The following is a 288358-nucleotide window of genomic DNA, read 5'->3' as shown; positions in this document are numbered from 1 at the left end:
GACAATTCGCATGGTCACTGAGACGTGACCATAATTTGACAGACCTAAACCTTGACTACGTATCTATAAAGATGGAGTGATAAATAACAGTATATTGATATTCACTGCAAAGTATTTACTTAGGGCACATTTAACATGTTCTACATTAATGGTCTGGAAGAAGCAGCACTTACGCAGCGCTTTAATTACCTTTACAGGTAATGCTTCAGATTACTCAGTTACTGTTTGCAAATTTCTTTGATGATGCAAAGCATTATTTTATATAAGGTGCTAAATATTATTACAATAATACTATGAGAGATACTGTAACTAAATTAAAAATAGAACACTAGAAAGATTTAGAAGAATTAAAAAATTGTGGGCCAAAACCACACACATCAACACAACTAACAGGAGTGAAAATTATTTACAGTATACATATTCAATTTGAGGTAGTCATTCTTGAAGCAATGGTGTACAAAAAGACCTCGGGTAAGAGAGGACAACAATGTAAGTATCAGTAGTGTATAATACAGTTGCAAAATTTAGAAGTTCATGGCAATTATTGGCAAAGTTTAGTGGGTTGTAGCATTTCCATTGCCTTCCTCGCCTATTAACAGTACTCATAGCAGCAAGCACATCTGAGCTTGAGGTGTTCAGAAATGTGTAAATGTGCAGCCATCTTTCCTTCAAAATAAGGCCCAGGATTAATAATAGTACTCAAAACTCAAAGGAAGGATAATTAATTAATTAATTGATTGTAATCAAGTATTCTTTTATAAAAAACCCTAACTGATCTGTTATCAATTTATGTAACTTACCTGAACAATTTGATATTTAAGAGTCATTTATAAATCTTTAAAAGATTCAACATCAAGATGAGAAAGTAATTTCCTTCAGTAGCTCCCACAGGTATTAGTCTTTCTATTTTTGAACTTGGGTTAAATTTCCTAAATAATTCTGACCGTGAAAAATGCGAATTCATAGCTCAGTGACAGTCTTTTCCCTATATTTTTTTCACCAACACATTTGCTAATATTCCGATGAGGATGTCACAGATCATCCTTATTTAACAGAGAGATTCCAAACCTAAACTTGTAATTTCCAATATTGCGCTTTCAGTCATTAAAATGACCAGCTGAAGCTCCATTGTTAACATTGTTCCACCCTGTAGCACAACATAAACGTTCATTAAGCTAGATATTTAGAAACTTTATTAAAAATCATTTTTTTAATGTTCCAGTTGGAACATTCACCCAGGATTTAAAAGATGTGGGCAGCAGTCTTTAATTAATGATCAAATATCAAAATACAGAGTAGAACATTTAGAGTATAAGGGAGAACCATTTTCACCAAAAATCACAGAATGGTTGAGGTTAGAAGGGACCTCTGGAGATCATCTAGTCCAGCCCTCTCCTCAAGCATGGTTACCTAGAGCACATTGCAAGGATCACATTCAGGCAGGTTTCAAACATCTCCAGGGATGGAGACTCCACAACCCTCTAGGGGTTGTGGCAGCGCTCACCTGTGCCAGCGCTCAGTAACTCCCAAAGGCTGGGACTGAGGGTGGGTTTCGAACCCATGCGTGTGGAGCACAATGAATTAGCAGTCCATGAGGGTGGGTTTCGAACCCATGCGTGTGGAGCACAATGAATTAGCAGTCCATCGCCTTAACCGCTCGGCCACCTCACCTCCTAAAAACCTTGGGGAAGGCAGCATTAACCCTCCCCTCTTTCTTTCCCTTCTCTAAATAACCCAACACCTGCACTCCTACCAGTAGCAAATGCTCCATTCAGCCAAGTCTTGCCTTTCTTGCTGGTGGCCTTCCTTGAAGCCCGGTGCCACCATCATTTTACCAGTTCACAGGGTAAAAGCCACTGCCACACTCCCTCTTGCACAGGCTCCAGTGAGATTTGAACTCACGACCCCTGGTTTACAAGACCAGTGCTCTAACCCCTGAGCTATGGAGCCCACATGAAAACAAGCCCTGAAAGGGGCACTCAGATTTGATCTGCAGTCAAACGCTTTACCACTGAGCTATACCCCTGATTAATTATAGAGTTAAGTGTTAAGGAGCATAAGGTTACTTCAGATGAACTGATTCAATTACTTTTCTGTCTTTTGCTTGATAGAAACATTGGAAAAGATGTGAATTTGTAAGGTGATGGGTAAAATAAAATTATTTCACACTTATATTTTTAGTTTTAATTCTTACCCCTTAATTTCCATTGTTTTATTTTCTTTTCAAAGGTCCTCAGATGGAAGCAAAATATTTTGTTTTGAGTCAAATGATATATCTTACTCCTTTATATAGAAGTATATCTTTCTATATACAAATCAGTTTTCTCAATACATAAAACTTTTCTCATCAGTTGATTCTGTTAAGATTGCACCTGTTATTTAATTTTCCTTAAGCTCAGCATTTAAATCTGAAAATAAATTATTTATTCAGACTAATTATGACAGAAGACATTATTCTGAATATAATTCCTTATTTTTTTAAGCTTGTTCATATTTTTTTCTGTGATTCATAGCAACTAGAACTGAAGGGCTTATGATCTATTTTGTGTGAGTACTGTGATTACATGGTCCTCAAAATGAGCCTGAAGGATTTACTTCAGACGACTGGTAAAAAGCCTCACTGAAGGTCTAGTTACGTATTCTTGCATACAGTAGTAACTTGCAGCATCGATAGCCTGTTGCACAGTGTTGTGTTGCAATTCCTACCACTTGAATAAGGCTTTTTTCTCCTACTGCACCCATTGACATGTATAGTAAAAATAAAATCCAGCTCCTCCTGTAATATTAAATGTCTTAGCTTCATTATAGGCAACAGAGCACAGTGATCTGTAGAGACTGATGATCCAGAGAGTGATTTGTTATGCAATATTACAAAATATGTTACATACAGGTGTGAAAGTGCTTCTGTTTATTGGAAGACTAATAAGTGGCTTCCTGGTTAGCCACCCTAAAGCATTAAACACATTTCGAGTACGAGCTGGGCTCATTTAGGATCAGCTGCAGCCCGTTTTGCGCCGTATTGTTCTAACCAGCTACTATGCTATAACACAGTTAAAGGAAGTCTTCACCACGACATTTTGCTGCATCAGCCATTATATATTAAAGGGTAACATCAAGTGGAATTTCTTTCATTAGACTGTAGTATCTAGGACTTGATTTATTTGTCATCCACATAGAACCCTTAGATTTGATGTAGCACCTAAAAGAAACATATCATTTTTGGATTGAAATCTGAAAATCATATAAGACACCTCATGACTTCCTCGATGGGAGTAAGCACCTATGTTTAGGCAACTGAGTTAAGTTGTGAGGGTGAGATATCAATATATCTGTGAGTTGTCCACTGTTTATACATTCAGTGGGATGAAAGAGGTGATTCTAGAACATCATTCAACTGACCTGTTTTGTACATCCACATTAGGGCAAGACAAATCACAATCTGCATATGCCTACTTTTCCTCATTACCTCTGGAGAAATCTGGATGACTTGCTCAGCTCAGATTGTACCTTCTACAGTTTGAAATTAAGTGAAAGGAACCTCACTCAGCATGATTTGGGAGGATGGCTAGTTTTTTCAAAAGATCTGATGTTCATAAACCAAACTGTGTAACTTGACACTAAAAGCTTTTCCCGCTGTTGGGAAATGAATGAAATCATAGATGTGTAACAGAATGAGGCATCAAACTTTCTATTCTAGAGTATCCAGTTGCAAAGGAGAATCTGAATTTTTGAGAGCTGACATGAATTTTCTGCTAAATATTACAGAACATTTCCTTTACATTAAGCAGTAGGAGATACTTAATGATATACTTTTCAAGAATCATGGCTTGCCAGTTATATGGCATCCACATAAAACTATCTTCCTATAGCAAACAAATTACTTACAGATAGAGGTTTTTTTTTCTACTTTGATCTCAATCTGTAATTAAATTGACAATCTCTAGGATCACTTAGAGGTTTGTAAGATCTGCTTAAACTGTAGTCTCACAAACGTCAGTTCTCCAGATGATAGGTTCCAGGGGAACTTTTTCTTTTTCTTTCTTTAGAAAAAGCAAACCTGATTCAACATTGCTATACAGTGCTATAAAAATATATTTAATTAAATTAGGTTAAGAATTTGTAGTTTTAAGAGGTGAATCCCATGCTATAAGGAGGAATATAGGGAGTTCAATCAAATATCACAAAGAATATTTTCTGAAATTCAAACTATACCTAGATTTTCTCTCCTTCTCTTCTCTGTGAGCATGTGTCAAGCTTGCAGTAAGTATGCTATAGATCCTTAAATATTACTCTATCCAATGCATGTGATAAAAACATTTTCTCACCCTTATTTCCTTACACTATTTCAGTGCAGGAGGCACAATGTATGTGCTGCAGTTTCATGCAGAACATCTTATCATGACAAATATTTAATAAATTTGTTTGTTTATTATGTTTCTCTTCTCTTGATAGTCACCAGATGCTAAGATGGCTTCTTCAAGACACTATTTCCTGTTAAATAATTGTATTCTATTTTTGAAAAACTAATTCCGGGTCTATTATTATATCCTGGAAAACATTTGTATTTCCTCATTTCTGCTGATTGCGTGTCACAGTAATGCTCGCAACAGTATCCTTTTTTCTTTCTTTTAAATATGGAGCATATGCTTTTCTCAAGTAATAACAAGATGTAGCATAAAAATAAACCCTCAGTTATTTTTGTATTGTCCTTAGCAGCTATACTCTAACAAAATTGCTCGTCATACATGTCCACATTGAAGCCCTGAGTTGTTTGTGTCTTCCAGCAGTTGTATTTATCTTATATTTCCAGAAAAGCAAAGTTGGACATCCCTCTGCCATAGTGCTGAGGCATATCAGTTCTTCCTCATGCCTCAAATAGGATTGTTCATGATAGGATCATAGGATAGTTCAGGTTAAGTCCAACCTCCTTCTTCAGAGCAGGATCAGCTGTAAGGTCAGATAAAGCTTTATCCATTTGGGTCTTGAAAACCTCCAAGGATGGAGACTGTTCTATTGCCTGACTGTCCTCAAGGGGAAAATATTTCTCTTTATATCCAGTCCAAACCTCTCTTCTTTCAACTTATACCTGTTTTATCTTGTCCTCCCACCAGGCTTCACTGTGAAGAATCTGGCTCCATTTCCTTTCATTTCTATTTCCATTTAGGTCCGATTGCAGACTGCTATCAGGTTCTGTTAAATCAACCTCTTCCCCAGGCTAAATAAATCCCTCTCCCTCACAGGGCAGTCTTTCCTCATTGGGCAGGTACTCCAGCTTCCAATCATTATGGTGCCCCTCCTCTGAACTTGCTCAGTTTATTGTACTACAGGGTCCAAAATAGGATGCAGTATTCTAGATGAGGACTAATAAGAGCTGAGTAGAAGAGAAAAATCATTGTCTTTAATCTTCTGGTCGTGATTCTGTTTATGCAGCCAAGGAGCGTGTTGGCTGCCTTTAAAGACACTGCTCGGGGAACTGCTGCCTCATGTCCAGCTTGTTGAACCCCAGAGACTTTTCCACAGGGCCCCTGCCCCGCCATAAGTCCCCAGCCAGTGTCATTGCAGGTGATTCTTCCTTCCCAGGAGGAGAACGTTGGGACATTTGTCCTTGATGAATTTCAAAAGGTTTCTATCAGTCCATGCCTACAGCCTGACTGGGTCCCTCTGCATGACAGCCCTTGCATATACCGACAGCATCTCCTAATCTGGTGTCACCTGCAAACCTGACCAGAAAGCACTCTGTCACCTCCTCCAGGTCGTTAATAAATATGTTAAATAGGAAAGGTACCAGGAGATATGTGACAGAGATATGCCTTTACTTTGAACCTGGGGATGATGCAATGTTGTCGTTGCCATTTGCTTACTCCTGTCCGCAGTGATGCAACATACTCTGATTTGGCAAGAGTATGGCAATGGTCGCTTTTAGGCCAGTTCCAGCCCAGTGTAATGATTTGCCTATTTTGTCTCATTAAATATGTTCTGATCAAATATTTAATGCATGATTTCTGATGCTCTTAAAGTCCTGGACAAACCTAGGAATAGGATACCATGGTATACTATGTAATTTGGCTCCTTTGGGACTTATGAATGCCTTATTATTATGTTATTTTTGTTCTAAACTTCTATATCATGTTCCATATACAGTGCCTGTATGGGCATAAACTTTTAGCCTTCTCCTCCCTCAGACAGTAGCCACAGACATGTACTTTTAAGGCTTTATCTCCAGGCTTGTGACAGAGACACTGGTGATCTCAGAGATCCCCACACTGAGATCTGAAACCTAGAAGAGGGCCAAAGGCTGCTGTTAGGTAGCTGGCTGGAGACAGTCCCAGTGGGAGAGGTCTGGTTGTCCTCTATCCGTGAAAACCTACCCGAGAGAGGAACTGGCAGCTATCAAAGGTGTAGTTGTAGCCCCTTTGTTACCTTTTTATATATCTCTTAAATTTGCATGCTGGTCTTTCTAGCAACAAAACTTCATATTTGAATGTGGTCTTTTTACATTTTTTGAGGATCCCAGGTCTTGCAGTCAGGATGGGAAATTTATCCTAGGAAAGGAATAGGGCAGGAAATTTGTCCTAGATACAAAAAGAAGTGCAGAATGCCACACTTTTTTTTTAATATAAAATATCAGAAAATTTGTTTTGTCCAATACATATTTCTCATATCAGTTTCGGCTGGGAACTGACAGGTTAAAGGTTATTCTGAATATAATATGGTTGAATGTGGCTGACTATATGTCAACAGCGAGCTTTTATTAGAAATATCAAAAGCTATGTACTACTCCACATTAAGAGGTTTAGCCAGAACATTTAAGGGAATACTAAGAGATATTCAGAAACTGGAGAGTATTCAACAGAGAACCACTAAGATGGTCATGGTCTTAAAGCAAATTACTAGTAAGAAGAGGGTGAGGTAGTCATTGGTCTGATGAAGAGACTAAACGGCAGTCAACTGAATACAAACTGAAATTCTTTTAACGACATTAACAAATATGATGGTGCCATACTCATTCCAGGAATGGCAGACAATATAACAAGAGACAGAAGCCAATTTTGCCATATGAAGTTCAAGCTGGACCATAGGGATAAAAAAAAATCTCTAAAACACATGGCAGTGTTGGAACAGCTTGCTCAGAAAGCTGTGAAATCTCCATGTATGAAGAATCCGTGAAGACCTAGTAGGGAAAAAAAAAAAAAAAAAAAAAAAAAAAGACTAACCTGGCCTAGTACTGATAGCACTGATGATAATTCTGCTTCAAGTGGATAGCTAAATCCTGATAAAGGAATAAATATAGACTGGCTACTCTGTCATATGCCATAACCAGGTTAAAGGATTCTCAAGGCTCTTCCGTGATCAACCTGACAGTTACTCTAGAAACTAAAAGTTAATTACATCTGATTATTCAACATGAAAAGCAGCACCATCAATCTTACGTATAATAACTGTGTGATAAGTTTATTAGATGATAGTCTAGATCTACATCAGAGCCAAACATTTTTCTTCTTCAATCCATGAGACACCTGTAGCAATCTGTCAATGAGATACTCTGAAAAAAAATACAAAGAATCAGCATATTTTCTGTTGTAACTGAGATAGGCTTTGAAAAAAAATATATATATAGGGGAGGAGGTAGAAAGGAATGTAATTCTGGCTTAGCAGTTAATGCTGTAATCCAGTAGCAAGCATTTGATTTCAAAGGGGAAGATACGAAACTGTATTTTTTTCTTCTTAATAAGATATGTCTCATTATAGTGTCTTAAAAAAAAAGCAGAAATGAAACTTAACTGCCATACTCACCTTTTTACCTGGTTGCAGAGTACCATGAGCAAGATTAAAGAGGAGCTTAACAATAAGTTTTGTCTTAATATATCTTGAAATATAAAGCCCACATAGCTGGAAGTTTAGATTACAGTCTGAAATAGGTTCATATTGTAATAATCTAGACAGCAACAGTGTAAGACAAGTAATCTAAAAATATTTCAGAAGCCCAGAGTAATCATGAGTTGCCATCATGAAAAAAATTTGATAAAGATTTTTTTTGCATTTAATTCACTTAAATTTGGAATTAAAAGGGAAAAAAAAGGTTCTTCTACATTGAGAGCTACCTTCAATGAAAATTGTTGAAGAATAAATTAACTATAAATATAAAAAAGTACAATATCGATCACAAGGAAACTCTTACAAAATGCTGGACTATGTTGGTGGTGGAAAAACATCTTTCAGCAGATACTTAAATAATAGTGTACAATTTCCAGCACTCAGCGATGCAGTTTTCCAAACATATTTCAGAACTTGATAAAAAATTGATAAACTCTGTTAGTTTTCGTAAAAGGAAACTACCCTCCACACCTCAGAAAAGCTTCATGGTATTTCAAAATAAATACTTCACTATTATCAATGAATTAGCGATATGATATTTGATTCTAGTTCAATAAAAGCCATGGTGTGCCTGATTCCATTGTGTGATAAGTAGGATAAAAAGGTGTCTCTTAATAGTTCTGTAAAGACTTCGAAAATGAAATAACTGAATCATTTTGAAGTATGAATATACTTACTTAGAAAAAAGATTTCTTTTAAATATATTACAACATTAAAAAGGAGGTTGGTATTTTAACAAATATGTTGACTAAAACATTAGGTAAAAGAAAACAAAAAGAAACAAGAAATGTGATGAATTTTGAAGTCTTCAAGTTTCAAAGAGCAGAATAAGCTTATAATTTTGAAATATTATAGGAAAATCTTTCCTGATCTTTCATTCATTTCTGCCAACTACTATATGAATTTGAGATGTCATTGTAACTCTCTGTCACATATGTTTTTCTCTGGAAGAATAACTCAGAACTATTAACTTCATAACATTTATACAGTACTTTTAAAATGGAAAACACTTGAAGGCCAAACTCAGGACAATATTTGTACCAACATAGATCTCAACTTAAGGCTTCACAGAATATGACATAGTGGCAAAACAAAATGGCTGGAGTGAAGATCTGAAATGTAGAAGTAAAGATGTGAGAAGAATTAATTTTCCAGTTCATTGACTGAAGTCAAAATTAGGAGAGAGCGGGGATGGAGAGAAAAAAAAATACTGTGTTTTATTTTAATCCAATGTATATATATATTACATTTCTAATTGAAACTGTGATCTAGGTAGGCATCATGTTAGATTTAGTGAAATATTTTCCTTTCAGTCATTTAATGAAAAGAAAGTGATGACAATGAATGAATACATTTAGACTCAAATCATTCAGCCGGGGTATTTCCCTGCTGCCTGGCTGCCCAGCATTTAAACCACTTCACCACAACATATGAGACTCCAGAAATAGGCTGATATGATGTCTTGAGATATCATATCTTCAGTTACCATTTTTTACACAATTTAAATCATTATCCACTGAGCACTGGAGAACAGCTTGAACTTCAGGTCATGAAACACATGTGGCAGACAAGAAATCTTGGATTGGATCTTTAGAAAAGGAATTTGAACTGATTTCATGCCTTTCTCAAGAGCACTGTAGTTAAGAAAAATTATATTTTGTTCTCCCCTCCCCTTTGGCATTCCTGTTATGAACAAGTTTCAGCACATAATGTTTTATTAAGGTGGAGAGAGATGATGCAAATGATCTTTTTGACGAAGCTTTCACTTTGACCTTTCTAGAGTTTCTCTAAATTCCAGTCTGTGGATAGATAGGCATTTAAGCATTTTAAAGCAACTCAGAATGATATCAGGAGGAGAATCCTTCACAGATATCTCTTACTCAATGTTTAAAACCTTAGGGGAGAAAGGATAGTCAGTTTTGGATGGAGACCTTCCAGTTAGAGAACTGAATTTTATTTTCAGTCTCCTGAATGTTCAGTTTATGAGACTATATTTAAAAAGAAAAACCGAAATTTAATGATATTATATACATTTTCAATAAGGCAAAATGTTTTTGATTAAAAATGTTTTAAAAAACACTTATGTAAGTGCAACAGTGAATTACTTTTATTGTTTGATATATAACTCTGGCAAAATAACTGATTTTGAAAATGATTTTTTTCACTGGTTTAGGATAGCTCCTTATGGAGTCATTATTTAGAACCAGAAAGAATGAGGATTTATTAATTCTTTTGACTGAATCTCCTAAGTTGCATTTATGGGATCTGGTAATTTTTACTCTCTCTGTGAGCTGTATTTATATATATCTATACCTTTATTCAGATATGTGTTACAGAATATAAAGGGTAATATTGGTGGATTTTTCTGCCAATTTTTTTCAGAAGAAAATGGATTTTTTTTGTAAATGATTGATTTTTGTGAGGGATTTTTTTATGTGAAATACTGACCACCTTGAAACATAGTCAGCTTTGCACTGAAAATAAACAAATAAAATTGACTTCAGTATTTGAGTCAAAATATCCCAGTAAGCTGATTCCTTTAATCATACACTACATCCAAAATTCCAAGGTTAGATACAATGGCTGATGAAAACAGAAAATGTGCTTCATCATGGGAGGACTAGTCTGGCCAGAGAGATAGAAGAGACTAGACACTCTGACTACAACTGCACAAGCATAGAAGCATTTCTGATGAAAACGCACTTTTCTCCCCCCCTTTTGTTAATTACAAATTTTGAAGTTTTAGGAAAGCTTTTAAATGTTTTATATTTTCATTGACCTTTCTTTGAAATCAAAACAATGTAAGACTAACTAGAAACATTTCTAATCAGGCTTGACGATTCAAAGAAAATCTCAACAGACAGAGATGATCATTTAACGTAAACATTTTTATATCATCCAGTACAATGACATTATGGCCTGGCTAAGACCTCTGAGAATTTAACTGTATAAAAATTAAAATAAAAAAGGTTAGAAAGTAAAATTAGATTGAAGCAATGGGAACAAATAAATAAAATTCTACTGAACAAATATTAAAGTGTAGATGGAAAATATGCTCCTTAGAAGATATAAATTATATCTTCTAAGGATATAAAAAGATATAAAAAGTTTGTATACAAACATATAGAAGCTATATTATTTTATATCATATACTACAGATCTTTTGTATATAGATTTGTTTTATGATATGCTTTATAAAACCTGAAATCAATGTTCAAAATGTGTAGAGATTAGCATCCCATAGATAAATTAGTCTCTAAACTAAGGCAAATTGTATGATCTTGCCTTGGCTGAATATGAATCAGATTGTCATGCGGATAATAATACCTGAACTTTTCCTCTCTCCCTTTTGCATGAATTTTCATGAAAAGTGAATGAGTCAAAACTACAGAGATTACAGTTAAATTAACTAAAGACAAAGTACAATGTGGATAGAAAATTTATTCTAAAGAAGCTAATCTCATGTGAGATGAGGAAAAATTTCAGAATTATTAATTTAATTTAGAGTTCTTTTGAACAAAAACCTGTATTTTGTTAAACAACACATCACATTAAGAAGAAATTAAGGATTTTTTAAATTATTATTATAAATATTTTTAATATATCAACTAAAATGTCTCTAAGTAATCTGCTAAGCCAAAATGTTAGAATTTTATGTTTATATACCTATTTTTGTGTTTATATACATATTGCAGTACAATATGTTGCAATGTAACATTTTTCATGCACTTTATTGACATTTTAGTTATTTTCTGCAGTTCCCCTCCTTCTACTTTGCATTCCTTCTATTAGCTTTTATCTTTTATTTTCAGATCTTCCTCTTAGGGGTTGCTGAACTTTAGGTTGTGAATATATAAAGTTTAATTCTTTGTTAAAAACAAATATATAATATAGATATTATATATATTAAATTATTTTATATATTAAACATATTCTTATATTTTACACCATCTTACTGCTTAAATTATATGAATCCAAATGCAGGTTAAAGCCAAAAATTAATCAAGAAAGAAGCAATTAAGCTTACTCCGAAGTAATAATTAGTTTCTTTACTTTCAAAAATCAATGTATCGTGAAAGATAATTTCACCATTTTATGGTTTGAATTTCAGAATGAAGCAATGAAAATATATAGGACATCATTGTAAATGTGGTTCTAAATGAAAGTTGAGAAGAATGGAGAGGGTAAAAATTTGAAAACCATTTATTCTGAAAGAGCAACATTTATATCTCCTCAGTCATATTTTATTTCAATAGGATTTCATTTTTGCTTTTCGTTCCTTCCATCGGCAAATATACTGTTGACAATTCAAGAAAAATAAGAGAGAAGGGATAGCAGAATTATTTCTCTTTTAGTTTTCCTACATTCTTTTTCCACTGTCCTGGATACGCGTAAGGTTTTTAGACTCAGGGCTTCCTTCTCAAGCTTCAGGTGACATGATAAAATCAGTAGTTTGGTCTTTTTCTGCACCAGTAGTTCTATCTTTGGTTGCTAAGGTAGATTTTTCTTATCTTGTCACATAGAAATCTTTGTACTCTATTTCACAAGATTAAGCGTCAGGAAAAAAAAATTGCAAATAATATGCCTGTAGATGTGGCAGCTTCTCCTGTATTCACTGGAAAAAAGCATTATCAAGAAAATCAGCAAAAGATTTTAGCACAGCGGTAGCTTTCCAAACTCCAGCAAGAAAAGAAACAGTCTGTCAGAAATGCAGAGAACTCTTCCTCTCGTAGGTGTAAATGTACAGACATATATCATTTTTTCAACAGTTTTTCAAGAAGCCAAAAGACTTTGCCAATGTTGCCTTAAGTGCTGCTTTATATAGGAAGAAGGAGAAAGGAAAAAAAAAAAACCACACTTTTATTTTCACATATCTCTTTATCTGCTCTTTTTGGTGTGAAAATCTATTTCTAGTGTCAAAACAACTCTATGCTCTTCACCAGTGCAAATCTTATAAAACTTGTGTTCTATAAGGAATTTTTTGCAGAACAAAAAACCTAACTTTTCATGGCATTGCTATGAAAGGACTGGTGCTTTCTGTTCCTAGAGCTGACTTCCTGTTTAATTTCCTGGGCTAGTCAAGAAAAAAAATACAGAAAGGAGGGAAAAAAAAAAGAAAAAAAGGAAAAAAAAAAAAGAAAACTTGCTAGGATTTGAAGTTCAGCTGAAGATGAAAGGTTCAAGTTTGGATATATTCATTTTTCTCTAAATTATACTTTAAAAGATGGAAATCAATATACAAAAACAATGCAATTGGAGCTCATGCAAGTTATTTTTTTTTAACACTTATTTGATTACTTTTTTTGAATAATCAGGAAAAAAAATTGTGAAGAGGACAAAAAGCTTTCAACATGCAACTATATGAAAAATAATAGAATAAGTTCTTATAGAATAAAGAGCAGATATTGTTGTATTGGACCCTCACACCTATTCAGAGAAGACAATTATTTGGTCCCTCAATGCCTTTATCAAGATCTGTCTACCATTTTATGGAAAGAAGCTTCCCAGGTAGTATAGTTGGCTAAAGAGGATGTAAAGATGTTTTCTAGATAAGACAAGATGCTAGAATCCAGTGCTTTATAAAATAATTTGACTTCATTCAGAGACTTAATTCTGTCACCATTATGAATGCCTAATAAGAGTAAGTAAGTTTAAAAAATAGTTTAATAAAATAGAGCACACAGTGATATAAATTTCCTCATCACCTCCCTGTCACTAGACAATCAGAGCAAGCATATTTAAAAGTTTACCTAGGTCACAGATTTTGGAGACTTTCAGGGATCTTGGTGACAAATATCTCTACAGCTGCCAACAGTGCAGTGAAAGGTATCTATTAACCAGTATAGAAAATCAACAGCCACGAAAAGACTCAAGGGTCTGCTCAAGGTTGAGTTTATACTCTAAAGCTGTCTTAAAGTGGTGGCAGTAAAACCTTTTCTCTCTGACCCTCCAGGACAAGTTTAATTTCTTAAGGTGAGTAAAAAAGATCTTCTTACTTGGTTATCATGCTTTTTAATTCTAAGACCTCATCAAAATTCAAACTAAAGTTATATTTGAGAAATATGTTCCCAAATAAATAAAAGCAACAATGGATGTGATTCTTCACAAAGTGTGCAGATCATCATTTCCAGTTGAAGCAGTGGGGTTGTAATAGGTGTTCATGCCTACTGTCTTTGTGAAAACAACTTTTTTGAAAATCTGAAAAATTATTGTATTTCAACATTTTATTCTTCACTTTTGAAACAAAGTGGAAGTAATCCCAAGCATGGAAGACATAGTGGCAAATTCAACTGGATTTTTTTTTTTTTTTTTTTTTTTTTAATAATTCACAGATAAGAAACTGTAATGTATTTTCAATCTTTGAACAAAGGATGCTTTTGTGAGCCTACACCTCCAAGATTTCAGCAGTAAGTAAGGAAAGAAACAAAGCTGACCCTTTAAGTATTTAATTCAGTTTGCTCTTCTGTAGCTAGTATGAGACATATCTCTGGAAGTATTGGAAGATGAGGGTTTTTTTGTTTTGTTTTGGTTTGGTTTGGTTTGTTTTTTATCTTTGAATGATTATATACAAATCCTGAATGGAGAACTTTCTCCTTCTTAATGCATAGCAAAATACTTAGTTCCTTAAATATGAAATAGTATGCCTACCACACTGCTTTGACAATAAAATTAGATTTCATTAATTGAAAAGAAATAAGTTTGACCAGATCATCCACTGAAGCAAAAACTCAGTCAAATTTTATGACAGCTGAAATTCTATCTCTTTATTCTAAGTGCGCCAAAGAAATTTTCTCTCCTTTACCTTTAAGAATCTACTGCCTGATGGATTTGTACTTTTCAGATGCTGCAGTGATCATTCTTCCATGTTTTATATCATTTTATCCACTAATATATTTCATAGATTGCATCATAGACTGCAGATGCATCACATTTTTTTTTCTTTCAGAAAAATACATATTATTCCAAAACAGTGATTTTTTTCTTTTTACTTCTGATATATATATTTTTTTTACTTTATTATAAAGTTACAAAGGATAAAATCTCACTGGAAAATTTTATTCCTTATATGTTTGCTTTCTGAAAGAAATTTCTACATTTTATTTAAGTTTTATTCTTTTTATTTCATTCAGCAGCTCACTAGGCTGCTGTGTTTTTCTAATTTTTTTATTTGGATTTTTATGAAATATATTTTCTTCTCAGTGAACGCGCATATCCATTACTCTTGTCTCAGAGGAATGGATTTGAAGAATTCATTTATAAGTATCACTTTTGGAGTTGGGAAGAAGTTAAATCTGCACGAGTATAACTCATCTTTGACTGTCGGCATCAGGTTATTTTCCCATGATATGGTTTCACATTCATTCTAGATAGGTAAGCATTACACTGATGTATGTCTTCCAGGGTGCATATTACTTCGGGACATTTTTAAACAGGAGTTTTGCTGATTGTGGTATTAAGCCTCTAATTTACAAAATGGGCAGCTGCAGAGCCACAGAAGAGCGGTAGTGGTACTCTGTTCTCAATTTTCTTACTGAGTTCCTATTCATGGATGAATGATTTCACCTTCCTATGTATCAGTTTTCTTCCTTGCAATCTGTCTCTCCAGTTTAGTTTGTTTCAATAATTCTGATCTTACTGATGCAAGGACTTTCTCTTACTATATATTTGCACAAGGAGGGCTTGTTGCATGCTTGAGGTATTAATTATACTCTCTTACTACTGGGCTTGACCCAGTGCCTACTAACCTGTCGATTTGATTTTGATTTCAGTAGAATTTGGATCTAACGGGTTCTTTTGCTTTGTTTTCAAATTTTAATATTCAGGATTAAATGCACCCACTGCAGGCACTTAGGATTATCTACAAGACAAAAATTACTCTTCTGTTGTCACTAAATGCTTAACAATTGTCTAGGTGTCCTTATTCTAGCACTTACACTGAAGTACAGCTGCATCACAGAGTTTCAGAGCAAAAATGCTTAATGTAATCATCGCCTTAGATATGTATTAAAAAAAAATCTTTTTTTTTTTTTTTTTTCCTTGTGGATCTCTACTGTATGAGATTATGTCTTTCTGGAAAAAAGAACTGCTGAACTACTGGACCCTTGGCAGAGGTATTATATGATGTATTTTTAAACTATATGTGATGTATGTAAAGCTTTCTTTAATTGAAAATTTTATTCTTTCTTCAGGAACTATATAAGTTTTGCAAATAATGCACAAGGAATACCTGTTAAACCTGTAAACATCATGGCTATTCATTTTTTCTCCATATAAGAAAATGACTGATTTCTTACATCCAAATAATAATTGTTTGCAAAAGCCCGGGAAAAATGTGCTGCATAAGATTTTCTAGATATGTTCTTAGATTTCCCTAATAATTTACTAGATGATTTCCTTTCTGTTTTCTTATTGCCCTATTTTATCTTCTACACTTAACTAAATGACTCATATTGATCTTTCTCTACTTCTACTCCTTTTTTTCCTGTTAATTCTAGCTCAGAAAGCATGTCAGCTGAGCAGACTGATGATTTTTATTTATTTATTTATCAGCTTTCACAAGATAGATTTACAGCTTTTCTCTAGCAGCTCCCACAGGTTTGTGCTATAAAATAATAAATGAAAAGAGTATGATTCTTCATCATTTTAATGGTTGTCATATCAGAGCTGATTTTTTTTTTTTTTGATTTTAAAGATATTAAAGGCTAGCAGTACAAAAAACCACAGATATTTACATTCCAATTTATTCTAACTTTGGTTACTGACATCCAAAACTGCCATTTTCAAAGCCTCCATTCAATAGCACTGACTTCTGGACATGCTTCTCTTCCTTTCTTCACTTCTCTGCTCTGCTCTGCTCTGCCTTGTTCTTCTTTTCTGGGCATGTCCAACAGGAGTTCAATGCAACACTAATAGAGCTTATTGATCAATACATAACTCTTGCCTACCTCCATCAGGATCTACTGACTTTGACATTCTTCTATGCTGTTTGAATGTCCTATGTGCATCCTATGTTGTCCAAAGACCTAATCAAAACAGGCTCCATAGCAACATCACCATTTTTTAATTCAATAACCAAATAGTTAGAGCTCATATTTATGATTTTTAAAAAGTCTTTTCAAAACATTCTTTTGCTTGAATACATTCTATTCTAGATATTGTAAGGTGTAAAACCTTTGTATCATTACTCTAGAAACAACTTCACTTACCAGAAAAATATCAGACTGATTTGGTCGGAAGGGTGATGTAAGTGTGAACATGTCTGACTTGCCTTGTGATTCAGAAATTCTTCAGAGGCTTGGGTTCTTATTAAGACTTAGTTTGTATATTTATATTCTGTGGCCACTGGGCCAGAGAGAAGCAAAGTGTCAAGAACCTCTATTCTGGGAGCCGGAAAAATTGATAGAAACTCGTGTTCTAATGCATATTATATGATTTCAGAATAAAAATACTAAACAAAAGTAATAGTAAAAAACCCACAGAGCAACTGGAGCAGAAACTAAAATTCTCTTCCTCTGCATGACAGCTTTAATCGGTAAGCGAGAAGTCATATGCATGCATATTCTCTCCCTTGCTTTCTATCTGTCTTTGGTCCAACAGTCTTTGTTTATTGCATGAGAGATGGAACAGTTTCAAAAGAGGGGAGTGACAATGCCCTTGAGCTAGGAGTATATGTGTCCCTTAGGCGGAGAAAGAAATTTTAACTGTGCCTCATGCGAGCATTCAACTAACTGCCTTAGTGATAAAAATGGGAATAGAGAGGTGCCATCTAAACTAAAGGAGTTTTAAATACCTGAAAAAAGTGCTTAAAATGTTATAAAATACTATATAAGTATTTAGCGGGGGAGGATGCAGGTGCCACATTTTGGCAAATCATGCATCTCATGAGATGTTCAGGAAAGCACTTCTCCAGAAAATGTGCCTTAGCCAAAGTCAAACAAAAACTCACACGTGTGCTCAGCTCTTCCCAATAGCTAGGTCTTCTCTTGACCTTCCCATTGAGATGCCTGCTCTGACTCTTCTCACCATCCAGTGCTTCCTAGTCATTACTTGGGGACATCGATAACCTAATTCAAACTGTAGACATCTTTTGAGAAACAATGTTGAAATTTAGGTGTTACCCACATTGCTATATATATATATGTGTGTATATATATATATATATATATATATATGTATATGTATATATATATACACATTTCACTTAATGTCCAAAAAAATCATGAGTATCTTATGGTTTACAGCTGCTTTTACTCTGCTCTTAGCTCCCCTTTCCCCCATACGTTAAAGCACAAATCTAGGCAAGAAATTTGGAATCTGATCAAGTTGGCTATCAAGAAAAGAATTGTAAACCTGAATATTTAATCTGAGTTTTAGGCTGGTCTCATATTAATTAAACAGGAGTTCTAGAAAGGACTCTTCATTTCAACCTATCCTCATTTCTCCTTGTGAACATTATACAAACATTATATAAATATAATCAGAGACATTACTACGTAATGGATCAATTACCATCATGACACTATTTCATTTACATTGATAGAGTTTTATCTAAGATCATTTTGGATAATTCTCTTGACTATTTTATAGTATATACAAAAATATTCCAATAATACTAATCAAACAATTACAAAATATATCTGAAAACTAACATGTTATTCACTGTCTGTGGAGTTAAGGAGTATATTGGTTTCAATCTAATAAGCATTCAGGATCATACTGTTCCTACGTGGTCTCCACAGCTGGCATGTGTTCAGTTTATTACTATTTACACTAATATTTTTCAGTTAAACATGAAGGTCTTGCAGTCTGCGAACTGGCTTCAAGGCTTTGCAGTATTGTGTCAGATACTCATATTGTTCAATTCAGTTACTTCTGGTCAATGACAGTTGCACCGAGCATCTTTGCAATAGATAATTGACTTTGACAGCATTGAAATGAACTGACAAGATGCTGGCAATCATTGCAAACGACATGTTCTGTCAGTGCACCTGAGACAAAGTATTGGTGGCTTGTACAGTGTATCAGAACTTGTAAGTAAACTATTAAAGAACAGAAGATTACTTTTTCAGGTTTGATCTTAATGATAAAAATGAAAATATATGTTGGAATTTTGGTCTGATCTTTCTTTTTGTGTGGCTCACACTGTTACAGTTTTCCTATTTAAAATTATTTCTGTGTACAAATCATAGAGGGTAATCATAGAATGCTAAGGTTAGAAGGGACCTCTGGAGATCATCTAGTCCAACCATCAGCATAGCCCCGTACAGGGATTGAACCCACAACCTTGGCATGAACAGCGCCATGTTCTAACCAACTGAGCTAAAGCCACCTCTAAATTTGATGTAAATGTCTTTCATCCAGCCCTCTCCTCCTGGACTCCTGCACATCTTAGGTCTGACTGAAGACCACCATTCTGGTAACACCCACTCTGTAGAATCATAGAATGGTAAGGTTGGAAGGGACCTCTGGAGATCTTCTAGTCCTACCCTCAATGTAGCCCATATGGGGACTGAGCCCACAACCTTGGCATGAGCAGTGCCACGCTCTAACCAACTGAGCTAAACCTGCCCCCTATGGTATATTTATTATATTCTTTCTATAGATTTACAAGCCAGAAACATGAAAACAACCCTGAAATAGAGCTTTGTCTGAGTTGGAGGGCAGCATCTCCACGGCACACAACTTATTCGAGTAACAGAAGTGCTGGCTAGATATGTCAGGACATGCATGTAAACAGTATAGCCAGAGGTTTAAAGTAAGTGACATTTTGAAAACAGTCAGTTGTACTACTGTATTGCCCATTAAAATAACACGTATATTAACCAATGGCACTAGAGAATGACAAAATTTGGCTTGTAGGCTCAGTTAGTCAAGCCTCTGAAACTACATTTTACTCAAGTCATTCAGTCTTTCTAAGGTATAAATTCAGGTGAGCATTTCTAAGTAGCTGCTTATAAGCCTGGATAGTATCAGAAAAAAACATTATCAGACTGCATCCTGTATCTTTTCACTATACCAGAGTACTTTCCCATATTCCTGCTCTGTTCTTACGTGCCATATCCATCCTGTCTTTGAACTATTTCTTCAACTAGATGCAAGAGAGGCAGAGAGAGGGAGGAGGAGTGAAAAAAAAAAAAAAACATTCCAAACTTGTGTCTTAAATAAAAATTTAAATAATGGAATAGTTGAAAAGACATATTTCATGTACCTATATGTATGGATACATACATGAGTTCATGCATGTATATATATATATAGATATAGATATAGATATAGATATAAATAGATTTGTTTAAGTAATTAAATGGAGTAACAAATCTGAAATGGGAGGCTAACTATTAACTATAAACCAACCCAAACACTAAACCCCCAAAAGTTGACTTAAATTATTGCATATCACTATTAACAAAGTCTCTTAATCCCTTAACTAATTCGGTGAAAGAGTTTAGAATGTGCATTTTCAGTTAACTATAACAACATTTCTTGTTATCCATTAGCAGAGGCTATCATAAGAGCTATTTTCATGCATTTGGAGCAGGGTCAATGCTTTCATTTCCTTCTGGTTTTTCGATATGTTGCGTTTGTAACAGCAATCAGTGATCTAGGCCCCTCTGCACTGGGGGGAGGAGGAAAAAACAGGAAATAATAGCCCCTGTCCTAAAAAGCTCATGACAACTAGACAACTCAGGCAGTTAAGTCAGACAAACGGCTGTAGTGGCACACAAGGTGATAGTAAAATGATCAGGCAGTAGTATCAGCTTGCAAAGAATATAGCTAGTAAACTGAAAAGCTAAATACATCTTACAGTTCTGAAGTACTTGAAACAAAATTTTAATTTTGAACTATCACTTGCATGTAATAGATTTTTTAAAATATTAAAATTGTCAACTATTTTACAATAGAAATTTGAGGTCTACTCAAAACCCTCCTCCCTACTCTAGTTTCCAGTTTGTGAAATAAATAATAATAATGTCATATACTCATCTACATCTTTTCTTTTGGAAAGAGATACAGTTCATTGAACTTCCTTTACAGAAGTAGATCTTAAAAGTAATCAACTACATTTACATTTTCCATTTTTTTCTTATGGGAAAAATAAAATTATTGAGCAAAAAAATCCACTAAAGATGATTATTCATCATATTTAAGAATTAAAAGATATTGAAAAAAATGGTCTGTGATCAGAGAATTCTGACACAGCTGGATACTCTGAAAGATGAAACATCAGTTTCACAATGAAAAATGTTCATTTCAGAATCTTGACTCACACTAAACTGGAAAAAAAAAGAAAAAAAAAACTAAAATCTTGTATTATTATTCAAGAGTAAAAATGTAAAAAGTATAACAAAAGTTTAGAAACATCATAACAAAATTACAATTATGCTTAAACTTCCTATTGTTAACAAAATGAGATAAAATGTTTTAGCTTTTTTGACCTGGAACAGACACAGTCAGCTAACAATTTCAATGACTTTTAAAGAAAAGGGAGATACCAAGGAATAGAAAGTTATAATACTATCTTAGCATGGCATATGAAAATTAAAGAGATTCCTGTAATTATAAAGTACTAGACAGTCCTAGGCTAGTAAAAGACTTGACGTGTAAGACAGGGAGTTATCATGAAGGAATGGAGAGTTGTGCACCCCAGGGGGGAGCGGGTGATACTGCAGCATGTGAATTTAAGAAACTGCTGTACAAATAGTCCTGATGTGGATGAACAAAATAAATTTGAATATGAACTTTATTATCCTTGCTATGAAGATAATCCTCAGAAGTAAAGGAGCTGCCATCTTCTCTATATCTAATGGTGTAGAGTGAAATGTTGTCTTCTGGTTCCGTTTTTGACAGCAGTCACTGGTGGCTCAAGAGAAATAGTCTACCCTGCTTGAGTGAGCGGAGAGGATCTCCTTCTCTCTAAAGCGTTACCTCCTCTCTCCTGCATCTTGCCTTACATATTTTGCTGCAGACTTTCTTAGGGGACCTAGGTAAATACTTTACGTAAAGTTTGCTGGTTCCCCTGGCTTTACTCACGGCGAGTTGTGTAGCAGGGCTTCCACATGACCCCCTTTCCCTAGGTAGGCTCTTGTTTGGCTCTACGGATCCCCAAAGAGGAATGTCACTTGGAGCAGGCTCACTTTACAATTTCCCCTACCCTCCAAAAACTCTTTCACTCGTGCTCTGGGAACAGCAGGATAAAGTGATGCATATTTTCCTTTTGTATGTAAGCCAGCAGCCCCTTCCGGAGTCAGGAGAACAGGAAAAGACGAAGGCAAACTTTCTAACATTAAATCAGTGAATAAATGCTATCTCAAACAAGAGTAGAACTATCAACTACAGGGCCACCTGATAACTCATTAGCAAAAGAAGAGCTCGATTTCTTTTGGGACTGGAAGCTCCTTTTCATAAGCTACTGCTCCTTGTTTGTCTTTCAGCAAAGATGCAGTAAGAAGAGCACTGCAGGCAGAGCTTCAAAGGAATGAACAAATAAACATTGACTTAGAGGAAGAAAAGTCATATAGATTTCTGAAGTCAGGATGAAAAGATAAACTCAAAACATATATTCAGAATCTTTTATTTTGATCTCAAATGATTATTCAAAAGTAATTTCAATTACATGACATTATTTATTTTTTAAAAAAGATTCTCAGCCAACCCTAAATACCTCATTTTTGCCTGTGAAGCTAGCACGTGTACCTGGCATGGTGGTAGAATTTAATTTCCTTTCAGTGTATGACATTTTTAGCTGGAAATATCTTTGCCTTCAAATTTCATCTTGTAGCACATAAGACTGTTTTTGGTTAATATGCATATACCATTAACTTAGAATATTACAATTGAAGACACTTATGCCTAACTCTAGATTGAAAGTATTGTGAGGATTGGATTCTGTGTTATTCATGGTTTTTGTTGTTGTTATTCTTTCTAACTGAAGTGGAACAATTAGAAAAACATCCTCTTGTTTATTTGGTACTTCCATTTCCTATGAAGTGTAGAAGTTCTTTTTGTATGTTTGTCCATCCATTCATCCATCCAGTGATTAAAATCTGAATAACATTAAATTGAATAGAAACTATCAAAACACATGTCAAAGAACTTTGGTAAATGCGATGTTTCATTAATTACCATATTTCTTTTCCTGTAAAAATGTACTAATTAAATTGATAGTGCCATACAAAAAATCCCAGAGACCTTATAAAAGTAATGTGGCATGCATTAGTTTTCAATATATGTAGTTTTCAACAATACGACAGAGGCACACTGTGCATCTACTTTTGAATCTTAATTTATTGATGAGCTGAGCTTTCAAAAATGAAGTTTCCCTTCACAACTATTCTCATTTAATTTGAGCCTTTGCATGCAAATCTAAGTTTGCAAATTAGAAAATTGGTTATACTAGTGAAATAAAATATGCATGATTGATGCATCTAATATCCTGTTTTTGTATTATGCTGTATTATAGTTACTTTTCATTTCCATCATTAATTAAAATTAAGACAATAAAACAGTCAGTGAAGCAGCAACAAATTACAGTAGCATCATGAATATCTAACTAGAGTGACAGTGAAATTGAACAGTATAGTTTTAAAAGACAGGAGTTTACTTCAAAATATCCTGTTATTTTTGTCATATGTTTTGCAAACTCAGTTTTGAAGAGGAAAATTTAGAAAGGGTAAAGACATGCTTTCTTACCAGAATTATTGTTTATTAATATCTGATCCTGCAAGATGCTGAGTACCTTTGATGATAAACAGAATCTCTTAATTCTCAATGTAATGAAAGTTGAGAGAATAACCACTTACTGGGTTCATTCTGTGTTTCACGGATCTGATCCTAAATGAGCTTTTCAATTCATTGGTTCCACACCAGCGCATTTTTCTATTCAGTATTTATCAAGAACATTTATTCATATTGAACATAGTTTGAACCATAGGATGTCATGCAGCTATAGTAAAAGGCAAATAGATTATTCAATTACTCTGTACAAGCAGAGAACACAAAGTATGGCAAATATTAAATAAGTTCATTGTTGCAACTGTTTATTTGTTAAGACTTCAACAGCATTCTAAATCTATTAACCTTTCTTGTGGTTTCTTCTTGCTTCTAGAAAGGTTGTTTTTCTGGTAAATTTGACATGGACATGATAAATGAGTTATTTTTGCAGATGTTGATTATATGACCTGTTTAACTTGCTGTCCTCCAGTCCCGTCATTACTAATAGATGCCTGGTAGCATAAATAAAGACAATTCCCATAGGTGAGTAGCAAATGTCATTAATAATAATGTGTATCATCTAAGATGTTCACAACCCTTGCAGCATAGATTTGATGAAGAGTTATATATGATAAACACTATATGAGTTTTTAAGGAACCAAAATGATATTTTCTCTAAGGAGGAAAATTTTGAGCCTACATCAAACAGTTGAAAATTAATCTGTCTTTCTTTGTTGGTATCGCTAAATTCTACTGGCATGGAAAATGACTAAATGTTGTAAAACCTACCAGAAATTCAGGAAAACATCTGACTCCAGTGGATGAATGTTTACATTGCTAAAATGGCCTCCTGGAGCACTAATGAGCAGTAATGAGACATTCTGATTAGTAGGATAAGGGAAAACAAACTGTTCTGACCAAACAAGTGTTCTTTCTAGATCAGAGAATAATCTAAAAAGCAGTCAGTTGTCATGTAATTTGAGTTACATGGTTATATTGCGAGATGAATAATAGAGTTGGATTTTGACTCCAACAGCTATTTTTTTTGACTAATCAAAAAAAAAAAAAAAAAAAAAAAGGATGTAAGGAACAAGATTGTGCAATATTTAGCAACAAAAATTCATTGTTAAAAAACAACAACAACAAACTTTAAAATCACATACATTTTTTAGTCCTACCCACCAAAAAGTCCTCATCATAAGGTGATAGTGAGTTAAAATAGAGATAGAAGAGAGTGACAGTGTTGTATACTGAAAATTCTTTAACATGGGACAGAATGAGAACTATCGAGTATACTTATTCTCTTCTTTCCCTACTTATCATCAATATAATTCCCAATAAGTTAGCATTGGACTGTCCTTGAAACACCAAGGAAGTTATCACTACAATTCCCATTACCCTTTTGGAAATAAATTAGCCACAACTGATTTCAAAAGTTGACATTAGCAGGTGTTTATACAATTTACTGAATAACAACTATACATGGTTATTCTAAAGCACTGTAAGGTAATATTTAAAGCTTAGAGGAGGGGTAGAAAGAAAGGAGACTCGTTCAGGTTCAGGAACAGGTGGTAGAGAGGAAGCACAAGGAAAAATTGAAGATAGAGTAGCAGTTTCCAGTTAAGCTGTCGCTTTTCAAGCTGTTTACTAATACAGGTACTCTTTGAAGCCAGTCCAGTCTCCTGTGTCTTTTCTCCGCTGGTGGACAGATGATAGATTTGTCACTGTGCCCTCTCACCAACTGCATCCAGCTGGTTCTCTTTCCAAATGACCTCGTAGCTCTGCCTATTTGCTGTGTATTCCTGCTCCCTTGATGTTCCATTTATTCAGTCCTATCATCTTCTCCTAATGAAAAGCTTGTGCTCTCCTGGCAGGGGATGTCAACGTCAGAAATCTCTTTCTCCAAAGCATGACCTGTTGAATTTGTACTACCAATGCCCTTGCAAATCTGATAAACCTATTCCATTTGTTACTCTCATTTTTTTGTAATTATTTATGATCTGAATATCATGATTAAGTATGGAATTGTATTAAGAATATTTACCCTCTTTTATTTTTCATGAAAGTAAACTGCTACCTCAGGAGCACATATGAAGCTGAATTCCACCTCAAGCACTTAAGATACCATATTACCGTATACCGTATTTAAGTTTTCTGCCAATTTCTGCCTAATACCTCTTTGTTCTAAACCACTGAGAATCTATAAAACACTTTATCAATATTTTACCATCAAATCACATCCATGTTGCGTCAAGTTGTGAAGAAAACAGACAGTTTCTTCCGATAAACTGTGACAACTTCTGTAGAACATAACAAAAAAATAATGTTGTCTGACTCACTGGATCCTGTTTCATTGATTTTTCATAAGGTAGAGGTTTTATGTCTCACTTATTTCTAATTTCTTAATGATATTTGTTAAAAAAAATCTCAAATATTTAACTCTGTTACATCTCTACGCCCTTTGGCACGCAAGTTTCTATGCAAAAAATGATTTATCTGAATAGGTTTTACATAGTTGTCATAGCAGACGTTTCCATTTGGTTTGGTTGGTCTCTACTTTCCCTTCCTGTATGGAATTACTATTGGGGAACTGTGGTAACTGCAAAGCTAATTTAAATAATATTAAATGTTTTCACTGATGAAGTGATAAGGGGCAGAACAGAGCTCACAGAGAGAAATAAAAAGATGCATAAATAGTGATATCACTCATGTAGATCTGAGTATCCTGTTTGACTTCAAGCCAATATTAATTACTTCAACATATATTCCGTTTCATAATTTCATAAGTTTTTGGAAAATAAGGGACTTTATTACCTCGATCAAACTGCTCGACAAAGGCTATAGATCTTGCCCTAGTTTTTATGATAAGCACATGATTTCTGTTTGAGACACAGCATATGTCAGGCAGACATCTAGGTTTTATCTACAATGCAAGATCATTCTGGATCTACTACAGGATGCACAATGAAGGATACCTGTCACACAGGAAAAGCACAGGTATTCAGCCTTGATTGAAAATGAAACATAATACTTTACATCTATTGGAAGGTACTTCTGGTGATTAAAATACCATTGCTACTAAAGATATACTTTATTTCAAGTCTGGATTTAAGATTTTCCATGCTCTAGCAACTGGATTTGCTATACTTTCCTCTGCTGGGTTAAGATTCTTTTTACTTAATCCCAGTCAGAAATTCTTTCCCTGTGTAGACAAACTGAATTCACTTTTCTGTTTTAGAACAGTGCTGTAATTAATACATTTTTGTGTGAAAGTTCATTTCCAGATGATACCAGCCATCCATATGGTGCCCCACAAGGGATGGAGCCAGCTCAAGGCTTCTCAGCAGTACAAGAGAACTGACTTCCTCTCTCTCACTCCAAGGACATGGAACTGGGGCCAGCCCAGGGACTGAGCTACTTCTGATACAGAAAAGGAAAGCTATGAAAGACAAGCAGGGATGGAAACAAAAGCTGGGAAACCTGTAGTTCTTGATGACTTCACTGACATGTGCAAGGATGGAAGTCAGGCCCTCAGCATGTCAACCATGCATAACAAAGCCCTCACTTTGCGGCAGGTAGACTAGCCTTCTAGGCTCCTACCACAGGAAATATGAACAGTTTTGTATCACTTCCTTCAAAAAAAAGGAGAGAAGAAGACTTGTCCTACTATAAGCATATGTGTGCATGTATCATGGTTCTGAAGTCACAGAAATATATTACTTTACTTTTATCAAAAGTCATATGTCTGAGTCTGAAATGTCAAACCAGTTACTATAGTGCTTCATGTGATTACTTCTCTGCGAACATGATGCAAAATGTTCATGGAAAAAAGTTTTTTGCAGCTGATTTTCAGAACCTGTGAACCATCCCAACTTTTCTCTGATGTTTCTGTAAGTTACATTTTTTGAGTAGCTTTTCTATTTCCTTGACAATTGTTGCAGTACTACTTTTATTTTCATTTTTTTCAGACAAATCACAAGGTGTCTGTATACTCCTTATTGTCACAGACAATGTAATGAGACCAAATATCATTCAAGAGTACTTGCTTTTTCTGGGGGAATGTAGTTTCTTTCTTAGTTCCTGCCAAAATGTCTACATTTGTAATAATCTTACTTGTTGTTTTGCTGTGTGGGTACTTGTCCACAGGGAACCGACAGAGATATCAATTTATTTCACATATTTTGCACCACATAACAGCCCATCAGTCAAATGATGGTATTTTTGATTGCTACCCTATCTAAGCAACATTTGAAATGGAGACCTGGCTTATGTAGGAAATTTATTTCTTTGCCAATCTTTTTCAGCTTGTCTCTAAATACATTTAAATATCATATCATGTGTGATGGACAGAATCTATGACTGGTTTGCTTTTAGTTTCTTTAGTATACTCTTCTTAAAAAAAAAGCATGGTAGGATTCTGTAGAAGTTAAAGTGCAGGTTGATCAGGTGAGAGACTGTAAGGTGCTACCTGCAGCATGGGAAAGTCACTGCAGAGAGCAGGTGCCTGCAGCTCACAAACAGATCGTTGAGAGGAGCAGAGGGAAAAAAAAAGTCCCCCAATCAGCAGTAAGGGAAGAAAACTTATCTAGGAATCAAACTGAACTATTCAGAGTTTACTGCAATCAGAAGGTCCCTGAGGTGTTTGAAACACAGTACCTAGACATGCGTGCAAGGACAGAATGATAAAGTTGCTTACGAATTTTTTGATGGCAATGTCCATACTACAAAACAAAAGGAGGTCGGCAGCCTGATAACAAGAAGGTTTCTAATAATGCCTTCCTTTTTTGTCTTTTTTTCTTTTTTTTTTTTCTTTTCCTTTCTTTTTTTTTCTTTTTGAAGACAGTACCTCTGTCTTCTCTATAACTACCTTTTATGCAACGAAACACAGTGATTAGAGCCCCTCTGCCCCTTTCCATCCCTCATTCTTCTCTTTTCAATCCCAGTTCCTTCAATCTTTCTTCTTATGTCCAGTTCTTCTGGTAGACTTCCACTGGCCCTTCTCCAGGCTTTTCCTTTCGGCATTATGTACTTCCCTTCCATTATGTACAGCCTGGTTTCATCCACAAACTTGGAAGCGTTAATTAAATCCTGACATCCAGATTGTTCACAAAGACACCCTCCCTTCAGGTACTTGTACACACTGATCAGATCCCCACTCAGTCTTCTCTTCCCCGGGCTAAACAGGTCCAGCTCTCGCAGATGTTCCTCATAGGGCAGGTGCTCCAGCCCTCTGATCATCTTCGTAGCCCTACGCTGGACTCTCTCCAGTAGCTCCATGTCCCTCTTGTAGTGAGGAGCCCAGAACTGGACACAGTACTTGAGATGAGGCCTCCCCAGGGCTGAGTAGAGGGTCAGGATCCCCTCCCTCGACCTGCTGGCAACACTCTTCCTAATGCACCCCAGGATACCATTGGCCTTCTTGGCCACAAGGGCACATTGCTGGCTCATGGTCAGCGTGTCATCCACCAGTACTTCCAGGTCCTTCTCTGCAGAGCTGCTCTCCAGCAGGTCAGCCCACAGCTTGTCCTGGTGCCTCGGGTTATTTCTGCCTAGGTGCAGGACCCTGCACTTGCCCTTATTGAATGAACCTGATGAGGTTCCTCTCTGCCCAACTCTCCAGCCTGTCCAGGTCTCTCTGAATGGCAGCACAGCCCTCAGGTGTGTCAGCCACTCCTCCCAGCTTGGTATCATCAGCAAGCTTGCTGAGGAGGCACTCTGTCCCCTCACCCAGGTCACTGATGAAGAAGTTGAACAGGATGGGACCCAGTACTGAGCCCTGGGGGACACCACTAGCCACAGGCATCCTACTAGACTCCACACCATTGATGATGACCCTCTGAGCTCTGCCTTTCAGCCAGTTCTCAATCCACCTCACTGTCCACTCGTCTAACCCACAATTCCTGAGCTTATCTAGGATGATGTTATGGGAGACAGCATCAAAAGACTTGCTGAAGTCAACGTACACAACGTCCACTGCTCTCCCCTCATCTACCCAGCCAGTCATTCCATCAGCCTCCTGGACTGTTTGTGCCTTGCTGTGTAGTTCCTTCAGCAGATGTTGGGGTGGTTGAAGTCCCCCATGAGAACCAGGGCCTGTGATTGTGAGGCTACCTCCAGCTGTCTGTAGAAGGCCTCATCAACTTTCCCTTCTTGGTCAGGTGGCCTGTAGTAGACACCCACAACAGTGTCCCCCATGCTGGCCTGCCCTTTGATCTTTACCCTTAAGCTCTCAGCTGCCTCCTCCTCCTCCTCCACCCCTAGGCAGAGTTCGATGCATTCCAGTTGCTCTCTCACATAAAGAGCGACTCCACCACCTCGCCTTCCTGGCCTGTCTCTCCTAAAAAGCACATAGCCATCCATGACAGCATTCCAGCCATGTGAGCTATCCCACCATGTCTCCATGACTGCAATGAGGTCATGGCCCTGTGACTGCACACAGATCTCCAGCTCCTCCCGTTTGTTCCCCATGCTGCGTGCGTTATTTCTACAGCTCTTATCATACCAGCTGAGTAAGAAGCTTCTTCACAGAAGACAATCATATTGTTCAAGTATGACTGATCCAAGCCAAGCCATCTCAATAAACTGCAATTTATACACATACACATATACAAATTCTATGTTGAACTCCCTCATTTAGGTAACAAAGTATTAAAAAATCTAAAATGTAAAATTTCACTTCCCTTGCCTTGTTGATCCAGACTCTGAAATGAATTAAGCATGAATTCAGTGTGATATGTATTTATATGCATATATACAGATGTATTGTACATAATGAAATAATGACATGGAGTAAATATCACTCAGAAAAATTATGATGACTTCAGATAGCCTCCCTGCCTCCATCTGTGTATCTTCAACATGTGTATATTTATCCTTAGCCACTAATTCTGCATAAGATGAAGACTAACTATACTGAAGAAAGTATCTTTAATAGGAGAACACGCTGACAGGTGCAAGTGCTTTTTGTACACAGTACTTTCAAGAAATTTCATCCATCCTTCCTCACCCGTATATTCAGAATGTTCTCTTCCATATTTTGCCTTAAGGGGAATTTAGGATTAATATGTTGAATATAAGAAGAGTGGCTGACAGGAAATGTTTAGGAATGATCATAATGCCCCATGTGTTTTCCCTGTGGATATTATTATGTAAATGTTGATAGTTGGGCCCCATGCTGCAGCTGGGATTCATACAGTGACAAATTTAGCCTATTTTTACTTCTCCCCTCCTCCATTTACCTCACAAAAATATCTGAATGGAATTTCATAAAACAAAAATTCAACCCAAAGTGAGATTCTTTCTGCTAAATTTAGTAAAGTTGGCTGCAAACAATGAAAGTGTAAGAGATTCATAGAGAAAAGGTTATAATGTTATTTTTTGGTAAAAAGTATTTGATGACCTAAAGTCAATGACAGATTAAGACATATATATACATTTTCTCCTTCTCTGGAGATATTCAAGGCCCGCCTGGATGCAACCCTGTCTTACAGGATTAGATGCTCTAGGTGACCCTGCTGAGCAGTGAGGTTGGACTAGATGATCTCCCTTCCAACCTTACTGATTCTGTGATATACATATACATATATATACCTAGACACACACACACACACACACACACAAATATATACACACATATATATACATATATACATATATGTATATAGTCTTATACAGGGCCATGATAAACCTTAAAATAAATATGGTTATACACAAATCAATGCCCTTATTAAGAAATTAAAACAAAAGTTTAGATATAAGCGAGTGCATTTTAAAAATGTTATACACGCTAATCAAAGATCAGCTTGCTGCTGAACTAAAAATCACCTGATTTTTGAGTTCTTCGACTGTATTGAATGTCCTGACACTGAGGGACCATATTTAAATATAGTGTTAAGAGATTTACCTAAGTCTCTTTGTTGAGGAAAAATTTGCTTCTCTTCTACTTTATTTTGTAAAAAATTTGCCCAGCTTCTGAACTGCCATGTTAATCTGTTCCATGTTGTTTTTACTGGTGTACAATAGGTGGAAAAAAGTACCCCTTTGGAAGGTTTCCATGGAGACATAATCCTCATTCCAAAGTATTTTAGTTTTCTTCAGGGTTGTTGTAAAAGTGCTAGTTAACTCATTGACTGTCAAAGAGGAGGTCTATTACTGAAAAACATTCAACCTGATCCTGAGAAATAAAAATATCCCAAAAATAGAATATTTTAGAATATTGTTTTTATATGCAAAGAGCAGATTCTGCAAGTTACATGAAGTGATATTTTAATAAAGAAATACCATTATACTTTGAAGAACTTGCATATTCATGCATGTTTCAGATCCATGAAAAGGAGGTAGTCATCTAATAAATATCTTTATATAATACAAGCAACAAAAAATTATGATCTAACTAATTTTTATTCTCTTTGAAGAGAGTAGTAAAATATTAGTCACAAATAAAATAATTCAGAAATTTCAGCAGCACAGTAATCTTGTAGCCCCCAAAATATTAACACTGCCTTCAGTTCATAGATAATAAATAGTGCATGCAAAGAACAGATATCAGTAAGATTTCCTGTTTATATTCTTCCTTTCAACATAGCACCAAGTGTCAGGGTATGAATTACAATTCTTTTATAGATTTCCGTAGTTTCAGAGCAATGCTGAGATTAAAGTAAAGACTAAACATTAATGCCAACATTAATATCCAGCCAGCAGCCATTAAACCTGTTTTCAGCTGGCATCATGTCATGTACGTTAGTGTCATCATTTCTGTACCAGTCCCAGTATCCCCACAGCCCAGTAGCACATTTCAGCTTATTTCCTGCCTTCTCAGTCTCTCTGGAGAAGGAATTGCCTGTTATTCCAAACCTACCAATAACCCAGTATCCAGATATTCTAATCCAACCCAGCAGCTGAACTAAAACACAAGGAAATTATCATCAATATTTCACTGTCTTCAAATACTTTAGTCAAAAGCTAAGCCGTCACCTTCCCCTATCACCTAAACTATCTTCACCTCTCTATCTAAGATGAATGGCAAGTCATGCACGTCCAGCTACAAAAATCCATTTACTTTCTCATATCACGGAACTGGTGGGTTCCACGTTGACTTTTTTTTTCTTGCCATCATTTTCTGGTTTATTTCCATAACTGCTCAAAATACATGATCAGTATGGAATGCTATGGTTATCTACTTTAGTTTGAATTATAAGTGCTACAGGAAGTTAAGAACTTTCCATGATACTTTATTTTTATGTTGATTTTACATGACTTCAATTAAAAATGATTTTTTGGTCATTTTTGTGTTTCCAGTCTGATTTAATTGTTAGTATTAAGTTTGTTTGAATAATCTAGAATCTTCCCCCCCCCCCCCCCCGTTTTAAAAGGACAAAAAACACTTTTTAAAATATATGTTCTTAATGTTGAAAATAAAATTATGCAACTGTGCAAATTGCCCTTTCACTTCTCTCCAAACAGGCATCTCAATGTATCACAGTCACTCATAGAAGATATTTTTGAATAAAATAACTGCAGGTTTATTCCTTACTATGTAAATAACGCCTTGTATTAAAAATTCAGAAATAAAATATTGGGGATAATATCTATGGACAAAAATCAGTTAAAAATAGAGTCAAAATACAATAAATCTTATGTGGTAGCTGATGGTTCAAAATATACATTAAAAAATTTCCAAGAGGGAACTATTTAATAGTCTACAGAGTACAATTTTGAAATTCTAAGTTTTTCATGTAACTGTTATTTTAAATTATTTTAGTGGTTTTATTATAAGAAATCTAAGCAATTTCTGGAATCCATATGTTTTTAATATGAGGGTGACTGAGCACTGGAAGAATTTGCCCAGAGCTGGTAGAGTCTCCATCCTTGGAGATATTCAAAAATCATCGCGGTTCTGGGCAGCATGCTGTAGGTGACCCTGCTTGTGCAAGGAGGTTGGACTAGATAACTAGAATGGTAGGACAGAATGGGATGGGTGGGATATGATGGTGTAATGAAAATACCTGTGGAAGATCTGGCAGGGAGTCAGTGATTGGCAGAGTACATGGTAGCAGGCCCAGCATGTGAAGCTACACACTGACCAAATTCCCACCAGGGCCAGGCATGCAGCTTCTGCTTTGTCAACAACATTTAGTTGCTTCTCAGGCAGCAGTTGTGCAAGGCTGGCACAGCTGAAATAAGGGAATAGTTCTAGGAGACTGAAAAGGTCCTTAGGAACAACGAGTTGAGTCCTGCCTGGGTGTCCAACCTGTGCATCTGACCCATGCCTCCAGCAGCTTCACGTTGGCAACCCCTCTGCACAGTTCCCTGGGCTTCCCATGCAGGTGGTAGTGCAAGTCCTTCATTAAACCTATCCTGTTTAACCCCTCATGAACCTTGAGTGTCTCTCTCTGCTGTTATCTGACCCTCTCTTGTTCGCCTTGCGGTCACAGACGGGATACAAGCAGACCAGGAGTGAAGGAGAGGAGAAGAGAGGAGGCTGCCTCTAGTAATTATTTTCAATTGCCCTTTCACTTTGCCTCTTGTTACTTAATCTAATTAGAAAAAGATCCATTTCAGAATTCACCAATTTCTATTCCCGTATTACTCATTACTAACAGCTTCTCCAAAAAAAAAAAAAAAAAAAAAAAAAGACTTAAGTATAAAGAGAGTGAATATTGCACCAGACAAAATATTTCTTTGCAGTAATTAACTACAGTTACATCAGCAACAATTGTAGCAACAACTGTTTGGTGAATATCCTGGAGCTAACAAAACTAATGTTTCTTCTTATCTCTAAAGATTTTTCTTTCTTTTTCTTTGTGACAAAACTTACAAAATCGGTACCTAGTGCTGTTGTTTCAAAACCTATTGTTATAGTAACAAGCAGCAACCCTGCAGTGAGTCAGCAGCAGTTCTGCCTCCTTGTCAGAGGCAAAACAAATGAAATGCCTCTGTGATGAAATAAATGGAAATCACTCCAGTTTTAACAGTCTTTAATGATGAATTTAGTGATGTGGGAAGTCTGATTTCAGACTACTTTCAAGTAAATAAGAATATTGGGATTAGCTGAAAATATATTGATAAGAACACTATCCTCATTGTTAAGAGATCTCTATTTGTGTTTTCTTCTGTGAAATGAGATTGCTTTGAATCTTGCAGACTATATTTTTAGGATGACCTTTTCTGCTTGGATCTAAAAAAATGCCATTCAGAATGAGACTGTTTAGTTCATTTCATTTCCTCAGAGATCATACCAGTGAAAATTTTCAACACTCAATATAGAATTCCTTTATTTTTGTTGTTGTTGATAGGAGTATTACCAGGTATTGCTTTATTTATTTTATTTTATTTTATTTTTTTCCCTGAAAGGGAAAGTTTTACCCTTCAATAGGTGCAAGGTGATAATGCATTGTTAGTTTTCTTGATGGATTAAGTGGCAAGATAGGATTTGATATGAAGGTTGACTTTACCAACAGTAGTTATCAAATACTTCTTTTTTGAAATTTGGGCATTGACAATCTACAAAGAACTAGGTTGCCACTTAAGTGAGTACAGTGCCTAAATGTATTCCATCAATGTACATGTTTGAGTTCAAAGCTAGTTCCTCTAAGGCGAGAAAGTAGTTTCTTCACAGTGAAACAAGATATATAACTTTGGTGTTTCAATTCTCTCACTAGACTGCACGGTGAGTGCCCCAGAGGTACACCATATGGTACTCCGTAGGTGAAGGACCACCGCAGTCCATATGCAAAGACCATAAGCTCTATTTCAGGTCCTGGCTTGCAGATCTCCTTCCCAGGGAAATTCAGACACGAAAGGATTAGAGCGGTGAGTGGGCACAGCCTGGTGTGAACCTGAGCCTTGCCCTGGTGCAGAGCTTGGACGTCGCCGTATACGGGTCTGGACCTCAGACCTGACAGCAAAGGTTTAAGAGCCGAGTCCTGCAGTTCGGGTCTGAATCACCCTGAAGAAACATTTTTCTCTCTTGACTACAGGGAGCTTAGCTTCCTAATTTAGGCAGCTTATGTTAGCTGCTTAGAATATCTTTTTTAGTGTATAAAAGAACAAGCAGTAAGAATATCTTGTTTTATGATGAGAAAACACAGAACTGCAGATGAGTAGAGCAGAGTGGAAATGACAGATCTTTTATTCTTATCGTTCTTATCCTGGCTGGCAGGAAGGATATTCTATCTGGCAGATAATCCCTGGTTTCAAAAGCATTCACCTTGAAAAACTCTTGTTTAAGATCAAAGATATAAAGAGCTTGCTTTTAATTTGCAAATCCGAGCGATCTTAGCACCTGACCACAGTATTTGCTACCACCTGCTCTGTATGGCCCTGACAATTGACAGAATTAAGCCTAAGCTTTTTACCCAGGGAAAGCCAGCTAGACAGACCAGTGGAGCAAATAGGGAGACTGCCGTAGGTAGCTTTGGGGATACAATAGAAAAGTTCTCTAGAAGAAAACTTGGTAGTTTTGTAGCTAGTTTACTAAGTACTACTGCTGACTTCTTTGAGATCATTATGTTTACTTGGTTTTATTTATTTGCATTTATATTTAAGAAAATAAGAAAAAATACCTACGAAAGCAAGTCTTTCCCATCAATTAGACAAGAGGATATTGCACCATTGTTCATCATTATGCCACTTTTACCTGTGGAATAAAACTTTGCTGAAGGATGTATGTCTCTGTCTATCTACTGTACAATTTTTATGTCTTGTTTCAAAAATATCTAAACTCTTCACAATTTTAACATATAAGAGTTTTATTTTCTCAGAAAAGTATTTTTTAAAAATACTTGCTTTTACAGGTAGGAAATAAAAACAAAAATTCAGTTATCTGAAGATTTATAGACATCTGTAAATCAGAAACACTAATCATTTCATAAAGAAATGTTTTTTGTAGGAGTCAAGAAAAATCTTTTGAAATCTCTCTAGGCTCATACTTGCATCTTTAACTGCCTATATACCTTTGATGCATATTAGAGGTAAAATTTTTAGGTACATTTTAAAATGTCAGTGAACTGCAACTTGCATTTAAAATCTAATTGCTCTTATAATATAGTCCTAAGTGAAGTAAAAATGATTACATGAGAATTGTGCAAACGCTCCCTAATGGAGAATAATAAATGGTTTTGATGATTTTACTTCCCCAAATGCAATTAAAAAATGCCTAAGCTAAACAATAAAAAGAAAGTATACAGAAAACATTATGGTTAAGTCATAATTTAAGATGCTATATTTAGCAGTACCAGGACCTAGTTATATTTATCCTTCACAGCATCAGAGCTTTAGGGCATGTAGGAAAGCCAGTAAAGATTCAAGGAAGGCAGAAGAAATTATGGATGAGAAAATGTGAGTTTGTAGCTCAGCAGATTTCGGCAGAGTCTGAAAGCCAGTGGATGTAGCTAACAGATAATACTGCTCATTGGCTGCAGTTCCACTTATAAATGACTTTTCAACTCGCAACAGTAAGAGCAAGAACAAAATTGTCTAAAGTACAGAGATATGGGAATGGCAGAAAGAAACGTCTTCTGTTTTGCTATGTCTTCATTTTCAGTGAGATTGTAGAAGTTTTTGTGCTTCTTCCTTTTAGTAGACTTCCTTTCCTGATAGTATTATAGGCTTGGAGGTTTAGGGATCTCCTCTAGGGAGAGCTTACTTACAGCTTTAGATTAAACCCACCAAGGTCTTTTTTCCAGAAACAACAATGACAGTAAATGAGTATCGAATGGGCTATTTCTGAAGAATTGATAGGGATCCAAGTAACCTCACTATAACCTCTAACCGAAGAGATTAGACTGTCACTATGTCTGCTATTGCAGTGTCTGTGCCGCTGGTATCGCACAGCAATAGCTGATACCACATTTTAATTAATCTTCTGATATTATTGTGTTACCAAAGCACAAAATAGTGTATTAAAAGCGCTACTTTGTCATTCTGAAAATCTTATATCTCCATATTTACGGACTCCATATGACTTCTCACAGTGTATAATTATTTTAAAAGCTAATTTCAAGCTTTCTCAATTGAAAATATTTATGCTACCATGTTTCTACATTGTCAAAAAATATACATAATACTATACATTTTAAGCTTTCAGTTCACTTTTAATAAGGTAATGACCTTATTGAAGGTCTATAATTTATTGTTTTGTAAATAATCATGCTAATGGGAAACTATTTTAATGTACTTCCAAAATAAGGTTCAAATTTTGATATCGTAGATGTCTTAAATATTGGTTTCATAATTCTATTTGATAATATTTTAACAGAAGAAATCATGTTTTTCTCCCAGGCTCCTGCTTTGACCCATTTGCAATATTAACAGCTACTTTGTTTTCAAGATACCAGGTGGTAATGATGAGAACTTAACATGAATCCACATTATATTTTTAAAAAGTATTTCTTCTGAAGTTAAAAAAAATAGATGGAAATCAATAACTTGAAAATAAATCTAGTTCAAAGTCATGTCATCACTGAGCTCTGTCTCTCATTGTAGCAGAGAGACCTTTCCTGTCATTGAGACACTTTTCATGACAACTGCATAAAGGAAATTTATCACAAATCTTGTTGAAAGCCATAATTCTTCATCGATATTTTCTAAAGAACTGGCCATGTCTTTCAAGTGGAATACAAATGTAGAAAAAAAGTCTATTATTATTAATAGTATTATGCTATTAGACTATGCAGTGATCTGTAAAAAAAAAAAAAAAAAAAAAAATCACAGAAGGTCATCTTTGAACTGCAGGGAGATGGACCAGGTGACCTTTCCGAGTTTCCTTTGAGTCCTGTTATTCTATAGACGAGAAAATAGCTTAGAGAAAGTTGACTTGTCAAACCCAAAACAAAAACATGTTTCTTATAACTTTTGACGGGTTTTTGTAAAAACACCAGGCAATATGTTTCCTTATAAAATACTATCCTAAACTCTTTGGCTTATGAATTCAGATGGAAAATTCAAACATAAAATATATATATATATATATATATATATTTTTTTTTTTTTTTTTGTCCTTGTGGAGGGCTGATTTACAGTGTTTGTGAGATCTTTGGGTTAGAAGAGGAGTCACTAAACAATGAAGAACTGGCAATGCTGGAAGAGGTTTCAGGCCTATCTTTGTCATCCTAATTGAGTTAGGTTAGCAATCATTTGCTCAAAAAATTAGAAGAAATGTGGAAAAAAATCAGGAGGGTAAGTACAAACTAAAGAAATGCTACATATGAGTGAAGGAAAGAACAAAAGAAAGAGGAGAGGATTTAAATTAGTGCATAATGTATTAAAATATGAACAGTAGTATAAAATTTAATGTTTTACTTCATGCTAAAGATCCTTTTCATTTTTTTCACTAAAGGCTTCTGCTTGCATTAACTGGGAACTGAAATAACAATGATTAGATTTATACTTTTTCATGATGTTAAAATATTGGTAGTGAGAGACAATAAGAGAAAAGAATCTGCAAAAATTAATGGTAATATTACTGATAAGGTCAGCTCATACATTAAAAGTTCAGAAACCCCTGTGGTATCATTCTAATTAATTAAATAATGAGTGAAAAACAAGGTTCTAGTGCTGTTATCTACTAGTGAGAGGGGGCAAAAGTGATAAGTAGGATTATGGATTTGAATTGGAAAATATATCTTTATAGAAAATCTATCTAAAGCAAATTATTGTGACAAAAGGCTAAAGTTCTTTATGAGCAAAAGTCTGATTTGAAATGTCTTTGAGAGAAACAGTTACCCATAGCAGGCTCAGGAAATTCAGTCCAACAATATATTCACATTAGTACAGTGAATTTCTTATTATGACATCTCAAACGATCTTAGCGGTGCTGATTCCTCAGTAAAGAAAGGCTGCACCAACTTGTGTTCATGCAGGTTTAAACAGTATTCTCAGCTGTGTGACTTGTTAATGCTAGCACAATACTGTATGTTTACATTTAAAATCAATATTTTCTTTTGCACCATACTGTCAGTGACATTTTCTTGGAAGCTGAACCTGTCACTATGGTATATGTCCTTGTATATTAATACTGTGAACACGTCACTCCTTTGGAAGCCTTTGGCTCTCTAAAAATGCTGCTATAGTCTTTATTAATACATAGAATTGACTTACCTCTCCTTAAAGGTTGCCTTTTTAGTCCTGCTTCCTGTATTTTCAGAATATGACAAGAAGGTTGAAACAAAGCACCTCTCCCTCACACATCTTTCTTCTATGAACCTTTAATTCTCAAAAAAAATCGTAATTCTCAAAGTCCTAGAAAATGCAATATTAGAAGCATTACCACATATGGTATTACTTTGGGATATAGCATATATGTATGCGCTAGTGATCACATGCACATCTTCTTAGGTTAGATTCCACTGAAAATCGCAAATGACATTAAAATACAGATGTTGCTGCAGTGCTGTTAGTTATTCTTAAACAACCCTTCCTACACAGTTTTTAGTAATTTTTATGACTTCAAAAACTCTTTCTCTCTGACCTAAATGGATTAGCTCCGCATCCAACAAAGATGAGAGGTCTGGCACATCAGGAAGGATGAGGATAATACTGAAAGTGAGAGAACAGTGATTATTAGCGTAGGCGGAAGTGATTATTCCACATCAGTATTTCCTCCTGTTTCTTTACATAGTATGTAAGTCTTCAGTCACAAAAATTAGGCAAAGCAAGATTGTTTCTATTTTGTTTTAGATTTTAAATGTAAAGAAATACATTCAAAGAATATCTCCAAGGTTCGATTCACAAAGTCTGCTTTCCTTTTTATTGTTCAAACAGTTCTGTAACACACAATTTATCTTACTGCGTTATTATATTGCCTTATTCCTTAAGGAAAAATGGTTAAAGAATTCTGAAAGCAATCAAAAAAAGTGCTTCTCACTGAACCTGTCAGCTTTAGAGTGTTTTGGCAAATCTTAATTTCAGTCTAGAGTTGATCTATATATCTTAAAAAGTTTCAGTACGCATAAATACTTTGCAAGATCATAAATAGCTATTTATATATTTTTTCTATACTATCTGTAGCTAATTATTATTAGTTTAAATGTAAGTAAAATTTATGAGGACATATTTTGGCAGTTTCACAGCTTATCTTGCAGAAAACTGATGAAGTACAGATCATTGACTTCAAATGTTTAAAAACTCGAAGGGTATTGTATCTTTAATCAGTATATTTTCTCTTGCAAACAGGAACAAATTGCAATAACTGCAAGTCTGCAGCTGTGATGAAGTCTTTATCGATAAAAGTCTTACTCCTGTAGCACAATAATATCTTTAGCAATGAATGGGTACATGCTTCATATCGGCTTTATGAATTAAGCCCAAAGAGTTGTATGATAATAACCATATTTTGAAGGCTTGTTGGTCATTTAATTAATTTCAGTTCAAGAGCCAGTGACCTTCTATCACCTCATCCGTTACTGCCTTTGAGACTGGAGTGAAATACCTGAGGACAAGTCTATCAAGTAGACCTAAGTCTCTTTGAAAAAACAACATGACATTAGTGGACTCGAAGGGGTGACAGGAAGATCAATTTTTGCTGAGGTTGTCCAATCAGTCATATACTACTGCATTAGCATCGCTCCAATGTCCTTCTTGTCATTACAGTCATTCTGGTCACCTAATGCACTGATTACGAATGTAGGGAAAGACCTGACCCAGATGCAAGGAGAGATCGGGAACAGCACAGCAGTTCACCTGGAAAAAGAAGAGGAGCCTGCAGTGGCTGTTTATTCTGATGCAGAGACATGTAGTTCATATTGATTAAGTCAGGGAAGCCAAGACTATGTGACCTTTAAAGTCTGAACAGCAGATAACTTCCATAGTGAAAATGACAGGAGGTACCTTGTAAACACATTCTTTAATGCTATACATTAAACGACCGGAAAAAAAGATCTGCCTAGTAGAAGTTAAATAAGAAGCCAGATTTGTATTATATATAAACATAGAGTAATTAATCTTTCCTCACCTAATTTTCAGAAATGTTTTATAAATTTTCCTTTCAACTTGCTGAAATCTGAAGTCATGCAATACTAAACAGTTTAAAATAACTTACCTGCCTATGATTGTCACTTCCTATCAAAAGTTAGAAACACTCAACTGAAGCTTGTTTGTAGAGCTTTCAAATCATTGGGTAATTCTCATTAACACAGATCTTACTCCAGTTCCTTCTGTATATATTTTTTTGAGAAAATTGGAGAGTTTTGCAAAGGAGCACAAAGCAAATGGGTCTATAGACTTTTTTATAAAAAAAGGATTAAATTAAATAGAAAACAATAAGAAATTAACAAAGTAAGGAAGTAATCTGTGCAATTTTCCTGTTACTTGTTACCTGGTTTCAACTGAGATGACATCATATGAGCTAAAAAACATTTCTAAGCAGTATCTGTGGTGACAAGGAGAGGAAACTAAAATAGAGAGAACTAAATACTATTCAGCTACAACCATGCTGAAATCTGCAGTCTTTTGAGAAGCTTAGGACATTACTTAGGCTCTCAGGTTTTTTGCAACTTGTTATTGTTTTGACTCATACAGAAAAGTAAAAGAAAGTTGCAATTATATGCAAGCATAAACTCACTGCTGAGCTAATTTTCAGCTTTCTTCTTTAATAGCAATGCAGGTTACTAATTGCAGTCTGACAGCCAAAATAAACTTATAAGGTTATCAACTGTCTTTTTAAAGATAGTTCAAAGAACAGAATTTTTGTTGTGGTGAAAGAGATTCACACAAAATTTCACAGTAATAGTCTCCTTACTGCAAATTGTATAAAATCTCATTGTTCATACTTGTGTACGAGCATTTAAAATTAAAGTGGTATTTAGCTGAGAAAACATTTAAATAAAAACTGCTACAGGATGTGAGTTGATTCCTGCTTCCTTGGAGATGATTAAACACCGAGTAAGAGAAAATAACAAGTAAAATGTAGGAAAATTAAAGGTTTACGTATTTTAGTTTCGAATTCCTGGTAGTCTGAGTTACTGCTTTAATAAAATGACTCTTTTAAAATTCATTAAGCTGAAATTTACTAAGATGAAGCATTTCTATATCTAGCTGGATCTATCTCTAGGATCTATATGTTGTGAAGATATGTACCTTCAAAATTACTCAGACATATAGATGGGCAGAAGCTGGCAGGGTAGATGAAAACCACTTTTATAAATTTAAACATAGTGTAATTTAAAGTATCTGTTATAGTAGCTATTTGCTTATTTAATGATCATACTTTAAAGAATATGTGCTATGTGATAATAAGGATGAAGCGGATTAACCCCTCTGTAAAGCTAGAGTTAATTTGTCTCCTCAACTCCTGCAAAGTAAAAATCTGAACATAAAAAGCAATCTCAGTCAGAATCTGGCCTTATTAAGGCGAAATAAACATTTGGGTGATGAGCTCAAAATTGTCAGTGGAATGTGTATCTTAAGTTAGTGTATACTTTTGACTATGCAGCCTATATATCTCAGTTGTGTTGTACAAAACATACAACAAAAGGTAATTGAACATGTTTTATTCTATATTTTCAGAGGTGTACATTTGAGATCAGCTTTGACTGCGAATTACCTATCCCAGTTTCCACAACATGAGATGGATGCAATCTTTAGAAGATCAAACACCTGCATATTTTTCTTATGTTTAAAAAGAGAATTTCTATTTGGAGGTTTGTTTGCTATATGTTACTGTGTACTTAGTGGGTACCCTAAAACTTCACCTCATAACCTTTGTGAAAATAATATCAATTGTATAGCTGACCAATGTAGACCAAATTGTAAGTTTCCCTATCCAATTGCTAAGAAAGGAAGCTGGAGTGTCATGGGGCACCATAACATCGATCAGTACGGTATATCTGCAAATTGTGAACAGGCAAGGAAACTGCGAGGGGCACTAAGTACGCCAATGTAAAAAGATCTGTAAGCTAATAATAGACAATATCGCTGATTTTTTTTTATAACATATTTTGTAAATTTTGATCTATTTTGCTTCTGGCATAGGACAAGTGAAGCACAGTATGTTTATCAATTTCTAGGATTAGCATGGAGAAAACAATTACTATGAGTCTGAGGAATTCAGAGGGAGGTCCAAAGGAGAAAAGATAAAATAACCACTACATGATAAACAAAACAGAGCATTTACAGTAAAAATAATAATACCTAAATGGAGAGTGTTTAGGCATATAAACGAAGAAAAAGTACCTGGAAAGATAAAGCGCAGAAAGTGAAGAATCAGTGAAATAGATGCAATGAAATGGGAAGATACTCTCAAAAGGGAGAACCTGTAGATGGAGAAAAGGAAAAATATAATTATAACCAAAACTCTATGCACCAGACCAGCCAATTCTATGAAAGGACAGAAATAAAACTAACGACAAATTCATGAGGAAATTGAGGAAAAAAGTATTGTTTTTTAAAAAAAGTAAATGTATGGGGGGGAAATGGCCTTACTTTTTAAACATATTTTAAAAGATAGCACAGATCATTTATTTATTTATTTATTTTCATAATACAATTGATGAGGTGAGATATTTGGTGTCGCTCTGTTCCTTTCACGGACAACTCTCCTGTCACTACTAGGGGAGTCTCTAAGCAAATTGGTTGGTCTTGGTTATCTGTTCAGTATTCGTAAAAAAGATAATGCGTTACCTGCTGTGAATAATGTATCTCTGTTGGCTTTGGTGGAACTACGACCCACTTTGTTCCAATAAGGAATATTGCAAACCATTTCAAACTACCAGTTATGTTTTGTTTAGAATATTCAGCATTGTACGATGTAGATGAATAGACAGAAATTGTACAATCTGTCAGTATAATATAGTATATTTACATATACATCATATGCATTACTATATACCAAATAATAATATTTACTATTGCAATCTTAAGTGAATTTTGGCCTTAATTATTATAGTGCTTGTGTATGCACAACTTAGATGTTCCTGTAAGTTTTGCATTTTCAACTGAGACTCTAATCAGCTGTTGACATTTTGAAGAAACATAAAGGACCCGAATAGTAATTATTGTGAAGTGTGAAAATGAAGTGTGTTTACATTCAATTTGAATTTATACATATGAAAGAAGAACATTTTCTATAACTGCAACATTTTGCAAACAAAACCCAATGCACTCTATTAGAAAGGAGCTATGTATGTATTAAAACACTCTCTATCATGATGTACTGCATTATGAAAATCAGACCTGATGCAAGTCTGATGAAGTTGGCTAGAAATCACATTCTACAGTCGAAAAAAGAGTAGGTGGGAAAAAAAAAAAAAAAAAAAAAAAAAACTTGCTTGAAGTTGTTTTCCACCTCAGGTGTTTTTATCTCCTCAAAGGATTTAAAGTACTGTATTTTTAATCTACCTTCTTTTTCAGTTAAATCAACTTTTGTACACATTGGTAAATCTTATTTTTTAATCATATTGGTACCTTTTTATTATTTAGGTTACAGCTTGCTCTATATATGGATATGCTGGCACTAACTATAGAACAGATTGTGTTGGGATTTCTACAGGACTGCACTATGGCAATACAGATTAAGCAATTAACCTTGATGTCACTGTAATTATTAAGATACTTTAGCAAAATGAACTAATTTCCCCACAGGATGTTCTGCTGAAATCAACTTCCACTCTTTTTAAGATGCCAAAATGGAAAATGTTAATGGAAAACTAAGTTTGCAATTTTAATAATCTGTTGGGCATACAGACCTTTTCTGAAGTCTTCTTTAAATGTTTTACACAATAGTTCAGTTAAAACTGGCTATATATATTTTTTCATACAGATTCACAAAGACATCCCTATTATATATGATAATTAAAAGGATGTGTAATAATATCCTGTGAAGATCAGTGAAAAATTGGAAACAAAAATTGGCAATATCATTTATAGCTTTACCATGCAATTTCTGATCTTAAACGAATTTTATTCTAAAATAGCCAAGAGGAACAAGCTCATATTACATTTCAATGTAATATCAGTACAATATCAGACCTTAATATTTAGGTTAAAAAGCTGTTTGCACCCATCCACAAGGAATATCAGAATATTATGTACTAAAATCTAATATATTAAAGATATATACCATAAAATATTTCTACTTCTTAATAACATATTTATTTAATATTTTAACTCTTTTAGCATCTTATGTTTATTATTTTATTGAAAATAAATCAGTTTAAACAAAATTTGGTTGATTAAAATACTAGTTATTTTTTAATAGAAATTCAAAGTTAAAATAAATATAAAATTTATAAATTCAAAATTAATTAAAATATTTTGAATATACTCTTTTATATATATAGGAAGATAAATGGTATACTCTTATAGAAATTTACTTGTAAAGGACAGTCCTCTTCCTAGAAGTTTACGATTAAAGATTGTGTATAATGATATCAAAGCTATTTGAAAAAGTAAGATTATATAAATGCAAAATATTAAATGTATTAGGAAATAAACAATGGTTACTTTATTATACTACTTTACTAAAATTTTTAGTACCTTTCCTGTAGATCTGTATTTATAAAAAAAGCTTAAATTTATTTAAAATAACATTTAGAGAATGATAACTAAACAAGGTAATAAAATACGCATACAATATAACTAACATCAAGCATTTAATTGCATGCATACATCAAGAAGAGAAATGTGACTTTTTATAATTAATGATATTAAAAATATTTCAGTTATCTTCCTATATAGAAAGCTTTTGACATGCAAGAATAAAATCCCAGGAAGAAAATATTGAATACAAGGAAAAGAAAAACTTAATAATTTTAGATAAGGAAAAAAAATTATGTTTTGCCTTATAAGTAATTTGTCACAAGCAGTGTTTCTATATAGCATTGTAAAATGTAGAAGTAGATACTTCATTCATTTGTGAGTAGTACAGAAGCAATTACCAGATGCACTGCTAGCCCTTCAAATCAGTGCTTCTGCCTTTGAAATTCTGCATGCTGTATCTCCTGGCAGCATCCTTGCTACGTTTTCTCTGAAGCTTGATGAAATTCTGGAGAAAAAAAGGGAAGAAAAAAAAAAACACTGAAATTTTGTTGCAATGTATGTTGACTTTGTTTGGCTGATATTTCCAGACCATTTAGAGGAACTCAGTTTCTTGTTTGGTTTTGTTTTGATTTTAAATATAAAAATAAGGGGTTTTTTTTGTTTGTTTGTTTGTTTTGCTTTTACTTTGAGAATTACAGAGTTACAGATATTCAGGTAAATAGAGGTGCAGCTGAGATACAGCTGAGCTATGGCCATTTATGCAGGGGTATATAATGAAATGAGAGGAGAATATGAAGAGAACCTTATCTGCCTCAATCAGGAGACTAAAGAATTGAAGGTGTTTTAAAAAGAAAGGGAAAATTAATAGGTAGGTGTCTCTATAATGATTACAATTTTGATGGAAAATGACAGGACTGCTCTAACTTCCACGTCTCATGCGGTGTATTTACTGCTTTCTCCCAGCACAGTGCAGCCTGGTTTCTCTCTTGCTCTGTCCAACAGGAGGGATTGGGACAAACTAACAATTTCAGCAGTATATTCCCAACAGATTCTGATAGGACAGGGGAATACACTGCTGACTGTGTCCATTCATTTTTATCATTTGCTCCAGCCTTTTTTGTCTGTGGACCTTTTCTTTCACCCAAGCAAATTTCAATCTTTTCTCCTGATATGAAGATATTTATATATAGCAAAAACCTTGTCCTTTTTCAATATGTCATATGTTTCAGTAAATCTATTTGTACTTGAAATATCCAAAGAAAATATTCTAGAAAACATTTACTAGTAATTCCGTTAGTAAGCTGGAAATTATTCAGTTAGAATATATGTATTGGGAATTCATATAGGTATATTTTGTCATATTTAATGGAACATAATACTGATGAAAGCATGTATTTTTGTAGAAGCAGCGTTCTAGTCATTTTTGAGTGAGTGACTCTGAAGGTGTTTTGATCTAACTGTGAGGTGACAGACACTTTCCAGAAAAGAACCATGAATATGCAAGTTACGAGAGATGTGAAGGTTACAAAAGAATGAAATGATTCACTAGAATTCCTGTAAGGGGTGAACAAAGAAAAAATACATTTGAAAAGAAAATTATTGACATAATTAGGATACTGAAGTGTATGCAGTGAGTTATAGTGCATTGAATAGACATAGCTCTTTAACATTTGTTCATAAAGTTCTGTCTTTCCTTTTGAAATCTTTTAGTAAATGCAATCTGAAGGGATACATTTACCAACAAAGGTGTTTTTTGTTTTTGCATTTTTTTTTGTTCTAGTTGACTGCCATAAAGGATAATCATATTAGAATAATCTAATAATCATGACATTATCTATTGAAAACTTTCTCAACTCTATTACACATTTCCATGTGATGTTACATGAAGCACATGTAGGACAACGACAGAAATAATCCAGGGAGAACATAAGAACTTCCTGATTTTTCATTTCAGAGCCCCAAACATAAGCCTAGATTTAAGGTAACTTTTCCTTCTGCCTTTCTGGTCCCATGACTTTTTCTTGCCTTTCTCTTGATTCCTTGGGGTAAATCCTTCCTCTATACACTGTTTTCTTTAGCATAGCTTTAAACTGTTTTCTTCCCTCTTGTACTAGGATTGTGATATACCCTTTATTTCTAAATATTAATTTACATATCTCATAAATGCCTGCTACATAATGGATGGATGATAAGTTTTGCTTATCCCTGTTGCTCAGGGCTGAAAATATTATCCCCTCCTTTTTTATTATTATTATTCCATTTGAATGTTTATTGAAATTTGGTAAAGTCATGATAGGCTTCACAAATAAAACATCTTCAATACAGTTTCTTCCTTTATAAATATTTCCATAATCATTAAAATCCTGTTATTTGTGCAATATTCTGTTATTTGTGTATGGGCAGTAGAATCAATAGATTATTTCATGGGAATAAGTAAAATATAATACTATACAATGATAAACTTCTGAAAATAAAACATATATCAACAAAATTCCTAAACATAACATAAAACCCCACTTGCTCTTGTCATTTAGAAACAAAACAAGATACGTAGACCTCAGTCATCTGTATCATTATCAGCTGCACCTGAAAAGGTGAAATTCCAGTCTCCTAAAGTACTATTCCAAGAAAACTACAAGAAAAAAATAATTAGTTTCTTAGCTATTGCTCCACTTATGATTTCTTTTGGTCACAAAGCTCCAATAGCATCCTAAGCTCCTGTTGAGCAATATGAGACAGTTAGCAGTTTAAGAATTTTTAGAGAATCTTAATGGCTAAGCCCAAAGATGCAAACTTCTGTAGAAGCTTGGGATCATTATTGACTCCGTATCATGAATTTTCATTTAGTAATACAGCGGGATGAAGCCTCCCAGAGCTAAAAATCATAATGCACAATAGGATGAGTTTATAGTATGATTGACTAGACTCTTTACTGTGATTGCAGTTTTGATACTCTTTCTGTAGCCTACGCTAGCAAACCTTTTAAAAATTTGCAATTTGTTCAATTTTTTTTCTGTGAAATGCAATGAAAGGACAAGAAAAGTAAATCTAGAACACCTGTTTACTGCCTATTCTACTGTACTGTAATGTCATTCTTCAAATATTTGTTTTCTAAGTAAAATACAGGTACACCTAGATTCATCATAATTAAGTCATTCAAATGTTATGAGTGTATTACAAACTGTTGCCTTAGCTCGTCACCCTCAATGAGCCATGAAAAATAGACATCTCAACAGGGTGATTGAGCCCACCTTCTTTAGATACCTGGCTTAGAATGTCTTCTTTTTCAGCTTCTTGTCTTTTTTCTCTGATCGTAGATTAGATTAGATTTGATTTGATTAGATTTGATTTCTCACCTTATTTTATTTTATCTGCCAATTATTATTGAAAGCAAATTTATTTCAACACTCTGTTTTGTCATGTAATGTCTCTTTGTAAACAGGGTGGTCAAAATGCTACTTACTTTTCCAATAAATGTCATTTTTCACTCTTATCTTCTGTCTACTATCCTCATATTTTGTTTTTCTCCTATCTATAGCAAATCATATGTGAAGGTAAGAAAATCAATTTTTTTTTTCATACATAGAAGGAGTAAAAGAATTGGTGAAATAATGCACTTCAGTAGATGGGTTACTGCACTAAGTCAGTTTAAAGAATACTTGTTGCAGGAATCCAGTGCCAAGTCTATATACACTAAATCATTCCAGATATGTACATATTTTATTTTTATCAAAGTTAAGGACAAAGTCAGTCAATTAAGAGTCAATCAGTTTTTCTACAAAACAGTTCTACCCTGGCTGAATCTTCTGCAATTTGCACAAATGACTTTGAAATGTTGCTTAATTGGTGGAGACATGAGCTATCCAGTTGTAGAAATTTTTACTTTCAGTGCCATTTGTCTTGGAGTTGCTCTAAATTGTACAAAGCATAGAAGTTCTGTAATATTTTCAGTCTTCTGAATGTTCAGAAACAAGACACTCAGACTCACCTATGTGAGTCATATAAAATGACTGTGTTGTAGTTCTAAGAAATCAGTAATAAATTAGCTTTAGCTGAATGGTCAAATTCAAATTTATTTTCAATTTTTTCCCTTTGGAAACATGTCAGAGATGTATAATGTTATTTTCTTGTAATTAGACTTGAAAATCCAAGAAAGATGGAAATATTTACCTAATACGTTTAGAAAATAGTATGTGTAACGGGAAAATAGACATTTTCAACAGACTGGTTCTATATTTCTTCTACAGGACGATAATAAAATTATTAGAGAACTGCAAACTGAACCATATTCAGTTAGATGCCTGAGCACAACTGTCTTCAGTTTCACAGTAAGGAATGCTGAATTTGCTTCACAGAGATCAACAGTCCATTAAATAATGTTATTCTTCAAAGTATTTGCTTATATTCAAATACTATTCATAAATAGAACAGGCAATATTTGCTAACATTGTATTAATTTTCTTAATCTTGGTCGGTCATTATCTTGATCTGTGATAATGGCTTTGTGCCCCAGGGAAGCCCGCCTCTACTTCTCTCAAAGAAATCATTTGGATTTCTTTTGCTTTCTGTGAAGATTTTTAATCTAGATTATTTTCTTTGTTCCTTTGTTTATTTATTTATTTTACAATACTGAGAGTAGGGTAAGTTCCCTTAAAATATTCACAAAGGAAAAGAGCAAGATGAGGTGAATTATTCCAAAGAAGTGTGAATCATTCAGGTCTTTCGAGGGTGCTTCTCAGCATCCAATATTCTGTAATTTTTTCAGGACTGGGTTCTTCTAAGTACTCCACACATGGAGGGTGTAATGTTTAATATCAAAATCTACTTATTTGAAGACATTGGATGTTACATGGGATTTTTGATTTAGCAGAGTGATATAGCAATATACTGAAATCACAGCACAAGTGTAAGGAAGTGACACTTAGGAAAAAATAGCAGTGGCAGTATACAGCTCAAAAATTATACTAATGTGATCCCCATTACTGGTCTTTATAATGTGCTCACCAGCATGACACTGGGCATCCCCACTCCCTGAGAAGGAACATGTAGGTTGGCCTCACTCAAGCCTAAGATTCTATCTTCAAAATTTTTAAAATTGTTCATTTTTTATACTCTGTGTTTGGCTGAGCCAGGTACACCTACCATGCTGGTCTGGCTAACCTAGGGAGACATTCCCACTTTTTTAATGAACTCAGAGAGAAACTTTTACACCACCAGCTGACCTGCTCAGCTAGGATGTTGTCAGTCGATCCACTCAGCTGACATAACTTTATCTAAAACAAAGGTCACTCTCCGGTTTCTTTCGTGGTGAGATAAAGACAGCTTTCCCTGCAGCAGCTGTCCTGCGTTACACCCTGCTTTATCCCCTGAGCTTCATGGCACGTTGCCCTTCCCCAGCAACTCTGAGCCTTCTTCCATCATAGGGGTTTATTAATCCATCACAGTGCTTGAAACATTTTTCTATTGGAAGGATGCAAAATCAGCATAGGGGAACAAACTGCATTTTTAGCAGTCTAAATATTACCTTCTAGAACTGTATCCAAAATCAAGTACTTATAGTAATATTTAGTCATCCAGTCCTTACTGTCCTCTAAACTCTTTAGGATAAATCCTAAACTCTGTCACTTTTCGTACTGATTTCAGGACTATAGCTACTTTCCCAAGCAGTCAATGAGTAGATGAATAGATTCTTTTTAAAAATTATCCATTCTCTCAATTACGTAAGAATGTCATTCAGTATGTTCGCTTAAAACTGCAAATTTTGATAAAAAGAGTTTGAAGTACAAATCAAGGAATATATGAAATAAAAATCTATCAAGGGGTGTTTAATGCAAAGATGCTAACTCTGGCCCATGAGTCTTTAAACTGCAAACTTTTGGAGGCTATACAAATGTTTTGAGGTTGCATTTTTGTACATTTTTTTTCTGTTCTGGTATTCTTCTTTAGAAGCTCACTTTTAACCGTTGTTAGTTAGCTTGCTCGATGAAAAAGGACTTTTTGCCATATCCTTCTTACACATTCTCTTCTATTATTTCATAATACTATTCCATCTACTGTGGGGAAATCTGGTAACCTCAAAAATTGTCCTTTCTTCCTTGCATTCAGCTTCAAAAGAGGACTCTCCGGTAGTGCTCAATTTGCAGCAACTTTCAGGAGAAGCTGTCCCACAAACTTTCCAGGGGTGGCCAGGAACTCTTTCCTCATGTTTACCTTTTATTTCTTGTGTGCAAATGCTACAAAACTGGGTATCTGGGTGCTGTGTAGATTAGTCAGATTTATTCACACTTATAAGAATTCTCTCAAATAAAGAGTATGGAAGCAGCAAGCTGATATAGCAGAGGGCAGAAATAAAAGATTTAGAACAATAGATTTAAATTCTGGATGAATCTGTACCTAGGTGAACAATAGTTGTGATATCTGTATGAGCAAAGTGCTGACTGATTCTTTTTCAGAGATTTTCTGAGGTCGGTAAGGACTTTGGGAGTTCGCCTAGTCCAATCCCCTAGTCCAATTCAGCCACAGCAGATGTACAGCTGGGCTTTGAATATTTCCAAGGTGTCAGATTCCCCAATTTTATGTTTAACTGGAATTTCCTCTATTTCAGTTTGTGTGTATGTGTCAGTTGTTCTCACTGGTGTCTTTTCGTTGGATACCACTGAGAAGAGTCTACCTCTGTCTTCTTTACTCCATCCTTATAGAAATATTCCTATCTTTCCTCTTCAGTTAGCCATGCCTGGTTTCTTCTATTAGAATGCCCATGTTTCAGATGAAAGTTCATTAAGGTCAGAAGATAAAATTTGAGGTTACATTGTAATTATTCAATTAGATAGCAATGGAAGAGAAAACATTTGAGGACACATTTCAGATACATTAGTTATATATTCATTTCACCTCATTGCATTACAGTTTTAAAAGCTTACGAAATCTCCAGTCTGTGTTCCTGATGAATTTGGGAATGTATTTAAAAGAAGCTGGCATCCTTAGTGTTCTGGTAATTTAAAAATTAACATGAATGAATAGAGAACAAATTTCTTTAAAAGCATGATGAAAAGTGAGAACTACAATTTAGGTCTTTTCAGACCAATCTCTAGATACATTGATTAGTGCATAATGTCTTTTGGAGTAATTGTTGCTAATATGTGCAACAGCTAAGTACAGGAAACTTTAAACTATGTATTTAAGAAGTTTCTATGGACTTCAAGTAGCAAGAAAATTAGCAAGGATTATGTACATACATTTTGATCTATTGGTATTTTAAGTATTCTAAGGCTTTAATAAGTTTCCAAATTTTTCACAGAAAATTTTTAAAAAAGAAATCTTTTTTGCAGAACTGTTATTTGCAGCTCTGTTTAGCCTGTATTGGTTTGCAAGGACTAGTTGTAGCAAAGCTATTTGGGCTTGATTTGCTCTTGCTCCATCCTCAGAAGAATTGCTTTGTGAATACTATTTAGATGTAAATAGAACTGCCCAGAGAAATGTCTGCTATTTTTTTTCCTCCCCTCCCTCCCATCGCTTAAGTGAATAATATTGTGAATATTCTGTTTTAGAGTCAACTGTATTATGTAGAAAAAAAAATACTTTTCAAGGTTTTTTTACTTAAACTCTCCTCGTTAATAATTAATGACAAATAGGTTGTCATTCTCATTAAAAAAAGTACCTAAAAGAAATTCTATTGCTTGAGTTATATGAAGGTCAGACTAGATGATCTGATTATTTCTTCTGATCATACAAATTTGAAATCTGTGAATGCGCCTAACTGAAAAGTCCAGAAGCACAAAAGTGAAAACAGACAAATGAGACAAAAGTAAGAGTTTCACATTTCTACTAAAAATCCCTTTTATTATGGGAAGAAGCAACCTAAAGCCTATAGTCTTCCCTGAAATAAGTATGTATTCTCATTTAGTTTCTAGTTTTTCAGTTTCCAGCAGAGAGAAACGGCCATGTCCTAAGCTCATTCACTGTGTTGAAAAAGAGGTATTTAGGTTTGGTGAGACGATTCACTTTCTGAAGGTATTTTTCCCTCTTTATTAACTACTCTAGCCTGGACGATCAGCTTAGATGAAATGCTTTGCCTTTAGTTGGCTGAAGTTAGATGAAACAAATCCTGGTTTTGCTCTCTCTCTTTCTCTGTTTCCCAAGCTGTTTCTAACTTTAACTAATTTTCCTCTTTGACAAATATTAGACAGCTAGGTCAGACATGGGGACATCCAGAGCTCCATCTTGAAGGAGATGAAGACTACTTTTGGACCTTAGTCTTGCCTCTATATCACACAACAGTCTCAAATGACTGCAGATGTAATAGAAGGGTGAGAAGGGGGATGTGTATAGACTAAGCAATCCAGTGCTGCCAGACGACAAGCTAATCTAATTTTTAGTGGAAGAGCATGTTGTTTATAAAATTTTAAAGGTTCATTTAAACGGAAACTAAAAAGGCAATTAGAAGTAAAATAAATGACCAAATTATGACTTCAGGATATGTTATTATATTTCTCATAGAGCATAATTACTGTTGTGTCATATATTCATTTACATTCAAGGTTGCAGCTGCACATATAATATAAACCCTACTTTTCAAGAGTTATAACTTAGCAGTAGGAAATTTGCTTAAGATGAAAACTAGCAGACTAATAGTCATCCCCAGAACATGTTATTTTACACCCTTTCTCCATTCTTAGGCCTTGGGAGTGTAAAATTAAAAAGAAGGGGAAAAGAAGGGCCAGAGGAATCTTATTTTGGCAGTGCAGCTAAAAATAAGAGTGGAAACCTTATTGCTTTCCACCTAAAATCACTACAAGTATAGAATACCAAGAATTTTAGATTGCTACTGTGTGGAAGAATACATAGTTCTTGTATGTTGGGTATTTGAATATAACAAAATTAAATGTCTTGCATGTTTCTACCATCTATGGAAAGAATAGATTTTTTGAGAAATAATATTTTTGGCATGATGCAGATGATTCTCCTTGTGCATATAGATTTCTAATGAATTGATAATTGCCTGTCATCACTCTTCAATTAACATCATTGATTTAGCCACTATATGAGACCTTGTAAATACTGCACAGAATAAAACTGAAAATGGTGATTTCCTTTTATTTCTTTCTGAAAATTGAACTGAAACCCACAACTCAAAGTGCTAAAAAATCACCCCTAGTTTCTAATGACTTGATTCTACAGAAAAGAAATGAATTTTAAGCAGACTGCTAGTAATGCTATTCTTCAGTGTTCTTTTGGCTTCTATGCATGCCATTTTATTTCTAAGGGAGGTACAAAAATATTCAAAATAATAAGCACATGTAAATTGTTATATAGCTGAACCTGATAGGTTTATAAATCAGGGCCTGTTTTTCTTGTTTCTATTATTTCAAATTTAATTTCAATATTACTTTATTTTTCTTCTTAGACTATTTCCCTGTTGAGGATTTTTTGGGAGGGGAGAGGTTAATTTTTAGTTATTTATTATCAATTTTTGGATGAGTTTTAATTACTAGCTGTGATAAATAATTCATTATGTTATACTGATAACTTCTGACTTTGTCCATTACAGGAATTTAGTTATCTTGACTTAATTCTGTGAAGTCATTTGATTACATAGGTTCACCTCTTAGTTCTTCACCTACAGATTACTATTCTGAAATCCCATACCTACACATAAGTCTGCAGAATCTGAGCTTTGTATCTGGACACTAAAAAATTGCAGTGCAACACACAAGTAGTAGGCACGCACACAAACTTTTCAGTTCATCAGCTGTGTTAAATTATCGAGATCCATCCTAGAGAGAGAGTGAGTATCAACAGGATGTAACGGAGAAAAGAGAGCATATATATAACTCTGACAAAAAGGTCTAAGGACTCTATGAGGTTTTATCAGGATTTCTTTCGTACGAGTCACCATCTGTCCTTGTTTTATTTTTAGGGCACATTTCAGCTGTTGGTTTTGTATTCAAATGTTTTCTCACTGCTGCTCCCCTCCACTTGCAAATACATATCTTAGAATGCTATGTGTTTCCCATAATGTCAATAACAGTCACAGGAACAGGAAAAAAAATATATTTATATATATTTATAAATATATGTATATATCCCAAAGCTTTCCCCTTCCCCCCCAGATAGATATAATCAATGCCCCAAACTAAACACAAGGAGACAAAAAGAAATAGAGTATCATAAATCATGCAAAATAGGGAGACTCCTTCAGATTTTTTTTTTCTTATACAAATGAGGAAATACTGAATTTGGCTTGTGTCCATGTTGGCATGTCACTGTGTCAGTGTTTATGTGTGTGCAAGGACTGAGACCGTGTTCTTTAATTTTGCTCCTGTTATTTACTGAGAAATTAAAACGTGCACTTTCTGAGCAGATTTCTTTTTAGACTTCCACTGAAACAGGTAAGACAGTATATCAGAGAAGAGATTATCATATGAGAGACAATTTTCAGAACTGTCTCTGAATTTTCAGAAATTAGTACCAAGAATAGTTTTTTAAAAGAAAGTAATCAAGAAAGTTTTAATCTCCATTCTAGTTCATCGGATAGAGTTGTGTGACTCTGCAGCCTACTTAGACATAGTCAACTCTCAGGCTGAGGAGCTGTTAGGAGCAGTCTGGTGACAATTTTGAAGCTCCATTCTGGTAATAAATCTTAATAGAAGGACATACTCAAATAAACTCTGTAAATAAAATAATAATAATAATAAAAAACTTCTTGTCTTTGTTATATGGTGCAATTACTGCTAGTCTCTTTTTTCTTAGTGTATTTAATGCATTGGAACATAACTTTCTCTTTTCATTTGGCTACACAACAGAAGTAGTAGTGATACCATTCCCGCCACCATGCAATGCCCAGATGAGCCTGTAATTCCTGTTTCAGTATGTGGGTCAGACTAGCTGCAAACTATACAGTAACAAATAATAACAAAAAACTCTGAGACATGCAGGCCTATGCTGAGTTCACTTTGCTTTGGAGCAGAAGACATGTTTAGAGTTATGCATGCTCTCAGATGCTAAAAGAATGTATCACATTCATGGTATAAAACAATTTTGTGCATAAGGTTCATGACCTAGCCAAATGCCATGCATTTTGCTGATACAGACAGATGTGAGTCAACAGAACTCCTGCTGCTACTTTGAAAATTTGTTACATTTGCCACCTTAGAAATATGACAACTAAGCTAATTTAAAATCATCTCATAGAAATCTATTTAAATAGTTATTTCATTATTAAAGAACACATACTGCTTACTTATATCAGACATGAGCTTAAATAAGGTTACTACTATTTAAATTGGATGGGTTATATTTACTCTAAATTTAGCTGAAATTTATTGCCTAATCTAGTTATCCAGGACATCTGGGATTTTTTAAGCTTAGATGTTTAGTTTAGTGAGGAGACACCTAGTTCTCCTCAAGCAGCTGACAGATAATATACAACCTGTGCTCTACTGGAGGAGGAGCTAAAATGGCACTAGACATAGGCAAGGGATTTGAGCCCTCAAACTTCCTTAATCTTTACAGAGAAACAAGTACCTACAAGGACTGGTCCCATCCCATCTATCCTAGACACATATCTGTGCATGGTGGTTTTCTTTGTAAATATGTCATCTCCCTGTGTTGACTACAGGGGTGGTATTCAGCTTAATACTTTAATGCTTAAACTTGGGTACTTTTTATCCACTGTGATTCACTGTGGGATCCCAGTGCCAGGCCTTCAGATACTTCTCAAAAAGGCTTAGGCCTCTAAAGTTGGTTCTCTGCTAAATCTAAAATTCTCATGCTTGTCTCACACCCGATGGCACCTGAAAAGGCAGGAGGTTATCTATGTTTAGGCATAGAGCACTGACAACACTGACTTGGTGAAAGCAATGCTCTTAATCCAGGATAAAACAAGTATTGTTCAAGTAACTGATGTAGATCTTATTCAAATAATGTTCTAAGGAAAAAATATATACATATATATATAAAATATAACAAGAAAGAAACAAAGGGGGAAAAAAGAGGGAAAAAGTGGAGGAGAAGACTGTCAGAAGGAAAAATGTCATTGCTATGGATCTGTACAAAATAGAGAAGATTTTGATGTGCTATGCAAAAAAAATTCTGTGCAGCCAGTATTAGAAAAATCAGATATATTGTTAAGCACATAGTTTGAACAGCAGGTATATGATGTGGGTGAGAAAGATGTTACCATAAGCAATTCTAAACACAGTGTGTATGCAGTAATGTGTATTCTAACATTTCTGCTGTGTTAGGAGGTCATCCTCATTCTATCAAGCTAGTGCTGGAAATTGGCCCCATAGTCTCTGTATCTCTCTACATAAATCTATTTACCCCAAATGCTTTAGAGGTCTGCTACGTACTAAATGTGGATTAAATCTAGAGAGCTACTGAGAAACCAAATTCCTATGGTAAGCTGTTTGCAACTAAATATGGTTTCTGATTCCTATTGAGCACCTGCTGGACTGTATATTGTGCACAGTGATATTCATGTCCTAAACAGAAATTGATTTGCTGCTGTGCTCATGCAGATAGCAAATTACTTCAAAACCACCAAACATTATTATGCTCCAGACTCTTGATTTCTGCTTATACAAATAAAACCGTCAAAGGAAAAGAACTGCTTGAGCAAAAAGGTTTGTTCATAGAATTAAAAATCAACTTAATATGAGATAGGGACTGTAGAATTTACACTACTTACTATTTTAAGTGATATCTAAGTTGTATTCCAAGGCTTAAAATGTACTGAACATTCAGACAGTACTGAAAAAAATGAATCTTTTCAGTGAAGCTAAAAGATTGAATGAACTTTCAGGAGCTATTGCAATTGACAGTTATTCATATCCACTTACTGGGAAATTATTTGCATTTTTTTTTGTGCAAAAATATTCTTCAAATTTAAAGAATATTTGACGCCAAACAATGCTACTGAGGACAGCACAGATCTGAAAATCTTTGTAATATACAACGGTCTTTTTCATTTTAAAAATGGCAATACAGACCTGTATCAATGCCTCCATTTTTTAAAGAATTATTCTTGCAGTCTTCAATAACTAGGCTGATATATAGAATTGTCTTGGTGATGCTATATTTGAGAAGACTTCTGAAGTTCATGAGAAAATACAGGCCATATTACAATATAGCTGGACAGCAGAGCTGTAACTGAAATTTGCCAAATGTTGCTTCAGATCATCTTTTCTTCAATGTATAATTTTTCATGCAAATCTAAGACTTGAAGCATAACATGCTGCAGTAGTTATAAAAAAGACCTGTCTTCTCTTATCCAGTCACATTATGCTATCCTACTTTATGCTATCAAAATTTACTCTGTACAACTGAACAATTGTAGAGCTATTGAAAGCAGTATTTTATATAGCTTAAACTTTGCCCTGGAAATTTGCTTCCATATTATGAAAAAAAAAACTATAAATAATTCAACATTTACATTCTCTAATCTTGTGTTACCTATAATTATGATTATTAATTTAAACACAGAATCACATTTGCTTAAATCCATGACCATTAAATATTGAGAACACTACATTTGCTTGAGAGCTTTATAAAAGGCAACAAAATGTATTAGTTTAAGAGGATGTACATGGTTGCTTTACAGATATTAGAAAAATTAAAAAAAAAGAAAAAGAATTTTTAGTCTATGAATTCAAATCAGACATAGGTCATAGTCTTTTCATTACAAAAACTGTAAACAAGAAAAAAATCCTATACCTACAAATTAGTAAAGCTGAACATGGCATAGTTCTCAATTTACTTCTGCTTATCAGCAGTGAAAGGGAAATATTTTGAACATCTACCTGTAATAGCTTGGTTTACCTTCTTTTCGTTACCTTTCACAGACCAGCTGGCCAAGAGGACATCATGTCAGACAACCATCCTACCAGATCTAAACAGCCATCTGCACAGACAAGGGACTATATTAGGGGAAAACTGCAAAATGCAGTGATAAGTATTTAACACAGCTCTCACATTCTTGTTCCCTAGTTATCTTGTGTCTTTTTTTTAAAACGCTACCTCTCTAAATCTTGTGATTATGCAAACATCTCAGAAAATAACTAAAATGACAGATGTAGTCTTCCTGGCTGTCCCGTGCAATTAACTCAGAGGCAGAGTAGCCAAGTCTGAGTACTCTAATTAATCTAGCCCAAGTAGAATGCCTTACATGACTAAGTCGGTTATTTGTTACAGTGTCTTTATTATTTATGAATTATGTGTCTAGGGTCTTATGTTATCCTTTACCTGTTGCAGGAAAAGATGTCCAGAAAGAGGGTTCTGTAGAAAAGATATTGTTGAGGTTTTTTTTTTCTTTAATCATACACATTCATTGCAAATAAGGAAAGTTCTAAGTTATGCTTTAAGTCTTCTCTCTTCTGATGCAAGCATACTTTCAAAACGCAAATAAGTACATCTTTGATGCCTTTGTCTGTGGATGAACTTCTCTATAAAAGTACTTTCAGGACCAATGTCTAAGACTTGATAGAATTTCTTCAAGAACTGCCCTTAGCAAGCCTAAGTCAAACTAGCTTTAGCTTTCTACCTTGCTGTGTTATCTTAATAATCTGCAACTTTAACAAGACTGTGAATCCTACATTTGTGCTGCAGATGCAATCTGAGGTAGTTGGGGTAACTCAGTAGGTAATTTCGGTTGCACCAAAGGTATCCTGTTCTGGAAACTGGTAATGGTTATTTCCTGTTATGTGAGAGCTCACGATTGAGACTGGCTTAAAATCAAAATCATTTAATCTCTCTGATTTTAGCCAGTTGTTGCTTTGCAACAGAAACAAGAGATTGTAGCTTTCCATAACTTACTATATCTACAGGCAAAATTTAGCAAAGAATGCCATTTTAAGGCCTATACTGAAGTTCTACAGGATCACATAGAGTGTAATATGGGAAAGTGGAAAAAAATAATTGAGGGATGATTCATCTGTATTCTGATAATTGAGTTGATTAAATGAGTTGATACACACAGATCTTGCAAGTCTAAGCAGGTGTTTCTCAGTCTTGAAGTCTTTGTAAATATGTTTTGATAGCCTACAGAAGGAGCAAATACAGCTTTCCCATATTCAGTTGGAAAATTACTTCTTTCTTCACTGATGAATTTGCTTTCTGAACAGTGACATTTTTTAAACAAATAGTCACTGAACAGAGTATGTTTGCTTCTAGAAAACTTACATAAAGAACCTTGAGCCTGGGTTTGGAGATTTCACACATTTCTGTACCCAAACATTCTGAATATTTCCTCAATGAGTAGTATAATTTTCTCTGCAATAGTTGTCTCACAGTAAGTTAAAATTTTGATGTTTTAAATAAAAGAAACTTCAGAAGTTTAACTCATGTTAAGATATTACCTTTATCTATTATCAGAATAAGTTATTCCATCCTTCCTCTGTTGAAGAAGATGAAGCTACGTGTACACTAGTTTGCCAAATAGGTCTGAGTTATGGTGAAGCAAGTGACTTTATGATCCCTTCCCTTTTACATTTTCCATTGGTATAGTTGTCTGGTAGTCTAATATGCCTCATGCTTATAGCATCCATACAGTGTGTACATTCATGTTATATAGCACGTCTAAGTCGGAATTGGGAGGTCATATCCTATATATTTATTTTGCACCTAATTTATTAAAACCTCAAGTTTTGACCTCCTGATTATGAGTTTCAAAATCCTAGGCTCCAGAAGAACTTCAGCAGAGGGAAGGATGGTTGTGTTCTCTTTGCAGAGTTAATCTGGGCTTCTCTGCGGCTAGCCTGCTTCAGCTTCCCTTGCTCTTGGATCCGTACAGTCTGTTTCTGCAACGAACTTTCACTCAGGTTTGCAAGCACATTTACATTGGACTAAACATACTTCTCAACTTCTGTGCTCACTAACCACCTAACAAACTGTCACGTGATTGTGACAATAACATTGATGATAATAATAATAATAATAATACAGCTTTCGTAGAGTTTTACATTGAATATTAGCACATGACTGGAAATGTTAATGGATAGTAATGATGTGGCTACAACAGCAAACTAAGCTGAAAGAAAAATCCTTTTAAACTTTAAACTTTAAACTTTAAAACTTTTTTAAAAAATAAAAGGAAGTGTGTCAACAGCCACCTGAGGAAGACAATCATCTTAAACAGATTATGCAACAGAAAAGAAATCAAAATTAAATAAAAACCGAGAAAAGCAAGAAATAGAGAAATCATCCCTTCCTCAACCATAATCCTCAACTAGGGGCAGAGCTTTGCAATAGTGGCTGACTCAAATATTCCCTCAGCTAGTCTAAACAGTAAGTGGAATTTGGCTGACTGAAAGATAATATTACTCCTCCCTGATCTCATGTCAAAAGAAAGTAGTGAATATTTGCATTCTTCTCAGTTAAAAGGGAAAAATTTTGCTGCAGGCCCTAAATTTAAAATAAGATTTGCAGAGTAACACTGTGTTTCTTTGAGAGAAACACTAATTTGCAGAGCCACACTTTTGGGGGCAAGAAGTCATGATTCTACTATTCTCCAGAGGAGAGAGAAAATAATAGCCTATTTTACCAAATTGTGACAATGTAAGAAACCTACTGTAAAGAGATAGATGCCTGTCTAATGTTGACCCTCTGCTATAGTTTTGTTGGAACATGTGAACATAATGTAACTTTAAGCTGGTGCTTTAAAATAATTTCTTCTGTTAAGTATCTTGTAACAAAATCTATTAGTCATGCTTATGTGATTTTTTAATGTCAAAGTTACTCTAGTCAAATCTCATTTACACATAACTAATCTATTATTTTTAGTTTAAGAACCCAAACTGGGCCAAATTGTCCCTCCTCTGCAATAGCATCTGCCACATGGGTCAATTTATGTGATGGAACAAGATGCAGACATATTGATGCAAGTTATTACTTTTTTTTTCAAGAAACTCTCTGAGGACAGGAATACAAGCCTAACAATGTCACAAAGCCATATTTCTAATTTCATACCAGGCTAACAAGTAGTCACAAGTTATAAAGTGATCCCTCCCTAGAAGGCCAGCAGAGCATATATGCCAAATATACTAGAGTGATTTGAAAGAACAGGGGGGTAAATGAACAGGATTAGTGAGAATATACGAGTAGGGTTTAAGCTCACTGTGTGCTGGTGAAGTGCCGCAGAGCTCGTTGAGGGACAACTGAGCAAATACACACTCCTATATGTTGACTCCACTTTCTTTTGAGGAAGCCTCTATTGTTTTCTCCACACTTATGTTGTCAAAGTAGGATTTCACAGAATGTTCTTGGTTTGATATTTCAAAAGGTTGTTTGAAAGTAAGCATTCAAGACCTTTTAGGATCTCATGAAAAAGCACAACCTAAGTACTGTCTTTGTTACGGTTCAAGTAAAGCTACTATCATAAACCATGAACGGAAAAATTCAACCTATGATTATTTATACCATTTTCTGTGCTTCACTTATAAAAACGGCTAATTTTTTTTTTAAGAAATTGCCTTCAACTTGATTCCCTTTTTTTGTATGTATGTACCCAACCCAATTTCCCTTCAAAACAGAATGACCTTCTTCATTCTTGAACAATTGGACTACTACACATTGACACTCTACATTGAATTCAACAAGCCCTATTCAATAGGCCTGTAAGAATTTGACAAGTTTCAGCCTGTAGGCATTAGAAATTAAAGGCACTTCTAAATTATATTGCACATTAATTACTTGTGAAAGAATCATATTGAATTAAAAAGACAATGGATTTACTATTGCACAGGGAAATTCTTTTAAAGGGAACAGTTTTATTAAAAGTTAAACTCCAAAAAAATATAATAGAATACAATCCACATTTATTTTCTTGAGCCTATAAGACAATGAGTTATAGAATTTAGAGATTTACTAAGCTCCTTCTGTTATTTCAGCTTACTACAATCAGCTTATTCTGTATATATCAATCAGTGTTATTTATGAAAACGTGAAATATCTGTAATTTCAGAGGTCTCTGAAGTATGGCTCTCATTCCACTCCACCCTTCATTCCTATGCACAGAACATTAGAAAGTTCTATCTATTTCAAGGTGAATTATTTATATTCTTTCTAGAATAGATAGTTTACATTTGTTTTAAGTTCAAAGTAGATGTGCTTCTCTGCAAAATCACCATGGTACATTGCAATATCACCAGGCTACTTCTGTTTTTTCTCATTGGTCTCTAGCTAGACTTATAACAGCTTAAAGATAATATAAACTTTAGCACTGGTTGCTTTTCACAGGCACAGCTGTAGATGCAAATCTGCTGAATACCTTAACATTGCTGGTCATGAGCCCTTTATAATCACCTAAACTTTATTGGACTATTTATTTGTTTGCAAAAATGATCATCAGAACCTCCCTGAAGTCAAATGGATTAACTCCATTCCAAACAATATTTTGCACTACTCTGCCTTTTCTTTGTTAAGAAAAATCAAATGACAGGAATTTAAAGGAAAGACCACCGAGCTTAAAAATCATATTTTAGCTGTATTTTCATTTTTCATTGTCTTTGCTTTTTCATTGAGTCAAATGGATGCTATAGATGCAGAAAGCAGGCTTCCCATTCCAAAATGATGTTGCTTCCATCCTTGTCAAACAAACTGTTTGCCTCTGATTGTAAAGTAGTATTGACTTTATGTGGCGAGGTATTTATCCCTTTTGTAAAACATTGTCTAGAAGTTTACTGGTATTTTTGTTTCAAAAATACCCTTTTATTGGTTTAATAAAACTACTTTGCACTAAGTGAATTCATATTTTTTGCATTTCTCTGTAAATAATAAGTAACAAGTAAATGCCTTCTGAATTTTCCTGGCTACTCTTGAGTGATAGTATCAGCAAAAAACAAACAGCTCTAGGACATGCACATGCCTGCTGCAGTAAGACAAGCTTGCTAAAACATGTATTAGAAGCACTAATGTACGAGTTCCCTTATAACTGTGTTGAAGTCATAGTGATGAACTAGCAGAAGTAAATGGTATTAGACATTAAAACCAGCCTTGTTCTGGATTTTCCACTCTTTTGTCTGCTTTAAGGAAGATTAAATGAAAAAAAAAATATATAGTTGGGTTATGAGTTATTGTGAGGGCCCTTACCAGAGTTTAGCTGTCTGTGTTCAAGGATAGCTCTGATGTGTTGCAGCTGCATGACCATGGATCAAGCCGCTGGGAAGCATAGCGTGAGGAAGAGCCATGCAAAGACTTTTCCGGGCCTCCCTTCCTTCTTTGGAGCCACATGCAAGCTCAGGCCCTTGCCCTTGGTCTCTGCCCAGGCAATGTTGCAGGTATGCCTGGCTATGCACCTCACTGCTCAAAATCTTGACCCTTAAATCTTGATCTGCTGGGAGGCTTCGTGGTTTGGAGTGGACCTGCCGCATCTCTATGGCCCACCTGGCAGTCATGGGATTCTACACTTGACATGTTGGCCATCAACCAGATCTTGCTCAGGTGCTGTATGACTGTGCCCCTGCCCACCCTGCTCTCATCCCAGGCAGGCTCTTAGTCCTCACTGAGCAGCCCACTCTTGCTTCTCAGGACAGATATATTCTCTGCATACCCACAGCGCCAGCTTGAAGCAAAGCGCTGCTTACGTTCCTATAAAGCAGGAATGCTTTATCCCATTAACCTGTGCCACTGAGAGCTGTGTGCAAAGAGGTTTTCATCGCTTTTCCTCTTGACTTGTGAAAAGCCTAAAGATGCTTGTTGAGCTAGAACACAAGAAAATTGCCACCAGATCCATTTCTCTGAAGGAAGCATTTCTTTGTACCTCTCTCTCTCTCTCTCTCTCTCTCTCTCTCTCTCTCTCTCTCTTTCCTCTCAGACAAAATTGCTAATGGGCAGTATCTCTGACATTTGTCTATACGACTGCACAGTAAACTCTAATAACTAAAGGATGTATACATACTGGAAAAAGGTTAAAAGAACCTGTAGTGAAATTCTGTGGGTTTTTTTAAATCCTTTTTTCAGCAGACAGTAAAAAAAATGCAGAGTTTTTTTTTTCTGACAAAGTCAGATTATTTCATTTTTGTCAAATTGCACAAGCTTCTACAGAAATTTGACATTCTGATTAAACAGAAATGCCAGAAAATTGCATTAAAAATGTTAGAATGCTTTCTGTTGGAATTTTCTGCTGGAAAACTTTTAACAAAACCTAAGGTTCATAAAGTGTATTCAGAACATAGTGATCCTAGCATTTTATACCAAATATACTAAGTGTAAGTGAGGAGATGTGAAGAACATGGAAGAGCCTGCTCTAGGAAGGATATGACCTTCCACATGAAGTTATGAACCCAAATATGTTTGAGTTCTGCATGTACATAAAAAAAAAAAAAAAAAAAAAAAAAAAAAAAAAAGTTTTCACAATTTTAAAAAGCTAAATATTTTGTCTAATTAAAGTAAATTAAAGTTAAAACCAAATCAAGTAAATTCAATGTTAAAGTCCTCATTATCCCATGCTCAGGCCTAAATTACAGTTGAAATTGAATAAAGATTTCATCCACAACTCACAATTCTGCAAATTTCATCTATTAAAAATGCACACACGTGCACACACATGCACACACACACAGAGACACACACAGGAGCAGCTTCCAGTTCAGAAGAGACTGAAAATATGCGTTAACCCATCATCTCCTTTCTCCACTAGTGAACCTAATGTCGCTCTGATCTACATTCATCAACTAATTGCTCAGTGAACAAGTCTGCTGCATCATTTCTCAGCTGGATTCCAGGTAAATGTACAACTACAGCAATTTGCAGTACCATACAGGTCTTCCAAGTGTGAGGAAAGCTACTTTAATGCTATCTCATGCAGAAAAAGTTATCCATCTCAACAAAAGCCTAGCGTTCATACTCTAAATGAGAAAAAAATAAAGATTTCTTCCCTCTAATTATGTAAAAAGAAGAGTTTATTTTTTAAGCATAACCTAAACTCTGTGAAACAGAATGAATAGCAAGTATTAAGTGTACGTTTTGTGCCTAAAAAGTCAATGGCATTATAAAATGGTAGTTTGCCATTTCTCATGCCCATTATATCCCTTTTTTTTTTTATTTTGCTTTAATATTAGTAATTTAATCTTCATACAGTACAAATGTTGTGTTAATATGGCATTGCTTACAGGTTAATATTTCACGTATGAATTGTAAAATGCCCATGTTCTGATAGGAGCTGAACCTGATATAAAAACTGTATGAATTTTAAATAACAAAGTTACTGGAAAAGGATACAAATATATAGGGCAATTATGCCCTCTAAAATAAAGTGTTATGCTTTCCTTTTGTCAGGAGCTTCTGCTTATAAATATCACTATTAGTGCTGGGACTTAAAAATGGTATTGTGCATTAATATTGACAATAATAAGATTCACATTTCTAATTGCATTTATTATTTTCTGTTTATAATTATTTTAACTTTGTTTTGTTTAGTACTACAAGAGGAAATATTAAAGTCTTTTAGAGAATCTAATATGCTCTGTTAATGGCAAAAGTTTTATCAAATGTTACTTATTTCATTACAGCTGTCCCACTGAGGCATGCACTGCATAAAAATTGTATGAAACACATATATTTGACTCAATGGGTTTAAAGGTTAATTAAAAAAAATGCCCAGGAACTACTGATGTTTCATTGTTTGGATGTCTCATATTCTTAAATACACAAAAAGCATCTTTCTGAAAACTTGCCTTTTTGAGATGCCTTGGGTTACTTCTTTCAAATTGGTATCCAGCTTAGTCACTTTTGAAATTTAGATCACTGTATACAGCTTTCCTACTTTTTATAATAATATTATTTGAGAATTTTTATGAGAAAATATTGTTTTTGCAAACTTTTATTGATGCCGTTATAGTTTATTTCTACATATTTTACAAATTTAGAACTAATTTTGATACCAGGTATTCCTTCTTCAAACTTCAGCATTAACCATTCAGTAAGTAACAGTGATTTGCTATACTAAATAAGCCAGAAAACTGAGAATTGACTGATGCAGTTTTTAATTTCATTGCCACTACATTAAAGTTGACCCTTCCAATGTTTCAATTTCTCTATCATAAAAATGAGGATAATTGTACTTATTTACATCACATAAGGCAGTAAGGCTATATGCAACTTTACAAAGAGCTTTGATATCCTCAGATGAAAGGAATTATGGAAGTGAACATATGTTCTTAGCTAATCTATAAGTACAAAGAGACTCCTAAATGTTTTTAATCAGTATCATTCTTCAGAAATGATATGTCTTTGCATGCCATTCATTCTTAAACAGATATACTCTATTTCAAAAAATCTACTCTTAACAAACACAACACTAAAATAGGAAACTTGAGTTTAAGGAACGCAGAATAAACCGCCTTTACAATGAGCTGCAGAAGCACGGAAATGGATAGCTGTTGTAGTAGCTCTGTACTGTAAATTCATAGAAAACTCTGCCTTGTGCTTGTCTGTTTCTTTAGCTGTTTCCTTTGAAATGGTGAACATAAGTTTTTATGTTTGCTGCTCTTGGTGCTTGATTCTCCTTTCCATTAGTTTTATATATACGTTTGTGTGCACAAGATGCTTTCTATTGCCCTTCATTTTTCATAATCACTTATGATATAAGGGAAATGTAGGCATGATGGCAATGAAAACATAAGAAAAAAGTGAAACACCGAGTACCATGTTATACATAGATTTCCCATTTGTATCAGATTTCTCATTCTGTATCACAATCGTTACACATAAAGGATTAGAAGATTAGGCCTTCCTTCCCAAAAATGCTGTGATAATCATTGCCACAATAATTTAATGTTTTTACTAAATCATAGGATATAATCAGGATTCCAGTTACTGATAATAATGAGTCAATAGAACAGCTTTGAAACATACTATTATATAATTTTTTGAGTGAAAAGTGCTAAAACTAATGTTTTAAAAACACAGTGTGGGTCAAGACATGTCTCCAAAGGCAAAATTCCACAATAATAAATCTAAAATAAGAGTTAAGAACTTATCTTTTAGCAAATATAATTTAGGAATTTGGTTATTTTATTTATTTATTTATTTTAATTCTTCATTAAAGTCTGTGTTTTACTGCAAAGGGCAGATAGGTCATACACTGACAGCTGGTGTCAACAGCCTGTCTGAAGTTATCTCAGGAATACTTTTATCTCAAATAGTTATGTATAATTGTTAGTTAGGGTAAAAATGTTGTTTATTCAGTATTTTCCTGATTTGTACTTTTCTAGTCTCCAAAATGTACTGTATGAGAAGCACAGCTTTTTATTACACAAGTATTTTTGCTTCCTAGTGGAGACCTCCCCTGTGGATAATTCTAGTATTTTCTCAAAGGAGATACACTTTGCTAAATTAAAGAGGATCATAAGCTATCAATGAGAAGTACACTGTTTTTGAAAAAAATACTAAAACATGTTTGTATGTCACATTATGAGACAGTGATAAACAGAAAGGAAACCAAGAATACTAGAAATTTATGGTGGGACATGGATGATATAGAAAAAAATACTGTTAGGATATACTGAAGGAAAAGTATGTATAAGAGAAGAGACATCAAAATGCAAGTCCACTATAAACTGGCTGTGCTGAGAAATAGGTACTGGGAATATGTCTTTGTTTTTACCACATCTCTGTGTGTAGTTCCATGATTCTTCATTACCTCTGTTTACTTCTTTTTTAATTTAAAATTTCCTCTCAAGTTTACAGAGAAAAGCTGAAAAGTAAGCTTCAGAATCACCCAAAAGTTTCAAAACCAGAAGATAAAATAAAGGAACATAAAAGCATATTTTAAAAATGATTAGATTTCAACCTTTAAATCATTATTTTGTGAGATTTGACATGTGTTTTCTGAATGCTTGAGGTTGACAAAGTATTCTCCTGAAGTGAATCTCTTGATTACCTTACCAAATGTCATCAAAAAAGTCTCATTTAATACACTTCACTACCTTTCAGTAATGTACCATGTGATGGTTGTCTGTGCTGAATGAAGATGAGGAGGGAAGATCTGCAAGATAACAGAAGTGACAAAAACAAAGGGCGGAGAGGGCAGGGAGAGCATGAGCAGGAAAAAAGGATACAGATTTTTCCAGCCTTGTGCAATTTCACCTCTAAGCACGATATCGACTCAGTCCAAATCTTCTGAATAACACTATATAGTTACCTCAGCTATAGCCTTTTGTGTTTGCCACCTCTAATAGTTACACTTCTTTTCTTTCTGAGACTCTAATAAAACAAGGCATTGACAGACAGATTTTCCATTGCTCTCCGATCATACTGAAAGAATATTTATGTTACACATCAGTCTTCAAGCATACTGTATTGCCAATATGATATATGAATTCTGTGTCTTAATTGAACCTAGTAAATAAGAAGCAGAGGAACAGTAGGAAGAAACATTAATCAATCAACAGAGAACAAACAATACGAAAATTACCCTAAATACTTCTGCATAGCTTCTGCATAGAGATCCTGACAAAGTTTAGGTTTTTCATTAGATTTTATTTTGAAAGCTGCCTCAGCTTAGGTTTTGTGCTTTTGTTCCTCCATGAAAGCTTTCACCTGCTAAGTATTTTACAGCACAGACAGAGAGAAAGAAAAATTACTTTTGAGAATCATAGAAGCCAACAAAGTAGCTTCACCCTGCAGGGTTCTAGAAGTTCTTAATTTAAACTATGAATCACTTTGCCACAACCAAGAGCGAGAGACTCCTAAAGTGGCATCCTTTGGGGATGATTCTGCCTTCAGTTCTGTGCTATATAATTCAGACGTTTGGAACAAGTTAAGCAATTGAATCGTTGATGGTGGCCACTGCACTTAAAACTACTGTTGATTATTCTGTCATGCTAAAGAACGTGTGCTTTTCTACCCTTAGGTCTTTTTCATCTCAGTGGAATATCCCTCTTTAAAAGTGATGAAATTTGCTGTTCAGAGCTAGAATCCAGAATCTGTATGGTTTTGACATTCGTCCTTCCCATCCATCAGCAAATGTAAACATGGAAGTAAAGTTGCGAGTGTAAATTCCAAGTGACTTCAGGAAGAATATTATATACTTGAACCTCTTTAAAGGACCAGTCAATAGGGAGCCATCTAATGAAACGAGTTTACACTTTTCTCAGACACCTATATATTGTTAAATATACAAACTGAAGCACTTGGTGATATCTTATGTGTAGCTGATAACACCAAGTGGCTGATTCTTAATAATGAGTTAAGTAAATCCAGTGTAGAAGGTGATGAAATCATGATCTCATATCCTGCCATTATTCAGTGATAGACCTTTTGAGATATGCAAAGGCGGAGATATCTATGTTTGTCAAATACAGCAAGTCCACTTGTCTCAGGCTACCGGGAGATATATATCATGATTTAATTTTAGATTTGTGTCTGATCATGAGCCTGGTTTTCAACTGAAGCAAGGCTGCAGATAGTGTGAAGATTTAATATCCAGGGCTGTATGTTTCTAGCCTTCCTTAAATAGTGAAATTCATCATAATGAAATTAATTTTTAATTTTCAATTTTAACTTTTATAAATACCTAACTAAACAGAGTTCATTTTAAAATTATTTTTTCTGAATCTACATGTTCTCTTCAAAGCTTCCAAACTCTCCTAGACACCCAAAAGTCACAAACTCAATTCTTATCTTCCTTTCCCTTCTGGAAAGGGTTGAAAAACTAGTGAAAATTTAGACATACAGGCAGATTTCATCTGAGAATATAATCAGTCATAAAGAAATGTGCTAGGTTTATCTTTTTCTATAAGGTGAAAAAACATTTTCTCCATTTGCTTCACTTGTTTTGTAATACATATATTCTTTCTGTGAACTTTTTAATTCACTCTCACTTTCTCAAAAAAAAAAAAGTAAATGAGAATACTAGGAAATTCACAAAGGATCATATTTTATCCTTTCTTCCAAATCTTGGAAACTTTAAGTCCATTGTATTATCCCTGAATAGCAAAATTTTGATTATTTTTCCTTTCATGACTAAGTTTATAGATGTGCTGTGCTCCAGCACTGAATACTTTGATATTTTAAGTCAAAAACACAGCTTTCCTCTAATCAAACAGAGAAATGATGTAAAAAAGTAAACAGAGATGAAGCCAAATGCACTGCATGACTGGTAGTCAGCACTGTAACTCAGTATAGTTCATAAGTAGTTCTCAGGCTGCATAACGAGATGGTAAAAAAAAATCTGAGTCATGAAAACAGTAATGAAAAATTTTGTGATTTAGATATTGACAAATGAGCTCTGTAAATCCAGTTGCAATAAAATAATAAACTGTGAGTGAAGTGGCCCTGCCTATGCTCAGCTGATCTTGTAAGTTAAAATAAAGTGGGTCAGATAAATGTAAGGCTAACACTATAAATACTGAAGAAATCTGAACAAAATGTTTGTTCTTGAGAAGCCTGTCCATGCTATTTACTTTTCCTTCCTTATTTCTACTCAGCTGACTCCAAGAAAGAACAAGACAAGAGCAGTTTCAGAAGCAGGATTCAGTGCATACTGGTAATAGGTACATTATGAAATTGCTTGTATACATCCTAGCACAAAAGAATTTTAAGGAAGACAAAAGAGAAGCTTCCAGATAATTTCTGGTAAGAACTCCTAAGTGTAAGAGCAAAGAAAGCCCAAAGATGTAACTGTGCAGCCCTGCAGTATGGTACGACCATTGCTAGCAACAGACCACAAGCTTTGCATTGAACTTGTAAGGCCTTAGGCTTACAAGTCAGGCTGCTCGGTCTGAGCTTTTCTTGACCTGCCCATAGCGTGAACCCACGGGCAGAATGTGATATTTATGTTTTGAAGGCAATGACACAGTGCAGAGAAGTGCAAGCCTGGTGTGACAGCAGAGGCCTTGGGAAGGAGAGACACAGGATGCGGTGCAGAGGAGCACGTACATGAGATGGTAAGAGATGGAGCAAGGGCTTGGCACTGTCTCCCCCTCCAGATCTAAACAACTCACCAGTGGTCAGTTATAGAAAATGTAGACCTGGAGCTGGAAAAAATGTGTGTTAGGGGGCAAGGAGAATAAAAAGGATAGCATCTATACACTTTAAAGGCACCATATATAATAAATTTACATGCAACATGAAGCTGCTGACCAATCAAGAAAGAGTAAAGACATAAAAGCCCATCAGCAAACATGTAAAAATACATCTACTATTTTCTAAACAAGATTTGAAACATATCCAAGGTGTATGCTTTAAATCCAACTAGCTTGGAACAGGCATACCAAAAGTGAAGTCTGATGTCTCACCTGTGAATGTGAGCTAATGTTTAGGTGGAGAGAGCTGTCTGTAAATGAAATTATGCAACTCTTGAAGAGAAGGTTGGCAGAAGAATGGCATAGTTTGAGAACATATAATAATGTCAAATGACATCAGTCTTGGAAGTGCTTACTTTTCCAATATTCAAGAAGTTTCTCTAGACATGAACAGAATTATGACAATAAGGTCTGTATTATATTAGAAACTGTATTAGAAACTGTTTATATCATAGTAGAATGAGAAAATCTGAACCAACAGGAACTTTAGATACTTTCTCCAAGTGGCAAATTTACTTAGAATAGATAGTTTGTTTTTTTGGTCGTACACATGCAAAGGAGATTGTCCCTCTAGTTCAACAAATAATTTAGAAATACAGAGTAGTTCTTAGGGACCTCACTTAAGTTCATACTTCTTTAAAAGTCAAGTATAATTTGAGTAGTTAGAAAAAAAAATATATAGAAATATTTCCTTTAAGAATGGTGCTGTGCTTCAAAAGAAAGATCTGTATTTTCAATAGACTATTCCCTAAAGTTATTCCGTATATTTCATTAAGCTTATCCTTGATCAAAATGCATAGAGAATTCAAAATTTAATGAATAATATTTTAAAGATATCTTCTTAAGATGTTTAAATGTCATTGCCTTGGGAAAATTCTTAGTTAAAGTCAATAGGATTTTACCCTTTATTTCTCTTTGCCATCAAAAAATATTTTATTAAATATACTCTTGACTAGTAAAGGTAATAAATTTAAACACTATTTTTTACAAACTTTTTTATTTTCCACAATACAGCAAGAGTTTTCTCACAGATTATCTATTCTTTTTTATCTGAATATGAAAATTCTATGAATTACCTGTATGTGTAGAATAATTAAAATATGTGCATAATAATGAAATACTCCTCTTCTGTACTGTCTTGTAACTGGACAGCATAGAATCACAGAATGGTTGAGGTTGAAGGGATCTCAGAAATCCCTGGGTCCACCTGAACCCTCCTGCTGATCTTTGTACTAGACTTTCCCACGCATTTCAGGGGATCTGGAATTTCTGAAGGCAAATATTATCACAAAAGACCAACATGAAGAGGGCAGTGAATACCCTGGCTTTTTTTTTTTTTCATGTCTTTTGGCAGCAAGTCCCCTGCTTAATTCACCAGTGGGCCCATAATTTCCCCAGTCTTCCTTTTGTTGCTGAGGTACTTGCAGAAGTCTTTCTTGTTACCATTCATGTCACTCTAGATTCAGCTCTAGGTTGTCTTTCCTATCCTGCCCATTCCTTCGTGCTTGGATAGTGTCCTTATGCTTCTGACAGGTTACCTGACCCTACTTCTACTTCTTGTATGCTTCCTTTTTGTATATAAGTTTTTTCAGCATTTCCTTGTTTGCCCATGCAGGTCTACTGCTGCCTTTGCTTGAGATCTCAACCACTCTTTTCTCAAGGATCACCTTTCATGGAGTACTTCCATGCAGGTTCCTCAGCAGGCCAGTCTGCTGTCCTAAGACCAGGGTCATGATCCTGCTATTTGCCTTGTTGCCTCCTCTCAGGATGCTGAACTCCTCCATCTCACAGTCACTGTGGTCAAGATTGCCCCCATCTTCATACTCTGACCTTCTTTTTTGTAAGTATCCAGTTCAGCAAAGTGCCTCTCCTCAACCATCTCTGTCAGGCAATTATCATCAAGGCATACCAGAAATGTCCTTGATTTCTTCTTACCCCTCTAGCAGATATTGAAGTGGTTAAAGTCTCCCATGGACTGGTTAGTCTCCCATGAAGACCAGGACCAGTGAACATGAAAATTCTTTCAGTTATCAGAAGATAACTGCAGCATCTCTGCAGCAGACACCCACAACAACATTGCCAACTAGCATCTACCTTCTAAACATAATCATAAGATCTCAGCTGGCCCTTAGGAACAGCCTCATACATGCATAACCACTGGTCTAATCTTGGTCCATTCTTCCTAAAGACCCTTTATCACAGCATTCCAGTCATGTCTGTGTAGTCACAACAGCCAAATCTCTGTTGTCATCACCAGTCATGCAAGCAGTTGTTGACCCACAGGACCTATCCACTCATCCTCAAGACCTTTCCCCTCATCGCTAGTACAATTAATGAGATTTCACTTGGCTCCCCATGTCCTTCATGCTTTCTCCCAGCCATATTATTGATGCCACATGGTCAATCAGCAGAGGATAATAGTCTGAGACTGGGCAAGCATCTACAGCCTCTCCAAAAAATCCTGAAGCTGAGCCCCAGACACTGCCTGTGCCTCCTTCAGTACTGTTGGGAGTTCAGGCTTTTGAAGGTGTATGATCTCAGAGAAGATCCAGTTAGTCTTGTTAGCATCAGAGATGCTAAAAGCTGAAATCTGACTATCTTTAATTAGTATTGAATTTTTCATCTTTGGACATCTTAAGAAAAGAGAGTGAGATAATGAACCATAATTTTTCATCCATGCAGTCTTTCAATGGAAAACAAACTTCTCCTAAAGAACAAGATGTAGATGAGCAACAGCAGATTAAAACAATTAGCTGTTTATATAGTATATGATTAAGATCATAATCAATGTTGGGTGTTTCAAGCCAACACTCAACAATATTAACTTCTAGTGAGATGGTAGTTTGTATCATCAGTTACTAAAACGCAATCAACCCCCAGATAAAAGAAAGACTCTGGAAAAGTGGGGAAAGGGCAACTATTCTGAAAAGCTTCTAAAAGATGTAGCTATACCACTTAAATGAACTATTTAGTCTAATAAAGAGGAATCATTTTCCAGTATAAGTGGAGAAATGTTCTTTATTTTCATTTATTTTAATAATTTGTGCAACATAAATACAAAGACAGCAACACAAACAAGGCAAGATGTAATTACTGGGGGAAAAAATAAATACACTAAATGTAATTCTAATAGGCTAAAGGTGGCTTGCAAGATTACATAAATTAGCCAGGAAAAATAAACCATTCTCTGTAATGTATTATGTTGGTATGGAAAAAATAGGATTTAGAGCAGAATATATTTAAAATACAAAATCTAGTTGTTATTGTTAAAATGATCACAAAATAGACCAGCAACCACAGTCACATTCTCTCCTGACATTACTTTGTTAACTTTGATGGAGCTACACCAGTAAGAATTTTCTCCTTACAACTCTTATAATTTAAGGTGAAAATTAATTCTTGCAATGCTCTTTACCACACAGATTAATTTTCAACTTGTACATGCTTCGAGAAAACAAGTCTCTGAGGACTAGAACACATTACAAAACCCAGGTACCTAAACTTCATAAGCACAGGCTTTCTTTGTCATTCTTCTGAAGTACTTTCTTGGGACAGGATAAATTATCTAACAAATCTTGTTTTGTTAGGCTGAAAGTGTCAGCAGAGGCATGTTTCCTGCTTACAGAAAGTGAGATGTCCAACACTACTGAAAAATATCATAGGCAAAGTAGCCATAAGGATGTATGATTTCTGTGCATTTTCTGTAGCTTTAAGTAGAAAGTCCAGTGGCTTTAGAATTTGTTGAAATAAGTCTTTAGACCAATTGTCTTTGTTGAAGGGTAAATGTGAGCAACTCTAACTCTTTTTATTAAATTTACATAAGGAACATTTTTTCCTCAAATGTATCTATTTTTGTTACTTGGGTTAAGAGACCCTGGGCCCTGTAATTACTGGATATTTCCCAGCTTAAGGGATATAGTTGCATCCCTGAGGTTTGCTGCTGGCTTTGAACTGAGCAAGGAAGTATAGGAATGTGCTGAATTAATATGTCAACTAAAGATATTTTGTTCAGTCTCATTTTCAGTTCTTGATACGATTACCACTGCTTTATTATAAATAAATAGTTTAATATTTCCATTAATTAAGGTATTAAATGACACTTTGTTTTAGTAATAATACCAAAACTCAGATCACAGATATACTACTTTTGTTGAAAAAAAATGTTGTTTTACAACTGCAAACCTAAATTAAAGGAAAAATAATACTTGCTTTGCTGCGACATGTTTATTTTCCAGCTGTGTAATAATGTGTGATCTGTTTCCATGACCACAAGTTCACCAATTCATGCCGTCATGGCTTAGGAGAATATAGAGTAGAGCTAGTTACTTATAACTGCTGTATTAATGGTGTGAATCACATCACAATTGAAAAAGAAACCTTTTTTTTCTTAGCACTTTTAGATGTTTTTCTTTTGCTTTATAGAATTTTCTTCCACATCTTCCAACACATTTTTCAATATGAAGTTTTGTTACTGATGTCATTCAGAAGGGTCACTGGTGTTAGTAAAAGAATGTCGTGAAGCCAAGATAATACAGAGAGGCACTTAAATAGCTTGAATTTCACAATGATTTTTCAATATGTTTCTGTTTGGAGAATTTCATAGGTATTAACAGCTATTAAGAGTAACATTTCTGAAGACAAGCTGAACTAATCACATAATGAACAGACAAAGCAACTGGGCATGCCATGTCTGTTTGACTATCTCAATGATTACAGAATGTATGAATTGCTACCAGATAAAGACACATGAAAGATATGTTTAGCATTGAAAATCTTATCTGATTAACCAAATGTTGATCAAAAGGGATATTCTGATTTTTAAAACAGGATTTATTACTATTAACCTCTGAATTAGAAGGTGATAACTTACTTCATGATTTCCTGTGCATTTTTTTTAAGCTAAATAAAGGTCTGCAGAACTATCTTCCTCTCAGTGAATCAATCAGACTACATTTAGTGAAAATGACAAAATAAGCAGGTGATAGATAGCTAGATAGATAAAAGACAGACAGATATTTTAGATCATACCTCTACCTCATCTAAAACTCACAAAATAAAAGAAAATTGCTTATTCTGGAAAGGGTACTGATAATTATATCACTGTTTGTCAGCAGCTGCAAGCTGAAAATGCATATAATTAACTGCAGACCAATAGAGGAGCATTCCGGGGGACATGAGGAGCTAGATTCAAAAAGATCTTGAGGACTATAATAAAATTTCTTATGGCATCTAAGTTCAAAAATTCTTAATGAAAAAGCTTCACTCATTTAGTCTCTGCTCTTGAAATTAATTCTTTCATGAGATCAATTATTTGAACACTCTGAAGCACTCAAAGAACATGCATAACACTTGAGATGTTCATAACCATAACCAAAAAAAAAAAAAAAAAAAAAAAGTAGTTGAGGCCAAAGATGTTACCAAAAGTCTACATAATAACCTACCTTGTTGCCAAGCAGTAAGAGTCCTAAGCTAGGAAGTGACAATCTCCCTGAATTTGAATCTAAATTCAGCCTGGACAGATTTGAATATACATCTCTTAATTACCAGCCTAGTGGCTAGAATAAGGAGGTTTACTGAGGGACTATTCTGGAAGCCTTACTGGTGTTCAGAAAAGGGAACAAGACTCATGGACAGAAAAATGAGATGGTGATACCAAAGCCATGTTCTAACTGTGTTCTGGATTCTGTTTTGGAAGTCAATAAGCCTGAGAGTTGTGTTAAGGTAACTAAAATCTTTTATTTATTGTGAAAAGTCTGAAGTCATATAGTGTAATTTTTCACCCACATATAAGCTGGCAGTGAAATTTAATAGAATATTTTTAAATATTTTTTATTTAGATTTAAGTGACTAAATAAATAAGATCATGCATAGCTAATACCATTAAGAAATCCAGAAATTTTATGCAAGACGTTGAGAAGTTTGCTAAAATGAGGTGACAATAATAGTTTCATGTGTTCGTGTGCTACTGGAACTCTTATGTCAAAATATTCAACAACTCTCTTCTTTTAAAGAGGTATCATCAGGTAAGGAATTTGTATTTTAACATTTATCAACAAGTTTTTCTCATTCAGGATTGGAAATTCTCCTTACAATCTCCAGTAAAATGTGACACAAATGGAAAGGAGAGTTCATAACTAATTCAGAGAATGTTACTCTGATTTTAAGAGGGTTCATGCTACATTTAAGTCACAGAAAAACAAAGCTGTATACCTGTCATGCTTGAGCACTCCCATAAATAAAGTTCTGTTCTCGTAGAATTAATTGGTACAAATGCTGTCTTGCTAGAGAAGCTGGAACAACATATTCTTAATCACCAAGGATTAAGGAAATCAAGCATAAGAAATCATATGTAGCAAAGGAGAAATGTAAATGAAATATATTTTGCCTCTTATAGGTCACCTTCAAGATGTGATCATCAACTAAGCACCACCTAAATGCTCTTTACTACTTTTTATATATATATATTTTTCTTCATCTATTTGTTTATCTATATCTTGGGCACTTGGTTAGTAGATCCAAGAGTGAAATTGCCCATCCTAGAGTGAAAATCTCAAACTGAAGCTAATCACAAAATCTGTATACAATGAGGGGAGAGAATTGTGTGTTGAAGAGTCCCAAAACAAAACTCTCTACAGTTACTTAGATAAGCCATCAAAAAAGACAGAAGTACCTTTTGTTGCCTTGAATTCTGTTTTTATTCATAGCTTACTGGTGCCATGTAACCCTGTATTAACTAGGTCTCTATATCCTAATGAATAGACAGATTTGGTTCAAATACATAAGAGTCAGGAACATGTTGATATACAATTTCCAGTGTACCTATGTTACAGTTTTCTCTAAAAAACGGGTGCTAATAACTGCTAGGATAAAATTTAGGAATACCAATCCTATACTCAAGTCTAACTCAGGGCTGTAGAAGACATGTAAATTCTGGAGCTATTTTAGTAAACTGTCTTTTGTACTTTTTCCTATTGTACTATCTAGTCCTCCCATTTCTGGCTTCTGAGAATCCCATGCCTATGTGCTTGTTTTTCTTACAAAGCTTTGTACAGGTAGAGTTTTTAGTCATAATTTCTACGTAATTTTTCTACATAAGAAAAATATAAAATCATGCTGTCCATTCCAATTCATTTTTAAATATGTGTAACTAAATAATGAGAAGAACAACTTGCAATAGTTCTGAAAAAATTACCGTGACTGAAATATTTTTATTCATAAGGTCTTGAAGGAATTCATCTTGTACGTAATGTAAAAGAACAATCACCAAAGCATAAACTGAATATTTGGTAAAGTAAAATCAAGATGCCTTTTTATATTAGTTCTTTCCTTCTTTAGTAACTTCTTACATGAGGAAGAATAAATGTCAGCTCATTATTTTCATTGATACCAGCCCATTATATCTAAATTTATCATTTTTAATAGCTTTAAAAATATAATTATATGGATATTGCTAGATTTTAAATGTATTAATGGTTTTATCAGTGATAAATGAATGAATTATCTCTCTCTTCTATGGGTGAATAAAAGGTATAATATAGGCCAGGAATAAAAGATTAATACATGTATATTATTGAGATGTCTACAACAATTTCTAAATGGCAGAAACAAAGCAGTACACTCTGAAAACAAGGAAAAGGAAATGCTTGTAAAGACCTAAATAAATATTGAGAGATGCTAAAGACTTTTTTAATTAACATGTAATTGTAATGCCTCACTTTCTTTCATATACTTGCATGATTTTTCAACAGATTGAGTTCTCTTCTAAATTTAGGTAGAAAGAACTGTATAGCTATTAATAATATGGTTACACAGTACAACTTTTTATACTGTTAGAGTTACACAATCAAAATTTATTTCTATAAAAATATTTTGAGATTTTGGAGTGTTTAATTAGATGCCCTTTTTCATGCATAGTAGAATAGAGAGAAAACACAAATTTGTTCACGGAGAATATACAGTATAAGAATTTCATATGATTCTGTTATGACTCATTAGTTAAATTATCTTTTGCCTATGACCAAAATAGTGAGTTTGAGATATTGCTGCTACAAATATTCTTATCAGACTGAATGACCAAAAAAAGTGAACATTATTTCAAGACTGAAATTTAAGCCTCCTTCAGTTCATTAACTTAGGTGATTCAAATTCAGAATGTACTCACCCTTGAAATGTGTCTTGGACTCCATTTTATTCCAGATTATAAGACTGAAAACAGATGTGGTGCTCTGAATGCTGAACAAGAAATAACAAATAGATATTATTCTTGTGAATATATATGAAGGCTCTGTCAATACAGTACATTTTCAAAGTCATTCTTGTAGTTTAAAATATATATTATTTCCTTCGTAAAGAAAGGAAATCTTCAATCAAAGTGTGACTTCCAAACTTTTCCTTCAATATCCTTGTATTTTCCCATGTCCTGCTCAGATGTTTGCATTAGCATATGCGAAATATACTTGGAAATCAGTAACATTTGCCCTCTCTGGACTTCTCTCCCCCAAAGAAGTTCCTTTTCATAAAATAAAATAAAATAAAATAAAATAAAATAAATCAATCTCTTTATATCCAAAAGGCTTAACTGTAATGGTAAGCCTTAACTATCTAAGGAGAAATTCCAATTTTATATTTCTTCTCCCAAAGCTTGTCCTGCTCCTGAGCAAAGAATTCCTAAGTGGGAAACTCTTTAAAAGAATCTTAATATATCTTTATATATCTTAATATATCTTTATTTTATGTTTTCTTGGTTTGGGAATGTTCTTCGGATTTTCATCAGAGCATATAGCTTCCTTCTCTTGCAGAACCCTGCCTTTTTGCCAAATTAAGAAGTCAGCATCTATCTTATTCTACTATACCTTCTCTACCTTACTTTTGCCTAGTCCTCCAACTCAAGTATTACGAAATCACGTACTCTTCTTTTCTCTTGTCCAAGATTTTTTCCCCCGGTGTGTCCTCCTGGAACCAACTGGCTTTTCTTTTGCTTCTTTGGAATTCCCTTGCTCTAGAGAATGGCCTCTGAAGAAGATTAAAAGAAAGTTTTTTTTTTTTTTTTTTTTTTTCCAAGTGAGGCAGCTTAAAAAGATATTATCTGGCTGGATAACATCTAATCAGAACCTAAGAGACTTTTATGTATATCTATCTAACTCATGAATAGATGTCATACACTTTTCCTTGTCTCTTTAACACAGAAAAGTATGTAAAAGAAGCATAAAGACATGCATGAGACAAAGATGCCATAATTTCAGTATTTTAGGCTTATCTTTCTCACCAGTAACTAATATAAAATATAAAACATAAGTAGTCAAAATCAGTTAAACTACTCAGATAACACAAAAGTATTCTATGTAAATAAAACCAGCAATATTCTCCTTGCTGAAAATACAATTAAAACTTATGAGGAAAATCAAATGCTTATGAATATCTATCCTTTTTTTTTCTTTGTCTGCTCTTGTCCATGAACACTTTGGAAGAGAAAAATAGATAAACAAGTACTTCTAAATACCAGCAAACATGATGTATATCCTGAGAAATGTGATATGAAGCAGCCTACCTGACAAAGTTTGAGATGACTGAATAAGATATATGAAAGTGGGGAAAAAAGTAGTCTGTCTGAAAAAAGGGGGGGAAAAAAAGAGAACAGAAAATGCCCTTTAATATTTTACTAGTACCATGAGTTTATTGCTGAAGAACAGATAGAATTCTCAACTTTCTTGAATAATTCATAATCAATTTCATCATAGCTAAGAAGGTAATACTGCCAATGTGATTTATTAACATTTTCACCTCTTTTGTGCTGATATATATCTATATGTGTATCTATATCTATATCTATCTATTTATATAAAAACAGTCACAAAGGCTGAAGATCTAGTCTAATGTCTTTCAAACTAGAAAAAAGGGAAAATCTTCTAGAGATTCAATCCTCTTTGTTGCATCCAGATGTGACAGCCAAGGCCTAATCACTGGATAACAGAAGAGAAACCCAGTGCAATCTATATAGGCTAAAGAAACACCTTGTACATGAAAACCAGAATTTATTGTTAGTCTTAGCAATCTAACCCAAATAATACTATTGTTCCAGTTACAATGGTACTAACACTTATAGTTCAAATTATCCAGCCACTAGGTTTTTGAAACAGTTGAAGCTGATACGTTTGTTGGTATCTACCCTTTTCTCTGCTCTTAGGCTCACTCTTCCAGTTTATATTTACCACAAGCCACTAACATTTGGATTTTTTCACTGAGTGGTGTTGATGGCAGGGGTTTCTTCCTCTTTACTTTATAGTCTGGTCCACTTCTGTTTACTTTAATACCTTTTCTAATATCCTGTACATCTTAATTTCTTGTTTGTCTTCAATTACAAAATACATGCAACTTTTCTATTTATTTCTATTCATTTTAAATGTATTGGAAACCTTTTCTTTGTTTGCTTTGTTATCTCTAAACATCTTTTATCCAGCTCCCAAGGTTGCTCTCCTTTAAAGACTTGTAACTAACCACCAGTTATTTCCTTATAGCCCTGAAAACTCCATTATCACCTTGTCCTTGTACTTTCAAGACCTCTATTAAAATATTGTGCCTGAAAGGGGACCCTGTTATAAGCCCTCTTTTTTGTTTAATAGCTTCTGCATTCTGGATTTCTGAAAATCTAAGGTTTTGTAATCACAGCTTATTCACACATACATCCTTGTATGATGATCTTTAATAGCACAATCTGCAAAAAGAATTATGTACTGAAAGACACACAGACACCTGGGCACATGGACACAGATAAGAGCTTTCGCAGCTGTTATAACAAAATGCATTTGGTGGGAGAAGGACTCATCAGACCTTGTCCTTGGAATTTAACTCATTCATGCTTTTGATAGCAAATTTGAGGGGGAAAAAAGTTTAAAAATTGAAATGAAGTGGGCTAATAATAGGAAATTTGAATCATCAGTACAGTGAAGAGTTGGATTATTATGCAAGAAGAACTAAATGATCTTATATACTTACATAGTAGGCATTAAAAAAACTTCTATAGTACAAAATATAAGGTCACATATTTGGTAGGAATAGATGGACTTTTTTTCTGATAAGGATGAAAAAGAATGAGAAAATCTGGTGTTTTCCCTTGTCATATGAGGTTTATGAATCACCAGCACGGTATGGCATGAAAGAGTCTAGTTCAAGCTCAAGATCTGTTGACTGAGGTATTTCCTCGACAAGTAGATGTAGCCTAACATACCAGAAAAATTCAACTCTCAAAGAAGACTATATTTAGGTTCTGACACATAGATGTTTTCCTGTGAGTTAGATGTTTAAGCTTCTGTTGCAAACAATGGGGACATATTCAATTCATTCAATGGTGTCCAAAGGGGAATTCAACTTAAGAAAAGCAACATCCAATTATATCTAGTGATATTTGAGATACCCTAAGGAATTCGAAATTTCCACAAAAGGCTGACAGATGTGGATAAGGACCCATAAGAGACTTCTAGAGCAGCTACAAGTCACATATCACACACTAACAGATTTTGAATAGCAATAAACATCAATGCTTAGGTGACTAATCTGTGCATTGAAAATCTATTTTAGGTTGAGTTGATTTGTTTCTTAGGATTCACTGAGTGCATTGACTAGATATCCATTGACTACAATGGGAGATAGATACCTAGCTAACACGAAGACACCTCCATATAGACATAGATATGTAGAAGTTTTACTCTGAAGCTGATTGCTATCATGAGAATGATTGAGAGAATGAAGAACTTATTTCATATAAGAAAACTCAAAAAAAAAAACTATTCAGCTCTGGGAAGAGACTTCTATGACTTTCAGAGAAGAGATGCAGAGAGGGAAAATTATTATTTAGGATGAAGAACAGTGCTGGCAGAAGAATAAAAAATATCTTTTGATCCTGAAAAAGGAAAGAAAATTTGCTATCAGAAGAAAGTTTGCAACAATGACATGCTGGAGTACTGTGAATAGACAAGTGATATAATTTTTAAATTGATGTGGATTATGAATGAAAGAATGTCTGAAAACTGCCAGTTGTTGGCCAAGAAAGTTATTTCCAGTCCCCCATCCAGTGTGAGTGAACTGAAAATTGAAAACATTTTTCCCGTCCAAGTGATTAGTCATAAGGCTTTGTCTAACCTTCATGAAAACTGACATCAGCAAACCTGCTGAGAATGTTATTATGGAGATCACTGGAGTCACCACTGCACTTTCATTTTGGAGGGCTCTGACAGCCTAAAATTTGCCAGGAGAAAAATGGTCATATCTCTGGCAATCTCTTTACATTGACCTGCTGTTTGAACAAAATCTTTCCGTTAGTCAAATTTGTGGGTAATTCAGTTAATAAGTAAATTGGTTTTAAATTAAATGTTTTTAAAATCAGCTTATCACTGACTGTGCTCAGATGGCAAAACCTTAATATGAAGTTAGTGCAGCCTAGGCATCTATTACTGAGATCATTCTGACTGGAATCCAAATCAATGATACTTACTTATAGGTTAATGTTAATTCAGAATTAATCACCGAGGTAACGCAAGGTCACACATTGAATAAGTTGGTTAAAATGAATAACTAGGATGCTACTCCCAGATTCTCAACAAGTCTTTGGATCTTCCTTGTCTAGGTTAATGTTGCCATATATTATACAGTACACTGTATACTGGTTTCTCTTTTATGACATGCTTCATTATGAAATTCATTTTCTGTCTATGACTTTACATTAACCTTAAATGTATCTATGAAACTGTCAGCATTCAAAACAATTACCTTTTTGTTCTATACTAAAGATAAATTAGGAATTGTAATTGGTTGGTATTTTGACCAGTTTACCCTGATGAGATTTATCAAACAGCAAATATTGTTAAGCAAAATAGAATTTTATCAGTAATAGAGACTTTTATGATGAATTATTCCTTTGATTTTCATCATTTCAGCATTGTCTATAATGAAGTAGTTTGATGTGGGAAGGGGGGGGAAAAGATTGATATTGCCTACTTTATTAGATTTCTAATCTGAAAACTTCTTATCAGCTGCACTTTAAGCATAATAGGTCTTCAGGCAGAAGTGTGTACATAGGTTATATAAGCATAGGTTAGGGCCAGAAATGGCTTTTTGATTCTGTGTTTCTGCATTGCAACAGGGTCCTGATCCATGAAGATGGCTTCTAGGCATCATTTCAGTACAAATGTTGAGCAACAACTATAACAATACAACAATATTATACAGATTCACTGGAAAACAAACAAAACAAAACAAAACCCCATAGCACATTGTTTTTTAAATCAACTGTCTGTCCTTTACCCAAATGAACAAGTCCAGTTTTTGCATGCTCTTTTGACAGTAGAGCAGAATTTACCTGACTCAGTGTGATGATTTTCAAATGTCAACTTAAAACACTAGTCATGCTAGTTGGCTATTAATGTACTGGAGAATAAGTGGAGTAGACATTAAACTATGCTCTATCAAGAAGATTTATTTAGTACTTAAAACTTATTTGTTAGTATGTTCATGGCAACTCTACTTCATCAGCTACTTTAGGGAAAAAATGGGATATACATCCATCTTATGTAAAAAAGAATAGACAAAATAGTTAAAGACATGCATTAAAATGTTCAGATTCTTGAGGGCAAAAGTCAGAGTTAATGAACAAGGATCAAAAACTACAAGGATATTAGAAGTAATAAAGATAGAAAAAACACTCTCAAATTCATACTCAGATTGCTGAAATGTTCTCCTTAATTTGCCGTATTTTTCTCACTTTAGTTTATTGTCTGCATGATGGCCAGTCTGCTATCACTTTTCAGTGGAGATGCTTTCAGCCTTTTTAGTTTCCCAGTTTTCTCTTTTTCTGGACTTACACCATCATCTTTATTAGCAGAGAAATCAAGCAATTAAGTTAAAAGCTGAGGTGTATTTGGCTCTGAAGTCTCTTCACATATGCAAATTAGAAAAAAAGAAAAAAAAAGCTTTTAACAGAGAAGAAAATGTTCAATATTTTCTGAAAGATTATTTAGATAGCACGTTGGAGGATTTGTCTTGCTTAATTTTGCTGTCTAAACTAGGAGTCTAGCATAAACTAGGCTCCCTCAACAGTTAATGGTGTTTAATATTCCCCTTTTAATGGTTGTTGTTATTCAAAAGATGAAGTGTTTTTTTTCCATGTTATTTAGTTTTCTCGCTAGATAAGGATCTTGGAAGAATATGTTTATTTAAAAACATAGATTTGCTGTAAAGTGATAACTTAAAATACCAAAAATCATTACTAACATTATACTTAATACTAAAGATATTGGCTACTTTTGTACCTCTACTAACATTTCCTCCATTTGTCTAGGCTAAAGAGAATTTCCATCTTGTAGCTGAAGAAAGCCTTTCTACTTCCTAGTACTGATTCTTTGATATTGATATGGCCTCCTTCTAGAAAAATGAAGGAAGGATGGAAGGAAGGAAAAGAAGAGGGAAAGAGGAAAAAGCCTCTTTCCCTTGCTCCTGTTACATGAAAGACTTAAGTCTTGTGCAGTTGTCTCTTTGTGATTTTGCCGTGTCGTTTTTTGTTGTAGGACTGCAGGAGCCCATGTGGTATTCCTTCCTTCTGTTTCTCCTTGATCCTTTCATCATTTTTTTTATGCTTAGTGAGCACATTCCTTGCATCAGGATGTGGTGCACTCATTTGCTTTCTCTGTTGCAGCCTCCTCTTGGTGAAATTGGCCTACCAGATTCATTAAATATTGCTCTGCTTATTGCTCTGCTGTATGACAATTAAACGTAATGTCACAGGAGGTGAGCTTGGGAATGGGGTACAGAAACTGGCCTACACTTTTCTTTCTGCCTCTACTGCATTGTGTCTTCCAATAATTTCACAGGGAAAGATTTTTGGGGACCCTGCACCATAGACGGTTTTCTCCTGAAAGAAATATGCTTTTCTTAGGGACAACTCTAGACATAAGAATGTTAGATAAAAGGCAAGTGGCCTGTCCTTATCTAGAAAAAAAAAAAGAAAAAAGAAAGAAAGAAAAGTGTGAATGTGAGTGCTGATCATCTCTTTTAAACAGAAGTCAAAGTTACTTAATCTTAAAGGATAATTCTGAGTAACAGATCTTGAATTAGCAACAGTAGGAGCCTCTACCTTTTACTCATATGTCTAAATACAGAAATGAATGAGACTTTAGATATTTTTAAACCTGATACCAGTTTTCTTTCCCTATTCAGAATATTATATTTTCATTATACTTATCCAGTCCCAGGTACTCGTTATGGGGCAACTCATGCCTTAGGAACCTGCATCCCTTCTGCGATACAGGACGTGAAAGAGTGTATCCATTATTTTAACACACTAAAGGTTTAAACAAGAGACAATTATTAGTTCAGGGAATGAAATATCCTTCTCAAGGTCATGTGTTAGCTCCTATTTCCTTTTTCTTTTCCCTAGAGTCATGCTTAAAAATATAATTCTATGTGTAAAATTTTAAAATTAATTCTTGTGTGATGTTTACTATTATAGTACGCACTGTTTGTATATGTGGGGGAGGGAGATGAGGGAGAGAGAGAAGCTTACAACCATGCAATATTCTTTCTCTTTTTCATTTGTACTACCAGCAACTACTACTTGTGCTGTAAAAAGGTGCCCTGATAGAGAAGATAATACTGTATGTCTCAGTGGATTATTTAGCATGAATATATTTAGACAGATAGATATGAATATGCATACAAATTATAATCAAATCTCAAGGAAATAAGGTTTCATCTCAAAATCTTCAAAAATTGAAACTCCAGGTCAAATATTATTTTAATCATTGTAAACATTTTCAGACCCCACTTTAAGTTTAATTACAAGTGCAGACTGAGCAATGTCATTAACACAATTACTGTCTCTCGTTTGCATAACTTGACCCTAATAATAATGGAGAGTTATCACCAGAATTTAACAGTGTTAATTACTATTAATTAGTTTATATGCATAACTTAAGGAAAACCAGCAAATCCCCACAGACAAGGAAATCTCACATCAGAAAAGTCCGTTAGGAAGGGTCAGCTATAAACTTCAGTGCTTCTGGCATTTATAAATTATTTGGTTCATTATAATAAAGACAGTGTGACATTTGCAAACAGTACAAAATTCCCCTGTCTGATTGGACTGAGCACATGGGAGTTTTTATGTTCTTTCCAGAGCAGTCTTTTCATTCTTCATATCTAGCACCTTGATCTAACGCAGAAGATGAGGACACAGGTTTTTCAGTAAAGCACCACAATGCCAGTCTTTTGTCAGCCATACTGCTATGACAAGTTATGCTAAAATCTTATCTGTTTGAAGTGCAGTTTTTCAAGTCTAAAAATACGCTTCCACAAATGAGAGATTTAGAGCCAAAATCAGCACAATAGGTAAAGAAGATAAATCTCAGAGTTCTTTTCCTTTACATTTGGACAACTGATACACACATATCCATTACAACTAAGACTTCATCTAGTAATAAAAATTTTATATTTATTTTCCAACTAGTGCTAAGATTATTTTAGAGAATTTACTTCAACTGATGGGCACGCATTCCTTAGAGAAGTTAACTCAGCAGGAAATCATCCACCAGTTTCCACAGTCCTGGTTTCTTCCTCTCTTCTAAATGCAAAATATCTGTTTATCTCTATCTATCTATATCAAATTCTGCTTTTTGGCCATCTTATTGACATATGTAACTAATCCTTCTGCCGTAAAGGATTAGAGATATATGATGAGGGAGCTAAACTTGAACTCAAATTTGTTCCTAGATGCATCATGGATTATTTTTGGACTTGCTCTGCACCTTGAAGTTAATAAAGGCTTTGCTATTCATTTCAATAGAAGAAAGATGAAAATCTTGATGTCTAACGTCAATGGGCTTTGAACTCAGCCTTGTTCCTGATCCTTGTTCCTGATCCTTTCCTCATCAGGTAAACATTCTTAGCTCTTCTGGACAATAACTCTGTATGGTATCTCAGAATAAAATAAATATATAAAATAAATAAATAAATAATCTAGAAGGGTACCAGCTACAAAGCTAGAAATTTATTCTGCTGAAATGCCCTTAGACTCAACTGAACTACTAAGGTACAACAAGTTTCGAGTTGTGGTAGCATGCTGCTGTTGCTACTTTGTTCATTTTTCATGGTTAGAGGTCATCAAAGAAATAATTGAGAAAACACCTTGTCATCATTTTAATGAGGAAAACATCAGATTGGATAAACTGAATGTGGATATCAGATGTGCACACACAGAGAGACTAGAAATTTATTTTGGTTCATTTACTGTTTACGTAGCTTTAATTAAAATGCTATTTTTGTAACTCAAACGTTCAACATAATCCTGGGATTATGTGCTACTAATTCTCAGATTTGTTTCTTAATCCATTTCCTTTATTTTTTTAAAAAAAGATCTATTACTTTGTGACCCAGTAGTCATTTCTTTCAGCAAGATGTTTTCACTTCTCTCTAACCATGAAAATATGACCATGAAAAAAACCTTTTTTTTGACAGAAAAAAGGATAGGCAGTAGATGCCATACATATTGTCAGATAGTTAAACTTTTGTTACTTTCTTATTTGACATACTATATTCAAAATGGCCTCAGTCCTGGAATATGTCAAATGGATTTTCTCAGGGATTAGTTTTGCACCAGGTATAACTTAATATTTTCTTTAATGATATGGAGAGTAATTATATTTATTAACTTTAATACAGAGGTTATTACTTTTTAAGGGTGCATCTAAGCAAGGAAAGATTATAGGAAATAGAGAGGCTGTGACTGGTGATCATCATTATTCTGAAAATGTCAGAAATGGCTGAAATAAGTAGGATGCTAGCCAATAATTATTACCATATAATTACAGTTATAATTCTTACCAAAATAACCATAGGAAAAGCATGAATAAAGAAGAATATATGTAAAAAAAATGTTCTTATTTATAACTGTGAACATTCCAGTTAGGGCACTGTTCTGGACAATTTTACATTAAGATAAGTTTTGACATATTAGAGTAAGTCTCAAATAAAATGAATAAAAATGATTTAAAAGTCTAAAAAGCATAATGTATGAGAAAATATAAAAGATATAAGCTACTTCCTTCTAGAGAAGAGCATACAGATATGTGACAGAAATTTATGAGTATTTAAAAAGAAGAAAAAATCAAACAGTTTGATAGATCTGCTTGGGATATAATATGAAATAAAGTGTTTTTGACCAGTGAAATGGTTCTATGATGTTAACCTTTTTTTTTTTTTTTTTTTTTTAACCATTTCCTGTTATGTTAAATGACTTGAAGAAATGCTATCTACAGATGTAGCGGCTGGAAACATTTCCCTCTTATTCCACTTTTTATTAGAAAGATTTGCTCGATCCAGAGATGAGTACTTGATTCTCTGTAAGTAGAACGTATGTTTGGATACTGTACAGCTATTACTTTCTGAATATAGACCATTACAGGATTCTTTTTTTCCTGCCTTTAAAGATAAAATCTTTGGCATCTCACATGCAGAAATCCTTTTTAATCTTGGTATGTTAAACATTTATATATATATATATATATATATATATATATATACACACATATATATATATGTACTATTGCAGCTTAAATTATATAGATTTCAGCACATAATGACTTTTTATCACAATAAAAATATCAATTAAAAATTTGTAAATGCCAGGGTACTTCACTGACATATCAACTAATATTCATTCCACCCACAGAATGATTGTTTGCATACAAAAAAAAAAAAAAAAAAAAAAAAAAGTGCACTTACATTTTTATTTGTATATATAATAGTTCATTTGAACTTTTTAGTTTATGAGTGCAGACATGGTACTCAGTTATGAAAATTGAGCTTATAAAGGCAAAGTGGTCTGGGATAGCTCATCTTGCAAGATTACTGCGCAATAAAATTCACACTGTGTTAAAGGTGAAAATTACTTGAATTCTAACTAACTTTAAAGTTATATCAAAGAACTCTTAATGAGGAGTTTTTTGAAATATACAGACTAAATAGCAAGTAGAACAAAGATATTGACCCTTGAGCTTTAGAATCTCCAGATATAATAAAGTCTTGATTGAATTGTGTTTTTATAGCAAAGGACTGACCTGCACTGCAGCTAGAACACACATGAAAAGTGAATCTCTCTGTTTAAGTTAGGAATCAACTATTATGATCTCAGTAAACTTAAAAGTTACACAGTAAATATTTCAAAAGGAACAGTATTTTCATGTTAGTTCTCTTAATCCTTCCAGATAGTAAATATTGAGGTTTTTTCATATGCAGTCTCATCAGGGCTTTCATTATTGTAACTGACGCTTAAGTAACTAAAATCTGTTTTCCACCTTTAAACATAAACCTGATCTCATTAAAATTTCAATTCCTACTGAATTAACAGTGTTTTTTTCCCTTTATTTACATTAAATCCAACAGATGTTATTAATTCAATTTATTGTATAAGATAATGACAATACAATTAGTTTTTTTTTCAAAACTGTAATTGTAAAATTGACCTTATTAAAATTCCACTTCCTCCATAATTAAAAAAAAAAACTAATTACTTGTAGTAATTGGACCAGAAATGACATTTTCGCTTCATTAATATTCAACAAATTGTTTTTGAAGATGTTCTTGCATGGTTAGTAGTCAGTCTTCAGCATTTCTGTTCATTTCTTATTTAAAAGTCATCTGGAATAATAGTTTGCATTTTAATAAGACATGTCTTTATGAATTGACTTTATTTATAAGGTTTTTAATTGCTAATTAATGTGTGAAAATATCTGTCTCCAGTAATATTTGTAGCACTTGAAGTGAAAGGTGAATGTAGTAGAACAACATTTTGCACATGCCACATCACCTAAATAAGCATGAAAGATACAGTATTTCCCAAATATGCATTTTCATTATTCTTTCTAGAAATGTCAAAAACAGGTTTAATATGTCACAGTGCTGTGCACCCAAATAAAGAAGTTAATTTAGCTAATATTACAAAGTGGAAGCAAATCAAAATAATGACATACGAACTGTCTTATTAACCAACAAAGTACATTTCAGATCATTTCAAGGTGCATATTATTTATATTATCTGATGTAATCACATTTGAATCAGTTTCTTATATATACTTTATTTTTCTTCATCGAGTTTTGAATATACCTGTCTATATTAATAACCTTGGAATTGGAACTCTTCTGAAGTTCCCAGAACAGTCAGCTCAGCCGCAGTCATGAAGAGATTTCCCATCTGATAAGCTTGAACTGTGAGCTGGCATGATCACTTTTAGGGTAAGTGTAAATCCAAAACTCAGTGTTTCAGCTCAAATTGCCAATAAAACTGTGAGATGGTGTCAAATAAGGAGGCATTTTGAGTGACATGGCTGTAGCAGAAATTGAGCTGAAATGACTGTGAACTTTCATACTGTCAGATAAAACAATCTTCATGTGACTTTGGGGTTTATATTCCCACGAGTAGCTAGAAATGTTGGATGCCCATGTTTCTATTTTTTGAACTTGAAATATCTTTAGACAGTTACTAGTAGTGGAAGTTCAGATACCCAGTAAAACTGTAGCTGTTTCAGGAATTTTCAGTGCTTCCAAATTAGGTTGCATCTGAGAGAGAATGCTGAGGATCACAATATTATACTGAAGTCCATTTTTTGATCTGTCCTTTCGGATCACCTCCAGTCTTATTGTTTTCATGTCTCGTTTTTTTACGGGCTCCACACCAGGGAGCCTCCACTCTTATGACCAAGTGCTTCAGTCAGACCTTTTTACTACCCCTTTGCGCTTTTCCAGCCAAGAAGCAGATAAACTTAGTAACAAATGAAATAGAAGTGAAAAGTTTTGATTTAGAGAAGGTAACGTAGTACAGGACCTGTTACTTCAATTAAACCACAGCCAAAAGTTAGGTGAATTTCTTAAAGAATGTGGTAGTCACTTCTAGTTTAGCCTGCAGTCTTTTACCAGCAGACGGGGTTGACAGCATTTAAGACTAACCAATAGATATCATAGTAGTGAAAGAAAGAATTAGGGCTCGACTGTTCTGGATTCTTAGCTTTCAAAATAGGCAGTTTACTCAGATTTGAAACTCCAGGTGTGGTAGTGTCTGCAGCACAGAAGTGCTTTGCTAGAGATATCGCTAACCTTCTGCACAGCCCGCACACTTTCTAGAAGGAAAGTGTTGCTCCCTGTGTTTCCCTCACAACCCCAGTTCCACAGAAGTATTTTGACTGCACAAATGAATGGGTTCCTCTTTTAGAGAGTTATTCCATCAGATCTTCTTTTAACTTTCAATACTGAATCAGCCTTGTTTAGAAATCAGCTGTTTCAGTGCGATTTCTGCCCCGAAGGCTGTTAGAAAAACCTGGCTGTAAATCAGTAGCTCCTAGTGAAACTTTGGAGAATGAGATGCAAACAGCAGCCTCCCACCCTGGAGGTGAATGTCCCGTGGAACACGAGTGTGTGGTCATGCGGCCAGAATCTCCTCATCCGGGTAACTGCTGATATTCAACTACTACGACTGAATTTTGCAAACATTTGTGTGTGTGACTTGCACTGCTTCAAGTGAGGATGAAACACCCAGATGGTGACTAGACATCTACATTTTGAAAATCTGAACATGATTTTTTAACTCATTATAAATCACTTCCTGAGTTCATGTATTTAGCATTCATAGTAGTTTATTAAACTCTTAGGCAAACAGTTGCCATCACTGTCTTTTAAATGATTGCTTATAAAAAGCTGGAAATACCTTCTTTTGAAACTTCTGACATACAAAAAAGTCCCCTTTCTTTACAAGCATATTAATATAGTCAGCTCATTCTCTACTTTAGTGAGTGAAATATCCTGCAGATATTTATTAGAATATTCAAACTAATTTGTACACAGATATAATAACTCTGAACAAAGGAAAAAAAAAAGGAAAAAAGCTAACTTTCTCAGCTCTATAGTCACTTAATGGGTCTAAGATGCTAATCCTGGATGCAATAGGAGAATTACTTATATTACTGTTTTGAAATAAAATGATTTTTCTCACAGTTCATTTCCACAGCAATCAATTAAATTAATGATTTTGTGTATAAGGTATGTACTTAAAATTTGGAGCTGCATACTATTTGAATAAAATGTGGAAGTAGCCTCTATATATTGTATGCATCACACTTTTTGGTGAGAAAGCAAAGATTAATCTACTGGAGCCTCTCTATCTTAGCAGGAAAAAATGTGTAGAATTCATGGTGTAATATTTGTGTACAATTGTTTAGAAGCACATTCACAACATAAATGTGATCTGGCATTTTGGGACAGAAATGTCATTGTAATAATGTAATGGCATTAAGAAACTAAACAGTGAGGAACTTTATGTTCTACAAGCCCTATTCTGTGGAATGAATGTGAAAAATTTTGAACTGTGAACTTGATTATTTTTTTCCCTTAATCCAATGTGTGTGGTGTAAATCATTAAAGTTTTTTGTGGGAGTATTAGGAAAACGTATTTTATCTCCACATATTACTATTAATTACTCTGCTATTTTCAGAAATTCTCTTAAAATCCAATGCTGCTGAATTTTCTGTTTCTTTTATAATAGGTCTAATAATATAAATATGTCTTATGAAGAAGTCTGAGACTTCTAAGAATTCTAATGCCTACAACTTTAATGGACCTAAGGAGATGCTTTCTCTACTATATTATCTGAAAGCTTAAATAACAATAATAATAATAGCAATATAGATCATGGCATGCCTGAAGAAGCTTGACAAAGGTTATACCAGGAAGCTGGAATGAAAGCTACCCTGTGCAAGCAAGAGTCCAGCTGCCCTTCAGTAACAGAAGATGCCCTGTTCCTTCTAGCAGCTTTCAAAATAGTGTTACTTTTCTTTTTTGTCATTGCTGTCCTCATTCCTGTTTCTTTTTGTGCTACATCATTCTTTGAATCTCCTAGAAAAAAATTGGTAGTTAGGTATGAGCTAAGATTTACTCCCATATCTCTTTCTTAACTCATTTTTTAAATGACGAATGCAGTCAGAAGTAGATTTCATTCTTGTTAGTCTACTCTGGCTCTCTTTGAAATTCATAGTAGCAAAATTCTGTATTACAGTGCAGTTGCATTTCCACTTTCTTACTCATTTCTACATTGCCATGATTTCTTTATGTTTTCCTCAAGCAGTTCCATTCCTAGCCACAGTTCCAGGTGTATTTTCATAATGTCAAATAATCTTTTCGCTTCTTGTAGTGAATGACTATGGCAGCCAAAATTGCTGACTGGAAACCATGTCTTTACACCTGGAAATACCACACTAATGTGCACAGAGGTATTCAACCCTCCATTCAGCACAGGAAGTAGATAGAGCATTCATCCCTTTGAGATTACGTCTACTGATCTACTCGTGTGAGCGTAGGATTCCCGAATCCATCCCCCTCTGCTGATGGCTGGTCTTTAGGATTGTTATGAGGTCCAGCAAGATGGCCTGAAGTAAAACAGCTCACCATAACCAATATTTTTTTATTACTTGTAGGAAAATGAATTATGAAACTCAAGGAAGTTAACTTATGCAGCATGTGCCTGATTTAAGCAATTACAGCATGTATAATTACAATTTCTTTATAAATGCGTGCCATTTAGGGCTTGAGTCATCAAAATGATTTACCCATTTTGGTTATATTTTCCCATAAAATGTATTTAAAATGCCTGCAGTACAATACCATGAACTGCACAAACATACTTACTTTAATAACATTCTCCAATAAAGAGGTTAACAGAAACAGCACATACTGACCCATAATTGAATGCAAGAGATTTGCTGAAACTGATTAAGCTTCCAGAACCACACGCAGGCAGCTGTGCTCACACATTTCACCAAATTGTAAGTGCACATCTTCCCTAATACTGACTTGCAGATTTAGCAGTCATGTCCTAGGTCAAAGAATATACACATGATAGAGCAACCTGAAAGTGCCTGGCTGCATAATAATGATTACAATTAACAAAATACTTTGCACTAGTGATGGCTAATGTTTTTGCCCATCTCTCAAAATATTTTGCTTAGGTCTGCAAATCTTTTCTTGCTCATAATTTAAATTAATACTCTACGTTAATTTAAAATGCAAATTCAAACTCAAACCTGGGGCCAAATCCCAGATTGTTACAAGTTATTATACATTGATTGACCTCATCACTTCTTAGTATGAAGACCTATTATTACATTAGACTTTCATCTTTCATACAAAGTAAACACAAATGAATAAACAAACAGATTGTGGATTTTTTGTTTTGTTTTGATTTGGGGGAAAGCATGAAACACAGATTTTAAAAGATAGTAAATCACACAACATTTAAAATGCTCCCTATTCTTTTATGGAAAATTCTATACTATACACTGCCTTGAAAACTCATATTTGAAATAATCACAGACCATGACATTTACCTTGATTGAGAGTTACCTTGTGGATAAGAGTTATCTTGTAGCACCACTTAGAGAGCTGGGATAGAACAATTTTTGTATTAATTATGGCACTCTGTAATGTTCAATATTCTATTTTTCTCAAATCCCATTTTTGTCTATGACTGTAGATTTGTACTTCCCTTTCCTTTTGTTTTTATGGATTTATATGTTTAGCTTTAAACATCTAAAATACTGATGTCTGCATCTGAAATAATTGTCTTATAGTTCTTTTAACGGCTAATGGAGGAAAGTAGGCATTATTTATCTGACCTGTTTTTAATATCTACTTCAAGGTAAGATGACTCATTCCTAAGACTATACTGACTGAGTAGTGCCTGACTCCAGTGGGAACAGGAGGTAAGGAGGTCTGATGCAGATACATATTATATAAATTCCCTTAAAATAATCTCCCTCATCTTGTCAGATAGGTGATCTCTGTTCCTTCAGTACATTTGTCAAAGAGTGAACTCAGAAGGTCTCTGCACTCCAAGTCTCTTCCCTTCACTTTCTGTTCATACATTTGCACAGTCAAACTTTTTTTAGTTCATTCTTTCTTTTTATCTCTCCTCTGTAGTATGCAGTGTGGAAGCCTTGAAGATATATATACAGAGACAAATTCTTAATTTAAAAAATAATAAAAACTAGTCACATTATGCTGCACTTTAATTAGATTATCCCTTAAACAATAGAAGGCCAAAGGTTTATAAATAATTGAAAGGTAAATCTTAAATTCTTTTTGTACTCATAAAATGTGATATATTTCTTAGTGTAAATGTTAAGACCCTTTCCACCATCTTTATACTATAAGCAAACATTCTACAGCCTTTCTATTCTACAAAAGACCCGAACTGCCTTACTTCACAACGTCTCTCACAGCCAAGGATTTATGTAAAGAGGACACTTCTGTTATTCAAAGCCATCTTTACACACAGTTTCTAAAAGTCCGTTATGTTTTGGGATTATTTGTACACTTGCAGCTAATCTTTGAATCCATATTTGATCAAACAGGCACAGAAAATGAAATTTCTCCAAAAATACATCAATCAGAATAATTTATCTGTTGACAATATAAGCAAAATTGCCTCCAGCTCTTGAATAATCTGATAGATCAATAGTTTATTAAGTATACTTTATTTTTAATCCATAGTATTATATTTCTGAGCTTTAGTATCTCTTCTAATGTCATATATTTTATCATAAAAAGGAAGTCTGCATAGATAAGCAAATATTGCCAATATAACAAGACTAAGCATCAGAAGACATGGAAAGTAACAGGTTGATTTTAAATTGGCTTTTGCTCCTCCTAGCAAAAACATTAAAAACAAATTTGACTGAATCTGAAAGCTCTACCTGAACTGTTTTTGTGTATATACGCATTTAGATATTAAATGCGTGTGTTTGTATGTGTTTGTGAGGAAACAACAAACGTATTGATGTTTCTTAGGTACCTGTTTTTGCCTTTTCAGTACTCATTTCAAATCATTTCAATGAGCTGTTACTCTTTATACTCCCATGGAACGTTGTGGTGAAACTCCTGTTAATATTGTGTGCAATATGGGAGGTTCTTTCATCTATAACTTACAAATACTAAGTGTTTAATTTTTTTTGCTTAACTTGTGACTGAGAGAACTAGCCTTTAAATTAGAAAGGGGAATTATAAAACCTTCCAATCTTTTTTTAATTGAGAATTTAATGTACTAATACATTTTACTGAGTTTCACTGATAGACTTCCTCAGCTTCCTTAACTGCAAGTGCCAAAAGACTGCTTTGTTTCCAAAAGACTCCTTTGTTACCAAGCTCCACTTTAGTGAGGGTAACAAAATGAGTTGTCAGTCACTGCAGATGATCTGAGATCTTCTAGCACCTTCAAGTCCAATGTCAAAATCAACAAACTGTAAAGATTAGCATGTAAATTGTCATTGTTGTTTTATCTAAGTCTTATTCCCCACATGAAGTCAGGATTTTCTATTTGAAGAATCTTAATGATCTCCCCAGTTGTTATGTTACAAATACAGGATTATGATTTTCAGGTGGGAGATAGGCAGCAGGAGCAGATCAGCTCCAAAAGAACAAAAATTTTGTATTTTAGCAGATGCTCTTAAGAACAAAGTAAAACTGCAACACGGGAAAAGTTTCTAAAACAGACAGGTCAGGATGTTTGTCAAAGTATTTCATAAATCATCAGTTTATCTTATTAAAGGATATATCATCAATATATCTTGTTAAAGCTAAGATATTGTAAGGAGAAAATACTGTAAGGATAGAAACATCGGGATCTTTTGCCTATAAGAATGGATTACATTTACAGGAATCCCAAAAGACTGAACCAAATATTTTCCTAGAGATGAGTGACACTGTCTTTTGACTGCCCTTTGAATACACGCGTCCATTTTTACTCTTCTAAATTTGGTTATAGTCCAATGTTGGAGCATTCTTATATATGTTCAGTACTTAATGCTTAAGCGCCAGGTAAGAAGAGGTATGATTTTGTTAAGCCACATGTAAACATGGGGCATCTCAGGACTCCTGTTATACCTGTACAGTACGTTCAGAGAGAGGGGAAGGAGGTTAATCTCTGAACCAGCATCTGAATGGATTCATTTGCTACTCTTGTTCTGAGCAAAGTAATACAAAACCAGTGTATATTTATACCAGAGCAGCTCTATTACATGATTGCACCTCCTTAATGATACAAAGTTGTTTCACTGTAGACCTGCTCTGAACTGCACTACACAGTTAGTTTTACCTGCTTGGGTGAGTTATTTCCTAGGAAATCTTTCACCATGTTTCATTTTTCAGTGTAAACATGACTTCAAGCGATATTATGAACTAAACTGACAATCCAAGTTAAGGAAAATTGGAGAATATTTTACATTTGTAAAATAACTATTTCCTGTACCACAGCACAAGAATTGAAGGTTTATTGTTTCTGTCACACACCCCATTTGTATGGACATATTTACTTGTTTTCAAATGGAATGGGAAATGATAATAATTTGCCTTTCCTGATTTTGAACATATTTAATGGTCCTTTTTTTTCAAATGTATTTAAAAGAGATGGTACACTGCTACTGACATCTTCACAGAAAAACTATGAAATAGTGATAGATAGCTTTCCTAATAAAGAAGAATCTTACTTTTTTGCACCTTTCATTCCAATCTAACAAGCTGCATAATACCAAATCATAGCAATAGGTTTTTTTTTTTCCATTAATTATTATTGAACATGATGAATTATTCCTGCTCTGGCTTCTCTACAGATCAAAGCATAATAAGATTAGGGAGAGACTAAAGGAAGGGAAAGGAATTGAAAGTATGCTTGTTTTCTTTTCTTTTTTTTTTTTGGTATCATTCTAGTTTGTTTTTGTTTTGTTTTATCTTTTTTTCTGTCAGATTGGCTCGTGATAATGTGGGGAAAGCTGTTCTAGATATAGAAATGAAATCTGATCATGGATTTTAAACCTAGGTGAGATGAAGGGCCAAACAGTGGAGTTCATAGTTATTCTAGCGCTTATTCAATTATCTCTGTTAGTTTTTATAGGATTATTTGCATGAAGCACTAATGGAAGCTAAACCTTGGTCTAAATTTATTCCGTATAACGTCGTTATTTTCTCTCTCTAAAGCATTTTGAAATTTCAGAGCTGTATAGATAATACATTAATAAATATAAGAACATAAATGTAAGGTGGGGAAGGAACCAATATATATAAGTTGTCCTCATTTTCTCTTACCCATGTTCTTCTTTATTAAAATCTGGAGTGTTCAAATCAATGAAACATTCATGTTTATTTCTGTGAATATTAGATTTGACCCTTAAGTTCTCTTGAATACAGAAAAATAATAGATCATTGAGGGTCAGAGTATATGTATCCTTTATCTCCCAGTTCATAGCATGCTTTTTATTGTTGGTAACAGTCCTAGTTGTTATACTCCAGAAAGTAAATTTTCAGTTCCTCTCATGATTAAGAAAAAAAAAATCCCCATTCAAACATCAGTTACTAGCTAGGTCCCCGGGTTTTGTCTAAAATATATTGTTCTAATGCTCCCCATCTAACTTATTCCTACCAGAATATAATTTTAGTGGGATGGTGAGAGAAGGTCCCCAAACTACTCTGAGATCTCACTCATTCACTATGTAATGGAAAGATCAAGTAAATTTTATTTGTTTGTTTTGAACAATGAAAGTCTGGCAATAGAAAAGAAAGGACAAACTCAAAAGAGGTCAAAAGGCGGGGAGAGGAGAGTATCAAAGAGTGGCTACCAGAGGTGTTAGAATAAGTGTTCAAGTGGAAGAGGGATAAGAAGAGAATATTTATGAAAAAAATATAGCTAAAATAAAAAGATGTTATTCTTTAAAGAAAGGAAGAAAAAGATGATAAAAATCGTATTGCAGAAAATTGTGATAATTATAAAGAAAAAAACAATTGAAAGAATTGAAAAATGAAAAGAGAAACAAATAGGAGTAGATAAGAAAATCTCATATTTTCTTTTATGCATTCTTTAGATACTGCTGTGTCACATTTCCTTAGACAGGCATATAGTTTTAGGAATACTGGAGAGCAGATCTTGCTTTAAGCCTGTAGAATATATCTATTTGGTTTGTGAGTACTGTGAATTCTATTATTAAATATTTGGAGAAAAAATAGTGCAAGCTGAAATGAAATAGTTTGCAAGTAGAGCTTACAAGTAGATGCTACCAGTTGCTTAGTTGGAAATGCATTTCTTGAAAAGGATTTAATTTTACACTTGAGGAACACTTGTGAAGACAAGAATAATACATTAGTGATAGAGTGATAGTACATTAATGACCTCTAAGCAAGTAATTCTATCTAATAAAGCTAAATACGCCGGGGTTTTTTTGGTTTTGGTTTTGGTTTGAGGTGGGTGTACAGATTATCACTTACTCTGCTTTTCATCCTTGTCCAGTTCAAGGAAATTCTGCCTCAAAAGTATGTGATTATTATTTTTGAATGTAAATTGCATCTTATGAAGAAAAAGCTTTAGCAGAAAACATGGATCTGGTAGCTTGTTAAAAAGCAATGAAATACTGGGTTGCGATAGTTCACAGCATTGCAGCTGTGATGAAAGACTTAGAAGAATCTCTTTGTTTCTTATTGTGAAGTCCTGCTGCTATGTCTGGGGCTTCCTGTGTCTGTGGAGTAATGACAAAGACACCCACAGGGTTAATACAGTTCTGAGCTCTATTAATTCCCGGCAAGATTCCTGCATTAAAAATGCCTGGTTTATAGAGGAAGGTGCTGCAGGATGCAGCCAGCTCCCTGACCACACAGCCCTCAGGCATGAAGCACGCTGCATAGGTCAGGAAAGTCACAGGACTTTCCAGGTGAATGTAGAAGAGTGTTCTCTAGGCCACCAACACAAAAGGTCTATTCCATGTAAATGGATATATTCACTTTGACTGTAGTTAATTTTGAATCTGGGACTGGTTTTGCCTTATATTAGTTCTTCTGAGTGGCACCTCAGTTCTGTTAGGCATTCAGATTAAATTGCAGTACTGTTTCCTGAGATAAAAGGCCAGTGTTGTCATTTTTTTCACAGAGTTGATGATACTTTCTGTTTGCATTTTCTTGTGAAGTAACTGTTCTCCATTAGCATGCAAAAATCTGAATGTATTCTAAAATGCATTTTGCAAAATACTTACTTTTATTTACTGAAATAGCTTGTTGTAAAGCATAATTTTTTATTGTTTGGTCTATTGCTAGTTTGCATTTCAAAAAGTGACTGCAAACTCCTTTTCATCCATATATGTAGGTTTGATGCAATGCCAATAAGGCAGCTATGAAATCTGCCAGCAATGACACAGAGTAGATTATTGTGCCCTTCCTGGGTGATCTAATAGTCTAAATTACAATAGTAACTGTGGCTTATCTTAAACTAACCTATTATCATTACTACTTAGAAGGAATGATGCAGAACTTTTGTAAAGTAGAAAAATAAGCAAAAAATAAACAATATTGCATCCATACTTAAACAGACCCTATGTCCTAACTAAGCCAGAATGCTTCACTGACCCTCTGCATCCACAGAATTTCAAGATACCTGCAAATGCTTAGTGAAGGCAATTTGTGCCACATTTGTCTCTAATGTGACTCATTCTGTTATCTATAATGTGATGTGCATTTCCTTATGGCACCATTTAAGTTTGCTCAAGCAGCCTTCAGATATTTGGATTGTTAAGATATTCCCAAATAATAGAAAGGCTATACTTTCACTTCATTTCATATAGTGACATTATCTTCTGAGCTAGATTTGCAATCTATTTTGAGTCTTTAAAATTAAAGCAACTACAGAAATAAAGGGGGGGGGGAAGCATTTTTCCCCTAAAAACTAATATTTGACACAAGTTTGTCTCAGATCTTCAAAATATCACTGTGAATATGAGAATTTAGCTTTCATTATGTATAATAGACACATACAATCTTATCTTAAGGTTTAACTCTGATAATTTCATACATAGATCTGAGATTTTCAAAAGCATGTTTTGTGTTACCTCAGTTTTGAGGTAACACCTTAAGAGCCCTGATTTTGAAAGTGGGAGCATTTCCTGATATTTAGACAACATTGAGTTCAAAGGCAGAGATGCCACTTTCAGTCAAACAATCTCAAAATTTTGCATTAAGCAAAAGGAATGGTAAAGATACACAGATATACAGATATACACAGATATAGAAATAGTTTGCTTGTATTTGTGTGACAATTTGTCCAAGGCAATTAATTCTATACGACTTTCATGTTTCCAGCCACTCTTTCCACAGAGTATATTTCTAGGTCTGTAGTCATCCCCATTTACTTGGACTTATGCTAGAACTTCTCGAGCACAGTGATTCGTTGCATGGTGTAGGCATACCTTTGACCTGAAGAGCAGAAAAACAAAGAACTCAATTGTCCTGGATATAGACCCAAACTTTAAGATTAAATTTTTAAAGGGAAAAACATATTTTAAAGAAAAATAATTTAAAAACATTAGAGATTCAAATGTCTCTTACTGTTGTAGATCTCCCATTTTATGGATATTTAAACCTCTAGCAGTCATATGTAAGGTAAGCTGTTTCACTGTTTTAAGACAATTTAGTACTACTCTTCTGTTAGCAAAATAGAGTCATGTCCTGAACATGACAGCATCAAATTTAGATCTCAAATTCACCAAGATCAATCAGTAATTCCTTCCTACTCTAAAATTTCCCTCTACCTCGGCCTTCTGTCATATAGTCTTTATCATATCCTTCTCTAAATGATTTTAGCATATAAAACAGCCAATAATGTGACCTCAACTTAACACAGGATCTTTTGAGTTCCAAAGACAATCAAAATAAGAAGAATAAAAATGTGTAGCGGGAAAGGGAGAGCACATTAGACAGGAACTGTTTCAGCTTGCTCTACTGTGAAACTGCAGGCTTACACAGCTTTCTGCCTGCCGCAGTCCTGTACTCTGAGCTCCAAAGTAGAAAGGGAAAATCCAATTTCCATTTCTCTTCCTCTTTTCCTTTCTTCGTCTCCTCCTTGACCTACATTTCATATGCAACTGATAAAGCTCAATGTACGTGAATGTTCAGATTTCTAACAGACATTTTGCTCAGCCTTGATTTTTGACCCTTTTTATTTGATACCGATAAAGAGGCATGAGAGTGTTATTTCCATGATCATAAATATCAAAGAGGTAGCTCTCCTCAGGGATGATCTATATTAGTGTGTGAAGATCCGTTAGCAAAACAAACTAGTTGCTGTGCTTTGCTTGTAATTTGTCATTTACCAGTCTCTTGAAGCCTTCAGTCATTTATTCAAAGAGTAGGAAAGCTATGTGACTTAACTAAATGATGACAAACCTCATTACCTTGCAAAACTGAGACTTTAGTCAAGCAGTCAGAATCAGACTTTGTTTAGCTAAACTGATCAACCAATGATGCATGTCAAATACATTTATGAAATTTAAAGCCTATTTGCGAATAGAAGTAAATAATTCAGTAATCACAACAAATAATTCAACCAGCCCCAGTTTGAAAACTGAACTATGCCCTCATCTTTAGAAGAAGTTCCAGCACATCAGTACTCAGGCACAACGGTAAAATCAAATCGGGCAGCTTTTCCTGGTATTGCTCCTGAGCAAGAAGGAGCTTTGAAATCTTCAAGACTGTTAATAGCTTTCATGAGAACTAAAATGTACTTTAACTAAAATGTTGCAATTATTGATATTAATTGCTTTGCTCTGAAGGCCAAGTTCTACCCTCTGTTTCAGTCATGCAACCTCTTGGACTTTCGTGGAGCTTTATAGATAGGAAGGTAGAATTTGGTCCCTTTTGATTAAAACTTATTTCCTACTCATATACTGTAGCTTACCTCTCCCTATTGTTGAGAATAACAATTGTAACTAGATAAATTCTGCTTATAAGTGAGTTCTCCTTTTTAAGACAGACAAAAGAGCTGTGACCAATCTGACTCTTTTGGAAAGAGTGCTACTAAAACATACCCATATATACATACATATGTTTATGTAAATGTATATTTATTGCATGTGTATACATATATGTCCTATAGGATGCCTTCAAAAACAATGTGCAACTTCCTGTTACACTCAGAATCTTCTTATAGCCAAAAGACACCACATGTGAAACCAAGAATTTAGTTTTAGCAGAAACTGTTTTAAAACTCTGGTGTCTGAATTATCTAACCAACACAGAAAGGCGTTGTTAATAATATCCCTAAAATATTAGGCAAATATAATCTTGCTAGCACCCACTCCCCTTTCCTGGTGCTGTGTTCACCCTTCTGTGTCCCTCTGGCCCTAAGCTGACAGGTATTCTTCAGAGGAGCAGAGGGGAGGGCTTCTGACAAGTCATCTGAAGTCCTGAGGTCTTTTCTGAAGGACAACGATGCTTATGGCAAAGGTTTTTTCCTCTTTGGTCACGGAATATTTTTGAACACTTCACTGTATTTTCAAAAGCTTCCCGCCTGCAGGCCGCTGCGCGCCGGGCGGCGAGGGCGGAGCGCGGCCCGGCAGCGCCCCGGCTCCGCGCCCCGGGCTGCCGGCGGGGCCGCAGCGGCTCCCGGCCGCGGCTCGCCAGACCCTTGCGGCGGGCGGCGCGGGCAGAGCTCGAGCTCGCGCCGGGGGGCGGCGGGCGCTGGGCCGCGAGGCCGGCGCGGGAGCGAGCGCGGCCCGGCCCGGCCGCGGGCAGCCCCGAAACCTTGCGCTTCGTGTCGGTGCATGGCTTCTGAATAACAGTGACAAAATAAAAAAACAAAAAAACATATTTAGTAATCTACATTATGATATTTTTGCATCACTTTGAAAATCTTAGGCAAGTCCCAAGAGAACCACCAAGATTTTCTGAATGAAATAAAGTCAAGAGTCATTAAATTTTCTTCATAGAACCTTTTCTTCATGATCAGCTATTTGAAAATCACATCTGCTTAATGGCTAGATATTTTTTTTCTCAGTGGCAATGCTACAAATCTTAAGGTAGATCAAAGTTGCATAACTCTTAAACCAATATTTGAAATGGAACATTCATTCACTGTAAATTGAGCAGATGGCCTACAAGTTTTATGCTTTTGTCTGTTAATGTCTGCATAATATTGATTATTGATTATTGATTATTATTGATATTATCAATTGAAAAATCAAGCAGAATACCACAGCTACATTTAACTGGGGAGAAAATGGACATAATGGCAAGTGGATATCCCAGATGCGTCATGAACACAATAAAGTGTAGGTCCTGCCTGTTTCCCAGTTTTCTTGAGAAGAAAATACAGATAATATTGGTTAAAAGCATTGAAAAGGCTAAAGGGGTCTAATTACTGTCTTAGCTATGTAACAGGTGGTTATAAAGAAGGTGGAGCCAGACGCATCTAGAAGACTCCCTGCAGCAGAATGTTCACTGCAGCAAATTGGAATTAAATATAAGGGGAAAAAATCTCATTGAGGTTTGTCATTGTTCAAGCTCAGAGAAGCTGTGAAAACTTTATTCCTGAATATATTCAAAATTTGATTAGAAAATGTCAAGGTCAGTTTGATCTCACTTTGAAATTGGATTTATGTTCAAAATTGACTCTGCTTGAAGAAGAGATTGGACTAAGTGACCTAGAGGCCCCTTCCTTGCCCCCCCCCCCAAAAAAAAAAAAAAAAAAGAAGAAGAAGAAGAAGAAGAAAGAAGAAAACCACCACAGCCCCTAAAGAGATATGCATCATTATAACTCTTCTGAACAAACCTGACTCTTCTCACTGTATTTGTAAGATGAAACCTTTGAAAAGCCAAGGATTCCAGCCTGAGGGATGACATAAAGCCATCTATATGCCCTCCAGAGAAGACATGCTTTAGAAACATTTCTGGTTGACAATTCCAGTTCCCTCTGTCCCTTTAGTGCTGGATAAATATAAGGACCAAAAATCTGACTCAGATATGAGCGTGTGATTCATTATTCCAAGCAAATCTGAGCTCTTTTGAAAGGTTATGTATTAAATGCGCAAAGTGTACATACTGAAACTCACTTTCCAAAAGGTAGACTAGAAATAGATAAAAATTCAAAACAATTTATGTTCTTTTCAAAATATTGAGTATGTGATGAAAAGAAAATCATTTATTCTCTCTCCCTAAAAAATATTTCATTTTGAAGGTGACATAGTTTACTCTGATTATAAGGCTGTATTTGGTGTGATAACTCCTACAGCTGTATACTTCAGTCTCCTATTTCCTGCTCTTTCATGAAGGATGTTTATGAGATTACAAGCAGGAAACATATAGGGAAATAAAATTCTAAGAATATCCCATCTAATATTTTTAAAGTACAAATGCGTATAGGTATTTTGCACAGTACGGATAAGCTATGAAAATATCTCTGTAAGGCAAACGACCTTTTTTGACTACTGCATGGGAGAATAATATGGGGCCAGGTCACACTGTAATACTTAGCCTAGCCCAGGACGCGTACCTGAAGGATGACAGTACGTAATAGAGACCACCAACCTCCAGTCCTGGCCGGCCGGTGGTCCTGGTATTCATTGCATACAGTCAGTAGCACAAACTTGCAGTCTCTGGTAGATTTACATATGAAAATGTAGGGCAGGAAGATATCTGCTTAGACATTTTGAAAAATAAAGTCATCGTAACATTGTTAATAAGGGAAGAAACGAACACAAAACTTGTCAATTAATATGTTCTACTAAGCAGACAGAGGAGAAGAAAAGCAATCAAATTGTAGTCCAAACTAGCAGAAAATGTGGTTTTTGAGTTTTGAGAGATTATTGATGTCTCATAATCTTCATTCATTCTTACATTCTGAATTACACTACAGCTTGTATTAAATTTCTTTAGCTAAAGAAAATCTTTTAATTACTTCCATTTTAATTCACAAAGATTATAGTCACTCCTAGTGATGATGCAAGCTGATTACTTTGTAGGCTCCTTAATGCTTGAAAACCGATCCTTACGTAGGTATTTTAAGAATCCAAACAAACAATAAGAAAAGAAAAATATAAAAATGGAAGCCACACTGATTTTTCGATGGGTTTGTATTTGATTTATTGTCATCTTCATCTGCTCTTCTTGTTGAATTTGCTTCTAGTTACTGCATGTAATGTGGTCTTGGAAAAAAATATGATGAGGTTAGAATATTTTCTAGTTAACTACTAATGGATCAAAACAGTTGACAATTTTTTTATCAGATTCACCTCTATCAGGCTGGATTTTGTTGTACAAATGTCCAGCTATTTAAGTGATTTTAAGCTGCAGTCTTCATGTATGCGTTATAGATTTCAATGCAGTTCCTTTATATGCTTTAAATACTTACTAATTAACAAATATTGTCTCAAATCACAGTTATTTTTAAAGCCAAAAGAAATTCTAAGAATCTTTTCTTATTTGTAAAAAGAATTTTAGAATGCTTTCCCCCTCCCCCATACTCTAGGATTATTGTAGCTGCCCGAACGATCTAAGCCAAAGCAAAATTCTTTGCACAGGCACGAGTTTGTCATGCGTAAATTTCCCAAACTGCTTGTCAGGAGATAAACTCTAGGGAGACTCTTCATACAGTTTGTATTTTACTGCATGGTATATCTATGTGATCCAGTGGTTAAAATCTTTTTTTTTTCCTATCTATCTACTACTGAAGACAGAACTGATTGAATTCCTTCTCCCCTGCTGCTGAACTCTGTTAACAATCTGCTCATCTTGGCTTAAGCAAATGTTCCTACCATTTAGATTAATGGGAACTTTATGGACCATCTTCACTTTACTTCAAAACCTATGAGTACAATTTCAATTTCTTTGCATGTTCTTTTCCAGTCTTCAATATAAGATATGGAAGTCATGTAAAGGCATTTCTATAGGAATTCTAATTGAGTTCTTCTAAATAAGATTAATTTCCATGTGGAGTCCTCCTGAGCTCTGGATAGGTTATATTATTACTAACAGAAGCAAAGAAAGCCAGAATTTTTCTAGCTCCAGACAACAGTTATTTAAATTACCTTTTGCACAGCTCTGGGAAATCTCATGAAAATATTTATAGCACATCATTTTTCCTCTTGACAACTAAAATTCTAATTAAAATAGCTACATGGGCATTTGTTCCCTTATTGTACACAGAATCATCATAAAAAAAGGTTTTGAAAAATAGCATTTCATAGAGGAATTTGTTATTTTAAGGTTAGCAAAACTCTGACTATTTCCCAGCAGCAGTAAATATTTATATGGAGCAACACAGTCAACTGTTCTGTCAAAGCCTGAGAAGCCTTAGTTTGCAAAAAAAGCTCTTCAAATCTTCTATAAAAATGCACATACACACACTGGTATGTGTTAAAGTACATGGGCATCCATGTACATAAGTAACACTTGTTCCTGCTTAATATGAAGCAATAATAATAGTATATAACATGGTAGAATATTGGCAAAAGATTTTTGCGATATAGTAAAGTCTGTGTGGTAGATACAATCAGTTTCATGGATTTATTATTATTTGAAGAGAAACCTCTTGAGCATCTTCACAGAAATAAATTTCTAAATGGACAGTTTTATTTCTAAACAGTGTTTTAGAAATATTTCCTTTCCTTTAGAAATATGTCTTAAACACTGACTAACCCAATTGCAGTACATCCATCTGATCTATCAAACACTCTTCCCAGTTTTGTGTCATCTGCAGGCTTGCTGAGAGGGCACTCTGTCCCACTATTTAAGTCATTAAAGAAAATGTTAATTTTCATGTACCGTACTGCAGTATTGACCCCTGGGGTTTTCCATGAGTGGCAGGCCTCCAGCTGGACTTTGTGCCCCTGATCTGCCAGTTTTTAGTCCATCTCACTGTCCATTTATCTAGATCATATTTTATCAGTACTTATTCCTCTTGAATAGTCAAAACTCAACCTTTTCTTTTGCCTATTCTATTCAATTACCTGTAAAATAAGAATTTCCCAATGATTTGGATCAGGAAGTGTAGTGAATTAAGAGTCTTAAAACCGAGCTATTCTTATTGACAAGATTTAGCAAAGAGTACTTTATCAGACATGTAGTTTCCATGCTGTTACGCCTCTTGAAATCCGAGAAATTTCACTGAAGTGAAATGTAACTGCTTTCCTCATCTCCTTATTAACTTCAACCGTGCAAAGCTTTTGAAAGTATGTATAAAGGTCATACTTACTTCATTTAGTTTAGTTATATTGAAAATCTTGGTGTAAAAAAAAAGCATGAAATAACATAATTGCATTTAAACATGAAGCCCCAGAAAATGCTAACCATACTGAAGTAAACTAAGCTACCAAAAATAATACTGGAAACCTCTGCTGCTTAACAGAAAATTATTTTAAAATATAAAGTTCTCCTTCCATAGGTAGGAAATGAGAAACGCAAAAGCACAATGATGTATATCACATAATACATTTTTATTTCAAGGGAACAAAGTTGCTGTTGTAGTTATTTGTGAAAAAAAGTGAGATTTTTATATTTTAGTTCGTATATTCTGAGAATTTTCTACAGAAAATAAAGCCGGGGGGCGGGGGGAGGAATAGAACTTTGATCTAGGAAAAATAATTAAAAAAAAGAACTCAAAATGAATAGCTGACTTAAAAATCTGTTTAGCAATAATCCCAGAAATGTAATATGCACACTGAGCTTAGATTGACTGTGCAAGATTAGAGACATGATCAAAAGCAATGAGTGAAACACTTCACTGTAACAGTGTAGAACCCAGATATGAAGTGAAATAATTATATATTATTTGGATATTATCCAAATGTTTCCTTTGTCAAAGCATCTATACCAGTTAGCAGTATCAGGTGGTGAACTGAGTAATTTCACCTGTCCTGCCACCTCTCTCTGGAGAGGATGAGGAAATGGCAAAACAGCCCCAACATAATTATGCTTTCTTTGCCATCTAAATCTCTAGCCCTTAGTATCTGAATCATCACCTCTCTGGCCACACGAGAAGATGTACTTCTGTGGCAGACACATTTCCTTGCCCTGGAGGGAGTCAGGAACTTCTCTTGGATCACTAGAATTGACAAAGAAGGACCCAAGGATAGGATGATCTCCAAAGTCATTGAGTTTGCAGCAACCCAGTAGATCATAAAACCAAATTGTCTTGATACAGAATGAGTAAAGGAAGGAAAAAATATTAAATATATGTAAGTAAGATTTGTTTTTAAATTCATATGGAAAACATAGAATATACTGTGAATTCCAGCTAGGGTTACCTTAAAATGAAAAGCATAAAAGATTTTTAATGTCATTTTAATAAGATTGATTGTGATGCTTTTGTCTGTGCTTGGTGAAGCTGAATCTGGGTCTATTTTGAGTCTTTCAGAAAGAAAGAGCTGAGAAGAATGCAAGGTTGTGTGAGCGAGGTTGTGGTTGAAAAGTATGTGATTTGGGAACGACTTGAGAATATAATTTTGTACCAAGACATTTTGGAAAGAATCAATAATTACATATGCAAATTTGAAGTATTTTTTCATCTGCATTGAAACACAAGTGCGAAATGACAGGTGTTGACATTTTCAGTGGAATTTACACCTGCAAAGAGGCCCATTTCCTCTAGGCTAGACTTTTGTCACAGCTAGCAGAGAAGTGATAGATGTTATGTTTCCCTTTCTTTTGAATTTTGCTTTCTGTGAACCTAATACAGTCGAGTGAATTAATTAATGCATCAGATTAAATAGATTGAAGTATTTGTCTGAATATTAGGCAAAACTTGCAGTATTTTTTTGTTTTATCTTGTTTTATGAACTTGCATGTTCTCTAAGAGACTTTCAACTTTGTCGTAACCTATTACTAGTTGTTTACTTAGTGTAAGCATATTAGTGCATTTTAATACTAGGCAAATTTTTAGCTGATGTGAAGTATTCTTTAACTAGAATAAGTTTCATCACAGTTTCATACATAAGAAGAAGAGGATAGTCTACATTGATACAAAATCATAAAGAAAAGCAATTAGGAAACTGATGGAGGAGATAAAAATGAAGGAAAAAGAAAGAAAGTTTATGATGAGAATTTTACATGCAGTGAAAGGGGACCAAAGAAAACAAAGAGAAAAAAAAGGAAGGGAAAAAGAAAAGTCACAGAGAAAGGAATATGGAAAAACATATAGAACTTTCCTATTAGAAACAAATCTATTCTTAAATGATTTCTAAACACTCAAAAAAAAGCTGACTGATTAAATGCATTCTCAAAAAATGGTTTGTGATCGTCAATTACTTTACAGACAGAATCAAAGTACAAATTGCCTGTTTCAGTCAATTACTGCTAAGATGGCATAAAAGCATTTTAATTTTAATCAGAATTTACACAATTCAACATGGATATTAAAGGAAATAATGAGCAGTCATAAATACAGTGACCCATTTATCTCTTTATCTGTCTGCTTACCAAACATAAGCATTAAATTCAAGCAAACTGAATCAAAAAGCAGAACCAAGTTAATTAGCTTTACAGAATTAGCAGAACACATAAATTGTATTCTACTTCAAGGTTTACTTCAAAATTACTTAGCTTAAAGCTTTTTTTGAAATGAACAATGAATATATAGAAAAGAATTCAAAAGTAGTTTTTTGTAACTCAAAACCAGAACAGAAAATAAGTTTTTGATACTTTAACATTTTTCTCCAGAAAAAGATTTCTGCATCCTATAAGAATGCTTTTGAGAACAAGGATTCCTCAGCAGGAACTCAGTTTTAAGCTGCAATTCTCACTGCACAAGATCTCATTTGAGAGAAGTTCCCTTTGGGGTTTACTAGGTCAGTATGTCCCACTTGTACCTTACTATAGTCAAAGGCTAAGAACCATCACTATAAGCCAAACAAGTAACTACAACACATCCCTAATTGGACTAGATGCCATGAAGAATTGAGGCCTATATGTTACTAAATTGTGTTTGTTATTCTAGTTTTTTACTGCATGATTTTAAAAGCTAGAAGTAGGCATTGCTTAAACTGAAGAGATACTATGATTTAGGCTAGCTTGGGTTAGTATTTTTCACTATTATAAAACAGACAGGGCAAATGAGGATTTGGAGTCTTTCATTCTAACACTAGTGATTCTTCCCCTTAGATTAGAATTAATCCACATTGTCTGAAATGTGCTAGGATATGGCAGAGTTCTGAAAATTGTAGAAGTAGCAAGGGCTTCTTCTTTGGCTCTAGAGACTACTGAGTGAGCATTTAACATTGCTCAAGATGGTGCACAAATGTCATCTTCTTATAGAGCAATAAAGAAGTTCTTATAACATCTCAAACATGTATTACCAAACTTCACATGTATGTCTCAAAGTGAATGTCTGTCTGTTCTCCTGGCTATCATCCCGTGTTTCATCAGAACTGAAGGGTTGCTGTTGCCTCTTTTTTACAATGTAAGACTCTTAAAGCAAGGAACACCCTGCAGTGCCTGTGAGGGGATGAAATTTCCCCTTGAGGTATGATGAGACATGAGGTAGTCCCCTTAGAGCCCTGTGCAATCCTCTCTACAGTTCTTTGACACAGGAAGAAATCCAGGAGGATTTTTCTTTTCTCTTCGTAGGGGTGGAATAGTGTTAGAGGGGGTGAAGAGAAAGTTAAAAAATGGTCTTTCAAAAAGCCTTCTTTTCTCAACTTCAGAATATTTTGAACTGTTAATAAGCTGCTGCAGGAGAAACAAATCAGTGAAAACATGATGTCCTAAGGGAGCGTTTGTGTCAGGTCTGAAGGGAGTGTAAAGAGTAACAACATCTGCCTTGAAAGATCCCCTTGTTCCTGCTCACCTCCCAGCCAGCGCTATCTCCTTTGTGCATGAATATTACCCCAGTAGAGTAGTGAAAGTTGGACACATTTATCAATTTTGCGATTGCTGGAAAAGCATTGAACTGCTGTAAAAATTACCAGTGTCTATACCAAGGTAGACAGCCGTGATCTCTATGCCATTCCTCTTGATATAACATCTAGTCATTCATATCAATTCAACCTTCTTCAAAACTCACTGTAGGGTTTTAAATTTTTACGAAGTTTATTTCTAAGAGACAGTCTTAATCCGAACTTCATTATAAATAATTGGTATCAAGAGATGGATGAATGAAAAACAAGCAAGTAGATGGAGGAATGAAAAACAAGTAAACTTAAAAGGAGAAACAGTGGGTGCAGGTGTTGAATATAGAAGACAAAAATATTTGATTTGGAAAAATAATCTCTCCTAGCCTCATCCTTTTACACTGGTAGTTCATTTTTCTTATTTCATTGTGAGTTTATTTGATTTACTTTTGAGCTAGTTTTACTGCTGGTATAAATTCCCCTAAAGGGGATATCATGTTTGCATTAAATAAATGTTTTAAAAATTATAAAAAAAAAGATTGATAAAGTTGATAGGAGCACAGTTTTTACACAAATGATTACTAACTGAAAGCAACATAATGACCACAAGGGTGAGATTGAGAGCTCAGCAGAACCATCTCAAAGGAGCCTTTAACTTAAAAAAGAAAGATATGAAACATTAACTAGTGTAAAATGGTATACATACCTTCTCTTATTTTTTTTTCATCCTCTTCTTGCATTTAACATCACATGTACAATCACTTGCACTTCATCTCTTTATAACAAATTAGACAGACATGGCTTTTTGTGTTGCTGCAAATATTCCATTGAGTAGCAGCAGGAGGGCAGATATAACTGAATATAAAAATGCTTTAAAAATGCAGCTAGAAAATATATATATATATTTAATTTTAACACAGAAAAAGACACATTTTTAACATAAAAATAGGCATCCTATAAAAGTATGTTTTTGTTTTATTTGTCTTAATGCAGAGTTTCAAAAATTTAAGAGAAGAATGTTGCAGAACACAAAACACCCTGCCACAGCTGTTGCCAAACATGACATAGTGGCTGTTTCAGGTAATACAGTTTCATGATCAACCACGGACAAAATTACTATTTAAAAATAGATTATAAATGATTCCAAAAACTGAATTGTGATTCTGCCAGTAGGATCATGGGAGCAGTCATCTGTGTATATCTGTGTGTATGGAATTTAATGGAAAATATTGATTGAATACCTTCAAGGAGATCACTTTAAGAACAACCCCTTCTTGAGTTTTATATAAAGATCATACATGAATGTACATAAACTTATAGAATGATTAAAAATGAAAGCATTTGATATTTACCCCAGAAGGTAATTTTCCTTTAATCACGTCAGGAAATAAACCTGATTACTCAAGTTGTTCTGGACAATGTATAATAATGATTTTAAAGGAAAAGAAAGTATAGAAAGAATTGCAATATGATGCCACATTAACAGCTGAGTTATATCAGTAACAAGCGGGAACAGGATGAACACCTATGGACAAGAAACAGTTGAACTACTTTAGTTGTTAGCCAGAAACAAGCTATCAAGAAAATAAAATACAGTCACAGCCCCTAGAATCTTACAAACTACAAGAATAAGATATATAGACAAGCGTTTTTTTTAATTGACCTCAGAACTTCGGGAAGTATGTTCAAAATTTTCTGATCAAAGGCAACAGAGTACTAATTTTGTACTAGCTTAAAATATAAACTTTAAAAAAAATGTAGCTTGCACAGACTTTAAAAGTTCATAGCTATTCATGTAGTCAGCATCTCATTTTAGCTCTTTTGCTCATTGCTTCTTGTTCACTCCTTCAGCCCATGAGAAATGTGCTCTGTTTAAGCTGATTGAAAACTATAAAGAATATATCAAGACAGTAATTTAGGATTAAAACCTTCATCTTTAGTTTGACCTAAATGGACCTATCTGCATGGTTTATAAGCAGAAAGACATCTTTTGGAAACCAAAAATTTGTGTTCAAGTTACATAAAAAATGCATTCTCCCTCTCCCTCTCCCTCTCTCTCTGCTAACTAACTGATTCATTCTAAGTGAGTATGGTTTTTGATGGTGCTCTGTGGAGACCTCTTCTATGTTTGTCTGGGTGAAAACTGATATGTGTGTCAATTCCTTTTAATTTTCTTCACAGAGTTAATTAGGAAGTATTAAGTATGGAGGAGGGCAGCGGGTGAAGAATTTTATGAGACATATGCCAAACTATTCTACAGCTATTCTAATTAGATTTAACTTCCAAAGGCGCATAAAAGGGAGCCATCAGAGGGAGGTTATTAGAAGAACTGTGCTAAACAATTTAACAGTCATTTGGAAGCTGAAGAATTAAAGTTCTTTTTTTTAACTTAAAAAATTATAGGCCTCCGTTTAGCCTCATTTTACTTTATAAAGACAAAAAATGGATAAATGTTTTTGAAGAGTGAGTAGAATTTTATATTATTATTTTATTCTTAACAAACAAGCCCTAGAAGACCAAGAAATAATTGCTGTCCAGGAGTGATTGCACTTACCTAATTCTGAAATAGTTTGGACAAAATGACTTGGAAATTAGCACCTTGATGACACTGAAAAGGAAGTGTTAAGGATCAGAAAAACCAAACACTCTGTGTTACCTGAAGAATGTAGATACTCAAGTAAATTCAGCCATCATCAAGATTCACTCCAAAATACCTGATCTGTTTTGGACAAGTACTGAACTGAACCCACTAATTCAGTCCCTAGTTATTGCAGCATTGTGAAAGGCAGGGGCTTAATGAAGACCGACAGAAGTATTACATTTTTGCCAAATGTAACCAAGCGGATGCAATTTTATTATATGTTTATTAACAAACAAGATAATTCCTAGAGACCACCTGTCCTGGCAGCAGGGAGACAGAGAAGAGAACAGCTGCCTTGAGCTATCACCAGCTGTCTCACCATTTTAATGCTCAAATCCAGAGTAAAATGACTAATGCAGAACCCTAATGGGCTTACAGAGCAAACAGATTAGCACAGGCTACCACCAAGGTGACTCTAGTCTCACCGAAAGACTTGCCTTTCGGAATTACTTTGTATGCCATGATGCCCAAAGGAACTGAAGCCACTGAACAACATCCCATGGCACTGGGATGGCAAATTGGGCTGTGCATGAAGCTGTAACCCCATACAGAGACAGTGAGACAGAAAAGATGCTTGGCATCTTCATTCTGGCAAAGCCGTGATGAGGGAAGTGGAAGGGGAAGGAGAAGGAAAAAGGGAAGGGGAAAGCATATGCTGCAATGCAAAAAGAAGAGGAAGATGAGGTCGTACTATCAACTTTTCTTCATAGGTAAATTTACACAGCATTTTTGATTCAAGATTTATTTAGAGTATGGAGGTGTCACAATTTCACCCTACAAGCAGCAGCTATTTATTGTGTGCCATTCTGGCATGTAGTACGTTCATGCTATGGTTGTGCTTTCCAAGATATCATGACCAATGCACATTCCATAATATAGTGACATACATTGATTTCCACAGTGGTATTATGGCATTTTCTGTTTTGTTCTTTATCCTTTCTTAATAATTCCTGATGTACAGTTTGACTTTTTGATCACTGATAAACACTTAGCTAATATTTTCAGAGAATAATCTGCAACAGCTCTAAAATACTTTTCCTGACTTGATAATAGAACATCACATGTGCACATCACCTTTTTTGGATAGTTAGGATTATTTTTCCCAACAACACTATATTTATTACATTTTAAGTTTTACTGCTCTTGCCTTTTTCTGTGAATCCCTCACCAAAATCTCAGTTCAAATGAAAATACAAATAAACAACTTCTGTCTACATAGGAGTTGAGTTTTTCTATCCATTGCAAATTCTTTACTGATTTTCGCTCTTCAGTAAAAAGCCAGCCCAAAGATAAACTCCTGTACCTTCCCATCCGTGCTTCTGGGATTCTGTGTAACCAGTCCTCTGGGTTTGTGATAGGCCTCCAATCCTCAGCTACATTCAGGTTGCTCTCTCTAATGAGCATGTCTTCCACACATTCAACACAGAGAAGTCTTGTGACATACACTGAGTCTATGTTCAAAAAGTCAGAAGAATTAGACCAGCTGCATACTGGCAGGTCAAGTATTGGCCAGTATACTGGCCAAGTGTGGCATACATTTTAGATACTGTGCTGGCTATGCAATCCCTTCTGAAATGGGATTTTGAGTGCTAGGCCTTGGGTTTCTATTCTTGCTTCCAGTTCAGACTGCAACCCGATAAATCTTGAAAGTGTAACACCATTACACAATAGAGCTTTCTGCTTTAAGTTATCTTCTTGACTGCAGCAGGGTTGATACACCATTGCTATAACTAACTGCCAGGGAATGGAACATTACTTTCTATCAGCAGCATCTGTCTCCTTGGCAGATTCCTCAGACAATTATTTTGGCAGCTTTGGAGTAGCCTCTAGGTCTGTCATGTAGCTACCCTTGTCCTTGCAACACTGTTTTATAGTGATTCAATTTGTTTCTGAATAATGTCTGCAATTTTTATGCGATTAAGCTCCAACACAAATCACTTACGAGATCTCTAAGCCAATCTTTTTATGGCAATATGCAGGACTTATTAACTATTGACATTCCCCCTACAAAGCATTTATTGTAATAAATAAGAATTACAACACAAACTATTCAGTTGTTAGCCTGGAAATATTCCAACCTTTATATTGGTAGAGTCCTTTGTGAATATTCCTATTTTCTGCTTAGAGTTAAATGACATTTTTCAGAGATTTGCACTCTGAAGTTTAAGCCAAGATAGTCTTATTGCATGTCAAGCAATGTATGTAATTAAAATCCCATGCAACATTCTTGATGTTATGTCTAACCAGATGACAGTATATAACCAGTTACACATTAGTTTGCTTTTATATCTGGAATTGACCTATTGTTGGAGATTAACCATTGAAAAGATGCTTGCCAAAACTTTGTGGCCCAAATTAAAAACTGAATCCCCATCAATGATAAATGTGCAGAGCTTCATTTTGTATTCATTGAGAATTCATTTTTTAAATATTAAAACCAATTATAAGTTATTTCCTAGTATTCACACATAGCAGTATTTTACAAGGAAAATCCAGGATTTTACACAAAAACCTAGAGTTTTAGAAGAGTGTTTTAAAATAACTTTAAAAGCCTGCCTTCTACTGCTCTAGATAGGTTAAACTGAAAGTCTTTTGTTGTTTTAGTAAATAAATTCACAATAAAAAGAACACTTCCCATTGAATATTGCTACACATTTAAAAAATATTTACCTATGTGAAAGAACTTAGGAATGACGTAAAAGCTTCAAAAAGATTCCACATCTCATCAGAATTCCTACAAATGTAATGGAAAATTAGTCACTCTAGTTCTTTTGAAAACCATATCGTGCAACTATTTGCACCTTTCTGTTTCTAAATAGCTGTAAAATAGTTGTTCAGACTTTAGAGGGCTTTGGATGAAGATATTTGAAATATTAAATAAAACAAAAATATATTTTTAATTTGGTATATTCATAAATCAAATTTTGTTCAGTGTCAAGCATGCTGATGAAATTAAATCTTCTTGGCTTACAAACCACTGTTCTACATGTGTTACAACATCCTTTTGCACTGGGAAAGTTAAATGTCCTAATGTCAGCCTATCAGAGCATTATAAAAAAGTTCCGTTTTGTGAGAGCCTAATAATTGTAAATCAATGCATTCCTTGTTAAATTCATTGCTACATTGATTTGTACTAGAAAAAGTTCAACTCCAAAGTAATTCAAAAGCAGCTACTTAATGTATCCTATGCCAAGGTGTTATTAAGAGTTGAATGCTAACTTGAGTCTCATTGAGGATCTACTGACATCTGCTGCTGCAGCTCTTCTCTTCCTTCCTCTCGGTCTGTCCTGCAAGTTTGTGCTACTGGACTGATATGGCAATGAGGAGATCCTAAGGTGGCAGGTATTAATGTACTCTGGAGGTGAGCTCTGTGCTTCTTTCACCCATGCCTGTCTTCCTCCCCACCAGCATACCCCAGGGCACCAGGCAGGTGTGTGCTTTTGACTACATGAGACTTCTCTGTTTAAAATGTCAAAATCTGACAGTATGGACTCCTGCAAATTCAAAGCCTTTAAAACATTTCAGATAACTCCTTGCCTGCCATACCTTCTGCAGTACTCCAGAAAGGCAACAAAATCCAAGATGACTTAGCCGAATCCTGGGATCCTAGACAAGTATATGAGAAATTTGCATATGCTTGCTGTTTGTTGTTTGGTTAAGTTGCACTGTAGGCATTTTGGATTAATCTGCAAACACTGTAAAAAAAAAAAGACATTAAAAAAGGCATAGTTTTCCAATAGTGCAGCAAAAAAATAAGTATCTGCTTAGTTGGTTAGAAAAAAATCTTTTCTTTTTCATCCAAAATGTTTGATGTCTGCAAAGTAACCACATGCTTGACTCAGTTTATCAACTTTTATCTGAATACAGAGTTTCTCTGTCACAGATAAGAACAGTTTTCAGTACTTAGAGATCTGACTATAACTATTTTTGATTTTACATTTTGAGTTATGTAGAGTAAAAGACTAACAGCTTGTAACTCTGTTTGAAAACAACATTGCTTGCAGATGGCATCTCTTGCAAATTGTAATTTTATCAGTATACAGTGCTCCTAAACTTCTCTGCACAGTTAAAAGGATTGATTTGTTTTGCTGTAATTAATCAATATGATCAAATAAAAGTGCAGTTATAAAAAGATTTGGAGTACATATCAGGAAGAAATTCCAAAGGAAACTGGACAAAACAACGGGATAGTAATGCATCTGAGCAACCAGAGAGCAAAAGAAGCTGCACATAATATGGTGGAAGGGAGGGAGAAAAAGAATGAAAATCAGAAAAATTTCCTCAAACATGCCACAGTATCACAGAGATACATTAGCTCTGTAAAGAACCAACCAACAGTCAAGGAACATATGCTTTCGCACTCCTCTTTGTTAGTGTGAAGAAAAAAAGATTCTAGTACATATTTTAACTGTGAAAAATGTCCTTTTCTATTGGTATTTTATATTTGATGAAAAAGAAAGAAACGGATGTCTTGTATTTCCAGTTCATTGTCTGCATTTCTAACTTCAGATTTGATTTGCTAAAGAAGATTTGTATAAGTTGCATATGATTCTGCTATGGCTTGTTCAGAAGCCTGGTAAAAGAAGAAGCGAAGAATTACATAGATACTTACCAACATGTAAATGAAACAGAGGAAAGAGTATGTAGAATTTAAATGTGGGGATAAGAAACCACCCCTTGTGTGCTCATACCATCAGTAACCACATTAGTAACAGCTTGAATTTAGAAAGTGCTTTACATAAGAAGATATAAAGGACCACCATTTTAATGCATTTGCTAAGAAGAAACAAAATGAAAAGGCTGTAGAGAATTGCCATGGCATGCCTGAGATCAGACTGCTCCCATAAGCAGAGGCTAATATCTCTTTTTCTTTATTCATCTTGAATCATCAAATACATTTTACTGTTTGTCAGACAGCATTTCATTTATTTTTTTCTCTGACTTCATAGCAATTGTTACAATTAATATTTTTGGTCTCTGAACTGGATGTTGTGTAACCAGTCCTTACCATGACATCATTTATGTAATCTATGTAATCTCTTGAAGGAAATAACTGTTCTAAGCATTTAAATAAAATGTTTTGAAATTGAACATCTAAAATACAAAAATGTATCTTTCCTAACCTGTATGATTCCCATTTCTATTCCTAGAACTAATGTACTAAGGTCCCAGGCCTCAAAAGTACTTGCATGCGTGTTTTAACATTTTTCTTGATTGAAGTCCAAACCATAAATGAAAACACTCTATTATTTTGTTGAGATCCCTATTCAAATACTGCATCATGAGCTCCAAAATCCAAATATAAGATTTTCATTTGGTACTACAGAAGGCAAACTTGTTGATGGTTAGTGGTGTTCCCGAAAGGCCAGGCCTTGGAAAGATTGTCATCTCTGGCAGCTCAGACTGCCTCCTCTTCAGCTAGCTCTCTTCTCACTCACCTCCGGTGCTCACCCATGTAACGCAGAGCCTGGGACAAGCCGGCAGGCTTGAGAGCCCATCAGTCTCTCCTGCAGTGTATGAACTCCCTGGGCATGTTCAGTCCTAACTATTACAGAGATTGCACTCTAGTCTACTCTTTCCAGCTTACCGTCTTTCGATGGCCTTATTGGTAGTTTTGGCAGTAGACATGTCCTTGTATGTTTAGTGTCTATTAGCATCCTGATTTACTGTTTAGAATTATGGAATAATTCAGATATGAAAGGATCCCTGAAGATTACCTAGCTTGTTCAAACCAGAAACAATCCTGAATTTGATCAGAGACTCATTATGGCTTGCAAAGTCACTCCTTCCTGTCAAGCCCCTCACATCTGCAAACAGTATGTGTATCTGATATAAATGTCAATCTTAACTTTTAAAACACTATAATTCTGTCAGTTCAGAATTTTGTTTCAAAACTTTTCGTGTTTTGTGTCAAAAAAGGCACAGAAATTATTTCATGATCTTTACTAACTAAAAGCCTCGTGGTTTATAAAATATTTTAATAGTGAAATGCAGCTGACTGGAATAGGTTAAATGCTGCACAGTCACCTTCGCAGTAAAGATGTTTTTCGTCATGTTCAGAGAGAACTTTCTGTGTCCAGTTTGTGCCTGTTGCTGCTCACTGAATCACAGAATCACAGAATGGGTGAGGTTGGAAGGGTCCTCTGGAGATCATCTAGTTCAACCCCCCTGCTCAAGCAGAGTCACCTAGAGCATATTAGGATCACATCCAAGCCGGTTTTGAACATCTCCAGAGAAAGAGACTCCACAACCTCTCTGGGCAACCTATGCCAGTGCTCTGTCACTCTCACAGTAAAGAAGTTCTTGCTCACATTCAGGTGGAACTTCCTGTGCTTCAGTTTATGCCAGTTTTCACTTGTCCTGTCGCATGGCACTTCTGAAAAGAGTTTCACCCTATCCCCTTGACATCCTTCCCCCAAGGTATTTGTAAATATGGAAAAGATCCCATCTCAGTCTTCTCTTCTCCAGGCTAAACAGGCCCAGCTCTTGCAGCCATTCCTCATAGGGCAGGTGCTCCAGCCCTCTGATCATCTTCGTAGCCCTATGCTGGATGCTCCCCAGTAGCTCCATGTCTCTCTTGTAGTGGGGACCCCAGAACAGGACACAGCACTCGAGATGAAGCCTCCCCAGGGCTGAGTAGAGGGGTAGGATCATCTCCCTCGACCTGCTGGCAACACTCTTCCTAATGCACCTCAGGAGTCCATTGGCTTTGTTGGCCACAAGGGCACATTGCTGGCTCATGGTCAACCTGTCATCCACCAGCACTCCCAGGTCCTTCTCTGCAGAGCTGCTCTCCAGAAGGTCAGCCCACAGCTTGTACAGGTGCATGGAGTTATTTTTCCCTAGATACAGGACTCTGCACTTGCCCTTGTTGAACCTCAGGAGGTTCCTCTCCACCCGGCTCTCCAGCCTGTCCAGGTCTCTCTGAGTGGCAGCACAGCCCTCTGGTGTGTCAGCCACTCCTCCCAGCTTGGTATCATCAGCAAACTTGCTGAGGATGCACTCTGTCCCCTCATCCATGTCATTAATGAATGAGTTGAACAAGATGGGATCCAGTACTGAGCCCTGGAGGAGACCACTAGCCACAGGCCTCCAACTGGACTCCACGCCACCAATGACAACTCTGTGAGCTCTGCCTTTCAACCAGTTCTCAGTCCACCTCACTGTCCACTCATCTAACCCACACTTCCTGAGCTTGCCTGGGAAGATGTTATGGCAGACAGTCTCGAATGTCTAGTTGAAGTCAAGGTAGACAACATCTACTGCTCTCCCCTCATCTACCCACCCAGTCATTTCATCATAGATGGCAATCAGATTGGTTAAGCATGATTCCCCCTTGATGAATCCATGCTGACTACTGATCACATTTTTCTCCATGTGTCTGGAGATGATATCCAGAATGAGCTGTTTCCAGGGATGGAGTGTCCCTTAGCATCACTGACAAGAGTCTGTCCCCATCCATGCTACGTCTTCGCTTCAGATATTTATATATATTGTCAAGATCCTCCCTCAGTCATCTCTTCTCCAGGCTGAACAGTCCCAGCTCTCTCAGCCTTTCCTCATAGGAGAAATGCTTCTGTCTCTTCATCATCTTTGTAGCCCTCTGCTGGACTTGCTTCAGCACATATGTCTTGTACTGAGGAGCACAGAACTGGACATAGTACCCAAGAAATGTCCTCACAAGGTCTGAGTAGAGAGGGAGGATCACCTCCCTTGATCTGCTGTCAGCCCTCTTCTTAATGCTACCTAGGATGTCATTGGCCACAAAGGTGCATGACTGACTCATGGCTAATTTGTTGTTCAGCAGACCACCAGCTCTTTCTCTGCAAAGTTGCTCTCCAGCTGATCAACTGCCAGCCTGTACTGGTGGACAGAGTTATTTCTCCCTAAGTGCAGGACCCTGCATCTGCCTTTGTTGAACTTCATGAGGTTCCTCTCTGCCCATTTCTCCAGCCTGTCCAGGTCTCTCTGAATGATAGCACATGCATCTAGTTTATCAGTTCACTTGTCAGTGAACTTGCTGAGAGTGTGTTTGGCCCCATCATCTGGATCATCACTGAAGCACCGGGTCCTGTAATGACCCAATGGGTCAATGGGCAGTTAGCAGTTTGTACACCGCTAGCTGCCAGGCTCCAAATGGATTTCATACCACTGATCATAATCCTCTAACTCTGCCACTCAGCCAGTTTTCAATCCAGTTCACTGTCTACTCAGGCAGCCCATGCTTTATCAGCTTTTCTATGAAGATTTTATGGCAGATGGTGTCTGAAACCTTACTGAAGTCAAGATAGACAACATCCACTGCTCTCCCCTCCCCTATCAGGCCAGTAATCCCATTATAGAGATTATCAGATTCATTAAGCATGATTTCCCCTTTGTGAATCCATGCTGACTACTTGTGATGAACTTCTTTTCCTGTAAGTGTGTGGAAATGATAACCAGCATAACTTGCTACATCAACTAAATTTTGTGTTTTGCATTCTTAACTTTATGAAAAAGCTTATACAGTCAGCACATTGTTGTTTTTACAGATTTTACAGGCCTTTTAGGGACCTTTGTCACTCATCTTAAATGAATATACATGTTACATCTATCCTTTTTTTTAACCCTTACTTTTGTGTTACAGGTAAAGAACACTATCAATTTCTCTTTATATTTTATATTATTTATCTAAAATAAGGGAGGGCTATAGTGATAGAATTTTGAGATCTGTAACCTAATGCTAACAGCACCATTACTGATCTTTAATTTTGAGCAATCTCACCAAAGAAAATTCTTCCGCTAGATTAAGTTCTCCTAACAGTGTTGAATGCATTCTAATGCATGACCAAATTATATTTTACATGAAATAAATCACTCTAGTTATATATACATATATTTTATAACATCTAGGAAATTTGTAAAAATGAAAGAAACCTATTTGTATAACTGTTTCAATGTATTTTATAAAATGGTGCATTTTATCCCCTAAAGTTTAGAGACAACTTTAGCATAAATTGGCTCCTGTTCCAAATCCAAAGGTGTATTGTATAAGAAGAAGCAAAGATAAGTGTTCCTCCTCACCATAAAAATTGTTAAAACTATGGCAACTGGGAAACTTGTATAGCATAAGTATAGATCTGATCAAATATTTACAGTACCCTTCTCAGTCTAAGTTAACAGAAGCTAAAGACATCTACCCAAAATGTATATACTAACTCCTGTTAATTTAAAAAAATAATGATATTTTCAAAATATTAACAACAAATACATCCTGTTTTGTGACTGTGCAGAAAAGAAATATTAATGTAGGCAGGACATCATCTAAATTACAAGAAATATAAAGTAAAACTAAAGAAAACTGATCCCCTACAGTATATTAGAGAGACTTAAATTCTTTAACATTGCATCTACAGTCATAGGGTTCTGTATGGCTTTTTCAGACCAATTAAAACATGGTTATTAGATGTGATCTGCATGTTACCTACAACTCAAAATAAATTCAAGATAGATACTATTTTTATTTTTCATTATATGCTAAATGTATATATCCTTTCTGGGATCATTGCAGAGAAATGTGAATATTTTTCTTTTTAATATTAAAATTATTATTAATAGTATTTAATATTGAAAAATGGTGTAATATAGTTTTGTCAGCTGTAAAGATTTCGTTGGTTATGTGTCAACTTCTAGGAACTCCTTCTCTGTGAAGAAATTTCAGTCTGATTTACTTTTTAAATCCAGGTAGCTGTAACTGCATGTTGAATTGATATCAGAGATGTTAATTTCAGGTGCAGTTCATTGGTTTGATTAGTTTTGTTATGTAAAGTGCATCACGATGCTTTTCCTAAGAAATACAGTAAAAACACTGAACTACTATGAAAGCAGAGCATATAGAATGTCCTGTTATTTTTTGAGTACTCGGTCCTGGAAAGTCATCTAAAAACTATACGAACATCACGCCAAATATCGCACATAGATATTAAAAAGAAAAAAAAAATCATCTTGTATCTGTCGTAATTAGTTTTAGTCCCGAGGCATCCAATTAATTATATCCTTTGAAAATGAACTTTTCCCCTTCTAAATTCATTTAAGTTCTTCCTTTCCCCAAACCACTTTGACAGATTTAAATGTTCAATTTCAAATTTTAAATAGCTTGCAAACATTCAAAATTAGAGAAATTTCTCATACTTTTAAATGTTCATATGTTTAAAACATTTTTAAAACAAAACAAGGTAGAACACTTTCAGTTTTCTTTGAAAGTATTAGTTCTACCTAGGGAGATAAACATAGGACTCTGTCTCATGAAAAAGCAAACTGCAATGAAATTTGAAGCTGGAAGCAAAGAAAAAAAAAGTTTTCTCCCAGTTATTTCTTATAAGTTTCAGTCTAGCAAATATTGATAAAAATATAACAGGCTTACTACAAATTTATTTCCAATCATTCAATAATATTTCAGATTATTTGGTATCTGAGATACACATGAGCTTTAGAGTAAAACAGGGAAATGAAATTAAGTCCTCTCATGTATGTGCATCTGCATATAGTCTCTAATTTCATCATAGTGTACTATTTCTGCTTCTGAAGGGTCGCACCCTGGAAGTCTGGAGTGAGATGTAATGTCTGGCATAGAGCAGTTGGTTTCAGCAATCACATCACCACTTTATGCTTAAGTCTCATACCACCAAGGACACAAATAGCAATACGATTTGTTATAAGTAAAGACATCAGTGACTGTAACACAATAGATGCCAGCATCTTCAAAACAGTGTTATATTTAATTCATGGCATGACAAAGATCCACTTAAAAAAAATGAATCAGGAAAAATTACAACGTATTAAAATTGAGTCATTATATTTTATAACTAATGATGCCATTATAATGTGCTGTATAATCTTAATATATAGGAAATATTTTTGATGTTTACAAATTCAGTGTTGGATAAAAAATTGAACAATTAGGAAAGGAACTTTGGTTTTATAGTTCAAATGAAGTGGCTAGTCTGTTTCCTCATAGGCTAATCAAACTGTCTGAATAAATAAAATCAAGAGATAAATAATCTTGATCTTTCCAGTTAGACAAGAAAATCCCATGAGCCCTTATATTTGATTTTCAGCTGCTCTTAGTTTGTCTACAGGAGCAGAACCATGAAATATATCAGTTTTTTACTTTCTAGTCAGTTCTGAACCAAGAAGGAAAGAATGATTTCCTTTTTAAATATATATGTATTAAAAAAAATGTAATTGACAGCTTAGTCAGTCTTACTTGGAAAGTACTTGATAACGTTTTAAAGCCAGATCTTCTTTTCTCCAATTATTTTGCCAGTTTTTGTGCTGTTATTAAACTGTGTCACAGTGAAGAATAGCATTAATTGTGCATGTGCATTTGTGTATGTGCATGGCATTGTTAAAACACTGTTCAGTCTATCCACTCGATTCCTCAGTGTTATATAAATGCACTGTAAAATACCATTCCTGCATCATAGAGTTTACAAGATCTATTTAGTAAGCAAGTGAAACAAAATAGAGAAAATGATGGGCTAACAGTGACAACTGCATGGCTCCTGAGAGCCATTTGTTTGCACAGAGAAATATTTGATAATTCTGATATATAGACAATTCATCTTGCCAACAGCTCAACAGCTTCTTCAGGAAGAGAGCTTTATTTTTCCTTATATCACAGGGATATCTTTTTGTCTGACTGGCTTATATGGTTAATGTTCATTATTTATTTGTAATGACTGTGTGAAAATAACTCATCATTTTTAAATTACATCCAGACAAGGATATTGAAATAAGAATCAGGAGAGTTTTCAAACATTGAAAAATATTTTTCCTCTATCTGAACTTGGATAGAAATTGGCTGAACATGAAGAGTACTGAATTTTTAGTATTTCTCCACATATATGTTGGGTTTAAATTCCTTTACCAAATTTCAAACTCTTTCAGACTGTTCCGGTTCTAATTCTTTAGGAAGATTCTGGAAATATTTTGTTAATTAAACAATGATAACATTGGGAAAATCCTGATACATTTATCTGAAGCTCTCAAATGAAAAATTTTAGTCACAGGGCCCCCCTATAAAACTTATTTCCCACTAATTTTAACCTAAGTTTCACTGAAGCCAGTAAGATAACTCTTGTAACTTTAAAAGAATGGCTCAAAATGAGTAGTATAAGGAAAAATTGAATGTCTTGTTTTGTTCTCACTTAATTTAAGTTTCCTGTGTTTCAGTCTCAGGTGGGAGGAGGGAGTAGGTACTTTCGATAAACATGGGTTCATTTCAGCATGACACTGAGAACTTGGTTCTAACAAGGAACTCAAGTTTGTGTTTATAATCAGGTGAATTATTAGTCCCATTTAACTAACAGGAGGTAGTAACATGATTAAAAATGGTTACGCAGCTCAGTATTTTACAAGATTGCATCAGAGAACTTAGCACCTAAGATACAACTCTGTGAAAATGAGAAGGTATAAAACACAATTTGCAGATGGGTACTGAAAAGAGATTTTCTGCAGTCTTCCTAATACTTTACTTAACTCATATGTTAATTGTGTTCATGGATATATAATACATTTAAATCCGGTACTTTGCTGTAAATGTGATGATTATAAGTGATGATCTGTTAGCGTGCACAAATATTATAGATACATCAAGTAAAATACAGTGAAATTTACAGAAAGTCATTTTTTAATACTATTAGAAACATTCTGATTCAAAGCATTCAAAATTTTCAAAAGTAAATAATGAATTGTATCTTTACAGATAGCTATTGTAGCATAAATCTTTAAGAAAAAAGAAAAAAAAAAGATTGTAAAAGGAAGCTTAATTATTTCTTCTCTCTTTTTAAACACTAGACCTCACTGGGTTATATTTGAATATAATATGAAACAAATCCCATTCCTGATATTCTAACATTTTCTTAACGGCAAAATATTAAACACAAAGCTTTGAATATTTATCATAGAGAAGAAACTCACATCACATTTTCTGTGAATGTGTTTACATTTCTCAAGTATTTTCACTCAAGATGGGAAAAAACAAACAAAACAAAACAAAACAAAACAAAAAGCAATTTAAATTAATATGTCTTTTCCAGATCTGTATTGCACTTAAATGTAGCTAAGCACGTAAAAGATACAAATTCTCATGAAAATCTTTAAAGATAATCAAGAATTTAATTACCTCTAGAGACAAGTAAATCTCCGAACACTAAGACTATTGTTCAACCCTTCAGCCTCCTGAACAAAATGAGAATTAATTCTTGAATCTTTTTTGGCTCTTAATCATCTCTCAGTCTGTTTTTGTACATAGCTGAGTGCTGTGTCAGCGTGTATTCAGAAGATTTCATTTGCATTTCTCTACCATGGAACTGGCTTCATGTACATGGATTATTACTGAAAAATTGTAAGAAAGGCAGGTTGTTTCTATCTCCTTTTCATATCTTTTGTTAACTATCACAGGCATATTTAGGACATAAAATATGATTGTTAGGATTCAGGATGGTGTCTTGAAACAGAGGCATAGAAAATATATCTTATATATCTTTAAAAGCAAGCTTTTTTTGTTTTTCTTTTCTTTCCAAAAACCAGTTCATATGATATGGACAATACATAGCCTCTTACCTGAATTTGCATTGTGATAATAAGAATGTTCAAAATTTTAAAAATGACAAATCAAAGAGAGACTACTATGGATATATTTCCAATCTGTTGTAATTCAGTTAAGAAAACAAATTTAATATTTTTCAAATCAAGAATATCAGGTCTCTTCATCTGATTAGTGAAAGTCGCACCAATCACACATCTTTTAGGTCTTCAGTGATACAGGGTATGAAAGCCCTCCAGAAACAAACCTCTGAAACACTGTTGAACAGCAGAAGAGTTGATCCTAGTCAGATTTTAAGCTCTAATAGTTCTCTTTGTGTCTTGGGGAATGCTGACTATATTCAAAATATTCTTTGCTGCTTCAAAGTATTATCACTGCTTCAAACAATTTTCTACTAACTGAACTAGAGGAAGTATCTTTGTATTTAATAGAAATCCTTCTTCCATTAATGTGCACAATCCCACTTTATATTCATAGATTTCCTGCATCAAGGAATCCCAAAGCTTAATTACATACTCTCTAATTTTATTTTGTTTCCTTGTTTGTTTTATATCTGTTTTCTGCTAGTTTAATTTGATGATTTTTGGATGATAGAGAAACCTTTAACTTTTCTGTGCCATATTTCATTGACCTTAAATAGATCTCCTTCCCTATTCAAGGTGTTAGATTGTCAGTTTATTTAGTTACATTTTGTCTTGTGAAAATCATTCCATACATCTGACAATATTTTTGAGAATAAGAACAAGAGCTACCAGGTTTAAGATAAGGCTACACAGTGGATTTATGCAGTGGCATAATGATGTTTTCCATTTTGTTCTCTATCATTTTCCCAATAGTTCCTAATATTTGTTTCAAAAAGCAAGTAAAGAATATTGAATTGTAAGTGGATCTGATTTAAGTCCAAGAATGACATTGAAATATAAATTTCCTGAATGTGATAACAATGAATGGATAACTAAAATGCCAAAGAAAATAAAAGATGACATTGCTAATATACAAAAGAAAAATCAGAATGGATTGAGTCCCTTCCAATAACAAAGTCTGATGTTGAGTTGGATAATGCACTTGCTAGGACTCTGTATAAATGTAACAAGAGCGTAAAGAAGATGAAAATCAAGAAAGTCAGTGATCAAAAAATTTTAAGATGAAGATCTAGAAATACAATAATATAAGGCTTCCCATATCTTATCCCACCTTTTGCAAGTACTTTTTATTCTATTATTTGTTATTTGATTTTTTTCAGAATAATCTGGACACATCATATTAATTATTAAGATAAATTATAGGTTTTGAATTGAATGAAATTCACATAAATAGGAGTAAGCAAAGGAACTGTGGAATTTTGTGTCCCAAACTGGGAGACATCAGTCTCCCACCATCCTTGTGTAGAAATGCTATGCCTGTGAGGGACTGGTCCACTAATTTTAAAATAAAAGATACTTTGAAAACTGTACATCTCAGTTGCTAGTTATTTTTCGTTCACAGAGTATGATTGGTCATATTATTTTGGCTGCATGACTGGATCATGAATTGCTTTTTTAACAAGAGACAGGGACTAAAGCAAATAATGACCAAGGAATAACCATAGATATTTGACAGTATAAATTCATTACATAGCCTGTAGTACCAACACAGTACAACACTTTAATAAGCATAAATGTTTTGTTCTAGGGATTCATGTATCCTCTGAAATATGTTGTGATGTCTATGTTTCATTTCTATTTAGTTAGATATTAATAAGAAGATAAAACAAAAGCAGTTATGAGCTAAACAGTGGAATAAATAAAATATTTCTCACTGTAAGACTAGAAATCATTTCTTAGCTCTAGTCAGCCATGACTTTAGCTGGAAACATGTGGTCCATTTCAGTTTTCGGTGAAGCATGACAGTATAGACCAAGTAAGCACTGACTGAGTTTGCGGTAATTCTGTGGTCAGAGAAAGAAAGAAAGTTGTGAGGAAAGAAATTGAAAATTACATCTGAGTTTTGGCATATAACTGAGATACTAGAAACTTCTCATTATACTGGAAGCTGGAATATCACCTATATTCCAACACTAGCTAAAATACAGAGATGGCCCCACAAGAAAATGATTTATTGACTTCATATTTGAAAACATGCTCTGTAATGAGTCTAAAAAGCAAGTCTTCATGAAATGATGTTCACTTCTGTACTTTCCATGGAAGATTGTTTGGGATGTTCAGCTTGATCTTCATACAAGGAAAATAGTTTGTCTCAAAAGTGTTTTGTCATATGAGTAACCAATATTCCTTAAAAATAGCATAATGAAATCATGCACTGAAAAGAGTCTTATTGGAAGTAAGAACAGGAAACGGGATGAGGGAAAGAGAGTGAAGGAAGTGGATCATCACTGTGATTAGCATTTATTAAATCTAGATTTTTTTTCTTTACAATCATATATACACAAAAATTCACATTAAGGCTTTCAAACTCAAGAATAAAAGGTCAGCTTAATCATTTTAGCTTTATATTAGCCACTGTTGCCCTTCAGTATTTACACATGGCTTTCATGCTCTTTAATCTGCTTTATTAAAAAAAGAAAATGTAATTTGTTTGAAAATGCAATACATGCTTGAAAGATCTTCCAGATTGGCAACAGAATCTAACAGTCAGTTTGCAGATGCACTCACTGCATACATAAAGGAGTGTTATATTCTGCAAATAATCCTAAACCTATAAAAGTTGATGTTTTAATGTAAAAAAAAAAGAATACTTTCCCCTTGAGATAAAATGTCATCAAGTACCATCTGTGCTGCCTGTAAATTTAGTCATAAATCCTTGTTGTATTTATCAAAGATTTGTTTTTTTTTTTCAAAATAGCTAATTTTCATCTCAGTTTCAGCCACACACTAATTTCTTTGTTTGTTTTTTACTGAGTACTTTGCTATAACAGCCATTCAAAGAAAGGGTTTGGCCCTTGCCCAAAACAAAATAGGCTCATCTCCTTGCATGGAATTAGTTTTCTTAATAGGACATGAAGTTAGAATCATTTAAATACAGTGATTAAAAAATTTTTACTTTATATAACAGAAACTATTAAAAGGCCAATGGGAAGTAATGTGGCAAAGTTCACAATGAAATTAATATTAAAACTAATAGAATGTTGAGGGCCAAATGAGCACAAAGATAGAAGAAAAGTACAGTATTGGATATCTAAAAATGAAAGGAGCATAGAAAGATTACCAAATGTAGTCATCATTTGCTTCTTTGTTTTTTCATTTTTTCCCCCCAGTGTCTATTGGTGCTATATGAGATTAGCACAGTTTAGGTGGCAGATGAAATATACTGAATAATTGCTATTAAGAACATTCTCATTTTATGATGTATTTAATATATCATCTGGGTATTACTCGGACACTTAAAGAATCCTCAGAAGTATTATAAAGATAAACAGAGATAAATAACAGACATTTTTTGATCTAAATACTTCAATAGAAAAAAAGAGGAAGTGAGGTATTCCTTATTCCTCCTGTTACTTTTCAGGCAAAAAAATGTTTCTTTGAAGATCAAAGTGAAGATACACAAGAGAAAAGTATAGAATTCAGTCTATCTTTCCTACTTCACGAATATTTATTTGTTTTTTTCCAGTAGGGAATTACCATTTATTAAAATAATAATAATAAAAAATAAATTCTTCAACAGAATGAACAGACTGATATTCCAGACCAGTGTTGTAAGGGTACATTTAGATCATTTACCTGGCATTCACCCCATTTATGTATTTAGGCTAAGGTACTCTTTCTAATTTGGCCAATCAAAACCTGTATAAATTTCTCCTGAAACAACTTCTCATTGAAACTAATACTCCTGTTAGTTGCCTAAACTCCAGAACCTGAAGCCAACCCCAAATACAGAATCACAAAATCACAGAATCTCTGATCTGAAGGCATCAGCCACTACTTCCAGTTTTGTATCTTCTGTAAAGTTGCTGAGGATACATTTGGTCCAATCAGCCAGATCATTAAAAAGTTACAGATCTTGTCCTAAGTGTCAACCCTGGGACACACCACTGGTGACTGCTCTCCAGCTGGATTTCTTACCACTCACCAAAGCTCTTTAAGTCCAGCAGAACAATTAGGTTTCAATGCACCTCACTGTCCACTTATCTAGCCTACATTTTAACAGTGTGTTACCAATCATGTTATTGGAAACAATGAGGAAAGCTTTGCTACAACCAAAATAAAAGACATCCACTGCTCTCTGCTCATTGAGCTAGCCACCTTATAGTGGAAGGCTACTGATTTGGTGAGTCATGACTAACCCTCTTTAAATCCATGCTGACTACTCCCAGTCCTCCATATATTTGGAAATGGTTTCCAAGATTATTGCTCTATCACCTTTTCAGGGACTGAGATGAAGCTGACTGGCCTTCTTTAGCTCCTTTGACCACCTATGTATTAAGAAGTTATCATCAATGCATCCCAGAAACCTCTTGGATTTCTCCAACAGATAAAGTAGTTAAAATCTCCCAGGAAGACCAGGGATGATGAATATGAAGCTTCCTCCAGTTCTCCGAAGAAGGAAGGAATTTCAGTTGTACATAAACCATATCCAAATAAAATTGACTTCAGTACAACAAGATACATTTATTTGGTGGTATTTATTTCTTACAATGTTATTATGAAATGTGTGTATATTTTGGAGGTTCTTAAATTAGGACTACTTCACTAAGGTAGCACTCTTTCATGGACTCTTGTGCATTTTTCCTCCTAAAAGCATGTATGTGTTAATAATTTACAGCTCACACAGTTTGATCTTCATCTGTCAGGCATTTTGTTTGAGTAAGATTTTTTGTACCTCAAAAAATTTTATTTGGGAAAGGTTTAGATCAGATCCTATTTATCCCCAATAGTTTACTCAGCCCTTATATCAAGTATATAAAGTAGTCCTTAGCTCAGAGATCAGTCCAAGTTACAATTTTAATGGGTGAGCAGTATTTTCCAATTGTCAAAGACAGACAGTTAAAAAAGGTAAATTAAAATAGGAAAATATGTTGTGCAAGCACAAGCATAATGAAATCTTATCTCCTAGAGATTTTTTGTCTTGTGGTTAATTGCGAGTCCCAATTAAACTCCCTTTGACTAAAACACTTACAGACAGTTTCCGCTGTGGTTTCTCAGAGGTAGCGGGCAGTTCAAGATGAAGGCAGTAATTGAGGTACCTAGCAGTATTTTAAGTATCTACTTTAGGAAGAAGTGATTTGTTGTTATGTCCTCTGTAATGTATAATGTTTCCATTGGCTATGAAAGGAGTTTATACTTCTGGAATATATGAAGACATATATTTAGAGCTCCTAATCTCAGAGTGGTGTCAGACAAGATGTGAATTCCTGTTGTAGCTGCAGTTGAGGCACTTGTAGGAATTTATTTTATCTTTGAGATCCTCTGTTGATAACAGCTGAAAAAGTGGTCAATCAGCTCAGAAGGTAATGAAAGAAACAAATATATCTACATATATATTCAGGGACAGGACGGTTCAAAACTTTATTTGCCTGGAAAATCAGGTTAACAACTTTATGAAATGAAAATATTTAGTAAGTAGCATCTGAGTACTAAAATCAGGCGGAAACAAAGATGATAGTTTCTAATTAGGCAGTTAAAATATAACACAGCTAGCAGCACAAAATAAAAATACATAAATGTCATTGTTATTTTTGTGCAGGAAAGACTGTGCACACAAAAGCATGACAATGCTTTGCTAGAGGTAGGAAAAAAAAGGAGAAAAATGATTAGAACAGTCAAAAAATGATATATGAGAAGTCTATAGAGGCCAAACTTGTCAAGTTTGTTTCTCATCTCCTATCTCCCAACCTAAGGAATTTGTATCCATATGAAAATATTGTGAGATCAGAATTTGACATGAGACGGAGACAAAGTGCAGAACAAGCGGTGAAGGATATTGCACCAAAAATCAAGAACTGTCAAAAAAAAAATCCCGTAAGTTATTCAGTTATTCATTAGCAACGTCACACAGCATAACAAAAGTTAGTCTTTCTTTCTTTCTTTCTTTCTCTCTCACTTTCTTTCTTTCTTTGGGAATTCTTTCCAATGGGAAAGACATGAAAGCTCCCAGTGCTCCTCTCATCTCATTGAACACTTTGCATTGTAGTGGAAAATATATTAACACCTTACATGAGCAGCAAAATAGGCAGGTACATATTCATATCTATTCCAGTGCTGTTTTTGTTTGTTTGTTTGTTTTTTGTATTGTTTTTTTTCACCTGGAAAACTGAAAAGGCTTGAAAAGACATGAACAAAATTACAGCATGGGACATTTCTGTGAGTGTTAATGGGCAAATGCACACATATTCCTTGCATTAATATGCAGTCAGTGTTTCAGAAACTTAAAAGTAAACAACTGAAAGAAAAACTGTGTGTCCTGAATGGCTTCTGGTGTGAGTTCTGTTTGAATGGGACACAAAGGCTTTAACCAGCTTGCTCACAACGAGGGAAAATATGTAGATGTGAGTGGTGAAGGTGAATATCAGTCACATCACCAGTTGAAAGCCTCCAAGAAAACAGCAGTGAGCAAAAATCAAAATTCATTCAAAGGAAGAATGAGGGGAAAAAAAAAAAAAAAAAAGAAGTGAGCTCCAGAGACAGGCCCAGATAACAAATCATAAGAGATGTATCCCCTATATTAGTTTAACTTACTTATTTAAAATATTGCTGAAGAAAAATTAGTTCAATTCAAAACAGATAAATTAAACAGAATCAAAGTTTAGAATAGTGTCCCAAACAAGCCATCATCACAGCAATCCCTGTGATATTACTGGATTAATAAATGATTTATTTCTTTTTTTTTGCATTATCTTTATTTTCTTTCCTTGTGTATATTTGTGATGTCAGTTTGTTCTATTTTTTGTCAATTAAACCATAAATCTGATCAACCATCATTCAGATTAGAGCTGTACCTTAACCTACATTTCAGATTTACTGGAAGTGAAACATTTTAGTTTCAACCAGAATAAATAAAATGCGTAGGTATTGTATGTGCATAAAACCTGCTGCTGCTCTGCAAATCAAGGTGGAAGATGGTTTTGGAGAGATAATTGTTGCTATTTTGGGGAAACAGGTGCTCATTAAAAATAAATAAGGAAGTCAGCTACTTCTTAGCACATAAATTTACATTTCTTTGTAAAGTGACAGCTTTCAATAACACCAAAATCTAAATTTAACTTTGCCATATAATAGACTTCCTTCTTGTTTATTTTTTTTTCAGGAATTAATAAAAAAACTTTTTTTAAAAAAAGTTTAAAACTGTTCATATTTGGCCTCTTTCCTAAAACTGTTATTTCTGAAATATTAAAGGAAGATCCCTTCAGTCATTTTATAGCTATGAAAGCATGAAGCAAATATTTCTGTGTAAATGTTAAAGTCTAACCACTAGTTTCTGGAAGTATAGATCTTATAGATCAGTTGTTGGACTTTGAAATTTTCAATTTGGGCAAGCAAATGTTCCACTTATGAAAAAAAAAAAAAAAAAGAGAGAGAGAGAGAGAGAGACAGAAAGGGTAAGCAGGGTTCATTTCTCAGTATATTTGTATTCTAAGCTAGTTTATATCCTGAAGTTAATGTTCTGGTGCTGAGAGCCTTTCATAAGGAAAAGGATTAAAGGAGGAATTGCAATAAAGCCAGAGGAAGATGCGTTATATATTGCGGCAGAACCTGTGCTGTAGGAAGTTTTTGATTCTGGCCCCATTGGCAAAGCAAACCCAGATCTACCTAAGACAGAACCATAGCCATGTGCAATGACAGACTAGATATTAAACAAACAAACAGAAAAGCTGTATCTCCAAAATTTTTCTTCAACATTATTTTCTTAAGAAATATTTGTCCAGGTTTATAAAGTTTATTATAACAAAAGTTACTAACAGGATGTTGAAATATTCTTGACAGAAATATCCTATTAAGTCCCTGCTTAAGGATGTGCAGATGGAAGCAGTTTTCTAACTAATGCCTTGGCAAATAGATAAAAGGGGGATTCCCAGTCTAATGAATCATTTGCTTTAAATCTAATTTCATTTTTTTGGATGATAATTTCAAACTACATGTTCTGTATCCAGCTAAGTGTCAATTTGCAGATAGAGTAGATGAGGTAATCTTCACCCAGTACCAACAGTAATTTCTACATTGATACTTCTTGTTATTGAAGAGTCCCTAAACAGAATGGAGAAGCCAGAGAGAATTTAAATCATATGAAACAAATATAAAAGCTGTGGGAAAAAAATGAGGTATTGCAAGGAATTACTAAGGCTTTCTAGTAAAAGGCATGCTTTTACTGAAGCACTTACCTTAAAAGCTTTTGGAGAATTCAAAGTAGAAGTACTATATCAAAAGAGTTTTGAAAAAAGTCCATGACTGAACTTTTTTTAAATCCTATTCTTTAGATATTAAATAATTTTTTTTTTAATCTTTTTTGTCTTGTGACACTAATTATTTTACTTTTCTGTAACTGTTTAACTCAAGGTGGAATATTCTTTCAGATAATTTTATTCTGTTGATTTTCAGAAAAAAAAACAGCAAAAGAAAACAAAATAAATATCCTGCAAAAAAATACTTTACAAATTGGTGACAGCAGGCTGCTTAACATAATGGAGCAAAAGTGACTGAGATAAGAAAGACTAAAACCTTCCAAACTCCAGCAAAGCCAACTCCCCCTGCATGAGATCTACCATGAGAGAAAATCTTCTAAACCTAACAATTCATTCCCTTCTGTCTTTCTGAATGCATACTTTGCCTTCAAAATAACTCTGCCCAAGAGAGATACAATAGCTGTTTTAATTATAAGTCACAAAAGAGAAAGCAACAGATGTATAAACATATTTTAGGTATTTATTAAATATCTGCTGAATTGTTATACTCCTGTTGGCTCATTAATGAAATCTCCATGGATTAACCACTGATTCCCAACACCTTCATCTACAAAGGCACAAGGAAGATTTGCATTTTCACCTTATGTGCACTTATTATCATTTCTTTTATATGTTACTAATTATAAGCCTTTATATTCCTTGACTCTTTTCTTCATGGTAAGGGCTGATAGAATTGCTGACTGTATTAAAAAACAAAAGGATATATAAAGAAATAATCCATTCAATAAATGCATCTAACTATAAAGTTTTTCCAACTGATCAAGGTTAAGAAGTATTAATTAACAAATACAGAAAATAAACGACTTGGTTTTGGAAAATGAAGACACTGATGATTTTGCTCATAATGTCAAAGTTAATTCTGACCCCACACAACGTAGGTTTAGAAATTCCTGGAAGAACTTGCTTGTATTTATAATATATGTTTGGATTTAATTGCAAACTGACAGAAAAACAAAACAAAACAAAAAACAAAATCAAAAAAGCCCAGGAACCCTACTTTCTTAATATGTAGAAAGGAGGAATGTCTAATATGCACTCTATATGAAATTGTGTAAAATTTTCAAAGGGCACATTCCAAATTCCACTTTCTATATTCATAACAGTTGTGTCTTAGGGTGTTTGAAGCTTGGAAGGGGAAGGTGCAACCTCTGCCTTCATTCCAGTTCCCCCAGTGTTCCACAGAATCTGTAAAAGATAACAGAGGAATTGTATACCTATTCTAGTAATCTTTCCCTCTGCTTCATATCAAGTGAAACTTTGAGCTGTATCACTTAGCTTTCACCCAGATGTCACAATTAGTCTGTGTGTCTTCTATTTCCTTCTGTAATTCAAGGATTCTACCCTGCAGGTTAGTACTTGAATCAGCAAAGTCATGACTAAGATATGTCTCTCCCAAAGGAGCTCCTGAATAGGACTGGCTGGGACAAATCAGGATATTGCTTGTATTAAGCAGAAATTGCACAAGGATCAGTTTGCACATGCATTTTTTGATTTTGCGTTTAGGAGGTAAAATGAAAATTTGATATTATATAAACATATTAGCCATGAATCAGTTGCCTAAATATATGACTGTTATTTTATTTTAGGTTCTGGAGAAGTACTCTCTCTGGCCTCCAGCTGCTGCTGAAGAAATCTGAATATGTCTCTTTTTCATACCTACAAGCTCCATGCAGATGCCTAAGATACATGTGGGCATCAGACATGGTAGTAGACAGCTTTATCTGAGTAACAGAAACCAGTCCCTAGAGCGGGATAAGTTTTGAATTAGAATTCCTACATTTAAGGGTCTGTATATAGACATTTACATGTGTTGTAGGAGTCTAAATTTCACTTGAAATATAATCTGAACAGATAATGGAGATTAGAGAGAAATGTAGGTGGCTAACCATCAGATTTCTACCTTAAGGCAAGCAGATTCATCCTCTAGGCTACAGTGACTCTGGCAACTAGATTTGCATAGACTATAACGGAGATTCAGGCACTTTGCTTGTAACTAGATGCATAGATATGGACAGTTAAATTCTGATGTATTAACCACTGACCTTTATACTTAGTTTCCACAATGTCAACATGGGAAGTTAAATTCCAAAACTGAGTATGGAGTGCTGAGTTTGCACTGCTAGGTGAGCTTCTAAATGATACACTGAAAATCCCTGATTTTACCCTCTTCACAGTGACACTGTATGTAAACTTTCCTGACAGCAAAATTGTTACTGTGGAAGGATATGAGAGTAATTTTTTAAAATCTGTTTTTAGGATGAGGGCCTTTTTCTTTGTTCTTAAATAAATGCATACTGTTAGAGACAGTGGACTAATTTCCAGAGACTCAAGTCTACTTCAGATCTGACATAGACACAGCAAACATAAGTCCAAATACTGTTTGGGAATAATTGTTTGATATAACCCAATTATGTTAATCTGACAACTTGAGGTAGGAGAGTAGTTATGGAGTGCAAGGAGAGTTAACATGGCAGAGATGACAGACTGTCAATGTTTATGGAAAAACAAGTCAGAGAGAGGTAGATATTCTTATGGAATAGTCAGGAACTGTCAGAAGACAAGGTATGGAGGAAGTTGCAATGGGTTATAAAAACAGTGTCTTTATTGAAACTACGATTTTTAGTGTACAGTAGAGCTATGAATTTCAGTTCCCAGGCTCATCCTTTGAAGGTATTTTGTTGGTTTCCCTGGAGGAGTAGGACTGAGAGGTCTGAGATGGAGTCCTTGCTTTGTGAAAAATGTTCTTTTACTGGTAACTGGATATTTCTGTCCCTCAGTGCTGGTCTGTGTGAGTTCCTTCTTCTTCAGGCTCTATAAGACTTGAAGTGATGGATTAAAAGTGGATAAATGAGACTGTTACATCCCACATCTTAAAGTTTGCTTACTCTGGGCTTACACTGCGCTGAAAGTTGCTGTTTATGAGCTGATTCAGGAGTGGATCAGTGATTCTTTTTTTTTTTTTTTTTTTTTTTTTTAACTTGAGAGTTAACAAAGCCTAGCAAAGGACAGGAAGGACAGGTCAGTGTACTGGCAAATTTGACTATATTCAATATCATATGCTAGCAAATGCTTTCGGACACATCATTTCATTTCTACCTTCCAGAAGTACCTTATCTTTTCAAGCAAAGAAACTTGGAAGACATGACAACAACATATTCCAATATCTTTGTTTTATATAACTCTTTCCAAAAATAAAAATATACACATTTTGCCCCACTTTGATTTATGATTTTGAGTTAACTATCTTGTTTGATTTTTATTTATTCAAAAGACATTATCAAAATTGATACCATGATAAAATAAAAAAAAAAAAAAAGAAAGAAAGTGTTCACTGCTTAAAAATAACAACAATAATGCATGGAGGAGTATAGAATATTAAAATATCAGACTATGAGTTGCATCTCTGGATCTTTATCAAAGATCAAACTTCTAATGTATATTATTAAGTTTCACAAATGTGGTTCACTGAAAAGCATCTCTCTGAAAGCTTTGAGGGCAAATAAAATATATTTTTCTTGTGGTAGGCTAAAATAAAATAGCTGTTTTCTTCTATTTGCTAGTTCACAGTTGTTGATTTTACTTCACTTTTGCTTGCAGTGTAGAATAACAAAACAGAAGAGCAACTTAAATGCTGATTGTTGAAATGAGGAAATGTAGGAGAATGTAAAGAACTAGCTAGTAGTGAACACATTGCCTGAAAATGCAGAAAATGTGCAAGGGGACTGAACCAAGGGACTTGATTCAGCCCGCGTTAAAATCATTGTCAGGCCTTCACCAACCAGAACTCAACTACCCCAAAGTGAAAAGAGAAGATTCTGACTCATATAAAAGGGTGCTCATGCTGAACGAGCAGAAATGATAAATGTCATGGGAATGCTAATTACAAGCTGCATACAGTGACATAGATATACATGGTCAGGTGGATGAAAGACATGAGAGGGATACTGAGGCAGAAATCGGTTTGGTGGATCAATCATGCTCCAACAGAGAAATAGATGAAAGTGATTTTTTGTAGTCTTTGTAGACCTAGATTTTTTTTTTTTTTTTTTTTTTTTTTAATAAAATGAGAGTAGTGCTGTCACAAAAAATCACCTCTGAGACTGGAAGACAAACTTTTGGGATCTTATTGTCCAAGTCCCCTGCACAGAGCAGGGCCAAATAAGCAGGTGGCTCAGGGTCAAGTCTAATAAGGGTTTTAGTGTCTCCAAGGATGGAGGCTCCACAGCCTCTCTGGACAACCAATTTCAGTGTTTCTCCACTCTCACAGTAACCAAAAAAAATAAAATAAGAAAAAAAAAGCTGAAATGGAATTTCCTTTTCCAATTTGTACCCATTGTGCCCCCTATCTGTTCACTGAATAGAATCTGGCTCCACCTCCTTTACTTCTCTTACCCCGTCATGCCCATCAAAGTTTTTATACACATTGATAAGAGTCTTCCTGAGTCTTCCTTTCTTCAGGCTAAACAGTCCCAGCTCTCAGGCTCTCCTCATACATCAGATGCTCCAGACACTTAGTCACCTCAGTAGCCCTTCACTGGGCTCACTCCAGCGCATTCACGTCTGTGCTGGACACAGCATTCCCAGCGCAGACTCACCAGTGCTGACCAGAGGAGAGAATCACCTCTCTCAATCTGCTGGCAACTCTCTCCCTAATGCAGCTCATCTTGTGGCTGCCTTTGCCGCAAGGCACGTTGCTGGCTCATGACTGTCCACCAGGACCACCATGTCCTTCTCTGCGAAGCTACTCTCCAGTTGGTCAGCCCGTAGCCTGTACTGGTATATGGGGTTACTCCTCCCTGGGAGCAGGACTTGGCACTTCCTCTCTGCCCGTTTCTCCAGCCTGTCAAGGTCCCTCTGAATGACAGCACAAGCATCTGGTGTATCAGCCACTCCCCCAATTTTGCGTTGTACTCTTCTTGATTTGTATATTTATATGAAGCATTCAGTACAATAATAAAGGGAATGAAAGATGATAATTTTAGCTGTGATTAAAAAAAAAAAAAAAAGAATCTGCTGTTGTTTTTGTTTGCTGTTGAGATTATCTGATCTGTTTGTAATTTTACGAATTACAAACAGATAACCATTAAAAGATTTAATTCAGATCACTGACAGATGAACTGAATTAGAAAAAATAATGTTTGGTTCTATATCTGTTTTAAACATAAAATATCATTTTTTCACCTAAACTATCAAATTGTCAGATGTTGTTGTTTTTTAAGGAAATACTAGGATGCAGGAGAAATTTCCTTCTCTATAGAGAATGATTCAGCATTTATAGACATTGAAATGTGAGGCTGATTGTTTAGACATCCTCACATTTTGACACATCCATAGTCTTCAAGGAAGGATACAAACCAGTATTCCTCTCTTCAAAATCTTTTTAGAATGTTAAGGAAAGAGGAGGATTTTAAGTTTTATAATATTCCAGCTTTTTCCATATGTATTTTTGAAATAGTGGGCACATCAGTGTCCACCCTGAGTACCTAGCTAGTAAAAGTTAGGACAGGTCCATCAACTTCAATAGAGTTTTGTAGGTTCCACTGTTAACTCTGATCTACAGTTTGTGAACTGGAGCCTCTGTAACCTTGCATATTGTGCAGTCTTTTATACTTGTGCATGATGAATTCAGAAATCTACTCTTTTCAGTTTTGTAATATGTATTAAATTCAGACTATGATATAGTTGTAGTCACACCAAAACATTTCAAAGGAATCAGCATAGAATTAAGAGAGGCACAAAAACTCGAGGAACTAATGCATTTAATACTTATTTGAAATTCTTTACAAGTTGATTTTTTCTCTCTAGTGAAATTCTTGGATTTTATTTTGTACCTGGATAGAGAGTGGATTGCCAATTTATATTAGGGAAATACTGACAGCAATGATTTCCTTCTAGCTTCTAGCTATCAGGCTTATAATTTTAACAGCAATTTACTCATCACTCAGTTTCCACAAGTAAGGAGAGTCTATCTGAGTTTATCTGGATTTAAGCAGAAGGATTTTAGATTTTGTACTATACATTTCTGCTAAGTAGGAAAAATTATTGAGGACAAATGTAAGAAAAGGGGTTGCAGAAGACTTTTTTGTTTTGCGTCAGCTACTTTCAAATTTCAAGCTTATATTTTGTATAAAAAGTATATTTTTTAATATAAAGAAAAATTTGAATCTTAAATATTGAAAAAGAAGCAGATCTACAGAAAATTAAAATTAGTTTAGGGCCCACTTCTGAAACCAGACTTCTGTTTAATTAAGGTACACTGCTTTGATTTCAAACAAAACTGTGCTAGACTGGTCACTTCATAGTTATGCCTAAAGATAACATTTGTATCCTGAGGTACTTAATAAATATATATATTGACTACTTTGCCAAAATGAGAATAATCTTAGTGTATTTACACCTAGCATTTAAGATTTAAGGCTTTGTAAAATCTACTTCACACTAGAGACTAAAGGGATTGTATATTTCATTTATCAAAGAGAAAGTTAAGGCTTGAGCGCAGATCAGACACACAGAAAGATTTCTGATAGTAGCAGTTTAATGTGCCCCGAGCTAACATAACAATTTTCAATGTCTGGAAGACAGAGAAAGCTCAGTCAGATGATGAAATAAGACACACACATTTGGCAATGAGTGTGAATAACCACTAGGACTATGTACCTTCTAAGGCAATAAATTCTCCAACCAAAAAAAAAAAAAAAAAAAAAAAAAATCCCAAAACCCTAGATGTCTTTATGTCTTTTTATAAAATACATGCTGTCAGTTGTCCAGAAGTTAAAACTTTGTGAAGAAATCATTCAGCAAGTCAGAGTCCTTCTCACCAAGGAGTATTGCTGGAGTATTGCCAAAGTACTGCTTTTTTCCAGTCATCTCTGTCTGGTATAACATTTCCTTAAGGACTATAACTGACCAGTATAATTCACAGCAGCTCTATGGATGCTCTGATTGACACTGCAGGATACATTGGCTTCCAGCTGCTATGATTAGTGAAAAGCAAAGAGGGTAACTCTACTAAACCAGGAATTAGGGCTGAATTAATTAAATATGGCAGTCTTTCTTTGGCTTGGTGAATCAAATTAATTTGGGAAAATGAGGGAAGTTCTCAGCTGCTAATACATTTTTATCACTGGACTCATTTTTGCTGTCCACCACATGGGATGATATCTCGCTGCTTCATCTCTATTCAGTAAAACTGGCAAAAGATTTGAAGACATTTCATTGCCAGAAGTACTGATTCATCTTCTGCAAAATGGCATTCTCACGGGTATTATTTACTAGAGAAATTGCTTTGCAGAATAATTTTAATAATGGCATGACATGTGGCTGAAAGAATAATACAACTGGATAGGATGGAAAATTTTTATACTCAACAATCTGAAACAATTGCGACTAATGAATGGTAAAAGTAAATAAAAATGGGCCTGATCCTCTGCTGCTTGGTAATTGTGCATGGCAAAGTAAGCACAAAAGTTCTTATACAGAATGCCAGAAAAGTGCCAGCTCAGAATGCTCTAGGTTTGCAAAGGCTAACAACTGCGGCAGACGATAGAGCACTACGGATTATTGCCTTGATTTGACTCTAAAGTGGAGGACAGTTCTGCATGACTATCTCCTCTGCTAGTAAGCATAACATGTTGTTTAATTTCCACAGAACTAGGGATGAAAAAATGTGCTGTTTTTGCAAATTTTTTGAAAGGCTGTTTTTCAAACCTCTTCGTGACGAAAGATATTTCCACTTCTTTCTGTGAAACAGGAGCAAAACTTCATTATGTCTTCAGGACATGCATGTCTACAAATTAAGGACTGCACTTCCCAACTTTTGGTGCCTGAACCTTCCCTTCAGAGTGGAAGCTGAAGGACAAGCTAGACTCCATTTCCTGTACAGAAGAGAGAGAAACTTCAGGAACGATGTAACACCATGGAGGCTCAGACTTTCCTGGAGGATGGAGAAAGCACAGGAACACCCACTGAAGCTGGATAAAAAGAGTGCAAAGTCTGAAAGCACAACAAACGAGGAAGTTTGGCTTTGCAGCTCAGGAATCCCAACACTTTTCTAAAATCTGAATACTATGAACTCTAGTCTCTGCTTCTAGGACAAGGTCTATTCCAAACTACTATTAGACACAAATAGAGCTAATGCTGGGAAGTACCGTAATCTCCGTTCTGAGTGTCCTAACCTTCGTGAGATGCACCTGTCTTGATTCTTGAGAAGAAAGGAATAGCTATAGCTGTCAACGGCTGAAGCTGCTAATGACAGAAGCAATCATTGACTGACATATCCCAAGAGGGAAAGCGCAGTAAGAACATGCAAATTATCTTATGTTCCCATTAAATCAATGTAGAGTTTCAGAACCTCCAGATGAACTGGGTGTTCTTACTCATTTTGTTATTAAATCGTTATATCAAAAAGGCTCCTTTAAAGATTCCTCATCTTTTATTATTGTCTGATCGTTTCTGATTCTCTCTTTTTCCCTTTGCTAGTGTGTGCCAGAAGAAATGGGTTGGGAGTGGAATGAGTAATGCAGAATATACATTTTTAGATAACAGGCCATTTGCTTAAGTGCTATAAAATAAACTCAAGTTCATAATGTTAGACATATTTGAAAATCTTCACCCTCATGCACAGTGTCAAGTGATTAGCACTAAAGATTTAATATTTAATTGTAAACAAGATTATTTTCAAATCTCTGAGACAAGGGAACTTATACATATATATTTCTTTTCTGAGTACATGCTTTTACCTTCAAAACAATAAATAAGTTAACATATATATAATAAATGAGATAAGTTAATTTCCTTACTTTCCTTTTCTTGTAAAGTGTGAGTCAGAATGATAAAGATTTAAACCCAATACTAGCAACATCCTAATGAAATGTTGGAGCAGATCCTCTGCAAGCAAGAAAGCAATAAATAAATAAATAAAATGATAGGAAGTAAATTCATTACACTCTGATATGCTTAAAAAGCTATTGATATAACGCCTAGAGGACTACATCAAAGCACCTTACAGGTAGAGTCCTGAGCAGCTCAGCTGTAAAACCTTAAATTGCACTAACTGTTTAATTCTGTTGTGCCACAGTCTGATTACACTGGACAATCATTTCAAAGATGCACTTTGATCATTTCAAAGATGTCTTGGTTGATTACATCAGGTGGCAATATGCTTTTTAACATTCCAGATTCCCTGATATCAAATGAGTCCACACTAATTTTATTCTTCATGTTAGAAACAGGAATTAGCTTTAGTTAATTGATAAGACACATTTAAAGAGAAAAATACCAAGGAGACTCAAACAAAACAAATCTCATTTGGTCTTTGGGGCTGCCAAAAGCAGACAGATCTCTTTTCTGACTATAAAAAAACCCAAATTGGATATCAGAGGATATCTTATAGAAAAATAACTAAGGAATTCCTCTCCTCTCAAGTCAGGGAGACTGACTTGAATATTACAAAATACAGACTGAACTTGTATATGCTTGTACGAACTTCAGGTTATGTGAATTTATAATATCTCTTGTATCATTTTTAATTGGTACAACATAACATAATCTAATTTTAATATAATGACATAAATATTTCCCAGTTCTTTATCTTTCCCTATAATGCTCATGATAAATTAAATCAGACATTCCACAGCTTTGGATTCTAGATAAGGTAAAATAAATTTATTTGAATTTATTTAAAAAATAAAGATTCCTACAATATATTAGTACTATCTTCTCTATGATGTCAGTCAAACAAAGTGTTTTGCTTAAATTGTTCAGGAAGTCATAATTCTATGTTGCAGTATTTTTTTACATCATATTTTAGCAAATAATAAGAATACTGGTCAAGGATACTAAAGATTAGAAGTTCAAAACAGAAATAGGAGCTGTAGAGGTCTTACTTCTCAAAAAAAGTTCCCTAATCCCTGAATATCTTCTGCTTTTCTCTAGCCCACCCCCAACTACCCACATTAAAAAAAAAAAAAGAAAAAAAGAAAAAGAGATTTCTTTAGCACCAAACTTCACTGGGCAACATTTCAGGTTGAAAAAATATTCAACAAGAAAATCTGTTGCTGAAGACTAACAGTTGAGTTTAAAGTTAGGCTTTAAAAGTGGACACTTTAAAAGTAGATATTTAAAAAAAGATATTTCTCTACTGAAATGCCAGCTTACATCCCATTCCAGCCTGAAATGAGTTTTGACCAAAGTATGCTTTAAGTTCTTTCAGTTGTTCCCATTGGGGGAACGGAAGCTATAACAATGAAAATAACGTATATATATATGTTTTTTTAAAAAAATCAAAGTCTATAATTTTACTAAGCATAGTAGCATCGATACTATTTTACCTTAGTATTGACTACAAGAGCAAATGGAACAGTCACTTTTTATTAGATTACATATAGACTTAAGTACTTTCTTGGGAAAAGTTCTCTTCAAAAGAGAGTTTTCTTTCCAAAAAGAGCTAAATAACTGAGACTAACCATAAAGACAACTAAGAAGAACCACAACCTAAGAGCCACCCCATAAGAGCAATTACAGTGTATTCAGATATAGCCTCCCTATTAGGGCAACAAATACAAAGAAATAAATAACAGTTGTACTTAACAAAAAGATAAATCACCTGAAAGTGAGAAAAGTTGTTAACAACAGAATCAAGGTGCCAGCAGAGTTTTACATCCTTGCTGCCTTAAATCGTTAATGCCTTATGACCTGGCGCTTATGCAGCACGCTGTACTGGAAGCACACATCCAATGCGCGTTGTCTATGAAGGGGTTCAGAAGTAACAGGAGCAAAGACAACATGGAAACTGCAACATAGGGAAGGTTATTAGAAAGAAGAATTCACTCTTTAAAAAGCTAGAGGTGTGTTCAAATGAGGAAGATCGAAAGGCTTGTGAAGGGTAGTGGATTAAGATTAAAACTATAAAATATCCAAAGAAAAGGTTAGGAAAAACTACCAAAAAGACTCAAAACAAATACTAAATCCTTTTTCAAATAGGAATAAGAAGTTTCCAAGAGAATCTGTAGAGGCAGATGACAATTAGGGAATAAAAGGATCCCTCAGAGAGGTTAAGGCCACTGCAAAGAAGCTAAATGGATTTTTTTGCATCAGTGTTCCTTGTGGAAAAAAATAAAGAGATCCTTCTGCTGGAACCGTTCTTTTTTACTACAGACTCAGGAGAGGTTCTGTGTGAAAGGGGTTAGGGAGCAAACTGAGAAAATAAACAGTAAAAATTGCTAGAACTAGATGGTATTCACTCAAAAATAACTCAAGGATGAAATGGCTGAATTGCTAATAGTAGTGTGTAACTTCTCTCTTCGAAACTGCTGCTGTACCTGAGGATTGGAAGGTGATAAATATGATGCCAGAGAAGATCTAGAGCATTTCCCCAAGCCTGTAAACTTGAGATCTGCATATTGAAAAATATTAGAAAAAAAGATAAAGTTAGTAAACATGTGGATAAATAAAAGCAACTTGAGAAAAAACAACAGTGCTTCTTAAAGGGATTCTTTTCCTCCCTTTCCAGTTTTATAGCCCTCTTGGAGTTCTTCGAAGGGACCAGCAAACATAAGAATAAGAGTGATTTGGTTAATATAATCTACCTGGAGTTACAAAAACTTTTATATATATTACTTCACCATAAACTTTAAAATAAATGAGATAGCTTTTGAGTAAGAGAAAAGCTTTGTGCTTGGCTATATAATAGGAAGGAGGAGATAAAAGTCAGCAATCATTTCTTGCAGAGGTAGAAGGTTAGCATAAAGTTGTATTGGTAGAAGTGCTTTTTCACTTTTGCAAATAACTTGGAAACTCCTTGCAGACCTCCTGTTCAGCAAAGTGACAAAAAGTCGTCAACAGTAAAAAGTTACTCAGAATCTGACTGTGAAGAATTTGAGAAAGTCCATACAAGACCAAACAACTGTGTAAAAAAGTGGCAGATAAAATATGATGTTGATAAATGTAAAATAATCCACATAGAAAAACCAGTTCTAACTTAAAGCATCAAATGGTGGACACTGAAGTGACAGTATCACTCAGGGGAAGATCTTAGGTTTATGACAGACCTCTAATTCTTAGTGACTGTGAAAAGAGAAATCAAGTGCCAGAAACTAACAAAGAAATAGAGAATGAAACAGAAAATGTCATTATGCCACTATATAAATTCATGTTTCTCCTCCACTCTGAATATTCTGTACTACTTCTGTCCCTGAATCTCAAGAGTAATATTGTGGGAAAAGTTCAAAAAAGGGTAAAAATCTGATCAAATGCATGCAAATATTTCCATATAGGTAATGATAGAATAATAGGGTGCTCAGGGTAGGAACTAGATAGCAACTGCCCTGGTAAAAAGCAAAATGGAATATGATAAACATCCACAAAATCAGGAAAGACATGGGTAGATTAATGGGGATAATTCATTCACATTTTTTTCCCATGTACTATCAAATGAAGCTAATGGGAGGCAGGTTCAAACCAGAAGAAGACTTTTCTTTTTTTTCTTTCACATAATATACAGTAGCTTCATGAAACTCATGGTCAAAGAATGCTGTGGATTCTAAAAAATTATATAAGTTCAAGGTCTGATTAAATAATTATGTGAAATAAAAACACAATAAAGATTAGTAAATAGTCAAATCACATCTAATTCAAGATATTTCCTGAAAAATAAAACATTTAGAGGCAGAAGAATGGTTTGCTCCATTCTTCTTTCTGTAAGGTCCACTTATTTCCAGTGCTAGGGAAGAGATACTGGGTGTGACGACTTTTTGGTCTGACTTAATATATCAGTCTTATATTTTGTTAGAATTATTTTTTTTGACTGGGGTCACACCTAATTTGATATTGGTCACCATCCCATTCTTGCAATTAGATCAATGAAGCGGATCAATTCTACATGGGTACATGCCATTTATATGAGTATTATACATGTAAAGAACTCTACAAATGATGTGGAAAATTTTTCAATGCATTTTGCAAAACAATGACACTGATTAATTTCATATCCATCGAGCCCTCACATGATTTTGACGTTTTTATAAAGGAAAATAAAGCACAATGCAGTGACAGTTGGTCACTGAATATATTCTCACCCACTTTTCTCTCGTGAGAAAAAAAATAGTTTGTAGCAGTTATATCACAGTTTAACTTTAATGGTCCTAATAGCTGAGAAGAGTAAAGCAATTAATGCAATTCAGCAAAATAAAATTACTGTCTGCAAGTCCTGGTACTGTAACACAGAAACTAGCTTTCTTGGGCTTTAGCTGCATGTTTTAGAGATTTCAGAATAGCATGAAGACTGGCTAAAGGACTATCTCACCTTGTGACAGCAATCAAAACGAGGTAAGGAAACCTGAGCATGATGAGACAGGTTCTCATAGTAGCTAGGTCAGGATAGATCTAGAGTAGCTGCCTTGAATTTTTCAGAGCATTTTACACAAAAATCTGTTTCAGTAGGTTGATTTTCTTTAAAAAAAAAAAATGTTTCTTTTTCAGCTCTTTTCTCACTAAAGCTAATATGAGTATCTTCTGCCTCTTCCAAAATATTAGTCTCTTCCTCAATATTTGAGTCAAAAATAATCATCCCTGTAAGACGAATGTATCCTTTGCCGTTCAGCTCCAGTAGCGTTTTTCACTCTGTGGGAAGTAGGATTACATTATCAGCAGGAGGGTTTCTGCCACATTCGTCGAAAAGCTGATGTTCTTGAGGAAACTTTTAGATGATTATATCAGTTGCAGTGACTTCAGAAGAATCAGTGGAGGCAAGTGTCAGCAGAGCTAGCACCATTATACGAGTTACAAATGGAAGAACTAGGGTCGTATAAAGGGACTGCGATTCTCAAGTAGTGCTGACAGAGTTGAAGGTTTTAGTTAAGAACTGTCATTTTCTGTTCACAGTTCTGCTTTTTTTTATTGTTATTCTGTGATTTTTTCTAGTATTTGATACTGCTGCACTACAGAAGTCAGACACAGTAAAGTGACCTACTTGGCTATCCTTTGATTTACATCCTTGTATTTACAGGATGTAATCTTCAATAAGAAGAGCATATTGTATTGTATTTTCTAGTCTTATACTTCTTTTATGTACAATTTTAATGATGAGGACAAGTACCATCACCTCTACCAGTCACATGTGTTCTTTATCTTAGTCCAAGTATTCTTTTCAAAAGCTGGGACCCTGACAGTTGTGCAAAATTTCCTAAATAGACAGAATAAGTTAGATTATACTGAATATATATTGCTCCAGTTAGATAAGTATTAGTAGTTGATTTAGATGGAGTAAGGCAATATCTATGAACATCACCATATGTCTGTGACAGATTTGCTCAGATTTGAGTATGATATGTATGGGTATTTAGAGTTGTAGGGTTTTTAAGTGTTAGACATAGTGCCAATGTGTGTTTGTAATGTCATAGTAATTAAACTTTTTATTTTTACCAGTGTCCTGTTCCTATTCAGTTAAGGAAAATGATTGAATTATATTTTAATAGCAGATATGTTATAGGCAAATCAATGCTAGATATTCCCTAGAAAGCAACGCATGTGTCTTTACTGAGCCTTTTTTTTAGTTTTCAGATGGTTTTAATTCTTTACAATTTAGAGTACATAGCTTATGGAAAGACATATATCTTTTTTTAAATATACATTATTCACATTCATTAATAAAAGAAAAAGGTTCCCTTGAGTTTTGCAGATGTAAATATGATAATAGAAGCAGTATTCTGAGTCTAAAAGACAAAAAGTTCAGCAAACATACTGAGTAAAATACAATTTTTCATTTAAGACTTCTATGATTACTTTTCCTGAATTTTTATGAAGTAGTAGTATAGAGAAAAATAATTTTCAAATTAAAAAAAAATATATATTTTACAAAAGAACACACTTTTTTGTTTGGAATGTTTGCTTTTATTTAACTGTCTTCAAATTTTTGCCTTCATTTAAATAGAATCATTTAAACTAATTTAAGTTCTTTGGCTGCTGCAGGGTTTTGCTTCCACACTGGACATAGTAACTCCCATAGTTGTATAATGCTTGAGAGAACTTTTGAAGATATCTTCTTCCTGTTAATCATTAAGCATAAGGATTAACGAGTTAGAAACTAAGTAAACAAAAAGTGAAATAAATAGAAAGAAATCTCATGTGTAGACTCCTGATTTGAACAAGTGCTCTTCTGCTGTGCTATGATGGAAACTCTCCACTAAGTTGTTAGGAGGAGGTTTGATGGTATGAATGTATTGATTTATTGGCCTCCTGCTATCAAAAAACACTCCTCAAAGTCACTGGTTCTGGAGCTCCTCTGTGAAGCAGTGTGGGTCAGAGCATCGTTACATAAGCAAATCATTACTTTTCTTGTTAGAAAGTTTTTTGTTTGTTTGTTTTCCCAGTTAGTGAGCTGAATCGTGTCAGAGTGCCACAGCTATCACAAAGGGGCAAAAGCACAAGGCTAGAAAGTGAGATTGCCATACTTAATAACAGTAAACTGTTAGATCTTCTCAATTGTAAAATGGAACCTCATCTTTAAGATTTCTATTTTTAAAAAGTATTCTTTTCAACGGCCTAATAATGTTTTTTGAGACAATAGAAATATCTATTGCCATTCTAAGGTTTCAGCAGTCATAATTTCTAAATAATCATTACAATTATTTTACAGCAATTATATTTTATCCTGGAGGGTTTTTTGACATATATTATAGCTCAGATATTCACCAAATGAGCTAATTTTAATAAAAAGTGTTATTAATTATAAGCCATTCACTCAATATTAATTCTAAATTTACCAGATAAAATTTCTTTTATATGATCACCAAATTTATTTTCATCAAAGTTCCATGAATCATTAGGAGATAGTTTGTCTTATTATAGCATGTTATTAATGTCCAGAATCCATTTAATTTCACTTTTAACTGACTATGGCAATTAGATAATTGATTTAATCTGACAGGCTTTGGTGGATCAGATTGCCACAAGTTGGTACTGATACAGAATGTCACAAGCACATGAACAGAATTTATGGATGTCACTGAGAGAAATACACATTATATTAAAAAAAAAAAGAAAAAAACCCACACAGAGGATTGAGCACATATATTATTTTTCCCTGTAGTAATTCTGTTGATCTCATTTTGCAGTTCATCAGATTTGTAATTAGGCAGAGGGGCAGAAACAAAAAGAACAGAAATTTGCAAATGTTGTTTTTCAGCCATAAAGAGAAATAAAATTATGGATAGAACAATTATTGATAATTTGTTATTTATTTTCTTCAAAAGTAGAAGGTGGGTTATAAAGCTTTAAAATTTATAATCATATATCAGGACTAACCCATGTAGGAATCCTAATATTCAATAGCCCTACAAATATCTAAAGCTCATCAGTGTAAATATCTCTCTGCAGAAGGGAGAAAAAAAAAAACAAACAAAACAAAACAAAAAGAATGGCACTTTTCTTACTTTTAAATAATACTTTGATAGGACCAGAGAGCACAAGGATTAATAGAAAAGAAGAAACTCCTCAGAACATCCAGATCTTTTTTACTAAAGATGTTTGGAGATATTAGTACATTTTCTAAAGTGATAAACCTCTGAAAAAAGAAAATACTGACATGAAATATTTGAAGTTAGCTGTAGAAGGACTCTAGAACAAAGAATACAAATGTTCAAAATGAGATTTAAAAAAGAACCTCACAATATGTAACAGACGATAGCGAAATGTCATTTCCATTAAAGACAATAGGAATCAAGTCACTCATTTAAACCGGACAATAAGACAAGATTTTCACACTCAAAGTTATTTCAGTGAACCCTGAGAACTGGTGAAATTTTATTGCGATGATCAGATTAGCATTTAGAATTCCTTTATCCAGGAGCAATGACTCTGTCTTACGCATAAAGGACGTTAGTAAACATAATAGCTCTGCTTCTATCTCCGACTACATATTTCTTGCTATCGCTACAGAAAAATAAACATTGTGGCCATATAGTTAGGACTTATTCTTGCATCACTCTATATACAAATCTCTGCTAATATTAATCAATAGTTTCATTAAACAAGGAAGATAATTGGAGCTTATTTTAAGAAATATAACTGAAAATACAGCAAATTTTAAATTCAATAGTGCAACAAAAACAATGTAGCCGGAGCAGCTCAAGTTTCATTTTCTAAGTTCTTAAGTAAATATGTAGACTGAGCATTGGTTCAACCTGCTTTGACTGTTATTTTTACCTAAGTTAGTTTACTGTTAGCACAACTTTTTACTTTTTAATAGAAATCAAAATGGATATACATCAGAGATTTTTTACAGAAGTTTTTTGGTTTCATTCATTAAATTTCCATTAATTACTTATTAATTAATCTAAGAAGTTGTTTTTTGCTAACAGAAAGATGTTATCTGTCAGAGCTCATAGCAAGAAATCTTCTATTTTAAATGTAATGAAGGATATTTATTCATTCTTTTTATTAAAAAACTCTCAAATCTCATATCTGTTAGAGGTCTGAATGTGTAGCCACAGTCTTTCTTAATGGACTGGGTGCAAGCAAATTAATGTGTTTCGTATTTGTAGTGTTTCCAGGATCAGTCCAAATTGTAGGACCATAATTATTTTTTATGTGGTTATAAAATATCACCTAGGAATAAATTAAATATACTAAATGCTTATACACATACCGTATAGCCTCTGGACACTTCACCCCCATATATGACAAGACTGCAGTAAATAAAACTTCTGCAAGAATTTACTTTTATTCTATCTTTAGTTATTCATCAGAAAGTTCAGAATGGTTGATTTAATTACAGAGCATTCAGAAAATAGAGCCTATACCTTTGAGAAACGGTGAGATGGGATATTTCCAGGGGTTAACTGGATAGCTCAGCTCCTCACTACAATGATCGCCATTTGAAGGTCACTGAGTACTAAATCTACTAAAGATTTATCATGCTAGTAAAAAAAAAAATAAAATATTTTTAAATCCTGATAACTTGCTCTCCAGCCTGGTAAATGCCCCAAAGATCCTATTTGTTTATAGTTTGTTTGGTTTCCATACTGAAATTCTTTGTTTCCCTATGTGTGTTATGCATACACTATTGAGTGGTTAGTCCACGGAGAAACAGACTATGTTAATGTATCAAACTTGAGTGGAAAACATCTTGTAATTTTTTTCCTAAATATGACCCTTCAATAGCATTAAATTAATATCCTTCAGTATACACACTGAGACAGTATAAAAACCTGTTAATTACTTATTTTGTTTAGTATATTTATAGCATATAGAAAACTTTCAAAGTGCAGAAGATGCATTTTAGCACGAATGTGTTAGTTTGTAAATTTACATCTCTCTGTCTTTAGTTATATAGTCAAGAAGTTATTGAATGGTGGAAATACAACCTTCAGTGATGAGTAATCTCTGCTGCTAATGACATCCTCTGAACATTCACAAGGATGAAGTCTACCAGGCAGGAAAGATCTTCAAGCTGTTTGGTTACCAGCAAATTTCCCTTTCAAATAAGATGATTTAAAGGAGAGGAAGAAGAATCCTACTGTACTGCATACATCAACAGTCAAATCTCAATGAAAGGAAAGTTAATATGAACATTACAAAAGTCTTCCTGGTATCACTTCCTCTTTCAAAATTATTCTGGTTGATTTTCTTTAACTTTGGAATCTCACTTAAGCCACTATTTAAAGAATTTAATTAATGCCTGCTACACTGCATGGTTGATATTTATAGATATCATTCAAGTTTATTATATAAAGCAACCTGAAAAAAACACCTCTTTCTTTTTTGATAGCTGACAAATAGTTTATATCTGTTCAAATACTTAAATGTTTGCTTAAATATATTAGAATATATTTATTTCTCCTGCTACTTTAGCTCAGTTTTTACACCACATTTTGATTAAAGTGTATTACAAAAGACTATAACCTAGACCCAAATATTAAACTTTATTAGGATTTATATGCGTATGTTCACGCGTTTATTTATTGGCAAGTGTGTGTGTGTGTGTGTGCGCACACACATTTTTTTTTTTTAATTTTGTGAGTTTCCAGAGGTATTGATAGGAATAATTACCTTTTTCAGAATGACTCACAAGCGACTGTTGGGAAAGAATTTTTTCCACCTTATGGTGACAATAATTCAAATCTGTAGCTAGAAAATGTTGGCCATTAGTTATTTTTGTGTTTCTAAGATATTTAACAAAAGGTCTAGTCAATGGATTAGGTATTCTAAACAGCTGCACTTAACATATTATTATTTTTTCATAAAATATATGCCAAATTAAAACAAACAAGTAAGTTGTGTGATTTTTTCAAAGAAAGAATGCTGTAAAAAAAACCCAAATGATCAGTTGTTCTCAAATAAATAGAATATAATTTATTACTGATATCATTTTTTTTCCATTAGTATTTTAAAAATTACCTAGTATCATTATCACAAGTGAAATTATACCACTCTATTAGTAGTTTTGGATTGTTAATCGTTTTACCATACATTTAAAATGTGCACAGCTTGATACAGTTCTATAGTTTGTTAAGGACCTTGAAGTGTGATATCGCTCTTCCTCTCCTTCTCTTTTAAGAGATCAAATTTGTTCTCAAAAAGCAGCTGGTGAATTATCAATAATTTTCTTCATGTGCTCAAAAATGATTGAATCAACATAATCACACGCTACAAATGAACAGGTGCTAGAAACATGGCTTCAGATATCTCAGAAAAAGACCAAATCAGGTTGAAAAAGCTCCATTACAGAAAGTAACCTATTTGACATTCCACCACTTTTAAGACACTGGGACATTCTGAAGATTATTTTATTCACGGGAAGAAGGATTGGTTACCCTCAACTAAGCTCTTTATAAGTCTCTCTGCAGCATACAATATTCACATACGACTGGTGGGTTTTAGCCCAATTAGTCACAGCCTTGAGAAATAGCGCTGAGAGAAATTCAAGGTACCTCAACTCATCAAGGCACTTTTTGATTCTTGCTGTATCTCTGTATCTTCTTTAAAAACAAACTTTGTATTACTACAACTTTTGCCTAAGCTTACTAGGGTATGCAAAGCTATTTTGGAGCTTCTCATTGACTCTAATGCTTTAACATTAGGATTACTCGATAAAAACACTAGATGTCTCCTCTCCTAAGAGCAAAGTTCAGTATGGCCCTTGATGGACATGAGTAACTAGTGTTGAAGTACGAGATTTGTAGCCAGATTTATCACACAGATACAGCCAACGACTGGTAAACTGACTTTTTTGTTAATAGTATTAATATAGATTCTTGTATAATACATTTAAAAAGCACCTAAGACAGGGAAAACATGGAAGACAAAATGTACTTGTCTTACTCTCTGAGTAAAGCTGTATGTCTGTACACTTACATTAGGTAATGCGAAGAGTAAGATGCACAAACAAAAGCTATACATATGCTCCCTAGGATGAGCTTCTGTGCTTATCACGATAGTTGTCCCAGATATACACAGACTTTTTCAGCAACCCTAAACAAACAGAAAAGGAAGTAGCTTGTCTCCATTTTCCTCTCCTTTTACATCTCCCACCTCATTCCTTTCCATACCATGTATCCCCTACTCTTTGTGTATATATATTTCTACATCACATGAAGACTAACTTTTTCAAAAGCTTTGTTTATAATGCCTGGAAAAACATCACTGTCAAGAATGACTTATTAATGACAAATATTAAATACTTGGCTGCATAATAACATCTCCCAAATATCCCTTTATAGAAGGTCACCTTCTAAGATTGTTCTCTGTGGTTTGGTAGGCATGTCAACACAGAAGAATTCTGAAGATATGAAAAACCGCCAGGAGCTGGCAAGAATTTCAGTCACCTTGATTATTTCTTTTTCTGTTCATCCATTATTGATGCATGAAGGCTAGCAGTCCCAAGCAAAAAGAGACATGCGCTATTTCCTGCAAAGGAAACCATTCTTAAATTCATCCAGTTCTCCTGTATATAATGCTTATGCCAGTTTTCATGACAGCCTAAGGGAACTCTTCAGCATTTGCTTCAGCCAACTGAGTCATATTTTTCTTTAATATTTATATTATTTATTTTTCTACAACAGTACACAGTGTGTCTTACTTCAAAGATAGCTAGCACACAAAAACAGTCTCCTGAAGATGAAAGCCAGGATAAATGTTGTCCAAAATCTATTAATATACACTGTCATAGTATTTGCAATATCAGACAGATTTTCAATTATTTTCTTTTTTCTCCCTTTTTTCCTCCCTTCCATCTGACCCTTAATATTCAAACTCCCTGTCAGCTGATCTCCAAATGATGGAGCTGTTGTCAGCAGATAAAAAAAGTGGTTTCCCTGGCAACAGAAAATACAGTACAGTATGTAAAAGATTTTAAAACATTTCTGTTCATACTTACCTCCAGCCAGCAGCTTTCTACCATTTCAGAAAATAAAGGACTAGACACTTTTTCCTGATCATAGTAGCACTGTGAAAAATGATAGAATACAACTATTCCTTTTTCCCCGCAATACACCCTGCAAGCTGTTTATCATTTCTATTGTAATATAAAACATAATATAATTTATATCAACATACCTTATAAAGATACAAAAGATATGTTAACATGTTTATAATTTATGCTTTCCTAATTTTCAGTACTGTCACTATAGATAAAAGTGTCTGTGTAACTTTACGAGACTACTAGAAGGAACTTCTAGAGATTACAATTTTACATTACCATTAGTTCTATTCTTCTTTAATTCCAGCTAATTACAAACACATCTGTTAAGGATGTGATGAAGGAAATTCAGAAACATATTTGCTACTGCACCCTAACTCACAGCCCAGGACCAAATAATTATCACTGAGCATATAATAGAGATTTTCATCAGCATATAGTCAGCTGATAGTCTTCCTAATATATTTATATAGTGTTTCTGAAAGATTATTAAAACAATTACTAGCTGAGTATTTAGTTACAAGCTGAAAAAGCAATCTACTAATTTTATCTAAGAAGTTATTTGATTCACATATTGATGTACAGTAGGATGAACATGGGAGTTATACAGTTATTCATTAACAAATCCTTAACTCAGAGTTAGCAGTCATTAGCAGACTCTAAGGATTACTGAAGAACTGATCCAGTGTTCACAGATACAACAAAAATGATAAGGCAAGAGTTGCCCTTCCATCTTTAAATGCCAAAAAAAAAAAAAAAAAAAAAAAAAAACCTTGAATTGCATGACCACATTCTTTTCTCATCTGAAGTTTTATATAGAGTATTAAGTATTAAGAGTATTCCATGTTGCAGAAGACACTAGAAGCAAAGCTTAAGACAACACCTTTGTTCACAATCTCTGATTTAATTAGGGTTAATAATTTAATCCATGTTCACCTGAAAGCTGCTATAGAAAACTGTCCTAATTTGCAAAAAATAACTACATATAGTCAATGCTATTACGAGAACACTGAGATATAAATAAACAAATAAACAAAACAAAAAAACCATAAAAATCCTGCAGATATAAGACTTATTTAGTTGAAGAACAAAACTCCTTCAATGCTCTGATCAGGAAGGCTGGCTGACATTCCAGCTTTCCAAATGATCCCTATTACCTATTTAAATAAAGGAAGGATGGGATCGGAAACAGACATCTGACTGTTTATTTCCAAGTAGGTCCCTTTAGATCTTTCTCATCAAAGTGATTAGCTAATCATATTTCTAAACTACTCATTGGCACATGTCAATGAGGAGGCACTGCATTGTTAAACAATGTTTCTTTAGGTCTGTAAATAATTTAATTTAAATTGGTAAAGCTAGGCAAAAATAAATTATGCCTGTGTATATTCACTACTGAATGGGGCGGGGCCCTGGTGACAAGGGATACAGAGAAGGCAGAATTACTGAATGCCTTCTTTGCTTCAGTCTTCACTGCTAAGGGCAGCCCCAACGAAACCCAGAGCCTGGAGGCAAGAGGGAAAGTCTGGAGAAAGGAAGATTCTCCTTTGGTTAAGGAGGATAGGATTAGAGACCATCTGGGCAAGTTAGACATCCACAAATCCATGGACTCGGATGGGATGAACCCATGGGTACTGAGGGAGCTGGTGGATGTTGTTGCCAGGCCACTCTCCATCATCTTTGAAAGGTCCAGGAGAACTGGAGAGGTGCTTGAGGACTGGAAGAAAGCCATTGTCACTCCAGTCTTCAAGAAGGGCAAGGAGGAGGACCCAGGCAACTCTAGGCTGGTCAGCCTCACCTCCATCCCTGGAAAGGTGATGGAACAGCTCATTCTGGATGTCATCTCCAGACCTATGGAGGAAAAGAAGGTGATCAGGAGTAGCCAGCATGGATTCACCAAGGTGAAATCCTGCTTGACCAATCTAATAGCCTTCTCTGATGGAATGACTGGCTGGCTAGATGAGGGGAGAGCAGTGCAGGTTGTCTACCTTGACTTCAGCAAGGCTTTCCACACTGTCTCCCATAACATCCTCCTAGATAAGCTCAGAAAGTGTGGGTTAGACAAGTGGACAGTGAGGTGGACTGAGAACTGGCTGAAAGGTAAAACTCTGAGGGTTGTCATCAGTGGTGTGGAGTCTAGTTGTTGGCCTGTGGCTAGTGGCATTCCCCAGGGCTCAGTACTGGGGGCAGTCTTGCTCAACTTATTCATCAGTGACCTGGATGAGGGGACAGAGTGCCTCCTCAGCAAGAGGAGCCTCCCAGACTGGGAGGAGTGGCTGACACACCAGAGGGCTGTGCCGCCATTCAGAGAGACCTGGACAGGCTGGAGAGCTGGGCGGAGAGGAACCTCCTGAGGTTCAACAAGGGCAAGTGCAGAGTCCTGCACCTAGGGAGAAATAACCCTAGGCACCAGTACAAGCTGGGGGCTGACCTTCTGGAGAGCAGCTCAGCAGAGAAGGACCTGGGAGTGCTGGTGGATGACAAGTTGACCATGAGCCAGCAATGTGCCCTTGTTGTCAGGAAAGTCAATGGTCTCCTGGGGTGCATTGGGCAGAGTGTTGCCAGCAGGTCGAGGGAGGTGATCTTGCCCCTCTCCTCAGCCCTGGGGAGACCTCATCTCCAGTACTTCGTCCACTTCTGGTCTCCCCAGGACAAGAGAGACATGGAGCTCCTGGAGAGAGTCCAGCGTAGGGCTATGAGGATGATCAGAGGACTGGAGCACCTGCCCTATGAGGAACGGCTGCGAGAACTGGGCCTGTTTAGCCTGGAGAAGAGAAGACTGAGGGGGGAATCTGATCAATGTGTACAAGTACCTGAAGGAAGGGTGTCAAGGGGATGGGGACAAACTCTTTTCAGTTGTCCCATGTGACAGGACAAGAGGCAAGGGGCAGAAATTGAGGCACAGAAAGTTCCACCTTAATATGAGGGGGAATTTCTTCACTGTGAGGGTGACAGAGCACTGGCACAGGTTGCCCAGAGAGGTTGTGGAGTCTCCTTCTCTGGAGATCTTCAAGGCCTGCCTGGATGCAACCCTGTCTAATATGCTCTAGGTGACCCTAGTTGAGCAGGGGGGTTGTACTAAATGATCTCCGGATGTCCCTTCCAACCTTACCGATTCTATGATTCTACATATTACTGTTGCATGCATCATTGATTATGTAAAAAAGTACAAGACCAAATAATAATATTCTGAAAATTACACATTCTTCCTTGCATACGCTGCCACTATGCTTTGAAAAGTTGATCTTTAATACTTAGGTTAGATATGTTTTTTTTTTTTTTTTTTTTTTTTTTTTTTATCTTTAACTGTGCATTTCACTTCCAGATACCTTTTTTTTCTTCCTAGTTAATGTCCTGCTTTCCTCTTATCCTTTTTAATTAAAGCATTTACTTTTTCATCAGTGACTATTCATTGATCTGGAGTAGCCAAAGACTATTTGATTTTTTTTAGCAGAGCACAATTTACCTTTCTCTTGGTTTATGTTACTTTGAATTCATCCAAGTAAAAGAAGGAACTCCAAATTTAGCAGCTCTGGCAGGCTTCTGAAAACACTGTCATCCTAGAGAAAGTCTATTATAAGAATTGCCTTTACTATATATTTTCTTCTCTTTGCTGGATTATCCTAAAACACCTTCCAAAAGTCATTCATTACCAAAAACGAAAAATAAATTCATAATTAGTATTTTCTACTTATAGAGATTATAGATTGCTTGTAGAAAAATTCAGGTCAGAGAAACTAAGCAACATCAGTAACAGAATGTCAGCCTCAGAGCTGAGTATCATGTAAGAGGAGTAACAAGAAAAGACGCATTTCTCACTGGAGCTCACATTTTTATGTTCATGAATCCTTTTTGTTAGTGCAGAGATGGATCTTTCTTTAATTCATCAGCATGGGAAAGGCAAAATAGCAGTGACATATAACTGTGTTTCTTTTTGATGTTTACTAACCGCAGATTAAATCCTTTTTTTTTTTTTTTTTTTGCATTAAACAGCATTGTTTTCTAATCTTTCCAAATTCTTTCTCTTATTTTTTTGAGAGAGCCATTTTATTCACCAATCTGTCTTAACTATGTTTATTTCTACAATGCCAAAGCGAGCCCACTAGTGTTTTCACTTTGCTGGTATTTTCCATAAGAATGCCTACTGACATATCCAATGCATCAATGTAACTTTTATTGTATTATTTTTTATTTTTTTTTTTTAGAGAAGAAGACGCATTGGTAGTTCTTGAAAGGCCACTTTTTTCCAGCAGTGTTCTGAGTTTCTCAAGTACAGCAATTGCTTTGTTTCCTTTTACTGAAGGAACAATTGTGGTGAGTTGCATGGTATCAATTTTTGATCTTATACTTCTAGGAAACATTAGATCTTTCATGCAGGGGCTGTACAGATGATCAGTAAACATATAGCATATTAGATCACTCCTAAAGGTATATACTAGTATTGTTTCTTTGCCATGTACAGATTGCTATCTCCTACTACGTAGCAACTCCAGCTGGTCTAAAACAGTTCTTGAAATGATGGACAAGTGTAGAAAATCCTAAGTCAACTCTGACAACATTTTTGATCAGAAAAGGTGGAAATATCCGGGGAAATTAAAATACAGAACTACAGTACTTTTAAGTGTGCTTAAAAATCTTTTACTGAGCTCCTAAATCACAAAATGTATCCTTTCACTTAAGAATGTGCTTAAGTTTAACTTTAAAAATGTGCAGCACATTGACAATAAGTAGTCAGCTAACTGGTATAATGCAAATTGTTTATTCTTTTGATAAACAAAGGTGAGATAAATGGTAGAAAAATTGCTGTTTTTTCAAAAGTTGAATTGATATACTTTTATTTTAAAAGTTTCATACAAATGGTTTCACTATCACATAGTCTTTGCCTACAATAAAAAATAGCACTTGATAAAATAGCTAGTATATTTGTATTATTTTTTCTCTAGTTATCTGAGAGCTTTGGAAGTGCATCTAATCATGCATGACCACTAAGATCAAAGACACAAATCAGGTCATATAGATTGTTTTGGGTATGCTTCATCGGAATTCTTGAGCATATCTTGAAACATTCTTAAATCTTATTTTAAAAGTCAGTAATCAATGTGCAGAATGCTGGTCCCAGATGGTTGAACAGACAACTCATAGTTCATCTAAAAATAAATACGGGAAACTGTTGAAATAAAAAAGAGTGTACTATTGTCCATTTTACACTGATTCTGAAAAAAAAAATTCTTTTAACAGGACATGTTGAGTATTGATAGCTGATATGAACTGAGCTGGTTTTGGAAGATTTGATTCAGTTGCTTTTTTGAGAATTAGATTTGGAGCTGACATTTTTGTTGTCATAGCACAGACAAAGTATAAGAAAGCAAAGGATCACATCCAGAGTCACGTGAGAAAACTAACTTGCTGCTTTTGCGCAGTCTACTATGGTAACTAGAATTTTACTTTGCACTGAAATTTGGAACCATTGCCTAGACTAAAACCTCCAGAAAAATCTGGTATTAAGAAAACATTTTTCTTTTTTTCCCTCTTTTTTCTGGTATCAAGTTGCCAAAAGGGAAATCTCGACACGTAATGGGGAGACAAGTAATGGTGATGAAAGAGCTCAACAAGATAGCAATGCCAGATGAAGGCAGCCTTTCTGGTGGAAGGAAGAACTGCCCCGTCTTTGTGGGCGGTGAAAAGGATGAAGGTATGACTGACTATATTGCTGTCATGAAAACTGAAATCACCAAAACCGGATCATGGAACCTGCAGTGTGAAGAATCAAAATAGAGAAGGAAGTCTGCGGAAGGTTATTTGAGTTCTTAATACAAAACAAGAATGTGGAGGAAGCACGGCAGGAGAATCAAATAAAATGATTGTTCTGATGAAGAGAAGGAATAGGAATTGCAAAGAGTTGGAGGAATGGGAAAGGAAACAGTAGATAATCCCAAAAAGAAATTATATGGAATAAAAAGAATTGCAGAAACTAAATTACATTCCGCTATACCAAAAACTAGCACCATCTTCCTTGGATGGAAATTGATTATTTGTAAGTGACATTGAGGTTTAAGGAACATTAGTGAACTGAAACTGATATCTATTCTTTTGGTCGAACATGATCCCCACCACAGAAATGAATGTAATCTCTTTACGGAAAGAGATACTTTTTCTGCTTCAGGTTCTTTGACAAATGGTAATAACCACAAGATTTCATTAAAAAGGACTTTGGATATAAAGTTGAAATATAAATATTTCAAAAGCCAATCTCCATTTTCACTATCTGAATTCAAAGATGGGATCATATATTTCTGATATGACAAAAAAGGAGATTGTTCAGTAACTGAGTTAGTAGAGAGTGTTTAGTAGCTAAACACAAACAGATTTCAGTGCTGTAAATTTACATTTCACACTTCCTACCTAAAAATATGCATATTTCCTACCTTTGCTTTCAGTTTCTGTAATCTTTAAGGATTCTCTGCCATGTTTTTCAGTCATAGTAGCTATTCCTGAAAGTGTGCCATTTTTCAGGGAGACATCCCACTGTGATGGAGAGCAAAAAAGTCTCTCAAGTTACAAATTTCAAACTCAGTTGTGTTTTGGACCACAGAGGCTATTATTTGCTATGATAAATTCAATACTGATCTATGACAATATGATGACAAATGACCCTCAGAACATAGGCGTTCAGCTCTCATTTGTTTGAACGCTCGTGTGGATATGCCCACGGTGTTTTGCTCAAGGTAACCACGAGGCAGCCTTTAAGATGAGTCTAGCCTGTCATCAATACTGCAAAGCTGCAGGATAGGTTCAGGTGGAGCCAGCAACTCACTGAATCCTGTCCAACCACCCTTGGCTTGTTAGCATAACTTTACGATGGCCCGGGGTCCACCATTTTAATCAAAATACATAGCTAACATGCATAAAAGGTATGGCATGCCACAATTGCCTAGAGATTTTGTACTAAAATAGCTAGCAAGGCTAGCTAGCATAGCTACCAAAGCTTCTCCAGAACTGACTTTGTAACAAAGTTTCCAAAAATTCTGTTCATGATCCCAGCTAGAAGTATTGCCAATTCAGCTTAAGTAACACTGGGCTGAAATTCAGCCCTGCCAGAGGTCCTGCAAAAGCTGATATATTATATAGAATTTAAGTACTAAGTAGGCCTTGTGCTAAATCCCCATACAAGAATAAATTTCACAGAAGGAGAACTAAAAAGACTTATTTTTAAGTAAAAACAAGCTTATATACAGCTCTTTTCTTGCTTGGTAAATTATTTGCCAGTCAGTCCTCATTTCCTTTAAGCATATCTGTTATTTTTCAGCTATAGAGTTCACGATAAGCAGTTTGTTCAGACTGTTTACTGCTCATGTTGAAACACTGGCAATCCTTGTCACAGGGTGTTATTTCTTCTGCATGGCTGGATGACTTAAATATGCTAAGTTGTAAAATAACACTAAGCAAATAATGAGCAGATAGCAAGTAGTGGTGATTTTCTGTTAAATACATATTTCTGCAAGAATTGCTGAATAGTTCAGAATGAGAAAACATCCGATGAAAAATATTTGGCAGAGTTACAACTAATTAGTGGTAACCAATAATATAGCCACAGAAACGATACAACATTCATATTTTATTGATAAAAGAAATATATCCTTTCCTCCTTCCCCTGCCCTCTTTGCTCTTTCCTTTCCCCTTTACACCCTTCCCCCTTTTCTCCCTTCTTCCCCCCTTTTCCTCCTTTCCCTTTTCTCCCTTTCTCCCATTTCCTTCTATACCTTCTTTTCCTCCATCCTCTCTTTCCATCCCTTTTCTCCCTCCCACTCCCCCTTTCACCTTTCTCCAGTCACCATTTTTTCCCAGTTGTATTTAAAAACTAGAACAGGGAAAAATGGAGGCAAAAGAATTACCATTTAATGATCAAGAAAATGGAATCCCTTGGTTTTATTCCTAATATTGGAATAGACTTACTGGAAGAGAGAACTCCTAAATCCATTAGAAAGCTTCAACCTCTAGTGATCAAATCTAACTGAATGAAACATGCAAGAAACTTGTATCTGTAAAGACTATTAATTCTTCATAACAGAACAAATAAAATGACACCATAAGTTTTCATATACATCCACATTACTAATGGTACAATCCTTTTTTGAGTCACCCAAGGAAGGCAAATTTTCTTTCATTTTAAATTAAAAAGGCAAATAAGCTTGCTTTACATATGCTTCAATAGGAACACATGAGTACAAAAAGCAGAGCAGAGGGACCTTCTGATACTGGACATTTTCTCAAGTTAAAGACACACAATTATGAGCCCGAGGTTATACCTCAGTTTTTCCAAGCCAAGTCTTTGCTTCAAAGAACCATCTTATATGTTACTGATGCATATATCGCACACACTCATAGGATACATTTAAAATTTATATCTAAAAATACAGGTCAAAATCAGCAACTTGCTGTTTCAAAAAAAATCCGTATGTACATATAGTAGTAGTATTACATGTTGATGTATTATATTCTCAACCGTGATTTTCATTCAGCAATGATTATCAAAAGTTCTGATTTACATAGAAGTGTAGTTATTTGTCAAAAGGTACTGATATCCGTTATAGTGCATCTATAAGGGCAATTAAACCACCACAGTGACTATTCACTTATTTAACAGAAGAATATGTAAACTGTAATATAGGAAGAGAACTTGACCACTGGAGCAGATTATTCCACTTTTATATACTTTCCAGTTATTTGTAGAGATTTAGGGCTTGAATTTCATTTGCATCAAATCTCCTTTTCATGGCTTTGAGCTTATGTTATCTTTAGGGTATCATGTTAAGTAAAAATTACACGTATGATGACTTCCATGGCTTCTTACACTATGAGAGTAAAGCACAGCAGATATTCGGCAAAAATAGGCCAAAACTTTGAGATTATGGCAACTTTTTTAAATAAGGGCCAATAAATATTATTCAGATGAGCAATGTGAGTAAGAACAGTGCAGAGGTATTATTCACATGAGGAAGGACAGATAATTAATACTGTCAGCTGGCTCTGCCTTAGGACGGAAATAGAACCTCAAGCTATTCCCATTATTTGTCCCTATTTTTCATCAAATTTGTTAGCAGCTAACCAGGGCTCTGAGTTTTAGTTATACTTACATTGCCTAGAATCTTCATAGCTATTGTCTTAAATGTTATCAAAGCAACAGTGAGGCTGCGGACAATTATTGTTATAAACACAAAGTGCCACTTGTGAAAGAATCCCAGACAGTAGACCCACCATGGGAATATGTGGTCATAGGTGGTGCTTGCAAGTGCGATTGGTCTGATCTTTGCGATCTGATTGGAACTTTCCAGTCTACTGCACAACTGGTTACTGCTCATTTTATTAAAAGCCCCTAAGAGACAAATCCAGTGCTCATCTAAGTTTTGTGACTGTGTGAATTGAGTCTCTGAAAAGTAGGAAGGCAGATGCTGAAAGGAAAGGCCAATATCTTCAGTAGAAGACAAAGTGAAATATATAGTATAATTGTAATAACATTTTAAAGATTCCCTTGAGCAGGAAGGTGAGCAATAAAACCATTTAGCATTCTTTTTTCATTGTTCTGGGCTGACGGTATTATATGTCAACTCTTTTGCAAAGCATGTGAATGGTATTTTCTCTCTTAAGTGTTGTATCACAATATAAAGGCACTTCAATATACTGCAAAATAGAAAGATATTTCAATATACTGTAAAACAAGTTTTAGTTAGCGTGAAGGGTAATGTGAACCCAAACCTGGTTTTCCAAATGTTTTATTATTGTAATTATCTTGCAAAATCTTGTTGCAAAACCATTTTCTTATTTCCTTTACAAACACAGAGTACAGTGTAGAGGATCCAAAAGGCTCATCAAAAACAGCAGAAGCCTTTGGAAATACTCCCCGTTTGTGTATGTGGGTGGGTGTGTTCACTGTGATTGTAAAAGCCATCAGGGGCTTCACTCACGGGAGGTCTCCCTCTTAGTCTCTTTCAGTGGTGATTTTGCAGTAAGATTTCAAAATGCAAAGTATAGACACTGAAAGCCTCTTCTTACAGATCTTTAAAGTCTCTGTTCAACTCCCCTAAAAGGGGTAGATTGTCCGAGAAAATAAAGGTAAATAAACTATGAAGTGACCTGTAGAAAAACCTATAATATCAGCATATCCATCAGGAATACATTGGAAATAGCAGAGGTGCAATCCTTTCTTCTTAACGGTTCTCTCTGCTCCAAGCACTTTAAAATTCCTAACACTGATGAATATACACTTTTGAGTCCCAAGGACATTTCATTGTACAGAGCCAAGCTCTGCAATTTTTTTTAATTCACAACAAGTGTTTACGACATACAACTGTCAGACAAATAGATATATAATAGCAAGAGGAAGAGCACAGGAATCCTAGCTATTGCAGGGGTCCAGCAGAACTGATGTGTTCCTAGACGTGTGAGTGATTAGTACCTTGCTAATAGGGCAACAAGTAGGATGCCTGCAGGCCTGCAAGACATGCATAAATTACTGTATGATAAAGATATGTAGATCAGGAAATATCCAAGTATTGCTTCAAATGATATATATCACAGATTGGACGTATGTTGCTGATGATAACTGTAAGTTGAATGTGTGCTTAATAAATAAATAAAGTAATTAACTGATTGAAATGTATGTTAGATGCCTCACAGATGAAAACGAGAAGTAGGAAAATGAAAAATACAATGTTTAAAGAATAGTTTAAATATATGGAATGGGAGCAATGGCTTGGATTTTGGTTGCCTGAACAAAAAGGTTAAGTAGGCAAACTGCAACCCTAAAACAACAAAAAGAAAGTAGTCATAAGAAATCCCGATGCCATAGAAAAAAGAGCCAATTTACCTAATTATAAAAGAAAACATGGGCTTAAAATACAGATAATCATCAGCAGAAGGATTTTACACTCACGAGTAAATGGGTGTGAGATAAGGGCATACAGTACAGCTAGAGCATTGAGACAGAAAGAGAAGTCAGCTAAAGCCCTGAAGCAGTGGGCTTACTCTCTTTTCCAAAATTTTAATTCAAATTTAAAGCTGTTATGTAAATAGTGTTGAATTCTGTCTTTTTTCATTTCATTGATATTCATTGCACCATACATGTAATTAAAAGGTATAAAATTTTTAAATCAACAAACATTAGTTCTCACTCAAAAGATTATTAAGCTAATTAACACAAGTTGTTGCTGAAGGCAAGGACTTAATACGATTTAAAGAGCAGTTTGTGTGTGCATATATGGGTGTGTACGTGTGTGTGTGTTTGTATATGTATACATATATTTATGTACACATGTTGGAGATCAAGAGTGCACTGAGTTCTTTAAAACTGGAAAAAGGGTGGTTGAATGGGGAGGAGGGAGAGATACACAGAGATAGAAAGATTATTCTCTTGTATAACATTTTAAGCCAAACTGTTTCTATCCTTACGGAAATTTCAAAAGAAGGTTGGCCAGCCAAGATTCCTAGGCATTAAATTATGCAAAGATAATGCTAATTTCAGCAGAAAGTAAGTGGCAAACATAGTAAAATGTGTATTATTATCTAAGACCAAACTACATTTTATATAAAATTAGACAGCATAAAACCATAAAGAGAATTAAAATGATCTGAATTAAATATATGTCAATAGAAGAATACTTCAGTGTGTTTTACAGGCAAATCCATATGTTCAGCATGTAATCTTAGAATGGACATCCATTATGGTAATGAAAACGGCCACCAGAAACACAGAAGTATCACAGGCTAGATGGGAACTGTATGCCAAAAAGCCAGAAGGAAATCACTACTGAGAAAGAAATTGAGGCAGAGGGAGTTTCTGTCAGACAAAAAGCCATGCTGATGAAGGACTTGGAGCACCTTGAACTGACATTTAATCAGGATCTCTCTCTCTCTCTCTCTCTTTTTTTTTTTTTTTTTTTTTCCCCTTCTTTCTGTGTTGTAACTTCAAGAAATTCAATCAACCTGTTCTGGATTGGGAAAGTGATCTTAACCGTAAGCACAGATTTCTTACAGGTAATTCTAATTTGGTATGAGTTTCTCCTCCTGTTCTTAGCACACATATAGAATTGTAAGAACATCTTAAACATAACCATGTATTTAAGTTGCTATGCTTTGGCTTTAGTAGTAATAACAACAAAATCTTTAAAATCTTAATAAATGGAAATGAGGCTCAGCAGCATTCAGCTGTCCAGACTTGGGTGCCTAGTGTTCTTTTAGGCTTTGTTGGATATCTTGCCTGGGCTGCAAATGCAGCTTCAGAAGGGCACAGGTCTCCCATGAAGACTATCTCACATATGCCAGCAGATGTCACACATACCCTAGATCATAAATGCCACATCAGTGTTGAGTCAAGTCAATCCCATCCTATTTGATTTGCACGAGTAGAGAATCCTGAGTAGGGAAAATAGTTATTAAAAATCATACAAAATGTATTTTAAAATTGATAAAGAATATTTTGTTATTAATCGATCAATTAGATGATCATGAATCACTAATATCAATATGAAACTGTCAGAAGCTGATGAGTTGAACTGACTTGTCCCATTTCTGTTTTTGTTATGATGCTGAACATGCAGAAGTAAAGCCCTTTAACTTCAAACAATCTGCTTTCCCACTCACTATTAAAAAATGAAAAATGATTCAGTCCTCAGCAAAGATTTATTGAGACACTAACCCCAAAGTCAAATCAACTGTGGAAAGAATTCATACATACATAATGGGGGCAAAATCTTTGGAGCTGTGGCCTTACAAATATATTTTATTGTCTGATGTTTGAAAACAATCCCTAAAGGGCTCTTGTGCATGTTACAGTAAAAAAGAAGCTGAGAAACTCTGCATATTTGACAGAATAAAGTGGAAAGAGGAGGTAAGGAGAGAAGCAAAGTTGAGATGACATAATATTTTGTCTTTCTTTGTTTTTTTCGTCTGAGGAGATTAACTAGTTCCTTCATGGCAAGAGATGGAGACTGGATGAGGGGAATGAAGATGGTCTGAAAGAATTGAATTAAGAGCTAGGATTACAAAGAATTTAATGGAGGAAATCAAGTGAGTCATGCATATTCTAGTATATACTCCCCATAGAAATAGGAAAAGTATGACTAGTGATGTGATTGTGGGGATAATGAAGGGAACAGGGCAAAGAATCAAGGGTACAGAAGAATAACAGCCAGAAGAATCATTCATCATCTTTGATAAATGGTAGAACAACTTGATTTGTTTGGCTACAGTTTTACTTTATGGCACTATATATCGTATGTTTTATTGCAAAATTGTGAGTGTATGCAGAAATGAGGGAGGCTGAACATTTACCTTGTTGTGCCTGCTGCACTCTTAGCCAAGGTGAACTCTCTGGAGGGAGCAGGAGGTCGCTTCTTTCCCAGTGAACTCATGAGGATGGTCATCTTTGGAGAAACTTTAGAAGCAACCCACAAGAAGAGTGGCCACAGAAAGGCAGAGAGCAGCCTAAATGTGCAACTAATACATTTCCAGTCTGTTGGGTCACTGATATAAAGAAAGGCAGGGGAAGAGAGCAGTTCTACTGTAAGGTACTGGACAAAGTGAGGTCCCATCACATCATACCATAAAAAGAAAGGGAAAAGAGGACATGAAAAAGGCTGAAAGGGCTGATCTGAAATGTGATTAATGCAGATAGATTACAAGTCCATTGGTAACAGGGAGCGTTGACAGACCAGAACATGTGGCTGAAGAGAAACCAAGGAAAAAAGCAGGGCTATTTTGGCAATGCAGTGTTTCTGCTCTGATTAAGTACTTAGCAAAGGGTTGAGTACTTAGTGAAGGGTTAAGTACTTAATGCTCCCTGAGAACATCACTCTGGGTTAAGCACACTCAGCATGTTGTTCAGTCAGCCTTACACAGCAAAACTAAGTTACTGAGGCTATCATCATTTACTGACACATTATATTCTGCAAACTTGTTAGTATATTATCATTTAGTATGAACTTTGTGAATGAATTATATAAAAGCAGATTTATTTAGTTAATATTTGTTCCTTGTACCTTTTTGTGTTTACATTCTACAATTTGGCATTCAAATGAGAATGATTATTTCCCTAGGAAGATACGAACATTAACAATAAATATTTGAATAGAGGGAGTATTTTACATTGTTTTCAAAACACTGCAGCTACAGAGCATTTTTTGATCATTATTTTTGTATTCTCTACAGATTATCTACAGCCATGCAGATGTATATGTACAGCTCTGGCTTTTTATGAACTTCTTTCTGCTTTATTTTTCCTCTGTTTTTAACTGCACCATTTTTTTCATGGTCATTTGTCCATTAAATACACATACACAAATATACATACAAATACACAGACACACTCCCACATTAGAATGTGTAAAATACCTGCATTTAAAAATCCTTATCTGTCTATTTTCTCTTGAAACAAATGATCTCTTATACGTTTCATATTCATGAACTCTCTTAAAATTAAATGCCATGGTGTCCCTTGCATTTTGATTACCACTCACTGACAAGAGAACTTGATAATTAACCTGAATCTCTCAATGTCACTGATTAATTGGATTTTTATAAAAATCAAAGATGATTGTGCCCAGAAAAAAAAATGTTTGTACTACAATGCAGTTTAAAATACTTTTATACCTTGGTCAGTATGTATAGATCTTTATGCTGTAATGAAAGCAAGCCAGTTAAAAGTAAACTAATTATTAAGAGCATAATCGAGGTCATTTCTTGGTGACAAATCAATCAACAAAATGCTAATTATATACGCTGTAGTAGGCTTGGAATAATTTATTAGTAATTAAAATGAAGTGCAAATCAAACATCTATCCTAACAGTAGCCAAAAGGCATAAATGCCTTTTTGTTGACTGACAAGACAATGTTATTTAGTCAACTGCATTAAGACTGCTTATGAATTATTTCAAGAAGCTTCGAGTTCTAATGACAAACTAGAAACATCATTTAATGAAAATACATAGGGATGTTTTATTATTAGAGTCACATAAGATGAATTATGTATTTTTTTGTGAATATCATACCTATAACTTGAATGATGCAGATACATATTTTTCTGTGAATGTATAATGTTCAATGCGCAATAACATGTATAACAAGATGACGCTGGTGTTAAGATACTCCATCTTGTATTGTTTAAAATATAGCATGAAGCACTTCATTTTTTCAATTCTATATATAGCAATGGAGCATAGGTTCATAGGCTGTGGTCAGCAGCACCATTAACTCTTAATTTTTTCTAGATTATTGACCTAGCCAATAAAAATGACTAGATATATTTTTTTCTCAAACTCTGACTCCTGCATGAACCCAGGAACACTCACAAAATTAAATGTATATATTTAGTTGCACTGAGCTTAGTAACGACTATTAACCAACATAGAGGATTTGGTTTTGGTTCCTACTCCTAAAATTCTTTTCTTGATAAACAGTAGTTGGGTCAGAGTGCCAATAACCATGTCACTCACTCCTCAATTTACTAGCCACAGCACTATACACCTGTGCTCTTCTGTCTTGATTCTCAGGATTGGGCCGGTCTGTATGTACAGTGGGTCAGCAACAACTGGTTGACAGCTGCCTTTCCCAAACTTGCTGCCAGGGAAGTCTTTTAGTATACAGATGCAGGTGCCCCCAACAGCTTTAGGTAGAGGAGGCATTAAAACCCAGGCGTCTTAGCTCTTGGGGCAATGTCCCAACCAGTGAGTAGACAATTACATAGAAAATAGGCAACTTTATCATCTGCAGTCTGAGAAAACCAGATTTGATCCAAACATGCTAAGCAAATGGAGCCTGGGATACAGGGAAATATATTTAGGGAATCCCAAATACCCTTGTGAAAGACACAGGAATCAAGACAAGAAATTCAGCATGATTTCCTCTCCCACTGCAAATGTTTGTAGTGAAAATTTGTGTAGCTCACAATTCATATATTAACAAGGCTTCAGAACAATGAGAAAGGGTCAGATGTCATGCATCAGGTTTTAATTTTCATCTGCAATTCAGAAATGTTTGAAGTTTTTTACATTTTATAGAAATTAGTTTTAGAAGACCCACATATGTGGCTTCTGATACACTCCACTGTGAGAAGATCTTATAGTCAGATAGACTTTGCCATTAGAAAGTATTCTGCGATAATCTCAACAAGATTTATTTGATGTACTTGCGTCATACTACTTTTTGATTTGCAGTTCTTCTTATGCCTTTGTGTCACTACCTTTTAGCTTATTATTCAGTAATTTATTATCTTAATTTATCTTGACTTCTTTTTTTTTCTCACCAGATCTTTCCTTCCAGTCTCTTATTATCTTATTAATTTTCCTCTTTGAACTATCTTCAGTTTGTAAGTATCTTTCTAGTAATCCAGCTCTATCTGTATACAGAAAATCCAGTATTAACTTCCTGTTTATTATCAATTCATCATTATGTTTTGTCTTGAAATCCTGCTGGAATTCTGTATTTAATTTTCCATCTTTCATCTCAAGTATGACTTAGCATTGCTAGTTCCCTTGTTTCCTCTTCTTCTGAAAACAGAATTTAAAGATGAATTTTCCGGAGATTTTTTAGTTTACATTATTCCACTCATAGGATTCATTCTCTACTTCAACTGCTGTTTGCATGAATGTAGTATTTATTTCCTAGTCCAACATAGAAATAAACAAATGGTATTGCTCTTTGATAAAATAACTGACTTTCTAGACAAAAGAAACACATTAGATCCAAGTTATCTGGGTTTCAGTGAAGCGTTTGATGTGGTTTCACAGAGAGGACATAGTTCAACAGCAGAGAATGGAGTTTAATTAAAAAAAATTGCAGGATGGACAAAGAACAAACCAAGCCAGAACCAAGGGGTATTTCTCAAGGAGTATTAGATTGTAGAAGCATTACTAATGTAGTTCTCTGCATTTATTCTTATTCTGATTTTATTTAATATATTCATTAACGGCCTTGGAGAAAAAAAGTAGGCATGACAGTGAAATTAGCAGATGACCTCACACCTGCAGAGGTTAAAGAGGGAATGTCTTATGTGAATCGGGTAGGCATTCTGGCATTTCTAAAGGATCTGTAGACCCTGTTCCCTGGGCCATCCATCAGAATACTACTGTTGCCACATAATATCAGACCAAGGTGATATTTTTTATTTTATATATGAGAACCATTAATGTAGAAGGTTTCTAAAGAAGCCATAAACAATATATACCACTGTTCTTATGTTTGCTTTAATTTACTGTGCATGAATAATGATTTTATTAATCACTGAGTACTTACATATCAGTTTTCTTGTGTAGAGAATTAATCTAAATCCATTGAAATCAACAAAAATATTTAACCGATTTTAGAAGTGTCAGGTTAGGCTCTGCACTCAAAACCAAGTACTTAGATTCGCTTACATTTCATACATTCAGAGTCTAAAATGGAGGTCTCTGAATTAATTAAATCCTTTTGAGGTCTGTACAGCAAGAATTACATCTCCAGTGTATGACTCATCAGACTTACAGACAGCTTTCACTAGGTGAGAAGAGATGCCCTTCTTGAAGTCTCCCTTCCCGTCTATTTATTTAAATTGATTTACAGGTAGCCTAGATGACTAACAAACTAAGTGCATAACATCTTGCACATACAAAGCAAAAAGCAAAAGTGTGGTTGAATCTTGGCTCTTGTTTGGAATACTGAAAAATTAAAACTACTTTTGCTTTGGCAAACGGATTTTACCTGCAGAGTAGGCTTTACACTGGAAAGCCCACTAATCGAAGCAAGTATCAAGTACATTTTCACAGCAGTATTAAGCAATATTTGAACCGAATGCACCTTTACTATGTGTAACTGAAATATCTGAATTTTATTTGGTACAGTCCAGCCCTCCTGCCTCTCTGTATCTGACTTTCCAAGCCTTCCACTGTTTCCTATACTGTCTCTGGTGCAGTCACTTGCAGTCCAAAAGACTTTTTCCCCAATTTACCAACATTTGCCTTTATAAATTGACGTTGTCTGTCTGTATTCAAATCAGAGAGCCTTTGCTCATACAACAGAAAGATTCCTTACTTTCTCCCTAATTCAGCCTAAAGAGTACCTCTATCAAAATAATCTGTGAATATATATTCAATCTAGAGTATGTATCAGTTCCAGTGATGCTACTTTATTCTATCAGCTGCATTATGCAGGAAACTTTTTACAAAGTCGCCTAGTTATACGTTCATGTATGATTCTTGTCAGTTTGTATCAGATGCCTAACATTATTTAATCATATTTTGTATCTTCATATTTTTTATATGATCTGTCTATTCATTTATATATCTCCTGTAACCCATTGTGAATTTGGTCAAATGAAAGCAGGGGGGGGGGGAAATCAAAATAAAAACGCCTGCCTTATTCTACCCTCACGGCAGCAGTAGAAAAACAACATTGAAGTTGGATGAATGATACTCATGCAAAAGGAAAATACAACTCATTGCTAATGTTCAGCATTTACTATGATCAAAGGTTATAGTTCATGTATCCCAGATGACTCTTTCCTGACATTTCTTAAAAGGAGTAAAATATATGCAGAATTTAATTTTAAAAAAATACTACAAACCACACAATGAAATCATATTGACAAGGATTAATGGACACAAATATAAACCACAACTGATAATAATATAATTAAAATGTCTGCCACTTCTTTTCTTTTAACTGTTCATAATATCCTGATATTTGATGTTCAAAATGTGTTCTTATTATTAATAAATGCTAAGCTTGTACGAAATTAAAGGTCTACTTCCTCTTTATTAACTGAAAGAGGCCAGAAGTCTGTTGGAGAAAGACATGATAAATTAAATTGGCTCCTTTCTTCACTATGATATTTGTAGAAAGAAATGCATGTAAGAAATGTCCGCTAGTTCCCTGATAAGTGTGTGCAGGTTAAGGTGACTTTGACTTAACAGTGGGATACAAACAGGGAACATTCATATCGCTTTTATCATACTTTGCCTCCCATTAAAGCCACAGAAAGAGACAGGATTTAACAGTGACTTGACCATATCTACGTACTGTTATTCCATATTCCAAGTACATTCCTCACCTCTAGAAAAATCTGAAGAAGCAGAAACCATTTGCAAAGAGAGAAAATTCTGAAGCTCTGTTGCCAAGAAAGAGAATTCAAAGATGCGTATATGACAAAGTAGTTCACCATACTGAGCGCATAGCAGGTATGGTCCTAAAATAATCTTAACTGATGCAAAAAGCTGCTGAAAAGTTTTAAAGCAGGAATCCAGAAAAAAATCCATTGATTTTTTCAGTAGAATAATATTTCTGCAAGATTTTGCCGAAGCAAAGAATGATTTTACTCCGTTTTGTACAAAGAGACAACTATGTTTTTAAGTGACCAACAATTTTATTTATTTAAAAAATTATGCAAGAATTCTTACATGGTAATTCCCTTTCTCAAAAAGGAAGTTATCATTAACAGATTTTTTAACTATTATGTCATTTGAAAATATTATTGATTTTCCTTTATTCATATTTTATACTCTATTTTCAGTTCTAATATACAAAAGGGAGATATGAAAAAAGTAAGTAAACCTAGTGAAAAAAAGAAATAAGACAATTTTCCAGACTAATGGTTAGTAAATAATTCTACGTAAAATTTCTAAGTGACTAAAAATGATTACTTTCCAAATCTGCACATATTTAAAATATTCATGAATTTAACTTATTTTTCCCTCAAATGTATATATTTTCACTCATCAGAAATAAAAGTAGAAGATTTCAATATTTTTAATCACTAATAAAACATCTTAAAGACATGCCAATAAAGATTTCCACACTCTACCTTCATTATACTTTTAAATTTCACAAGCTGAGGATATTGATCTCTCTTTTATAGATTGAGGTATAGTTGCATGAGTTTTATTTCTAGTTTTATAAAAAAAAACAGCTCCGTCCATGATTTGTTTTCACACTGTCTTCTAGCAATATAAATACACTGTCTCAAATATGTTATTTAACATGTTTTTTTCCATATTGTCCATATTGCTTCCATATTGTTCCTAAAGTGTTGAAGTTTTCCTCTACCACTACTAGTATTTTGAATCTGAATGTGACTGCGGCATATAATGAATTTAAGTTGCCTAGAAAGTCACCTAGACTGTTTTTAGTTATGTAGATTTCGTTTAAACTTTAGAGAAAAGTAAATATACCCTTATACAGAGAAACATGCTGTTTTCTTTTGTCTGATTTCAGGAATGTAACTATTATGAATATGACATCAACAGTTGCAAAATAGAAAAACAACAACAACAAAAACCCAAAACTAAAAAACTCTCCCAGCCAAAAGGGCCACCTTCGCAAGGCTTTCGTACCAACAGAGGCTTTATTTGGTAAGAGAGGGCTGATGGAATGCCAGGAAACCACCAAAGTCACTACAATTTCAGCTATACTTTCCCATAATTGCCATTGCTCTTTCTGTCCAATTGTCTCTAACTTTTAAAAATGAAATAAGAATCAGCTGTAAAAGCAACAGAAAAAGGTGTCAAGTTAATGCCTTAAAATATTTTTAAAGTCAGTCTTTAAGGTTCATTTTAAATCCTAGATATTATTTACCTATTTGGAAAGAGAAATTGCCTTGTTTTTTAAGACTATCTGTCTAAACATTTTGTACTGCTTTCTCAGGTGACATTTACAAAGTATTCTCCTTCCACAGTTTAGCACAATTAAACTTACAGGCAGCATACAGATATTAAAAAAAAAAAAAAAAAAAAAAAAAAAAAAAAAAAAGAAAAGAAAAAGTGTTACAAATTTGAACTTTAGTCTTTTTAAGATGAATCCTATCAGGCAAATTGTCTCCAGCTAGCTTTTTAAAGAGGGATTTTCTATTAGTTTCTCATTAGTATTCTTCCATTATATTAATAACTATAAATAAGTGTGCAATAAATTCCACTTATGGAAAAGTTATGAAAGCAGGTTAGGTGAAGGTTGCAATGTGTTCTTTTCTTTTCTGTTTGGTAATAGGATACACCATGATTGCAGACTTCTTAGAAGCACTTCCACAGTTCTTGTATGACTCACTCATGAGCATGAATCTCAACTGTGTGATCAGTTAACTTTCACTTTTATACACTGGTCAAGATTTTTGATTGGAAAAATATAATTTTTCTTAAGTATTTACATCTTCTTAAGGCAAAGAAAACCCTCAGTTCTTTCTCTCAACTCCAGGCTTCATTATAGTTCCAATAGTGGAGTGAAGCTACAGATCATATTGGCTAAGGGCAAAAAGAATTCCGATAGAAAAACTATTTTCATCTTCTACTTATTTATCCTGATAGCTACCACTTGCTAGCCTGACTTCCATCTTGTTCATATTGATCCTCAGTCAACTTGCTCATCTGAAAACAATCTGCGATCATCTGCAGAAGTTAGGTCTCGATGGACTTAAAGATTAACAGCAACATTGCACTTCATGCAGACCAAGTGAAAAAATGCTACATTGATTACACTGAAAAACCAACCCTCTGATTACATCAAGAACGTGTACTTCTTTCTCAAAAAAAAAAAAAAAAAATCCATCTGGTATCAAATGTCCCTTTTTACCTATTATATTGTGTTTTGCTAGTCACTGGTAGAAGGAATAATAAAAAAAGAGGTGATAAATTTTACTCTGTCATTTAATATTAAATACTTTGTCAGTTCAGTAATCAAATTATAAAAAATTGAGGAAATTACTTCTGAGAAGTCTAAAAGTGATTTTTTTTCTTTTTCATAATTAAATCAATAACGAGGGGAATGGCAGAGACAGAAAGTCAGGAAAGTCAAGAAATGCTTAGCCTCACAGCTTAGAATGACATTTTTAATTTACTTTGAGGGTATTTTATCCACAAAAATAGCTGACTGACCAAAAAAATGACTCTAAATAGAAGGATAAAATAATTGTATTTAAAAGGTCCTTCCAAAATATATCTACTTTCTTGAATTTTCAGAATATAGTTTTGGTCAGTATGGTATCTGTGTAATACTTCTACCATTATACAGACAATTTTGGCTATTCAAAGACTTTTTTTGAAGAATAAATTTCCTCACTGGGAAAAAAATAAAAAATAAAAAAACTCAGTTCCAAATAATACTGATACTACCATTAGAATTAAACAGAATCACTTTTACAGTAATTGAATCAACTATATATAAGCATATGCAAGTACACAAGCTGCTGCTGGTCAAAAAGACCATTATTATTATTGTGTTTTACCTGCCTTCTTTGAACTCAGGAACTCAAATCCTGAGCCAGCCTGCTTTGCTCTGGCAGCTTGGCTGGATCTGATATAGCAGTTCCGGCATCTTCTTTCTGAGAAAATGGACGATTTGTTCATGAGGTTAGCCAGCAGTAAACCTATTTTGTCAGGCATGTCAGTTAAACAGAGGCAGTAAAGAATACAGAACTGAGATTTTCTTTTCAACGATGAGCTTAGATCTGGAATAAGAAAGACGTTATTTGTACCTTGACCCAATAATCTTCCAGTAGCAAGAGTAGCTGATGAGAATCCACCACTGAAACTGAAATCCTTTTCTCCATCTAGTTATTGCTGACTCCTGCAGATGGAGGAATTTGCTAACCACTGACATATTCCCCAGTAACAAGCCTTTCCTTTCACCTTTAACCTTGAGAGGTTAAAGCCAGCAGTGAGTTTGAATGTCGTTAATGAGGTAAGCACAAAATACATGAAGAGCATCATCTCAGAGTCCGGGGAAGCCACTGGCAACGCCAATCTGACTAAAACGAGTCAGCTCATCAGCTGGATTCATGTCATGTAACTATACAGGTAAGTGCAAGGTAGCTGTCCAAATTAAGCTAATCATTCAGGCTCTGCTTTAACTCTTTTACAGACTACGTCTTTTCAAGACCTAGCTATGCCTACAGAGAGACATCTCAAACCCATCCCAAAACAAGTTTAAAAATCACACTCAAACTTGACCCCGTGTGCTAGGGTTGAGTTGAATAAAGTGTTATAATTAAGCCCTAAGAGTTTACCTCACCATGATCGGTCATAAAATGATGGCACCTATTTTCAGAATTAAGCTTGGGAGAGTTTCATCCTCACAAAACTGATGGCTTCATGGTTAATTTGAATACCTCAGTCAATACGTTTTGAAGTTAATGTTTTTGGCTAACTCTGATTCAGCCAAAACTAGCTTGCCCTAGCTTGCATTTTTTTCATCATTTCCCCAAAAAATCAAGATGATAATAATTTCCCACTTAGGTTTTCTTTATTGTACTTATTTTCTTTGAATACAAAATCCAAACTTAAGCTCAAGAAACTTTGATCCTCATGTGCATAGATAAAAAAAAAAATCAAAAGCCTCTTCAAAGTAAACTCATCAACTTTTAAACAGGTGCTGTTTAAACAAGGTGTTAGAAAATGATTTGTATGTAGAAACTCTACAAATTAGTCAAAGTGAAAGACTACTACCACAAATAGCACATCACCAAATCAAGGAATTACAGCCCTACTGGAGTTACATAAAAATATTCAAACATGCTTGATTAAAAAGTGGCATTTCTTTAATTTTCCCCTCATTCTTTTTATATTTCATATTTTTGAGCAATTTATAGGAAAGTTGCAGTAAATGTTCCCTTGGACTTTGTACAGAAGTTCAAACTAATCTAGGATCTATGATGAAACCTAAGACCTTATATGTAAGAGGTAATATTTTCTCAAAGTCTAGAAAAGGTTCCTGTCTCTGCCAAGTATTGTAAGTATTGCAAGGTTTTAAAGATGGGCAAAAAGGTTACATTATTTTTTCACTTGAAAAAACACCCATGCACCTAGTAAAACAGAAGAATCAATCCATTTTCATGTATAACAGTGAGTTCAAGAGTTTGCAGGGAATGCTGCCTATGGGGGAAGCTTCTGTTAAAATTTTTTGCTGTAAGAATGAGAAGTATATATTTGGCCACAAGCAATCTGGACTTTAAAAAGGCTACAGTGATCAGATTCCAAATGTTATTTGCTGTCAAATGGAATGTTAAGTTCTCTGTAGAGATATTGAGGAGCACCACTGCATTTCTGGGTTTGCTGCATTCTTGTATGTTGCAAAATTCTAAAATAAAAACATTAATTAGTAAAATTATTTAATGGGAAAATAAAGCATGGAAGTCAAAGTGTGCTGTAAAAAATGTTATAGGCCTTATGCTTTTTACCATTATCTGGGTAATACTGCTTTATAATGTTCTTCTTGTCTCAGCATGTGTAGGAAATAGAATGGTTCCACTTTAAGTTTCATTTTTCCTTTCTCCTCTTATTCCAAATTAGAACAAAAAATGTAAAATGAAAAATTGCTTAGAGAACTCTTTTATGTTTGTGCAGAATTAAACACCACAGGTATACATGCTGTTGGAATGTTTGATTAGTTCTACTGTTAAAATTTGTTTACCCTTTTCTATTAATATAGAAATATAACATTATATTTTTCAATTATAAAAAAGTAAATTCACTTAAAAGCACATTTTGTGATAAGCCACCATATCCACAATCCATCTAGTGACTTATTGGTAATCAGAATGTGGTAATAGCATTAATCAAAATCAGTTGCAATAAGTTTAAAAAAATGCAGAAATGTTTACAGCTCAACGACATCTCTCCATACTCACAAAATATTCTGTAGTTTAAAACGTTTTGTATACCTGCCTCTAAGTGTTTATTCACAGCTACTTTTCAAGATCTGTGTCAGAGAGACATTGACAGGTAGTCCTGCAGTAAAAAAAAAAAAACAAAAAAAAAAAACAAAAAACAAACAAACAAAAAAAACAATCAAACAGAAACAGAGACTTTATATGACCTCAAATGATATATTGGAGGAAAGGTTTCAAAATGTCTAACCTCTTTTTACTTTTTTTTTTTTTTTTTTTTTTTTGCTGTTGTTGTTACTAAAACAATCTATTCTTTAATCCTGACAACCTTTTATAATTCACTCTTTACCTAACTTCAAACAAAAAGGCCACGCTGACAGCCCTGATGATTCAGCATCATATCTTCAAGCAGTGTCCTTTTATGCTTTTTATTTCCACAGAATAAATGTTGCTTCATCATTTCTCTGCTCTTTCTATTACTGCATAACCGTCATGCAGCAGAGGAACAAATACTAAAAGGTGAAACCTTGATCTTGTTAACCTTAATGACAAAATTCTGATTAAATTCAGTGTGGTAAAATTTCTCTCATAGTTTTCTTAGAAACATTTTGAGAGACGTATATTGACCTTTTCCTCCTTCTCCTACAGAAAATTTAAGCATTATTTCTTCAGATTTAGATCTTCAAAATTTTCTAGCTTATTTCTTTATTAGATAATCCATTGACAGAGACAGAAACTTGGATGAAATAGGATTTGGTTGATTAATCATTATATTAAAAACTTATACCACAACTAAGAGTATTTTTGTCCAGACTCAGTGAAAGGTAAAGCATCTAAACTCATCTCTATCTTTCACCATTGTAACAGTGGATTTTACTGAATTTAAACAGAAAGGAGTTTCCAACTGCAAAACTCCTCTTTGTTATTAACATTCATTAGGTCACTTGAACAGTATGGTTATTTCTCCTACTTTAATGAAAAGTGGCAAATAAAATCATAGTGTGTTAAATTTATGATACGTGTAAACTGAGCTCTTATTTTCAGCCCTCCTTCAGCTACAAAAATACTGGTGAATATACATGCACCTTACATTCAACATCAGTACAGATGGAAAGAGACTAGTGCAAAAGAAAATCATGAAAGTTATAAGAGTTTATCTCTACGTAACTTATAAAGGGGAAAAAAAAAAGAAGTGTAATAACTTGTTACATCATACATTTCTATACTATTTTTGAGATAAACTAAGAATAATAATTATTAATAGAGAATTCACAACAATTATTAATAGAGAATGTATACATAATGTTAATATACTGTCCAATGCTGAAGCCACATAAAAATATTTTGCTACAGAACTTCCCAACTGCAGAAGAGGAATAAGTCTCATTTATAATATTTGGTGGTGTAAAAATACCCTTTGGTTTGACCATGAAATTCAAGAATTGATGAAGCTGATGAAAAAAAATGCTGTGTGTTACTTGGAGTTATTTTTTTCAATTGTTTGAAACCATTCAATAACACAAAAGAAAATGTACATAAACATGTAATTTTTCATTACCTCTTACTGTCCTCTATTCATTCAGCTTCATCTTGTTTTGCATTGCTAGACTTCTGGAATGATGCAATCTCTGTATATATTTGTACAGAAGGCATCAGTCCTTCAGGAGGGCCTTTTTGATTTCTCAAAAGAAAACATAATTAATAACATCATTATTACATACTATGAAATACAACATAGCTAGCATAAAAATATATTATGTTTTTTTTGTTTTAAGACATTTAAAATCTTCCATTTGAAACACATGAATAGTTTGCGTTGAATTTTCAAGTTTTTCACAGAATAAAATATTTTCAATAACTTATTTACCTGTGATTAGAGAAATAGCAATATTTTTGTTTAAATTCTTCTTGTCATCTACAGTGAGCCACGTGGATGCTTAAAAAGGGTGTGTTGCTTTATCAGACTCCTTCTGCTGTCAGTCAATACATAGGTGAAAATAAAGTGTATGTTTTCTCATACTCTGACTGGCTGACTGGAAACCAGCCCTCACACACTCTGATGACATGAAACTATTTGAATATTGCTCAGTCAACAGAATTTCTGAAAACACTTCAAAAATACATTATCAAGTAGTATTTTGGGCTCCGTTAAGGAAAAAGAAATATGATTTTCTTTCAATATGGGAAGTGATAATCACAAGTGTATTTTTAAAATTGACTCTATTTTCCTTCTTAAGGAATGAAGTTCATTTTAAAAGTCAGACATAGAGTGATAGAAATAGAGGAAAATTGCTGCCATTAAGTGCAGACAGGAAATGTGTGCAACAGCTTTAACTCAACATGAAAATTAAATCCAAACTGCTACAAACTAGGTCTGGGTTTTAATGTTAATTGTTCGCATGCCCTCAATACAAATTATTCACACTAATGTACCGCATTAGCCAAGCCTGTCACTTCTACAATTATTATTTTTTTGTTATTGTTGTTGTTTTGTAAATGCCAGCTCATTTTGTGTCCATTGTGGGAATTTAGGTAAGCTGCTTTAGTTGTAAGAAAGTTCTGAGCATAACATTTAAGGCTGCTGCAGCAGTGTCATGGATCATTAACAATTTGCTAATATTGTTTTAGCTTGCAAATTAGTGCAGCTTAGTGACTAAGGAAAGGTTCCATAGCTGTCATCAATCAGACTAAAATTCTTCATGCATGAGATGAAAAACGATTTCTAGCCTTTGAGGTTCAGACAGCAATTACTGTAAAAAAAAAAAAAAAAAAAAAAAAAAAAAAAAAAAAAAAGTGGGGAAAGGAGTGAAGGAGAGAAAGAAAGCATTCCTATATAAAATGTTAGCAATTAAGTTTGTTTCTTATTGCACTAGAAAAGAAGTAAAGCATTTTTGCAACCATACCTTAGATTTCCCTTATACTAATGATGTGACAAACTTCAGAAGACAAAAATAAAACTTTTCCTAGGAATTGAAAGGAGATTGATGAATAAAGAAAAAAAAAAGCCAACAAAGCCCAGAAAGCTATGAATTTAGAAATCTATTTGCTTCAGCCATCCTCCCAATCCTTTTGTATTTGCTCTTCTTGAACATTTGAGTGATTGAGTTTCATTCACATGGATGCTCACAGAAAGTAAATCCTTAGCTTCTATGCTCTAGTACTCACAGACAGCAAATTTTAAATACCATGTACACACATTTTCATAGAAAAGGAGAATATCAGGTTTCTCAGCTCCTCTTGGCAGAGGGCTAGGGCAGCACTGTTAGGAAGTTAACAAGCAGTTTCTTGGGACCTCTCAACAACTAAGTGTAAGTTCTGTTATAGTGTTTTTTTTTGTTTTTTTTTTTTTTCCCTGGGCGGGGGGACGAGTAGTTTTAACTACAGTGTGAGTACACAGCTCACAGAAGGTTTTACTTGTCTGTCCCCAGCAGAGCAGAGGGCAAGGACAGTTGCATTTTGCTAGGCAAAGAATTGTCAGTTGACTTCCACCTTGGCAGGTAATCAGTGGTTGTCCAGCGCATTCAGCTTCACTGACATCAGCAAGGAAGAATATTTCTTATCAGATTATTTTTACATTTTGTTTTTGGTTTTTGACTCTGACTCCACAATATCTTTTCCTCTTATCCATCACCTTCATATTCATTCAGTTACTCTCTCTTCAAAATGCTTTCTCCACTTCTCACCTCCTTGCAGCCTTTTCTTCTTTCACACTTTCACAAAACTTCCCATCAAATCTTCCCCTTTCATTCTCCTCTCCTCTTTCACCATTGGTATCTACCTTTATCTCATCTATCTCATTCTAACTGTAGAGCCCTCTCTTTCAAGTATTTTCAATTCATTATGGAGCTTCATAAACTCTGTTCATGTATTTATAAACAGCTTTAAATAAACAGATAAAATACGATTTGAAGTGACCATATCATACTGCTTCCCTCTTTTGTCATCTCCAACCTATCCACCACTGTATCAGTGACCGTACTGGCTGGTTTTCTTGTCAAACAGAAATGTCCGCAGAAAAGCCCAATGTGCTTGTAAAGCATCTATTGCTGTTTTCACCAGTATATAGCTTAAATCCTCGGGAGCTCTGGTTGAAGGGTGGGACATTAATCTGAGTACAGGCTTGATTTACGTCCTTGTAGTGTAGCTATGCTTGTACAGTCCTGTCAAGGTCACTGGAAAGAAAGGACTAAATTTTCTTAAGGAACTGACTTTGAGGATCTAAGCCCATGTTCTTTATGTTTGTGGGGAGTTTTTAGTGTCAGAAAGTGTCCAGAAGAGTCCATACACAATCCACAATGTAGTATTAATAATTAAGATCATACAAAATCATTAAAAACACTTTGAGATAGTTACATATTAATTAAATTAATAAAATAGTAATTAGATTTATCAGACAGACAGAGTTGATTAACCATCATCATAACTAAGATTTTAGATAGTGTTTTGGGAAAAAAAAAATCAATGATGGAAAAAAAATCCAGCTCATATCTGAAGTTCAGCCTAACTTAATAGGAAAGAAGTGAACTTCTCATTGAATGTGACATCCAGACCCAGTTATATGTATTACATCAAATTGTACCAGTTAATATGTAAGGGATGGAATCTTATGTTTATCTTAAGAAAATTTATTACAAAGACTAGTCCCAGCTGACTTGGTGGCACCTGACTACAGGGTAATCAGATTGTTGTGTCTCTGTTTGCAGACATGAAAGTAGTTAGTTCTTCTTCTTGGTACCAAAAAAATTCTGCACCAGGAAATTCAGCTTGTTATTTGAAACTATAATGCTTGTTTTCATCTCACTCCCTTTTTTTTAAGTTTCTCTGAAGGGTGATTTTGGAATTTGGGAATAATATAGAAAAAGTCTAGAACTCATTAAGTACATCCTTTCTAGGATCAATATACAAAAAAATGTTTCAATTAAGGTTGAAGTTACTTTTTGATATTAAAGCTGTCATTTTGAATTGAAGATATTCATATGCAGAAGTACCTGTGAGGTCAGACGATCATATTTTAACACTGTAGTGAGATATCTACAGAGTAAACAAAAGCCTAAGTACATTAAATATGTGATCCAGGACATGGTCTGAAATCCTATTTAATCACATTTTATATTTCAATATACCTTAAATTACATTGATAATATATTTTCTTGGTTTGTAAATGTTAATCTTACTGCTGGTAGCATTAACCATATGTATGTTCATAATTATGACATATATATTCAAATTATGCAGGAGAAAAGTTACTACAGTTAGATTTATTTTTTACCCCCACTGCATCTGAACAACATAATGCAGTCCATCAATCAAAAAAATAATCATTTATTTCTGTATCATTCCATTTATAAGAATATTTTTCACCATCTTGACAAAATGAGTTATGACTCCTATTTCAACCTTCACTTTTCCTTACAAGCTTATTTAGGAACATCAGAGTCTTAAAATTAAAAGAACAGAGAGAAAGAAAGCAATTTGATTTTAGTATTTCCCAAAAGAGTGCCTTTTATTTGTTGTATATATTAAAATAATAGCTTTGTTTCTTTACATTACTTAACAAGAACATGGTATATATTCTAGGATAAAAAATTGTTCTGTAGTTAACATATCTAGTGTTGAGTGTCCATCTTTGCTCTGACTAGATGAACAACCCATAGTCATTCCTCTAGCATGAGAAAAAAAAACATAAAATGCTTCAAATATATTGCAGTTTTCCCAGTTAATATTTTAGAAATTGATTAGTCAAACATTTATCCAACAGGGGTTGAAGATGTCTAAAATCATAACCAGTAGATGTTTTCTTTCTTTACCTCTTGTACCTTCTGGCTTTCTATATTGTCACAGAGAGTATTTACTTTTTCCTTGTAGGTGTTTATTTAGTTAAAAATACACCATTCATGTACAAAATATTACACAGCTCTATTGTAGCAGCCTATAGTGAGCACCAGCTGATTAAAACCACCTCCATTTATGACAACCTAATGTCCCTATTCCTCACAAAAAGAAACTAAATAGAAAATTAATGCTTCTCATAAGTTATCTCTTTATTTTGAAAACAGTCAAGAAAGATTCCCATGAAGCAGACTAAATAAACTGTCTAGTATTTGGCTGGAACAGATAAAGATAAAAATCATTGGCTTTCATAGAAATACAAGGGCAAAGACAAAAATTTCTAAGGATTTGTGGAATAAAAACAAAGTCTCTAGTATATAAAACAACTCTATTTGATTTTTTTACTATTAAAATAAATTTAAAATTCTACCTGCCCTCATTGCTGCATGAATTGGGCATAAGCATCGATAGCCTTAATGTACCACTCAAAATGTTGATCTAATCACCAGTGTCCTAGGCCTTAAGACAAGGAAATCCCTGCCATCACACTCTATTTTGAGTATGCTAGAACATAAATCTTTCTACTTTCAGTGTTGAGAGACAAAAGGCTAACATCAAATGAAATCCTAATATAAAAATCTACATTTTTACAATTAAAAAAAATATTTTAAGTAACTCAAGTTATCCTAAGCTCACTATGTTCTCTGCAGTACTGTAAGAACAATATTCATACTTAAAAACAAATCACTAAAGCAATACACTTATATAAGAAGAACATTGCTAACTGTGGAAAAGAGTAAACAATATCTTGCAGGATGTATTGCCGTTATTCCAGAGGAAGCTGGGATAATTTGTAGTTAACTCTTTGTTATTCTTTTCCTTGTATAATGCAGATGAAACTGTATTGCCTACTTCTTCGGATTTTTTTCTAGTTTTAGCACTAGATAAACCCATTGCCAAAGGACTTATAAATCTTATTAAAGACTATGAACAAGTAAAAGTTACAGTCAAAGCAAAATAAACTGTCAAATTCACTTGTCTTATATATTTAAAGTTAATCTTTCAAAGAAAAAAAAAGCCCTTTATATGCATCTTGACAGCAAATATAATTACTAAAATACTATTTAAAAATCATTTTAAATGTCATTATTTAATACATAATATTACACTTGAGGTCATTACACTAAATGTCACATATCTTATAATACCCAATAACATATTGCAATGTACATTGTTCAAAATATGCTTACATCACTATTGTGGAAAAATTCTCAGCATTCAAAATATATTTGTTAGTGGTCTTGACAGAGTGCCATACAAAATTTCAAGAATATGATTCTACTTAATTTTTATTCTTTATTATAAATATGTTTTAAAAAGGTAACTGACAGAGGACCAATTTCTATCTAACCAATATTTAAACTGGACGATTAATGTGTTCAGAATGTCTTTTGAAAATCAACAGACCACATGTCTAAAAGCAGACACACAGATGAAGAATGAGTGTCACTTCATTGCTTCCTAGGCAGGAAGGAAGATGGCAATTAATACCTTTAAAAATCTTCTCTTTCTACAGTAATTCTGAAGCTGGAATGAAACAGTTTCCAGATACCTGCTCTGAGTCTCCACCTTCAAAGGAGTTTTAGGGGATAAGGAGGGGTTGACTGGAATGATAATAAGTCCTAAACAGCCAGAAGATATCACATAACAGGAAATTCAGGCGTACTCTTTTGTTCAGAGGAGGATTGAATATGGGTCAGGGCTTGAAAAAAAAAGTCTTAGGAGTAAGATCATTATTGACCCAGAAAAGAGAGAGGTTTCTGACAAGGGAGACAATTGTATGTACATACACTAGCAAATTAGAGACTGCTGGGATGGGAGAAATCAGAGTCTCTACTAAATTCATTTACTGACAACGAACTTCATATTAACAGTTAATTCTTACACAAAATATACTGCATACTTACACTTGCACGGCATATAGAAACCTGTTAGTCTTTAGCAACTAGATCTGGATTAGCCATGAGTATACAGTACCATAGAGCAGATGCTATATGATTGAGGTAGGAAGGAACCTCTTGTCATCCACCAGCACTCCCAGGTCCTTCTCTGCAGAGCTGCTCTCCAGCAGGTCAGCCCCCAGCTTGTCCTGGTACCTACGGTTATTTCTCCCTAGGTGCAGGACTCAGTACTTGCCCTTGTTGAACCTCAGGAGGTTCCTCTCTGCCCAACTCTCCAGCCTGTCCAGGTCTCTCTGAATGGCGGCACAGCCCTCTGGTGTGTCAGCCACTCCCAGTCTGGTATCACCAGCAAACTTGCTGAGGAGTCACTCTCCCTCCATCCAGGTCACTGATGAAGAAGTTGAACAAGACTGTCCCCAGTACTGAGCCCTGGGGACATCACTAACTACAGGCCTCCAACTAGACACTGCACTGATGACGACCCTCTGAGCTCTGCCTTTCAGCCAGTTCTCTGTCCTCATCACTGTCCAGTCATCTAGCCTGCACTTCCTGAGCTTACCTATGAGGATGAAACAATGAGGATGAGGATGGTCCTTGAAGGTACTTTGTCGCTGACCCCAAATGAGGATGAGGATGGTCCTTGAAGGTACTTTGTCGCTGACCCCAAAGTGATCAAACTTGAGAGCTCTTTGATGAGATAAATTGGAACTGATGTGGGCTTATTTTTGTTTTCACTTTTTCCTCTTCATGCTTGATTGTTTTGAAGTTATTTCAGCCCCTCACAAAAATGGGACCTCATATGCTCCCAGTACTGTATTTGGAAGGATGTCCTCCTATTTCCACATCTTTGTGCTTATCTTGTTCCATTCTTGTTATTTTCAACCTACAGCTACATTTGTTTTTCTTTGCTCCTGTTAGGGTCTCATTGCTCATGTACCACTGTAGAACGAATACACATTGTGACTAGCAACGCCTTCACAGTGTTATTAGACACTTGCATACTGTTTTTGTTCACACTATCTTAGTACTATTTTTGTTTGCTTGTATTTGTGGGCAAATTAGTATTAATATACATTTTAAGTCAATGAAAAGGATTTTTATGCAGATGGATATATATTTAATTCATAGGGCTCATAATATCACAGGGCTCTGCTTTGACAAAAAAAAAAAAAAAAAGAGAGAGAGAGAGAGAAAATAACATGTGTTTTCCGATCTATTTTTCCTTCTTTTCTATATAATTAAATCAAGAGACTTCTTTGCTTCCCTGTAAGAGGAATCAAATATAGGAGATTATGAAAATGCATACCTTTAGCTGAATAGGCTTTTATTTCTAATATTAGTAACTTTTCCAGTCAAATGATAAAAATCTTTGGCCTTTTCCTGGATAACTTCATGAAGATTGTCTACAAGACAAGTACCTAGGTCTCAAAGGAAAAGTAAAAAGCAGTAATGAGTGTCTAGAATACTTCATCCAGTTAGCCATCCCATTATGGTAGTATAGAAAGGCTTTTCTCCGAAATGGATCGTTATGTGGAAGTTTAGTCAAAATAAAACCACTGAAGAATCAGGATGCAGCCCAAACAGGATATAAGTTAGAGGAAGTAAGGAAGACAAAAGAAAAAAAAAAAAAACACAGTCATTATCATCAGTTAACTTAATACACTGACCAATACACTGTGAGGCTTCCAAATGCTAAGATACTGTGAATTAAGTATGTGACCTGAATTCCACAGAACCACATAGATTTTAACCCAAAATGTCTCCTTATCAGGCAGGTCTAGATGAGTAATCCAGCTCTTCAAGTTCAGCCTTAAGGGTTAGTTTACGTTCTTACCTTAGCTCTACAATTAAATTATTACCTTGTCTCTACAATTAAATTAAATTTCGTTTCCAGTCTGCATTTCTGTAGCAATTCTGAAGTCAAAGCAGGCCAAGCACGAAAGAGTTAACTTCTGGATGAACATTTAGGCCACTGAAAGTCTATGTTATGCTAAAGGCTATTTGTAACCATTAATTATTTCAGCTAATTTGATTACTGCTATATATAATGTTTTTTGGGTTTTTTTTGGTTTTCTAAATTCTTAACCTGACATACGATGTCAGCTATATGGATTGTGTGTAAGGTTATTGTACCTAGTTAGAGGTAGAGCTATGAACAAGATGATTTTCATTCCTAGTGAACATAGTTTAAAATAAAGAATAAAACTAGTTTCAAATATTGTATTCTTAACTGGCACAAAAACTGGACTTTTAAAACCTTCAAAAATAATGTGGGGGGGGGGGGAGATCTGAACTTTCTTGGGCAATGTTGTATAGGGAAAGACAAAGTTTTAAGTTCCCAACCTGATATTTGTTCAGATTGTAAACCAAGCCACAAGGTAAAATAATCTCATCCAGTCTCTGCTTTGGAGCTGTGCAACCTTATATAAACAAATAGTAATTATGTTAGTCTGGTTTCCTGTACTCTGCATGCGAACAATATTGTTTAACTCTGGTATTAGTCTTACATTGGCCAAATAAATATTTAGTTGTGCACACAAAGAAATTGTCTGAAGGAAGAAATACTGAGAAAAGAGATTCTTGATGTATCAGGGCATGCAGCTGGAATGGAAATGAGAACCTGTGAGGGATCTACACTGTGGCCACTATCTGTGGTCACAGACAGTCCTGCAGCCAGGACTCTCTTGGTTAATCATATTATAATTTTCAGTTTTGACTGAAACTTTGTTATAGATGTGTGGAATCTTTTGTTAAAGAAAATTCAGTCTATATTGATGTATTTCTACTAAAAAGGTGTCTTTTTCTGATGGAAAGAACCGCCTTTCTTCTGATGGGGAAAAAAAACAGTTTGTTGGAAATTCTCTGATCACCTTTATTTATATAATGAAAAATATAAACACATTGTGACATAGAATAAAAATACTGACTTAAGGCTAATCCTAATTCCTGAAATTCTCCTAAATTTGAAGACTCAAAAGGGAAAGTTCTGTGACATCATTTACGTATTTCCTTAAACTGACAACAGGCAAACATGACTTATATGAAGATTGGACATAGTCAGCTTGTTGTATGAACAACAAGCTGGCCATGAGCCAGCAATGTGCCCTTGTTGTCAGGAAAGTCAATGGTCTCCTGGGGTGCATTGGGCAGAGTGTTGCCAGCAGGTCGAGGGAGGTGATCCTGACCCTCTACTCAGCTCTGGGGAGACCTCATCTCCAGTACTGCGTCCAGTTCTGGTCTCCCCAGGACAACAGAGACCTGGAGCTCCTGGAGAGAGTCCAGCGTAGGGCTATGAGGATGATCAGAGGGCTGGAGCACCTGCCCTATGAGGAACAGCTGCGAGAGCTGGGCCTGTTTAGCCTGGAGAGGAGAAGACTGAGGGGGGATCTGATCAATGTGTACAAGTACCTGAAGGGAGGGTGTCAAGGGGACAGGGACAAACTCTTTTCAGTTGTCCCATGCAACAGGACAAGAGGCAAGGGGCAGAAATTGAGGCACAGAAAGTTCCATCTTAATATGAGGAGGAATTTCTTCACTGTGAGGGTGACGGAGCACTGGCACAGGTTGCCCGGAGAGGTTGTGGAGTCTCCTTCTCCTGGATGCAGCCCTGTCTAACATGCTCTAGGTGCTCCTGCTTAAGCAGGTGGGGTTGGACTAGACGATCTCCAGAGGTCCCTTTCAACCTCAGACATTCTTTATTCTGTGATTCTGTGAAGGTCTCTATCTTTTGCTTCCCAGGAAACACAAGAGAGAAGTATAATTTAAGAAAGATCTCCTAGAAGTGGAGGTGTATCTGGGAAAGTTCGCCATCTATTCTGATATATAAAAGATTTCAGTATGCAATCTAAGTCAATTCTGCATTGATATCAGGATCAGAAAAAGAAAGAGAGAACACTGTTTCTTACTCAGTCTTAAATTAAATTGTGTTCTGCAAAACCATTGATCCAGCACATGAGCTTTCTTCTGCCAATGCAATCGTAGGCTGCTTTGCAAGTGAAGGGCTGCCAGAAACGACAAGTCAAGCAGGGCAGTGACCTCGCCAACGAGGGCCACTGTCCCACAGCACCCACACAAGAAGAGCAGAGGATGTAGTGAAAGTGACCTGTGTCAGCCAAGAGCCCTGTGTTTGCCTGCCATGTCCACAGTGACAAGGCAGGTCTGGGATGAGGTCGGGCTCATCGGCATCAGCACAATACGAGGCCAGGCAGAGGCACAGCATCAGCCTAACTGATACAAAAACCCAGGGCAACAGCCTGAGCTTAAATGTGGCTCCCAAGCAAAGGAGGCAGAGACCTCACATGAAACTCCTTTCAGCTTCTTCTCACAGCCTAGTAGTTTTCAGAGAAGTCTGATCCCAGATTACACAGATGCAGTTGACCTTGAAGACAGAGAGTTAGACTCCCAAGGAGATGGAGGAAGAGGTTGCAGAGCCTGTTAGTGACCTCAGGGTCCTGATAGTTAACCTTGGTCCATTTCTTTTGTCCAGTCAAAATGAGTTTAAATGCTGTTGGAATTTAGAGCCTTAGCCTTTGGACAAGATAGTTATCTCACTGAAGCAGATGCCTCAAGATTTCCAGCAGTTCTTCTTTTGATTTGGCTGAGGATCACTGTTATACTGAAATGGCTGTTATACAGTCATTTCAGTCTTGGTAGGTACTCAGTTTAGAAGGCATAAAAAAATAAATAGGAAAAAAAAACCACAAACAGCTTAACAAAAACAACTAAAAAGGGTTTTTTTAGTTTTGTTTTGGTTTTTTTTTGTTTTTTTTTTTTTTCCAATTCTAAAGGATCCCACTTTAACTTACTTCCCAAATAGGAAGCAGTTGGGCAGAAATAGAAAGAAGTGGATGTAAGAGTTCTATTTATCTAATTGATTTCCCATCTCTTAGCCAGAAGAAAGCACACTTCCAACTGTTTCAGTAGTACTTTCAAGATACTGTAATGCATTTAAATGGTTTCAATGAAATTTGATTATAGCCACTTGTTTAACAGTTCTACCAAATTGTAATCCCTTTACCTCCAAAACTGGTAAACAAAATGCATGGCAGAAGTTAATAAAAAAATCTTAGATGTATTCTTACACTGAAGAATTTTTTATCTTACAGATACGTAGATGTTAAAGGATGGTGTAGGAAACCTCTTGACTGTCATATTCCTTCGCCACTTGAATGAGAAATCTTTTTAAGATGAAGTTCAGGAAGGAAGGTTTTTTAAGCTGCGTGAGTTGGGAAGCAGCCACATAATTCTACAGCACAAAGAAGAATACCTCCTCAAAATGCATACTGGTTCACACGGAGTCTGACCCACATCAGCTGTCCTCCTCAAAATAGCCCCGAGATCTTGCCTGTAGCTCAGACTGTAAAACTCAATACATGTAGGTTTCTACCTGTATATTACTGAGCTTGAGTATTAGTCTCCTGCAACTCAAATCTGCATATTGTAAAAGTTATCTGCAATATTAAATCCATCCAGACAAGAAGTAATGCTCTAGTGTTTCTTTCTCTCTTTGGTAAATTGCAGACAAGTCTACTGAAGTCTTTTAAAAACATAATTAGTTAAACATAGCCAAAACATTTCAAAAAATATATATCCCTAAAAAAAATAGAGTAAAAATACTGTTGCAGAGCAGTGCTTTAATTACTGTGAAACTGTGACTTCTAGTTGTGGTTAATGATGTGGAAAGAGGTCTAATGTCAGACCACTACCAGGTGCTACAAATTATGGAAGGAAGAGTTATCTACTTTGAGTAATTTTTTGTTAAATAATATCCAATCTGCTTCACTAATATTCCTAATAGCCTCAGTTTTAGTTACAACACCTGCTATTATAAGGAATAAAGCCATGGAAGTCAACAGAGTTGAATTAACACTAATCAAAGTAAATAGAAACACTTTTTTCTTTAATAAATATGCTACATTTATCCAATTTTTTCCAGCACTAGCTCCAGTTAAGACGTACGGAAACTGTTTAGACAGAAGTTCAGTTTAAGCTAACTTTTTATAGAGTAAATCCAGAATCATAATGTTATATTAGTGAACAAAAGACAATAAAACAATCTCTAATTTCCTATTCCTGTAATCACATCTGCAAAAGCAGATTAGGTTCATTTTGCTTTTGCAAAATAGATGCAAATGAGATAGCTGCAGAAAGAGCCAGGCACTGGAGAATCAGACCTACTACCCACTGAAGAGATCTTCAGTAACTCCTCAGCATTACTGAATACCATCAAGGAAGGAAGGAGTCGTTTACACGCTGTTAGGGATTTGTTCCTGCATTTAAAGCAGACTAAAACACATTATTTGTGCTAAAATTTATTATACATAAAATTTATCTTTATTCTCTTGCAGGCTTCTAACTATTTAGGAGACCATTTGTCATTACAAGTAGCTGCAGTAATTTGGTCTTTTAAGTTTCTCCCTACTAAGTTAACTCCCTCCATATTAACATCATCAGTTTACAGTGATTCTCTCTGATTTGCAAATGATTTGGCCTTATGCTTAGTTTTATATTCAGCGATGTATCAGTAAGCTTGAAAGCTACGTTAAGTATTTTAGAATGAACATCCCAAGTTCCCAGGTTCTGGCAACTTGGGAAAATTGACTACATCAGACGCTTCACCACTCCTATTCTGAGAACTTTACTAGTACAAATCAGTAGTAACAACAGCCGCCAGCTCTATCTGCTATATCTCCTTTTCCCATTCTAAAGAGCTCCTTGTTTTTGACAATCTGCTTGTTTCACTGAGAAAGATCCACCATATTTACAAGTTTGGCATTGAGGATTTGTATTAAACACCACCGAAGAAAGAAAGAAACTGCCCTGCCACTGCTGGGAGCCCCTCTGGGTATTGGCTCTCAGAGAGCCCCCAGCCCTGCGACACCCTGACACACGATTCATCTCACAGCAAGCCTTAGCTTCATATACTTCATATGCTTTACAGCTTTTGTGCTTCAGATGTTTGAAGCTAGGTGAGATAAATTCCACCCGGTACATCACAGTTTGGAGAGCATCCTGTTCTCAGTTATTAACTCACACTTCTCCAACCACAGATACATGTCAAGTGGAAGCCTTACATCTAGATTAGATTTTCTTTGATCACAGGTAGATGCCACAGCCCTGCAGCATATATTTGATGTGAGCAGTTTTTTGTTTTTTGTTTTTTTTTTTTTTTTTTAAGACAGGAAAAAAATAAGTTTTCTCTTAAAAATCTCCTTTGGCAAGTTGCCCACAAAAAATTTTCTTTGTTTGGTTTGCTTTGTTTTGTTATTTTTTTCTCTTTTCTATACCTTCCCTCACAGCTTGCCTAGCTCATTCAAACCTGACTCTATCCTAGTTCCGAACATCACACCTCAAGAAACCCTGAACCTAAGCAAAAAAATCTCATTTGGGTCAGAGCAAAGAAAATATGTAGCTTGAATGGGCGATTCTGAGTTGAATTTGAAGTGCTGGCAGTAAGGGCAAAATGGTATGAGTCACTGTTCTTTCAAATGACGGGCTTTCAGATCAAGACTGTGTAAACTCCCACCTAGTCACTCCTCTGACTGAAAGTGTGGTTTAATTAAGTTCACTAGAAAATAATTCCAAATCAGTTTAAGGGAAATCAAAACAAACCTTGCTGAAACGGACGTAATATTTGTATGTGAGACCTTACCTTACTGCAATGGTTTACTTTAATCATAGCTAAGTAAAAACTTATCTATACAACTATAAGAGAACACAATTGGGAAATGCATTCAAATTCATAAACTGAAGCTTCTAAAGCTGACTAGTCATTTCATACCAACATTTATTAATTTCAGAGAAAAATGTTTCCAATTTGATTAGGCTGTTTTGAAATTGCTAGTCAACAAGCCTAGAACCCTGTGGTGTTATTGTGACAGGCACTTTAAAGGCAAGGAAAGATTTATTTGCTATATGCTTGAAAAGGTCAGAGAGAAAAGTACTTACACAAGGACAATGCACACAGTTTTATATAAACACAACAAGGTAGTACGTTCAAATATTTGCTGAAATAGAAACAACTCTTGCCTGTCATTTTTTAAATGACCTTCCGATTAAAAGTGCATACCAAAGTATTTGTGATGAATTTGAAGAGGCAGTATTTCAGTTTTTCACATAAGCCAGTGAGACTCAGCTTGTTTCACTCAGATTGGTTTGTTAAATATTTTATAGATCAGTTTTCTGCTTCTATTGAATTAGAGTGTAATCATCACATAATATTTTATTTACTGTCGAGGAACATGTCAAGAAGCTTTTTGTATTTGATTTTTTTTTCCTAGGGTAGTTAATTTATGCATCAGCATTATTTGGTTACCGTACCTGTCTTCAAGAGCAATTTTAGTTGATGTGATCTGACAGAATTGTTCTGATGAATCAACAGACCTGGCAATCTGAATAAAATATTCCTTAAGCCTGGCTAGTAGAAGGTATTATTCATTTCTTGTCTTTTAGAGGATAAAAATATCTATCACTGAATTAGTTCCTGGTAATAATACACAAAAGCTATTTAATACAGAAATTATTTTCACCATATTATGAAATATATGCATAAATGTATTAAATACCTATATTAATATTGTAATTTATATTTCTGATTGTTCTACACTTTGGTCATGCAACTATATACAGATCTGTCTGAATACACTGCTTGAGCCAGATAGCTCTACGAGGCTTGTTGAGCTGATGTTTTCGAGATGACTCACTCGCTTATTAACTGGACACAATAGAATGATCTGATTAGCATTACATCTATTTTATTCTGCCTTTCCATCAAAGTATCCAGGTGATAGACCAAGTGAGTCTAAGTCAATTGGACTTTCAGCTGGGCAAATTTGCACCCTTCGACCTGCGCAAAGTAACATTGCCATACTCATCTCTTCAATATTAAGGTAGTACTAGAGTCCACAAATAATTCAGAACAACATCTAGACATCTTTGGCCAACAATCTGAAGTAAAATCCACAGAGCTGTCAGCTGTAACTTGTCACAAACTATGCATTAGACTCCGCAAGCCATAAGAATGTCTAATGAATGACAAAAATGATTTTTTTACTGATTCGTTTTTTTCTTTTTCTTCTGACTATGCCATGTCCATTGTTTGATGTTCTGCCATCATGAGAGCTATAAACTTAATTGAAAAGTAAAAACTAAAATCCTGATCTATATATATATACATACGTATATATATAAGGAAGTGAAATTTTAAAGGGGAAGTAGCACATAACCAAACTTAAAATAAAATCATAAAAATTGGTGAACTTATACTTGTGTTAATCCAGGAACTATCCAAATCCAATTACCACATAAATATTTAAGAAAGACCAGAGGTGTGCTGAAAACTTGGATATTAGATTTTTTATGTCATTATTTTAATAAATGTTTTTTATAGTTTTATGTAGTTTTTGTATAGTTCTAGTTTTAAATAATTGAATGCACTGAATCTCAAGACAGTAAGGTTTGGAAATCATTTTGTTGTTAAGGATGTCAGTTGGATTTTAAAATTTCTCCATGAAGAAAGTAATATATGTTCTCTGAACAATTTTGCATATACTGGGCATAATTCTCCTAAGCCTCTTCCTGTGTGCTCGTAATATTTGTGTAAAATTAGTGAAGAGTAAGAACATAAAGCAATCATTTATATATCATTTATATTTTGTCCGAGTGTATCAGGATCCTAATTTTCAAGTCAAGAGATAGCCAGACCCAGTGCAAAGTTTCATGCAGTCATTTTCCTTGTCTAGCTTCGTCTTCCGTGTCTATGAAGAACTTGTTGCTTATATGAGTTTTTCATCAATATGATAGACAGCCTATTCTGCACTTGAAGTCCTATGAAGAGCATAAGGTTTCTGTTCAGGAAATTTCGTGAGTTTTACCCACACCTGCAATTTCAGCTCACCCTTACCATGTGAAGGAGCACTGTGGGAGGGTGTTTTTCCACACCCATCCTGCAGTTCCAGTGACTGAGAGAGAATTGTTAGGAGGGAACGATGAAGGTATCATCTGCTGGGTGGCTGTGCGGACATATCCTAGTAGATCATAACCTTTGAGGGCTTACTATAACCTTGTATGTTTTTATGTGCCAAAAACCACAGATGAAAGTATGTTTCCAAAAATACGAAAGGGATTTTTTCATTAACTTTGATCTCATTAAGTTTCCTTCTATCTTTCTAGAAGTCAGTCTGCATATATTTGCTTTAAGTTGTATATTATCTTTTCATCTTGGCCAAGAAAAAGGCTTCTACAAGGACATTTAGTGCCCTCATAAACTCTACCTCAGTTTAGTAATTGTAACAACATAGGTCAAGATTGTATCCGTCAGAGAAATGACCTTCTTCATCTGTCCTTCAGTTCTCCTCCTTTCTCCCTTAAAACTTCTCAGTTCTCCCTTAAATAGGGAGATGTCTCCTTTCTCTAAGCAGGCAAGGGACAGGATAGGGATATTTATAGAGGAATACTATTTCCTGGTTTTCTGTAGGGCATGTCTTTTCTATAAGTCTCATTCCAGTTTACCTAGGCGCCTAACACTCTGCTAAATAGTTTGTTTCTTTGGGTACTGCTGACTGCTCTATTACAAAAATTTGAACTATTGTCTGTTGCAGGAAAGAGAAAAAATACCACCCTTTGTAGACAAGGGAAGATTTTTCTCTACATACTCAAAGGAATATGAGTCATCTGATCAAAATAATAAAAATAAGGTGATAACTGGAGCAAGATAGTTGGTCTCAGGCGGTGAGAGTCTCTGCTGCATGCAGATGGAGTCCATGGTTTCTCAGAGCAGGTGTTAGCTTGTCCACCATTTCAAATAACATCACACCCTTCAAACACTTATTAGGGATCCTTATAAAAACTGTTATAGTTTCCCCTGCTAGTTCAGATGAAATCCACCTAGCTTTTGTGAAGGTCTTATTTTATTTCGAGGAAGTGAACAGAAATTAATTCTACTTTCACCCTCTGTTGGTAGCAGACCAATATACATTTCATTAGGTTTGAAAACAACAATCAGAAGTGACTCATCTACTTCTAGCTCATAAAACTTCTGAGGAGGATTTTTGCACTTGGAAACATAATACTAGCCTTTCTGCTACATTTCTGCATAGGGAAGGAACAAGAATGAATGCACCAGTTAGCATGAGTTAGGCATAGCTAGCATAGCCTGTTAAGCTTAACTGACTTTCTGCTATAGCAGAAGCAGATACAATGTGATCAACCACCTATCCCAGACAACAGAAGGTTTTTGGTACGCTCGAGAAAATACATGTCCAAATGATGCAAATGTTTCCACATGTGTTCAGAACAAGCAGATTGTGAGCACCAAAATAGCGACAACAAATCAGAAAATGATGGCAATTTGTAAACACTCTTCACCAGTGAAGTATTTTCTGCATAATCCTATAACTAAGGAAACTTAAGAATGTTGGGAATAACCAGAACAGCTGAAAGACTCCAGGGTGGGGGACCTGGCTGCAGGATCCAGGACCATCTCTGCAACCTCTGGGAAACCTGAGGAGGATTCAACCATGTTGAATGGAGGAAAGCTAGTCAAGTAAAAACAGTCTAAAAACCAAAGCTATGCATGCAAAGAACATGAAAATTCGCTTTGGACTGACAAAGTTTTTGTAATATACTACAGCAATACTTGCATTTGACTTTAGCTGATTTTTGATAAAAAATATGTCTGTGTTTGGAATGCATAACTATAAAAGTCAAATGAAGGTAACTTCAAAAGTTAATGTGACAGGTCAGAGAGGAAATAAAGAAAAACTGATGAAATGAATAGGATATACATCTATCTATCAATGAAATAACATTCAGTCTCTGTCAATTTTACAAAAGACCTCATCAATAGAGATGAAATAATGAAAATAAGACTGAAATTCCATAAGAAAAAATGTACTAAAAAGTCTAGAAAAGCAAAAGCAGAAATTCTCAGTTCAAACCAGTAAATAATCTTGCACATTCTTCTCCAAGACATGATTGGCTACATGGAAATTAAAAAGAAAGAAAAGAAAAGAAGAAGACTTGAAAAGAAAATGTAGAAAAATGAACCTCAGGTTGGAGAAAAGGGAAAAGAGAAATGGGGAAGTAATGAGCTAAAGATACAGGCTAGATGCATTCTTTTGAATATTGTTAATGCCTGTAGGCTACATTTTGTCATGAAAAAAAACAGTAAAAATAGTAATTCTGTAGTAGTTAAAGATGAGTTTAATCAGTGGAGGAAGAAAGGTGGATTAAAAGTGCTGAAACAGGGAAATAGTTAATTATAGTCAGAAAATCTTGTGCCTTAGTGTTCCAGAATGCCAACCAGCTTTATGCTTTGTCATAATACTAGATTTCATGGAGATGCTAGGAATTAATAATAGTAGAATGACTATCTAAATACCTTTATCGCTAGACTGCTTTAACATTTATTTTGTTTAAGTTAAAAAACCTAGCTCACTGCAGATTTACAAAATCAAGAAAAGGAAAAATGATAGTATCTAAAGTCAGGAGTGTGCCTTCTGAAAGTATACCTTAAAATATTATCTAATTACAGACTAGATTCTATGATGGCACATTCATCATACATCTGAGCAGATTATTCACACACAATTAGATTTCGTTAGGATAGGGACTCTTATGGACACTTTAATCATTTGTTCCATGAATTGAAAAGGGGAATGCATTTGATTTACTGTCATCTGGATAGGTGATAAAGATCAGCTAGTTGATAAATGTTGCAAATGAATTTGCTGATCGAAGCTATCCTTTCATTTGTTTTGCACAATAATTAAAAATTAATTAAATCAGACATGCTTCTAATGAGAGACTCTTACCTGCAGTTCCTTTCATCCAACTGGAAAATACAAAACAGACCAAGATGAAAATTCTTCAAAGAATGAGGGCTTGCTTTATCAGAAAAGGGAATGTCTGTATTATTCTGTAGCTACTGATGCAAACAATGTATAATATTAACCCTCTGCCTATTTAGAACAATAATTACTGTGGACTTGCTGTTGGTAACATTCTAAAATGAGCATGTAATCAATATAAAACTTGTAAAACACTTTAAAAAATGAAATTAATTATTTGCTTGACAGATGTAGCAACAAGCTTTAAACTGAACAAATTCTAAATCTGCTAATGGTACAGAACAAGAGCTTTTCAGGTTAGTGAATATAAAATGGTTATTTATTAAAGGTAGCACTTTTAAATCTTCTTATCATTTTCTTTTCTAGTTCACGTTTCCCAGATATATCAAAAAACAGTCAGAAAAGCACATTTGTTTATCATGATCAAATACTCTAAATTCAGCCTCAAACAAATTACATTTTTACAATGGATAACTAAGTTTGCTCAAATATATGACTATATTTAGGAGCTTTCAATTAGTAGGTCTTTTGTGCGTGTTGGACACTGCTGGCTATAGCATTTCTAACATACCCATACCATGTTCTTTGTATTACTACGCCTACAGGTACAAGTTCACTATTGCAGTCCATGGGTGGCAGAGTTCAATTTCTTAGCTAGTGCTTTAAATTATCATGTTGTAAAATACAAAATTAAGGTAACAAAATGAAAAATAAGATAAATTTGATACATTTGATAGATAAACTTGAAATTTCTTAATTAATTTCAAAAATACTTTGATAGATAAATTTGAAAGACTATATCAGTTTTTCAAGATGATTTGGAAAATGTATTGAAAATATTAATAGTTGAAAAACACTTATTTCAGGGACTTTTCAAGAAGGTGCAAGATAAAAATCAACCTTGAATTCAGTTATATGGAACACAGGAGGGACATGAGCTAATTTATGAAAAGTAGATGCCATCTAAAGAAGATACATTTCCCAAAGTTTATACGCTTAAAAGTTACCTGTCCATTTTCACTTTCTTCTCTAGGAAATGCAGGAAATAGTATTCATCTTCTATGAATATTAGACAGTTGGGCTGAATTGCCTCTGCAGATGCCTGTCAGTGTGAGAAGGCACATATTTATTAAGAAAGCTAACCTTTTGATGGTAAAATTATGTTATATGATCTCAGTCCTAACAGTTTTGCTGAAAATGGAAAGTGATGAGGAAGAGTAACATATTTCATTATAGAACTGATGAAAGGCAAACTTGCATATAACACTGAAATGTACTTTCATGTGATGCTAGAAGAGACTATGTAAACTTTCTTACTTTTTTGTTGTTGTATTTAATTTTTAAGAATATCTGTTGATTGGCAATGTATCTAGTTACAACTCTTAGCTGACTATAGATTTGTTTCTATAATAGTATCCCTCTCTGTAAGTAAAAGAAAGCTATTAAATTAAATAAGTATTTACATAGGTTACAAGCAATACAAGCAATGCAGCAATTTTGATTGATTTTAATAATTAGAAAAATAATCTCATGATAATTCTGTTTATTCATGAATGATGATAATCATAGGTATCTAAAATAATTTTTAATTATATTTGAATTAAAAATAATCACAAGTCTCCCAGGGTACCCTTCTAGTTTTAAATTTCTTGGGCCATTTCATGTTTCCACAAGCTATCAGTGAATTGAAAGAATAAAGGAGGAACATCTTCCAAATTGGAGCATCGCAAAAGGACAGAGTTATTTTCGTAAAAATGTTAGCGCACAGAATAGACTGGCCAGGGAAACTGTCAACCTCTTTAAAATCAGAGCTGGCATTCTCCCACAACAGTCATACTGGCATATGTCAAGAGTCAGACCAGAGATGTACTTTATGTTATAGACACACAGTATGGAGCAATGCAAGCTGCCAGCAGCTTTCCTTGACCTTCTGTATCCTGAACATTTTAGTTATGTCATGACTGCTTGCTATGCAGCTGTATTTATTTATCTGTACAAAGGCAGCCAGATTTGGCCCTTTATGAATTTGGCTGAACTATATGACATAAGCTAGAAAGACAAGAAGAAATAAAATATAAAAACTACTAGGAAAAGTATTTCTAAGCATGGTTGAAATATCCTTTCATTAAAGCGTGAACAATAATTGTAATTACACACAGTAAATTTTGGCTAATGTTGAACATCACATCATATCTTCTGCAGTCATAATTCAGAATAATTTCAGAAATCTCATTGGAGCTGCAGTAATTTTCACAAGACAAAGATCTGCCTTGGAACAAAAACAGAATTAGAACTCAAAGAGTTTTCATCTCCAGCCCTTTGTTTCAGTTGCTCTCCCTGACAAACCATTTCTGATAGCTTCAGAAATAAGCCTTCTAGAATATTATTGACAAAGACTGAACAATACTATATTTGAAATAAATGTATAGAATGAGACAGCTGCCCCCATGCCCACTAGAAAAGACCCTAATGTTGGTAATTTACCTTAATGGAAAACATACCTTGTGGCTCCCACATTCTGTCAGTTGACTTAGTATTATTCTGATATTAGGATGCCCTTAGTACAGATGTTCATGCTTCAAACATTTGTCTTTGGAGAACAAGTAAATTATGTATACAATTGGATATAAAGTCAAAATAGATAAACTGCAGTAGAATTGAGAAAAGAGCGCAAGCAGCTTCTCAGACTGATCTTGCATCTTTCTTCATTTTATACCTTCAAATATTTACATAAACACTCCCTGATTTCGAAAATCTGTGCTAGAAAATTTTGATTTAGTCCCTCATTTTACATAGTCCTTTTTGTCCTCTATTTAACTCTCTCTCTTGATCTCTCTAATGCTTACGCAATTCGTTTGGCAACAGCATTTCCTTCCACCCCTTTACTGAATTGATTGGTTACAAACTATTGCTTTCACTTTCGTGATGCATAGTTGGGTTTGATAATATTTTCCTGCTTTTCTGTTTGATATTTCTACTTAAATTTTTTGAAGTTATACCACTCTACCTGTAGTATATTTTTATTTATGTACACACACACACACACACACATAATTAAGTTTTTCTTTAATTATTCAACACTTAAAATACACACAAAAATGTTATTCTCCTCACAAGAAAACAGTCACTCATTTGCTGAGCTTTGTCTTTACAATATTTCTCTAATTATAGTGATCTTGATTATCAACATTTAGCTTATTAAAACATCTTTCACATCTTCAAGTTCTTCTGTATGGAATAGCTTAAGAGGAAAACAGTCTAGAAGACCTTTGAAAGAGGAAAGTCAAAAGAGGAAGAAATAAAATGCTAAATGGCTTTTCTATATCAAATAATTCGAACTGTTAGATTGTTAATTATTAATTGAATTAACACTAAATTTTTTGCTCCATCTATATAGATGTTCCATTTTTCCCATAATGAAATTTGGAGTATAGCATTGCTTCTAGGGGTAATCCTTTCTGACTACTTGACTACTATCTCTCTCCTGGTAAGGTAAAAGAATTCTTATGTGGCTTTTTTTTTTTTTTTTTTTTTTTTTTTTTTCCTGTCAATAATCTTATGTCTGATACAATTTAAGTTATTTTCTTAACACTAGATGGCACAATGTTTACTCTTAGGAATGACACTAGACCTTCACCTTAGTAGCTAGAGATACTTGGGGAGTCCTGAAGTTTAAGTGCTCCCAGCAGGATTTCAATACCAAGAATAAAACTACCATTTCTTTGCAATGCTGAGAAGCTGCTTCCTTTCCCTTAAGTGGGAGATATCTGAAGGAGCCATTTAAGCCAATAGAGAATAAACAAATGAAAAGCTCAACCTCTCTGCGTTCACATTTGGGAGTAGTTTGACTATCCTACAGGCAGAGTAACTTCTTTTCCACCCATGTCACTATCAGGAAGAGTAAGCTTGCTTTCTGGTCTTTGATTTAGGTTAAGTACGTGATATGATCATAAGCATTTAGTCACCCTACCTGATCTACTACTTTAAGCAGCTCGCTCACTCTGTTATAACACAAGAATTAAGCCAAGCGTAGTAAAAGACTCTGTTGCATAAGAACTGGCATAAGTTAATAAATAAATAAATAAATAAAGATACCACAAAAGTTTATGGGAGAAAGAACAGGAGAGATGGGAAAGGTGTTATACAAAATTTCCTCGGTAAACACTGTATTGTTTTTTTTTTTTTAGAAAACCAAAATGAAAAAAAAAGGCTCAAAGAAAACTTTTTTGCACAGTCATAGTGATAGAAACACAGTAACACATTTTAAAGATTAGTTCAGATTTGCTGATTCATAAAGCTTGTTCATGACCTATTAATATAATTATTGGGCTACTTTTTGCTCTTCTTTTTAATTAAAATGATGAAATTAATGTAAGAAATTTTATGCTGAGTATTTTGCTCTACCATTTGGCCTGCCAAGGGCGAATTTCGTGGTGAAATTTATCCCATTCATATGAATGATTTAAGAATTTCACATTTATTCAACAGAGGTTAAAATTATAGATCATATTTATTTATTCAGATACTCTAGGCACAGTTGAAAAATAATTTCCATACCTCCTGCACAAATGGGCATCATCATCAGATATTAATAGCTGCTAGCCATTACTCACATAAAATGTGATCCAATGCAAAAATGTTAATTAAGAGAAAGACAACTAATGGCTGCAGTAGGCATTGGATCAGGTCCATGGAAAGTATTTTATCTAGTGACCTAGGAGTAAAGTACTCTTCTTTCCATTAGATTTTAATACAAATGAATCCAAAAGAAGCTAGAAACAAATTAATAGCATTGATAGTAGAGAAGTAGACATAATAAAAAGGAAAAAAAAAATCCCCCAAAGAAACTGATAAGTGCTATTCAGAAAAAGAGTAAAAATTTTCTAGAGAACATCTCAGAAATATGGACATCAAAAATAATTAATAAAAATAAATGTTGTTTGAGAAGACAATAATACAATAAAGATCATAGTTGTTCCCATTTTTGTAAGGAAAATTTTATTTATAAATAAATAAGGAAGACTTTCATTTTTCCACACATGAAATGTTATTTCTGATGTACACTTTTGGCTGTGAACATCCATCTTAGGTTTATTTTGCCACTTCATGTTTCTTAAATGCTTAATAGCTTTGGGATTTACTAATATATTTTTTAGTACAACTGTTGTGATAATTAACTGAATATTTAATTTAATTTGATGTATTACAATGTATTTCCAAATGGATACAAACCAAATGAACGTAACAAAATTTGCTTTGTTGGAGTGAGCAGCAAGCAAACAGAAAACAATGTCTGTCCACAGACTCTAAGCAAGTTATTCCAGCTTTTCTGAACTAGAAAGCTATTAGTACCTGTTCAGAATAGTTGCAAAACTCATGCAGACTTTCCCTAATTCAAAACTATTCTTATTATACTGAAGTAGAAAAATCAAAGTCTGATTATATAAATGTACAATATTCAGGATAACAGACATGAAAACCTAACTGTTAGTATAAGAGTATATATTGACTGAGGTTTAATGCGTAATGAGAAGAAATAGTACATTTTTCCACCAAATTAGGAAATCATTATTATAAAACAGTTCTTCAGTATCCTAAGACTGCAACTTCTATTTTGGAAGCCAGACAATTCTATTAGAAACAGTAGGAAGTCAGTCAGACGCTAAATTAAATAAACGAACCTGAAAGTGCACTCTTAAGGCGTTAGGCTTGAGCACTGAGCTGTCTGAATTCTAAAGGTAGGGCTGTGGCAAAGTAAAACATAACGTTCAGACACACAGACAGACAGCAGCCCTGCCTTAAGGTAGTCATCTAGGTTATATTATTATCTGAGATAGTAAAACAAAGGTTCAAGATACAAATGCCTTCTAACTTTTTGTACTAGTACCTTGTGCAGAGACTTATTTAGTGCTATATCACAGACCCTGAAAATATCCCTAAGTAAATTGCGCCAGGTAAAGATATTTTACAAAGTTAGCTGTAGAAAAATACCCATAAAATGCTAATGCTACCTTTCTTCTTTACCTTTCCCCGAACCTCATCTCTTTTCTATGACATTAGGCCATTTCTATGATCCTGTCAGATAGTTAGAAAATAACAGTAATAATAAAGACATACACACACACACACACACACACACACACAAAGAGAGATCCAGAGCCAGAAAAGGGTGTGGAGGACATTCTGCAAAGGTAAAACCGGTATTGTGCAGTATGTAGGACATTAAAGGATTATTAAAGGACCAATCACGATACCACATATCGCCAGTTCCTGCACGTCTTTTCATATCCTCCTGGTAAGGAGGGCTTTAAATAGGAATATTGGTGGCGGGGGAAGGGAAAATGAGTGTACTAAACGAGTCAAAGGCCTTGGTGACAAAGGACAAAGAAAAAGCAGATGGTACTGAATACCTTCTTCATCTCAGTCTTCATTGGTAAGACTAGCTTTCAGGAATCTCTAGTCCCTGCAACCAAGGGGGAGGTTTGGAACAATTAAAATCAAGTTAGGGAATATTTAAAATGGACACACAAAAACCCATGGGACCTGATTGGGTATACCCATAAGTGCTGAGGGAGATGGCCAATTCACTTGAAGTCACTCTCAATTATCTTTGAAAGGTCATAGTGATCTGGAGAGGTTCCTGAGGACTGGAAGAGAGCAAATGTCACTCCTCTCTTCAAGAAGGGCTAGAAGCCTCACCTAGATCCCTGGAAAGGTGATGAAACACTGAATCCTGGATACTATTCCTAGAGAAGTGAAGGACAGAAAGATGATTTTGAGTAGCTAGGATTTAAAAAGTTAAAATCTATATTTAACCAACCCGTCAGCCTTCCATGACGAGTTGACTAGCTTGGTGGATGAGGGAAGAGCAGTGGATGCTGTTTACCTTAACTTTAATAGCAAAGTTTTTGACACTATCTCCCTTAACATTCTCACAGAAAAGCTGATGAAGTGCAGGCTGGATAAATGGTCAGAAAGTTGGACTGAAAATTGGCTGTATTGCTGGGCTAAGAGGGATGTGATCAGCATCAGGAAGTCCACTGATCTCCAGCCATGGAGACTAATAACTAGCAGTGTCCAGAAGGGGTTGATACTGAGTCCAATACTATTTAACATCTTCATTAATGGTCCGGATGATAGGGCCAAATGCATTTCAGTAAATTCACTGATGACACAAAACTGGGAGGATAAACCATTCAGAGAGACAGGCTGCAGAAATGGGCAGAGAGGAACCTTGTGAAGTTTAACAAAAGGAAGTTCAAAGTCATGCACCTGGAGAAGAATAATCCTATGCACCAGCATAGGCTGGGGGGCCAACCAGCTGAAAAGCTGCTTTGCAAAGAATGACCTGGAGAACCTGGTGAACAAGTTGAGCATAAGTCAGCAGTGTGCCTGTGCAGCAAAGAAGGCCAATGTTATTCCAGGCAGCCTTACAAAGAGCACTGCTAGCGAGTCGAGGGATATGATCCTTTCCCTCTACTCAGCACTAGTGAGAACACATCTGGAGTGATGTGTTCTCCCCAGCACAAGAAAGACGTGGAGCTACAGGAGCAAGTACAGCACAGGGCCACTAGGCAACTAAGAGACTGAAACTCTGATGTATGAGGAGAGGCTTACAGTGCTTGGACTGTTTATCCCAAAGAAGGCTCAGGAGGGATCTAATCAACGTGTATAAATATCTGAAAAGAGGGTGTAAAAAAGATGGAGTCAGACTCATTTCAGCTGTGCCCAGTGGCAGGACATAAGGCAATGGACACAAACTGAAACACAGGAAATGCCACTTAAACACAAGAAAACACTTCTTTACTGTAAGGCTGGTTGAACACAGTAGCAGGCTGCCCAGAGAGGTTGTGGATTCTCTATCCTTGCATATATTCAAAACTTGGCTGGACCTGAGCAACCTATGCTAGCTGACCGGGTTTGAGCAGGAGAGATGGACCAGATGAGCTCCAGAGGTCCTTTCTAATCCCAACTATTCTGTTATACTGTAATTCCCTGAAAGCAATCACACATGCCGCACACATGCTATGGAGAAGTAGTCCTTGTTAGGACATTACCGTGTAACTAGTATGCTTTTTCAAGGATAGAGAAAATCACTTTCATCTTGACACTACAGACTACCTTGCAAATATTTTACAATGCAAGCACTATCGATGATATGAATCAATAGAAAAAAAATCTATAGTGAACAAAAGACATTGTCCTTCCATTCTTTACCTGCATTTCTTGTGTCCTGAATATACTTTAACTGATTCAACAGTGCCTATTTATGAACACCGACTTTTACCATCTCTAGGAAAAAAGAGAAACAAAAATCTTTGCTTACTGAATATCAAAGAACACTGACCTCATGTTCAGTGCAGTTGATAGCATGAGAGAAATGCAGTATGTCCCGGTTCAGAGCAGAATGACGCTATTCACTTTTAAAAATATCAGTGTTGTGCTATCATATTTTGTAGCACTTCTAAATTACAAATCTCCTTGTGTGAAATCATAGAATCATAGAATCAGTAAGGTTGGAAGGGACCTCTGGAGATCATCTAGTCCAACCTCCCCACTCAGCAGGGTCACCTCACCATGGTTAGACAGGGTTGCATCCAGGCGGGCCTTGAAGATCTCCAGAGAAGGAGACTCCACAACCTCTCTGGGCAACCTGTCGCAGGGCTCCGTCACTCTCACGGTGAAGAAATTCCCCCGCACGGTCAGGCGGAACTGCCTGTGCTTCAATTTCTGCCCATTGCCTCTTGTCCTGTCACATGGGACAACTGAAAAGAGTTTGTCCCTGTCCCCTTGACACCCTCCCTTCAGGTACTTGCACATATTGATCAGATCCCCCCTCAGTCTTCTCTTCTCCAGGCTGAAGAGACCCAGCTCTCGCAGCCGTTCCTCCTAGGGCAGGTGCTCCAGCCCTCTGATCATCTTTGTAGCCCTACACTGGACTCTCTCCAGGAGCTCCATGTCTCTCTTGTCATGGGGAGACCAGAACTGGATGAGGCCTCCCTGGGGCTGAGGAGAGGGTCAGGATCACCTCCCTTGACCTGCTGGCAACACTCTTCCCAATGCACCCCAGGAGACCATTGGCTTTCTTGGCCACAAGGGCACATTGCTGGCTCGTGGTCAACTTGTCATCCTCCACCACTCCCAGGTCCTTCTCTGCAGAGCTGCTCTCCAGAAGGTCAGTCCCCAGCTTGTCCTGGTGCCTAGGGTTATTTCTCCCTAGGTGCAGGACTCTGCACTTGGCCTTGTTGGACCTCAGGAGGTTCCTCTCTGCCCAGCTCTCCAGCCTGTCCAGGTCTCTCTGAAATAACAGCACAGGTGACTGTGGGGAGTAAGCAATTAGATAGCCTTTGCATAAGACAATACAATCCATTGTCCATTTTTTGCCTTACTCTATAAACATTTTGTCTGGAATCCTTTATATTGAACAATCTTTAACAAAATTACCAATATAATACAGTTCTAATTACTGAATTGAAAAAGAGAATGAAAGAAATAGTCCAAATACAACTCTGTCTGAAATATTTTATGATGCAGATTTCATGCTGCTATGGCATGAAATCTGGAACAATGATACCAGGATGCTTGATCTATCCATTTGGCCATTTCATTACCAGCCTACTTTCATCCTCATCCTCTTGACAGCCGAGACTTGACTTACATGCTATAATTGAAACAACAGGTTTGGTATATTGCCTGCTCCATCTGTGATGACCAAGTGCAGGGCTGCCCAACAGATACCCTCAGACAGCATTGGTCATGTACCTTATTATTCTTTTCCCCATTTATTCAGCTTCTGCTCCTTCTTATCAACCTGCACCTCCCTTTCTCCACTCCAGTCTCCTCTCAAATAAACTACCTTCGCTAATCACATTTTTTTCCTACTGAGTTTTGTTGTATCTATACTGAAATTTGGTATTTCTCCATTACTTTGGTAACCTCAGCTTTATATAGCACTGCTGATATGGTTACTTAGGCACTATTGGCCTGGCAAGATTGTACTTCCGAAAAGGTCCCCAGTTCTCCCATCCAAGCATCTGTGAAATTTGGTTATTTCTCACACAACTAAAGAGGCTGTCAATTGCTCCAGGGTGACCCAGAATTAGAGCCACGAGTTCAGCTAACAAGAGATAGAGTTGTCTATAATATTACGATGACTACAAAGCCAAACTTCAATACAGAGAAACAATGTACATATTTTTGGATGAGCACTAGTTTTTTTCTTGATATTGAATGCTAAATTTGTCTTGAATGTAATGTATGTTAAGTAATTATGAATGTGATTACACTTTTAAGCAAAACAAAATACAATGAAATGTGTCATTGTGGAAGATTCCTGTTCTGATGGTATTCCAAAGAGATTCTAACACTATGCACCTTCTGAGAGGGTAACAGAAACTACCTCATAGTCATTGAGGGGTTAAAACTGCTTTTTCATTTGCTTTTTCCTTCCCCTAGATTAATTAGACCTGCTTTTTTCCTGCAAATCATAAAGTTTTGACCACATTCATGTCTTTGGACACATCCTCTTGGTGCTCAGTATCATGGAACATTCTCAACATCTTCCAAATCTTCTCAACTAGATCAGCCATAAGTTGCTAGGTGGGGCTGATTGATGGCCCTTTAATTTTAACAAAACAGCTGAACAGAACTGCATTGGTGGTCCTACAATTTTAGGATGTAGATGTTATGGATAGTGTAAAGAAGTCTCCCCAAATGTTCCTGGTAGATAACAGATTAATGATGAAGGACTCTAGCCAAAAAAAAAGTGGGATGATGAAAACATCAAATTTCTTGTGTAAGAAAATAGAGCATTTGAACAGAAAAACACTTTACTTGGAAGTGTCAAAATGCAGCTCCAGTGTAATCACATGTAGAAATGTGATTTTCTGAGCACTAATATGAGTTTAAATCATCAGTCTCAGCGAAGAGTGAACACTCTTACCACTGAGACACTAAAAAATTCATACTGTTCAGTGAATACTACAGCAATATAAAAGTATCAGTAACCTAGATTAAAGACTAAAAACAATGACTAAAATGATAAATGTAAGACAAATTTGAAAGGAAAGTAACCAGCCAACTTACAGCTCCTCAAAATATAATATAATATAATACTGAAAACAAATTAAAGAGCAAGCAAACAACTGAATCACTGGTATTAGACACTTCCTAAGAGATGATTCATTAGAAAATTAAAAAAAAAAATGGTACAAAGCAAGTATCAGACACATTTTACGGATAATATTTTCAACAGCATGTACATTCTATTTTCAAAGGTCTCTTTGTCACTTGATTTTCAGGGAAAGGTATCTTTGAAAAATAGGTTTCAAAGAACATCAGTAGGATTTATTTACTTTTAAACGAGATACTCCAGGCCTTTAACATTTTATCCCAGAGCTGCATCATACACTTCAACAAATTACCAAGAAAACTCCATGCTTAATAATCTGAAGTGTGGTATGTTTGTTTGTTTTAAAAGAACACTTAAAAAAAACATCGCTACTTGCTGCTTAACATGCACATCTATATACATGCTTTCTAGCATTTATTAATATAAATCTGCCTTAAGTAGTTCCTTAGTTACCCTAAGATCATAGAATCATAGAATCAGTAAGGTTGGAAGGGACCTCTGGAGATCATCTAGTCCAACCCTCAAATGAGCAGCCCGTACAGGGATTGAACCTGTGATCCTGGCATTATTAGCAACATGCTCTAACCAACTGAGCTAAACCATATCACAGAGGGTGGAAAAATCATGGGTTTCCAAAGAGGACTTTGTTTTGTTTGTTTTTACCACTTAACCCTTTGCTTATACACAACCCTCCCATAAAGCTATAAAAAGCTGGTATACTGAAATACTTACGAAATTTACTTATAACTTGGGGCGGTTTAGCTCAGTTGGTTAGAGCGTGGTGTTGTTAATGCAAAGGTCATGGGTTCAATTCCTTTATGGGCTACACTGAGGGTTAGACTAGATGATCTCCACAGGTCCCTTCCAGCCTTACCATTCTACGATTCTATGTACTGGTTAATCGAATAGTCCCTTGAGGACCTGCAGAGCTGGCTGGCATTAAACATAATAGTTCTCATGCAGCTCTTACTTATATCTATAACCAGTCCATAGACCAATTTTGGGGGATCAAGGGGATGTAAGGGCAATATAAAAGCTCTTTTGCATAACCTATTTCTAATTGCACTAATATTACACAGAAAATTATCTTCCCACCTCTTTTCCTTCTCCCCTTCTGCCTTTTAGAGGACAGACAATCTGGAAAAACTTAAAAGGTAATTTTTTGAAGAGTAGATATTTGAAAATACCTTTGCTTAGTAAAGACTGAATAATGCAACTTTATCATTGTTAACAACTGAGACTGAAACTTCGAATGACAGAATACAGGAACTATCCTAGATTTTTATGAAGGTAAATGAAGAAGGACCCAGGAAACTATGGGTCAGTCAACCTTATTTCAATCCCTGGAAAAATGAACAGCTTATCCTGGATGCCATCTTTAAGTATGTGAAGGATAAGAAGGTGATCAGGAGTAGTCAGTGTGAATTCACCAAGAAGAAATCATGCTTAACCAATCTGAGGGCCTTCTACGTTGGGATGACTGGCTGGGTAGATGAGGAGAGAGCAGGGGTTGTTGTCTACCTTGACTTCAGTAATGCTTTTGACACCTTCTTCCATAACATCCTCATAGGCAAGCTCAGGAAGTGTGAAATAATGAGAAACAGTGAGATAGGTTGAGAACTGACTAAGAACTCAGAGGGTTGTGCTCAGTGGTTCAGTCTAGTTGGAGGCCTGTACACAGCTGTGTCCCCCAGAGGTCAGTACTGGGTCCAGTATTTTTCAACTTCTTCATCAGTGACCTGGATATAGGGACCAAACGTCTCCTCAGCAACTTTGCTGATGATGCAAAACTGGAAGGTTTTCAAGTATCTGGCTGATACACCAGAGGATTGTACCACCATTCAGAGAGATCTTGACAGGCTGGAAAAATAGGCAAAGAGGAACCCCACAGAATTCAATAAAGGGAGGTGCAGGGTCCTGCACCGGGGGAGGAATAATCCCATGCACCAGTACAGGCTGGGGGCTGACCTGCTGGAAAGCAGCTCTGTGGAGAAGACCTGGTGGACAACAAGTTGGTCATGAGCTAACAAAGTGCCCTTGTGGCCAAGAAGGCCAATAGTATCCTTGGGTGCATTAGGAAGAGTGTTACCAGCAGGTCGAGGGAGGTGATCCTGCCACTCTGCTCAGCCCTGGTAAGGGCCCACCTAAAGTACTCTGACCAGTTCTGGGATTCCCAATAAAAGAGAGACATGGAGCTACTGGACAGAGTCTAGCAGAGGATTATGAAGATCATTAGGAAACTGGAGCATCTCTGCTATGAGGAAAGGCTGAGAGAGTGGGGACTGTTCAGCCTGGATGGGAGAAGACTGAAGAGGGGATCTCATCAATGTGATTAAATATCTGAAGGGAGGGTGTAGAGAGGACGGAGTCAGACTCTTCTCAGTTGTGACCAGCAGTAAGACAAGTCAATGGACACAAACTGAAACACAGAAAGTTCCATCTGAACATGAAGAAAAACTTGTAAGTGTGACAGAGCACAGGCACAGGTTGCCCAGAGAGGTTGTGGAGTCTCCTTCCTTGGAGATAGTCAAAAGCCATCTGGACACAATCCTTACAATGTGCTCTAGGTGACCCTGCTTGAGGAAAGAAAGTTCAACTTTCTGCTCAAAGCAAGGTCAGTTTAATGTCAGACACAGCTGCTCAGGGCTTTACACAGCCAGAGCCTGCAAACCTCCAAGTTCTTGCTAGAATCACAAGTGTTGTCTAAACAATTTCCATTTATTGTACTAGTTAATAAATTATTTTGCTCCTCACTGTACAAAAATTTATATTCTCCCTCCTATACAGAGTGATCCTCAGAGAGTTTGCACTTTGCATATTAAAGATCAATAATGGTTATGGTCTTTTGTTCTGAAATGCAAAATTTTATGAACCCTGGTAATGGTATCTTTGACTTCAAAAATATAAAGCTCAGATCAGGCTCACTACAGAACCTGAACATTTTCAAAGTTGTTTTGAATAAGCTCATTGACAACAAATAATTTAGTATCTGAACCAACAGAACACTCAATTTTTGCATGGCTTCATCTGAAATCTGTAAAATTATTGCTTTGAATGAGTATTTCTTTGAACACTCAGAGCCACCTGAGCCCACAGGCTCAGAGCAAAACTCAGCAAACTCAACCAGAAATAAACGTCTATGATCAAGATTTAGTTTTTATGAAAACTATATTTTAATTCCCATATACATGGGGATAAATTGATGTATAGTAATGATAACATGGTAACACAGATGTGAAAGCGTAAATGCAGGATGTTTGTATGTAAATATTTCTACATTGATAAATAAAGTATGCACGAAAATATATGATTGTAATCACAGTTACAATTGTGTGTTATTACATTTAACTGAATTCACCTACAGGTACACTTACCAACATATGTAAGCCACAAAAAGTGGCCTATTAGGTTCACCAAGGGAGAACATTACTGAAATGAAAAGAATGACCTTGACCAAGATCAGTGTAGATCTATTATCTCACACGTTCCCGAGTCATGTGTCCCACAACTTTTTTAGCAGTCATACACTGTACTAATCAATTATAAAAATTCCTAAGATTAATGAATTTTATATATTTATGTTAATCTGCTTTTGTTGTAGGCTATATTACACCATTAGAACTTATGCTATTGCTTCAGTCAGTATACTTGGAATATGAGAAACACCAGTGCTCTTCCTCCATCCCCTCTGCTTACTTATCAAATGAGAATAAATATGTCTGATCCCTGCAAGCTGCTACTGCAACCATCCAAGGGATAAAACTGCAGGTTTCAAACTGGAGCAGGTTAAGAAAAGGAGATTAAGTCACAGAGAAAGGAGACTGAAGGAATTGGATGCCTAGAAATTAAAGTCTTGGCCATAGCTCTGAACATCATACTATAGAGCAGGAACACATTCTTATTTCAGTCAAATCACCCAAATTTCTGTCTAACATGCTCTAGGTGACCCTGCTTGAGCAGGGGGGTTGGACTAGATGATCTCCAGAGGTCCCTTCCAACCTTACTGATTCCATGATTCTGTAATTCTATTAAATAATTAACACTGCTCTACTACACAGACAGCATACTGTCTATGTATGGATAATTCAGTGAGTGGACACAGTTTTGCTATAGAAACTTTGTGTTACAGCTATCACATGTTTAAGTGTTGTTTTCAAAGTAATCTAAACATAATGCAATCAACAGGTAATTTAACCATATCCTTAAAATAAAAGATGTGTCCATACTCTTGTCCTCAAGCAACTCATTCTATCTGGTACCTAGTCTTCCCCATTCAGTTATTTATTAGTTCCAGAGTGGAACTAGAAGAGTGGAGTTAGAAGACAGCCTTTCTGCATCATAAGAAAATGCCAAAAATCTTGATAAAGAACTACTGAATGGCTCAGAGAAAATAAAGTAGAGACTCAACACAAGAGTTTTCTCCACATACAGGTAAATCTTCAGTGAGACCATGCAGCAGAACAGCAAATAGGACAACTCAGTAAGGACAAAGTTCACTGTAAAACTGGCCATATCTTCAGCTAATATAAACTAATGGTACTAATGACTTTGGCAGGCCAGTGTTTGTTGATTTATTCTAACCGAAAAAGTAACTTAGAAAGTAGAGAACTGCTATGTAAGGAGGGTTATGTGTTCTTTTCACTTAGAGGAGGTAGTAGACTGGCAGTTATTACCAGCCAGAGATCAAGCAGAACAGTCAGACTTGAGAAAACACAAGTAACTTTCCTTTTAGCCTTAATTTCCATTTTCATAATAATAATAATACCTCAATGTTGAACACTACAAAAGTATATTCTGATGTGTATCTTTGTAACAGTCATTAAGAATTAAACTTAGGAGAAAAAGCCTGAGTGCTCTATTAAACCACAACTTCATGTTAGTAACCTGCCAGTAGCAGTAGCAAAATCTAAGGGTTCTACCTCTCCTGTTCCCACACTTACTCATTCCCTAGGAAAGATTACTATCTCTAGTCAATTCAATTTTTGTGTAACCTACACTTCCTGAAGTGTAGGATACCTATAACCTACACTTCCTGAAACGATCTACTGAAATAAATAAGGAGCGTGAGTATGTGAATGTGTTTTCCCCTTAAGATTACACGTCCCACTGATCTGGTTCAGAGCACGACCACACAGCTGAATCAGTGCACTTGAGGGTGTCATAACATCCTTCAAAGGATGGGAAGTGAAATATCTTAAATTAGATTCTCCTTCACTGAAATAGTATTGAAGAATGGAAGTTACAAACAGAAAAGAGTTGGTTCATATCATAAATTCCATGTCTTTTACAATTGTAAGAAAGCAATCAAATTCCTCCCAACATCCCCTCCCCAGCTGAGCCAGCCTATATATCTTGGAGGTAGAAAGAAATATAAGGAGGTAAAATCTTCACTGCTTTTGATTTGAATTATTTCATTGTATCATCGATCCTCAGTATATCCTGAGGTTGCAATTTTTAGAGTAGTCATACAGTTTCTGTTCAGGCATTATTCCCAGATCACAGAAATGCATTTCTGAGAGCTCTGTAGCAGTGAAGCAATCCTATTCAGAAGGAGCCAAAGATCATCAAAATGTTACCTAACCCACTGGAATGACTGCGTCCAATTGCACATACTGATAAATTTGTCAGTGTCTATGTCCTCTACCTGATGGCAGCAGTCAGATGTCTCTGAAAAACCTGAAGTGAACTACTGCTACTGTACTTCAATGGAAAAACAGACTGTGTAGTGTAGGCATTTAATGAATAATACAGTCAGTAGATATATATGTGTATAGTGTTTTTTACACTTTACTTGAGCATGTTCTTCACGGACTTTCTACATTATAATTATCATAGTGAAAATATATTACCTGTAGCATATAAAAATCTTTGGGCATTTCACTTACTCTTTCAGGATTAGGAAGGAGGATAACTCTCAGCAGCTTTAAGTAACTTGCCAAAATATCACCTAAAGCAGTGAAATCCAAATCTAATTATACATTTGACAGGCTTTAGAAACAACTGGAAGTTGTTCACAGGCACGTTGACAAGTACAAGATAAGAAAGAAGAGCTGTCTTCTAATAGTCAATAGCCAGGCTTGTGAATCTCTTGTAGAAGATTAGAGAGCAACTTGGAAATGGCTCACACCATATTTCTAAGCTATTTAGAGAATCCTGAAAGTGAATTTTTTTTACACTAAAATAAGGTATGGTTTGATAAAATGCAAGCCATTAGTTTTTCAGATGATCATTCATTAAATCAAACCCTGCAAACATATAGGTCTGTATCACAGATTAGCCTTGGACTCCAGAAGTGTGCTGTCAGACAGTCTTAACATCCACTTGGCATGTAACAACAAAATTATGAGTGATGTTTTTCGTGGGAGAAAAACTTTACCAGACAATGATTTGGCCAGTTTCCCATGATCGTTAGTAATTGTTAGAAGACAGCCTTACAGCTCTGCAGCAAACAAAATCCCTAGTCAATTCAGAAAACTGGAGCTCAACATTGATTCATCAGTCATAAGTAGGAACAAATAGATGATGACTCTGGATCATCCTCAAGTCAAAAAAAAAAAAAAAAAAAGAGAGAGAAAAGAAAAAGACATTTCAAGTAGCTGGAAAGAAGTGGCTAAGACCACAGAAAATTATTATTAACTGGAAAAGGGTTAAGAGCTTTCCATCTAGCATCAGCATTCTGACTACTTGCCCATGAGAAACAAAGTTTCTTTCTCTATTTTCATGGCTCTTACAAATTATGTAAGCATTTTGTAAGACCACATTGAATAAGAAATTTTTCATATGATTTTCTGTGCTGTTCGAAAAAACAGTTTTCCAACATTCAATGTAGAGTTTTGGTTGTGGTTACTTATTACTTAAGAATCCACTTGGATATATTCAGATTCAAAGGATCATGGCTTTCAAGCATTTACTGGAGTGTTCCTTCAAACCTTTTCCTCTATTCCTACATCTTGGTCCATTCCCTTCTCTCCAGAAGACTAGATCCTTCCAGCTTTGTCCTGAAGTCTTCTCATCTTCTCTGCCCACTCCATTTTGTCATTGTCACTGTTAATATCATCTCCACAGACAATCTAAGAGTCTATAGTTCCACATGTACACCAATGAAAGAGGACTACAGAAAGGCCATACCCTTTCACACTTCAGGCCTGTAAGGTAGAATCAAGTGCTCAGTCTTACAGGAAAATTCAAGGAAAAGGTTTTGAGACACTCCAATAAATAACACGCTAAGCTCTGTTTTTGTTGCATCTGTTCCCTGATATATTAAACTCTTTATTGACCTCAACAGGCTTTCTGGGAATCTTTTTTGTTACCACTTTGGTTTGTAAAGCTGTATCCACTAAGAGGAGAAATTACTTATATAAGTGTAGCGTATTCTCTTTAATCTTCTTTATTTACAAAAGAAGGGGCCGAGTTGAAAACATTGGCTTTTGAACAAACTAGAAATAAATAATGGTAGACAGTTTCTTTCCTCAAAAATCCTTAGCTGTGCTACTCTAGAAGTCTACGTTTTCAGATAAATTTTTCTGTGTTTTCTCTTAGGATTATACCCATGGTTACTGAATACTTCAGCTGCATGCCAGCATTAATTTATCATTGACAGATGATTATAGAAGTGAGGTATCATTCTGTTAGCATAACAACTCAGAGAGTAACATCATGCCTTATACTGATTTCTCACTTTCACAGAAGAGCAGATTATGTCAGTTTGAATCCTTTCCTGTATCTCTCACTTCCTATCTCTGGAGATTTTATCTTTAGTCCAACATGTTCCTATTCATAAACTAAAGAATTTGAGGTAATTGTAAAATATAACTTTGAAATTCTCATCCACAGTTTTGTCTTCCTTCTCTCCCTTTTTTTTCCTTTCTTCAGTGACCATGAGAAAAATCAGAGTTTGTGGCTTCATCAGTTAGCATTAATGAAATAGCAGATCATACAAAACTGTTTCTGTTTGCAACACCCAGAATTTCCAAACTACCTCCCAGTAAGTACTGGTCAGAACCACAGTTGATGAGCTTTTATAGTAACATCAGGGGCATTCAGCCCAGAATGCACATGCAGAAATCCTCCCCTTGCACAAAACCAGACATGGCAACCATTCTTATGTCTCTACTTAAAAATGGATGACAAGTTTTTCAAATATTAGTTAAGTTTACAGAGTTATTACTTTAATTAATACAGTGAGGAAATGAGCTCTTTCTTGATGAAATTTTCATCTAGGAAAAAAAATCCTTGAAAATTGTAGAAAATATTTCAGTGTCCAGCGTGAAGTAGAGATGTGAGAACTCCACAGCAGCAAGATGTGAAATAGTCTGCCTCTCACACAGTCCTTGCTTGGGTCTCCAGTAGCTAGATACTAATGAAGTACACACTCCCTTTCTATATTTTTAAACTATAACTGCAATAGCTTTGAGATCCATCTAATCCACTATTGAAACATCCTGTCAGTCTCTGACTTATAAGTTTCTGAATTTCTTCATATAATAATTTCCATTAACAACCTTTATGTTATAAGGCAGGAAAATGGAAGGTTCCATGCTTTCTTCCCTAAACTTTCCTTTTGGGGAATCAACAACAGCAGCAATAGAAGTAGGCCTATGCTCTAAGCTGGAGCCACATCCCTGGAAACTGTTTACAGGTCACTCTTGTTAGATGGAGGAATCACAACAATATTAAAAACAAAGTTACTAACATTCAGCTTCCTTTTTTTCTCATACATTTATTATTTCCTTCCACGATTGCTTAAAAAGCCACAGTTACTGAAAGTCATTGCTTTTATGCTCTTAATGGAAACTGCCCACAGCATTTCTAGGGGAAAACAGCCACATCTTCTAGTGGGGTAGGATAAGAACTATGGCTTTGCAAGTTCACTCCAGTTTCTCAGCTTAGCAAGTGACACTGAAGCTCAGAAGAAAGGAATTATTGCTGTACCCTACTCTACTCTTTTGGGGACACAAGTGGATTTGAATAAGTATCTTACTCTAATTCTTTATTTTTTCCTCTGTTTCCTCAGAAAGGACTCAAAACAGATTATAATTTCTATTGTACCTCCCTACTCAAGCTATATGCTACTTTGGACATAAGCTGCATCAATAAAGATACCATATTCTGCTACACTTCCTTTCATTTTAAAGATAAACACTCTAAAAATTTCCTGTTTTGCTTATATCATTCTCAAGATAATTTTATGGCCCTATCTTGTCTCCAAATTGTTTTTTTGATATGAACAGTAATGCATGCAGTCTTACAAGAGTTTTTTTTTTTTTCAATTAGCTCAAGATCCCCTAATGCATTCTTTAAAACATAACATAAGAAACACCATTACATTTTTTCCCACTTTAATTTGGTCTCCCAACTGGGAGAAAATACAAACTGGAAAAGACTAAAATAGTTTTGGAAAATGGTGAATCCACAATTTCTCCAAGGAAGGTAGGGTTTTAATCAGTTTTCATTTTGAACTTCTCCTCAGATGGTTCACAAAAGATAACTCATTTACCAATAGAAAAAGAAGCAGCTTTCAAACAATCCACTTTTCTCCCCTACTAAGAGTATTTGCATTGAAGGATAGGATTGAAAATTACCCAAAAAAACTTTTGGAAGTCAACAATTGCACCTTCTTACATACAATGCAGAATTTGGGTATAAACCATTTTTTAGGGCTTTCTCAAAGCCTCCAATTTGAGCCTTCCTCTTCCAATTGGTGCTACCTGCAGCAGTATTCATTCTGAATCACGATTAACTAGAAATGATACAGCTGTGTGCACCCCCATTTTGACTGGATTACTTTCACCTCTGCCTGTAATATCCTTTCTGCTACCCTGTACTCCCAGGTTTTCAAGTGTCTAAAAAATCATTTATTCATTGACAGGAATTCTTTTTTTTGGACCTTTTTTTTTTCTAACTATTGTTCTATTTTTAATCTATAGTTGAAGAAAACAATAACGGAAGAAGAAATAATAGCAAAGCCTTTAGGGCTATATCATCAATTGGTATAGATAACTCAGCCCATGCCATGTTCATTCTACGTTGCTCTGAAAACAGTAACTTTTCCTCTTGCTGGCATCCTCAAACAGCTGTAGTTAATACTCATTTAAGCAGGAAACTAGATTCTGGATTTTGGGTAATAATTCATATATCATTTTGGATGTCATATTTTTATCTAGTCTAACCAAAAGGCACTGGAACTCAATATATTTGTGCTATAATCAGTCTGGTGTATTCATTGTGGCTGCATCTCATATACCTGAGGATCAGTCTGCAGAGAGGTTGTAGAATAGCTCAGAAAACTTAGAAAGCTTAAAAAGTGAGTCAGCATTCAGATCATGCATCGCTGATTGTTTATATTGTAGGCTGAGACGAGTAATTAGGATTGAGCCTTTTGTGAGTAATGTGTGTTGATTACTGTTAGCTGACCACTGAGATGTGAAGGACAACCTAGAAGTTGGCAACTATGATTAAAACTGGTAAGTTTGATTTCTGCAAAGAATAAAAACAGACTAGTTTGCTGTCTTTGAACAGATTTGTACTGAAAATAAAGTATAAGCATATGGGCTTGTATCAGTAACTGAGTAGAGAGCATGGAGACTATAATTACAGTTCAATTATTACTTGACTGCATAGATCCTTCACACACACACTGAATACTATTTCTGCTTGTTTCCTAAAATGTTGACAGCATGTCTAGAATGTATCTTTATTAAAATCATCAATTTCAGGAAAGCCAAAAGTCATTCTTTTCATTTCTTGTCAGACACAATTCGGATGAGGCTCCTGACTAATTTTAGAGTATTTTTAAAATAAAATAATTATCATTTTTCATAGCTTATACGTATGTATGAGGTCTGAAAAAGGCAGAAAGGTATTTTGTCCAAAGAAAAGGTCTGGTTAATGGAAAAGGGAATTCCCCGTTTTTAGACTTCTGGTTGTTGGATTTTACGATCTAAGAAAATACGAAATTATGATTTAGGTAAGAAATATTTGTAGTTGCTTTCTTTCATGTCTATTTGGAAAGAGGTAAATAAAAGAAAGGGAAGCTTGGAGAAATAAGATCGTGATTTCAAAAGACGCTTTATAGATACCCATTCTCTAGAGGGAGATGTTTCACTGAAACAAAAGGGGAATACATAGTAGCAAGATGGAGATGCTGCAGAGACTTCTCAAATTTGTACTCAAACACGTATGAATCAAGAAGTAGTCCTCTGTGTCCTTCCTAATGAAGGACCCCTTTACATCTGGGGAACCATGTGCTAAGGCCATGTGAGAAACACTTTCACTTAAAGTAACACTAGAAACAAAAAATGCAAGGAAGAGGATTTACTGTCCCTCAGCATAGGTATAACTTTAGAACGATTAAATTCAGTGTTAAAATTCTCACTCAATTGAATGAGAATGGAAGCAAAGATCAGTGCTTGTTAAATCTAAATGCATAAGTTTATTTTTTTTCATTCCTTAATGAAATATAAGCTATTTCTAATTCACACTAAACATATATTGTGCATCCTTAAAATGAGCAATCATATCTTTAATCAAGACATCCTAAAACATTATATTTCAGAGAATTTTCATTTCACAGGAAAAAAAATTGTAGCTAATCAATACTCATGATCTTTTTTTAAAAGTGGAATTTCTAGGAGAGGTTTTAGGGGCAAAGATTCAAGTTAAATATGAATGAAAACATATGTTCCTATCTTTTATTATTTTAAAATAGATGCTTTGAATAATTTTGTTTCAGGAATGGTAGCATTTTGACACTGTCATAATTCATGTTTTTTGTATTGATTCACGAGATGGAATGGCTTGAATAGTACTAGATATTATTTGTTCTTTTTTATTTTTCTATTGTATTTGTATTAGTTACGTTTCATAATAAATGTAAAAAATAAATATAACTGAGTCTGATCTGAACCGGACAAAACAAATTTTGAAATATCCAATAAAGAATTTTATAAAATTTGATTCTGTCAATTACAAAATTTGATTGCTTGGATGACAATTTTTAATTCATATACTTTAATTCCTATGAAGAACTTTTTCAATTCTAAATCCATACATTCTGAGACTGTAGTCAAAGATATCATTCAGTTTAATTTTTCATGTAAGATTCCTTAAATTGAAAGTTGTGATCAGAAACAGGTATGCTATACCCATTACTGGGAAGAGCAAAGATTGCTCAGAGACACCGTATATGAGCAAAGGTGTATTTTAGGTCATAATTTCTTAAATTGTTTTATATATCATTAATTAGATATTTTAGATTTTATTCTAAATCAGGATGATCAACTTTTAATCACTGCAGAAAGTATGTTTTGCACAATTCAGGCATTATTGCAATTACTCTTGAACTACGTTAACTAAGAAATTCATGTTTCTTCTTTTCTGTGGGAATATATTTGCATAATTTCAAATTCCACTCATTAAAATATATACCCATGAAATAAAAAGTTATTTTTGGTAAAATGTGTAATCACAAAATTCATGGCAGCTGCTGTGAAAATCACATTTTAAACATCTCAGAATTAGGATATCTCTACTTTAAAAAGTTACTTCTATATTTCCTTTTGTTAAAAATATGCACTAATGTGTTTTCATTTTAACGATCTAGGTATGAAGTTCTTACTGTAGTTATAAAAATGGTTTTCCTATAAAGTTGGTAACTGAAGATTATATAAAAACGAAATCATAAGGTATGTTTGTTAGCAATCCAGCAATTCATTTTCTTGCTATACTGAATTCTAGATGTATCGTTGATGAATCTGATTAAAATACTGATTATGCATCAATAATAAAAGGAAAAATTCATTTTATGCTAATAATCTAACATCAAATATTAAATTTCATTATAATATTGATCAGAACATCATTTATGTTATTTAAAGCAGTTCTCTTTCCCTCAGTCAAAAAAGTTACAAGCGATAGCACTCAGATATTCTTTTCCAGTGATAGCTCTTCTTTTTACTTTAGATCATATTATAGTTTCTGAGTTATCATCCTAAATTTTCCATAAGCATTAGACTTCCATGCTTCCATGCAACATATTGTCATTCAAAATCTACTGCATGAAAATTGTAGATCACACTCTTGGATAACTACTTACAGACACTGGTGACATTCTGAATTATAGATTTCTAGTTATATATATAAAAAGAGTAGAACATTATTTGTTTTAATTGTTGTTTTCATATTTAATATGAATAAAATTAATAATTAAATTAAAATTAATAAAACCTTTAGAAATAAGAACCTGAATCTGTCCAAAAGGTCAGATCAGATCAAAAAGTGCCTGTACGTTAATATTCGTTTTCTGACAGCAGCCAGTAGCAAATATTTAGAAAAAGACTGACAGAAATTGGGCAAGTATAAAGTGAGCTGACTTCTTTAACATCCTCCAGCTTTAGGCTATCCGTGGCTCAGGGACTTCCAAGGAGAGGTATAGTCAGGCTATTGCACTTACTAGTTGCTATTCTCCAAGACTTTTTAAACATATTTACATTTTTCAGCTTCTGTGTTTGTCTTGTAAATATTTTCCATTTATGAATTGCCTGAAAAAGCCTTCTTGACTTTTTTTTTTTCTTTTTGAGTTTTAAGATTATCTTCCAATAATTTCTCTGGATAGTCCTCATCATATGCAACATACAGGCATACCATCAATTTGTGTAGTGTCACAGTGACCTTTCTCTTGCCGCAAACATCTTCCTCCAGAATAACAAACACTATCTTTTTGACTGCTTCTGAACAATACAGTAACGATTTTAAAGAACTTTCTAAGTAGAATTCTTCCAGAAAAAAAAAAAAAAAAAAATCTGAAGTTTGTTATGGTGTGCGATTTTTTTTCTTATATTTGAAAACCTTACTTTGCATCACACAATATATTTGACATCTTATCACCTGATTACTTACTATCAGAAGTCCCCACTGTAGTTTTTCAGTCAGCTTCTGGCACTAGTCTTTTTCTATTTCAATAATTCTGCCCCACCAGAAAACATTATTGCCTCACTATTTAAGTCCTTTTCCAGAACATTTACGACTATACTGTGCTGGTGGTGTCTGTGGAACCTCCACCGACAGCCTAGCTTACTGTGAAAACTGACCCTTTTTACCACCCTCTCTTTACTATCTTAAACCAGTCAGTAATCCATGGAAAGATTTTCTCATATCCAGTTACAGCTTAGTTATCTACAATAGGACTCTTCTAAGGCTTTTCTAAATCCTACCGCATTATAGCAAACCAGCTCTGCATGTGTAATTCTTTCAAAGGACACGGGAAAATGTGAGCAGTGTGATTTCTCTCCGGAAAGCTCTTCTCCTGCGGAACAATTTTACCTATGTGTCCATTAATTACATAATTTACTATTGTTTCTATCAATTGTTTAGTGCGCAGTTCATTCTGTATGACTCGTCGCCGCTCCGCGGGAGGCGGCGGGGCCGGGGCCGGGGCCGGGGCCGGGGCCGGGGCCGGGGCCGGGGCCGGGGCCGGGGCCGGGGCCGGGGCCGGGGCCGGGGCGGCTCCCCCCGGCCGGGCCGGGCCGCGCTCGCTCCCGCGCCGGCCTCGCGGCCCAGCGCCCGCCGCCCCCCGGCGCGAGCTCGAGCTCTGCCCGCGCCGCCCGCCGCAAGGGTCTGGCGAGCCGCGGCCGGGAGCCGCTGCGGCCCCGCCGGCAGCCCGGGGCGCGGAGCCGGGGCGCTGCCGGGCCGCGCTCCGCCCTCGCCGCCCGGCGCCCGGAGGGGCGAGAGCCGCGCCGCGGAGCAGGAGCGGGCGCCGGAGGCCGGAGGTGCTCTGTAGCAGTATTAACTCTGTTATTAATGAGGCTTTTATCTGAATTAATTCAGGAATTGGTACTTCTAGACTGTTAAAGTAGCAACGGAACTACTGTGGAACACACACACACGCCTATATGTATAATATTATGTATGTGTGTGTGCATATACAGATAGTGATTTCGTTCATAACAAAGTTTTGAGTGTAATAAGTACAGAGATCAAACTTGTGGCTTTTTAAAAAACTGACATTATGCATTCAGCATTTAATTTCTCTGATACTTACCCTGGTTTAAGAAACGGCTGTACTCCTCAGCAAGCAGCTAAGTAATTTCACCTTTCAATCCTTCTGGAATTTGAGGAATGGTACAGTGTTAGATCTTAATCCTTCAGACCCGCTTCTTATAAGCTAAATAGCAGAAAATAAAATTGTCTCAGCACTGAGATGTCTATGCTTCCACCATATTCCTGTAGGCAACAGCAGGGCTCCAAATCTATCTGTTAAGATATAGAGCACAGGTCAGAAAATGATGGAGAGAAGCCTGCGTGGAGAGTTTGAAGTTGTGGTTACACCAACGGGGCCTCCTCTGCTTCCTTTGGGCTTGTGTTCTGAAACATATCTCATTCCTGAAGAGAATTATGGGGGGGGGGGGGGAGGAAAAAACACACCACTAGGAGACATGACACACTGATAGAGACACATTAATATGATTCCTTCATAGTTCATGATAATAATAATGTCTGGCAGCTTCAGGAAGCTTCCTGAAGTGATAAATTCCTATGTGGAAGTCATGGAAAGCCCCAAGGTGGGTAAATGGATGGATGAATGCAAATTGACTGTCCAGAGATGATACAGATAACATCATACTGGATATTTATTGACTTATTAACTTGATCAAGGAAAAACAGATTAAACAGAGAGAAAAACAGGTTAACTTTAAAGAGAAGAGTAATATCACGACAGTCAATGGAATCACTATATGTTTGAACTTTTATATTTACTTCGTAATATCAAGATCAAGAGTAATCCATAATCTAATTTTTATTACCATTTTTGATTTTGATTAGACATGTACAGCCTACCATTCCATCTGTAAATAAAGTTATCCTGGTGGAAAATCACTTTTTTGTGTGGGAGTCAGCTCTGTCCTAAAATGTATCACAGCTCTGTCCTAAGATGTATCACTGTGTAAGCCAATTGGAAGAGTGCTTGTTTAAGTTTCCCATTAACTCAACTTCAATAGATAATCAATTAAATATTACTTTATATCCTTGTCGTGGAGTTATTTTATACAGAATACATCTATGCTCCCCACAATGTCATGATGTTTCCACCAACATTCTTCATATTGCCATTTCACACGTTTGTTCTATGTATAACCCTCAGCGTCTCACTGAGAGAGCTGAGAAAAGAAATAGGAATTTACTACAGTGTGTAAAATGGAGTACAGACAGTTAACTCCTAAGAAGCAGCATTATAATTTCTTCTGCACTGGGCAACAAGTGTTTGATGAATATCTTTATTAGTACCAGTTAGTACCAATTAATACCATAGGCTCAACACTTTATTAGAGATGTGAGGCTGATGATCAAAGTCCTTTTAAAGTTAAAGAAATAATGCAAGTGTGACTCTATTATCAGGTTGTTCTTTCTGAATTCCCCAATTTTATTTTTTTATACTTTTTTATACTTTTAATAAATAGAAATATTTCTATATTTCCTAAATATATTTCCTTTCCTAAAATCATATTAACAAACAGTTTTCTAAAGAACGGACAAGTACCTATAACAGATGGAAGAGAAGGCTCCAAAACTGCATTATTTTCACCGCGGTGTCCCGAGAGGCCTCCTGTCCACTATGCCCTGTTATCCTTCTTACTGTGACTGTTGCACTCATACTGCAGGTCTGAGGACACTCATTGCACTTTGCATTATTCTCCTCATACAAATGGTAAGATTCCCATAGTTACTAATTTCACAACAGAATAAAAGAACAACTTGCTAGATACAAGAGCAAACCATCATTTCCCAACTTTTAAGTGTCTCTCTTATATAGCACATAATCCTACAGCACAAGAAATTTTGACCAGAACTTTAGTCTATGAGAAAAGCTGTTTTCAAAGAGCAATATATTCACTTGTGAATTACCAAAAGTGTTACTGTATTTTTTTAAATATGTCTGCCTGTCAAAATTACATATGTCAGGTTTATTAATTAGTAACTGTGAATACACAAAGATTAGCATTTCACCTGGAGAGAAGAAAATAAGATTTATATTGGTGGAGTATAAGGATACTAATCAGGCTGTTATCAGTATATCAGAACTTTACTAATGCTCATGACATGTTTTCATGTATTCACTCCTTCTTTAATAAATAATATAGAGATTAAATGGCAGCTGAGTAGCCTGTTGAGAACAATTAACTCAAGGCAGATGGCAGTACAAATACAAGTCTTAAAGGCTCTTTTCTTGTGTGGGATTTTCACCTTCAATGTTGATTTTGCCCCCTGGGTGGATTAAGGTCTTTACTGATAGATTTAAGATCTCTCTGACATTTGATTAAGCAAACTTCATACAGAGATTGTATTAAATTTTAATATCTGTCAGCAGTTTTATCGGATGTTTTCTCACCGTGTCTAGTGTTTAGTATCATATAAAGTGACGGATAGCTTAGCAACAACAAATCCTAAGAATACAGTACAAGTACAAAGACCTGAACTAACAACTTTGAAACATTAACTCTAATGGCCAATAGAGTAATTTTCAGATGGGATGGTTAATTTTAAAAGACAACAAGAAATATCAAAAGTAATTTCACTGAGCTGTACGTAGATATATTAATATATTTTTAAGTATTTGAAACACCTAAGTCTTTGCCTTCAAGAAGCACTGTATTAAGTGGCTGACAGACCTCAGTGAAGTATTGCATAGATGTAGAACATTCCTCTCTCAAGATTTCAGTGCAAGTTAGAAACCTTGTACGTGTGTAAAGACATTAGTGGAGCATATCTCACTTTGTGACTGAGATTGAAGAGAAAAGTCAATGCTAAAGAAGTGTTCATCAGATAACTTCTGTTCTGAAGGGAACACACAAAATGATCCCTAAGTTGTGTGTAACTTTAATTTAACCATCGATTAATACCAATCTTGTATTAAGAAATTACTTTTGCTGCTCCTTTAGATGACCACTAAAACCAGATTTTGTTATCATATGTATACATACGGACTTTTTAAGTATCCGTACATATACAGGATATCTTGAAAGTACAGAATAAAGTACAGGAAGATTTACAAAAGAATTAAATGCAGTCCTTGGACTGAAAATTTCAACCTTTTTGTTATTGATAAGCAATAAATATTCCTTCTGGTTTATAACAAATATTTATTCTAATTTGCATTCAACTGTGGCTTAACTTTTGAATAGGAGGACATAGTCCTTAGCAATTGTCAAGCTACAATAACTTCCAGAGATCAAAATTACAGCATGCAAAAGCCTTTAGAGAAGGAAAAACGTTCCCTTTTCACTTGCTTTGACACACTCTTTATCCCGAATACTAAGGCTGAATTGGGAATTTCACATTTTTGTTATTTCAAATCATCTGTGAATTTAGTAATTTAGAATTTTATGTGTGAAATTTTCAAATCTTAATTCTTTCGCATGAAGGAATCAGTCGATCCATAGCTGACAAAACTCTTCCAGATTCAATAGAAATATCAATTATTACTATACAAATATGACAAGGGTCTTATTTTGCTTCAAAAACTCTCCAGTGGGTCTAGTACTAATGTAAAAGGCAGAGTAGCTGTTGATCATGATCCCAAATAACTCAGTCCTCAGTAAACTCAAATGCTTCTCCATCTTCGGAAATAAGTTAATGGTTCTCTTACTTACACACTTGGCTATATTTTATCTTCTTTATTTGAAAACAGTTTTCAGTTACAGTATGTTTTGTTTTGTTCAGTAACAGTCTATTTTTGAGCTCTCTATAATCTACCACGAAGAAAGAATCTTATCTGACAAATGATTTAGAACTGAAATATTAAGTCTGTATTCTGCACTTCTAGCAAGTGATAAAGACTAAAGTTCTTTAAAAAATAGAATTGCCAAGTCATAAGAATTAGGAGTGGAAAAGTGGAAAAGGCATGTTAGGATATCTTCTACACTGTTGTCAGGATAGGATTTTTCTCTGTAATGTACTTTTCTACTTTATTATTTGGTCTAGTAGGAGACTTTACACAATTCAGTGATTAATACACAAATTTTAAAGAAGTTTGGTATTCCTGTTTTGTTTTGTTTGTTTTGTTTTTGATGAAGTTCAACATGCTTCTGTCCATTTTATCTGTATCTGTTCCACTTTGTTCAGTAATGTCTTCTGAGCTATGCTACACAAGTGGTCACTAGTTGAAGAGTCCTTTAAGACATATCAGGGGGGTAATAAATTGATGAGATGGAATAGAGTAGAGATAAATATGAGCAATATAAACAGATTACCAAAGACATTTTTTTTAGCACACTGAGGTAATCTCTTTTAAATAAAGCTATTGAATTCTTACCCTTTGGGCCTATATGATCTAATTCTAAACAGATAATCTAATAGATCTAATAGACCTAATACAGTGAAAGCAGTGAAAGGTGGTATCTTATTTTAATGGTTGATTACTTACCCCAGAAAGTCCTTATTAACTAAGCCCATGGATAGATAGCCCAATTTTATCCTTAGAGGAAAATACTTCAAAAAAAAATAATAAATAAAAAGAGAGAGAGAGAGAGAGAAAAAAAAAAGAAAAAGAAAGTTGTGATAATTTCACAACATTTTAAAGTGAAAAAAAAAACAATGTTTGTATAGGTTTTGTAGAGATAGATGGCCATAAACATGCCAGTAAACTTTTATAGATCTTTTAAAATGAACACTGAAAAAAAAATTCAGCAAATCATTAGAAACAAGCTGTAAACAAGAATGGGTCACTTTTGTATCAGCTTTTAATGGTTTTAAAGTTTACTGTTATTGATAAAACACATTAAAAAGTTAAACTACTTTTGATATCAGTAGAAAATAACTCAAGTCAAACAGAAATCTTTATTAGTATTTACTCAGTCCAAATTCTTATTGATTTATATGAAAACTTGTATGCAAGACAAAGTCTGAAATAAACATAGCTATTGTATCTTTATTTACACAGCAGCAGAGAAATGATGTGGCTTTACAAAACATCTCAATGTGGAATGCTCTTGTGTGCGATGCCCCACATGGCTACTCATCTGATACATGACCTTGGAGGAATAACTTCTTATTTCTAGGATTGTCTTTTCATATCCTTCTTATTGCAAAGCTATAGCTAAGAAAGCTAAAATGGTCTTTGAGTATATAAGCTGGGAATGCCAAGTAGAGATATAGAATGTAACTGAGAGACACTTCTTAAGGGGAGAGGAAGGTCAGCTGATGGATATTCGTTACTTTTCAACATTTCATATTTATATATATTTCTCAGAGTGGAATAAGACTTTCTTTTTAATGATGCTTAAGCAAATAAAGTTTTATAATTTCAGCACAATTCTTGAATTTTCTTTACTGGGATAGCAGATGAGAAATCAATCACGCTACCACTATACTAAAAGAAAATATCCAATTTAATTCTTCCAGACAGAGCTAGTGTATACTACCTTTAATAATTATCAATAATTGAATGTTTTTAGGAAAAACATGTTTATATGATGTTAAAAAAACCTACCTCACCAACACTTTTGGATGCCTGCAGATTCATAGAATCATAGAATCATAGAATCAGTAAGGTTGGAAGGGACCTCTGGAGATCATCTAGTCCAACCTCCTCGCTCAGCAGGGTTACCTACACCACGGTTAGACAGAGTTGCATCCAGGCGGGCCTTGAAGATCTCCAGAGAAGGAGACTCCACAACTTCTCTGGGCAACCTGTCCCAGTGCTTCATCACCCTCACAGTGAAGAAATTCCCCCTCACAGTCAGGCAGAACTTCCTGTGTTTCAATTTCTGCCCATTGCCTCTTGTCCTGTCACATGGGACAACTGAAAAGAGTTTGTCCCCATCCCCTTGACACCCTCCCTTCAGGTACTTGTACACATTGATCAGATCCCCCCTCAGTCTTCTCTTCTCCAGGCTAAACAGGCCCAGCTCTCGCAGCCGTTCCTCATAGGGCAGGTGCTCCAGCCCTCTGATCATCTTTGTAGCCCTATGCTGGACTCTCTCCAGGAGCTTCATGTCTCTCTTGTAGTGGGGAGCCCAGAAGTGGACGCAGTACTGGAGATGAGGCCTCCCTGGGGCTGAGTAGAGGGTCAGGATCACCTCCCTTGACCTGCTGGCAACACTCTTCCCAATGCACCCCAGAAGACCATTGGTCTTCTTGGCCATGAGGGCACATTGCTGGCTCATGGTCAACTTGTCATCCTCCACCACTCCCAGGTCCTTCTCTGCAGAGCTGCTCTCCAGAAGGTCAGTCCCCAGCTTGTCCTGGTGCCTAGGGTTATTCCTCCCTAGGTGCAGGACTCTGCACTTGCCCTTGTTGAACCTCAGGAGGTTCCTCTCTGCCCAACTCTCCAGCCTGTCCAGGTCTTTCTGAATGGCAGCACAGCCCTCTGGTGTGTCAGCCACTCCTCCCAGCTTGGTTTCATCAGCAAACTTGCTGAGGAGTCACTCTCCATTCGTCCAGGTCACTGATGAATAAGTTGAACAAGACTGCCCCCAGTACTGAGCCCTGGGGGACGGCACTAGCCACAGGCCTCCACCTCTCCAGTTCTCCAGGACCTTTCAAAGATGATGGAGAGCAGCCTGGCAAGAACATCTGCCAGCTCCCTCAGTACCCATGGGTGCATCCCATCCAAGTCCATGGATTTGTGGATGTCTAGCTTGCCCAGAAGGTCTCTAATGCTATCCTCCTCAACCAAAGGAAAGTCTTCCCTTCTCCAGACTTTCTCCCTTGTCTCCAGGCTCTGGGATTCGTGGGGGCTGCCCTTAGCAGTGAAGACTGAAGCAAAGAAGGCATTCAGTAATTCTGCCTTCTCTATATCCCTTGTCACCAGGGCCCTCGCCCCATTCAGTAGCGGGCCCACATTTTCCCTAGTCCTCCTCTTGCTGCTGATGTATTTGAAGAAGCCCTTCCTGTTGTCCTTGACATCCCTTGCCAGACTCAATTCCAACTGGGCCTTAGCCTTCCTCACCATATCTCCACATACCCTGACTGCATTCCTATAAGTCTCCCAAGTAGCCTGTCCCCTCTTCCACATTCTGTGTATTTTCTTCTGTCTGAATTTGGCCAACAGCTCCTTGCTCACCCATGCAGGTCTCCGGCCCCTTTTGCTGCGCTTCTTATTCATAGGGAGGCACCGCTCTTGAGCTTGGGGGAAGTGATGCTTGAAATTTTTGAAACAGATATGTAAAGATTAATATTTGGTGCAAAGAATTTGCAATTTCTCTGTGGATTTTATATGTGTATACATGTATGTGTTTTTGCATGTATTATATGGGCCATGTGTGTATATCTACACTTACATTTTTATTCAATTAATATATTTAACTACTAATATATTTAATTATTTAAATAAAATATTATTTCATTTAATTAATGTGTACTGTAATTCTTACGAATATAATATATTTTATATATATATATAATATATAATATAATATAATATTTATTTTTATATAGAATACATATATATGAAAAATACAGATAGGTATCTGAAACCGTATAAAAGTCTTGAATAATTTGCATGACATTTTCACTGGTCTTCTGCTCTACAATACTTTAAACTACTTTTCCAATATGCTCATTTCTTTTAGAAATCATGTTGCTATTTAAAACCCGTGTTCATTGATTCAGTTAGTTTTGAGGAAGCTATTCTTTCACCTTTCAAGATTCTGAAGCCCTTACATTGCAATTAATCTGTAGACATTTAAAATACTTAATTATTTTTTTAAAAAAAAAGAATCTTTGACATTCACTGAAAATACACTTCGCTAGTTTTTCTTTTTTTTAGCGTTACATATCTTGATTATATGCACATCACTGTTATTGGACATGTTGTTAGTATCATATTTTAATCAAAATCTGTGTAATGTCTACTTGGTCCAAATAAACTACAGAACTAATTACACACTCCCAATAAATTCTTTCATTTGGTGACACTTGTGTTTTTATGTCCAATTTAATTTTTTTCCTGCTCATTTCCCAATTCAGAGCCATTTTTCTGAAATGACAATCTGAGATGTTTTAGCACTTCTTTCTATTAACTAAATTACATTTTCAGCTCCAAACCTATTCCCTTTAATGTTAATGGGGAGGATTACGTCTTACAGCTTGCATATCATTTCCAGCCAACATATGTCAGTTGTTACATTTTAACTGTAACAGAGAATATCATAGTCTAAAACTTAATATACCAACTTAATATACCCAAAGACTCTGAATCAATCTTGCTAGAGATAACATGAAGCAGAAGAAATCTTCTCCTCTATTCTGCCTGAAATCTTTAATGTTTGAAGGAGAACATTCCTCAATTCATGTAATAATGGAATTTTAGAGTTCCTTTATACAACTTCAGTCCTTCTGCAAAGCAGCAAACCCACAAAAAAGTACAGATATGTGATTCAGAGCAGCAGACCTGTCACTTTCAGCACTTGGTAATTTTGATGGGATTTCTTGACTAATTTTAAGAATCTTTTGACAACTGTCTAGTCATTCAAAACGCCTTTGAACTCTCTAAGCCTCAGTTTGGAACTATGTATCTGCAAGGCCCAGTGTTACCAGCCACCTGTGTTCTTCTAGACGATCAAGGAAGATGTTCCATTTCATGAAGCTGTCTTTAAAATACTTCTGTAAATGTACATCTGTGGAAAATAATGGTAAAGACAGCACAGTATTCTACCATTAATCCTTATGCAGATGAAGTCTAAGAATGTCAATCCTGCCCATATGATGGAAGACATAGTTTTGTCAAAACCTTTATTACTATTTTTAAAATTTCCACTGTTTCCACAGCATGCAGACAGCTAGAAAATCTGCTTTGTATCTCTTTAACATACTGAAACATATATGGAAAATAGTTTTTTTTTATTATTATTATTATTAGTAGTAGCACTGTTCTTTTTATAAAATCTATGACATAGACCTCAATTTTTGCATTCTGGTCAGAGTTCTGATAATGACAGCTAAAAAAAAATGAGATATCTGAATTAGCTCAAATCAGTTCCTAAAACAGAGCTAAGTATTTGACTACTATGCTATGTCTCACTGAATTGTCCCTTGTGAAAATCTCTCTTGATTCAGACTAACCCAGCTAACCATTTTATAAAACATGGAAGGCTGTTCTCTAATTTAAATGTAGTATATCTCTGCCTATCAGTTATTTTGACCCTTAGTATAAATGTGAGCTGTGAATTGCCTTCAAATGCCAATTAAAATGCCTCTCATGAAGCAAAAGAGATGCTGACTATAACAACAGACTATTATTATTAAAAAAAACTTTTATTTACTCATCTTCAAAGTGTTTTGTAACATATATTTCGTATTATTTAGATTGTCTTAAGGAAATATAAAATTATGAATATCACTAGGTCAAGACCATAACAACAGCAAAATATTTGAGGGAGAGAATGGAGAGGATGAAATATAGAAACAAGATTAGATTAGTTTTAAGAATAAAGAAGTTTACCCTTCTAGTCACTTTTGCTATATGGAATATTTGTATAAGAGATGAAAGAGACTAACTGCATTGATCATAAATCTTCACTTCTAAAGTGTATGGGTGTTGCGCTAAGAACTTGTCAAAGCAATAATCCAATGCAATTGCTACTGTTATATTGCTAAAAAAAAATGCATTTAGGTGCTAAACTAGAATGTTTTTAAGACTTAAGGTTGTATGGTAATTCTTTAGATTGCAGCAGATAGAGAAAAGTTGTAGAGAAGGCACCATACAGTTTTTTTGAGCAGATGGAGATATGATAATAATTCAGTTTCCAAGATGTTAAGAGACAGTTTGCTGGAATATATCCACTGCTGAATCTCCATCAAACACTCTTGAAGTGCAGAAATAAGATTTGTCAAGGAATTATCAGGATAAAGTAGCAATAAATCTGTAGGTTGTCTGCATAACAATGATATTTAAAGCCACTTTACGTATTGATGTCAATCAGTGTAACCACAGAGAGAAAGAGAGAATCTCAGAAGTAAAATCTTAAGCTGAATGTTAAAGAGGGATTCATACAAACCCTGTTAATCATAGTAAGCAGGATTTGTGCGCTTATCTCCTGTGCCCTATATACCAGTCTAATTTGTTTCATAGTACACTGATATTTGGAGAACGGAGACTTAGCACATTTCCAGAATTAGACTTACTGCTCAGGCACAGGTAATATTTGCTTGCACAGGAAACCTATTATAATCTGGTTTTACTGTATCTATGCAATACATTTAATTCGTGTAGGCAGAGTATATCCTATACATCTGAGATATTTGCAGTGACTCTACAGCACGTGTGTAGCGAACTCAATATATCTGCACAGTCATGTTATTCAGACCATGTAGAATGATCACTTTTCTTGAAACTTAGTTAGACTCACTGGAGAAGAAAAAAATGTTCAAACTGATGAACCAGAATTATCATCCCAGTCTGATGAATTTGACTGGTACAAACTGCAAAGTGGAACAGTGATCTAAACGAAAAAAACAAAGAGGAAAGTAACATTCAGATACAGTGTCTCCAGCATGGACTGTCTGAAGTGAAAACAGTGAAGAAAATATGTGAGAGATATCTCAGTACAGCTCACAGCAAAATACTTGTCCGTACTGCAGTCTCCCACATTTGGTTATTTATTACAAGTTAACTGCAAGATACGTTGGATTAGGATAAATTTTAAGCTTGATATTTATTACATTTTTAGAACAAATTAAATAGTTAAATTGAATATTTATATTTGCACAAGAAAAGGTAGTATTTTAGCAATTAAATGCATGGATTAATTAAATGTGGAACTTTTGGACTCCATTATGTACATATATAATGTAGGAAACATCAGTATTTCTGTGCTGTAGGCTGGGCTTTCTACAAATTTTTTTAAAATTTTGAAACAGTTGGCCATTCTGGAGTTTATCTTTGCTGTAAGCTGCTAAAGGAAACAAGTGTGTGTATGTATTTGTATATATGTATATATACATATGTGTATGTGTATATATATATATTTTTTTTTTCCCCCCCAAGAGAAATTCAGGATAGGAGGTGACTCGGAATAGTTGTACTACTGTATTTGTATAATTCCAAATGTATTTAAATGTTGTAAGGCTTATGTTTTACTAGTTTACCAGCTGAGTTATTTATATGCTCTGGTTCATCATTTTCCATTTCACAATTTACCTGAAATTTATCTTTCAATTATCATAGAGTTGTATGGAGACTATGGATGAGATTCAACTCAACTACTTTCAGATTCCTATAGTGCAGACGTTTTGATTTTGACTAATCACATAAACTATACTTACAGTCATAGAAAAAAAGTACTTCCTAAGGATTATTCCTCTCTTCATTGTTAAAGATCCTTAAATATGGGAAAAAAATGAGTGTCTATCAGTGTCTCCTTCTATCTGCTGACTATAGAAAAGTTAGATGACTAGGACCAAAAAAAAATCAGGTAGTTGCATCCACAGTTGCAAGAAGTAGAAATTCAAAGATTGTTACTAATTTTCCCATCAGAACAGCAAATTCTGCCCTGCTACAATCTTCATCACAATGTGTAGATATTGTTTGTTCATATGGCCCTAAACTTCCCTCCAGTATTGTTCCTAATCTTTCTGTTTCACTGAGCATGTCCTGCCTAATGTCAAAAGCACGTTCTCGAGAGCTTTGTGATCCTGTGATTATTCAGTTACTACAGGAAAAGCAAAACATTTTTAGTAATGAGTATAAGACTTTGGTGGGAAAATTGCAGACAAACTTTGATTTTCTTCAGGGAAAAAGAGAGAGAGAGAGAGAGAGAGATTTCAGTAATTTTTGTACCTGATGCTACCAACAATATACTATTCTAGGCAATGGGTGTCATCTCTAACATACTGGAAGATCACTTGTTCTCATATTTGACAGTGTAATTTAAAATGAAAGCTGAATGGGGATATTAATCCATGAGAATAGATGGATGTTCCAGAGTTTGTAATATATTTATAATTAACTTGCACTTAGGAGTGGACCTACTCAAACAGCACTGTGCTTTATGTTCTTTCTTATCTAAATCAAATCAGTTTCAGATTTCAGAAGAATGTCCTTTAGTTTCTTGTAATTTTGGATAGATATGATTATTTACAGACTATTAAAATGGCTTTTCTTTAGTGTTTAATACAAGTTTGGGTAGTTTCGTAGGTTTGTTTTTTGTTGTTTTTCAGCAAAACTCTGCAAGTTTAAAGAATATATACTTTACTTCAAGTGGGGAAATCCATTACAACCAGAACTATTCAGACTATTGGAATAGAAGAATTATTTGTTCCTTACTCAAAAAGCTTTCAATTTCATCACAACTATCTCACATAAAATACAAGTTAGTGTACTAGCTTGAAATTACACATAACACTAACATTCAAGACTGTCTTATGAAGATGAAAGATAGATTCAAGAGAATAAAGGATGCTCTTCTCAAAACCTTTCTTACTATCATATTGTAAGGAAAAAATCCTTGTTTGTAACAAATTATTTAATTAAAAATCCCTTTCACATATTTATATTTAATATCTCAAAAAAATAAAAAACTTAAGTGTCCTCATGCATTTTCAGTATTAAATTACCTTGGCTTTCAGAGTATGTATGTTACAAGGAATAGGATTTATTTGTTTGTTTGTTTGTGTAGTAAAAGAAAATGCCTAATAATGGAGCTTCTATCACTGGAAATCTTTAATAATAATTTAAACAGACCAAGGAGGAATAATGTAATATGTTTAGAATATGAAGTAAATGGCCTCTCGAGATCCCTTTCAGCCTTAAACTTCCACAATCTGTTCAAATTTATTTCCTAGTTTATAGTTGTTGGTGTGGGATTAATGTCAAGTTATCAGAAACTACAAGATTCGGTGACTTATATGAATGAAGTATTCTGTGAAAGAACAAAAGTTCATTAAAAGCTTGCAGTATATTGTCCTTTATTGTGTCTGGCTTCAGTTAACTACTACTTTCTACAGAAATATGTTTAATTTAAACAAAATTCAGTGTCTGATTACAATGGATTGTTAATGAATTTCTTTGCTCCAGAAGGTTCATAATATAAATAAGGGAAAAAAGAAATGACTTAGAAAATGATTGCTCCAAATTTGCTGATGGGGATATAAGGGAAAGAGAGACTTTAGCCAAAATAGAAAATTTTAAATCCTAATGTTGAACCTACTTGCCCAATATAAGGCTTTGGAAAAGTAATGGTATATGTGAGTGCAAGCAGGGCTTGTACTAGGCAGAGATTTAACCTTATTCAAATAATAGTAGCAATTATTAGCAATTACTGTTATGTTTTTTTTTCATATTGGCATAGTTCAAAAGTTACCTTTATGAATATGAAATATATGAAATGCTACTCATCTCTGCATAGCAAATGGAAGCCTTGTATGGTCTCATGCTAAACAATTTCTCAAAATGAAAATATTCTTGTTTTAGCATTCTTTTGTCCTTTGGAACTTTCTTTAGGGAAAAAAAAAAAACAACAACATTCTTTGCAGTGCCTTCTAGCTGTAGAAATCTAGAACTTCGGTCATTCTCCACTGTTCTACTTAGTAGGACTGCAGCAAGGAAAGCAGACGGAAACTTAAACTGGTCTTATTCTCTTTCCTTCAAAGAGATTTTGCCTCTATATACAATGTAAAGCAAATTCAAATTGTTACCTGAGAACAAGCGTCACTAAGAATTAAATGACTAGTCATAAAAAACTGTTTATTCAAAGAAACAAATCCAAGAAAGCAGTTAGAATGTCAAAAAGAACAGGAGCTATGGATCTTCCCATGACAGCAAATAACAGTATTTTGTACTTTCTCTCTCTTATCAGGCTACTACGCAGAATATTGTCCCTTTACCAGCATCAAATGGTTTTATGGATTAAGTTTAGAAGTGAACAGAACTTCAATAACAAACCATTTCCAAACAGCAATTTCTCTTTTTCATTATCAGGAGCATGCACTTGATTGACAGCATCCAGCTCAACACAAATATGTTCCCAGAGTGTTTGCACTGTTCTCAGTGCAATGCGTACATACAACCTCTGAAGACTGAGACAATATGAGGACAGAAGTCTTATTTGGTTTCTTATTTTATTGAACAGTTTTTCTGTCATAACAGTAAGCTTTACATCAGCATCATTCAGTCTTGCCTGTCCAAGTGTAAATGGTACACCTCTTGCTTGCTTCAGCAGGCTGTTAATTCATTTCAGCACTCGATATTAGGTTCTGAGCCTCAGAAATAGGAAATTTGTTAGTTTAGCGAGTGATTGCTACAACCACTAAAATTTAGCTTTTAGTTAGTACTGTTGAGGTAATTGATAACTGACCTGCACTGATTTTATGCTGTTTTCAAAATCATGTAGAAATATAGAAAAGTGGTTTGGGGGCCCATGCAGGGAGGTAAACAAATACATCAACACAGAAAATTAAATGTTGACTCAGAGTCTTCTCCATTAGAAACAATGAACATAGAGTTACTTGTTCCCAGTAGAATTCAAAACTGGTGAAGATCAGTTCTAACTTATGTTTCTTGCTCTTATAGTTTTATAGCCCTTATAGTCATAAAATCTGTTTATATTAAATAAATAAATAAATAAATAATGCTCAAGTTGAAAAGTATGTACGCAATGACTGTACCTTTCTTTGTCCTGAACCAAGACTCTTATTGAAATTGATTGACTTCTTACATTTAGCTCATACTGAAGGAAGAAAATGATGTTAATAGAACCCTGTCTCCACTTCTATCTGTAAAATATGATTAACCCTTTTTCCATACGGTGAGAGATAATTCAACATTTCAGATAACATTTCAGCCTAGGCAGCATTTTTTTTTCATATTGGTCAGAAAAGTCTTCCCATTATGTACAACTTAAATTATAAGTTTGAATAAGTAGATGATATTACTATCATCATACTACCTTGCATTACTGAACTATGAAAGACCTTAAAAAGAAAGAGAAAGTATCTCTAAACAAGATAGGCCTAGATGTTAAATTAATTGTCCAGTTTGGTGACAGAACTGAGAACTGCCTTACAACAAGGCTGTATGTCAATAATTTAAAGCTAATAAAATTAAGATCTCATAAGGGAGAGAGAGAGAAAAAAAAAACATAGAGAGAGAGATGTGATTGTCATTAGAAGACAGCCCAAAAATACAAGTTTGGTGATTATACTACCTAAAGAATGGACATTAATTAATAACTTAACAGTTTTTTTGGTGTTCACACAGAATCTGTGACACTCAGGAAATAAGGAACCTGGAATCAATTCAAACTGAAAAGTAATATATCAAAGTTCATGTATACATTTGTGTGCATGTTTCATTAGCCTGTGATAAAACAAGCAGTCATTCTGTACTTTACAATCATTTATTCTGCTATTTAGGTTCCTCCCTCACCAGGCTGATGAAATGAGGACCTTTTCTGTCCCCTTCATCGTCTGTTCTGCCCACAGTTCCACAACATTCAAGAGATTTATGATTGCACATATAGTTGAATTGACAGCCTGATGCAAGAATAGTGTCATCTAGGGCAATACTATACATTGCAGTCATCAAATTACCACAGCCTAAGGAGTTATAAGCATTTTTAGATAGTAAGTGCAGATCATTAACTGGTTTTGATGGAACTGTACATGTGCAGTTTGTTCTCCCATTATTTGGGTTATTACTCTCTGAATCACTTATATTGTGTTACCCCAGTTTGAACAAGTTGTCAAATACATCCATTTTGCTTCGAGCATCCATTTCACACAAAAGCTTAAAGCAAGGCTGATACCTGTATCCATGACCGGATATAAAGTAATTTTTGTTGTGATCTGATATAAAGTAATTTTTGCCGTGCAGCTTCTCATGGAGATAACCATAGTTATCCCAGTGAATCCAAGTGAATGAACTAGAACTTCTTGTGATTGTTAACACCATGGTTAGTTGTATTTATTTATTTATAATGATATCAATACTAACATAAGCACATGTTTCTAACAGTCTTTGAGTTTATAATGATTTTCCTCATTTTACTCATGACAGTTGCAATAAAATCAGTTTACTGTAAAACAGGTAAAATGAATATGATTCAATAGCACGTCGAAACATCATACAATTCTTCAAAGAAGAAATTAAATATATTCTATTGTACTAGAAGAAAAGAAAAAAATGTAGACAGACACAATATAATTACTTAGTTCTGTAATTTGCAAGTTCACTGCTGTGTATTAATGTAACTATTCAAGACCTTTGTAATAGTCTTTGATGATTTCTTTAAAGAATTGTCCAGGATCTAAGCTTAATGTCTTATCCAAAAATTATCATATCTATCAACAAAATAAATTTTACAATATATGAGAATATCAGTTAATTATAAACATATACACTAGTTCAAAAAAGTATTTTGGTAAGGTTCATTTGCTTGATGTAAATGAGACTCCATATATACTTGCAATTAAATACTTGACCAAGAATCTGACTGAAATATTTTCACTTAAAGAGAAGAGCATGTTATCACATCCAGAGAAGTGCAATGAAAATGACTAAGAGTCTAGAAAATGGAGTTGTCATATACCAATGGAAGATGCGGGCTCGTTCAGTTTATAGGTGGTTGATATAATTGTATTCAAATACGTAAAGAATAGCTGTCAAACGGAAGGAATTATAAGTTCTTCCTGAAAGACATAGAGAAGATGGGTTAGAATTGCATTTATGATCATTTAGGTTAGCCAATAGGAAGACGCTTTTATGACAAGTATAATGCCCATCACTGAAAATAAAAAAGAAAAAAAAAAGAAAAAGAAAAAGAAAAAAGAGAGAGAAAGAAAGAAAAAGTAGATTAGAGAAAAATCTGTGGGAACAGATTTAGGTCTGGTTATTTCTGCCAGACTTTAGAGGGTCTGATCAGATCATCTCTGAAGACACTTGCAACCGAGTTTTCTTCCATCCAAATATATGTTCAAATTACAAATAAAGCACCGATAACAATTTTTTTGCAACAGTGTAAACAACTTTAAAAGTATAACCAATAGTAAAACTGTATGTATACTCAAGTGAATGTCATTATAAATCATTCTGCCCTTTATTTTATGAGGCTTCCTTACTCTGGACATAGTATTTCACAAAACTTTCCTTCTGAAGTGATGAAAGACAATAAAGTTACTTTCCTACATGTTTTGAACAGCATTGAGACTGTCAGAAGAGATATGGTATGAAAAAGTGAGATATCAATTTTCCTTTTCTTAATCAGATTAATCTCATGATCTTAATAAACCATTTAAATAGAATTATTTTAATTTTCAGACTAAAATACCCTAGCTTCTGAACACAAAGCAAAAAAAATATACTTATATTCAAGTCGTAGCATAGCTAAAAACCATACATATCTCAGAGCCTACAACAAATAATTAGGTCTTATATAGTCCTAAACCCATTGGTTTGAGATCTTTTTAGCTTAATATGGAAAACATGTCTTAGAGTAATTATTCTCTAGTAGATATTTTAAAATTATGATTAAATATTAAATTCCCCAAAAGGGAGGAAATTTCTTCACACATTTCTAGATCATATTCAGTTGATATTAAATAGCCTAGAGTGTTGTTCTTATGAACTTAGTGCATCCATTAACACACATCAACAAAGGGATGATTAAGGAGAGAAAAAATTGTGATGAGTTTCTTCATCCGTCTGAGCTGGAAATGTAAATATAAGCCTGTGACAAAACACACACTTACATCCACTTATTCTTCTACCAGTCATAGCAAACTTGCTGTTAATTCAGAATAGAACTTTGAAAGAAAAAAGATCCACTAATATTTTTATGGATTTTTACTCTAGAATTGAGGAAAAGATAAATATAAATTCAAGTAACATGTTCATTTAGGAACTAAAAGAAGCACTTTGAGGAATGTTAGGGATGTTTCCTACTTCATACCGCTCCTAACAGTCTAATTTTCACTATGTCTCTCTATAAGTAAAACAAAAACTTTCAGCATGAAAGGATTGTATGAAAGCAAAATAAATAAATAAATAGTGTAGTCAAAGTCTTTGACACCTGTAAATGAAACTCAATTTCTGAAACCAAACATACAAGGATAACTCAAAGACAGTGCACATTCATGCAAGCTTTGAAAAGTACAAAACACTGCTAAAGTAAAATTTCCCTAAAGAAGTATCTGCTTTTCAATGTGCTGATAAAAACGTAGTTGTGCAACAAGATGTAACGCATCTTAACTCAGTATTCAGCATTTAGGATGTGTTAAAAAAAAAGAAAAGAAAAGAAACTTTATTTGCAAGGATCCCATGATCTAAATTTAGAGGGTGTTGGATTCCTAAATTAACTAGACCAGTTGTATAAAGCAAGTGATCTCATATTATAAAAGGTTATCTCATGATAGATTTGTTTAATTCCTTTTAGATATGAAAATCAGATATGAAAAGGTCATAGAAAGGCTTAAACATAGTATAATCAGGTAATTAAATCAGATAATTTAGATCATCATTAACTGATTAAAATTCATGCCAGTGACACCTGATTAAAATAATAAATATTTTTGAAGACTACCTAATTGCTTTTTATGATGAAAAAGTAGCTCGGTGGATGAGGGGAGAGCTGTGGCTATCATCCACTTTGATTTCAGCAAGGCATTTGATCTGGTCTTCCACAGCTTGTTAATGAGCTGGTAAGATATGGACTATATATAAATACAAGATATGTGGAAACCAGGATGCTTGCTAAGCTTCTGGTACTCAAAAGATTGTAGTTAATGACTCAAAATCAGACTTAGCAATCAGGCACAGGTGTAGTTCCTTAGGAGTCAGTACTGTATCCATAGTGTTCAATATCTTTATGAACAATCTGGATGTAGGGACTGAATGAATCCTCTCCAAACTTGCAAATGACAACAAACCGGGAAGAGAAGTAAATATGCTGGAAGGAAGAGCCACCATACAGTGATCTCAGCAGGCTGGAAGATGGGCCAACAAGAACCGCATGAGATTTAACAAAGACAAAGTCAAGTCCTTCACCTGGGACAGAAAATCTCCAAGCAGCACTACAGGCTGGGGACTGGGGTCTGAGGAGCAGCTCCCCTAACGGGGCCCTGACGGTCCTGGGGAACAGTGAGCCAGCAGTGCCTTGGTTACAAAGAAGGCCAACAGCCTTCTGGGCTGCATCAGCAGGAGTGCAGCCCATGGATCAGAGGATGTGATTACTCAGCTCTGCTCAGCACTTGTTAGGACCCACCTGGGGTAAGGAAACCCTGGGGGTGTGGTGGGACAGAGGGGAATGCGCAGGGGGACTCCCTGTCTTGTATTACCAAAAAAAAGTAGTTTTAGAAAAGATGAAGCCACTCTTCACAAGGACGCACAGTGACAGGACAGAAGACAAGGTGCACAGGTTGCTGCTGCCTCAGGGGAAATCCTGTCTGGACGAAAGAATTCTCCACTGTGACATCAATGAAGCGTTGGAACAGGTTCTCCAGAGAAGTGCTGAAATCTCCCTCACTGGAAATGTTCAGGACTCAGCCTGACAGAGTCCTGGAAAATCTAATCCAAGGCCTTGCTTTCAACAGAAGGTTGGTCCAGATGATCTCCATAGGTGTCTTCCACATTTGACTTTTCTATAATTCTGTGATTTAATAATGAGTTATATCCATAGGTATCTGGCTTCCAGTGGTGTCAGTTTAAATAACCTCAAGCAAATATCTTTTGTTTTGTCTCTTTGTTCCTCTCCCATCTTACAAAAGCAAAGACACTTTGCCAAATCCATGCAGGATGTTGATAGAGATGTTTAATAAATTGATCTTATCATTGAATACATTAAGTGCTTTTAATAAATGAGATATTATGAGACAGAATATATAATTTTCTACAAATATCCTCGTATTACAAAAAAAAAAAAAAACCATTTTGTGGAAAAAATAAACAAATCTATTCTATTTAAGGATCACATATGATTTGTTACATTTACATGAAGTTCTCCTTGATGATTAAGGAGTTTTCAATTGCTTCTATCTTTTGCTGTTCATGAATAAATTAATTATTTATATGATTCATATATCCACTCTAATCTAGAAATTAACATAAATATTTGTGTTGAATTGTTTTGGTCCTTAGCACTAGCACAGAAGTACCTAAGTAGAGATTAAAACTGTCTATTATGAATTACAAAGTTCAATAATTTAGCCCAAGTTCTTCTTATATATTAGACAACTGTAAAAAAAAAATCAAGTTCAGTCACAGAAATAAATTGCTTGCTTCATTCTTTGTAACTTCTCTCATGAGCTGTTTTACACTTTTCAGATCTTTTCTATTCTCTCCTCATCCCTCTTAATTTTTTCATCATTTTTTTTAATTAGGTTATCAGAGTAAAATGTTCTGCGATACAAACATTAACTTCTGCTGGTTAAGGATTGTATCTAAAGTCTTTCAAAATGCAATCACATAACAATAATGTAAGGAATGTATATGATCTATCTCATATAGTCTGGAAAATACTTTTCAAATGTAATTTCATAATAGCATCATAGATTTAAGTTGGAAAGGAACACTAGTTTAAGCCTCTGTTTAAGCTGAACCAACATAGTTGGCTGGAAGGTTGGAAGGGATCTCTCTGGAGATCATCCAGTCCAACCCTCAGCATAGCCCCATACGGGGACTGAACCCAGAACCTTGGCATTAGCAGCACCATGCTCTAACCAACTGAGCTAAACCTGCCCCCCAAACTTGTCCAGTCAAATTTTAAGTATCTCCAAGAATGGAGATTACACATTTGAGCAATCTGTTCTAGTCAGAGTCAACTGATCTCCTGGATTGGTTTACTTACATGACCTTTAACTTTGTTTTTTTTCTGTTGTGGGTAATGCTTTACTCCCACTGCCTTTGTTATTAGTTTCACCTCCAGTAGAGCTTTGGTTTTCTTATTTCCGTTCCTGCATCCTCCAACAATCCCTTCTCTCAGGTAGCCCATTCCTGCTTCTGCTTTCTGGTCTTTTTTGCATCTGAGCTTGTTTATCCATGCTGCTTTCTGTGCTATGCTCACCATTCTTTGCTTTGAGGATGCTGAAGCCCAGCTAGCTCTCCTGAGCTTATTTAGGGCTGCATCATCTGGGACATTGCCAAGCAGATCCCTGAACAAAGTGTAATTACTCTCCTGATATCCAGGGTAGTCATCCTGTTATGATAAGGGGTAGACTGAGTGCATAAGCCCAACTACTGGAAGGATTCACAGTGTACATATGTATATCTATGTCCTGCTGATGGACCTTCCACCTCACCAGCTGGAAAGGGGAACTGGGTGAAGCTGCTGGTACCATTTGTATTTGTGTGAGTGCTGTAGGAGTGTGGAGCTGCTGTAGCCTCACCTCTGTCGGGTTACTGGATTTGGCTTCCCCCTAAAATCTCCCGACTCATGATTGCAGCTGCCAAATCTGCCACTGGTCTTCTCATTCCTGCCTAGTTCTTCCTTATCCGTGAGGAATAAATTCAACAGAGTACCTCTTCTACTCAGTTAGATGACTACCTGCATCAAAACGTCCAGCAATCTGAATTATATTTGAATTAATGACTTCAAAAAATGTGTGTGTCTAAAAATCAAAGTTTCCTATTTAACTTCCTTCTTTATAAACCCAAATAATAAACTACTGATATGTATTTTTAAATGCTCTTACTGTTCATTGCATGTGAATTGCTATAAATTAACATACTACTTTAAGGTCAAATCATTTTTATTAGGTAAAATGGTCAGATGAGCAGTAATAGTAGATCTGTCTGGAGGCTAATTTAAGGCAGTAGTATTCTTTTTTCCTAGCATGCTTTGCAGTCATACGAGGGTACACTTAAGAAACACTTTTTTTAATGCTAACAATACCATTAGTTTACAACAGCAAAAAAGCTCAATTTGTCAGTAGTTTCCTTCATAAATAACTGAACTATTTCTTATCTGCTTGTGGCCTTGGAAAGTATCTACATCATTATCTTCTGTTTATAATCTCACAGTTGATCAAAGTCCATCTAGGGGGTTAGCCCTAACTTGGTAAATCAGTACACAGTGACCAAGTTATAGATACTGAGTCACCTAATCTTGCTGTAAGCTACAGAAATCTTTAAAAGGTAACCTTCATGAACTGTTTTAATTGTATTTAATACTTCTGAAAAAGAGTGGTGGCCCAAATCTGTCCCCTTTTCCCATTTTCATTTTTAACGTCAGATTAAGTTAAGGCTGAAAAATTAGATTTTTTTTTTTTTTTGGTAAATCAAAGATTGAGTTATTGATTGCAAAACAGGAAGCAGGAAGCTATAAAATAATAAACAAGCTCAGAAAACTGACAATCTAGCCCTTGCCTTTCCCCTATGAAGCTCCCTTGAAAGATGCCTTTCTCTTCACACACCTTCTTCATTTTGGGGGGATTGACACTCTCTTGCTTTCATTCATTTTGATTCTTGTTTGCCAGCTCATTCTTTCCAGCAGCAATTGAGTTCCAATGATTTACATTACTTGTCCCAAATATACCTACTCTGACTCACTTTGTTGTTCCCCCTCCTTTCTCCTCTCATTTCTTTATCTCTTTTGTTGATCTTTTTCTTAAACCTTTTTAATGTAAATGAAACATTCAGTACTTGGCCTTAGGGTGGATTCATGAAAATTAAACATTCTGTCTTATCATAGGATGAGGTGGAATGATACAGTATTTTCAAGACTGTTACAGTATTTTATAAATCATACATCATAGGAAGTATTTACTACATATAAATATCATGCAACTCAGAGTCTCTGCAATGCCCTTAGTTTTCCACTGAGACTTTAATATAGATGACAAATGCTAGTTTCTGAACACCCTTTCTAAGTCCCTTTCTTGTTTCCTGCCTCCTTTTTAGACCTTTTCCCACATATTACAAGTTTCAAAGAAAAAACTAAAGTTTCTTTGATGCCTTTCAGAAGCAGAATTTCCCTTTTTACATCATCTGAAGCTCTGTACAAGGAAGGAATTCTGTAGTGGATGGAAAAGAACTGGAATTGAGAAATTGTTGGTTCCAAAAAATTATAAAAACTCATTTTGGGTTTAAGGATAAATAAAAATATGTGCGTTTCTTTTAAGAATTTATTTTTTTCTTCTTAAAACAACCTAGTGAAATAATCATAATTTCATGAAACTTTTCTCTTGATTGAAATAATCTTTTTTTTTCTTTCAATCCTGAAGATTTCACTGAATTCTAGAAAGAGAATGATCTTAAACTATTGAAAATATAATCCTAAAGTATATGCCTAACATGTATAAGATAGTCCTTAGTCTTCTAAAAAAAATTACTTTGCTTTGACTCATTTGTTTTTCACAGGTTCTAGTCTTTAACTGTGACTACCACCAAACCTCATTCACAGCTATGAACGATGTCTGGCAAGTACCTTGTTCCAGGTCTGCCTCTGCTTTACAGAGAGAAGCACTTGCGTAGTTTCTACTAGAAACATCTATACATGATATAATATAGTGATTCAGCTTTATTTGGCTCTGAACACATAATATTCTCTATAAGCTAAGTAAGTAATACTATTCCATTTTTCCCGCAAAAATTTCTGGAACGATTCCCTTTCTCTCCCTCCCTCTGTCTTTTCAGAGATGCAGGACATTACCTTTCGTCATAAGGCATGAGAGGAGAAAAAAGCTTTCAAAAGGAAATACCACTTCTCTGTTTCTTCCTGCATCTAATAAAAACTACGTCTTCCTAAGTCAGTATCTGTACAGAGCAAAGACTTGAGTTAGTTAGCTGAACATTGGCATTAGAGATATTTGAGGTGCCATAAGACACTCAAGGGTTTCTGATCAGCCCAGGAGAACATAAGATTTCATGAAATCAAAACTTTTCTGGATGGCTGAAAAGGACAGATGGGCTACCCTTGGACAGCCCCAAATGGCAGCATATATCTATGTTTAGGCACTCAGTCCCTTCCCTATTATCACCTCCCATAAAAGTAGAAACCTAAACGTGGAATTTATCCTATCCATCTTATGAAAATCTTTATCTATTCATAGCAAAAGGGAATTAAGAACTGAGACTATGGTCACAATGTTTACATATATACATATGTGTGAACTTAATAAAATGCTTTTTTAAAAACAGAAGAAACAAAGTCTTGACAAGGACTACTGCATGACAGTGTAATTTTATTTCTCTGCTCCAAGGCCAATCTACACCAAAACTCAACAATCTTAAATCAAAGTTAAAATTTTAGATTTGATTTCAGGAGAGGATAAAAGAGAATGAATTATAGGTTCAAATACAATTTGAGAAAACTTAAGAAAACTTGGTTTGTGTCACTCTTTCCTTTAAATCTACACTTTGAAGATCTACTCTTCTTAAATTCTAGCTGCTTTCCAACAGAGCTCATATGCTTTGTGCACAAGTCTTTACCCCTTTTCAGCTGTTTTCAAGAACAACCTCTCACACAAAAGCTTGCCTTATGTTCTTCTGCCACGTTAAATTCTACAGGAAAAAAAAACAGATTACAGATTGTCCAGATTACATCTCATCCCATGCAACAGCACAAGAGGCAATGGGCAGAAACTGAAGCACAGGAAGTTCCGCCTGACCGTGAGGGGAAATTTCTTCACCGTGAGAGTGACAGAGCACTGGCACAGGTTGCCCAGAGAGGTTGTGGAGTCTCCTTCTCTGGAGATCTTCAAGGCCCGCCTGGATGCAACCCTGTCTCCCATGCTCTAGGTGACCCTGCTGAGTGCGGAGGTTGGACTAGATGATCTCCAGAGGTCCCTTCCAACCTTACTGATTCTATTCTAGTCTAGTCTAGTCTTCCATCTTTTTTTTTTTTTTTTTTTAATGCTTCAGTATTATCAGAGCAGAAAAGGTTATCCTTGCTGTATGTCTGTATTGGTATTTCAACTGAGATCTACTCAGTCCAATATATGGTCTAATACTATATACATGCTTCCCTGCTTCTTGCAGAGAATGTTCTTCGCATGCATCTCTTTTCTTCTGTAGTTCTAAAGACTCTTGAAAGTCCTGTCTTGATGCAAAATGCATCACTGTTAATGAATATCTTAAACAGTTTTTAGGTCTGTTCTAGTTAACTGACCAGCAATTTTTCCACATTTTTTACTGCTTTGTTGTCATCAGTAATAGTATTTCTAATGCATCATTTCCTGAGCTAAACATATCAGTCTTGTGCACAGAGAAAAACCTTTCTTTATGATCAGGAATTCTGGCTACTCTCTATCTAAAATTGTCTTTTCTATCTTTCCTGTACTTCTTCCTGTATTTCTACATAATTTGTTATATCTCTATGGTTTCAAGGGATGTTAAAAAAATAAAAATAACAAACAAACAAAACCCCACCACAATATAATTGAAGGATTACAATACAAGACTGCTGCAGAAACTGCTGAGTATTAGTTTGGTGCAGGTAGAATCTAGCTGTCATTTCACAGATAGCCTCCTAGGAAATCTTTTTTTTTTTTTTTTCCTTCACTTCAGAAGGGAGTTAGGAGATCAAGGACTATATTTAGTCTTTATTTAAAAGAAGGAATTAGACATTTAGCTAATTGGGAGACTGTATTGAATTGCACAGCTTCTGAGTTGCAGAGACTGCACACCAACCACTCAAAGCCAGAAATTTAAAACAAATACCGTCAAATGTGTACAATGTCCTCATCTACTTGTCAGCTAAAAAGTGAGGTATCCCTGTGCTGTGTGGGTAATTTATTTATTTTTATTCAAATCATGTTTATATAGTCATAAACCCAAGTCAGAAGCTTCATGAGAAAATAGCAAAAAAATTTTTGAACTCTGCAGCTCAGTGACCCTGATTTATAATTATTCTTTAGCTTTTCCAAGATATTTCCATATTTCCTTTAATTAATCCATTTGCCACTTATGGACAATACACACTAAAGCAAAAAAAAATCAATGGGGAAACTATTTCTTAAAGTTCAGAATGATTTCATGGTAAAATATGCTAACATGTACTGTATTTTTCTCAAAGTTTGGATATGCATTTGCTGATGAAGATATTTATGCCTTGTGAACATTAATAATCCAACACATCTGTTGGACAAGAAACATTATTTTTAAATATTTTTATTTACATTACCTTCACTAAGCCAGGTTTCACATTTCATGCCTTGGTGGTTTTAAAGTTGTTTATTCCTCTATTTTTCTTATCACTGAGGAACATGTTGAGAGTTCCTGTCACTTATCTGTCTTCAAAGACTTGTGTACTGGACTTCTGTAAGTTTTCTACAGAGGAAAACATGCCTTTGTTTCACACCACAAGAGAGCACTGTTGGATCATTAAGATTGGCTTTTTTTTTCCTTCCAGTCATTAGCTAAAGTAATGAGAACCAGAGAGACAAATAAAACTTAGCTAAATATTCCTTCTTTCTTACTACATGACAAGTGTCACCAGTGCAGAAGGCATAATAAATCAGTTGGTCTTTTTGTGTTTATAGCTCTGCATTCTTTCAACTTTCTTTTCTTTTAAATAAGGTTTGGGTTTTTTTAAGTGTTTCAAAGACTGCAATTAGTGTTACAATTTGTGCCATCAGCTTTCATGAATTTTCTTCTTCTCACTAGGCCAACGGCATAGCTGTGAACTACAGTGAAGCACAATTCTGTCTCCTTTTTCTAGGAACCAAAACCTACATGATTTAATGCCTCAGTAAATACTATGGCAGAAAACTGGAAGATATGCTGCAAAATACCCTATCATTGTTCCAGCCAACACACCTTAGCAGAAGTTATGAACTCTAGCTTTCAACTTTACAGGTGAGCAATGCAACAGTCTTGGTAAAGGTGAAGGAAACTGATTTCAGGTAGGAAGAAAATATGCCTCCCCTTCAAATAATGAGGAGGCAGAAGGATGGTAGGTTGGTCTAATGACATAATTTTCCATTAAAATTGAGAATGAAAATGAAAAATCCAAATTTTTGGTAGGGTAGAAAGTCATTTAGTGTGTCTATTTGTAGGAATATGTATGTGTATCTATGGGTACACATAAACATACATAACATACTGATTTCTTTAACTAGATCTCTTTAACTAGATCTTTCTTTAACTGATCTCCTAACTAGAATTTTCTCACCACACTACGACTTTGATGCAGAAATAGATAAATATCAATACTACTGTTCATTTTTAAATTCTAGTTATTCACACACAACAGCAAACAAATCTCAGCATAACTTACACTTATAATAAACTCTGGAATGGAGTAAAATGCAAAACATCTTTCAGTAGGCCAAAGTGCAGGGTTAAATAGCCTTTTCCAATGAATGTATCCATAAAGTAATCATTTTTCCTTCATTTCAGTATAAAAATAGATCCTTCAACAGGTTTTGTCATGTTCTGCACAGCCAAGGCTAAGCTGGTTCAGACTCCACTGAAGCTGAGACTTTCAACTTTCTCCAGGTTGATGCTAGAAAATGCTTGTTTTCACAGTATTAATTCTTGTCCTTCACCTTCAGGCTTTACTGAGATAAAATGTACATTGAAGTTTTTCTTTGGGTAAGGACTTCAAAATAGCTATATATTCAAATAAGAAACAGGACAAACACAATAATCTTCTTAACCTGTTTTTCTGATTATTGCATTCTTCTCCTATTGCAATTTTTCATATCTTTAGCATATGTTATTTATACACAAAGTTTATTCTCACGCTTCAAAACTAAACAAAACTCAAAGTAAGAAAAATATTATCTATAAGTAATAATTCCATATTATAATATTGTTCTTCCTCTTCAACATTATAAAAATATTTTAATAGCTGATAATTTGGAGCAGAGGAGAAAGTAAGAAAGAATTTGTTTGTGGGAGTTTTGTTTTCCTTAATTAAATTGATCCCTCTGCTAATTCATTAACCACCTTTTAAAACCCTTTGTGTGGCATAACTGTGCAATATCATGGTTGCTGTTGAGATTTCAAGCAATGAATAGGTAAGTGAGAAACTTAGTCCAAAGCACTAACCACTGAAAGTATCTATACATACCCAGCTTGAGAAACTCAAAGATCAAATTATGATCAAATAAAAAAATTATTAAATTATTAACGAGAAAAGGAAAGAAAAGACAAACAGAAAAAAATATCTGTGACTCTGGGACTCATCTGAATGTCAAAAAATTTGTTTGCAGTCCCTGACTCTACCACAGATTTCCAGAATGATCTTGAATTACTTAATTATGCTCAGAGTTCTAAAGGGATTTTATTAAAAATAAACAGAAAAAAAAGTTTTAAAAATAGGATTTTTTAAAAGCTTATAGGAGAAAAGTTTCTAATATGAAAAATAAAGAGAATACAACAGAAATAGTGTGGCTTTCAGTAACAAATGAAAACCAATAAACCTGCATGCAAGGGCATGGTATCTTATAGCATGTTAGTTTCAGAAGACTAGCTAGAATTATTTTCTTTTACACAGCTAGATATTTTGCTCTTTCTTTTTTTTACACTGTCTTCCACTATCTAGTTACTACAGATGGAACACATCTGATGCATTCTCATTACTGTATGCATGCAAAGAAAACTCTTTTCTCCATACAGTTACCCCAGCCTTCACTACACAAAAATGTAGATCGAGTCTTAAGCAGGACTGAGGTCATGATATAAGTCTGGAAATCCCTATTAGAGGAAGATGCAATGCTTAGAAGACAAGCTGTAGAAGTGTGGGTTTTTTTTGTTTTTGTTTTTGTTTTTGTTTTTTTTTTTTTTTTTTTTTTTTTTAAGGTTAGACAAAGGTTCATGTTTCATTTTATTCCAATTTAGGAATGAAACATACCTTTTAACTGTGAAGATACTTACCACTAGAATAAAGTACCAAAAGAAGGTGTGGATTCTGTGTCCCTTGGCATATTAAAAAAGAGATTGAATACCTGTTTGGAAAATAGACTTTAGTGTATCTTCTATAGTATGTGGCTACAGATGTAGTTATTGATATTAGCACTGAGTTATCTGATTAATGTTATATACATTACATAATATTATAAAGTTCAAAAAGGTAATCTCAGGATTTTTTTATCCTGAAAATAAACCATATATGTGACTGCCACAGGATAACAGGAGAAGGAGCAATATGAATATTAAAAATCTGGTTATACTCATGAATCAAGATATTCCACTGTCCAGCTTTTTCCAGATTAATTTTAGAAGTGGAAACAGAGAGCTTGAGGTTAATAGGATTTTAGGATTTATGATTTGAAGGACATCATTGTTTTAATTTTATAGTTTCAAAAAATTCATGAGGTTTCTTGAAAAAATCTTAAGTATCTGTGTATATTAGAATTTCAACTCATTTGTCATATTTCAGTTAAACAACACAGCTTCCTTTATTACAACTGCCACAACTCTGTTTAGTAAACTATTATCAATAGTTGACGGTAGTCTTTGCAAGAATGTCCCACTTCTATGAAACTAATTCTAAAGACAATACACATCTGATAACATGTATTCAATTTACTGAAGTAATTTAGAAGAGTTCCAATCTAAGTACCCATGGAGCTACCTGCCACAGGCTCTTCTACTTTTTTTTTTTTTTTCTTTACTGCATGTGATTACAACATCTCTTCATGTTAGTAACTCGGATTCGAATATGTTCCCTTTGTAATTAATGGCTTGTTCCATTTAAAGTCCCAAGTCTGTACTGTTATAGTACCCTGTGGAGTTGATAAGCTTCTGTTATAATGACTTCTTTTTTTCCTTTCTGAAAATCCTTTTGCATTAATGGCATTGACATGAAAATTTTCTCCACATCACTTGTGAAAATCAAGTATTAAAAAGAATCTTAATAAGTACAATCATATTCTAATCCAAAACCATTCTTAGCAAAGCTCTTTAATCAAAACTCTTTTACAATACTGGCAAGAAATAGGACTAGATTTATGAACTTATTCAAATCACTTGACAGCAAAAATAGGTCAGTGGGATGCAAGGCTCCCATATTTCTTATATAGCCTTTTGTTTCCACCCAACTTTGTCTTTTACTTCTGAAACTTTGCGTTCTTTGGACACTTTAGTCTTTAAATGAGCTTTTGCCCTGTAAGCCACTTATAAGTTCTTAGGTAATTACCATCATCCTGATTGCAAAATCTACTAGATTTAAGTAATTATAAAGATAAAATCCTTGAAATTTGAAGAAATATCATTTCAGAGGATGCACATTCTGGATTTGATGTAAAAGTTAAAAGCTGACAGCCTTTCTAATAAAGAAAGCAACCCCATCGACTCCGTTCAAAAACAAAGCCTTACTGAAGTCATTTCTATAAGGGGGGAAAAAGTCCACAATCATCTCCTCTAAAATGCTCTATCTACTCCCTACTTACCTCTTCTACTCCTTTTGCCCGTAATCTCTAATTCTGCTAATGTCTGTGCAAGAGCCAAGCTGTCACTATAGGCATTTTTTGAACTCCGTTAAATGAATTTGTACATAAGTATTTTGAATCACAAGGTGCAAAGAAGCACATACCCATTCTGAATAGAACTTTTAAAATGTACTAAAGTTTAAAAGATAGGTATACAATAATGATGTAAATATGCTAACAAAACCTTCTTTCCCTGTATGAATAAAGAAACCATTTATTATAGTAGGCACTTAATTTCTTTTACATTTCTACATTGTATAGAAATGCAGATAAATATCCCATGATGAAAAAACACTTGCTGCCAGTACTGAATAAATGAACTGTAGTAGAACAATGAAAAGAGTCTCATTCCTAAAACTTTGGTTTGAGGTTGAAAAGCTTTAGCCTCCTCCTAAATTTAAAGATAATATATTGTTATTCCTAATTCCCTTTTCCAGTGCAATGCTTGCCTCTCTAAGTTGCTATACATCTTCTGTAAGGTGCTGAGCAGCAGAGAAACGCCCAGAGCAGGCTCAGTAACATAAACAAATACTCAGTCTTCATGACACAGAATATTTATCTTACAGATTAAAGTACATTAGAATGCATATCTAAGGAGTTTATAAACCAGTTCTATAACTGGTGCATGCACAAATTCCTTTTGACATAGGTTGAGGTCCACTGCAGAAATGTATTATTCTACACGGCTGGAACTAAGCATATATATCTACAACAACTCTTCGTGGACTATATAAGGAAAAGACCTATGATTCACCTTAAACTTTTAAAGAATTGGAGCCCTAGTGCTTATTTTACATAGGCTATGCCAGCAACATAGCTCCATAGTGATGATCTAATCACAAATTTATTGCAAGGGTCTTCAAAAATTTATTTTGTAAAACAAAAAAAAAAACATTATATTTGATGAAAATGAATAAAGATTACTATTTTAATTAGAGAAATATCTCATAAGCAACATTTTTAATTATTGCCGTTCAAAACAACTATAATAATTTTTGATCTCAGGCTAGTTGGCTGGACATAAATTTCAAGGTAGTTGAAGATGGTATCATTAAAATTGCTATGTGAAGGACTTCATTTTCCAGTGAAAGCTCCAACTGCTAAACTTATAAACTCATATGATCATGGTGGCACTACTTTCACCACCACTCCTTCTCTTACCTCTTGTGCTGCTACTATTAATTCATCAAACTTTTTCTCAAGAAGAAATAGCTCTCAGAACAGGTAAGGGTCTATCTACTCAGAAAAGACAATTCTGAACACCTATGCGATGCTAACATCAGCCATTCAGGCAACTTTCAGGCTTATCTAATGATCCAGGAGAACCTTACAAGCAATCGAAGATGATTGCTGCCTGAAATCTGAGTAGGCACTAAGTACCAGATAGACAATGCTGGTCAGACTTCAGTGGCATATATTTCATCCTATTTTTTAAATATTTGTACTCATAATAGTATCATTATTATTTTTCTCAAAAATATACATTTTTTATATTTTTATTATAGTATATGCTCTGTATTCTAGCTTTGAATTGAAAAACCAAACTTTTCATTTTAAGCGTATATACCTTTTTTACAATGAAACTTCTTTATATATATGTTTTACAGCTAATATTTTTCAATAGTTAATTTATTCTTTTCCTGTTGTATTTTTTCTTTGTTGTATTTTTTCATCATAAGAAGAAGATAACAAAGTAAATATTTACCTTATTTTATCTCTTGTCATTTCCTTTTTAACCAAGGTTCTTCTATATCACTATTTATCTGTGTTACAAAATGAAGTAGTTGTATTAGGCAAGCTTAATAGGTTTTGCAGTTATACAAGAGTCATAAATATGCATGGCTAGATATATGATGAATTCATTAAAAGTATGTGGTTATTGTATAATAAAAGATTCAACTCTAGGATAGAGAAGACAAATGTCTGTGTTTAATAAAGACATCTTAGCATGTCTGAACATTATTAGGTACGATGTTTATGAAGAGAGCAATCTTTCATGCACTTATAATATTTTATACTTTTATGTATACCAGATGCCCAAAAGAACTCATTAGTTGTCACTTTTGCCCAAATGAGGTAAATAGGAGTGCTGCCTGTTGGCTTTGTTCTTGTCAGACTTCATCTGCAGTCTATAAATTTACTTGCAGCTATCGATAACTGAACTAAATAGTTTCTATCTCTTATATATCCCTGCTGGAAAAGGATATAGAAGTTAAACTAAATCAGAAATCATAATCACTTTGTAGGTATTTTGATACCTAACAGGTAAGACATATTTCAAGAACATAGTGATTGAAAAATCTACAGGACTATTAACAAAGCTAAAGAATGGGTCTCATATTTACTAAATTCTATTGGGCTTTATAGCAACATCTATAAAATCATATATTGAGTCCATCAAATTCTGTGATTTCATCTCCATTAATCTTTGTTGGGTTGGATAATAATAACAGAAGTACACAAGAGTATCTGAAATTCAGATTAAATGTTGAATTCAATCCTCTGAGCAACTATACAAGAGTAGTAAGTGCCTTGGAGCATGAGCTGATTTGAATTTGCTGTACAAGAATTTGCTACAACAAAATCAGTCATTGCTATTGGAATGTCTTGGTACTTTTCAATTTTAAAAAGCTGAAAAAAATATTTCCAATTTTTCAGAAGATTTAGACCAATTTCTTGCTTGAGTATTAATGAATTTGGTATAAGGCAGTGGTTGTATATTAATCAGTATTTTGAGAGCCTGGATCCTCTCCTCTCATCTGAGTGTCATCTGGTTTCCATTGTTTTTCTTCTAGTCTTAGGATTTTTGTATTCTTATACATCTTTACATAAACATTAATCTCTTTAATTCCTTCCAAGAGGAAATTCAACAACTTGCATGCAGTAAATAGTCTTGTTTTGAAATATGGAAGCTATGGACTCAAATCCTTAAGGCTGAGGTGGAGTCAGAAGTCAGCCTGCTAATTGGGCACTAGCAATTCCTCCTTGCATGACTGTGGAAGAATCAAAAACAGGGCCTTCAGCTGTATCCAAACGTACATCTTAAGCCTCAACATGCAGGCAGTGATTGCAGACTATGAGTCCTATTTCCTAAAGATGTTTCTCTCCATTCCTGCATTAGTGCCAAAATCCATTCTATAACATACCCTGTCACAGACATTTTCCATGTCAGCTGCTGTGAATGCCATCGTTAGACAGCTAGATCTCACCGTTCATTGCAACTTAGTCCTCTTCCCCAAGCCAAGACTTTTCCTACGCTGTGTTTCACAGTGCCAAAGTTATTATTTGAATGTGTACATAATGTACAAGTGGATTTTGACCATGTAAAGAGACCTCATCAATGTTGCTGACAGGGATATTGGCAGAATCCAAGAAGTAGCTCCTTGAGAAGGCACAGTGGTGAAACCTCTCTATTGGTAAGGTTTAAGACTTTTTTTTTCAGACTTATTGTACTAAAGTAGCATCTTTATCAAGGATTTCAAATAAAAATACCTTTATTAAAAATTCCAGTCTATAACTTCTTTATTTTAGTCTGCATGGAGAAGATTGCATTGTACTGTAGCCTGCAGCTTATACTTCCTGTAAGTCACATTACTCTGTTGTTAATAAAGTACAATACAGCAAAGCACAGCTTTATTAAAATACACAGGTACATTCCCTCAGGTTCGTAAGGAAAACATCGCTCACACATGCACAGGAAAAAAAGGATTTTTCTTCTTTCTTTAATGAGATATTGCTTAATTAATATGTCTGTAATCTAGGATAATCAATGTAAATGTGTTCTATGAGCATAATAAAAGGACATAAATGATTTTTAGAAATCAAAGTAGATGGTACATCTTTGGTCAACAGGACCTCTGTTTTTTATGTCCGTACACCTGAGCCTGTTTTAGTAGTACCCAGAGCACATAGGTGTATAGTGTGTTTAGATTGGAACTTTTAAAAGGTAAAAGGAGCTCGGTTATCATTGTTTTTCAGTGGTAGCTGATTGTCAATGTCCTTTAAAAATGTGACCTTTAAAATGTACTAATCTTCCGCTATGCAGACGTTTGTTTTGATTTGAGGTTTGGGAGGAGATTAATCTGCTGATGAAAGCAAAAATATAGTGTCAGTTTGTTCTTGAACTTATTTTTTCTTTTGCTTCATGTCAAAATGAAGACAAATGGACAAATACACTCTTGGAATAAATGAAATAATTCATTTTGGTTAAGGAAGTTCTGAGCTGTAAAAACAAAAAGTGTCTTGCATTAGGTGTTGAGAATCTTTTGGAACATAATTCATGTAACCAAAGCTGTTCATGCACCTGCGTAACTGGATGTACATCCGATGTATTCCTCATCATTTTATGGGTACATATCCCACCACGTGACAGAACACACAAACTGTCTCAGTGCACATAACTTGATAGATAAACTCTTGTTATGTGATCAAAAGTGTATCTACTGAATGACAAAAATCCCTTTTGTGGCGCTTTCAGGTGTAATTCAGCAGATTCTTTCTCGAAAAATATGTGGCTTTTTTCCTAAGAATGTAGAAAAAAATAAGCCCTAGACAGGTTGAATAACAGTTTTGCAGAGTAATCTGGCTGGGACCATGTGACTCAATGCAGGGAAAAGGCCAAATTCTACTTTCTATCGGCTTCCCACAAGGCAGACAGCATCATGAGAGTATCATTTCATTAGATAAAACTCAGTTTGTGATTAGTTTTATAACAAGTTAGTAACCACAATTTTTTTTGTATAAAACTATCATAGTTTTAGAGTAAGTAAATAACACATTTTAAAGTATGACAGAACTGTACGACATAGTAGTAAAGTCATTTAAAAAAGCAGAACTTTTAATCTAGATGTAAAAAATCCTGAAAAAATATTGATGAGTTACCATTAGCATACTGCTAATTAGGAAACTGGTCATTCAGGAACACCAAACACACCATAATTCTGAGCTGTTTTTCTTTATCTTGAAATGTACATGATCAACATCTATTTCATTAAAAAGTTACATATATGAATAGTGGGAAAAATAGATCCAATGATTGGAATTATAAACTGGCTTAAATTTCCATAGAAGAATTTTATCATTTATGGCATATTTCTATAAATAAGAATTACTTCATGGCTTCAGGCAGAATCCAAAAATATAGAAGAGACTTCAATATTATGTTCTGGGTCACCTTATTTTCTTCATTTTTTTCCTGATCTTCAATGAGTTTTACTAACTAACATCTGAGTCTTGTTTAAAGCTTGCTGATTGTATTGAATTTGTATTTGCTGTGCAATAAGTTGGCACTAAGAAGGATTTTGATCTTTAATCTGGTTCAAGGAATTCTAAGCAGCTCTGATTGCAGCCATAGGCAATACATGTACTAAATGAGATTGAAGGGCAAATTAAAATAAATAATGTTTGAGTAAATCACATTGTCCTGGTTAAAAGCATTTTACAATATCATTTTCTTTGGCAAAGCAGGTTTTAAAGAAATTAACAAGTGCTTTACTTTTTTGATGTAAGTATAATGAATCTTTTTTTTCCACACAGAAAAACTAATGGCATTAAAGTTGTGTCTCTCCTCTATGTATTACAATAGCTTCAAAGTTTGGAGTAAAAAGCTGAGGAGAAGTCACAGATCTGTAAAATATTTCACTATATTTACTGCCTAAGGCAAAGCGTGGTAAATTGGCCAAGACTTTCTGAGCAATCATAGTTCATTTGAGTAAGGCCTTTTGAATAGAGTAGCTCCTGCTACCAAACAATAGCAATTTTGTATAGTTTGCATTGCTCTAAGGACTAAAAAGTCTAGTAATGAATCATCTAGAAAAAGAACATTGAAAAGTAGAAGGCTTATTTGATCTAGTTAATTTAGCTGCTATTTTTTGCATTTCTTAAAATAATACTTTTCTGACGTGTTGCTCTATTTAGAGAAAAATAAAATACTAAAAATGTTGTCCAATACTGTAATAAGAGGAAATACTAGAAAAGCTAATTTTTTTTTTTCAAAAAAAGAAATATTACTACAAGGAGTAAATTAACAGAATACCTGAGATTTCTCAGTGCATTAACTAGTGTAGTCAAGTAGAATATATGATACTTCTTTTGTGGATAATGTAGATTGTATCCAGTTGTATCAGAAGTATAAAGGAAGAGTATGTATAGACCTTGAAGATCTCATAGCCCCTTGGGACCTGTCATATTACATTGATCAAATTGTTCAAAAAGACTTCAAATGCATATGAAATAAAATATCTCACTTCTCTGTATGTGTATGTTTATATTATTGAATGTCTATAAATGTCTGTAATGGTCTCCTGGGGTTAATTGGGAAGAGTGTTGCCAGCAGGTTGAGGGAGGTGATCCTGCTCCTCTACTCAGCCCTGGGAAGGCCTCATCTCAAGTCCTGTGTCCAGTTCTGGGCTCCCCAGTCCAAGAGAGACATGGAGCTACTGGAGAGAGTCCAGCGCAGGGCTACAAAGATGATCAGAGGGCTGGAGCACCTGCCCTAGGAGGAACGGCTGCGAGAGCTGGGCCTGTTTAGCCTGGGGAGGAGAAGACTGAGGGGGGATCTGATCAATGTGTACAAGTACCTGAAGGGAGGGTGTCAAGGGGACGGGGACAAACTCTTTTCAGTTGTCCCGTGTGACAGGACAAGAGGCGATGGGCAGAAAATGAAGCACAGGAAGTTCCACCTGACCGTGAGGGGGAATTTCTTCCCTGTGAGAGTGACGGAGCACTGGACCAGAGAGGTTGTGGAGTCTCCTTCTCTGGAGATCTTCAAGGCCCGCCTGGATGCAACTCTGTCTAACCGTGGTGTAGGTGACGCTGCTGAGTGAGGAGGTTGGTCTAGATGATCTCCAGAGGTCCCTTCCAGCCTTACTGATTCTATGATAAATTGTTTAAGCAGCATATATACTAGTTCAGAAAGGACAGATAATGTCCAGCTCTGCCTTCTTCCTTTTTTATTGTTTAAATGCATAGTTCTGGGGGAAAATCTATACCAGTTTTGATACAACTTACTGCTCCTCCAGAACTCAAGAATAACATTCACATTATTTTCAAAACTTCAGATGATTTCAATGAAGTAAGGGTTTCACTCATTTTGCATTAGATGAAAATCTTCATTGCTGTTTATTTTAGCTAGCCTTCTGTTTTTATGTCTCAATCAAAAGGATATATGTATTTAAAAAGACACACAGAGAGAGAGAGTCTAACAGTCTTGTTTCAGGATTGTATTCATCTTGTCAAGACCACCCCTAAAAGATACTTGCACACATATGCAACTTTGTTACCTATAACTAAAAAAAAAAAAAAAAAGAAAGTCTTCATGCTTGTTGAAGTTGCACTTTTCTCGAACTGAGCACATTCCCATGCCACTGTTTTGAGGAGAAACAGGATTAGAACTAGTCAAGTTCTTCTTCCATTATGGAATCCAATACTGAATTTGTACCAATTCATATCATATTTTCAATTGATAACTCTATCATGAAGCTTCAAAGTCCATTGTATATCTTTTACTATCATAAAATAAGATTATAAAAAATAGCATTTCTCTAACTGCTGCTATGAGCTTTTCTGTCCTTTCTCTGTCTATTGCTATTTCACTGAGTGCCTTTGGTCCAAGTCATTTTATATTCTAGTTAACAATAGTACTCTGTGGATCTGAAGGACCTCAGTCCACTAGTTTGGAGAAATAGAAACTAGATCTGGTTTTAATTTTTTTTTTTAATTGTATTGTATGTAAGTTAAGAAAAAAAAAGAGAAAGAGAAATTGTCTGTAAATTTGGATAATCTGGAGAAAAGTTCCATTGCCGTATTCAAAAGCTGTTGGAGGAAGAGCTCCTTTTTCTAAAAGAATTCCCAATTGCATGATAATTGAGGAATAAAGGTTTATAGCTTGCTGTCTTCAAGATAATTTAAAACTGCAACTCCCAGTATAATATTTTAATCATCAAATTATAGTATATTCCAGTAAAGTATGTGTTAACCAGGGCTTTAGAGAGCTATAAATATGGAGCACATCTACAGAGAAAATAACAGCTTTTTGGAAAGAAACGCCTCGAGGACACGGTCTTTTAACAAACCTTTTGATCAGAGAAGGAGACTTTATCCAAAAGAGGTGTAAAATAGTTCTGTTTCCTCCGAGGACTGGGAAAAGTTGGCACAAAGCCTCTAGCTCACCTAAAGGAAAACAGTAATTCTTTTCCAAAAGAGAAATTAAATGTTTTGAAGTGCTTCCTGTAGATGCAGAACAAAACAATGAGACAACTTGACATTCTCTTTCCCACCCCACAGCAAACAAACAAACACACAATGATAAAGAAAGAGAAAACGTTTGGGAGACATGGGAGACGTATGGAATTCAGTTCCCTGCAGTATGTCAGCCTGGTGGATAATATGGAGTAGGCTCACCTACCTGACCAAGCTAGAGGACATCCCAAAGCGCAGAACCCCATGAAATGTCTCTGAAGAATTCAAATGCCCAGATGGCCAAGGCATATTGTGACTCTCAGGAGCACAGTAATATTAACCAACTCCATTCATAGGATTCCGAGAATGGAAATAGAAACGTTCTTTGGATGCTTATGGAGCACATGAAATACTGTAAAAATTAAAATCCTGGTGGATCAGATTTGCATTTGGTATAAATCTGTATGTTTTTAATCAAATATTCTGGCATTTCATTTGAGCAAAAAAATATTTAATAACTACCTTTCTGAAATGTTCACTCATCATAGATCCCCTGGAACCTCTTACTTAATTCAGGAAATATTTAATGTTCTCTTCAGAATTTAATTTGACATTTGGAGATTGTATTAGAAGATTGTTTGATTGTAAATGCAACTAGTATTTTATCTTGTTTAATAGTTTGTGTCTATCTTTTATTTAATAGCTTCTGACATCTTTGCATGATGAAGCATAAGCTACTCTGCATTTGACTGAAAAAAGTTTGTGGTTGGTCTTTTCATATGTGTACCAAACCCGCACATTTCTCAAATTTGTGTAATATAATATCTATTCAAATTACAAAATTGGTAACATAAATAGAACCCTTCCCCCTATACAAGGTTAGACTACACCTTTCATCAAGCATTTTGTGAAGATTTTGTCAGCAGTCTCTGTCAGTAGCCAGGGAAATGGACCAATAATCACAGCAGCTTCTTTGTTTACTAAAAGTTATTGATTCCTTCCTTCAAAAAACACCAGTGCTCCCAATATCTTCTTCTTGTCCCCTTTAAATATTACATCACATAATTTCCTGCTTTGCCTCTGATCTTGTAATGCTTGGCTGATTTGCTCATAAATGTGTGCAGCAGGGGTCTATTGATTACGTTCATCTACAAGCATAGTTACAAAATCTTCTCTCAAAGCAAATTCATTCTCTTTTCTTTAGATTCATCTCTTGATTGATTTTGACCTTGACACTGACTTTTCCATATTATTAGTTACAATTGTTTGTACCAAACTTTATATATATATATATATATATATATATATATATATACATACACATACACACACACACATATATAAAGATGTGGTTTTTTACTAAATAATTAGGCTTCATATAAATACTTTATTGAAATCAAATGAAGGTCTGTGCATGGAACAGTTAGCAGCATGGAACTTAAATCTATCCAGGATATTTTTATTATTCATACTATTTAAGTCGATTGGTTAAAATCGGAGTAAATGCTACACAAGTGGAAATAAACTTGAAATAGTGGTCAGGTTGAATGACCATAGCTGATAGTGTGTACTTTATTATTATTATTATTATTATTATTCCTTTTTAAACTTTTTTTCAAGTCTTTCCTCATTTGTATGTATAAAATTTATCATCAGGGAAGTACAGATAAGTCTCAAGGTAAAACGGAAAGATACACAGAATGGTTTTGATAATTACAAAAGCAAAAAGTTATGACTGATGACCTTTCAGATTAACAACTTAATAATATAATATAATCTTTATGTACTAACCCAGGAGTTAAAACACTTTCTTGGCCACAAAAGGCAGCATGGGTAACAGGAAGCCTTTACATATAGAAGATTGTTCTTAATTCCCTGGGTGAAGTAAATTCTTTAATAATATCTTTTTGCTATATCTTTTTTGTTTTATTTTATTGCCTTTCACTATAATTTATGAATACAGGTAGCTCTAAAACATATTTAGTTCAACCTGTCCATTAACTTTTTTTTTTTTTTTTTTTTTAACATTGATTAGGTGAATTTTGTAAATTGTTAGAAAACAGAAAAAAAGTTACAATGGGAACATTAGATTATTCAGTTATGACATGCTGAATGTATTAAATATAGACAAGTTACAGCACTGAGTAGTTTAGGGACCCTGAAAATTTAATAAGCTTTAGCTGCAGGCAAAAATCTAGGAGCTGCAGGGATGGAGGAGGAAGAAGGTGTAATCTATTGGCAGTATATATTCTGTTGGTGAAACAGTGTATCATCATAACCATTCTTTCTGGTTTATTACTGAAAAGGTCTCACAAATTGTCATCTAGTGCATATATCTATGCAATTACCTATTTCTGGTTTTATAGATCTTGCAAAAATATTAGGCAAAAAGTAATACTCCAAAAACATCTTACTTCAGTCTTTTAGAAATATTAAGGCTCTACATTTTCATTATTTTATATTTTGAACATACTCCTCTATTCACAGTAAGCCTTCTATGATCATAAGTCTGACCTTTATGTGTAAAATATCTTTGCTAATGCCCTTGAGGTTATCAATGAGGAAGGTGCCATATTCAGGCAAGAGATACTGAAACAATGTGCTGTTAAAGGGAAATGATTGGTTCAGTCTTACAGTAATCATGTTTTACAGTCAGTGTGTAAGTGAAAGTCAATCTTTCAGCCTCACAGTTTTTAACTATTTATTCAGATCTACTGTCTAACTTTATTCTCCAATCTTGCTGCAGAAGGAACAACACAGGAAATGATACACATATTCCAAAAACCACTACATTTGTATTGCATGGATTTTCTTTCTTAGTACTGCAGAGAATTCAGGAGTCCTAGGCCACAAAAGTGATGCTCATGGTTCTAGCCAAGCTTCTATCTAGTGGGTATTACAGATCTCACCAAAGCTCAGGTACAGCCCTATTTTGGCTACTTTAACTGAATCTAGAAGAATCTTTGTTACAAAGTAGTGTTCTGAAAACAGCTGTAGCATATTTTATCAGTATTACATGATGATGTTACAATGTTAGGATTTAGGTCATGCTCTATATATCAAATATTCAGCTCCAAATAATTTTAGAAAAAGCCCATTTTAAGAGTCATTTATTCTAGAGATATTCACTCGCTCCAGGTGACATTTTGTGAAGTTAACAGTTTTGTTGTTGTTGTTGTTTCCCAATCAGATACTGTCTAGAGGATTTTGGTTGGTTGGTTTATGTAGTATTCTTTTGGCTAGAGAATGCCTGTGGCTAGAGATACAAGGAAACAAGAAATAGGAAAAAAATAATTTAGAAAAGACTTTTTAGAACATGCTTATCTTCTTCTGGGGAAGGATCTCATCACATTCTGTTAATTATACCTTTTAATTTACAAATATAGTGCTAAATTTATAATGTGCTACACACACACATATGTATAAGTATATTTATTAGTCCTGAAATTAGTCCTGGATCAGGTGACATGCACCTTAAAAGCAAAGGAAAACAACGGTAGGATTACATATCTGGAAACCTCTTATTTCAGAGGTGAAATGTAACAATTTTAACAGTATACACTGCAATGTCAAAGTGGTGGAGAGAACAAGAAAACAGCAACAACAAAAATGCTGTAAAATAGAAAGTATTGTTTTTTAAAAAATGATATATTCTAAAAGTGACCAACTTAGGGTGCCATATGTTGAGAAATTCTAATTGAGATTTTAGCAAATTACCACTAGTTGCACAATTTTAGGAACAATTTTAATTTATAATAACTTACACACATTTTAAATAATTCACTATTTGCAAGGAAAAGTCCTTCTTAAAATTAAACCTTTAAGAATATTTCCAGTTGAGCAGTCAAATATGAAAAACTTTAAAATATTGGCCATTTATAATTTAAATGCACACTGATGAATCTACTGCATGTAGGTGTATACAGAGTGAATATAAAACTTGCCTTTTATGCAGCACTTTATTCTGTTAGGTTATTAATTGTGAAATAACTAACAAAAATCCATAAATTTGTTTACACATCAAGATTATTATTTTGACCTTTCAACAATTTTAAATATTATTTACAAACAAAGATAAAACACCACACCTATAAACAGGAAATTCAAAACATGTGAAGGGTTTATTAGACTATGCAGACAATATCTTTGCTGTAGCTCTCAAGTCAATAAAGTAAAATTACTGCAGTTTTCAAAATAAATGAAATTATTCATTCTCATTCAGTGAATTACTACTCTCAGCCTGATACTATGAGAGCAACAGAGAGAAAATGAGAATATAAATACAGTTGAGGTGAGGAAAAATATAGCCAATAGATTGACCTGGTTGAACCATAAGATATATTAAGTATCAATCTGACCAAAGTTCATACTCACAGAGAAAAATACCCTTCCAGATAATAGGTGCATATTGTTTATATGTAATGTTATAAAAATATTTCATATTTTAATGTTTTCTCCCTAAGATCTATTACCAAATATGTACCACTGTATATCCTGAATACTATGATCAATCTATGAATACTTCCTATTGGAAAGCTCCACCTGAACAGGAGAAACACATGCCACCCTTCAAAAATCAGTTAGGCCGGCCAAATTGACTTTAAATTGCATTATCATAGGATATATCTGCTGCAGGAAGAAAAATTCTGAATCCCTTTCACAGAATGGGAGTACTAAGACACTCTTAGAGTTCGTGGAAAGAGATAGTGAAGGGCTGTCCCTTACTCACCAGATGGAAATACATAAGACAACCAGGGAACGAGGCTTTTGCCCTTTTCTGGTAGGGACTAGTCCCAAACTCTGCCTCTTCACTGTTACTGTTTAGGAAGTTATCACATTTGGAGTAAGATGGATTTCCAGTATATTAATTCCTAGATATCCAGTGTCTTCGCTGCACATGAGTTTTGGTTGATTATATATACTTTAGATTCCAGGAACAAAAGATATATTGATCCATCAATGTAAACTCTGTGGTGCTACATAAAATTAGAAAATGTGACACTTCTGATAGCAGAGTTCTAATTTCTTTCAGACTTCAAAACTCACAATAAATGACAGGGAATCAAATGTAAATTGCAATAAATTTAACTAATACAAAAATGTTACCTTTTCTCACTAAGTTCAGATTTTGGCCAAAAAAATAAAGTTTCTAGCTCAGCCAAAGAAATAATCTAGAAAAAAGTCAGGATAAAAAAAAAAAAAAAAAACACTAGTATAGATTGAGTATCTACAGAATCAACAAAGTAGCTCACAATTTGTATATGATACATTAAAAGTGAATTGGAGTCAGACAATGCAGATGCACTAAGTTTATAAACTGGAAAGTTTATAACTAGTTCCAACATCAAATTATAAGCTACCAGAACACTGTCCCTTTCATTTGTAGCATAACATGTTTTGAACTGAGTACACAATGAGAGGAAAAAAAAAGAAAAAATACTAGTTAAAACAATACTTGCAACAGCATCCAGTATAGTTGTGATCATAGAAGAATTCTGCCTGATTATCTGTCACAGTAAGGTTTAACAGTAGATGGTGTTGATCAAAAGTATTATTAACATCACTGAGTGTGCTGGGCTGTAAAGTAATTTTTCCCCCGTTCTTATCCCCAGATAGTGAGTGAAGACCCTTTCACGGGATCAGGAACATTACGTATCTACCAGTGTTGTATTGTCAAAGACTTTTCTCAAGCCTCGTCGCTCCAGTTCTTTGTTACAGGTTCACTTCCTTACCATCAGAAAAACAGGTGTTTTCAGGGAACATGAGCTAGTGTATCACAGGACAGAGTGTAAAAGTCGTTTTGATCCAGCTCCCACCTAGGACTAGATTTGCTGTTTTGTAAAGGTTGTTAGAGGCACTTTCAGCTTCATTCTTCTCACAATTTATACGGAACATTTTTCTGGCCGTCAGTGCTGCTTCATTTCACTCTTTGTTGTTCTGCACTGATCCTCCACTGGAAAATCAATACTGCCAGGAACATTCCTGCATTTTACTCCTCAATGGGACAACAGAAAAACCTAAGAATGGCAGTACTGGCGAATTATATGACTGTCTATCTGACAAATAGGAAGAGTAATGTTCACTCCAGGAAGAATTAACTCAATGTAACTTCAGAAATGAATAACACATTCCTTTCCAAAAAGTATAAATGGTAGTTTTTCACAGGGGTTGTATGAAATTAATTTCTTGTATTCAGATAACAGCAGCTGCTATGATATATATACATATATATGTGTGGGTATGTGTGTGTGTGTGCACATACATTTATTTGTTGTAACAATATCATACCAAAATGCAGGTGAAGGTACACATTTACTAAATAAATTGTTACATAAAAAAATCTTGCTCTCATCTCTCATACAAAATATAGAGACATAATAATAGAATTCTTGAGAAGAGTCCTCCAGCTAGTCTTGATTCATGTGACATTTTATGCATGGGTAGCTGAACCAAGACCATTTTGTCTTTTCCTAAATGTCTTTTGAAGTTTATGGTCATTGAAAAATCTATGCACATAAATTGGTGAAGGAAGTAATATATGCAGGTCTCATATAAAGTATCAAATCATTATAGTGGCTTAAATCGTTACAGAAGCAACAAGAGATAAGACAAAAGAGTTTTTTAATATCTATGATTTTTCCTCCATTCAAATGAAACAATTCTTAAAAAACTTACCTAGCTTGCATCTAATTATTATCTTGAAATATTCTTTTCTAAATGGTTAGTGAGGCGAACTGAAAACTGGCTGAACTGCTGAGCTCAGAGGGCTGTGATCAGTGTCATAAAATCCAGCTAGATGCCAGAAACTAGTAGTGGTGTCCCTCAGGGGTCAATACTATAGACAATATTTTTTAACATATTCATTAATGTCCTGGATAATGGGACCAAATGCACCCTTAGCAAGTTTACAGATGATACAAAGCTGGGAGGAGTGGCTGATGCACCAGATAGTTTTACTGCCATTCAGAGGAACTTCAACAGATGGAGAAATGTGTGGAGAGGAACCTCATGAAGTCCTGCGCTGTTGGAGGAATAACCCCATCCTCCAGTATGGGCTGGGGATAGCCCACCAGAGAGCACTTTGAGGAGAAGGCCTTGGAGGTCTTAGGGGACAAGTTGGCCATGGGCCAGCAATGTTCGCTCATGGCAAAGAAGGCCAATGGTAAACCGGGCTGCATTACACAGCGTGTTACCAGCTTCTCAACCTCAGCTAATCTGTGACTGTGTGAAGATCAATTTAATACTTTTACTATTATAATACTTCTGTGCTGTCATGGTTTTAGGCTTTTGTCCTTTCAAACAGCATATCTCAGCCTAAAGTTTTTTTGATATATATTCATTCCAAATTTAATAAATTTATATTTCTTTTTAATTTTTCTCATATTTAGATAAATCTTGAGTATTAGCAATGTTAGCATAACTAAAATTCAATTCCTGTTTGAACTAGCTATTTTTCCTTTTAACAAAACTATTCTTTTCTTCCTTCTTTCCTGCCTTCCCCCTTCTGAAAACTTCTTAATTTGAATGAAATTTTATTCACTAGAAATTTGTTCCAGTTTCAGCGTTGGACTGAAATGGGTCAAAGGGCTTGACATGCCACCTTAAATAAAAATCTCATCCAGTTTAGCTGTGGATACTACGTTACACAGTTACATAATTTAAAAATGCTTCCATGCTAAATCAATTATAGTTATCACAATTATTGATGATATTTTGTATTGTATGCCATCCTAAATTAGATCCACTATATAAAAATATTAACTCTAAAGTCAAATATGAGATTTTTTCTTCTACTTGCATTTCTAATTGAATATACAATTTGCCTTTGTTGATTTGACATTATATTTGTAGATAAGCTTTTGCTTCACTGCTTAGACACTGGATTTTAGCAGTGAAGGTCTCTACAGGGTGTGACATTAGATTCCCAAGCTGAAAAACTTCAGTTTTTCAGAAAAAAAAGAGAGATAAAAATTCTTTCTCATAAAGTGTCACATATTTTAATTATAGATTAAATTATAATTGACATTGTATGTTTTGGGGGGAAAAGGAATGGCATTTTCTCCTTGCTATTTGGTTACTCTTTCTAGGTTAACTTTACTTTATTATTCTGTCAAAATAGAAATAAAGTTGAAATGTTCCCAAATAAATTGTTACTAATGATATAAACAGCTCATGGTGAAACTGGAGTGAGAAAGGGGGGAGGGAATCTTTGTCTCACATGGGAACTAGATAATTCTTGAAGTGATACAAATATTATTCCCAGAACTGTTGGCCCATGAAAAAAATAAATAAATGTAGCCTGAAGTTCTAGGAAGTCTGTCTGTTTATTATCTTCAAGGATTTGGGAACAATAACTCAGAAGAAAAAAAGCCTCTTGTCAATAGGCTTAAGCACACTGGACAATATCCTTTCCTCTACTGCAGAACTATATTGGTCTTATGTAAGTCTATATAATATAAGTCAAAACTATATTGGTCTTATATAAAGTCTATTCCAGGGTCAGAAGCTCTCTGCTCCCATTCCTGCATGAACAGAATATTGTACGAGTCTACTTTTGTAGAAAATATTTATTCAGAACCCCAAAAGTATGAGTGTCCCGGTGGGAAAATACTCTCTGCCTCCAGCTCCTGGTGAAGAGAAACAGGCAGAGTTTCATTTGCATAAACTTTCTATTCATAATTCCTTCAGTGACACTTGGGAGTGATCATCACTATACACAAACTCATAATTAGTTGAGAATTGGAACTGCATGGAGAGAGGTGACAAGGGATTTCTTTCATGTAGCTAAAAGAACATCTGTGAGGTAAGAACTCACAGATGTTCAAGCATCCTACAAGCCATTTGTTGTCAGGCCCCGCAGACTATGTGCTGTAAAGAGGTGAAATAGAGGTGTCTCCTCAAGTGAGCCTACAGAGGGCAGCAGGAGAGCTAAGATTTTTTTTTTTTTTTTTTTTTTTTTTTTCCCTTAAGAGAAAAATAAAGTTGCACTTCACAATTTCATGTCTTTTTTACTCATTAACAATAAGGTGAGCATAGAGCTTCGGTGATCAGGAAAGGTGTTGGTTTTAGAATCTGCCTCTCAGTAGAAATTCCACCATCCAAAAAAAAAAAAAAAAAAAAAAAAAAAATCTGCACTAGTGATATTTTCGTTAAAACAACTCATTTTGCATTAGAAAATTAGTAATTAGGAATTTCGGAAATTCTAGACAGAAGCTCATCTTGCTATGAGCTGCTAGGATTAGATTGAACTTGAGTAACTATCATCATTTTATGGAAGATTGACAGAGCTGCATCTGTATTACGAAATTATTTCAATGTTTTGTTACAATGCTGTAGTTTCCTGATCATATCTATGGGGATGTGAATGTGCTCCTGGGCTCTGTTCTAGAAGGAATCAAGCTGTTTACTTGGCAGGGGAGCAGACCAGCTATTCACACTCAGATATACACCTAGTAGATAGTACAGATAATTTTATTTCTCTTACTTGAAATAGTCTTCTAATACCAGACTTAGTTTTCTCCATTCAGTGCAGTCCTTCAGCTCAGCTAATTGCAGGTTTTCATGCCACTTCGCAGAATATAAATACTCCAATTTCAGTATTGTTTTTCTTTTTTTTTTTGAAAATAAAAATTCATCTGGAGGTTTGCAAAAACAATCTCATTATTCATTTTTCTCTCAGAAATCAGCACGCAAAAGCTGGAAGAGACTGGAGCTCTAGTTTCTACCTGTAGGGACCTTGTGTTATCTCAAAGATTTGTTGTCAGCAGCATTCCCAATAGTATTACAGAGGTCACTTGCCATATCTACCATATGGTCAACGAGACACAGATGGTTACTGCTACAGTGAAAATCATGTTATAGGCAAAGGGCAACACACCTTATATGTGGAGCCAAGAATTTATTGTTAGTCCAATTAATCTTTAACAATCTAATCAAAATACAGTAAGTGGTTATTATTAAGCTGTAGTTATTATTAATTAACAGTTATTATTCATTTACAACACCACTAACACTCATAGTCCAGATTACCTTATTAGCACAGAAAAGGTTCCTTGATCACATTTTCACTGTCTAATAACAATTAGTTATTGTCTATTCTTTTCTCTAACGTTGTGCTCACCTCCCAATGCTCTTCTAGGCCTAAGGCTGATGGTACTAGACTTCCTCAAAAAGACATGACCCCAGTACTTCCTCAGACTGACTTCTCATCGAGCTTTATAAGCCTTATGCTAAATTCCACATGATAGCAACAAATCTCATACTCATAAGGACAGCAGAGAAGAATATAGTATACCCTTTCTAAAAGACAGTCACCAGAAGAAGACATCTAAAGTAATCTTTTATGTCTTAAAATCTGAGGTCACTTCTTATCATTCTGGAACTATATAAAAATAGTCTCATAAGAGCCGTGTTCTAGGGCATAAAGATGGATACACGTACCTGACCCCGACTTACCCTATTCAGATGGCCTCTGAATTCATCATCGCTCTATCACAGGTACTAAACTGTGGCTACTGCTAAAAATATCGTACAAATTCCTTCATGGAATTTGCCTGTTTTGTCATGACGCATGCAGGAAGCAAATGTGATGTTAACGAGAGGGGCCAAGAGCAAAAGGGTTGTAAAAAGATGTTTGTTTAAGAGTGTGTTGACATGCAGTATAGATTTGGTCTGCCAATGTGCAGAAGGTGTAAGTTAGCCCTCATGTCTGCTCTAGAAACCTGCATTCAGTCCCTGGGATATGCAACAAAGACAGCACAGGCACAGCCGATGAGCACTCAAAATCAAAGCTGGAGTGAAACTCGCTGGTGGCTGGGCAGGTCGTCACTTTGATACCCTTCTCTTGTATTTCAATGAAACTGGAAACTCACACAAAATAAGATATTTCACAAGACCTCATCAATAACTAAGGAGAATCACATTGTTAAAATGAGATAACTGTTAATCTAATATAAATTACCACTGCTAGACAGAAAGTAAGACCTGCATCTAAAAGAGAATAGGCTTGTTAATCTTGAAAGTCCTCCCAGTCAATCGCAAACTAAGTAAACTAATAAAAAGAAGGAGACATTCTAGTTATCACTACTGTGTCAGGCTTTTCCTGTACAGCCTTTTATTTTCTAAAATTAGCCCTTTAGAATTAAAAAAAAAAAAAAAAAAACTCAAAAGAAATATAAGAAAAAAATTACAGAAGCAACCAACATTGTCTAAATTTGGATGCATCTATTAGACCAATGAAGTAGAAACAGAAGTGCAAGCAGAACACAAGTGCAGAAGAACCTTAGTAAACCAGATGAAAGACAAAAAGCAGTCTGAACTGACACCATATTTCTTGCTGCAAATAGCAGCAGTGTATCTTGCTGTTAAAACGAGCAAAAAATGCATTTTTTGTTTGCTGAAGTTAGTGTATTTTAAAACTTTAATAATAGCTGTCTCTGATGGAGAGCCACTGCCTTTTCATTTCTTTTTTGTTAGCGTTACAACCATTTGGTGATAACAGAAAGACACATCCAAGTGTCTGTATATGCCTTGGATGGATTTCAGTCAGCTGTTTGAGGAAACAACTTCCCAACACACTCCTTCTACTTCTGCAGTGGTGAAAGCACCCTGGTGACAGCTGGGAGCCCCAACCATGCTGTGCATGCAGAGGGCAATCACAGAAGCTGTGCTAGGAGTTCATAGTGTCTCAGGCAGCACTTAAGGTATATTATTTTGATTTTAATAAAGTAATAAAGACTCTTGAAAGACACTTTTAGAGAACTGATGTGAAGATCATGTGATATCTAGAATTTTAGATTGAAAGAAAAATATCAATGGATTAAGATACTCTAGGCATTTTGGCATATAATGTATGTTGACCTGGCTTTTTCAGAAAATAAAGCCCACTCTGTGGGCCAGTGCTCTGGCGTCATTACCACTAGAGAAGGTAATTTTGTGACACCCATTAGCAATTAACATGTTTTAGGCATCAGGGCTCCTGTTCCAGGTAGTCCTCACAGTTACATAATTCTGATGCAGCCCCATGACAAACCCACTCTCTCTCTATTTTTAATGGCATGAGTTTGAAAAGAAGGAATACTTTTCATATGATTTAGCTGAACTATATCAGGATCTCTGAACATTCAGGAAGATAGTTCTGCAGTGCATGTATCTGGTTCATATTTCCAAGTTGTTTTTTTCTGTTTAATAAGGCAGGAAATCCTTTTAAATCTATATTTTTGTAAAAGAAAAACAAAATTTAGATGTCAGTACGATAATTCCATGGGATTCAGGTTTCTAAACACCTCCCTACATCACAGCATGGTCTCAGTTAGAGGAAGATGACCTCAGGGGGAAGTTCTATGCCATAGATTTCAGTGTTTTACAGGAATATTTGAAGTAAGTGGCAATGAATAAGCTCATGTTGGGAAAGCATTTTAGTTGTTCTAACCATAGAGCCAAAGAACTCCATGTGGGCTACTTTACCCAGCCAGCCAGTCCATATTGCAACGACCAACATGCTTTTAATTCAAGTTAGCTCATAAAAATCTTGCTCAGTATCTGTAAACTCCACTGCAACCTGTAAAAAACATACAACTTGAGAAGAAATGGCTACTGCAAATGTTTGCAAATTTTTATTTGCCTTGGATTATTATTATTATTATTATTATTTTAGATAAAGAGAGTAATGTGGATTTCTCTGTTGTGAGTAGAAAAGACTCACCAGCAGACATATATCATAAGCCATTAGTTGGTAGGGGTACATCTTCTGTTCATTCTTTTCATTCCCTGCCTCCTTTTGCTCTTTTGTTAGAGAAACCGACAGACTCTTGTCACTCATGAAAATATAGTGCATGAAGAAGATTTTGTTCATATAACACTTACTACCCATGTAAGGGAAAACAAAATCTTCTTTCTAGGTCACCCTGTGGCTTTTTCTTGCCTTCGAAGAACAGAAGAAAAGCTGCAGTTTAACCGCCATTGTGAGTGAAGTATTGTAAAACACAAAAGAGAACTGAACCTTTTTTATTTTAGTTAAAAAGTCATAGATTTTTTTAATCATCTTTTGTTAGTATTTATTTGGATAATGTTAATCTGCATGGAAATAAGAGAATGAAAATATCTTGCTCTAGTTCACTCAGCCACTTGTTATTTACTTTAATATGCCTAAAGAAAATTTAGAACATTAGTCTGTAAATCAGAGCTAGTTATATAAAGATTTACAGAAATAGGATAATACAGAACCTTCAATCTAGTTTACAAGCAATTTCTCTCCCCCCCCCCTCCAAGATTTAACATTCAATCTGTTATCACAACAGGATTACAGTGATAATCACTGAAACATTTCATCCTTTCTTAATTTTGTGTTTATACGCATTGCTAGCCCAATTTTAAAACTAGCAGCATGGATCTTCTTCATATGAATAAAAAACATAGTCATAGAAAATATATTGCCTTCTTGCTATGGTTTCACTTGCTTTTGTTATCAACAAACATTTTTACATCAACAATTGTATATTAAGCCTCCACGATTGCAAATTAAATATGAATTACTACGAAGTGCTGGAACTGTTCACTTTAAATGGAATTAAATGAACCTCTAAGATTAAGTCTTTCCTTCTCTACCATGATATGTGAGCTTAAAATAAACATGTAATAATCTGTTCTCATTCTGAGCTTTAAAGTTGTGCCAAAATGGTCAATACAAAGCCAAAAAATATCAGTTGTTGCTAAAAATTTAAAAATATTAGATCACTTCAAACAAAAAGTATTTGCTGTCATTATCATTTAATCTTTTTTTTCAGAAAAAATGGTTATAGTTCATGAATATCTTAGCATTTGTTGAGATTTACAATTTTTCTGTTTAGAGAAAATTATTTATAATAGCACATGTACATATTTTATTGTCCTAAGTATTGCTGACTTTCATTATGCAACACACAGTATATTAAAAGAATTTTTTTCCCTTTAATCTTACGAATGCATGCAAGCAGGTGTTGGTGGTGGTTAGATAGCTTACACGTAAGTAAGAATAAAATTCATAGCTCAGCAAATGTAATTTTTGCTATTCTTAGTCAAGGGGTGTGGGAAGGGCCTGGTAAACGGACGGAGTTCCTTCGTAGCAAACAACTGCCCCTGGGGGGGACCTGAGCCCGGGGGAGGCTCTCAGGCCACGCTCAGCTGAGAGATAAGACTGCTTATAAAAATAAACTCAAGTGTATCCAAAACAGTGGAATGAGAAATTCCCACCACAAGCATCATATTGCTCCCAGCCCCTTCTAGACTCCTCTTGAGGAAGACTGGCATGATGAGCCTCAGGACCCGGAGCGCCGCTGCAAGGAGTGAGCGCAGCAGCCGGGACAGAAGTACATATCAGGAATTTTTTTTCATTTACCAATTTTTGCTATATTGTTAATGAGGCTTTTCTGTTTTGGACGATGGGACCATTAGATTAGATCATTAACATACAGATTACACTAACACTAACTTCAAACTCTGTGTTTTTATGGTGTGTTTCTTTTACCCATAGAAAGAACGACAACATGTAGGTTAGCCACATCTTTCAAAATTTGGATTCATTGGTGAAGTTTAACCATTTTGTAATGTTTGGATGTACCAAAACAAACAGAGTGAATTGGCCCATACATATCCAAAAAATGTCCTCGTTAAGGCAATTAAGCAAGGCAAATTGGGGCTGAGGTTAGTCTAGGAGAGCCAAATGGGAGCTGCCAGAAGAGGCTGGGAACAGTCACACCTTGGCAGGACTCAGGGAGCTGTGGGCTGGGCAAAGAGGGGACTCCTGGGTTGCAGCTTGGGTCCAGGGGGTCCTGTCGAGCTCCCCCAGCAGCTACAGCCTCAAGGTGCACCCAGGGCCCTGGCAGCCTTTTGGCCTTCCTCAGAACCTAACCACAAAGTTAAGAATACTAAGTTAATAAATAAATAAATAAATATAAATTCAAGATATTTCAGTTGGGTATATACAGTGTTAAACTTTGACCCCTAATAGCATCTGTATCAAGCACCAAGTTTTCATTGTTCAAGGTGTGGTAGCATCAAGTGCATATTATTTTCAGAAAAATAAAAAATAAAATAAATAAAAAGGTACTACAAACATTTATTTTCAGTATATGCTAGTCATTACAGAGAATTCATTCATTTCCAGTTCTCACAATTATTTATTTTCAGAAAAATAGACTTTGAATCTTTAGCTCATTTCAGTAATATATTGTTGAGTATAACCTATGAAGTCAGTGGAGCTTACACTATAACACTGAATTACTCCATTAAAATTTTCTTCTTTTCTGTAAACACTTTTACAGCTTTGCTATGAGGTTTGAGCATCATTGAGACTGAGCTTCAGAATTTGACTCTTGATGATGGTACATGACGAGAGTTGATAAATACTTTTGAGTAGGCCAAATTTACTTAACAGTCCAGACGAAGTCCTGTTAGGACTTTTGGATCATGTAAGCAGTTATTTGTAATCTGTCATTCTTTAGCAGCTTCTTTTAGTCTCAATTTAATCTGTAGCCTCAATAATGGCCTAGAAATTCTTGCTAATATTGCAATTCATTACTATAGAAAGTAATTTTATAACATAATGGAGAGACTTAACAATTATATTTTTCCATCATCAGGTGTAGGGAATATCCTACTAGTTCTGGTAGATTATCCATCTACATGTCAATGGTGGGTTCTAGATGATCAATAATGGCTAGCTGCTTCCAGATATGTGTTTAGTGTTTACCAACAGCACTAACCCAAATCCTTCCCAGACTGTACTGCTTGGACAGCAGTTTTTCTTCTTCCCTTACACTTTGCACATTTTGCTTTTATTGTTTCTACAGTCCTTTAACATGTTGCCAGTAGGTTATATTTCAATTACTTTTTAGTGCTTTTCGCAGCAATTTGTCTGTGATTCCTTTTGCTTTCCCCCTATTAATCTATATGATGCTTAAGAAAAACCCAAAACCTTGTTTCTTATTTAAGAAAGAAAGACATATTTTCATCTAGAATAGAATTTACAAAATTTATTTTTAAAAAGAATTAAACCAAAATCTTTTCATAGAAAGATATTTAAGGCTCCTGCATATATTAAAATCTTCAGAGTTTATTAGTGACACAATTGTACAGCTTGGCATGCTTGAAAGTTGAACGGTATGCAGTACTTGAACTCTCAAGATTTCCGGCATCTCCAGATCTTAGACAACTTCCAGATTGGGTTTCCTGGATTTCTGGGTGCCACAGTCACCTCCATTCTGGTATGCTGTTGATCTTAGGACCACGTGAGTGTAAAGTGCCTTTATCAAAAGACATTGTAGAGCTTGTAGCTTCTGATCTTTCTGAGAGTTTGCCAGGGAGGCTGTCAAAAAATCAAGCAAGGGCTGCCTGCAGTTCTCACTGGGCCAGGTAAGCGGACAGAGTAAGAGAATTATTGGCAATTGCTATGTACTAAAAACATGCCTGAGCAAGATTTCATTCATCTAAAACCCACCTATGTTTCATAACAAAGATCAACGTTATCACTTGTCCAGAACTTTTTAACCTAGGAAATCTAAATCTACTACAGAGCTCCCAAATATGAAAGACTTGTATCCTTGAGTGCTAAGAAGTGTCTTTCCAGACAGGTCTGCGCCCCCAGCCTGCACAGCCGTGCTGTAATCCAAATTCTGATTTCCTACTTCACTAGAGAAGCCAACATGCTGTGGTCAGGACAATTAAGTAATACTAATGCTGCTGAAACTCACATTTTGCATAATAGTTTAGATGTTAGAGTGTTTTTTAAGGGGAGGATGCTCAGTAATCTTTCTGCATATGAAATCTTCACTACCTCTGCCACAAAACTGAAGATCTCAAGAAGATAAGGAGGGGGAAAATATCTTTTAATGGTTAGCTGTGTTCTTAATTGAGAAGATGAACTTTCTGTATTAGGCCAAGAGTATTTTCCTCTGCAGACATTGGAGGTGCCTTTCTCCACCGAGTATATCAAATATTTGAGCATTTTAGGGGAAAAGGCCTGTTCTCCAGGACTAGCCACCTAAAATTTAGTAGAAAAAAAGCCTAGAGATGAAATATTTAAGTATAATAGACTTTAAAACTCAGCATCCTCCTATACGATATTTCAATTTTCATAAACTTTTTTCCGAAAAAAGTTTATTCTAGAAGGAAGTCACCAGCCATGCTTAAAACATAAACTGAAAATTCATATTAATAATATGATAATATTAAATTAATAAAGCAGCAATGCCCACTGAAAAAGCAAGCTCTGCAGTAAAACAGGCAGAGATAAATCTCAGCTTTACTGATAGGCTTGAGAATACAATAGGAGGAAAGAAAATAATGACAGTGTAGGAGGCAAACAGCACATACAGTCATATGTACCATGTATAACGCAACAACAAATTTTTAAAAGATAAGTATGAATCATCTAAGCAATTGTGTTAGAAAAGGGATCCCTACTTTTGTGACCCAAGTACATGAAGATTTACTTTTTTTTTTCTCCATTGGAGCGCCTCTTGGAGCCCCACAAATATCAGAACATCTCTGTGGATAAAACGTATCATGCTACAATATTTAAAATGTACATCCATTGTGATTGATTCACTGCAAATAATATTGTGTAGATGCCATGTTTATATTACCCTTAATGCCAGCCAAGGCTGTTTGCTCAATTTCAGTTAAAAAACAATTTTT

The 288358-nt window shown here is 34.9% G+C and overlaps 1 non-coding gene across 1 annotated transcript; it reads right to left on the bottom strand.

The window, feature by feature from the left end:
- Nucleotides 1-1877: 1877 nt before the first annotated feature.
- On the bottom strand, nucleotides 1878-1950 carry TRNAT-UGU (transfer RNA threonine (anticodon UGU)). Its single transcript has one exon. It is a non-coding gene; the product is annotated as a tRNA-Thr (tRNA).
- Between the last annotated feature and the right edge of the window lie 286408 nt (nucleotides 1951-288358).

This window comes from Rhea pennata, chromosome 1, assembly GCF_028389875.1.
Source record: "Rhea pennata isolate bPtePen1 chromosome 1, bPtePen1.pri, whole genome shotgun sequence".
Classification (NCBI taxonomy): domain Eukaryota; kingdom Metazoa; phylum Chordata; class Aves; order Rheiformes; family Rheidae; genus Rhea; species Rhea pennata.
This window is presented reverse-complemented; position numbering and strand designations above follow the sequence as displayed.